At 40.3% G+C, this 243,954-nt stretch overlaps 3 protein-coding genes across 5 annotated transcripts; 2 read left to right on the top strand and 1 right to left on the bottom strand.

The window, feature by feature from the left end:
• The first annotated feature begins 3,863 nt into the window (after positions 1-3,863).
• Positions 3,864-37,008, top strand: LOC127629717 (P2Y purinoceptor 14-like). Its single transcript, XM_052106935.1, has 5 exons — positions 3,864-4,483; positions 4,705-4,818; positions 5,261-5,349; positions 33,031-33,335; positions 34,627-37,008. The coding sequence occupies exons 1-5, from the start codon at positions 4,381-4,383 to the stop codon at positions 35,285-35,287; spliced, it is 1,272 nt and encodes a 423-aa protein (XP_051962895.1). The 5' UTR covers positions 3,864-4,380; the 3' UTR covers positions 35,288-37,008.
• A 3,209-nt stretch (positions 37,009-40,217) lies between these two features.
• Positions 40,218-44,902, top strand: LOC127629779 (G-protein coupled receptor 171-like). The gene is made up of 2 exons (XM_052107018.1): positions 40,218-40,426; positions 43,245-44,902. The coding sequence occupies exon 2, from the start codon at positions 43,566-43,568 to the stop codon at positions 44,514-44,516; it is 951 nt and encodes a 316-aa protein (XP_051962978.1). The 5' UTR covers positions 40,218-40,426; positions 43,245-43,565; the 3' UTR covers positions 44,517-44,902.
• Positions 44,903-79,101: 34,199 nt separating this feature from the next.
• On the bottom strand, positions 79,102-214,382 carry LOC127629775 (mastermind-like protein 2). Of its 3 annotated transcripts, XM_052107014.1 has the most exons (6): positions 212,823-214,382; positions 120,203-121,015; positions 119,747-120,112; positions 82,271-82,435; positions 81,687-81,795; positions 79,102-81,126 (listed from the first exon to the last, which is right to left on the bottom strand). In XM_052107014.1, the coding sequence occupies exons 1-6, from the start codon at positions 213,222-213,224 to the stop codon at positions 80,300-80,302; spliced, it is 2,682 nt and encodes an 893-aa protein (XP_051962974.1). In that variant the 5' UTR covers positions 213,225-214,382; the 3' UTR covers positions 79,102-80,299. The 3 variants fall into 3 exon arrangements, with proteins under 3 accessions (XP_051962974.1, XP_051962973.1, XP_051962972.1); XM_052107013.1 differs by having other exon boundaries at positions 119,747-121,012; XM_052107012.1 differs by having other exon boundaries at positions 119,747-121,015.
• Between the last annotated feature and the right edge of the window lie 29,572 nt (positions 214,383-243,954).

Raw genomic sequence — 243,954 nt, forward strand, 5'->3', positions numbered from 1 at the left:
GTCACTCAGGTCAGTTATATCCCTGGATGCCCGTGATACTGGGAGCAGATTTACGGTCCAGACAGGAAATACCAACGGGGGAGTTAAGAACTCCACCCTAAGGTAGTAGTTGCCCAGAGTTCGCCAGCAAGGGTTTTTGCCTCTTACTGATAGCAACGCGCTGGCCGAACAGGGTTTGGTTCTCGGAGCTAATCTCTTCCCTCGACGACTCGCCTTGGGCGATTCCGAACAGGAAGGATCTTCTATCTCAGGCACAGGGAAATATTTCATCCCTACCCCGAATTGTGGAATCTTTCATGTTTGGCCCCTAAGGGTACCAACTGAGGGACACAGGGCTTTCTCCTGAGGTTATCGAGACCTTTTTTAAATGCCAGGCTTTTTCCACATGGAACAAGTTTGGGTGAGATCTTAGGGCAGAAGAGGACCTCTTCGCCTCTATGGATAACGCAATGTCTCCTCTACTTCTCCCTGAAATCACCCAGCCCCCTTGGGTCTGGACGTTAAGACACATACGTGACCCGGAATGCGTCTGTATGTATTCCTTTCCCCGGTTTCTCTGCTCCCGGGAGTCTTGGCGTTGTTCACCAGCAAGGGCTTGCCTCCTATTAATGGCGCCACGCTGGCCGGACAGGATATGTTTCTAGGAGCTAATTCCTCTCCTCGACGGCTCGCCTTGGGCGATTCTGGACAGGGAGGACCTTCTCGTCCTTGGCCCGAATTGTGAAACCCTAAGGGAACCAAATGAGGTTCACAGGGTTTTCTCTTGATATTATCGAGACCATTTCAAGTGCTAGGGCTCCCTCCACTTGGAACTGATCTGGGTAGATTTTACAGTGCAGAAGAGGACCTCTTCGCCTCTGTTGATAGCGCAATGTCTCCTCTACTTCTCCCCGAGTCGCCCAGTCCCCCCCCCTCCCCCTTGGGAGGGGCTGAATGTAGTAACGCAAATGCACCTGCATGCGTTTCCTTCTACTAAAGTTCTTATTACAGAACCAGCTAACTGCCAGTTTGTTTCAGTTCTGGATTTTCTGTAGAAAGAACTGTCAGCGGGCACTTGCCTCGCCACTGCCAGGTTCTATGTGGCCACTGCGGTTTGCCACGGCTTGGTGGGCGGGGTGCCCTCAAAGAGGCATCCTCATTACTGCCCGGGCCTACAAGGCGCGCGGTCAAGCTTCGCCAGTAGGTTTCAGGACGCACTCTACCAGAGGGCTCTCCTCCTCTAAAACCTTGGCTAGAGGTCTCCCTCTGCAGCAAGTTTGTGATGCGGCAGGTTGTCCTCTCCGCACACATTCATTGGATTTTTATAGTTTGGATGTTTTGCCATTCCGGGCTCTTATGCCCTTGAGTCGACATCTCAAGCTCATGTCTGGACAAGTTTGTGATGCGGCAGGCTGGTCCTCTCCGCTCACATTCATCAGTTTTTATGACAAGTTTGTGTTGCGATAGGGTTCTCTTCGCACACATTCATCGAACTTTATGGGCTAGATGCTTTGCTACTCCGGACTCTTATGTCCTTGAGTCGACATCTCAGCCCATGCCTAAACAAGTTTGTGATGGGGCAGGTTGTCCTCTCCGCACACATTCATTGGACCTTTTTAGTTTGGATGTTCTGCACTCCGGGTTCTTATGCCCTTGAGTCGACATCTCAGCTCATGCCTGAACAAGTTTGTGATGCGGCAGGCTGGTCCTCTCCGCTCACATTCATCAGTTTTTATGACAAGTTTGTGTTGCGATAGGGTTCTCTTCGCACACATTCATCGAACTTTATGGGCTAGATGCTTTGCTACTCCGGGCTCTTATACCCTTGAGTTGGCATCTCAGCCCATGCCTAAACAAGTGTGTGATGCGGCAGGTTGTCCTCTCCGCACACATTCATTGGACTTTTTTAGTTTGGATGTTCTGCACTCCGGGCTCTTATGCCCTTGAGTCGACATCTCAGCTCATACCTGAACAAGTTTGTGATGCGGCAGGCTGGTCCTCTCCGCTCACATTCATCAGTTTTTATGACAAGTTTGTGGTGCGATAGGGTTCTCTTCGCACACATTCATCGAACTTTATGGGTTAGATGCTTTGCTACTCCGGGCTCTTATGCCCTTGAGTCGACATTTCAGCTCATGCCTGAACAAGTTTGTGATGCGGCAGGCTGGTCCTCTCCGCTCACATTCATCAGTTTTTATGACAAGTTTGTGTTGCGACAGGGTTCTCTTCGCACACATTCATCAAACTTTATGGGTTAGATGCTTTGCTACTCCGGGCTCTTATGCCCTTGAGTCGACATCTCAGCTCATGCCTGAACAAGTTTGTGATGCGGCAGGCTGGTCCTCTCCGCACACATTCATCAAAATTGAATGGTTTAGATGTTTATGCTACTCCGGGCTCTTATGCCCTTGAGTCGACATCTCAAGCTCATGTCTGAGACCTCTCGCGTTTTTGTGAGTACACTGCACAACCGTAGGTGTCCGGACAGCCCCAAGTGCGGCGGCGTGGGTATTGCGTTCCCGTGGCGCTTAGCAGCGCAACATCGTAGTGAAGCCTTTTGTAAAGGAACGTCTCGGGTTACATGTGTAACCCTTGTTCCCTGAAAAGGCGGAATGAGATGTTGCGCTGCTTTACCGCACTGGGACGTCCCAGGACTGCTCTTCAAAAGAAGTATCTGGCGACACCTGGTGGCGTATCCATTTATAGCCTGGCCTCAGGTGCATCTAATGATTACATCAGCCGAGGCTATAAATTCCGGTCAATGTTCATTGACGTGTTCCACACATTATTCAGCTCGGCTCACAGCTAAAGCTGTTCCCCGTAGCGCTTAGCAGCGCAACATCTCGTTCCGCCTTTTTCAGGGAACAAGGGTTACACATGTAACCCGAGACGATCACTTCAAGCTCATATCACATGAACCCCTATACTAATAGTATTTTACTGTTATTAGGCTACTGCCTTAGAAATGCTTTTATTTTACTTCATTGTATTTATTTATTTTATTATCATGTGTAAGGATCTGTAGTGAATTGGGTATGAGAAATGCGCATTACAAATACAAATTATTAATATAATCATAATTACCTGGTCACAGCTCATTTGCACCAACAATGGCAGTTACATAACTTAACCCATAATCGGGCCAGGTATAGTGCAATGTAGTCAGTCTGTCTACACCATTCCAGACTCGGCCAACCAAGTGAGACAGTACTTCAGCCGACCAGGACTTCAACTGATAGTGCCAACTAGGGCTGCAACTAACAATTATTTTGATAATCAACTAATGTAATGATTATTAGAACAATTATTGGACTATTTGGTTGATTATTGCAATGATTAATCATTAGCTCTTAACCGATTATTCAGCTTGTGCCTGGACTTAAAAGGTTGTATTAAATGTGCTTACTAACAATAAAGAGGATAAAAATCATCTTTTAAAAATATCTCTAAATGACATTCACTGAATTCCAAGGAAAAAAAGTTTAATTCAGGTAATATTCACTGCAAAAAAAACCTATTGTAATCAAGAGTTTTTGTCTTGTTTTCCAATGTTTTCCACATATTCTCTAAAAGCAAGTCTAAATATCTAGTATGTTGCTTATCAGTTAAATGTATCTTTTTTTTTAAGTATGCAGTTTTAAGATATTTTAAAATATTAAAATATTAAATATTGTATTCAACATTATCCAATAACAATGTTTTCTTCTGCAGTATAGCTACTAATGTAAATGTACGTTGTTTTAAAGTTTTAGATATTATGTTTGGAAAACAAGCCAAAAAAGACTGATCAAAAACTTTGTTGCAGTGTATAATAGGCTAATGGCGCTTTTCCACTACACAGTACCAGTTCGCCTCGGCTCAACTCAACTCGACTTTGTTTGGTTTTCCACTGTGTAAAAGTTGTACCTGTACCTGCTTTCGGGTACTTTTTTTCGTACCACCTCCGGCGAGGTTCTGAGCGGGCTGAGGCGATACTAAAATGTGACGTAAAAACAATGCCGACTGCTGATTGGTCAGAGAGAATCGTCACTATTCACTGCGTCATCATTGCGCGCGCCAGACGGAGTAGCCAGAATAACCCCGCCATTTTTAAATAGTTTAAAAAGTAAACACAGATATAGCCTACAAAACTATTATTATGGCAACTCGGAAGAATACGCCGTGGTCAAACGAGGAGGTGCAGACTTTTCTTTGTTTGGTTGCCGAAGAAAGGATCCAGCGAGAGCTTGATGGGGCAACGAGGAACGAAAAAGTTTATCGAGAAATCTCCGAACTGCTGTCCACACATGGCTACAACAGGACTTTCCAGCAATGTAGGGAAAAGTTAAAAAAACTGAAAAGTGACTACAGAGCTGTAAAGGACCACAACGGCCGCAGTGGTTCAAACCAGCTGGAAGTGGTATGAACAGATGGACGGTATCTACGGCCATAGACCGGCGAGCAACGGGGGGGGAGGGTGGACTTGACTCGGCCACCAGTTTGTTGGAGTCGCTGATGGAGGATGGTAAGTGTTTTAAGTTTACATTACATTAATTCTGTAGGCGCACTCAGCTCGAGAGTTATGTTTTCTGTAGGCTGGCTTTTGAAAAGCTGAAGCTCACTTATAACAACGAAGACTGTAAACTTGTGTCGCAGATAACAATTGCTGCTACCTCTAGCTAGCTGCTAACTCTGCCATTGCTATTTTCGTATTGTGTTGACTTTTGTATGATCTTTCTATCTAAGATTCATTTTCGACGAGGGAGAATGGTTCAGTGACACCCACTGATGCCACGTTGGCACCAGAACCAGCGGCACCATCGACACCAACAAGATCAGTAGCGTCGACACCGGCAACCGGTTAGTATAATTGAGAAAAAGTAAACCCTTCTAGCCTGTTGTCTGTGAATCCATACACACTTATTAATATATCATTAATCGTATCAATAACTCAATAACGTAAACTTACTTGCATAACAACAGGAAGCATTCCCAGTTATGGGAATACAGGATTCATTAATATACCTGTTCAGTATTTTTATAACTTTCCAGACGTACACAGTGTACACCTATACTGTACACATAGTATTTTAATGTTGACATTTACTAAAATAGTTGGGCTCAGATGTTAAGTCGTTACATATACTATATAAGTAATAGTAAGTTGTGGGCTTGTCTTTTTTTGTGTAGCAGCTGTAATGATAATACATGTGAACAATTTAAAACACACACAACCTTTGAATGAAACGTGACTGGTCCGTTTTTCTTTATAACTCATTTATTGTAATTATTTTTTGGCCAGGACGGAGGAAACGAAAGAGGGAACAGGAGCATCTGACTGTCCTGAGGGAGATGCAGACATCGGATGTCGAGCAGCTGGAGTTGAACCGGGCACTCGATGATGCAGCACATGCCCGAGAACTCGAAGCGGCTTTAAGGAGAGAGGAGATTGCTGCGATGTCGTCCTTCAACCAGGCCTTTCTGGGAACCCTGAGCCAGCTTGTCCAGGCACTGAACTGGCGGGATGCTGTTCCACCGCCCCTGGACTGAAACCCCTTTGTTTATTTTAATTTAATGTTTGCACTACATGTAACATATGTATATAGTTGGATGTGTGAATTTATATTAATATTATATTTTTTTCTATTTGTATGCGTGTTTAAATAAAACCTTTTTGAAACTTATTACAAACAGTGTTTTTTTGGATGGTTTGCTTTTTTACAAGGGTTTGAACAAGTATTTTCAGATTGTATACTGTGATAACCTTTAATGAAAAACAGCAGAGACAACATATTTAATGATAATGTATTTATTTAGCAATTAAAATAACGCATCAGACCCTCTCGTACATCTCTGCCCTCCTCCTCAACACCCTGTGCCACTGGCACCACAGGCTCTGCTGCTGCAGGTGCATCCCAGTCATTGTCATAGTCCTCTCCGTGACTCTCACAAAGGTTATGCAAAGCACAGCAAGTAAGAATCATAGATTTCACAATTGTAACATCACAGTCATTTCTTTTCATGAGGCAACGCCACCTTCCCCTCAGTCTACCAAAAGCGTTTTCAACCACTACCCGTGCTCGACATATTTTCTTGTTGTAGATCTGCTGTTCTACTGTCAGCCGTCCAGTGTCAGTGAATGGCTTTAGGAGCCAGTTCTGCAGGGGATAGGCAGAATCTCCCAGGATGTAGCAGCCAACATTCACCCCACCAATATTCCTGGTCTAAGTTGGAAAGTGGTTGCCACGGCTGGCCAACTCCCACAATGTGGACAGTCTTAAAACACGAGCATTATGCAAGCTGCCAGGCAGTCCTGCAAACACGTTCCAGAACAGTCCTTTTCCATCTACAACACCTTGAAGGACGATGGAGTGCCAGCCTTTACGGTTGAAATAGTCACAGTGGTACTCCTGTGGTGCCAAAATGGGTATGTGTGATCAATCAATAGCACCAACACACTGCGGGAGCCCCCATCTGTTCTCAATGTAGGCAGCCATTTCTTCAAACTTCTCCTGGTCTGGGTAACGGATTTGTTCGGGAACCAACAACGTTTCTGCAGCAGCAGTGAACTCTTGAACACACCGGCAAACAGTTGTTATGCTTACTCCGAAAAGATGGCCGATAGTTCTGTACTCTGAACAGGTTGCAAGCTTCCATAGTGCGATGGCCACTCTCTTCTTTAGAGGAACACACTTGCGGAAGCTTGTGTCTTGTCTCTCCATCACTGGACGCAGTTTGTTGTACAAATATATGAATGTTTCTTCCGACATTCTGAAGTTCTGAACCCACTGCGCGTTTGTGAAACCAGGAACAATAACATCCCACCACTCGGTAGCTCGGTTGAAAGCCCAAACAGACGGTCTGCCGCGGCGACTTTGCAAAGCTAAACGGATCTGAAACACATAAACCATGCACATTTTAGTACGTAATACTGGTAGCTATAAAGTTGATTAAATACTTTGCATATAGTATAGTATTTACACATATGCAAACGTTAGCTATGTTAGCATAACTTACCCTCTTGCGTCGGCTTTGAACAACCGGATTCGTCTCAGTAGTCTGAACTCTGTAGTAATTCCCAAACTCTCCTGTTTTTTTCAGCAGTGTTTCGTTTTGCTGCCCTCAGCCTCTCATGAAACAACGTTTGTCTTCTTGCTGTGAGAAACAGCCACATCCCGAGGATCAAAAACAGCATACACTCGATTTCCTCCATTGTCCTGTGTGTGTGGGTAGCGGATATGTGTGTCGCGCATAAGATTACGTCACGGCAGTTTCCTGCGGCGTCGCTATGACGACCGGGTACTATTTGTGGCGGTACTGTCTGCAATGGAAAACAGAGCGAAAAGCGAGCCGAGTTGAGGCAAGCCGAGGCGAGGCAAGCCGAGGCGAGCTGGTACTGGTAATGGAAAAGCGCCATAAGACTACACTCTCTCACCTTTATTTTCTCTTTGATCCATCTTCAACTCACAAAAACAAACTCAATATTCTTAATAGGGCAGCGTATGGCCAATTTACTTCACAATAAGATACACATGTGACACATAGGCTACAGTATATTATGACTCAATACATCGCAATCCATCACGTTATTAATCCATCTACAGCAAATGTGCACGAGGGATGGGTGTCCCGCACCAGAGGGTGCCTCAGTCGGGTGCAGTTTCAATCTCTCCCCTTCACGCGACTCATTGCCATTTTTGTAGTTTAAGTTTTTCATTAAAATATTATTTGTATTGTCAAGCCGGTTCTCGCCTCCTCATTTCCCTTAATTACACAGTAGTTTGTTTATTTACATTGCTTCTAATACTTAAAATAAAACAGTTGCATGCATATTTAATGTATCTATAACTATTATTTGTTGTTTGGCAGTTGTTTTTAAGTCAACATATTTTTGGATTATTTACTACTCTGTAAGCACCACAGTTGCCATGATGCCACGGAGGTGCGCCCTTAAAATAAACATAAGTGCTCACTGAAACCAGTGTCATCTTGGACTTACAATGATAACTAGAGGCTTGGATGCTGCATAATTTAAATTCAATAGTTTTCAGTTTCAGATGGCATTGTAAAAATGTAGTCACAGTCAGTCATGATTACTTTAATCAATAAGTGAGTAGTATTCAGTTGGTCATGTGATTGTAAAATGGCTAAAAATTTAAAAAGAGGATTAAGTAGATGGAAGATATGGATAACAATGTAAATATGTGTAAAAAATGTCAAATCCTTCATTCAAGTCATGTAGAAATTTATTGTAATTACCAGATGACAATTCACCAACACTGATCCATGTGTGACTTTGTTATGGATTATAGTTAAATATTATATATTTATGCTATATATTGTGCTCAATCATATCTTGTTTACTTGCAAACTGCCTCAAATGAAAGTCTTCCCTCTTTCTTGAAAAGTTGATACCATATACACTTTGTTAAGTGTATATATATTAAGAAATATTTCTTCATCGGAAGAACTAATTTTAGCAGCCTGGTGACTTCTGGCAGATTCCCCAGAGCTTGAGTAGACCTTAAATACACAGGTGTTTCATCAAACATTATTATACTCAGGTCTTTAGTATACTTATCTATATGTATATATATCACAAATGTTTCTACAAAATGCCCGGATAATGTAAAAATGTCAAAGCATTTTCAAGACAATTAAGAAAATAATAGAATAAAACATTCTTGGTATTAATATTTCATATATCAAAGAGATGATGCAATGATAGAACAGGATTCATTACTTCCACACTGACATTTTTGGAGATGCAACTGGCTGTCAAACACATATTGAGCTAAACTTAAGACTCATAACACATATGCATTTTCTCAGGCACTTACAAATTATAGAATTTCAGTAGTGGGGTACAACGGGGCTAAAGGACCCCCCCCCCCCCGGGGTAAAAGGCACATTTGAATTATTTTCTTCCAAATCACTAAACAGCAACAAAAACTACCCCAGTACTTTCCTTAACTACTGTTTGTTACTATACATGTATAATATTCCTGATCCATTATATAATTTGGTGCAAAGTAAAAAGTTTGATTTTGAGGTATTTTGGTCAAATATTTAATAATTTGTTAAATGTTGAAAGTTTATGTAGCTAATGAGAATCCCAGAAATTATCACATTTATTTTTAGACAAATTTATTTATCATTTTCAATTTTGTTCAAAGTGATTAAATCAAATGTATTTATTAAAAAAAAAAATAATTTAAGTGAAAGGATAGTTTCTCAGGTAAAAAGCCCCTCTGTTGCAGGGGCTAAATGCCCATTTAAAATGTTTTTTCATTTTAAAAGTGTTAAGTGGGGCCAACAGATATGTTATGAAATAGGTTCCAAGTGGGCTCACATTGACTGATTCAATTACAATAGATATGAATTGGTTTATAGAACATCTGAGATATTATGAAATGCCAAATGTGATTAAAATGAACAGAAAATGGTTATCCCCTTTCTGAATTTTGTTTTTGAATAAGTGTAATCTTCATTTTTTTTTTAAAAAAAGCAGAAAGTTGACAAACTGTGCCCTATAGCTATTGTGCCTATATTAACATTATATCATTTTAACCCCCCTGAGAGCCTTTTATCCCCGTTATTATTTATTTTCACACAAATAATGTTGCTTCATCAATATTCATTAAAAAGAAGGATATTCAACCAGAACCTATTTATTTGTATTTCCATTTATGGAAGACAGGTCACACTCACATGAGGGCACACTTATTACACATGTTAACGCCCCCACTTGCTCTCATACTGTACAACAGTTTATACCATTATAACAACATAACACGGATGCAGTTTAGCATTTCTCCTGTGTTGGATTTACGTACCAAACATTAAATTTAATTTAAACTTTGTCACTGGTTTAGTCATGACATCAGCCACCATTTCTTCAGTGGGACATCATTAAGTGCTTTGCCATCATTAAGTGCTGATCGAATGGAATTCAATTATATCTTATATCAACATGTTAACATCTTTGATGACACTGCAGGGATCTTTGATAGAGAAATCGCACCTTGGTTATCCTCAAAAGATATGTACTGGCACATATAGACAGTCATTTTCCATGACGTTCAACAACTGTTCAAGATACATGCTTTCCTGTGTGGTTGCAGCCAGTGCCATTTACTCTGCTTCACATGTAGACAAAGCAACTGTGGACTGTTTTATTGACTTCCAGGAAATATTACACCATTTTGAGTAAGACTAAAACAGTATCCTGTCGTACTCCGCCTGTCATTTAGATCTGTCGCACAATCAGCATCACTACATGCTACAAGTTTAAGTTTTTCATAACTTTTCATGTAACAGAGTTCATGATCAATTGTACCTTTTAGTTATGTAACATCTTGTTCCAGTTTCTACCTGACTGTTTTAAACAATACAGTGACTATGTCAGACTTAACTTCAAATCCTTCTGGCTGTTCTGGCAGTCAATTTGGATCTGGTGGAGATCAATATCCTATTGTGCTGCCATTTGCATCAAGGCTCGTACTGAAGTTATATCTAATGTTGGGGAGAAACTCTCTTTGTAATCTTCACCATCACTTGGCTATAGCCTTTTGCTACATACCTGGCCTTGTATGTCTCAGTCTCATCTGCATGATTTTTGACAGCATAGAACCATCTACAACACACTGCATGTTTACCCTCTGGTAGCATAGTTAGGGTAAATATGTAATTTTCCTTAAGGGAGTCCATTTCCTCTTTCATGGCCTTAGCCCACATCTGTGACTCACTTAAACATTCAAGGAAACTATGAGTTTGTGGTACGTCACACACTTTTTAACAGTAGTCAACATTGGTTAGGATCTGGTCATCACATTCAACAATACTGGGGACCTCCCCTATTTCTGTTAGGGTAACGTGTACTATGATCACCTCCCCCTGTCTGGGCACTACCCTGATTCCTAGTCATAAAAATTTTAGGTTTATGAGCCTTTTCTTGTGTCCGATCAGTCACATTCTCTTTTGACTGGGAGGACACATATCTTTCCCCATGAAAAGCATCATCTGGCATTGTAATGTCAGTCTGTGTCTGGTGTTCAGTAACACACTTTGTGACAAATCTCACAAGCCTGTGCTTGAGAACTTTCCCTGTGTCTGGATAATAGAGCAGGTATGCAGGGCTGTTTTTGTCATAACCTACAGAGGTTCCTTTTTCACATTGTGCATCCAATTTCTTTATGTTTGTATGCATAACATACTGAACCAAATACCCTCATTTTAGAAAGATCAGGTTTTCTCCCTGTCAGTGCGTAGTATGGTGTTTGCCGTATTCTACTATTGTAGCACATTTTGTGAATTACTGCAGCAGTCATTACAGCATAGATCCACATCATCTTAGGTAGATTGTTCTCTAAAAGCATACATCTTGCCATTTCAATGGTTCTCCAATTTTTCCCAACAGTCCCATTTTGATGGGGTGAATATGGTGCCAAGGTCTCATGTCTAATACAATTCTTGCTTAGTAGTGACTGAAACTCTTTTGCCATAAATTCTGTGCCATTATCTGAATCTAACACAATGTAATCATAACCAAATATGATAACCAGTACATTTTATTAACTCATATAGAGGCAAAAAACATGCTTACATTCTCGATATTCTGTTGAACAAATGTTAACATACCCCCACACACACATAAATGGCAATAGTCAATAGATAAAACTAAATTATTTACTTTATTTATTAATAAATCATATCACATTGTTGAAGCGTATTTAGGGGTTTCAATGAATGTTCGCTAACTGGTTATTTTAGTGGTGCTGTGTTATGCTATTAGCTTAGCTGTACTGTGTTGGCAATGAATACAGTTTCATCGATGCATATGAACGTCAGCGTGCTCCACAATGCACAAATAAACAGTAATCAGTTATCCACAAGTGTCCAGATTCTCACACTAATATATGTTGCAAATTTAGTACGATAAATTTACACTAAAAAGTGTAAAAGTGGGTTAAATAATAATTACCATTATTTGTAAAGGAAACAGTATGTGTGAGCTAGGAATTAAATTAAACAGTCTTATTTCTACATTACTATCTAAGGAAATGTATAATGGAATCAGTCGCGTTTGACAACCGTTATAATTTAGATAAATTAATGTTAAGGGGTTCAATGGAAAGGAGGAGGCGAGAACCGGCTTGACAATATAAATAATAGTTTAATGAAAAACTTAAACAAAAGACACAAACAACAACACACGATGGTCAGCTGCCCATAAACAATCTCTCTCTCTGTTCGTATCCCTCCTCCGTCCTGGGTTCCGGCCCCAGTGTAAAGGGGTTCAATGGAAAGGAGGAGGCGAGAACCGGCATGACAATATAAATAGCATTTTAATGAAAAACTTAAACAAAAGACACAAACATCAACACACACATGACGGTCAGCTGCCCATAAACGATCTCCCTCTGTCACATCACCATCTGCAGTCGGCCTTTATCCCTCTCGGAGGCTTAATTAGCCTGATAAGGGACCGAGTGTGCAGAATCACCACCCGGCCCTGCCCTCCGCCCTGTCACAATGACAAATAATTTGATTCTCCTATGGAGAACCAAACCTGCAAAAATAATAAATAAATACATAAATTAATGTAATAATAAGAAAATAAATAAATGAATAAATGTCTTGATAAAACAAATATAAATAGTTTTAATGAAATTCATCCCTGAATAAATTATTTTATGACTTTTGTCCTTTATTATTTTCTATATTAACTTTATTTTTATTATTTTTAACTTTTATATATTTATTCATTTATTTTAATATTTATTTATTCCCACATATATTTTTTCCATATTTATATATTCCCATATATATTCATTTATTTATACATGTATTAATTTTACTTTTTACTTTTCTGTCTGCAAAATGGAAATGAGGGAGGCAGTCCTTGCATAGCTCCAGTGCATCATTGGTTGAGAGCTTATGTATAGAAGCATCAGATCTAACTAAGCAATAGAATCGCGGCAGGTAGCAATACGCTGTCCAAATTGCTACAGGATGTGGCAGTTCAACTGGAGAGCTGTAAGTTATTTTCACAGTTTCACATTATGTCGAATTATTTTGTAGCGACCATGATTTTCCAGATGAAACAGTAGTATGTTGTGCTTCCTTACAGCATCATCATCATCAAGTCCGGAACCATCAAAGTCGTCAGATTCAAGATTGATGACACCCAGACACACTGTGGATGGTAGGTTTCTAGTCTAATACCTGTTTATGTTGTTATCAAGGTGAAAATCTTGACTGCAATAACTGAAATGATCTGTGCTGCGTTTCCCAACCGATGGTTACTACAAAGAACAAATCATTCTAGTATCGTGTCAGATTCGTAACAATGAAATACAAATAACTCATTAATAAACGCAGGTGTAGTTTTCAAAACATACACTGTCTGACTGAACACTGCCAGTACTGAAAAGTTACAGATATGTAAGTGATAAATGTCATAATTATCATTACATGTTATCTTTTTTTTATTATTCTTAAAGGATGTCATACAGATCCCCAAAAATTTAAAGATGTCATCATGGAAGCTTTTCCAAAACTCAGACAAGGTGGTGGGTTTGGGTTACTAAAAATATCTGGGAACACAAGAAGCCACCATCTCAGCTTGATACCCTACCCAAATGAGGGATACCATGTAAAGTTTTTGAAAGATCCTCAAAATCAAATTGGTCATGCAACCATTTTCATTCGTCCACTTCAACGAAACTTAGAAGTCGAATCAGCAAGTTCCATACTTTCAAACAAGGAATGTTTTAACTTTAATATAAAACATGTATGACATACTTTTATTTAATGATATTTACTTGCAGACAAGCCATCCTAACAGAGACGAGTTGATTTGACCACCTCAGAAATGTGTGGAGATGAATTAGTGTCCTAGTGATGAGTGCATGAGGTATTTTATTTGTATAATGTGGAGTCTCTTATGGAAATGTTTATTCTTGGTTTGGAATAATCAGGTTAAAACTTAATCTCATTAAGTCATTAAAATAATCTTGTAAGGAGTTTATATGTTTGTAGTGTGAGCCAATGAATCACACATTTGTCTGTGTGCACATACAAAGTATATAGTGTATGTGTATGTATGCATGTATATGTACAGTATGTGTGTATAAATTATAATTATTTATTGTATTTTTTTTTCTTTCTAAGGTCAGCGCAGGTCAGTGGTGAGGTAGTGAGTGAGAGAGCTACACAAAGTGCCACTTCAAGCAACACTGAAAGTAGAATTTTGAGGCAGGAGAGGAATGTTTCAAGTGCCAGAGACAGAGCACGGCAGGTTCAAGGAAACATGACAGTTTCACAGGTCATCACAATAGATTGTGAAGAGGGCACTGAACTTGATGGTTTGTATAGTTAACATTGACATTTATCTTTAGGTAGGAGTTCTGCAAACTGAATGTTTTTTACTTTGTTTAGATTGTAAATTTGAGCCAGATCCAGCAGAGGCCTTAAAAAAGTACAGAGAAATCATCTTTAAGAAGCATGAAATGGGAAAGGAGCTCAGTTTGCAGATGGACATGAGAGAGACTCCTGAAGATAGGGAGAGGGCAATCCTGACTATTTATAAGACAGCAAATGTAGAATGGGCTTGTCCTTTAAAATGTACACTATATGGTAGGTATAATACCAAAGTAAATCCCAAAATAATGTGATACAGTTTTAGATTTGTGTTTGGATTAATGTGCATTATTTTTTTGCCTTTAAGGTGATCCCGCAATTGGAGATGGAGTGACTCGTCATGTTTTCACAACAATCATATCAAAACTTCAGCATGGTTTTGAACATCTCAGTTACTGACGTAACCTCCGTTCCCTGATGGAGGGAACGAGACGTTGTGTCGATGAGTTGACACTAGGGGTCGTTCATGCGGAGCCAGACATCTCTGATTTTGAGAAAAGGCCAATGAGAATTTCCGTGTGGAATTTGCATGCCACTTCCCCGGACATACGGGTATAAAAGGAGTGACGCTGCAAATACACATCAGGTATCGCACTGAGGAGCCGAGCCAAAGACCCGGCACTTTCAGCGGTTGGTTCAGTGTTGTGGCCGGAGGGACACAACGTCTCGTTCCCTCCATCAGGGAACGGAGGTTACGTCAGTAACCGAGACATTCCCCGTCTGTCACTCACTCGACGTTGTGTCGATGAGTTGACACTAGGGGTCCCAATGGAAAACGGCACAAGAGCTGAACAGAGTTACGCAGACTGGCGGTGCAAGACGGGCAGACCTCTGTGTGCCTCGTAGCCAGCGCAGCAAGCCGTCGCATAACTACACCCAACACACTGGCAGGCATGAAGCGGTCCCCTGCACCTAGGGGAACGGCTAACTGCTCAGAAGTATAAGGACTGGCTGGCCAAGCCGGGGCCTTCTCTCTATTATTCTCCCCTGTAAAAGGGACAAAATCGTTCGGCTGGGGGCCAAATATATGGTCCAAGCTGGGGGGTGTCCCTCCAAAGAGGAGGACACCACAGAGACCACACCCGGCCCCGAGAAGGGGGGGGGATTTTAGGTGGAATACACACACGGTCTTACCGGTTAGGAGTGGAAGCACATCATGTGGAGCGGCGTCATGGTAGATCCTACCCATGGGGGGAGGAGTCACTACAAACATGGCGACCCAGGGCAGAGGGCCCTCTGTCCAAGGAAGACACGGTTTACCGGTAGGGAAACCATTTTGCGGGATATACATCACACAGGGTTGCCGAAGGGGACAACCAGCACATGTGGAGCACTACCTCAGTACAGGGGCCTTTTGACGCCCGTACCGGGGCGGCAGCGAGCCTCTCCGAAGACTCGACGGCCACTAGGCTGGGGAGGAAGAACGTCCAGGGTTAACACTTCCTGCGAACGCAACTGGGGAAAGAGCGCACGTCTTCGCCTCAAGGGAGGGAAAAGGCGTTATGCACAAGCGATACACCCGGCCAGCTGACCTGAACTTACCTGTTTGTGTCACCTGATAACACATGGGACGAAACTGGCTCAACCCTGAGGTTATAGAACCTCGCAAAGGTGTTAGGTGTTGCCCAACCCGCGGCTCTACATATGTCTGCTAGAGAGGCGCCATGGGACAACGCCCAAGAAGCCGCAACACCCCTGGTAGAATGGGCTTGTAGGCCAGCAGGGGGCGGCACGTGCTGGGCGTGGTATGCCATTGTGATGGCATCGACGACCCAGTTTGCGATCCTCTTTTTGGAGGTAGCACTTCCCTTCCGGTGTCTGCCGAAGCAAACAAAGAGCTGCTTGGTGCTTCTAAAGCTCTGCGTACGGTCCAAGTAGATGCGAAGAGCATGCACCGGACACAGCAACGCCAAGGCTGGGTCTGCCTCCTCCTGGGGCAGCACTTGCAGGTTCACCACTTGATCCCTAAAAGGGGTCTTGGTAACCTTGGGCACGTAGCCTGGTCGGGGACTCAGGATGACGTGAGAGTAAGCCGGACCGATCTCTAGGCACAGTTCGCTAACAAAGAACGCCTGCAGGTCCCCTACCCTCTTGATGGAGGTGACCGCCGTTAGGAGGGCGGTCTTCAGAGAGAGCGCCTTTAGCTCTGCTGACTCAAGGGGCTCGAAGGGAGCTCCCCGAAGGACCACGGAGAGGTGCCACGAGGGAACGAGGCACGGCCCGGGGGGGTTTGAGGGAACCTGATGACCAAATCGTGATTCCCTAAATACTTACCTTCCACTGCATCATGATGTGAGCCATATGTTTGGAATAAGTTCTTGAGTTACTAAGAATATTCACTGGAGTTAATCCATATTAACTGTAGTTAATGTTAAAATGTTCCAAGTTTTGTTTTTGTGAATAAGCACAGACGTCCAGTCCACAAATCTCGTAAGCAATATTTGTATTGTATTATTCAGAACACAACCTTGTTGTTGTCAAAGTTATACCAAACTAACCTCTGGTTAAAAAGTTATAATAAACATTTACTGACCTCAGTGCACTACAAAGATTGTGTGGCTGTTCAAAGCCAGCATTATAAAAATTAACAAGTTGAACAAACGTTTTAAGCTGAAAGTGTACGGCTGTTTACTGATTATAGGTTTTGGGTTGTTTTATAGCATTAGCATGACTGAATTTGTAAGTACTAGTACATCAATTATGCCAGTGTTTAAACAAATTTGATAAAATACAGACAGGCACATCGAAATAATTTAATATAACATGAGCAAAACACAACCTCTAAACTTAAAACAAACTTTTCTGATCATCTCTTGTAGATGATGTATATTTGTGCTCCTCTATCATTTCTGATAATAAAGCTACAGTCTCTCTGTAGCACATCAGTCAGAGGGACATCTGGGTTTGGGAACCTCTCAGTATCCTGCTGTGTAAGTTGATGTGGCATTTGTACTTTAGGGATCACTACACCGGGTTAGTGATGACCACATGGTCCTGTCCAGTCAATGCCATATTGCATGGTAGATACCTGTAATAGACAACTGAACTGATAATTAAAAGTTTTAATTTAACAAATTATCCAAACAAATATGTCTGTCCTACTACCAGAGCTCTTTATTCATAAATCTTTAGGCAAAAAATATTTAAAGCAAGCCATAAAGTACTTAAAGATGACTAAATTACAATAACAATGCATATACATTGGTAATTACTACATGTTAATTCATATGTCAGTATATTTCCTAATCAGCTCTGATATAAATACCTGGTTAGGGTCTTGCAATGCCTCACGTTGATGACTTTCCCAGAGCTGTATTGGTGACCGATTTCCTTCAGTCCGCAACTTGTGGTGGTTCCAGACATCCTGAAAGAACTGAAGGTATTTCTGTACATGTGGCATGAACCACCGGTGGAGTGCATAAAGATGCATTTCATCATCTGGATTCAGAAGCCCTTCATTCTCAAGGTTGGTGGTTGGTGGTATAGAAGAGATCAAGCACTCCAGCATAAACATCTCTTCACAACCTTTCGATCCTAACACAGTAAATGTGTTTATATTGTGTTTATAAAGTGAAAATGTTTAACCTGGAAACAAGGACCTTGACTTAATTTGGAATGTTGTGCCTGAAATTGGCTGCCATAACCTTAAATGTAAATACAAAAATAATCTATATTACAGACATTTGGGGATTTAGTAACTAAGGGGACAAATACTTTTCACACATTTGAAGATCTGAAAATTTTGTGAGAGATCTACAGTACAGATAAATAGAAGACATCAGGAAGGGGCAAATACTTTTTCCACAGTACTGTATGTATACACACACATACATAGTGCCTTGCAAAACTATTTATAATTTTGATTGTAAACTCAGTCCTATGAGTAAATTTTTTTAAGCCAAAATTAAAGATATCGGAGTAGATATTTGTAACATCTTTCCAAAAAAGTCAGAGCTGGCTTGGTAACAGGAGTGAGCACATATTAATGTGTGCAAAAATTGTCCATGCATTCAGTGTTTTAAAACAATGTCTGTCTTTATTGTGTTCCAAGTGAATATTCATACCCTTATATAATGTTTATTCAGGCCACCTTTTGCTGTAATAACAGTTTTAAATATTTTATAAACAGTTTTGAGAGTAAGTTTTGTCCATTCCTTGGCATATTTGCTCCAGGTGATTTAGGCTGGTTGGGTGGAGTGAAATTTTCTAATAAATTCTCAAAATGATTCAGATTAGGACTTTGGGCCACTGTAGGGTATTCACCTTTTTGTTCTCAAGTAATTCCTATGTTGCTTTTGCTTTGTGCTTGGGATCAGTGTCCTGCTAAAAGGTGAAATTTCTCCCAAGTTTCAGCTTTTTAGCTGAAATTTCTGTATTGCCCTGTATTTTGCTCCATCAAAGACCCAAGCACAAGGCAAAAGCAACACTTGAATTATATTGAGAATCCGTGGCACTATTTGAAAATTGCAGTCCACAAGCATCATCAAGCCAACCTGTACCACTCTACCAAGAAGCTCCCAGCCTGTGTGCAAAGCTGGTGGATACTTGCCACAAAACATTTAAAGCTGTTATTACAGCAAAAGGTGGCCTGACTAAATATCCATATGAGGGGTATGAATATTTATGCAAAAGTCACATCAGTTTTTTATTTTATTTTAAATGACTACTCAGATATCTTTAATTTTGGCTATTTATATTGCTTTTTCCTTTTTTCATCCAATTTGGAATGCCCAATTCCCAATGCTCACCATGTCCTCGTGGTGGCATGGTTGCTCTACCCCCAGTCCAGGTGGCGGGGGACAGCCTCCGGTTTCCTCCGTTTTCTGTCACTCCGTGCATATTTTCATGTATTTCACTGGGTGCATCACCTTGGAGACATGGCACGTGTGGAGGCTCATGCCATTCCCCATGATTCTGCATATGGCTCACCACGCACCCTGCTGTGGACGAGAACCGTCATCGCAACCACGAAGATGGTAACCCCTGTTACTATTCCCTCCCTAGCATCTGAGCCAATTTGGTTGATTAGGAAGCCTGACTGGAGTCACTCATTACATCAGGATTCGATGGTAGCCAACCGTCTTTGCAGGCTGAGCTACCCAGGCCCCTTTTAATTTTGGTTTAAAAAAAATACTCGTAGAACAGATGAGTTTGCAATAAAAATCCTGATTTTTTTTTTTCAAAGTGTCTCAACACTATGCAAGGCACTGTATACCTTTGATTATGGACACTCCTCCCTGTAATGTGAGTTTTTGTTCTCTCCTCTGGTGGACACCATGAAGTGAGCAACGTCTATATTCTCCCCACCTTTATCTAACCTTACATGTGATGGCACATCAAACAGGCTGACACATTCTAAAAAATTGTCAGGACTGTAGCATCTTTATTATTGGTGGCAGCTTTTAAGTAGACGATTAGACGGCTAAAGCCATCAATGCCATTGTGAACCACAATACGCCACCTGGAACAGATATAGGAAAATGAATTTCAGACTAAAACCAGCAACAATATTAACAACTAGCCTTTTAAGTTAAGAGATAAAAACACATCCTACTTTCTTAAGTAAACTAAAACAGCCCTAAAAGTATATCACATACTTACCATAATATGTAATAATTCTTGATGCATTGAACAACAACAAAGTTAGGAAAATCTGCTCATTTAACACCTATTATTTTTGTGAAAATTCTCAGTTATCCAGGTCATGGTAGAATAAATCTACAAAGACGTTCTAGTAAAATGGATGAACTGATGGTGGAGCTTCCCCAGCATTACATGTTAACACACACAATGACATCACAAGACATTACACAATGACGTAATAATCATCCAGTAATAGTCAAATAACAACTCATATTGGTAGGAGTCATTGCAGATATAGGTTCCCAAGGAAGATGCTTGAAAGACAACATTAAACTTCACACATTCTAAGACAGTGAAGTGAGGATTTTGCCCAGAGAGGATAGGTGTGATTGTCAGCTTCTTATAACACAGTCCTTTCAACCTAACCCCAACAAATTCACACTTGTAGTCTACATGTGTGTGATGAAATTTAATGCTGAGGAAGCTCCACCATCAACTGAGGAAGTCAGAGTGACAAAACACATTGAGCTGCAATTACACCCACCAATTACACATCTTTATGGTTTCAGATTCTTTTGGTCAACTGTACAGATCTTTCCTCTTCAGTCTGACATAGGAAAACGTCTCGGGTTACATGTGTAACCCTTGTTCCCTGAAAAAAGCGGAACGAGATGCTGCGCTGCTATGCGCTACGGGGAACAACTCTAGCTGTGAACCGAGCTGAAATTGTGTGTGTAACACGTCAATGAACATTGACTGGAATTTATAGCCTCGGCTGATGTAATCATTAGATGCACCTGTGGCCAGGCTATAAATGGATACCTCACCAGGTGTCGTCAGATACTTATTTTTCCGCTTTTTTCAAGGAACAAGGGTTACACATGTAACCCGAGACGTTCCCTTTACAAAAAGCTTCACTTTGATGCTGCGCTGCTAAGCGCTACGGGGAACGCAATACCCACGCCGCCGCACTTGGGGCTGTCTGGACCCCTACGGTTGTGCAGTGTACTCACAAAAACGCGAGAGGTCTCAGACATGAGCTTGAGATGTCGACTCAAGGGCATAAGAGCCCGGAGTAGCATAAACATCTAAACCATTCAATTTTGATGAATGTGTGCGGAGAGGACCAGCCTGCCGCATCACAAACTTGTTAAGGCATGGGCTGAGATGTCGACTCAAGGGCATAAGAGCCCGGAGTAGCAAAGCATCTAACCCATAAAGTTTGATGAATGTGTGAAGAGAACCCTATCGCAACACAAACTTGTCATAATAACTGATGAATGTGAGCAGAGAGGACCAGCCTGCCGCATCACAAACTTGTTCAAGCATGAGCTGAGATGTCGACTCAAGGGCATAAGAGCCCGGAGTGCAGAACATCCAAACTAGAAAAATCCAATGAATGTGTGCGGAGAGGACAACCTGCCGCATCACAAACTTGTTTAGGCATGGGTTGAGATGTCGACTCAAGAACATAAGAGTCCGGAGTAGCAAAGCATCTAGCCCATAAAGTTCGATGAATGTGTGCGAAGAGAACCCTATCGCAACACAAACTAGTCATAAAAACTGATGAATGTGAGCGGAGAGGACCAGCCTGCCGCATCACAAACTTGTCCAGACATAAGTTTGAGATGTCGACTCAAGGGCATAAGAGCCCGGAGTGCAGAACATCCAAACTATAAAAATCTAATGAATGTGTGCGGAGAGGACAACCTGCCGCATCACAAACTTGCTGCAGAGGGAGACCTCTAGCCAATGTTTTAGATGAGGAGAGCCCTCTGGTAGAGTGTGCCCTAAAACCTACTGGCGAAGCGTGACCACGCGCCTCGTAGGCCCGGGCAATAATGAGGATGCCTCTTTGAGGGCACCCCGCCCACCAAGCCGTGGCAAACCGCAGTGGCCACATAGAACCTGGCAGTGGCGAGGCAAGTGCCCGCTGACAGTTCTTTCTACAGAAAATCCAGAACTGAAGCAAACTGGCAGTTAGCTGGTTCTGTAATAAGAACTTTAATAGATGGAAATGCATGCAGATGCATTTGTGCTATGAATGCGTTACTACGATCAGCCCCTCCATGGGGTTGCTGGGGACTCGGGGAGACGTAGAGGAGACATTGCGCTATCAACAGAGGCGAAGAGATCCTCTTCTGCCCTGTAAAATCTACCCAGATCAGTTCCAAGTGGAGGGAGCCCTAGCACTTGAAATGGTCTCGATAACCTCAAGAGAAAACCCTGTGAACCTCATTCGGTACCCTTAGGGGCCAGACATGAAAGGTTTCACAATTCGGGCCAAGGATGAGAAGGTCCTCCCTGTTCGGAATCGCCAAAGGCGAGCCGTCGAGGAGAGGAATTAACTCTGAGAAACATATCCTGTTCGGCCAGCGCAGCGCCATTAATAGGAGGCAAGACCCTTGCTGGTGAACATTGCCAAGACTCCCAGAAGCAGAGAAACCGAGGAAAGAAATGCATACAGACGCATTCTGGGTCATGTATGTGTCTTAACGTCCAGACCCAAGGGGGCTGGGTGATTTCAGGGAGAAGTAGAGGAGACATTGCGCTATTCATAGAGGCGAAGAAGTCCTCTTCTGCCCTAAGATCTAACCCAAACTTGTTCCAAGTGGAAAAAGCCCAGCATTTAAAAGGTCTCGATAACCTCAGGAGAGAGCCCTGTGTTCCTCAGTTGGTACCCTTAGGGGCCAAACATGAAAGATTCCACAATTTGGGGCAGGAATGAAATATTGCCCTGTGCCTGAGATAGAAGATCCTTCCTGTTCGGAATCGCCCAAGGCGAGCCGTCGAGGGAAGAGATTAGCTCCGAGAACCAAGCCCTGTTCGGCCAGCGTGGTGCTATCAGTAAGAGGCAAAAACCCTTGCTGGCGAACTCTGGGCAACTACTACCTTAGGGTGGAGTTCTTAACTCCCCCGTTGGTATTTTCTGTCTGGACCGTAAATCTGCTCCCATATACGGGCATCCAGGGATATAACTGACAGGAGCTTGCCCTGGGCCCTAAGGAGAACCCAACGTGTCAGAAATACAGCTGACAAGAACGTGGGTCTCCTTGATGATTTATGTAAGAGGCTACCGCTGTATTGTCCACCCGCACCAAGACATGGCAGCCTCAGGAGGAGGTATTTCAGGGCCAGAAATACAGCCATCAACCCGAGACAGTGACTGTGACAACCGAGCTGACGACCCTCCTATCCCCTTAAGCTGGACGACCACTTAAGGCCGCTACCCTGCCCATCAGGGAGGCGTCTGTCATTAGCAGCCTGCGACAACAAGACGCACCTAGAGTGGGACCCAAGGCAGAAAACCGGGGTCTGAACCACATAGAAAGGGAACGAAGCCTGAGTGCGTAACCCTATTTAGCCTAGGGGTTTTGGCCCTTGGAAGAAATCCCCTGGCTTTTGGCCACAACAAAAACAGTCTCATGAGCAGAAGGTCCAGAGGGATCACCGTGGACGCGGTCGCCCTGAGACCTGGAAATCGTTGATACTGATAACAGTGCAACCTTGACCTAGCCTGACTTTGCTCAGGGTGATCTGAATGGACTCAATCCTAGCGGGAGACAGTTGTGCCCGCATTGTGATTGAACTCCAAACGATGCCCTGATAGACAGTGTTCTGAGTGGGAGAGAGGACGCTTTTCTTGGCGTTGAGCCTCAACCCCAGAGAAACAGATGAGCTAAGACGATGTCCCTGTGCTGAACTGCCAGTTCCTGGAACTGCGCTAGGATCAGCCAGTCGTCTACATAATTCAGAATGCAGATGCCCCGAGTCGCAAGGAGCCAGCGCTACATCATGCATTGTGAATGTGCGGGTAAAAAGGGCTAGGCTGAGTGAAAGAACCTGACCCTGGAAGACTTCGCCCCCGGAAGTGAACCTCAGGAACTTTCCATGTTGTGGCAGAACTTCTAAATGAAGTATAGAAGTGCTTCATAAGATCGATGGTGACCAGCCAAACGAGTTGTAGGGCTTGAGACACGACCGTCTTGACAGGCATCATCTTGGACTTGAACACCCACGGGTAGTTCAAGCTTTAAGATCTAAGCCAGACGCCACCCCTCACCCTCCATGGGAAAAAGGAAGTATTTAGTGTAATAACCTAACTCTCTCTCTGGAAGGGGAACACATACCATGGCCCCTTTAACCAGGAGATTGAGTTTTTTGTTTTTACAAAAAAAGAAATCCGGTTTACGGTAGTGAGAACACGGAAAAGTGGCGAGTGAATTAAATCCTGACGCCCTTATAAGACCCACAGAAAAGAATATATCCGGCAGAAGTTTCCATGCTGCCAGGATCTCTGAGATGGGTATTATATTTTAACACTTCCTGTTGAGGGGTTGACGGGTGTTTCGCGTCCTGAATAAAATGCAGGAACAGCGAAAACACCCAATTTTGATGGAAGCCTCTGCAACCCGAAACACCAAGAGGTGGCGGGAATGGAGGGGCTTCGAGGGGGTACCGGGAGGGGTGAAGTGAAGCACGCGCCCCGTCCCGAGGGGAGCTACCCCCTAATCTAGGCGCAAGACCGTCAGGGTTTTCTCTTGGGTCTTGCTTCGAGGGCTGGCGAGGGCAGCGAGACTGTCCCCAATCCCTGGGAGGAGGAGCAAGACTCGCCACGCTTTGCTTTTGAGCCTCCCTTCAGTCTGGACCGGGGCGGGTCTGAGGCTTGCTCGTCAAGCGCAGAACCCACACTCAGGTCGTCCAGGAGGTCAGCCTGGTACGCCTGTAAAACAGCATAGTGTGCAGAGCAGCACCAGCCTGACCTGCTGCTTGATAAGCCCTTCCCACTAAAGTGGAGGTTGTCCTACAAGGCTTTGAGGGGAGAGAGGTCTTCTTAAGTGACGATGCCGAGCCCGGCGAGAGATAGCCCGTAAGCATCTCTTCGACCGGTGGCATCACTGAATACCCCGTGCCTCAGCACACACGATAGTCGAATATAATGACGTCGGGGGTATGTGAACACGGGAAGAAAATATATATATATTTTTTATTTTTATTTATTTTATTTTTTTAGGGGTTCTCCATGAGCGAAAAAGCTCTTCATGGAGGTTATCAAAGAAGGGAAGCGACCCATGAGGCGTTCCCTTTCTTCGACTGGAAGATAAAATCTATCCCCTAATTTGGAGCATTTGGGGGTCTCTTTTTCACGTGGCCAGTCCAATCTGGCAACCGCACGAGTAACAACATCGAGCAATTCCTCCGTAGATTTTCTATCGCGGACGGAAAGCTCGGAGGCGGGAAGAGAATCACGATCCACCTCATGATCCGAAGAAGCGTCGGAACACGCTTCGAGATCATGTGAAGGACCAGCTGGGTTTGGGGAGAAAGTGAGAGAAAGGGAACAACCCGTCTCTTGCTCCTCAGCCAAATCCATGCAAGAGCCCCACGAACCATCTTTTTTTATTTTTTTTTTCGTGAGTGCTGACTCCCGGAAGCAAGCGAGGCGAGCACGACGCACTCTGCCTGTTAAAGCAAATCGCAGTGCTCGCACCCGCCCTGCTGCAACGCAAGAGCAGCGTGCTCGCACCCCCAAACAAACAGCAAAAACTGATGTGTGTCGTCTTCAGCTATAGAGCGAGAAGAGGGGAACACGCACCTTTTGCGGCTTTCAGTTATTCTCTTTTTTTTTCTTTCTTTTTTAGAAATATTTATATATATAATATTTTCTAAACAGAAGAGAAAAGAGAACAACGTTCACTGCACACTGCCTAACTGATTCTAACTTCTAACAGAGAAAATAAAGTTTTGACAGGGTTTGTGAAACACACAGAAACAGAATCGCTCTGAAAAAAGAGTTTCTGACGACACCTGGTGACGTATCCATTTATAGCCTGGCCACAGCACAAAATTTAAATGTACTTTTCGTTCAATTTTAATAAAAATAAATATAATGTCTTTCCTTCGTCTGACTTGCACTTGACGAGTAAATATTGACCAGGCGAGAATTTTGTTTATTCAGTTGCCATGACAACTGAGATCCGGTGCGTCTACTCGAAAGACTCATGGTTTCTTGCTTATCTTACTGCTGCTTTGCGGGGATGTTCAACTAAATCCGGGACCAGTTTACTCAGGAATACAACTGAACTCTGGAGTTGAGCCTCGCGTGGCAACAACCATGGTGGCGTCTCACAATGAAAGGTGTGCCTGGGGATTTCCTGTAGATCTACCCGGCCTCCCGAACAATGAAGTGAGTTTAATCAACAACGCACTCAATGCTCCAAGGTATGACACCTCTACACTACTTCCTAGTCATTCTACAAGAGTAAAAGAAACACCAATGTACCATGGAAACGCTTACCTGTGCCGAAATCCTGCAGTAAAAAGGCAGACATCATGTAAGATATTTCAGACTGCTAATCATGCGAAGGTCCTATGGGATCCGAAAGTGAAACCGAGAGGACTCTTTGGCGGTCACTTGAATATAAGAAGCATTGTTGCAAAGAGTGAACAGTTGTCTCATTTAATATCCAATTCAAACTTGGACTTCCTTTGTATCTCTGAAACGTGGTTGCAGCAATCATCATCTTCTAGTGTTTTTACTATGCCTGGATATCAATGTTTTAGACGGGATAGATCTTCTGGAAGGAGGGGAGTGTTAATTTATGTTAAAGATAGCATTAAGTGTGAACGTCTCATGTTTAACTCCGCTAATGATTTAGAATTTGTGGGGTTGAAAATGATTCTATCTCCTCAAATGTCATTTATTGTTTTATGTGTATATAGGCCCCTTCTGCTAACAATACATTCTATGATCAACTTACAGGAATTTTAAAAGAATGTAATCTTAACAAAGAAATAATTCTTATGGGTGATTTTAATTTGAATTGGGAAGATAAATTAAAGAGGAAAAAATTCAAAATTGTCGCAGATAAATTTAATCTAAATCAGTTAATTAAAGGGCCAACTAGAATTGCTAAATCTTCAAAGACACAGTTAGACTTAATATTTGCTAATAAACCTGAAAGGATAATCAAGAGTTATAATTTGATCACTGGGTTATCTGATCACAATTTAACTTTAGTTGCACGGAAACTAACGAAAAACAGATTTAAAAATAATATAGTAACTCCTACTAATGTTTTTCATTGTATACCTAAAGGAAAATTAGCAGCATTTGATGAAGAAATAGCAGAGCTAGAGTGGAATGATATTCTATCCTCCAAGGATATAGATTACGGTTGTAATACATTTTATAATAGAATTAATTCTGTAAGAGAGAAATTTACTGTTGGTGTTCAGAAGAAATTCAAGCATAAGAATGTTTTACCGTGGTTCAATGAGAATTTATGGACGCTAATGAAGAGTAGGGATTCAGCATTGAAGAAAGCTATTAGGACTGGAAGAGATATTGATAGGCTTTGTTACAAGGGTCTGCGTAACAAAGTTATTCGAGAGCTGAGAGTAGCCAAATCTAATTATTATCTTCATCAAATGAGTGAGGCTAAAGGGAATAGTAAGCTAATTTGGAAAAACATAAATACTCTTTTACTGAAAGGAACCAAATTTTATAGGAGATATCAATCTTAAAGTTGAGGGAAAGTTAATTGAAGATGATTCTGCCATTGCTACTATTTTTAATAATTATTTTATTGACTCCGTTAAAGAATTAGGGGATACATTTTCAAAAAGGAAATAAATATCAGTCCAGTTGAGGATGTATGTAAAAGTTTTAATCTAATCAAGGTAAATGAAACGCAAGTTAATAAAGTTATTAGCTCATTGAAAAATTCAAAATGTAAAGATGCTCATTATTTGGATACTGTGTTTGTTAAAACTCACAAAGATAGTTTAACCCCGGTCGTTACTCATTTAATTAATCTGTCATTTGAAAGTAGTGTTTTTCCCACTGCGTGGAAAAAAGCTATTGTTACTCCTATTTTTAAATCTGGAGACCATTATAAAGTTAGTAACTACAGACCCATAAGCATACTGCCAGTACTCTCTAAGATTGCAGAGAAGATTGTTTTTGAACAGCTGACATCCCATCTTAACACCATTGAGGTTGGCCTACATTGTATGCAGTTTGGTTTCAGAATAAATCATTCAACCGAAACAGCTACTTTACATTTAATAGAGCAAATAAAATCTAAAGTTGACAAAGGAGGATTTGTTGGGGCTATATTTTTAGATCTACGTAAGGCCTTTGATACTGTTAATCATACAGTTCTCCTTTCTAAATTGTCTACTTTCCACTTTTCACCTGAATCTTTGGCATGGGTATCCTCATACTTATTTAACAGAGAACAATGTGTAAAAATTAAAGGGGTCAAGTCCTGTGATCTGCATTGTACAATGGGTGTACCCCAAGGATCAGTACTAGGTCCTTTACTATTTAGTTTGTATATTAATGATCTTCCGCAACAGTGTGAAGGGATACAAGTACAAATGTATGCTGATGATACTGTTATTTTTACACATGCGAAAACAGCAGAATTAGCGGCTGAGAAGTTAAAAGCTGCTACAGAAAGGATCACACAGTGGCTGGAACAGTCATGTCTTAGCTTAAACATCAGTAAAACAAAGGGAATTTTTTCTCTAAAACAAATGTTAAATCTCCTGATGTTGATATTTTTATTAACGGTGAAAAGTTAGAAATAGTAAATGAGCTCAATTACCTTGGTATAATATTGGACTCAAATCTCAGTTTTAAAAAACATGTAAAGAAAATGGTGAGGAATATTAAATATAATATGGCAAATTTTAGACAAATTAGACAGTGTCTTTTTTTGATGTAGCTAAGGCTTTTATGCATGCTACAATCTTTTCTCACATGTCTTACTGTTTGACATGTTGGGGTCAAGCGGGTGAAACTGTTATTAAACCCTTAAAATCTCTATATAAACAGACATTAAAAATTTTAGATAAAAAACCTAACCATTTTCATTTTTGTAGGATCATAGAGAAACATAATTTTCTAACCTTTGACAACTTTAGACTTTATTCAAGTTTGTGTATGGTTCATAAAATCCTTAATGGTCTGGCTCCTTCTGTATTATGTGACTTTATTAATCTTCGCTGTGAAACCTCTGTGAGATCTACCAGACTATCACTTATGAGCAATTGTCTGGTTCCCTTTCGTCGTTCCGCATTTGGACTATCATCTTTCGCAGTGAAAGCCACTAATCAATGGAATGCCCTACCAGAGGACATAAAAGGGTGTAAAGCTCATGATTTTTTAAATTGAAGTTAAAATCCTTTTAATACGGAACCAATTATGTAACCATTGAGATTGTTGTAGTTAAATTGTTTGATTTATTAATGTTTTTCTATGGCCTTGACAGTATGTGTGTATGTATGTATTGTATGTGAATATAGGTATTGTTTGTGTAATGTTTTGTTAGCTTTGTCTCGTTTGGGGGACTACGGATGAAAAATAGCCTCTGGCTAAATCCGGTACAATACATGAAATGGACATTTTATGTTAAAAATTGTGCATGGTCCCTACTTAAATAAATAAATGAAAACTAGGTTTGCGCATACGCGCCTTCCAAGGGCTTCTGAGAACAGAGCGCGAAATTGCGATGCTAGCAGTGTTTGAGACCTGCTACCAGCAGCTACTGATCAGATTATGCTAAACTGTCTGATTCCATTCAGTGCAAATCATCAGAATAAGGTAAATGCCCTGGCTATTGTAATCTATTGTGCTGTAGGTGTTTTGGGTTTAGTTTTAAACTGAATGATATCAACATTGAACATTCTTATATTTTTTTTATTAAATAGAAGATGAATTCCATGTAGGGATACATGCAGTAGTCCCAACAAGCATTTTCTTTTTTTAAATGAAACTGTTTTTTTTAGTTGGTAGATCTTATTGAGTTGGTCATTTAAAAGTAGATCATCACGCAAAAAAGTGTGGGCACCCCTGCCTTAAACCATGCTGCGTCATTCTGTTACGAATAATTCTTTCACATACACCAAACAACTTTGCAATGTTTCCAGCAGTTTGACCCATTGAGAGATATGTTTCAATAGTACATATCGGAAGCAACGAAGATGGACGTCCCACCTTAGCACCCTCTGACTTGCACATATTTTGAATATGCAGGTAAACATTTTGCAGAGAGTCTAACAATCCTGATTTCGACATTCATACCGGCATACAGCTCTCTTAAAGTATCAATTTAGCACCTCTACTCTAAATAAAATACAGTCACTTGATGCGTGGTTATCAACTTCATTTACTAAGTTGCGCAACTGTCTAGCTATATGTGAAGCGTCAGCCATAGTTTACACGAGATATGGCGATGACCTGACATCACATCAAAACAAGTCAAGAGTAATTGAGCACATGCTTCAATCTATGATTAACCAATGGTAAGCAGGACCAGCCCACATAATTATCATACAAGAGACAGAAATGTAAGAATAAAAAAATAAAAAATAAATATGGGAATATTTAAATATGGAAATATGTACATGTGGGAATAAATAAATATAAAAATAAATGAACGCATAAATACATTAAAAGTAAATAAAAGAATAAAAATAAAAACAGAAAATAATAAACAAAGGAAAAAAGTAATACAAAAATAAATTCAGGAATACTTTAAATTAAAACTAATTACATTTGTTTTATCACGACATTTATTTTGTTATTTATTTTGTTATTATTACATTTATTTATTTATTATTTTTGCAGGTTTGGGCCTCCATATTCTCCACCATTAAAATCGTAATACAATGTTTCGCTGTATCAGCTCACAATTTCTACTGTAGGGAATTTGCTTTAATAAGAGAATTATGATTAATTCTCTTATTGGAGTAATATTATTCTGATGGCTTATTGACAATAATATTACACATATAGGTATAGCTTTGAAGCTAAATCTTTTAGAAACAGGGATGAGATTATTTATCAAAATATACCACAGTCAAACTGTCTTTAAAAGGGAAACATGAATAATTAATCATAACTTGTTATAATTAATTATGAACATTTGGATCAGTTAATAGAATCAACTTGATGTAGCTGAATTAATATTACAATCAATTTATCTGTTCATCCAGTGACCACTCAGTATTGATTGTCTATCAATTCTCAGAAAGAATATTTTTCATGGCCACACAAAAATAACTCTTTCTTAGCATGGAGCTGAGATCGAATCGTTAAATTTACGTTTATTTACAAGCAGACCAGAATCAGCTCGCAAGAATATACACAAAAGTTTATTTAACTAAAATATGAACACATAACTAAACAAAAACATTCACACAAATCACTCATACATGGGAAAGGGAAAAGTGAAAATAAAATGAAACCGGAACAGAATAGGGGAAATGCATTTATGAAAAGAGTCTTAATCATGCCAAAAAAAGTGTGCTTGACTATAAAGCGCATCTGGATAGGTATGCAAATAAGGGAAAGCATTGAAGGCATCTAGTCAGATTGGAAATGGTGTATTTTTCCCACTCTTGCCGCTTATCATCACATAAACGGTCTATCCAATGGCCATCTAATGCATCAGCCATTAACACTATCAGATTATTCTGGATACTTCCAAAGCTGCAGCTCACTTTAACTGTATTTGCATAGTAAGAAAAAAAACTATTTTCTCAAATAGGATTTCTCATTGGTTTTTATAAGCATAACATATACATCAAAAAGTGAAAACCTCTACACTTTAGTTGCACAGTAAATTATTTTACTTACTTAATAACTGTTACCACAAACAACAACAATAACACACAAATACATTTTGTTGTGTCTGAGGAAACAAAATGCCCTGATCACTTTGACTTTCAAATGACTAAAATATGAATAGCTAAGAAATACAATTACAGTTTGAAGTTTATTCCTGCAACTGTTCACATAATCTATCCTGGTTTGTTTCTTTCTTGAAGTACCACAATATGAAACCTCCCTCACCCACTAGCTTGTATTTGCATTTTATTCTAATTTTGACCTCATCTAAATGACACATGCTAGCTCAATTTCCTCTTTGCACGAGCATGCAGAAGGAAGCTGAGCTGAATGAGAAGTACAGATAGCTGCTGTACATTGAAGCTCAGTGACCAGCTTGTTTACAAGTTGATTTCAAGTAAGTTAAATATGATTATTATTTGACCATATAGATATGATAAGCAAAAACTAATTATTATAAAAAATAAAGAGATTAAAAACATTTAATATAATAAATATCATTTTTTTTATGTAAAATACTGGTAATATTTAGGGTTCTGTGTATTCAACTATAGACGCTGTTTTTGTTGCAATCTGGCTATTGTAAGTGTTTAAATGCATGTTATTGGGCCAGTTTGAGTGGAGGGCTGTAATTTGTAACCACATAAACCATTTCCAACTTGTTTATATCACAATTTAGTTTTTAAATGAAGCAGTATCATTGTGATGTTGTATCAGTTTTACCCCTTTGCAATTCAAGTTAAATGTGCTTAGGATTTTGAAGTAAACTATAAAGAAATTTTTTTTTTGTTTTGTGGGATTACCAACATGTTACCACATGTGAGGTGTTATAAACTTACATTAAAAACATTATGTTATTTACAATCTTAATGTAAAGAAGTGTCATGTAACAAAATATTTTCTCATATTGAGCATAAAAGAGTGATACAATTGTAAAAATAGATTAATTGTTCTTGTTATGTAAAGACTTTTGTATTAAAATTCAGTCTGGCTATAACAAATATAATTGCTGTTATTTAACCAAAAAAAAAAAATCAATTAAAATATCAGCAGCAGTATTAATGAAATTCAAGACCAAAAGAGTACTTTAAAGAGACCAGTATGAACAGACCTGACATATGTGAAAGAGACTTCACTTTTAAAAGTCATTGAACTTGATGAATGTCACAGTTTCTGCAGCGCTCAGCATGTCTTGATCAAGAGACTGTTGGGTCTTTTTTTGCCCTTATAAAAGTTTTTATATCTTTGTACATTTTACAGTTAAGCCTGCTTTCGTAACTTATTTGTCTCGTTTGTGAATCTAGATGGAGTCTCCAGTTACACAAATTCTTAAAACTACAACACCTCTAACAAATTTCACCGCTGCTCGAGATGACATCATAAACATAAATAACATATCACAAGATTCCTGCAAATTTTCAAAGGTTCCAGCTCACCCTGTTTTTATATTTGCATACTCGCTAGTGTTTCTTGTCAGTCTGGTGCTGAATTGGATCACAGTGCGAGTGTGTTTCTGCACGAATCAGCGCGCCCAGTCCAGCGTAACAGTCTACCTGAAGAATCTAGCCTTAGCGGACTTCTTCCTTTGTCTTTGTTTACCTTTGCGCATTGCTAACTATGCCAACTATTCAGTAACAATGCGCAATATATACTGCAGTTTTGGAGCAACGGCTTTCTATTTAAACACATATGCAAGCATTCTCTTCATGGACTTTATTGCTGCCAACAGGTATACAAGTTTTGCTAACATGTACTTGTGTGATATATACTTGTTGTTCTCCTTTGGGTTTAACAGTACAAAAAATAGAGGTAAATTATACTCTGATTAAGGCTAATAATACTCTGATTTCTCATTAGTTATGATTCACTTCATGGACATAGGCATGTGGACACCTAATCAATACACCCATACTGGATGAAATAGGAAGGGAACATTTGGAATTTGTGTAGGGGCACACATTTTTCACTATACCCTAACAAAAAGTAAATCTGCTAAAATTAGTGTTTCCATTCTATCATCGCCGTCTGGAGGACAGGGCAGTTCTCTGCTTTTAAGACTCGCAAACCCTAAAACTTTCCCAAATGTTCAAATTAATTAAAATGTATACTTTTCTACCATTGTTATAAAAGAGATAAATGATTGACTGAAAAGTAATGTAAATATTGAATTGTTTGGTCAGATATACAATTTTATCTGGAGTGGGGGGCACTGTGGTAGAAGTTTGGGGCACAGCCCCCCCGTGCAGCAATGATGCTGCACACATACCTGTATGTGCTTTCTGAGCATTTGATTTCAAAACCATTGGCATTAATAGAGAGTTGGTCCTCTCTAAGACTTTCTACACTTCTAGGAATGCTTTCCACTCAATGTTAAAACATGACTGTGGGGATTTACTCCTATTTAGACAAAAGAGCATCAGTGAGGTCAGGCAGTTCCGGCACCAATGTTGAGTGATGGGGCCTAGCTTGCATATGGTGTTCCAATTCATCCTAAAGGTGTTCAGTGATTATGCGGTCTAGGCTTTGTGTAGGCCTGTCAATATGTTCCATATCAGACTCAGTAAACCATTTCTTTATGGACCTTGCATTGTGTACAGCAGCACTGATATGCTGAAACAGAGATAACAATTAAATTGATCACACAGTAAGTTGAAATGTTGCTAATATTCCAGTACTGATATTAACCCCATTCTGCTGAGTAACTAACAAGCGCCAGCTTTGGCCACTGGGGCAGTGGTTTGCATTTCAGTAAAGCACAGACCAATTTTAGCAGCAGAATTTTCATTACATTATCTCCAAATTCACAGTGATATTATGGATGTTATGCACCTTCTAATAATGGGTGTAGTTGAATTACAAGGCAGTGTTCACATACTTTTGGCCATGTAGAATCTCTCCAAACCAACATTCCATCCACCCAAAATAGTTTTTATACTGTATATATAACATTAACTATTTTAATCTCATGGTGGAATATGAATGGGTTTTGAGAGTATTGAGTCTTTACTTTTTCATTTCAGGTACCTGAAGATTGTCCGGCCATTGGAGAGTCATGCTCTGCAGACAGTTCGTATCGCCCGCCAAATATCCGTAGCAACGTGGCTCTCCTTGTTAGTCATGGCCTCCGTCTACTTAATCATCTTTCTCAAGACTTCCTGGGGAGACATTCAAATGCCAGGAGAAATTGGATGTGATTCTTTACACAGTCCCCAGCTCAGGGTGGTCTACAAAATTACCCACTCTGTGTCCATGGTGCTCTTTGTTTTTGTGCTGGTTTCTCTGATTCTGCTGTACTGTCGGACTTTGCAAAAGATCAGACAATCTCAGTTGTCTACACAGGTTACATCCCGAAGCTATAAGTTCAACAGGTCTAAACGTAACATGTTAGTGCTAGTGGTCGTTTTCTGTGTGTGCTTTGTGCCCTATCACCTGGTGAGACTGCCTTATGCATTCATCAAAAAAGCACAGAAGGAACATTGTACAACAGCCCAGGCATTCTATATCCTGAAGGAGTTGACTGTCCTGCTTTCAGTGCTAAATGCCTGTTTGGATCCACTTATATACTTTATCTTCTGCAAGGCCTTCAGAGCCCAGCTGAGTCTCAAGAAGAAGAAAGATAAAGGACAGCAAAGGCAACTGAGCACCATGCTGAGCGATACAATCACAAATGCTAAGAAGTGAAAATGTGATTTAAATAAATATATAGCAGAATTATATTTTTTCCTACTCACTCTTTCATTTTCTGAGAAACTTTTAGTTCCTGGAAGAACTCTAAAGACCTCTAGACACATTTCCTTCAGTAACCCCGAGAAAGACTTCAAGGCTCTTGAAATGTATTTTGATGTTCCTTGAGTACACAAATAAGATAATTGATGATCCTTTAAAGCAGCGGTCCCCAACCTTTTTTGCGCCGCGGACCGGTTTAATATCAGACAATTTTTTCACGGACCGGCCTTTAAGGTGTGGTGGATAAATACAACAAAATAAAACGATACGATCGGCATAAAAACTGGGGTATTATTTAAATATAATAATAAACGTGAATCCAATGTGTAGATACTCGCAACTTTATTAGCAGCGTCTTCGTAACATCGCACCAACAACATAACATGAATAACATCCTCTCTGCCCCCTAACGCACTCTGGTCGCTATGGTAACATTTAAACATGCCTTCAAAATAAGATACACCACAAAAACAAATATAAAGGGCATGAAAAATACAACTCACCATAACGCTCAATCAGTGGGAGCCCTGAGCCTGTTTCTCTGTAACGAGACGGTCTCATCTAGGGCTAATGGGAGACAAGGACACCCGAAGAGTGTTGCTTATGTCCAGTCTACTCCGTAGTTTTGTTTTGGTTGCTGTCACTGCCGAAAATATTGAAAAATAAAATAGTGAATGGTTTCTTAGCCTTAGCAATACGGTAAGCCACCAAGTATGATGCTCTCAGTGCACTCGCATTTATTGATGTGGTGGCCCTCAGCAATTGCTTCTGGCCTTCTTGTTCAAACTTTTTTCTTTCAAAATACTCAAAAGGCTTGTCTTTTAATGGTCTCCAAGTGGCGAAGCAGTTTTGAAGGCTTCATTGCCTCATTAGAGAGCTGGTTGCCACATATTATGCAGAGCGGGCTTGGTGCGTGTAAATCACCTGTTGCGATAAATCCATATTTCAAGTAGGACTCCTGGTATTGTCTGTTAAATGCAGCTTTCTTTTTCTTGGAAGTCATAGGCTCTTCTTCAGTCTCCTCACTGGGCCGTTTCCCCTTCGTCAAGAAACTTTCCAGAGACGTTTGTTTTTTACTCATTTTGCTAGATTGTGGGTTTATTTTTAGCGGTACCGTATCACGTGACCGAGACAAGCTTTGCTATGCGCCAAGAGTGAGTCATAGACGGATGTAACGGAGAGATTTTATTATTTTAAAATTTTTTATTTTTCAAAATAAAACATCGTTCAGACTCAGATAATAAATAAAATAAATTAAAAATAATTACATTTTTTTTTTTTGGAAATAATGTGAGTTATTTATTCTTTCTGTACCAAATGACCCACGGACCGGTACCGGTCCGCGGCCCGGGGGTTGGGGACCGTTGCTTTAAAGGGTGTCTGGAGAATCTCCAGAAGGTTCAGCCAGTATTATATCTGACCCCCAAATCATGCCTTGATTATCTGTACATTTTGACTATCACTTGATTTCAGTGGAAAAAAAATATTTCTATTTCTGTCTAATAAATCTAATAACCTCATAGCAAGGGATTCATTTGAAAGACTCAACACACCAGATGAAACCAAAACATTTAGTCTACCTCAAGTTCAACTTTGGCCTTTTCTGCCTTTCCTATATGTAGTTGTGGATGTTGTTTTTTCACAATGTACAGTGCATTACAGGAAATAAAGTTATATTTCACCATAAAGTATATATTTTATTGTTAGTTGCTTTGTACGTTATTGCTGTATTGTTATTTCATTTGGAAAATGTATTTCAAAGATATTTTGTAGAATGTAGCATAAATAAAGCATTAGAGTTACATTTTCAAAGGTGGTTAATTTAATGGCATCATAAAAAGTATAACTTGTTATACTGCTAAATGTGCATTGAAGGGAAATGTTGGTTGCTAAAATAACATGCACACATTTAATGTGTCACCCTGGCCACATTAAACTGTGAATTTCTGTCATCCATCAGCAGAAAATTCTTACAAACTATAAATACCCTCTATAGACCGCAGCAGTATACGTTTTCCTGTGGATGCACGCTGGCTGCATAGAAAAAAAGGTCTCATTCACGGACATTGTGGGGCTAACCGGTGCAGTTAATAGTACATTAGATGGGACACATGATTTTTTCAATGCACCAACTCAGGATGATAATAATAATAATAATTCATAACTTCTTAAACTGCAGCATTGACAGCTTTGCAGATCCTTTGCATTCTAGCTGTCAGTTTGTCCAGATTCTCAGGTGACATTTCACCCCACACTTCCTGTAACACTTGCCATAGATGTGGCTGTCTTGTCGGGCACTTCTCACACACCTTACAGTTTAGCTGATCCCACAAAAACTCAAAGGGGTTAAGATCCATAACACTCTTCTCCAGTTATCTGTTGTCCAATGTATGTGTTTCTTTGCCCACTCTAACTTTTTTTTTTCTGTTTCAAAAGTGGCTTTTTCTTTGCAATTCTTCCCATAAGGCCTGCACCCCTGAGTCTTCTCTTTACTGTTGTACATGAAACTGGTGTTGAGCAGGTAGAATTCAATGAAGCTGTCAGCTGAGGACATGTGAGGCATCTATTTCTCAAACTAGAGACTCTGATGTACTTATCCTCTTGTTTAGTTGTACATCTGGCCTTCCACATCTCTTTCTCTCCTTGTTAGAGCTAGTTGTCCTTTGTCTTTGAAGATTGTAGTGTACATTTGTATGACGTTTTTGGACAATTTCAAGCATTGTTTAGCCTTCGTTCCTCAAAACAATGATTGCTTGATGAGTTTCTAGAGAAAGCGGTTTCTTTTTTGCCATTTTTTATCTAATATTGACAGTAAGACATGCCAGTCTATTGCATACTGTGGAAACTCAAAAACAAACACAAAGACAATGTTAAGCTTCATTTAACAAACCAAATAGCTTTCAGCTGTGTTTGATATAATGGGAATTTCTAGTTCCAAATCTGCAATTTAGCATGGATTACTCAAGGATAGGATAGGATAGGATAAGGTGTTGGAGTGATGGCTACTGAAAATGAGGCCTGTCTAGATTTGATCAAAAATGACATTTTGATAGTGCTGTTTTTTTTACATCAGTAATGTCCTGACTATATTTTGTGATCAGTTGAATGCCACTTTGGTGAATTAAAGTACCAATTTCCAAAACAACAAAATCTGTATATTATTTCAACTTTTGGTCACCAGTGTCTCTCTCTCTCTCTCTCTCTCTCTATATATATATATGCATACAGTTTTGACCCAAAATATTGACAACCTTTGTAAATATCCTTTTGATCTTTCATTAAATAATTCACAAAAAAATCTAATCTTTTATTGAAACAAACTCATTGAAGGGGGGGTCTCATAATTAATTAAATACATATTTTTCTCCAAAACATATTTTCCATATTTATTGGCACCCCTTGAATTTCTAATGAGTAAAATATATCTGAAGTATATTCCCATTCATATTTGAAAATGTTTAATACACCTGGGTTACAAGGAACATGAAATTGTTTAGCCATGACTTCCTGTTTTGCATGGATATAAAAGCTTGTTGAGCAAAATGGGAAGTCGCTATAAGAAAATAGCTAAAGCATTGAAAATACCTATTTCCACAATCATGGAAATAAATAAGTTGTGTTCTCTGTCAGCGACTCTTGCCTGGAGTTCGGTCTGGCAGATTCTCACGTGATCCTGAAACCCCGATGTGCCCAATGTTCCCACGACCCCCTTCAGGGATCAGGTGGTGAACCTACAAGCGCTGCCCCGGAAGGAGGCGGACCCAGCCATGTCGTTTCGATGTTCGGTGTGTGCTTTGCGCACCTACTTGGATCGCAGGCAGAGCGTTAGACACTCTGAGCAGCTCTTTGTCTGCTTTCGTGGACAGCGGAAAGGGAACGCTGTCTCTAAACAGAGGCTTGCCCTCTGGATCATGGACACCATTGCATTGAACTACCAGACCCAGGCCGTGCCCACCCCCTTGCGGGTTGGAGCACACTCTACAAGGAGTGTGGCATCCTCTTGGTTTCGTTCCGTATTCTTTCAGGTACAAACAGGTAGAGTTTGCTAATTCGGAACAGCTGGCCGGGTGTATCGCTTGCGTATAGTGCCTTTTCCCTCCCCTGATGCGTCAACATACATGTTTACCCCCAGTCGAGTTCACGAAGTCATGGACTCTGGATGTTCTTCCGCCCTAGCCCTATGGTTTGCGAAATTGTTGGAGGAGATTGCAGCCAGCCCCACTTAGGTGTCTAATATGCCCTGTACTGGGATAAATTACTTCGGTAACCCTGTGATGTATATTCTTCGGATGTATTGTGTCCCTACGCCTCCCATTCTTTGAAAAAAGGCCAATGAGAATTGGCGAGTGGAATTTGCATGCCACTCCCCCAGACATACGGGTATAAAAGGAGCTGGAATGCAATGTCTCATTCCCTTCTTCAGGGAACGGAGGTTACGACAGTGACCATGACATTTATTCTTAGAGGGATTTGGGTTAGGGTAGGTTGAAAAAGGGTGGCACGATTGAATTTAATTATTAAAGCAGATTACATTGATACTACACTAAAAAACAAACAAACTAAAATTTAATGTTGTAACATGTTTTATCAAGCCAAAAAAAAGATTTAAAGATTACATTTTGACTACATTTTGTGAATTAGTTTCTTGCAATGGGGCTACAGAATGAATGTCATACAAATTATAACTCAAGAGTTTGAGAGGATGCAAACTCTCTTATGACACATTTGTTATGTGATACAGCTGAGCACTCCCACAAAAAAAAAGCAGCTTTTATCCTTAACTCATCGAACGGAAACCACCCTGCTGCCTCTCAAACCAGGAACTGATAGAACAGAGAGTGCATGCAAATGAGACCATCAGGCTTTATAGACTGATGGTTTGTGGTTGTCTAGAGGCATAGAATTTGGAAATTTCCCATTTCCACTGCATCATTGCACTTCATTGAGTGTTTGTGAATGCTTTCAATCCATTGGCTGATATAATTAAGACCAAACCCACAAAAGACAAGAGGAAACCGTATTTTTAATGTAGCGACTCTGAATTGTTTGACTAAGGTACAGCTAAAGAGCAGGATCTCAATATTTGGTGTTGTGGTAAGTGCACTTTCCATTGCTATCATGAAGCACCATGTGTCTGTTCCTTCCTGTACGAGACATGATGCATCTGAGAATCAGTCGTAATTAGGGAAAGTTATGCTTGTTTTAGTCTTTGATGCTTAGACTTAAAATTAGAGATAAAAGGACTTGGTTGTACTCAAATCAGGCCAATACTGGGGGGTAAATACTTGTATTTACTATATCCAAGTATGGGTATATTTAATAATGATGTAGCACATGGAGCTTCTAGTATAAAAACATTTATTTGAATATCGATTTCATTTGATCTTACTTTACCTGATATACTGTATATGTGTCTTCTTTCATGTGCATGCACTCCCTCTTTCGGTGCATGCTTTTGTGTGAGCCACATTGCTCACTCTGTGAAAGCCCAGAACAATATGTAAAAAAATAACACTGTTAAAGCATAAATGTATCATTAGTAATTTTTAATCAATAAAAATGCCAATATTGGCTATATCAAGATATGAAATATAATTGCACGTATACAAAACTACGGTTTCTTTTTTTTTTTACTGACCAATAACTTTCTAATTTCCCTTCAGAGCTGCATACATGTATGCACTTTGTTTGAGGGTTCTCATCAATATTTTCCATATTTGTGATGATAATAATAATAAGACGTTTTATTTATATAGAAACTTTATCAAGATTTACAATTAGCTGATATAATATGAAGCCGAAGATGCAACTTGGGAGCCACTGGTAGTGTGCTCATACATAGACATGACTTTTAAAAAAATAAAACCAATAGAAAAAGGACTTTTGTCAATTCATTTTAATCCAGTATAAATGTGCTGAGGAACAGATATTATATGTACAGTGTAAAAAAGTATTTGCCCTCCTGATTTCAAAAATTCAAACGAGCCTCAGTGTTCTTCTGGGTTAGCAGTGGATTCACCTCACCACTCTTCCATGGATGGCGTTTTTGCCCAGTGTCTTTCTGATAATGGAGTCCTGAACAGTGATCTTGATTGATGAGAGGCCTGCAATTCCTTGGATGTTGTACTTGACTTCCTGGATGAGTCGACACTGTACTCTTGGAGGAATTTTAGAAGGTCGGCCACTTCTGGGAAGGTTCACTACTTTGCCAAGTTTCCTCCATTTAGAGATAATGGCTCTCACTGTGGTTCTTTGGAGTCCCAGAGCATTTGAAATGCCTTTGTAACCCTTCCCAGACTGATGTATTTCAATCACCATTTTCCTTATAATTTCCAGAATTTCATTCAAACTTTGCATGGTGTGCTGCTGAGTGAGACCTTTTAGCCAAAATCCTGCTGCTGAAAAAGTTATATTTAGGTGTTGCTTTGATTGAACAGGTGTTTCTAGTCCTGGGTGTTTCTAGTCCAGCTGAACCCCATAATATCATGCAGTTTCATAGATTTGGAGATTTAGTAACTAAGTGCCAAATACATTTTCACACAGGCCTAGTTGGTATTGGATAACGTTTTTACTTCAATAAATAACATTATCATTAAAAACGGTATTTTGTGTTTACTCAGATTGCCTTTGTTTTATGTTAGATTTTGTTTTACTTTTTGAAACAATTTAGTTTGAGATATACACAAAAACAGAAGAAATCAGGATGGGGAAAATCATTTTTTACAGCACTGTATGTTTTTTACTGTTTTTTACTGGTCAGAACCAAGCAGGTTATATTGCATTTGTATATCTGTTTGAGAACCATACATATGCAAAATTGTTGTAGATCTATTAAGTTCCATCTTCCACCTTTTGCCTTATATTGATGTTGTGGTTAATACTAAAAAACTGTTAGTAGACCAACAGTGGACTTTTTGAACCATTAATAATATTGGTTGTTGCCAGGTGTCAATCTAAATTAATCGCATATATCCATGTTTACTGACACACTGTGTCAAGTTAAATGTAGTTTGATATTTCTAATAAAAATGCCTCTTCACCTCAACAAACCGACAGCTGTTCAAAGACAGCACAAAGAAGGAACTTTGTGCTGTCTTTGAACAGCTGTCGGTTTGTTGTCATAAGTTGCCTGCTGGAACTGCGCTTACTGCCCCCTGCTGACTGAAAATTTCAAAAAAATGAAGACTGAACTTTAAGCTTGAATTGCTCTGTTAGTAGGAAAATTCATTATTACAGTGGCGTGATTATTATTTTTCAGGTATTAATCACACTAAATGAAAATGTTAAATTGACAGCCTTATTATAAACACAATGTTTTTTATTATTAGAGAGTAGCCAACAATGTCAGGATATAAGGAGTTTTTCTTTGTAATTTAACCCTTGTATTTTAACACCTTGGGAGTGGTGGTGGCGTAGTGGCTAAAGCACTGGGCTGTTAATCAGATGGTCGCTGGTTCTAACCCCACAGCCACCACCATTGTGTCCTTGAGCAAGGCACTTAACTCCAGGTTGCTCTGGGGGGATTGTCCCTGTAGTAATTGCACTGTAAGTCGCTTTGGATAAAAGCGTCTGCTAAATGCATAAATGTAAATGTATTTTGATGGTGTAGATTAATGTATTCAGGTTGATTCAGACATTTAAAATAAACATTTTGACTTAAATAAATACAGTTAATTTACATATTGCTACATGAAGCAAATTTTTAGGTAATTTGTTTAGTGTGTTAAGCATTAGTACTCTGAATGAGATTATAAGAGTTAAGTGTCCTGTTCACTTCAGCAGATGATTTGATAAGATGCCTTGATAAAAACGAGACATTTACACTTTATTTATACCAGCCTAAGATTTTCAATGCTTAGTATTGTTGGAGGAATTGCAAGTAAAACATTTTATTTTTTTTCTCTCTTTCTAGGATTTCTCCTTGGTATTTTCTATCTCATGCTGATTTGCAAGCAGAGCAGGAAAACGATTTTGTGCAATTGAAAAGGGGATTTACCACTTCCTCTTTTGACAATATTTACTTTCTGGTGACATGAAAGATAAAACTCGGTCAGATGAACTTTAATTACTATCAGTGGTCTAACAGAAGCTAAGAGTTCTTAGGTAGTCACATGGAAATAAAGGAGAACTAAAAATCTATTTTTTGATTTTTGTATCTTTCCGTGACTTCCTTGATATATTTAGGACTTGAAGACACAGATCACATACAATACAAAGTTTCTAAAATACAATAATGGGGAATCCAAATACTAGCATCTGTGTGATCAACGTTAACATGGTGCCGTTTGCCACGCTCTACATCCTCATCTTCTTGATTGGCATGGCTACCAGCCTGGTGGCATTGTGGGCCTTCATAACCAGCCAGAGTGCGAAAAAGTGCATCAATGTTTATCTGATCAATCTTCTGACATCTGACTTCCTCCTCATGCTGGCCCTTCCAGTCAAGATTGCAAAAAGTCTGGGTAATGAGTCTCTGAGTTTAACTATTTTTCACTGCCAAGTGAGTGCGCCACTCATCTACATCAACATGTATGCTTCCATCATCTTTCTATCATTCATTAGTGTTCAGCGCTACCTCCAGATCACTCGTAGCTCAAAACTGCTCCGATTGCAAGAGGCGGGCTTTGCGATGCTGATGTCAGCAGTGGTTTGGTTCCTTGTGCTCTTCATCAATGTGCCCAACATGGCCATTCCTATTAAAGGCAACCTTCCAGACAAACATAGACTAACCTGCTCTGACCTGAAAGAGGATTTGGGCAAGCACTGGCATGTGCTGTCTGTATATTTGGGCATTGCTATTTTCTTCAATGCCTCTGCTGCTGTCCTTCTGTCCAATGGCTTGGTTTTGAAGCAGCTTTGGGGTCGACGTGAATCAGAACCTGAGGACCAAGCGAGTGCCCAGCATGCCTTCATAAATATTGCATTGGTGTCCTTGGCCTACATGGTATGCTTTGTGCCATACCATGCTGTGCGTATGCCATACACATTTACACAGATAGAATTTATCACTGATTGCCCTTTGAAGAGGAGTCTGTTCCTGGCCAAAGAGTCTACTCTACTCCTCTCCATCTTGCACCTATGCTTTGATCCAGTGCTGTACTTTGTTATCTGTCGTGCATTCAGACATCAAGTCACAAAGGCCTTCTCAAACAGACACATTGTTCCAAACTCTGACCCACAGTAAAACTTTCCATTGGAAAAATGAAAAAAAAAAGGATAATTTAGGAACAGCAATAAATCCAACCAATTTGAAGCCTGGAAATGTCTAGGGAAAATGAGAGTGCAAATAGACCTGTGGACAAAAATGGTTCAAAACATATTTCAAAAAAGACACTCCAGAAAATACTTTTTTCAAGTCATCATTTTTATTTGTATAGTGCTTCTCAGAGCAGCTTTACAGAAAATCATACTGTAGTATCTATAACGTATTAAATGTCCCCAGTGAACAGCAAGCAAAAGGCATCAGTGGCAAAGAACAAAAATGCCATACGATGTTAGCTAGTGGTGGGAAAGAAAAAAATAAAAAGCTGGGGGAGCAGCAGTTCTCCTCTGGCATTACAGATATAGAAGACGGACTGATTGTAGCTCAAATATGTTTATACAATTCATTACTGTTGTTATTTATACTGTAAGCATTGATATGCTGTGGAAAATTATTAGTATAAATTGCATTGCTCATCTACAAATTAAATTAACATTTCTAATGAAAATATAAATCATTATGATTAACAAATCTCTTTAAAAACTCTTTGTTAAGAAAATAAAGCAGTATTGCATAAAACATTGTTTCCATAGTTGTTTGTCTTATTTTTCTAAATCCCTTGATTTGTATAAATACCTTTTTGATTGTAATTCACGTTGCCTCATTATTCCCAGAAATGCATGAAAGAGAGGCCATTTGTGCTTACAAAGAGTCACAATTCACCTCTGTTGGCATGACTGTGAGTCAAAAAAGCCTTTGAAACCCACTGCTTATTAATCATAACATGAGCTAGAGAATTGTTTATAAGTACATAAATTGGACATTCCCATATATAAAGAAAAAATAACAATAATTATGAGCAGAAAAGCATTACTATTTATGCTGGGCTATTGAACTGGCTTGGTTAGGACATGTTATTTACAAATGTTAATCAATATGGTCAATTGAACACTGCGGGGTAGTATACCTGCATGTAGTACCTTATTATTTGTATACTACCTCTATTACAAACATAATTTAAACTGATGCAGTGAGATCCAGCAGATGGAAAATTACTTCAATAAATCAGATGATTTGTAGAAGGAATAAATGTAATAATAAAGGAAAATGTATTGGTTCTTTAATGTTAAGTAGATATATCTTAAGGATATATCCAAGGACTAAGTCCTTGAATTATCTAACAATACTATGTCTTATCTTTGTCTAATGAACTAAGTAATTAAATGAAAGAAATTAAAGTTAAAGTATGGATAGTAAGATGAGGCCTCAAAGCTGGAATTCAGATGCGAAGAGCCAGAGAGCTGAGCTGTTAGTCTCTCTGACCACCAAAAGTTACGTTTAAGGTCTTTATACCCTCTTGCACGTTTAGAAGTTAACTCAAAGGCGTCAGGGCATATTGTTATGACCCACTGAAATGCGAAGGCTGCGGTGGCCATGTATGTTGACGCACTGGGCGGAAACACAAGTGTTTTATCATTGTATGTGCATATGTGCAATACTCCCTTCTGCACATTGCTTGAAACAATAACATCTATAAAGTTAGCACCAAGCTCTCTGAATTCAGCTCTGGAACCTCATCAGGTCAAAAGGGCAACAAGTTAATATACTAAGAGTCTAAAATGTATATACTTTGTTCCAAAACAGCGCTCCAGTTTCTCACGGGAATGTTGGGAACAGAATTTAGCAAGGATAAGAATGAGCACTTCTTTTACTATCCTTATGGGGACATTTGGTCCCCACAAAGTGATAAATACACGCTCACACATACACACACACACACACACACACACACACACACACACACTTTCACACACACACAATGAACATATAAGTCTTGTGCCTGGTAGCATGTATACAACACAGGAATAGAAGGATGGACATATAAGGAGTTTTGAATAATATCAATAAGCAGAAGTATAAAATATATGAATGTCTCTAGCCACTTGCATTAAAACACATAAGAATTGCAGCCTTAAAGCAGTTACAAAGACAAATCAGAGCCCCCATGCACAAGGATGGAGAGGAGGGAAATAACTGAAAACAAGGATGGAGTGGAAAGAAGAATATTACATGAGGAAATGAATAACATATTAAGAAGCTACAATTTGAACACAGATGGAAATAAATTATATAATATTAAATGATGATGATTATTTATATTTGACCTTTGTGATTGATTAAATAGAAATAGAAAAACAATAAGAGATCATAATGCCAAACAAAGGAAAATCAGCAAAATTGAGTTAATGGATGAAATCAGGGATCACAGAATCAGTCTGTGACAGATGCATTTGGCTCATATGCTTTAGAGAAAACATTGTGAAAATTCTGTAAATACAAAATCCACATTAAACAAACTTCAGTCTGTCCTTTCCTTCAAAATACCTTTTTCTGTTTAGTAGGTGTGGTTACTGAGTTTGTCATTTGTAGGGTAGTATTATTATTTTTTCTTCTGAAACTATACATGACATTTAGGTAAATATCCAATATTGATACTACAAAAGTAGTTCAGAGTGCAATAAAAAACAATACACAACTTAATACAGCACTGTAACTGACAGATGTAAATAAATATGTTGTAAGGGGCAATGTAAGCCAGCATCTCTCACTTTAACCACACAGAACTCCCGACAGATGAAACAAATCCATGCGTCACACAAACCACTCTATTCCAGCCATGGTCACGAATGGTATAATCCACTATTAACTGATTGGAATATGGCCTTAAAGGACCACTATTTCGCTAACACCCACAGCATTATTTTGGGGAGCTGAGGTGGAGGAAGAGGGAGAAATCTGATGAGCAGGGGCTAGGTAAGGAGGAGCCTGTGGTACATTAAAAGTAGCCACATGCTATAGATAATTTCAAGGGCCGGAAATGTTCAAGCAGCAAATATGTCACTTTCTTAAACAGACGAAGCTGCTTGAACATTTCCGGCTAGTTGTCATACTCATTTAAAATATCAGCTGGAGGCACTTCATTCATAAAGACTTTAACATGATTTACGTAAATAACGTTAATACATTTGAAATAGAATGTCACTATTAAAATGTGGACCATGTTGTTTGGTGGCTGGATGCTCCCTGTATGATTGACTAACAAAAATTAAAGTGTTTGGCTCTCCGAAAAAGCAACCACAAATGGACGCATGAAACGCTGCAGTTAAGTGAGATGGCTGGATGGAAACGTGCAGTACTAACAACTGAAGCACACATCTTTTCTCTGGTAGGTGAAGTAGTAAGTTTGATAGGTAGCGTTTAGCTGGCTACTTAAAGGTGCTGTTAGTGATTTTAGCAGTTCTAGAATTTCCACAAACAGAGTCATTGGATTAGCCAAGCCCCTCTTTTCCAAAACCCCATACCCCAAACTGTTGTCAAAAACAACAGCAGTAAAATAGTGCCCTCAACTGACAAGTATTATGAGCAAAATGGCATTAAAATGGCATTATGCCTCAAAAATGTAATTTGTTTGCTATTTACAAAGAATAGATCTGTCACAGAGACCGGTGAGATTTCTGAGGACACTTATTTAATTACGTTCCCTTTACAAAAAGCTTCACTATGATGCTGCGCTTTGCTAAGCGCTTTTGGGAACAATCCTGCATTGTGACCAGCTGTGAATATGTGTGTAACACGTCAATGAACATTGACCGGAATTCATAGCCTCGGCTGGTGAGATCATTAGATGCACCTGTGGCCAGGCTATAAATAGACGCGTCACCAGCGTGTCGTCAGATCCGTTTTCTTCAGAGCAAACTGTGCTGTGTGTCTCACAAGCCTGTCAGAAACTTTCTTTCTTAGGATTTAGAATTTGTCAGGCAGTGCGCATATTCCAATATATATAAAATAGAAAAGAAAAAGGTGGAAAAATGTCGGAGAAGCAAAGCAAACGATGCGTGTTTCCCTGTCAACGTTCTATGACAGTCAGGGACACGCATCAATTTTGTTTTGTTTGTTTGGGGGAAGAGCATGCTGCTCTCGCATTGGGGCAGGGCGAGTGCGCGCATTGCGACCTACTTTCGGGCGAAATGCTTCGCGCTCGCCTCGCTTACTTCCGGGAGTCCTCTTTCATCGTGGGCTCTCGCATATATCTGGCTGAGGAATGATAGACGGGTCTATCCCTATCGCTCGCTCTCTCCCCAGATCCAGCTGATCCTTCTCGTAAGCTGAAGCGCGCCTCTTCGTTTCACGAGGGGGGCGCTGAACATTTGTACATTTCACGCATAATAATAAAGCGGCTGAGAAATTACTCGAGGTGGTTACTCGGTCTGTGGGCAGACTACAGCTAGACTGGCCACGCGAACAAGAGACCCCCCCCCCCAAACGTTCCAAACTTTTTTAAAACAAATTGAAAAAAGGGAACGCTATATTAGTCCCTTCCTTACTTTGATGACCTCCATGACAAGCTTTCTCACTCATGGGGGAACCCATATACTTCTGTGTTCACGTACCCTCGATGTCTTTATACTCGACTATCGTGGGTGCTGAGACACAGGGGTATTCAATGATGCCGCTGGTCGAAGAGATCTCTCACCGGGTTCAGCATCATCACTCAAGAAACCCGCTCTCCCCACTAAGCCATGCAGGACTACCTCCATGCGCTGCACACCATGGCCGTGTTACTGGCGTACCAGGCTGACCTACTGAAAGACCTGAGTGCAGGTGCAACGCTCGACGAAGAAGCCTTTTCTTAACTTCGTCGGGCCACAAATTTATCTCTCCGTGCAACCAAGCAGACAGCCCGTGCCATTGGTCGGCCTATGTCCGCTTTAGTCAGCACCGAGAGGCAATTATGGCTTAACCTTGCGGTCATCAAGGATAAGGACAGAGTTTTCCCACTCGATGCCCCGGTTTCACCTTCCGGTCTCTTTAGAGACGCCATGAATACGGTTATCTCCAGATTCCAGGAGGCGAAAAGCCGGTTTCTCTGCTCCCGGGAGTCTTGGCCAGAGTTCACCAGCAAGGGTCTTGCCTCTTACTGATAGCGCCGTGCTGGCCGAACAGGGTATGGTTCTCGGTGCTAATATCTCTCCTCGACGGCTCGCCTTGGGCAATTCCAGACAGGAGGGAGCTTCTGTCTCAGGCGCAGGGGATGATATTTCATCCCCGGCCCGAATTGTGGAAACTTCATGATTGGCCCCTAAAGGGTACCAACTGAGGGACACAGAGCTGTCACCTGAGGTTATCGAGACCATTCTTAGTGCTAGGACTCCCTCTACCAGAAGAATCTTCACCAATAAATGGGGTGTCTTCGAAAAGTGGTGCAGTTCACATGGTGCTGATCCAGTTAACTGCCAAATAGTTTCAGTTCTGGACTTTCTGCAGGAAAAACTGTCAGCAGGCATATGCCCCGCTACTCTCAGGGTTTATGTGGCTGCCATTTCGGCTTGCCACGCCTTGATGGACGGGGTGCCTTTGGGGAGGCATCCTCTACTCGTTCGCTTCATTCGTGGAGCCATGCGACTGAGGCCTCCTGTTAGGACCAGAACTCCTTCATGGGACTTAGCAATAGTCCTGGAGGGTCTGATTGAAACCCCCTTTGAACCTCTAGAGTCAGTGTCTGACAGATTTCTGACTCTCAAGATTATGGCGATTACCTCTAATAAGAGGATTTTAACGCCGGAGCAGGAAAGACTTCACAGACTCTGCCCAGTCCGTGCCCTTCAGACTTATGTCCACCGCACTAGCCAGTAGCGTAAGTCAGGGCAATTATTTGTCTGCTATGGGGGCCGCAACAGAGGTGCAGCCGCTTCCAAGCAGACTATGTCACATGGTCTATGAGGCGCGCAGTCAAGCTTCGACAGTAGGTGTCAAGGCTCACTCCACCAGAGGGGTCGCCTCCTCTAAAGCCTTGGCTAGAGGGGTCCCTCTGCAGCAGGTTTGTGATGCGGCAGGCTGGTCCTCTCTGCACACATTCATCAGATTGTATAGTTTGGATGTTCATGCTGTAACGGGTCCCGGCCAGGGGTCTGCTAGCAGATATATATTGATACTCCTGGTCGAAGTGCTCTGGAAATATTGAAAATATTACACAGTTATAAGTGACGCGGGACAACAGTTGCTCTTCTTCCATTCAACCGGAATATCTTTATTAACAACTTCATTTCAACATTATATCTGCAATCAAGAATTATTTCTGTTATTTTTTTGTTGCTCTGTATTGAGACACAGGTAATATCCACAATTGGATAACATGAAGTCACATATTCTTCAAACATACATTTCCACATAAATGTATCTTCACATATTTCCTCAACATTAACCTATCACAGTTTTATCTTAAACCATAAACACACATTTTCTCTCTAAACCATATTCTCTGTTATCTCTCATTAAACGAGTATTTCTGTATTCATTATACATTTTGTAAGTGTTCACTTAATATAACAGAATAAATCCCATTTGCAGTTAAGTTAAATAATATTTACATTATATAAGTACAAACTTCAATAGTAAACATATTTGCCTCATAACTTTTACACTTAATTCCTATGAACCAAAACTGTGGTAATATTAGACTATAACACGTGCATTTAAGACTACCACGTGCGTTTCACCCAAAGCTAACGTTACATCTGTAAACTGCTTTTACTCTGTACATTAGCGTTATTTATTACCCGTAATGCATAGTCTTACACACACAGTTACTTTACACATACACAGTAATAACTCCGAAATATATAAAAGAAAACATTAGCGCGAGCGTCGGCCGCCATTTCCTCAACTTCACAACGTTATCATTAGACTTGACTATTCACACACCTGACATACCTTTAGCTTATCAAACACACATCACTGGGGATTCATATTAGCTTATAACCCTTTGTAGTCATATAAAAGATGTAAAACTAACCTGGAAATATTGAAAATATTACACAGTTATAAGTGACGCGGGACAACAGTTGCTCTTCTTCCATTCAACCGGAATATGAGCTTGTCTTCCTCCGCGCCTCGCTAAGGGTCCCAGAGTGACGCGGCTGAAAGGTACTGCCACCTTGTGTCCGTTCTGTGAAACAGCATGTCATAGCACACTTCTGTGTATTCTCTCAATAGTATTTAACTTGTAATAAAAGGAAAGAAAACAAAAGATAATAATCTCAACAAAACCTCTTTTTGTGAGTGTCACAATGCTACTCCGGGCTCTTACGTCCTTGAGTCGACATCTCAAGCTCATGCCTGAACAAGTTTGTGACGCGGCAGGCTGGTCCTCTCCGTGCACATTCATCAGTTTTTATGGCAGGCTCATGCCTTAACAAGTTCGTGATGTGGCAGGCTGGTCCTCACTGCAAACGTTCATCGAACTTTATGGGTTAGATGTTTTTGCATTTTGAGTGTCACAATGCTACTCAGGGCTCTTACGTCCTTGAGTCCACATCTCAAGCTCACATCTGAACAAGTTTGTGATGCGGCAGGCTGGTCCTCTCCGCACACATTCGTCAAATTTTGTGGTTTAGATGTTTATGCTACTCCAGGCTCTTACGTCCTTGAGTCGACATCTCAAGCTCATGTCTGAGACCTCTTGCGTTCTTGTGAGCACACTTCACAACCATAGGGGTCCGGACAGCCCCAGTGCGGCGGCGTGGGTATTGCGTTCCCAAAAGCGCTTAGCAAAGGGCAGCATCATAGTGAAGCTTTTTGTAAAGGGAACGTCTCAGGTTCCGCTTTTGTCAGGGAACAAGGGTTACACATGTAACCCGAGACGATTCATATCTTTCAGTGAGTAGTCAATTTTCATGAAAAACATCAGAGACAGTAAAAAATATTTCAGAATATTTCTTTACAGGCTCTAAAATGGCCTACATATCGCTCCTATTATAAAGAATGAAGCTGCGCAATTCATCTATATTTACAGTCATTTAGCAGAACTTTTATCCAAAGCAACTTACAAATGAGGAACCTAGAGTAATAAGCAATTTGTCATACAAAAGTCAACAATATCTGTAGTATCGCACTGCCAAGTTCTCAGAGTAGTTGGAGAAGCATAGAAGCAACCGCAGAAGAATGTTTTTTTTTTAATCATTTGTAGCGGACCTCGTCTCACGCCAAAAACGAATCACCGACACTACTGTCTATGGTGGACCATGTCTGCAGTTTATTAAAGACAGGACAGGAATTACACATACACACCCTCAGTTCTGCAATCTCACTCAAGTCCATAGCTGTTCTCTAATAACATCAACAAATAAACTCTTTAAACATGTCTCTTCTCAATAATTTTCATAACAAATCATACACAAACTCATACATTCCAGAAAGACAATATTCAATAAAACAATCTCAATATAATGAAATGTTCAATATAAAATATAATTTGCTGAAAATACAAATGAAATACATTCTGATTCAAATTTTTCTTATAGTGGTAACACCTAGGTTGCTGTACATTACATACCTGCAGTTTATTAAAGACAGGACAGGAATTACACACACAGACCCTCAGTTCCAGTGTGAGAGAAGAGAAAATTACATTTACATTTGGCAGATGCTTTTATCCAAAGCGACTTACAGTGCACTTATTACAGGGACAATTCCCCCGCAGCAACCTGGAGTTAAGTGTCTTGCTCAAGGAAACAATGGTGGTGGCTGTGGGGATCGAACCAGCAACCTTCTGATTACCAGTTTACCAGTTATGTACTTTAGACCACTACACCACCACCACTCCACCACCACACAAATTAAGAGAGAAAAGAAGAGAAAAATGAACCCCTGCCTCCCCTGCCTCAATTAACACTTTTAACTTTTAACCTTGTCTCACGCATCTAACTAGACATTTCAAATACACATAGTTACAAATAGAAATACATACATTTGGCACAAAACAAAAGATACCCCATACAAAAGTCAACTGTGTCATGACTAGCTCGTTACAAGCCGCAACATAAAAGAGGGATCAGACAACAAGTCTTCTTAATTCCAAAAGAGAATGGTTTTATTGTAATTAAACAAATACCACCACAACCAATACATAGTAAACATGAGTCTAGGGATAACGAAGGGAAAAACACAGAGTTAGCAAATAATATAACTATAACAAAAATCTTTATGCTACATGATATCAGAAAAGCAAAACAAGAAAGAGGATAAATGTCAATGAGGTCTTACTGGGACCAGCCACTCCTAAGATATAAAGCTATCCCAGTGAGCACCTTTCCCAAATAACCCACACCATTTTGTACTTCTACTAATTGCTAATTAGTATGGGGAGAACCAATCGAATCACAAGATTCAGGGACGTCATGTTTTATGAACGTTATCCACCATTTTATGTTAGATCTTGAAATTAACTAGGGCTGTCAATTGATTACATTTTTTTAATCGAATTAATTACATGGTGTCCTGATTAATTAATCCGCATTTAATCGCATATAAAAATATTTGCTGAGAAAGCCCCTCATATAACAATAATTCTATATATAATGATGAAATAATGATACATAGTTATCTTTAAATATACAAAACAATATATATATAATAATAATAATAATATATATATATATATATATATATATATATATATATATATATATATATATAAAATAAAACAATAAAAATTTCAGATAATTAAAATGCATTACATTCTTGTGGCAGAAGAGTTAATCATTAATAAGACAATACAAAAAGCGGCTTTAGAATACAATGTATTGTTTACTACTATATTATTGATCATTAGCCAATCATTAGCATACAGTTCACAGCAATCCATTTCACAAGTGAATTTGTCAATCAGTTGGAGATTTATTATGAGGGCATGTTTAAGGACCCGTCAATTTACACCTGCGTCAGACATGCTTGTGTAGCGTCTCAGGTGCGTTGCGTCATAAACATAAAATGTTTAGGTCTCTGTGTCAAGTTAAATATATTTTAATACTTAGAACACATCATGAGATCTCTTAGTTCGGAATTGCGCTCCATCCAGTGTTTTGAATGCAAGAACGTAACGTATGTCTGTGTTGCTGCTGCTGCTCAAGGGTGTTTTTCTTCCCTGTATAAACTGTGCATTGCCACACAGCTGAAGTTTCACTTACTACCTTCTGGAGTAAACAGGTGGTACTATAAGCTTGCATTTCTCAAGGATCTTCCATATTATGGTCCGGGGGCATTGCGATTAATTGCGTAAATCTTTTTGCCACGTTATTTTTAGTCAAATTAATTGCACTGAATTAACGCGTTAAATTGACAGCCCTAATATTAACAAAGAAACCCGCAAAAAAAATGGCGCACGGGCGGGAATATAACCAAACTCATTAAGATCTCATTAACGCAAAACGTCTAGGTTACGGATGTAACCTCCGTTCCCTGATGGAGGGAACGAGACGTTGTGTAGAAGAAGCGACACTAGGGGTCTCTCTTGAGTGCCGAATATGCCTCTGATATATGAAAAAAGGCCAATGAGAATTAGGCAGACAGTATTTGCATACCCCGCCCCCGGACATACGGGTATAAAAGCGGGGAAATACGTTGAGTTCATTCAGGATTTTTCTGAGGAGCCGGAAATGTCACCACAGTGACTCGGCTCAGCGACGTGGCCGGGAGGACACAACGTCTCGTTCCCTCCATCAGGGAATGGAGGTTACATACGTAACCTAGACGTTCCCCGTCTGTCGCTCACTTTGACGTTGTGCCGAAGAAGCAACACTAGGGGTCCAATTTAAATCACGCCATGCACTGAGCCGTGTATTTGTACTGCTGACACAAGAGCAGGCAAGTATTTCACCTGCAAAGGTGACCAGTTGTGTCAGGCTGCATGTACCCTTCCCCAATGCCCCATAAAAGTCGTCGGAATCCTTCTGGTTACCCTAAACAGGGGAACAAGGTGATGCTTGCCAACCTGGGAACGGACTGAGCCTAGCCGGGCCTCTTTTCTCTCTATGTTTCTCGCATAGAGCCAAACGGCTGGGGCCCTTACACACATCGTGGGAAGGGGGTCTTACCCAGGTTCCTAATCGTTCAGGGGGAAAGACCCTGCGGAGACCACACCTGCCCAGGGACGTGGAGGTAAAAGTGGCGAATACATCACATGGGCCACTCAGGTCACATGTGGAAAAATGCCGAGGTGGTAGATCCAGCCTCAAGGAGGGGGGAGTTGCTACAACACAGCGACCGGAGGACAGCTGGAACTGCCTAAGGGAGACGCGGATCCACTCGTAAGGGGACCATACTTTGGAAAATACACACAGGAGGAATCCACGCAGGAATCCCGACCTGTGGAGCACCTATTCCAGTACAGGGTAGAATTGAGTACCCGCAGTGGATTGGGTTGGCAAATTCCTCCACTGAATTGTCATCCAAGGATTCGAATATACGGGATCTCCTGGGAGAGAAAGCGCACAGGTAATAGTGTGTCGGGAGGCAAAAGCGTGTCCCGAGGCTTGGGTGCTGAGAAAACACTCAAAGCACTTACCCACCTCCATGCACCCCGCAGGGGGCGGGATATAGACAGAGGAGGAGGTCCTGTAGGGACGTCTTAGAGACTTGTCAGCGCTGGCCTGCCAGGCGTATGCCGCCTTTGGGGCCCTGGATGCTGTTACTGCCAAAAAATGCGGCGCGTTACTATAACTGATGAAGCTGTTTTTTTTTTCATCAGACCAACTAGATCTCTGAGCGAGAGGCAAATACTTTTTTTACTGTTCTTCCTTGGTTAGTGGGCAGAGCACGAGACAAGCGCATAAATGCTGACGATTGGCTGAGGTAGAGTAAAATGTAATTGTAAGCCAATCAGAGGTAGAGTTGGGCGGGTGTTCGAAAGCACGCATAGTAGTGATGGGCATTCGGCTCTTTTGACTCAGCTCACTGAAAAGAGCCGGCTCTTTTGGCTCACAAACGGCTCTTTAAATGACTTTGACTATAATATTTCAATTTTTATTACATAATTATTTAATTTCTATCGGCTAAATTTGTAAAAATAGAGTCGGCTCTTCAGATATGCGAGCCAGCTCCCGACGTTCACCTAAAAGAGCCGGCTCTTAGAGTCGGCTCATTCGCGAATCTCGAACGACCCATCAAAAGCTCATTCGCGAACGAGTCAATCCATCATCACTAACGCTCATTCGCGAACGACCCATCATCACTAACGGCTAACGCTCATGAATTGCGAACGACCCATCATAACGCATAGTCGGACAGGACAGGACACAGAAATGACAAGAATGGGTGGATGGATAGCTAGATAGGGTAGCTTGGATGAATTGGGGAGAATAGAATGATGGATGGATGGATGGATGGATGGATGGACAGAATAGAATGATGGATGGGGAGAATAGAATGATGGATGGATAGATGAATGGATAGAATAATGAATGCATGGATGTATAGATGAATGAATGAATGTTCAGGAGCTAAAGTTGGATACAGTATGTCTAAATTTGTGTTGCATCTTTTTACATTTGCAGTTTTGCACTAAAAAGAGTGTATTTTTTTTGTTTTATAAATTTTTGGTACATTGCTTAAAGAGCATAATTTAATTTAGATTTATTTGTTGGCTGGCTGCAGCCTCTTGAAGTAAGATTGTCAATGGCCAGAGTACGAGATTTATTTCTATGGAGATGTATTTTTTATTTTTTATGTATTACCTACCTGTATATGTATATCCTTCGTTTTGCTATACATTGCACTTTCCAGTTACACTGAAAGCACCTAATATTGTTACACTGTTCTACTTGAAGTACAGCATTTTTTCAGTAATTTTTGTTTATTTTATTTGCACTACAAAGAGTGTATATATTTGTTATTTCTTTTTGGTATATTGCTTAACAAGCTTAATTTAATTTTGCCCAGTTGTGGCCTGTTGAGGGGCAACAAATATCAAAAGTTCCAAAACATCTATTCTGTTATTTGCATTGATCCACTATATAAACATAATATCTACATACATGGCATTTGATTGGAGGCTAGTCTCACTTTGTCCCACAGCAACATTTTTTTTTTTTTAGATGTGTGTACAATGTTTCATGTTTCTGTTAATAATGTATTGTATTAAGTGTCCATTTCATTATAATATTCAGATTTATCATAAATAATTGAACATGCACATGTATTTTAAGTTCCGTTAAAGAGGGGTAGAGGTGGGGTCACATTTGAGCATTTAAAATTTAATTTTACTTGAAAGTAATGCAATAATTACTTTCTTAAGTAACTAGTTACTTATAAAATTTATAACTGAGTAACTAATTTAGTTACTTTTTGGAAGAAGTAACTAGTAACTGTAACTAATTACTTTTTAAAAGTAACTTGCCCAACACTGGTCTTCAGCGTCAGATGCCTGAACACTCTCCGATGCAGCGGCGATGTCGTCATCCAGACCTGGCTGCAGGGATGAGGCAAACTGGGCATGAAGCGAGCCACCATCATACTGAGCGAAGACGGAAGCAAACGAGCATGCCGGGGGGTGGGTGGTTCGTGGGGCTGTGCCCGGCGAAACCGAGCCTGCTGCCATCCCCAAATCGCCTCCATTGCTAGCCGGGTCGTCCTCAATTCCGTGGGAAGAAGGAACGACGCAGGAGGGGCGGCTGGAGTGGCATTCATTTTGAGGAAAATGGTATTTGCATGCCACTCCCCCGAACATAGGGGTATAAAGGAGGGGCGTGCATTCATATTTTCTCCTCGGAGCCGAGCGGTCACTATTTAATTGAGAAATAAGCAAGCTGAATTCCCACAACATCCTTTCACCTCTGCTGGATTTTGACAGCGCATTACAGCGACTTCTCTCCCTCTCTGCACTGTTGCACTTCAGAGATCGTCTCTGGGCTATTCAGCAGATCAAACTAAAAGAGTATATTCTAAAAGAGTATAATTCCTTGTTAGCAATATTTTTGATCTAATCGCGATCTCCAATTCCCCTGTTCCGTCTTTCTATGTTCGTGCCCAGTGAGGTGCAGTCGTGAGTCTGAGTCTCTGGAGACTTCACAAAGGAAGTAGAAAGAACGACAACACACACAGTCGGTCTGTATTCAATCTACTCAATGTTTATAAGAGCAAGCATGTAATTTATATTTTTCATGAGACAATAAGCAGCCAATAGGAAAGCGGTAATAAGGCCTAATGTCAAGGGGGAGAAAATGGGTGTACAGGAAAGAGGCCATATACAGATGTTCCAGCCGTGATGCCTTACGGTTGACCTTGTTGGACGGATGTGACCTTAATCAGATCACAGAAATAACTATGCAGAACATGATAAAGAGGAAAAACGGTCAGCAGTTGCTAAATATATTGACTCACTGTCATGCGCACTGCATCTGGGGTCAACTGAACACACATGGAAGGCCAGAAACACATACACAGAGCAGAACAGCATGTACAATTTCATATTTCTCACAATCCCTCCTTTGATCATAAAATGATCACAGTCATATCAAACATTGTACCTTGCTACAACCTTTACCATGGGAGCTTTAAACCCTTGTATCTTCTTCGTTCATTCTTAGGGGTCAATAAGCTACTTGAGGTGGTCTTACCAGAAAGCTAAGAGAGCTGGAAATAATTTGTTTGATTAAAGCCATAAAACAAGGCCATAAGCAGGCGATGATGAAAAATACAAGCAAAACGCAGAATATGACCATTAAGTAATGTTCCATATTTTGTAAATGAATGTCCAAAAACCTGAAAAGAAATCAACATCCTCATTGGCACGGTCTTGTGACCTCTTTACTATTTTAGAAATATTTGTTATACCTTGCTCAATGATTCCACCTGTTCCATCCTTTTCTGGGATATATGTACAACATGCTTCACCTACCATTACACAGACCCCTCCCTGTGCTGCAGTGAGCTGGTCTAATACCATCTGGTTCTGGAGCTCTTTCTTTATTCCCCCTAACACTTGTTCTGTAACATTCATAAACGTAACTAAATCAAACCTATTCATTTCTACCTGATTCATAACATTTGCTATGCTAATGGAGCAAAGAATGATTGAAAAAACTTGTCCACTCTGTTCCAGATTCTTTGGTCATCCGGCGTGTAGTTCGGCTGTGTCAGAGTGGAGGATTGTTTAATCCACATGTTGAATTGTTCCCACATGTGGTGTTTCTTCTCAGGACCTAGGGCTCCTGCGTTATGCTAGCCACTGACGCTGCGTGTTCAGCTCTTCCAGTGGGGTCGCACTCAGCAGTTACCTGTCGGTCCCTCCTCTGGTGCTGGCTTAACTCGGGTTCAAAAGGAGAGAGTTTAGTTACACTTGATGGTGTCATTCAGTTTTGGGCAGGGCCGGACGACCCTGCTTGTCTCTTAACAAATTACTCTGATCTGGTTTCACTTCATTCAAGGCCCAATGTTGAATATCAGATTCGGATGGGTTTGCCTGTAAAAGTTTTACGTCAATATCTTTTACTAAAGTTTTCTGCATCATAGAAACAGTTTCTTCAGCTTGATTTAGATCTGGTCTTATCACGACTTCCTTTGAAGCCATCTTTGCTACTTAATCAGCCAATCTGTTTCCTCTCACCTCCCCTGCCATGTGGCCTCGACCTTTATGACAGCTTATTTCGTTGGCAGTTGTGCTACTCTTGAGTAATTCTGCAACTAGGTCTTTGGTGTGATATGGGTTTTCCTTCTGCTGTCTTGAAATACCTCTCTTCACCCCATATGCATATTTTGAGTCTGTGTACATGTTAATGGGTTTTCCTTTCACCAATTGTCATGCTCTAATTAATGCAAATAGTTCAGCGGCCTGCCCCCTCCTCCAGGGCAGATGATGAAACATCTGGCCTGAAGGAAGTTAATTTGTTTATACGGTCTAGATTGTCATGAGTCATTCGAAAAATCACCTTTGGTAAGCAATTTGTGTAAGAAGATTTTCGGACCGTGTATCACGGAGATCACCTACCTGGTGAGATGTGTGCAAAATGAGCGGAACAATACGCTCTGCATCTTGCACCATCAATGCTGCAGCAGTCACGGCTCGCAGACACGCAGGGAGGCCTTTGGCGACCAAATCAAGGGTCTTTGAGAGGTACGCAACTGGTCTGTAGGTGCTGCCATGGGATTATGCAAGGATTGCTGCTGCTGTACCTGCCACCTCGTACACGTAAAGGTGGAATGTTTCACCATAGTGGGGTAAGCTTAGGGCTGGTTGGGAGCTAATGCTGCTCCGGAGATGCTTAAAAGCCATGTCCATCTCAGCTGTCCACTTAATGGGTTCTTTGGCCCCTGAGAGTGTGGCTTCTCTCAGAATCTTGTCTTATAGAGAGCAGTTCGGCACCCAGGCTCTTTTGCAGTTTGTGACCGAGATAGTCAACTTTCAGTTTCCCATTGCAGTTTCTCTTTGGATGCTTTGAAGGCAGCCTGTGCCAGAACGTTGCAGACAATAGTTGAGGCAGCTGTGCAGGATGCAGCATCGGGGCCGAAAACTAGAATGTCGTCTGCATATTGTAGCAAACAAGTCTGTGGTGGAAGCTTTGTGTCTTTCAGCGAGGCGTGCACTACAGCGGAAAATACAGCAGGCGAGTCTCGGAAACCCTTTTGCAGGTGGCACCAAGTGTACTATTGGCCCCCGTATGTGAATGCGAACAGAGGCTGTGCAGTCAAATGAGTGTAATCTGCAGGTATTTAATTTATAGTTGTACACACATCAGGCACCACCGGTGAGAGTGGAATGATTAAATCATTAATCTTGAGTTAGACGCCAAGTGCCATTGGCCTTCTTTCATAATTAATTGGAGTGTTATATGGAGAGTTAATAATACCTTTACACAGACATTGTTGTATTATGGGACCTATACCTTCCTCCTTTTCCTTGGATAGTGGGTATTGTTTTGCAGTATACCAACATGTCAGAGCGGAGTTTTGCAACATATCTGGTCTGATATCATTGAGGCCTGCCTCGTCTTTGTTGGCGGCCCATAGTGCCTGGTTGACATTTGGCAGTTCTGCAGACATCACCACAACATCCTGTATACACAGACTGGGAATATACTGTCAATTATACTGTCATTAGAGTCAACTTAGCCCCAATTTGATGCACCAGATCATGACCTAATTAGCAGAATGGAGATTCTGGTAAAATTAATATCTTGTCTATATGCTGCCATACTTTGCAGGAATGTGAGGAGGTCTTTAAAAAGCGTCATTGTCTCCCCATGCCTAGTATATGTGGTTCCTTTAAAGTCTTTACCTGACCTAGTTCTTCCTTCCTCTATTTGTGGCTGATAAAATTTTGTATCCAACAAATTAATCAATTAATATCAATTCAGTTATTTCTGGAGGTAAGGTTTTGGAAAGTATGAATCTATAATCGCGTCCAGTCAATTGACTGTGTTGTGTGGGTAAGTGAGGACCCAAAAGCGAATTAACAAAAGGAGTCTTTTAATGTAGGTTCAAGTTGCCAATAATGAAAAACATAAATCTCTCCTTGAGAGAATAAAAGTGAACATAAACAACCCGCAGAGTGGGCGATGCAAAAAACAGAAAACTTCTTAATACGCTGAGAGGCGAAACAATGTAGCAGCCGAGGGTAGCAGTGAGCGGCAACTGGCTGTAGGTCTCCCCCAGGGTTGACAAGGGTCGAGGAAGCAATAGTGGTAGTCCGCTTCTCTCGCAGCGCCAGGCGAGCTGGACAGAATACACATAACGGGTGTTAGGAGTGAACAGGTAGTTATGTGAGGCGGATGCCTACACGACAGGACTGGACAGCGACAAACCGGACAGAGCATGTATTCCTAGGAGAGAGAAACTCAAGTGAGAATTCGACAAAGGAAGCAGCAAAAACAGAGAAAGAAGTAGAGAAGACAATCAGAGGAAAACGGGAACAGGTGGGAAGAGAATTAGCGGAGTATTCAGGGAAAATAGGGAACAGCTGGAGAAGGAGAGAAGAGGGAAAGGAGAGGTAACGAAAGAGGGCAGCAGAGGGCGACAGAGTAAAGAGAAAGAACAGGGACAAGACATACCATGACAAAACATAACACGACATAACAGACTGTGTCGTAAGTTTCTTTAAAACATTTGTTGTAGAAACATTTATTGTAGAAGATACTTGACTGTGTCGGGTAATTTATTCTTTTTTTTTTTTTTTGCTAGTGCCTCTGTCATAGTTAGTGGAACGATTATTACAGTTAACATTTTCATCAGTGGTATGCAGTATTAAACATAATTACAATAGGAATTTTATGATCGTAATCAAAATTTTATGGTCATGTACAGTACTATTATGCCTATGCTATAATAGTGTTAATTCAAAAGTAATTCAACTTCTGTATTTCGATGTCTGAGTCACAATTGATGGTATTTCCCCTCTGAAATCGTAATGGGTCAGTAGGTGTTTATTCCTCTCAGACCGTCTATCCTTTTATCATGTTCTTCATCGCGTATTGGCATTGTGTTGAAAACCAGGGGCCCTCTGATCTGCAACCATGCCAATAGCGGTTTTTGATTCTATTTATCTAATGGAAATGTTATTACTTGAGTGTCAAGTTGTACTTGAATTTTATAAATTTGAACCATCGAGGTGTGACTGTAACCATACACATATCCCATGTATGTATCAGAGCTTAAATATATATATTGTAATCTAAAAATATCATAACTTATCAGATTTGCAAACGCGGATAAAATAATGTATAACTTTCTATTGTATGGTTCTGTATTTATATTTCTGAACGTTTTTATACTTCTCTCTTAACCACGGAAAATTCCTTTTCAGTGTTTCACCACACAGCTTTCATTCCCAACATTCATTCAATACATAAAAGATGATATTTTCTTTATTCAGACAACAGTCACTTATATCACACTTGTCCCTTTATTTACAGGGCTCATACAACATACACATTCTCATATGCACTCACGCTTCAGTCAGAATTCTCACACTTACAGATACAGATACTCTCACAAGCACACCAAAAAAATTTCAAACAATAACAATCATGTAACAAACAACATACAATTCTCCAAACACTCAGTTCTAAAGCCTGCTGGACTGGGCACCTTCTTCTAACACTTTTTTTTTTGTAGAACTTTATCCGTCCTCTTCCCACCTTAGTGAGGATATGTTAAACTCTGATGCAGAGAAACCCTTTCCTAATTAAATTTCCTATTTTTAATAAAAATTTTGTTTTTGATGTGCATTTGTTCAAAATGGAGTGATCAGCTCCCTTTCTGCAGCTAGCAGAGCAATAACGTTCCCTTTTTTTAGGGAGTCCAACAAATGCACATACTATACGGTTCAGAGATACCCCAACAAACAGGTCAACATAAGTTTGTCAAAAAAAATTGACCTTACCTGTTTGTGAGGTATCCCGGACGAAGCCCCCAAACTGTTAGCAATATTTTTGATCTAGTCGCGATCTCCAATTCCCCTGTCCCGTCTTTCTAAGTTCGTGCCCAGTGAGGTGCAGTCGTGAGTCTGAGTCTCTGGAGACTTCGCAAAGGAAGTAGAAAGAACGACAACACACACAGTCGGTCTGTATTCAATCTACTCAATGTTTATTAGAGCAAGCATGTCATTTATATTTTTCATGAGACAATAAGCAGCCAATAGGAAAGCAGTAATAAGGCCTAATGTCAAGGGGGAGATAATGGGTGTACAGGAAAGAGGCCATATACAGATGTTCCAGCCGTGATGCCTTACGGTTGACCTTGTTGGATGGGTGTGACCTTAATCAGATCACAGAAATAAGTATGCGGAACATGATAAAGAGGAAAAACGGTCAGCAGTTGCTAAATATATTGACTCACTATCATGCGCACTGCAGTCTGCATCTGGGGTCAACTGAACACACATGGAAGGCCAGAAACACATACACAGAGCAGAACAGCATGTACAATTTCATATTTCTCACATTCCTAAAAGAGTATATTATAAAAGAGCGGCACACAACGGAACGTCTTTTTAACATTATGGCATCCGACATCCCGCGGACGGGCCATTAAATGTACAAAATAAAAGTATGCGATTCACAAAACTGCTGTGTGTACATTGGTACACATGCCACATATCTTTGGAAAGCTACATTTCTTGATTTTCAATTTATATAAACCATTTTAAGATACAATCACAACAGCAGGTACAATCTATATCTTTGTCAGACCACCAACATATAAACAACCAATAACAAAATTTAGGCAACTCACCTATGAAGCCTCATAGTAGTCCACTGATCCATAACTTTCCGACAAAAACGGTGTTGTTTCATTGTCAAATGTCCAAACGATCAAATCAAGTAAAATGTTTAGTCCAAATCACATTATTACATCAATAAATATCCACAGACTCTTGTTGCATCATTTCAAAGCACCTGGCAGCTGTACCTAATCTTTCACATATTATCATCGGTCATAACTTCAGTTCAGATGTAAACATTTCCTATATCCGGTATCAAAATGGATGCTGCACTCTGACCATTCGATTGACACCTCATTTGACCCAATAGCAGCTTCCATGTCCTGTCCAAAGCCTTTAATAGCCAACCACAGTCTGTGTCGAATGTAAGGGCATACCCACTTTCCTTTGTTTACTGATCAAACCAATTACATCAAAGAGTGGAAATGACTGACGCATCGTATAGCCAATGAAATTCTGAAAACAGTGATATGCGGCTTTAGTTGGAGGATTAAAGCACGGTTCTGTAATGTGTGTGCGCAAAGTTGCCTTGCCATTACCGAGTGTTTTGTGCGTCTGTGTGTAAAAGCTGAAGAGTGTTGTTTTGGAACTGTTTACACATTTGGAGATTTAAATATGGTGAAACGGACGCGAAAAACAGGATTTTCACCCCAGGATGTGATATAAGAAGGCATTCATTGTGAAAATGATGAGTCTGGAGATTAAATTTCTGAAAACAATATGGATGATTCAGAGGCAGAGTAAATGTTTATGGAGAGATGAGACCTTGCTCTGGACAAGTAAGTGTTTTCTTGTGTTCCCCGTCTGTCACTCAGTCGACGTTGTGTCGCTGAGTTGACACTAGGGGTCGCTCTTGCGGAGCACGGCCATCTCTGATTTTGAGAAAAGGCCAATGAGAATTGGCGTGTGGAATTTGCATGCCACTCCCCCGGACATACGGGTATAAAAGGAGTGACGCTGCAAATACACATCAGATATCTTTTTCGGAGCCGAGAGAGCAGTCATAGAGCTGAATTGCTCTGCTGTTCCAGTCATCTCTGCAAGCTGTTGGCTTTACGGCGCTTTCCAGCGGTCATCCCCCTCGCATACTACGTTGTGCTGAGCATACACCCCTGGGCGCTTCAGCAGCTGATAAAAGAGTTACGGAGTGAATAACTTCGTTTATATATACATTTATACTCTCGTATACATATATATATATAAAAAAAAACATTAAAAGAGTGGCACAAACGGTGAAGCGTCTTTTTCAAGATGTCTTTCTGTTTGTGTGTGTTTCCTGGTTGCGGTCGTTCTCTCTCCCCGTCTGATGACCACGATCGTTGCCTCTTGTGCCTGGGTACTACCCACGCAGAGTCAGCGTTCGTGGATGGTTCATGCTCTCACTGCGAGAGCATGCCCTTGGCTACGCTGCGGTCGCGCCTCGCACTCGTAAGAGCGCGGGGCACCCCAGCCGCTCCCGACTCGGTCCTTCTACCTCACGGGTATGAGGCGGTGTCGGCTACGCTGGGGCGTATATGGGGACCTCAGTGGGAGCCTCTCCGCCGGGTACAACCCCACGGACCTCCCACTCCCGCCACGCTCGTATGCTCCAACCGAGCACTGGGGCGCTGTTGCCGGCTTCGCTTCATAGCGGACCTGCGATCACGTTCGGAGCGCCTGACGACGATGAGATTTCGATCGCGGCATCGGAGAGCGGGTTTGTCATGTCTGACGCTGAAGACTCGGCTGAGCTCCCACCCTCGGGTGCGGCGGCTCAGTCGCAGGCTGACGCGGAGCTGACAGCCATGCTTGCCCGGGCAGCCGCGAGTGTCGGGCTGGAGTGGAATCCTCCGCCCCCCCGAACCCTCGCGGCTCGACGATTGGCCACGCTCCGCCCCCGTTCCTTCCCGGAGGTGCATGAGGAGCTTACGCGCTCGTGGCGCGCGCCTTTCACTGCCCGCACGCGAGCGGTAAGCTCCTCCGCTCTCACTACCCTCGACGGTGGGACGGCAAGGGGCTACACGGCGATTCCCCAGGTGGACCAAGCGGTTGCGGTGCACTTATGCCCGCAAAACGCCTCCACCTGGCGGAACCGCCCGACGCTTCCGTCCAGGGCCTGTAGGCTGACGTCGTCTCTGACGGCTAAAGCCTACAGCGCTGCTGGACACGCCGCCTCCGCCTTACATGCCATGGCACTCCTGCAGGTGCACCAAGCCAAGGCACTTAGAGAACTACACGAGGGTAGTCCTGACCCGGGTCTAATGCAGGAGCTGCGTTCGGCGACCGACTTCGCCCTCCAAAATTCTTCCTCCCCCATCCCAGGCTGTTCCGGGAGCTGTCACAAGGAGCCAGGTAAGTGCTTCGATGTCCCTAGACTCAGCACCCCGGGCTCCCCCCGTCGCGAGGCCCCGTCTACCAGTACGTCCGACGCTATAGTCCCCTTGGTCCCTCTCGCTCGGAGTTTGGGGGTGTGGCTCGCGCTCCCCAACCCGTCGCGTTGGTTGATCAGGACAGTCCGACTCGGCTATGCGATTCAGTTCGCCAGGCGCCTGCCCAGGTTCAACGGCGTCCGCCCCACCACGGTGAGAGGCGAGAACGCCGCTGCCTTGCGTGCGGAAATCGCCTCCCTTCTACAGAAGGGCGCGATAGAGCCTGTCCCTCCAGCCGAGATGGAGAAGGGGTTTTACAGCCCCTACTTCATCGTACCCAAAAAAGATGGCGGGTTATAAACCATCCTCGACCTGCGAGTTCTGAACCGGGCTCTGCACAGACTCCCGTTCAAGATGCTTACACAGAGACGCATTCTAGCGAGCGTCCGGCATCTGGATTGGTTCGTGGCGGTAGACCTGAAGGACGCATACTTTCATGTCTCGATCCTTCCCCGGCACAGACCCTTTCTCCGGTTTGCCTTCGAGGGTCAGGCATATCAGTACAAAGTCCTCCCCTTCGGCCTGTCCCTGTCCCCTCGCGCCTTCACGAAGGTCGTAGAGGCAGCCATTGCCCCACTGAGGGAAGCGGGCGTCCACACCCTCAACTATCTCAACGACTGGCTAATCTTAGCTCACTCGTGAGACATGTTGTGTGCTCACAGGGACTTGGTGCTCAGGCACCTCAGCCGCTTGGGGCTTCGGGTCAACTGGGAAAAGAGCAAGCTCGTCCCGGTTCAGAGCATCTCTTTTCTCGGTATGGAGTTGGACTCGGTCTCAATGTTGGCGCGTCTCACCAGCGAGCGCGCACAGTCAGTGCTGAGCTGTCTGCGTACGTTCAGACAGAACACGTTGGTCCCACTGAAGTCCTTTCAGAGGCTCCTGGGGCATATGGCATCATCAGCCATGGTTACACCGCTTGGTTTGATGCATATGAGACCACTCCAGCACTGGCTGCAGACCCGAGTCGAGAGACGAGCATGGCGCCACGGCACACACAGCGTCCTTGTCACGCAGACGTGTTGCCGCTCTCTCAGCCTCTGGTCAGACCTAGCGTTCTTACGGGCAGGAGTTCCCCTAGGCCAGGTCTCCAGGCACGTCGTGGTTACGACAGATGCCTTCCAACGGGGCTGGGGTGCTGTGTGCAGCGGGCACTCAGTCGCCGGCCCTTGGACGGGCCCGCGACTGTATTGGCACATCAACTGCCTCAAGTTGCTGGCAGTACTACTTGCCCTGAGGAGGCTTTTGCCATTGATCCGGGGCAAGCACGTGTTGCTCCGGACGGACAACACAGCCGCGGCGGCGTATATCAACCGCCAAGGCGGTCTACACTCTCGCTGCTTGTCACAACTTGCCCGCCGTCTCCTCCTGTGGAGTCAGCACCGACTCAAGTCGCTGCGGGCCACTCACATCCCAGGTTACCTCAACAGCACAGCGGACGCGCTGTCGCGGCAGGTTACATCCAGGGGAGAGTGGAGGCTCCATCCCCAGGTGGTTCAGCTGATCTGGAGTCGATTCGGCCAAGCGCAGGTAGACCTGTTTGCTTCCCCGGAATCCTCCCATTGCCCACTTTGGTACTCTCTGACCGAGGCCCCCCTCGGCACAGATGCCCTGGCACACAGCTGACCCCCGGGGCTTCACAAGTATGCGTTTCCCCCAGTGAGCCTACTTGCACAGACGTTGTGCAAAGTCAGGGAGGACAGGGAGCAGGTCCTCTTAGTGGCCCCTTATTGACCCTCCCGGATTTGGTTCTCGGACCTCACGCTCCTCGCGACAGCCCCCCCCCTGGCGAATTCCCCTGAGGAAGGACCTTCTTTCTCAGGGTCAGGGCACCATCTGGCACCCGCGACCAGACCTCTGGAATCTCCATGTCTGGCCCTTGGACGGGACGCGGTAGACTTAGGTGGCCTACCACCAGCAGTGGTAGACACAATCACTCAGGCGAGAGCCCCCTCAACGAGGCGTCTTTACGGCCTGAAGTGGCGTCTGTTTGCTCAGTGGTGTTCTTCCCGTGGTGAAGACCCCCAGAGATGCGCAGTTGGATCAGTGCTTTCCTTTCTGCAGGAAAGGTTGGAGGGACGGCTGTCCCCCTCCACCTTGAAGGTGTATGTAGCCGCTATATCGGCACATCACGATGCAGTGGAAGGTAAGTATTTAGGGAAGCACGATTTGATCATCAGGTTCCTGAGAGGCGCGAGGAGGTTAAACCCCCCAGGCCGCGCCTCGTTCCCTCGTGGGACCTCTCTGTGGTCGCTTCGGGGCCTTCGGGAGCTCCTTCGAGCCCCTTGAGTCAGCAGAGCTAAAGGCTCTCTCTGAAGACCGCCCTCCTGACGGCACTCACCTCCATCAAGAGGGTAGGGGACCTGCAGGCGTTCTCTGTTAGCGAACTGTGCCTAGAGTTCGGTCCGGCTTACTCTCACGTCATCCTGAGACCCCGACCGGGCTATGTGCCCAAGGTTACCACGACCCCCTTTAGGGATCAAGTGGTGAACCTGCAAGCGCTGCCCCTGGAGGAGGCAGACCCAACCTTTACGTTGCTGTGTCCGGTGCGTGCTCTTCGCATCTACTTGGACTGCACGCAGAGCTTTAGAAGCTCCGAGCAGCTCTTTGTTTGCTTTGGCGGACAGCGTAAGGGAAGTGCTGTCTCCAAACAGAGGATCACCCACTGGGTCGTCGATGCCATCACGATGGCATACCATGCCCAGCACGTGCCGCCCCCTGCTGGCCTACGAGCCCATTCTACCAGGGGCATTGCGGCTTCATGGGCGTTGTTCCATGGCGCCTCTCTAGCAGACATATGTAGAGCCGCGGGTTGGGCAACACCTAATACCTTTGCAAGGTTCTATAACCTCAGGGTTGAGCCAGTTTCGTCCCGTGTGTTATCAGGTGACACAAACAGGTAAGTTCAGGTCAGCTGGCCAGGTGTATCGCTTGTGCATAGCGCCTTTCCCCTCCCTTGAGGTGAAGACGTGCGCTCTTTCCCCAGTTGCGTTCGCAGAAAGTGTGAACCCTGGACGTTCTTCCTCCCTAGCCTAGCGGCTGTCGAGTCTTCGGAGAGACTCACTGCCGCCCCGGTACGGGCGTCACTAGGCCTCCGTACTGAGGTAAGTGCTTCACATGTGCTGGTTGCCCCCTTCGGCAACCCCATGTGATGTATATCCCGCAAAATGTTTTCCCTACCGGCAAACCGCGTCTTCCTTGGACAGAGGGCCCTCTGCCCTGGGTCGCCGTGTTTGTAGTAACACCTCCCCACCTTTGGGTACGGTCTACCACGGCGCCGTTCCACACAATGTGCTTCCGCTGCTAGCCGGTATGACCGTGTGTGTATTCCACCTAAACCCCCCCCCCCTCTCGGGGCCGGGTGTGGTCTCCGCGGTGTCCTCCTCTTTGGAGGGACACCCCCCAGCTTGGACCATTTATATTTGGCCCCCAGCCGAACGATTGCGTTTCTTTTACAGGGGAGAAAAATAGAGAGAAGACCCCGCCTGGGCCAGCCAGTCCTTATACTTCTGAGCAGTTAGCTGTTCCCCCTAGGTGCAGGGGACTGCTTCATGCCTGCCAGTGTGTTTGGGGTAGTTATGCGACGGCTTGCTGCGCTGGCTACGAGGCACACGGAGGTTTTCCCGTCTCGCACCGCTTGTCTGCGTAACTCGGTTCAGCTCTGTGGCGTTTTCCATGGGACCCCTAGTGTCAACTCAGCGACACAACATCGACTGAGTGACAGACGGGGAACGTCTCGGTTACTGACGTAACCTCCGTTCCCTGATGGAGGGAACGAGACGTTGTGTTCCCGCTAGCCACAATACTGAACCATCCGCTGAAAGCGCCGGGTCTTTGGCTCGGCTTCTCAATGCGATACCTGATGTGTATTTGCAGCGTCACTCCTTTTATACCCGTATGTCCGGGGGAGTGGCATGCAAATTCCACACGCCAATTCTCATTGGCCTTTTCTCAAAATCAGAGATGGCCGTGCTCCGCAAGAGCGACCCCTAGTGTCAACTCAGCGACACAACGTCTCGTTCCCTCCATCAGGGAACGGAGGTTACGTCAGTAACCGAGACGTTTTATAACATATATTACTGTATATTCCGCATAAATAAGCTTTAGTTTGAATAATGAATACACATTTTGTAATTACCCTTTGTCGTGTGTTTCCTCAGTGAGTGTTTGAACCGTTTGTGTGTGTTTTTTGTATTTGTTTGTGCGTGTGTGAAGTTTTAGTTCATTGTTTGTTTCAGATCTATTGACATGCTATATAGATGTTTTGTATATTTACTGTAAATGTGTATTTATATATAAATAAGAATATATGTTGTGTTTGAGAGTCTTTGTTACAATGCTGAAATCATGGGGGAGGTGTAAGCCCATCTATTTGTTACAATGCTGAATTCATGGGGAAGGTTTAGGCCCATCTATTTGTTACAATGCTGAATTCATGGGGGCGGTGTAGGCCCATCTATTTGTTCCATAGTACATTGGCAAAGTATACAGTATTTACAGTAAATATACATACAATAATACATATTTACACACTCGAAAAGAAAAACTAATATATATATATATATATATATAGAATACAGTAAAGATGGAAAAGTTGTGTCTAGCTTTGTAAATTACATTTATTTATTCTCACTGAATCAGATAGCGATTGGGAGCCGGATACTTCTCCCCCACTCAGCAAGCGGCCACATAGAGTGGAGCAGCAGGACAGCACCTCATCAAGAGAGGAGCCCCATGTAAAGGAGAGGTCCCTATGAACCAGAAGGCTTTCAGAGAGACCCTTGCTGAGGAGCTGGCAGAGTTGGGGTCTCACTCCACAGCCAGACCCGTATCTCCTGCTCCATGAAGAGCACATCACAGGCCATTGCACATCACCAAATCTTGCACCGCTGGTCATCTGAAGTGCAGGCAGTGTCATGCAAAGACACCAGTGAAGAACTCTTCCTGTGATGTGCCTTTGTGCTTTGTACCCAAATGTGACTGCTACAATGACTGGCATGTTGCTAGAAACATGTACAAATTTATAATGGTTTGTAAATACTTTGTGTAAAAATTAATGTAAATAGTTTGTTGTGTATTTTTTATATAAACAAATTGTCCACCATAGCACTAGTTTTGACTCTTTTATATGCACAACATTTAGTTTCAAGAAGGGAAAAGGCACTCTAATGTGTTTATGCATCAGTTACTCTGTGTCAGCAAAACTAATAGTGGATCTGGATATGGAATATGATAGCTCTAAGTGGCATCTTTCATTAGAGCCCAAAATTATGACTGTACGTTGAAGCGTTCAAAAGTAGTAGCCTTTTTGTCCTAAGTTACCAAAGGGTCCTTTTGGAGTATCCAAAAGGCACTTTTGTAAAACGCCTGGGTGTACCCTTAGAAAAACATGTGTAAAATATTCATTTTTTATGGTATTGTTATAACATTTGAACTTGGACAAGGTAAGGCTTCATGCTGTGATCACATTGTGTTCTCAAGCTAATAGCTACAAGTTATAGTCATCTGCAGGCATCTGTATGCAAAAAAAAATTTCAGGCGGAAAAACAAACTTCTATTTCATTGTGTTCAAACTTCTATTACTCAAAATCAGTAGCACTTACAGTACTTCTGACTGCTGGGGAAAAAACTGTGTCCCCTTTCAAATGTGACCAAAACCATGCATGTACTCCAAAAGGTTCAAGAACAGCTTTAAATTTACTTTGGGTATGCCTTGATTAGGCATTTTAGGCAAATTTTATAGGATTGGGAAGAGTAGATGCTCTTCCTTTTGTGTGTTATTCCTTTGTGCGATCGTGATCTCTCACCTACAGATGGCCACGATCGCAGTCATTCGTGCCTGGGCACTGCCCACATGGAGACATCCTTGGATGCGTCATGTCCTCATTGTGAGGATATGACCATGGCGACGTTGAGGTCGCAGCTCACTTTCATTAGAAAGCACGGCACCCCAGCGGCTCCCCGCCTTGGTCCTTCTACCTACGTGTATGAGGCCAGTGTGGCTAGCACTGGGGGCAATTTGGGGATCCCAATGTTACCACCATCACCGGGTAAATCCCCACGGACCTCCCATTCCCCAGCACGCTCGTTTGCTCCGGTTAGGCTTCCGGATGAGTGCGGCAGCTCGTCTCAGGGCAAGTTCAACCTCTTGTTTGGTGCCTGCGAAGGTGATGAGCTCTAGAGCACAGCATTGGAGAGTGGGCTTGTCTAGTTGGACGAGAAATCTTCGGCCGGGCTTCCCCCTTCGGGTGAGATCGCCCAGTCACACGCTGAAGTGGAAATGACGGACGTCAGATCTAAGACTGAAAACAGAAAAGAACAACCACTATCTCGACACCCCTTCTTCCCACGGCCCTGCTCCTCAGTAGATGAACATTCTCAATTTTTATCACCTTTTCCTCAAGCACCACCCTCAGGCGAAAAAGTACAATCCCCACTCTCTGACTTCTTGCATTCGCACCAAGCCAGTGGAAAAACAGCAGAAGAGGAATATTATCTTCTGTTAAACTGTTGACCACTTTAAAATTGTATATAATGCTAGAGCCCCAAATGGTCACTTGAAAGAAAATAAATCAGTAGTACCATTAAGCACTGCTATTGTGTCAAACGTACAGTCCAGCAGAAATGTTCTGATGTGTTTCTTTTTCAGCGAGCACATTTGCAAACATTTGCACATCTGTTTTGAAGAAGTGTGACTAAAAAATTGCACATAGGCAAGTTCTAATGTCTCTCCGGACACTTAAGATCTGCACCCTTTGTATGCAGCTATGATAAAGTGTCCCTTATAAGTACATATTTTTAACCCTTTATAAGTTGTACTTAGGCTACATCTGTAATTTTCCAACCAAAATATTACATTCAATATTTTAAACTTTAATATGTTTGGAAATGTAGGGAGGTGCCATTTTCTCAATCTTTCCTTTGCCAGACCATCTGTGGTAAGTTTAAAAATGTTAATTGAAAATAGGAGCTGGAGGACAACTTTTTGGAATCATTCAGGTTGTGCTTATCCAAATGACATGACATTTCACCAGGTAGTCCCAAATTGTAATTTATCATCAGTGATGTAGCTTCAACATAACACAAGTATTTTCATTTATTTTTGTGTCTCTTTACTTCTAGTGGTCATAAGTGTATACATTTGGATGAAACGCCAATTCTATTATTAATACATGCATTCAAAAATGTTAGACAGGTTTCTTGGTTATCCTCTTTGGGCACCCTCTTTTGTGAGTAGAATACGGTCCTAATTTGACATGCAGTATGGAAAAAGCACACTACTTCAGCTGGTTGTCAATCTATCATTAGAATCCTCCGGTAGGAGGAAATCTATTGTTATTGACGGTTTTATTATTATTATTCTTCTTGAGCCCCAATATCTCAAAAAGTCACAGGTCAAAAGAAGCCGCAAGAGCGACCCCTAGTGTCAACTCAGCGACACAACGAATGGCCCACATTCGCCTATAGGTGGCGCTACAGGCCACGTCCCAAAAAACATATTTTCAAAGTGATGGTATTTCCACCCCATTTATTCAATTCTTCTGAAACTTAATGTACATACCTCATTTCTCATTGGGAACAAAAAAAACCTCAAGGACCCATAAGGTCCAGCAAGATGGATTTTCCTGTACAGTGAAAATTTGGGAAAACCTATAACATTTTTCTTCTCCTAAACCGTAGCTCCAATTGACTTAAAATTTGTTTCCCATGCCTATAATTGATGTCTTTCAATTTGGTACTTAGCAAAAATGAATAAAACACAAAATGACTGAAAGGGGCGTATTTATGTAAATGTCCACATTGCCTCAATATATGTGTGTCAATAAACCAAACGTAATTTTGACTGATGATTTTTCAAACCTAACATTCTTCAAGATGACATCACTCTGAAGTACTATGGAAAACAATGGCCCACATTTGCCTTTAGGAGGTGCTACAGGCCATGCCCAAATGTTCAATTTTCTGGTCAAAAATGTTCTACTTGTGTACATTGATACTACAGGCCAATAGGAAACCCCAAACCAAGAGTGGCCCACATTTGCCCTTAGGGGGTGCTACAAGCCATAACCAAATGTCCTCTTTTCAAAGTGATGGCATTTCCACATAATTTGTTCAATTCTTCTGAAACTTTCTCATTTCTAATTGGGAACAAAAAAGCCTCAAGGATCCATAAGGTCCGGCATGATGGATTTTCCTGTACACTGAACATTTTTCGTTTAGGATTCAGACAGAAAGACATGTTTTTTGGATTCCTCCATTGGGAGGGTTTAACCCCATCCCTCTACTATTTTAAATAATTTGTCATTTTGAGGTGGAATCGCATGAGGTGGAATCGCATTGCTTTTTGCAGCTATATTTACTTTTGAACTTGTCAAACATGTTTCATCTGATCTATTATTGGTCCAAACCTGGAAAGGCAAATTGGTGGAATTGGCTAAAAATGCTGTTGAAGACGCGGGCCAAGCGACATACTTGAGTGGAGTGTGGTTACTGAAGTGGATTTCTGGCTGCACAAATCAAGAGAGTTCGCACACTTTGTGTTTCTTAACACACAATGTGTGACCTCAATGTGATCATACTTAAACAACTTTGGTATAGCTTTGGGGAATGGTTGGCAACAACACACAGGATGTTTTATTAATGGACTGAAATGTACAGCATTTTTGACAATGATCTAACATGTGGTTTGTTTTTCCTCTTTAGATGCTGTCATCAGGACATTCAAAACAACACAAACAAAAATAATGGAAATCATTTCCAAATATTTAAAGTATGCACTGTATAGGATTGGAGGTGTTGGCCGTAAGAAGACTCTCCCTTGATCAATGGCACATGAAGTTTTTTAAGCATTTAAAGACCCATATTTCTTTTTGTTTTGTTTATGATTTCATGTTTTACTGTTGTTGCAGTTACTCCATTAATAAAATCGTGTTTGCCTCATGGTTTATGCTCAGGTTTGGTTGAGTGTGAGGATGTGTGGCATCGTTGTCTTCTTTGTTGGTTGGCATTGGTATATATTGCCTCGTTGTCTTGGCGATGTGCGCTCATGCCATTCGGGTGTTTTGTTGTCTTGTGAGAGCACGTTTGTTTTGGTTCTGTATCGCTGCATGTCTCTGTCTTAACGTCATACTCAGCCTCCTTGTTTGCCCATTATTAGTTTATTAGTCACCCCTGCCCTGTCTTGTTAACCTGTTGATTTCTTTCCCTATTTTAGTCTCTTAGCATTTGCTATCCAGTGCCTTGTGTGTCCAGTTGGTTGGTCTAGTTTATTCCCAGTAGGTCCTGTTTCCCCTACCTGGTTCTGTTTCAGCCCCAGCCTGGATTACCCTTTTTCCCCCTTCAGGGTAGGTTATTTATTTATTTATTTATTTTCCCCTCATTGGAATTTTTGCCCTTGTGTTATTTAATAAATTCCCTTATTTTTCAACTATGCGTTTGGGTCCTGCCTCAGCATTCTCTGACATATATAGTCTGAAATACCCATCTGTGTTCAAACAGCTATATAACACCTGTTTCACTTTAATTAGCTCACTATAATAATTAAAAACAAAGACTAAAATCTCACCAACCTCATAATTGTTTCCACTTCTGTTGCCCCATTCTAAGAAACAAACTGACCAATATTGATCCTTACATACTCAACTTTAATTTAAGCAAGATCAAATGTTGGTAGCTGGTATAATTATTTGAGGGAGGACTTGACAGGAACTTCTGATTATCAGGACTTCAATTTTACAGGAACTTCTGATGTACTATCTCCCACACCATCACCTTTCTTATGAGTGAAATGTCACTCTACAGAGAACAGAAAGAATCATCATCATTAATCAACTGTGTTAAAATGCTGAAAGAGCAAGAAATTTACTCCAATACTCATTTTAACAGCAAAAATAAGAAATAGAATGAGAATCAAAGATTTAAGAGAACAAGCTCTATCATGTCTGAAACCTGTCTGAATGCAAGTAGCTTTCTTTGCGAAATGTAGTCTGCATATTTGCAAGCAAAAACACCAGTTACAAAAACATATGCTGCAGGTATAAACTAATACCAAGGTCTCTAGAAAGAGGTTTGGTAAGTTTATATTTATGTTCCACACAGTCGGGTGATCAGTCCGGCAGTAGAAACGTCTTCCACTGGCGGGTAGCGTGCAGTAGTGCCACGCTGAGCTAGAGGATGCTGAACTTCGGTTGCGCCAAATGGGTCCTTGAAGAGTGGACATCTGGGTCAGTTGAATCATCACAGGGTCCTTTGCAGGCTGGCTGCATCACTGAGCAGCCGTGAGGCAATATCTGCCGATGCAGAGGTCCTTTGTGGACTGGGTTGCGCTGCTGGAGGGGCTGTAAGGGTCAGATAAGGTCCCTCAATGCTGGGGCCCTTTTTCAGATAGAGTGCAACAATATAGCAATAAAGCAATATAAAAGGTTTTGCTTACAAAACTATCTTGTAGCCTCTTTCATAGTCAGGCCAGAAACTCATGACGTGGTGTGTCTGCTAAAGTCTTCTTCCCCATCGAGTTCAAAATGCAGGACAAGGGTGTGTCTACCCGGTTGACATATTTATCCCTTTCTGATGAGGAGATTGCAATCTGGTGCCTTTCCGATCCTGGAGTGTAATTGGCCACTGGTGTCTGAAGTAGCCACGGTGTTGCCCACCCTAGTGTGGAACTCATTTACATAGCATAAAGTACAGTGTTAAAACAGTGCCTTTAGCATTTTACCCATGCATTATTTCTTTACCAAACCCCTTTCAAATTATTAAAGGCATCGTATGGAACAGATAGAGACCAAACATGATAAAAAAATGGTTTAGTCATCTTCCATGCATTCATTTATCCGTTAATAGGTCTGTCCCATGAACTGTTGTGGTAACAATCAATAATTATTAACATAAACGGTGCTTTGCGTGAAGATATATGTGTTGCAGTTTATATTCATTTAAGGCCTCCACACATAGGTATGAATAGATGGTGGTGGTGGGTGCAGAAGGTCCCCCTACCTGCCCCGTAAGAGGTGTCTAGCAGTTGTCTTAGCGTCTTATCTGATGTTGCTGAACATTTGTTTATGTTCATTCACCAAGGATCCAATAACAGTGTGGCACATCTTCTTCCACACCAGCAGTTAGAGAGGTACCCTGCCATAACCTGGTCCCTGGAATGCCATCTTAACTGATGTTCACCACACCAGTCATAAATTACGACTTGAGGGGTCATTTATGTGCAACTTCTAAGTGGAAAACTCATATTTATGGTAATTTTGATAGCACAAGAAGGCAGCATTAATCTAGCAAATATTTTTATATTTTAACATTTTTAACATTAGGCTTTGTATTAAATTACCCTGGAAAAATCTGTTACCACATCTGCCTTGGGGTTTCTAAAACATCTACTGAGGAATTGACAGAAAGTTTGGCTTCTTCTCTCTTCTGAATTTTGTAATCCACTGCTCTCTATATTTTTCCTCATGTGGAAAGTCGTGGAAATGTAATACTGGATTGTTTTATTTTGCTGTTTAAGCAAACGGATAAGCAAAAATAATATTTTCTGTGGTCTCCCATTCACAGCTATAGAGGTTTACCTGGCAATAGTTAACTTCCACATTCTAAAACCCAGAAGTGTGAAAAAGATATCACTGCAAAAAATATAAACACAGTCTTGTCCCGAAGACTTTTTGGTCCAAAAAAGTTTTTTTTGGTTTCAAAAAAATGTTTATGCACCAAATCAGTTTTTAATGTGTGATTCACCTCGGAGATGGTTGGTTTGGTTCATGGCTTAGAACTGTCTATAAATGATCTAATTATATGAAATCCCTATGGGGGAAAAAAAATATGGGAAAAATACTTCCAGAACCAAGTTACTTAAAAAAGTGGGCGGGCACTGTTGCACTCAATTTCATCCATTTCCACAATCCTTTTAATCTTTTCTAGGGTGTACAATCTGGAAGAGAGCCAGATTAAAACAAATACTTGCAATGTTCAAATTGTTTGCTCATTTAATGGCATCATGCTCAGTGGCTCAAATATGACCAATCACAGCTTTTCTTATATTAACCTCTGTAATAATGGATTAGAAACTAAGACTCTAACTAATATCTCACAACATTTTGAGTGATGATTGGAATGTAGGTCAGAACAATTTGGACAAAAAAATATATTGTGATTATTTTGAACAAATATTGTGATTGAAATTAGAATTAATGATTAAATAATGATTAACCTTTAAAAAAACAAAGCGTTTATTTTTGACAAAAAATTAAGACATGGGCAAACATGCTCTACTGCCAATAGAAATACTGTTTAAGAAAGGGTGTTCACACTTGAGTCTTCTTAAAAAGAACTGGACTAAAAACTTAAATAAAAAATACAGCAAAAGGTAGAGGGGGTGGGGACAGATTCACATTCTCTTCACATTGTATCTGTTCACTATGTATGTGTTTATGCCCACTTTGGATTAGGGTCACAGCCCACTTTTCATCATTAACAGTACCATATTTAGGTAATATTTTCTTAACTTGAATGCGACAGATTAAAACAACAAGCCTTTATATTGGCGAAAGCTTTTATTTTAGCAGAACACTGAAGGAAGGCATTTCCTTTTGTAGGAGAGTTTACAAGGCCATTTAATGCAGAGAAATGCTCTCATTCACTCTTCTGTCCACAGAATCACAGTGTTATGAGGTTACTTTATATTTGGAAAGTAACTTTTAGGGGCCAAGCATATTTGGAATAACACAAAGTTGCATTTAGTGAATCTAGAGCGCTGTAAATATAACACGCTCATCTCATTAGCCTCATGTGTGCGTATGTCTGATTATACAGTACTCAAACAGAGCTGCGCACATACAGCATGCAGGCTATTTATTTATTTAATTAAATTGCAGCCTTTGCGGATTGATAATCGCCAAATGTCATATCGCAATTTAGAGTTTATTTCAATTCATTCTTTATCCCTACAGCAATGTACAGATTTACAGGGTGCAGTTACTTTAAAATCTGTCTTCAAACTCAGGTCATCAGTCTCTAACATTCTGCTTAACATTTCTTTCTGTGTTACACGAAAGAAAGTCATACAGATTTGGAATGACATGAGGTTGAGTAAATATTATGACAGACTTAACATTTTTGGGTGATCCCTTAAAGAAACATGAACATGAAACTTTACAATATGTTAGTAGATGATATGGAAAAAAAAACAACCCAAAGTAGTATAGTAAATTTTTCCACAGAAATACAAAGATAATAAAATATATTAAAAGGCCTATCACTTCTGGCTTCTGGCAAAATGCTGCTCCAAAATTCTTGTGCCTTGAGTCTGTTTACGAATGACCTCCTAGAATTTCCTCCAGATTAATGTCTTTCATCCAATCATCATTGCCTGAACCAGATTTAAGCAGAGAGTCGATAAAATCAGAGTCTGCATTGATCCCGGGTACCGTATTATCATCCTCCTGTAAGAAGTCAAAGGTCAGCCGCCCTGCCCGGTTGTTCTGATAGGTTGCTGGGCTTTGGCTCATCCCTGCAAATGGGGTCGGGCATCCTTGCTGTTCAGCAGTGGACTGATTCAGGCAAGTGACCCCAGGTAATGGGGGTATTCTGGGCTGGCTAGATCTGGGAGCAGAACCTCTTATTGCAGTGTTTATAGGTAGCAGGCTAGAGTGAGGTGCTACCTGGTTGGGTGCACAAACAGGTCTTGGGGGGAAATTATTGTTACTTTGGGGTGCCACTACATTGGGGAGCCGTTTGACATCCAGCCTTGATAGCGTCCCACACTGTTTGGCACTAGTTGCCCAGCTCAAAGCAGTGTCCATCCTGTTGGTATTGGAGGTCATTTCAGACAGTTTTTGACCCAGCATGGCATCTTGAGTGACACTTGTCCTGGCATGCTGAGTGCTAGATTGGAAAGTGGCACTCTGGTTGTTAGTCCCATGGAACTGAGGCTTGCTTCGTGGAAGGCCCATTCGGGTCTGGCTGTTAGGTTGCTGTCGTAGCTGGCTTACGCAAGCTTGAGCCTGTGTGGGTCTTGGATTATGGTCTTGTCCAAGGGGAAACCTTCGCTCTCCTGAGTTAAGCACCATCTTGGTAGCCTGTCCATTGGGCAGGTGGCAAGATATGGGCTGGATGTTACTTTGGTCTGACCCATTGCCTGTCATTGGGGGAAAGATCATAGCAGGATTACAGGATTGCTGTCTGACAAAGCTTCACAAAATGGAAAAGTCCAATAATTGAATTAAGACAAAGACTAGTCTGTTGTCTATGCATGTCACTTTAAAGACTTTAGAAGTGTGTGTAAGGGATAATGTACAGTCAGCCAGTAATTTTTGGAAGATAAACCTAACAGGGTGATCAGGATCAGGTCTTGTATCATCCTGAAGGCGTTTATTTTGGGATATTGACTGGCTGACTGAACATTATCTCGCTTACATGTATTCTAATCAAATAAATGGACAAATGGACATGATATATTGTTTGGGGAAATTATTTTATTAGCTTAGTTGTAGAGACTGAGGAGTGCTAAAAATTAATTCAAGCAAAGTTAAGTCGAAAACATATGATGAGCATTGTTATGGACAATGGACAGTATTCTGAAACATTTGAGCACATATAACCATTATTGACCAATCAGATTAGGTATTCCAGATCACCTACTGATAATTAAATGCAGATTATTCCTACATTATATGAAATCAAAAATACAATTCCCACCTGAGTATAAGCTTGGCTGCTGAGCTCCAACTCCATTGTGTGGTTGTTTGTAGTCTGGTGGCGGTCTTGTGAGATGACGACTAAACTGATCTTGTGTGCTGAGTTTTTCCTGAAACATTTAAAGCAAAAGACCCATAATGACTAATTTGCTTGCATATTTTGAGGGCAACATGCAAACTGAACAAAGCTTAGCACATATGGACAACAGGACGACAACATGACATTCTAAAGGCACATGCAGTTTGCAAATTTAACTTAAGAACATTGAACTGTCAAAGCAGTTGAAATTCAACAACAAAACAACTGTCCACAGCATCTATTCTATCAAATGTGGCTATTTTGGTCATGTTTAATTATTATTTTGCCCAATAATTGCCATTTGCAACAATAGTTTACTTTTTATTTATAGAAGAAACATTTTAAAATGTGACATGTAAAAGTTTGTGGTGTCTTTCTACTTTCAACTTGATGGAATTTGTGGATGGAATTTCATTACTGCGTAGAGATCTAAAACCAATGATACACTGATGATACATGACACTTTATATCAATATAATAATAAAAGACATTCAAAATGCTGTTACTATATCAGTGATGCTGTGCTGTGACTGGCCCAGTTGTCTCTGAATATTCTGGTCCTGGCCTGGATTTTTCTGTGAATTAAGAACAGCTGACCTCTGCTGTTGGACCTGCCCAGATATATCTACAGGTCGACCATTCGCTGGTAAACGAGGTCCTGGTAAAATACCCTAAAAATGAAAAGCAAATTTTTATTACTTCTCACATATAAATTGCATAGGCATCTAACATGCCCAGAGGGGGCACCAGTGGTGGTCCTGGCTTACTAGGAGCCATAATATATTTTTCCATTAACGTAAGAACCGATAGTAACTCTTGATTGGCTTTCAGGGTTCAAATCCCGATCTAACATATTTTATTGTTAGTGAAAAACTTTTCCAATGTGTTATGGAAAAGAGCAGCTTTGATATTTTTATATTCACACCTCTTGTGTTCTGAGGGAAAAAGTAATATGAGTTTGTAGTGACATGACGAATCAACTCGATTGGACTGACCAAATTTAGACATGCAAATTTCAGCGTTTAATAAAAAAAAAAATTAGAATAATAAATAAATAATAATAATATATGTATTTTGCCTTCAGTAAAGGTTCACATTCATTCTTAATTATAAAATATACAAATAATTATATGAAAGTTGCATTCAAAATCGACTTAGCTCAAAAACCTGATGCTTCTGAACAGTATGGAGCCCCTAGCAGGACAGGGAGGGAATTTATGTTCTTAAACAGTTTTGCATTCCCTCATTACATGTCAGTGTTCCCTTGCAATATTTTTGTATTACCTCGCAATTATTATTGGATTCCCTCGCAATGGTTTTGTCCATCTCTTATGAAAAGTAACCATGGTTTAGTTAAACTATGGTATTTATAGTAAAACCCACAAAATTACATTTTGCTTTAATTCAGTATCCATATTTTAAATCTGATATTCATAGTAAAACCATAATTATTAAGGAAAACCAAAACTGTGGTAAGAAAAATCATAATTCTGCCAAAAAAATATGATTACTATGGTTTTACTACAGTAACACCATGGTTATTTGTGGTGCAAGTTTTCCTTTTGAGATTAGGTTTTACTATAGTAGCCACTATATTTACAAGAGTAAAGTTATATTGGTAACCTACTGTTAATGTAGTAAAACAATGGTTAATTTCCGTAAGAAATGGATAAAGCTACTGCGAGGGAACCCAAAACTACTGTGAGTGAAAGCAATAGTTTGTGTACTGTAGAACAGACCATTGCATTGCACAGACAGAGGTCTACTGTGATTGAATGGTTAATCCACTAGAGGGCATGCTTTGCTTAGAGTGCATCTGATGTTACACAATTCATGTACACATGTGACTTCCTGTGTTTGGTGATAGGGATTTTCCACAGCCTTTCCAACACTGTTCTATCACTTGGAGAAAATACGTCCATGCAGGGGTGTAGATTCCAAGGGGGATGGGGGAGGTAACCCCCCCAATAATCAAAACAAGGGAGTATGACACCCCCCCCACACACACACACACTTATACCATGATCATGAATGCTTCACGCTGCAACCCCCCAAATGTACAAGACAAATCTATGCTCTTGCATCCATACCTAAATCATGCCTAGACATAATGGTACCAAGGGGAGTTCAAATTATTGTGATATTCTCATAACATCCTGTCGTTTTTAATATGCCTACAATGACAAATAGGCTGTAAATAAATCCTTGCTATTCAGAAAGAACAGTTTTAAGAATTGTTGTTTCTTTCACAGCCTATATGAGAATTTTCTTAGATATCAATGAGGCTCTAAAGAATAGCTGTCAGTGGGAGACTTTGTGGTGATTTATTCAGCCACAGGGTGGGGGCACGCAATAACTGATAATCTCATAGGCCTAATTATCCCACTTTTTTCACTCTCTTACTGGTAGCAATGTGTGACATTTCTAGTTAGTTGCCCTTTAATAGTTCAGGAGACTTCTGAGATATGTCTCCTAAAATTCCTTAAGGGACATAAAAAATTTAAACATGAGATAATTGTTGGCATACAGTAAAGCATAAGGATGTTTATGAATAATATAGATCAGATAATGTGCTCTTGTAAGAATTACATCTGAAAAACTTGAGATCATATTGAAATTCCAGAATTTTGATTGTTGAATTTGGTATCTTGGCAAATCTGAGCACAGTTTGATATTTTACTGAGATGTCTTCTGAAACTAGAACAGAAAATATTTTTCTTAGGAGATAAATCAGAGAAGCCGGAGACATTTTCTCTCCATTCAATCTCATTGCTGTCTAGAAGAGAAAAGTGGGATATTAAAGAGATCTAATTTGTGTTTTTTCTTTTCTATGTCACAATGTGATCTACTGGTTTTCAATAGTTCCATAATATCTGAGGATAATGTGGAGCTATCCAAAACAACATTAGTTATACAACAAAAATAATCCTTTAATCATGTGTTGAAAAGACATAATTGTTACACATCTCTCATTAATGCAAAAAGTATTATTGGATTTCAAGGACCAAATTGCCCATGTTTTCCTGAGTGGTTATTAATATTATGCTGTTTATTTAACTTTGTAGATTGTTCTCCAACATAATGTAAGTAATTCAATTAACTCTTATTGGAATGGGGTGACTTGTCTCGTACGAAACAAAATAATTTGGAGATTGTGTCTGAGAATTGGATTTAATAGATACTATATGGGCGCCATTTGCAGTAGTGTGGTGAATAAATACGAATTATTTATATTCATAACCTGTAATAAATTCTACAGAAAAACTAAACCTATTGTGAGGATAAAGCAAAATGCAAAGCTGAATCATCCAGTGCCGATTTTAACCTGTTACTTTATGCCCGAGTGGAGAGAAAGATTATTGAAACACTTTAAAGTCACGCAGCAATTAGGTTCTATGGTCAAGCTTGTTAAGAGTTTTTAATTCAGTGATTCAGGCAAAAGTATAGAATACATGTCTGTAAAATTAAAATGATGGATTGATTTGACCTGCATGAAACGTTTGTCCTTGACGGGAGGAGAGAAAGTCGTGTTACATTCTAGTGATTAATAGAAGTTTGTAAAAGCGCTTGCTTCATAGTTATCGAAGCAACACGGCGAGCTCGAATGCTGTGAGGAGGTGAGACACGTTTGCGGAATGATTCTTGGACGAGTTGTGATGTGAAGTACCACCCACCGCTTGGGTCTGTTTGGACAGAAGCTGTATATAGCCATAGTGAGCTGTAGCATGGCCAGTGTGGATGCTGCTGCAGCAGCACTAAAATGTCTCCACTGATTTGGAAAGATGTTTGTAATTAGAGTAGCAGTCCTTTGAAATAAAGTTAGCTTGTGGCATGATTGCCATGTTGGAAGATCATTTCAAATGGAATTTCTGATAATAAAGGCTTACAATTTTGTACTGCAAATATCTCATGATTGATGGTAAAGTTTTCGAAGGGAATAGGGCATGGAACGATCACTGAATGGAACATACCCTAAACGAGCTGCACGGTGAGGTAATCAGGCTGACAGGAATCAGCTGTGTGGGAGAACTGGATCGAAATGCTGGAGTGTGTTGGAATAATGTTTGAATTAAATTGTTGATTCCCTCATGTTAAATTAGTTGTTAAGTTGTAATAGAGCTAGTGGCATGAAGCCGGAGTATCATCCATTCGCAGAGGCAGCCTCAAGCTATAGGGACTGCTCAGGGCAGAAAAATAGGATGAGAGGAGCTGTGTACATCCATAAGGGGCTGTACGACAGGTTTACAGCAAAGTAGTGCCTGTTTGGATTCAGCCTCGACATCAGATCCACTTCGGTGAGGAAAGATAAAAAAAAGACAAAAACAATGGTTAAAATGACATGAAATGTGAATGAAATATGAATAGTGGCTTCTGTGGCAGCTTGGTGAATAATGTAATGGAAGATCTTATCTGATAAGGGGCAAATGCATTGCACAGAGTAGTGTGTCATCCAAAAATGTCACATGGATTTGTCGTGGGTAACTAGGCGGAGCCAAATGCTGGAGGAATCATGGCAGCATGGATGTAAGCAGCTATTTATATAGGCTTACTCTGGCGATGTGATAGGTTGGATTAAATGAACATGCTCCTCCCAAACGGTCACATTCATATGCGCTCACCAGCACTCTAAATCCTTTACCTTACTATTTCTTAATTTAAAAAAAAAATTATTATAATAAATATAAAAACACTGGCCCAGCCCTAAAACCATGCACTTAAAAGTTCAAGCTATTTGCATACCAACAAATCAGGTATGTAAGCAAGTGTTTTTTAAAAGGGATAGTTCACCCCAAAATGAAAATTCTCACATCATTAACCCTCATGCTATCTCAGATGTGTATGACTTTCTTTCTTCTGTTGAACACAAGCGAATATTTTTTTAAGAATATCTCAGCTATATCTTTTTCCTTATCTCTATATTTTCTCCCACATTTGCATATATGCATTTGGCAGATGCTTTTAACCAAAATGAATTACAGTGCACTTATATCAGGGACAATCCCGTTTGGAGCAGAACGGAGCAACCTGGAGTAAAGTGCCTTACTTAAGGACACAATGGTGGTGGCTGTGCGGGTTGAACCGGCAACCTTCTGATTACCAGTTATGTGCTTTAGCCCACTACACCACCACCAGCACCACTTTTTTCTCCCTTATAATGGCTCATTAGTAGGTCATAAAATATCAACACATTATTTTATCCATATATTTTTGAGGCATCGACATATTAAAATTAGCCGACATTTAAATTAGAAGCCCAATTTGCATGCTTTCCAATATACTTAGTTCGCATTTGATTAACAGTCCGGCGTAATAGCGTTGGAAGATCACAAGAGGGCGATATACCAATTACTAAAGCACACACATACACACATACAGGACAAGCTGAAGCTGCAAAGGAGATGGTAGTCCAAAGTTACGAAAATGTTGGTACTTTTTCAAGAATTAACAAAGTGACATTGATGAGTTTGCTGCTTAGTGAAACTGTTGTAACTGTGCGAACCGAACAATTAGAAATGACGGTGTTTATTATGCAATTTCTCTGTATCCATGAATTGTTCTTTCATTCAAGCTGTCTAATCACAAAACTACATACTTGTAACTAAAAATGCATTGTGTAGGCTATATGAAAGATAAATCTTCACAATAGATCAAACAGTGATGGCTAAAGTACTGCATTTTCAGAATATAATGTTACTTTTCATCATCTGAAAAAATTTAATTTATACGTTTAATTTATATAACTGATGTCTGCTGGTCAAACACGCACACCAAAACAGATAATTCATAGAAAGCATTAGTCATAGAGACAGAAATAGCGTTTTAAAGCAAGGGTATGCCTACAGATGGGCTAGGGTGGGCATCGCCCACCCTGATGGTTCATCTGTCCACCCTAGATGATCGGACAGACTGCAAAACGAAATCTGTGCAGTTTGACTGTTGCAGTTTTGATAATTTAGTTTCATCTCTTGTGATTGGAAAATCCACAAAAGATGCATATTAAGAGTATTGCAAGAAAGAACATGTACAGTGAGTCTTATTTACTTTATTGTTGCGAGATGTCAAGCGCTCAATCTTTAGCGCCTGGCCATGGACGCTCTTTCAGGGTCAAGGTAATGTTCACTCTTTGTTACGCGCTGCACTTGCGCACCGGCACTTCAGATCCACGAACCAAAATTATATGTAACCTACTGCTCAAAAATTTATTTAGAGCCAGATTCACGAAAGGAATCCTGCAACAGCGCAAACACGGCACAACATTTGCTGCTGAAAGCAATTTGCACTTGCAATTCTGATCTTGCGGGCTGGTTCTGAGTGCCCATAGGCTGTAGCAGAGGACCACTGTTATATGACACACTTTGACAGGACTGAACAGCATCACTGACTACAATAATCCAGATACCTGAATCATCTATACATGCCGATAGTGCACTTGACTACACCATGCATCTGACCCAGATCATATGCTCTTCTCCATCACTTGATCATTATTTAATAAATTACTGCTGATATGACTGATTCAAAATGTACATGACATCTCTTTTAAATAAAATACATTTTACCACCTGCTTTCATGTGGCAGTTATTATGTGATGTAAATTGCACCAGACAATTTTTCTGAATGACCTGAGATAATTCCTTCACGGATTGCGTCTGACATCTGGGCAGCTGAAGGGAGTCGTGCTGCTGCTCCCGTTTCCTAATGTCTGCCTCGTTCAATATCTTTGTCCTTTGATAATGATTTGGGTAGAATTTCCTGGAAATTCTGCGAGTTGCGCTCCGTGGCACTGTAGAATGATGACATTGAGAGTTGGTGGTGAGTGCATACATTTTGTAGAAAATAAATAATTCATTCTAATATTAGAACGCACCATGTCGTCCGCCAGATGCATCCGGTGTGTGACCTCCTTTTATATACCCTGCCACTCACACTTTATTAATATTGTGTTGAGAAATATGTCTGAAGAGACAAAGACTTGTACAATGAGCAGCCCTATTTATATCTGATTAAAATTCCAATATATATTGAAAATCATCAGGAAAATCTTCTGATTATCGATGTGTGAAAAATCACAATCACAAGCCTACTTATTAGGGTCGTTTTATGTTTTTTACCTGAATTACATATATATATTTTTAAATATGTGTAACCCAAGTTAAGTATTTATTTAAACTTTAACTTAACTTAAAATCAGTAACAGCAATCCAATCACAAGAATTTCAAATGTAATGTGTTACACTATGTTTAACACTGATAATCATTGGTGAAAAATATGCCTCTGGATAGGGCATTTCTACAATGACATTGGTAATGTTTGCTTTATATGATGCTGCAGTCAAACTAATAGGTTTCAGTATAAACTCCAAAACAACTGTCATATCAGCCAGCAAAATATACACAAAACATTTTGCTAATTTCATGTAACTTGAAGGCATTTAGATGTCACAATCACATTATAGTCCACAAATAAAATGATGTAATTGGGCTTTCTGACATGTCTTTGGAGTGCAGGTTTTAAGAATTGGCATGTCAGAAAGGCCTATGTTAGGAAAATCGAAGTTGTTAACCAGTGGCTGAAATCACCTAGAGCACATTCACTGTTGAATTTTATGCACTAGAAACAGCTTTGAAAAGAGTTTGACAAGACTGTTACACAGTGTAATAAAATATAATGCAAAACAGACACAAGTTAACATTAGTCATATATATTCAGTAAAGTGAAGCACTTATAAACAAGCATGAACCAGGGTTAGAAAATAAGGGGAGCTCCGGGTGAAAATGTTACTGAAAGGAACAAAAATGCCTCTGAAATTCATAATATGGAGGCACAAAAAGCCCCCATTAATGAATAACTCTTTTCAGGCATACGAATACATACATACATACAAGTTGATGTTGTTTGATTTTATGGGTTAGAGGCAATTAATTCTCAGTCCAGTTATTCATATTGATTAATTTGTTAATTGATTGATTCAATTTGATTATTTAACATAAAAGGATGACACCTTATATTTACATACTGCTTATATATTATATACAGCATATACTGTATAAGCAGTATGTATATATATGTATGCAAGATCATGTAGATTTACACTCTACAACATCAGGGAGATAAGACCCTTCCTATCTGAACATGCCACACAACTGCTTGTTCAGTCACTTGTCATAACTAGACTGGACTACTGTAATGCTCTCATTGCAGGCCTCTGCAAATGATCCAGAATGCAGCAGCATGTCTGGTCTTTAATGAACCAAAGAGAGCACATGTTACACCACTCCTTGTCTCTCCCCACTGGCTACTGGTTGATGCATGTATCAAATTCAAGGCTCTGATGCTGGCATACAGAACGATCACTGGGTCTACTCCAACATACCTAAAATTATTTCTGCAGAGCTACACGCTCACTAGAAGCCTGCGGTCAGCTAAGGAATGTCACCTTGTTGTACCAACACAACAGCTTCAGCTTCATCATACCAAGTTGGTGGAATAACTCCATCCGTGAAGCAGACTCACTCTCTGTCTTCAAAAAATGACTTAAAACGCATCTTTTCCAAGAGCACTTAACTAGTCACTAACAAAAAAAATAAAAATTTGCACTTGTATATGATTTGAATACTATTCTGATGAAAGTGAAACTTTGTAATATGGCACTTTTGCACCACTGTCCCCTTAAGATGATTCGCTTATGTTTTCCTATTTTGTAAGTCGCTTTGGATAAATTTGTCTGCCAAATGAATAAATGTAAATAATATATATATTAGTCATCATTGTGTAATTAGATAAAATACGATTGTGAAGTCATTAAATAATAATTGCATTTATAACCCCAGTGAGCAAGCCGAAGGTGACTGTGGCAAGGAACACAAAACTCCATAAGATGTTGGTTATGGGAGAAAAATAACCTTGGGTGAAACCAGACTCACTGTGGGGGCCAGTTCCCCTCTCGCTAACATAATGAATATAATGCCAAACATCTCTTTCTGTTCTTGTTAGAGCCAGTTGTCCTTTGTCTTTGAAAACTGCAGTGTACACCTTTGTATAAATCTTCAGTGTTTTGGCATTTCAAGCATTGTACTGTATAGCCTTCATTCCTCAAAACAATGACTCACTGACGAGTTTCTAGAGAAAGCTGTTTCTTTTTTGAAATTTTTGACCAAATACTGACCTTAAGACATGCCAGTCTATTGCATAATGTGGCAACTCAAAAAAACATGACAGTTGTTAAGATTAATTTAACTAACCGAATAGCTTTCAGCTGTGTTTTATATAATGGCAAGTGATTTTCTAGTTCTAGTATTACTCAAGGATAAGGTGTTGGAGTGATGGCTGCTAGCAATGGGGCATGTCTAGATTTGGTCAAATATTACTTTTTTCAAATAGTGATGGTGTTGTTTTTTTACATCAGTAATGTCCTGACTATTCTTTGTGATCATTGGAATGCCACTTTGGTGAATTAAAGTACCAATTTCCTTCTGAAAGAGAAAAATATGGCCTTGGCCACCAGTGTGTATCTATATACAGGTGAAACTCGAAAAATTAGAATATCGTGCAAAAGTTCATTAATTTCAGTAATTCAACTTAAAAGGTGAAACTAATATATTATATAGACTCATTACAAGCAAAGTAAGATATTTCAAGCCTTTATTTGATATAATTTTGATGATTATGGCTTACAGCTTATGAAAACCCCAAATTCAGAATCTCAGAAAATTAGAATATTACATGAAATCAATAAAAAAAAGGATTTTAAATACAGAAATGTCGGCCCTCTGAAAAGTATAATCATGCATATGTACTCAGTACTTGGTTTGGGCCCCTTTTGCATTAATTACTGCCTCAATGCGGTGTGGCATGGATGCTATCAGCCTGTAGCACTGCTGAGGTGTTATGGAAGACCAAGATGCTTCAATAGCGGCCTTCAGCTCTTCTGCATTGTTTGGTCTCATGTCTCTCATCTTTCTCTTGGCAATGCCCCATAGATTCTCTATGGGGTTCAGGTCAGGCGAGTTTGCTGGCCAATCAAGCACAGTAATACCATGGTCATTGAACCAGGTTTTGGTACTTTTGGCAGTGTGGGCAGGTGCCAAGTCCTGCTGGAAAATAAAGTCAGCATCTCCATAAAGCTTGTCTGCTGAAGGAAGCATGAAGTGCTCTAAAATGTCCCGGTAGACAGCTGCGTTGACTCTGGACTTAATAAAGCACAGTGGACCAACATCAGCCGATGACATGGCTCCCCAAACCAACACAGACTGTGGAAACTTCACACTGGACTTCAAGCATCTTGGATTGTGTGCCTCTCCATTCTTCCTCCAGACTCTGGGACCTTGGTTTCCAAATGAGATGCAAAATTTGCTCTCATCAGAAAAGAGGACTTTGGACCACTGAGCAACAGACCAGTTCTTTTTTTCTTTAGCCCAGGTAAGACGTTTGACATTTGAAGCCCATGTCCAGGACCCGTCTGTGTGTGGTGGCTCTTGATGCAGTAACTCCAGCCTCAGTCCACTCCTTGTGAAGCTCCCCACACATTTGAATGGCCTTTTCCTGACAATCCTCTCCAGGCTACGGTCATCCCTGCTGCTTGTGCACCTCTTTCTTCCACACTTTTCCCTTCCATTTAACTTTCTATTAATGTGCTTTGATACAGCACTTTGAGAACATCCAACTTCTTTTGCAATTACCTTTTGAGGCTTTCCCTCCTTGTGGAGGGAGTCAATGATGGTTTTCTGCACAACTGTCAGGTCAGCAGTCTTCCCCATGATTGTGAATTCAACTGAACCAGACTGAGAGACCATTTAAAGGCTCAGGAACCCTTTGCAGGTGTTTAGCTGATTAGAGTGTGACACTTTGAGCCTACAATACTGAACCTTTTCACAATATTCTAATTTTCTGAGATTCTGAATTTGGGGTTTTCATAAGCTGTAAGCCATAATCATCAAAATTATATCAAATAAAGGCTTGAAATATCTTACTTTGCTTGTAATGAGTCTATATAATATATTAGTTTCACCTTTTAAGTTGAATTACTGAAATTAATGAACTTTTGCATGATATTCTAATTTTTCGAGTTTCACCTGTATATATATATATATATATATATATATATATATATATATATATATACACAATATTAAGCAATATCACACGAGCAAGAGTGCACTATCGTGAACTATCGTGAATATTGATTTATTTCACACCTGAGGAGACAAAAAACCCCTCCCCTGGGCCTATCAATGAGGAATGTGACAGAAAGAGAATGAATGTGAGGAGACTTTACATTTACATTTATGCATTTGGCAGACGCTTTTATCCAAAGCGACTTACAGAACCCTTATTACAGGGACAGTCCCCCGAACAACCTGGAGTTAAGTGCCTTGCTCAAGGACACAATGGTAGTGGCTGTGCCAGCGGATCGAACCAGCGACCTTCTGATTACCAGATTACCAGTTATGTGCTTTAGACCACTACACCATAACCATCCCCAGACTTAAAGATCAAAATCAAGTTTTAAGTTAAAGAGCAACATTCAGGTTGAATTTATAACTGAATTAATACTTTATATTGTCTGCAGAGGTCTTTTAAAAACACATATGTAGAAATTACTAATGAAATCTCATTTGATGTAGAGATTTTGATGAAAATGTGCTAGGCTCTGGAATACGCCTTTCCCGCTATAGCAACGCGTCATATGACGTAGGGCGAGGCAAATAAAAGAGCTCGCGGTCAGCTGTCATTGTTGGGTGTTGATGTAGTTAGAGCAGTAGTGAGAGACAGAAAGTTTTAGATCGACTTTTAGAGAAGCCATAATGGTAAATTATTGTGTTTGTGCTGGTTGCACGAATTCCAGCCTGTCAGGACATCGTGTCCATCATTTTCCTTCTAGGAAAAACAAGGCTTTTCGGTCTTGGGTGCGTTTTGTGCAGGTGAAGACAGCAGACTTTGTTACCACACACACACTCGGTCGTTTGTGGCGCACATTTCACTCCGGAGAATTATCGACCTGGAGATTTGTTGGAGTCTCGGATGGGATTTCGGAGTAAGGACCACGTGAGGCTGATTACTGATGCTGTTCCCTCGGTGAACTCGATGGAATCAAGTCCACCGTCAAAGTTTACACCGGATTTTGGCGCGGGCAGGACTGGAGGACCAAGTGCTAACGTTAGCAGACAACGAAACGTTCTGTGCAACGAAAACGAGCACTTAGCAGAGTAAGTCTTAATTTTAATTATTTTAACTCTTAATTTGTGTAATTTCGTAACAATAATAATATAATATTTTTATATAATATATTTTTATAATATTAAATATTTAATATTTATTTAGTATAATAATACAGAGAGAGGGAGAGAGACTGAGCTTTAGGACAGGTTGTCGTAACGTAATTGTCTGCCTTCTGAAATGAATTTAATAGTTTGCAGAATGCTATAGCTATTGGCAGGAAGCTAGCCCAACTCTCCCGTTTCCCCCGCATTTCAATTCAAACTGTTCTCCCGCCGCCCTCCCGTCTGATTTTGTATCCCCGTAGGCAAACGTTATACTCTCCAGTAAATTGCAAGGTCCAAATGTATTACTCATAATTATAGGCCTGTGGGCCATCATAGGCATGTTCGTCCACACCGGAGAACTCGGTTTCTTCATTCGCATCCATTGTAACCTGAGCTTGAGCTTGACCAGACTCCCTCGGCCATCGTCACTTCCGGTAAGTGCTTTATAGACGCGGAAGTTATTTTATCACAATTTATCTCAAAATATCGTTAATGGCTAAATATATATTACTCCAGTTCAGAAAATCTAGTTGTTTTATCATCAACATACACTATGCTATATAGGGGTGTCCAACCTGCATGTTGCTCTTTAAATGAAGTAATCTTACTATACATTTTCTTTACATAAAGACGTTACTTAATTTTAGACCTACACTACCATTTATAAGAAGTCTTTTCTGCTCACCAAGACTGCATTTATTTGATCCAAAATACAGTAAAAACTGTGATATTTTGAACTATTTTGACAATTTAAAATAACAGTTTTCTATTTGAAAATATAGTAAAATGCAATTTGTGATCAAAGCTGAATTTTCAGCATCATTACTGCAGTCTTCAGTGTCACATGATCCTAAAGAAATCATTATAATATGCTGATTTCTAATATGGGCATATTTAAAGTGCATTTTACTAATTTAACCAGAACACATTTTTGCAAGCAAAAGATTTATTGATGATAATGAGGCAGCATAAACACTAGTTAAAATATAATCTAAACATTCATATTATTTTTATATCATATTACATATCATATTTATATCATACAGCATACAAATGAAATGCCTGCTTTAGCCGAAACAGCATTTAAATGTAACTAAAACTTGCTTATTAGGACATATTTCAATACTCTGAATCCTGGCTGGCAAGTCTGGAAACAGTCCCACTAGTAAAATATGTACATATTTATATAAAATAGCATGTCAACTAATGAAAACTAAATGACTTACTCGTCCGAAATTGTATCCTCGGCTGGATCAAGTCTCTCTATAAAATACAAATGTTCATCGGAGTCCCACCCTTCTTCTGAGGAAAACTGTAACTCTTTGTCACTATCCAGGAGTTTTCTCACTTGTGTATCATGCTGTCTTTCAAATGCGCAGAAAAGTGAATGACTTTTACCATTTGATTAGATCGTCTCAGCACATTAGTGTATGAATGGCACGCTTTGCTGGTGGGTGTGATCACATTAGGGATAATTTGCTGAGCCAGGAGAAACTATACATCGCTTTGTTTCATACAGATTACATTGCAGGAGAATATTTGTTTTACATTTGAATTGTTTTATTTAAAAGGAGACATTTTAAGCTTCCTTTAGACATATGTTTCATGTTTGTGTGATAAGTATTCGCGGAGTTTCAGTTAATTTTTGTGACGTGTTTCAGATATATGCTCACAAATCAAGAGACTGCTGACAGCTCACACTTTTTATTTTCTTTATTTAACAATAGCACAAGGTTTTGTTGTTATTGTGAGTGTACACAAATAAAAGTAGACCCTTTATATTCTCTAATGATGTCTTCCACTTATCTGTATGCCCCAAAATTATGGATAATTTTATGTTGTTTCCACTGTAATGATGAAAAAAATCCAGCAGGACATGCCGGCGCGTCCGTCGACCCCAAAGGGTTAAATTTCAAAACACTTTCAACATCATTGTACAACACTTTTATCAAGGAAATAAAATCATTACTAAAACCAAAGGCTGTTAAAGCATTCCATAAGTACATGTGTTCCACTCTGTCGAAAGCTTTTTCTTGGTCAGTGGACACTAGGCCAAAATCTAATTTTAGGCTTTTGCCAATATCTAGAATATCCCTAATAAAAGAGATATTATCAAAAAGTTGTCTCCCTGGAACACAATAAGTCTGGTCAGGATGAATAATTTGACTTAGAACGGGTGCGGGCGGGGCGGGGCGGTGCGCGCGATTGTGACCTTCTTTCGGTCGGGATGCTTCGCGCGCCTCGCTTACTTCGAGAGCCAGCACCGCGACTTCATTCGTGGGGCTCTCCTATGGATATGGCTGAGGAGCGAGAGACGGGTGCGTCCCTTTCGCCGCTCTCTCCCCAGATCCGGCTGGTCCTTCTCGGGTTCTTGAAGCGCCCGCGCCTCTTCAGTTCAGGAGGGGGACCTCGATTCCCTTGGGTCTATAGATTTCGAGTTACCCACATCAGAGCACTCAAAACATGATGCAAAATCCTCTGAGGAGTTACTCGATGTGGTGACTCGTGCTGTGGCCAGCCTTCAATTAGACTGGCCACGTGACCAAGAAACCCCCAAACGCTCCAAATTAGAGGATAGATTTCTGTCTGATGGCCAAGGGATGGCCATCAGTCCCTTCCCTTCTTTGATGACCTCCACGATGAGCTTGCTCGTTCGTGGAGGAACCCTTATACCTTGCACGTTCACGTGCCCTCGACGTCGTTATATTCGACTATCGTGGGTGCTGAGGCGCGAGGGTGTTCGAGGATGCCGCCGGTCAAAGTGACACTTGCGGGTTATCTCTTTGTCTCTCCGCGCGACCAAGCAGTCAGCCCGTGCCATTGGCCGGTCTATGTCCGCTTTAGTCAGTACGGAGAGGCATTTATGGCTTAACCTGTCAGGCATCCGAGATAGGGACAGAGTTTTCTTAATCGATGCCCCGGTTTCGCCTTCTGGTCTCTTCGGAGATGCCATGAATACGGTTATCTCCAGATTCCAGGAGGCGAAAAGCCATGAGGAAGCCTTTGGGCAGTTTATTCCTCGCCAGCACTCAGGGGCGGGGCCGTCGGCCACCCAGTCTCGCCCGCCTCTGCTAGGAGAGAGGCTCAAAAACAGAGCGTGGCGAGTCGTACTCCCCTCATAGGGACTGGGGACAGGCTCGTCGCCCTCAGCAGCCGCCCAAGAAGGACCTCAGGGCTGTGATTTCTAAAAGAAAGAAGCCCTGACGTTCTTGTACCCAACTTTGTGAGGGTATTTCCCTTCGGGACGGGGCGCGTGTATCATCCACTTCGGCCCTCCCGAAACCTCTTCACTCCCGCCGCCTTTGGTGTTTCGTGTGATAGAGGCTTCCAACAAAGAGTTGGGTGTACCGTTGCTTCCTGCCTTAGTCCAGGACACGGAACACTCAACACCCCCTCAACAGGAAGTGCTGAAATTAGTACCCATCTCAGAGAACCTGGCAGCGTGGAAACTTCTGCCAGGTATTTCTATGTGGGTTCTAAAGACAGTAGAAAGAGGCTACAGAATTCAATTCGCTCGCCGCCCTCCGCGTTTCAACGGCGTGGTTCCCACTACCGTAAGACTGGAGCAGACATGTCTACTGTGGAATGAACTGCAAAATCTCTTGGCAAAAGGGGCCATAGAACATGTTCCCCTTCCAGAGAAAGAGTCAGGCTATTACAGCAGATACTTCCTGGTTCCCAAAAAGGGTGGGGGGTTGCGTCCGATTCTAGATCTTCGAGGCTTGAACCGCTCGGTCAGGGTGTTCAAGTTCAAGATGCTAACTGTCAAGTCGGTCATGTCTCAGATCCAACATCTCGATTGGCTGGTCACGATCGATCTCATGGACGCATATTTCCATATTGGAATTCTGCCACAGCACAGGAAGTTCCTGAGGTTCGCTTTTCGGGGACGAAGCCTTCCAGTATTGGGTTCTTCCATTCGGCCTAGCCCTATCACCCCGCACATTCACAAAATTCATGGACGCAGCACTGGCTCCTTTGCGACTCCAGGGCATCCACATTCTGAATTATTTAGACGACTGGCTGATACTAGCACAATCTCAAGAACTGGCAGTTCAGCACAGAGATATCGTCTTGGCTCATCTAGGTTCTCTGGGTCTGAGACTCAACGTCCAGAAGAGCGTTCTTGCTCCAACCCAGGAAATTACCTATCTAGGGATTATATGGAACTCGTTCACGATGCGGGCACAGTTGTCTCCCGCTCGTGTCAGCTCCATCCAGAACTCCCTGAGCAATCTCAGGCTAGGTCAAAGTTGCACTGTTCATCAGTATCAACGAATACTACGTCTCATGGCGTCTAGCGCCCACAGTGATTCCTTTGGGCCTTCTCCATATGAGACCGTTTCAGCTGTGACTAAAAGCCAGGGGATTTCATCCAAGGGCCAGTCCCCTAAGGCAAATAAGGGTTACGCGCCGAGCGCTTCATTCCCTTTCTATGTGGCTCAGACCCCGGTTCCTTACCTTGGGTCCCACTCTCGGTGCGTCATGTCGTCGCAGGATGCTAATGACAGACGCCTCCCTGACGGGTTGGGGTGCGAGCTTAAGTGGTCGTCCAGCCCAAGGGGAATGGGAGGGTCATCAGCTCGATTGGCACATCAACTGCCTCGAGCTGATGGCGGTATTTCTGGCCCTGAAATACTTCCTCCGACATCTGAGAGGCTGCCATGTCCTTGTGCGGGTGGACAACACAGCAGCAGTCTCCTACATAAACCGTCAAGGAGGTCTACGCTCTCGCCACCTGAATTTGCTGGCACGTCGGATTCTCCTTTGGGCTCAGGGCAAGCTCCTGTCACTCAGGGCAATTTACATCCCTGGACGCCTAAATGTGGGAGCAGATTTGCTGTCCAGACAAAACACCTCTACTTCTCTCTGAGTCACCCAGCCCCCCTGGGTCTGGACGCGATGGCGCATACATGGCCAAGAATGTGTCTGTATGCTTTTCCCCTGGTTTCTCTGCTCCCTGGAGTCTTAGCCAGAGTTCACCAGCAAGGGTCTTGCCTCTTACTGATAGCGCCTCACTGGCCGAACAGGATTTGGTTCTCAGAAATTATATCTCTCCTCGACGGCTCGCCTTGGGCGATTCCGGACAGGAGGGACCTTCTGTCTCAGGCACAGGGGACGATATTTCATCCCCGGCCCGAATTGTGGAAACTTCATGTTTGGCCCCTGAAGGGTACCAACTGAGGAACACAGGGCTGTCGCCTGAAGTTATCGAGACCATTCTTAGTGCTAGGGCTCCCTCCACCAGAAGAATCTACACCAATAAATGGGGTGTCTTCGAAAGGTGGTGCAGTTTACATGGTGCAGATCCAGTTAACTGCCAAATTGTTTCAGTTCTGGACTTTCTGCAGGAAAAACTGCTAGCAGGCATATGCCCCGCTACTCTCAGGGTTTATGTGGCCGCCATTACGGCTTGCCATGCCTTGATGCACGGGGCGCCTTTGGGGAGGCACCCTCTACTCGCTCGCTTCATTTGTGGAGCCAGGCGACTGAGGCCTCCTGTTAGGACCAGAACTCCCTCATGGGACTTAGCAATAGTCCTGGAGGGTCTGGCCGAAACCCCTTTGAACCTCTAGAGTCAGCGTCTGATAGACTTCTGACTCTCAAGCTGGTTTTTCTTGTGGCGATTACCTCTCTTAAGAGAATCGGGGATCTACAGGCTCTGTCTGTTTTGCCGGCCTGTTTAGAGTTTGCCCCAGGTATGGCCAAAGCTATCCTGCATCCTCATCCTAACTACCTTCCTAAGGTGCCTTTTTCGATACTACACCCTGTCACTCTGGAAGCCTTCTGCTCCACGCCATTTTTAACGCCGGAGCAGGAAATTCTTCACGGACTCTGCCCAGTCCGACCCCTTCAAACTTATGTCCACCGCACTAGCCAGTGGCGTAAGTCTGGGCAATTGTTTGTCTGCTTTGGGGGCCGCAACAAGGGGGCAGCCGCTACCAAGCAGACTATGTCACATTGGGCGAGGGATGCTATTGCCCTGGCCTATGAGGCGCACGGTCAAGCTTCGCCAGTAGGTGTCAGGGCTCACTCCACCAGAGGGGTCGCCGCCTCTAAAGCCTTGGCTAGAGGGGTCCCTCTGCAGCAGGTTTGTGATGCAGCAGGCTGGTCCTCTCCGCACACATTCATCAGATTTTATAGTTTGGATGTTCATGCTACTCCGGGCTCTTACGTCCTTGAGTCAACATCCCAAGCTCATGCCTGAACGGGTTTGTGACGCGGCAGGCTGGTCCTCTCCGCGCACATTCTTCAGTTTTTTATGGCAGGCTCGTGCCTGAACACGTTCGTGATGCGGCAGGCTGGTCCTTTCCGCACACGTTCATCAATCTTCATGGGTTAGATGTTTCTGCTACTCCGGATTCTTACGTCCTTGAGTCGACATCCCAAACTCATGCCTGAACAAGTTTGTGACGCGGCAGGCTGGTCCTCTCCGCGCACATTCTTCAGTTTTTATGACAGGCTCATGCTTGAACAAGTTTGTGATGCGGCAGGCTGGTCCTCTCCGCACACATTCATCAGATTTTATAGTTTGGATGTTCATGCTACTCCGGGCTCCTATGCCCTTGAGTCGACATCTCAGCTCATGCCTGAACAAGTTTGTGATGCGGCAGGCTGGTCCTCTCCGCTCACATTCATCAGTTTTTATGACAAGTTTGTGTTATGATAGGGTTCTCTTCACACACATTCATCGAACTTTATGGGTTAGATGCTTTGCTACTCCGGACTCTTATGTCCTTGAGTCAACATCTCAGCTCATGCCTGAACAAGTTTGTGATGCGGCAGGCTGGTCCTCTCCGCACACATTCATCAAAATTGAATGGTTTAGATGTTTATGCTACTCCGGGCTCTTATGCCCTTGAGTCGACATCTCAAGCTCATGTCTGAGACCTCTCGCGTTTTTGTGAGTACACTGCACAACCGTAGGGGTCCGGACAGCCCCAAGTGCGGCGGCGTGGGTATTGCGTTCCCCGTAGTGCTTAGCAGCGCAACATCGTAGTGAAGCCTTTTGTAAAGGGAACGTCTCGGGTTACATGTGTTTTGGGACGTCCCAGGACTGCTCTTCAGAAAAAGGTATCTGTCGACATGCTGGTGACGCCTCTATTTTATAGCCTGGCCACAGGTGCATTTAATGATCTTCACCAGCCGAGGCTATAAATTCAGGTCAATGTTCATTGACGTGTTTCACACAAATTCACAGCTGCTCACAATGCAAGATTGTTCCACGTAGCGCTTAGCAGCGCAACATCTCGTTCCGCTTTTTTCAGGGAACAAGGGTTACACATGTAACCCGAGACGTTTTCCCTTGTTTGTATTCTTTTACTTAATAAAATCTTAATTTTTTCCTCATTCCTCATTCAGTGACCCAACACTGGGTTCCCAAATATCCCAGCAATGATGATTATTAACCCAGCATTTAGTGATTAGTTATGCAAGGAAGATTAGGGATTTGTTAACCCTAACTATAAGCAAAAGTAAAGATGTTTACTTGGCAACAAACTAATAAGGAAATGGATTAAAACAATTCCACATATTTGAATAACGCGAAGCCTCATCACATTCCATACATGCTACAATTGTTAAAGTTCATGATATTTTGCTGTAAAATGCTCATGTGGTGACAACTATGTACAAAATGCAGAAAAGGGGATTATTCAGTTCTATTCAGGACTATTCATTACATTTGAACTCCCCCCAATTGAATATACCGTGAGAAATTCAGACCACTCTCATATGTTCTAACAACAAAGCCAGATTGTGTTCACATTTCACTGAAACCGGCCACCTCACTCAAACCCTTTGTTATGTGGGGGAGCAAGGGTCTCGTTAGCATGGCTGTCTCTGTAATCCACTCTTTGTGATCCTGATGTGTCAAAGTTGTTTTCCATAACTCTTCCCCCCCTTTACCAGTGCATCCTTAAATGAATACCACATGTGTCCGCCAACTCCAAAAAGGAGAGATGTGACTTAGGCTCCCATTCCACCAGCATTACAGCAAGTTGACAGGACTCCAGCCCCCCCTTCTCTCCCACAGCACTTCTTGCTGACTGGAGGCAGGACACTCTCTCTAGGGAGCAGCTCGGCATCTGGACATGGCCCCGGATCATTTCCCATGCACTCACCTTGTAGTGCAGCTACAACAACCTGACACATCAGCACAACCACCACACAAAACCCAATTGATTCACACTCACATTTCAAAGTTGCATTTATGCACAGAAAAAATAAAATAAAACATATTTCTAAGGTATAGTCCACCTATAAAAATACATTCTCTTAAAAACCTAAATTTCTTATGCAGTGTTGTTTCTAAAACAAGATAAATCAAATTGATCATGTTTTATCGATTTCTAGATATTTTTACAGGAAAACAATAAAAAAAAAAAACATTACATACATTAATGTCTTTTGCCATAATATCAAAAGGTCTTACTAAAAAAAAAGGAATTATGATTCAACGTGAATTTTCTTGATAACAAAATATGATCGTGCCTGGTAACGTGCATGTAAAATGGCTAGAAATAGCATTTTAGCTTAGCGTAAAGATAATTTACACATATTATATTTCTTCTGCTCCAAACTTACTTCAAACATACTTTTCTGTCTGCTCATATGAATGTAACACAGCATAAGAAATTGTTTCACCGATATTCAAATGCACTTTGTATCGCATCATGTATATGTATAAATGTTTTCCATCTGAAAGGACTAAATAGTAAATTAAACAAATGACAATAAAATGCAAAGTAATCTATTCAGTAATCAAAATACATTTTGATTGTAACTGTATTCTAATTACCAATGATTTAAATTGTAACTGTAGTAGAAAAGTTACTTATAGTTTTATATTTTAAATACGTATTCCCATTACATGTATTACGTTACTCCACAACCCTGTTGGTAGGTGTGACCTGGAGCTCCACCTACCATGAGGCAGACAGCTAATTTTGTTTACATTGTTCAGTTAACAAGAACACACTGGTGTGCAGAGTTATTAGCGAGCTGGTTCAAATGTATCTGTACATCGTTCTTGCAGAAAAGTTTTCCAAGACCATGCCATGTGATTTTTTGTCATTTTTTCAGTTATGACCATTTGACCATTTTTTTTTCCTCTTTTCTGGTAGTATATCCTAAGGATGTTTGTGAATGCCTAGTAGCTAGCTAAGTGTTTATGAACACATCTGACTTTTTCTGGCAACGTTACCTCATAAAAGTTGTTGTCTTACAAGCATGTGCAAGGGTGACTAAAAGAAATGTCCACATTTTCGAACCTGAAAAAAAGCATCCGTAGGGTACATTTGAGTGTCATCACTCTCTCTCTCTCTCTCTCTCTGCGTGCAATCTGTATGTATGTGTAAGAGAGAGATAGAAATTTCGGCAGAGCTCTCAGCCAGAAAAATCAATAACACAATATTGTAAGTACAATTTTAAAATTATGCTCCCCAACAAATAATTATATAGAACATCGGTTTCATCAGATTTGTGCTTGCTATGAATTTTCATTTTTAATAAATTAAAATATTGACTATTTAGATACAATATCAAATCTACTACGTATCAGCGTAATTAAAACAAATATTACGGATAAAAAAATAGACCATGGTGTACATTTCACAGCTCAGTCCGTCATATATTTGTAGCACAACCTCTGTATGTGACCTGATAAGTTGGCATTTATGCAGTATAATGAACAAGATCACAAGTCAGGCCATGTGAGGGAGGAAACAAGCCCTGCATATTAATTCATATACTATCCGTGCTAAATATAATGCGACAAGCACATAATGACATCCAAAAGGAGACTTTTTCATAAAAAAATTATCCTCAGGGAAGTACACCTGGGCACACCAGCAAGACCGAAAAGGGTGAAGTGTAGTAGTGTAAAAGTGATTTTTTTTATGCCATCTGATCTTTTATGTTGCTATTTTTATGGCCATTGTTAATTATGTCTGTTTATTCTTGAATGAGAATCTGTTAGTGTAGCAGAGAGTGACCAGTAGGAAGAGGAAAGAGAAACACAGCGAGATAGTGTTATTAGTAGCAGCAGCAGTTATTCAGAAGAAGAGGATGCTGGAGGAGAGAGCAGGAAAATTAAGGTTGCCCTGAGGAGCATCTGGATGAGGAAATGACAGATAAGGAAGCTGCAGCAGAGGACTATTTGGTAAATCCAGGATTATGGCTTAAAACTCGAAATAATGCACAAAGAGACTAAATTTGTAAACTGACTGTGCAGGTGTAACTGAGCTATAAAACATGAAGCTGAAAGATTTGGAGGGCAAACCCTTTCCAAGTTATTTTCAGAATGCAAAATAAGCAAATGATCAAGAAAAAAAATCTGAAGAAATTGACTGATGTGCAGTAAGAGAGCTAAAGCAATTTACTGTATCCTATGCCTTCTGTTCACCAATGAGCTGACCAAACCATCTAGTAGTGCACAGAATAGCAAAGATGGATTCAAATTGGCAAATACCAATGGGAGAAAAATTTACAGAAAATTGCCAGAACATGACGTAAGCAATTCATAAGCAGTCACTTGAAATGGAGAAGTCTTCAGCATTCCTTCTTTGCAGTGACAGGTGTTGACAGTAACCTCCAAAAACAGCTGCAACAAGAAGTAGAAAAGAGTAAAAGAAATTCTGGAGAGGCTTTTGCATGTTATCCTTCATTTGGCCACCAGAAATCTTGCATTCAGATGCAAAACCCCCAAAACAATGTCAGCTTTCTCGGCACATATGATTATATATTAAACTATGATCCCTTTCCCCCCACAAGTGCACTTGTGAGACATACAAAAGGGCACACAATTAGCTCACTATCTCAGTGCTGAAACACAGAATGAGCTCTTCCAATTTTGTGGTTAAAAAGTCCTCAACAATATCATTGTTTTGTAGAGATCTTGTATCATATTTTCAGAGAGAGGGGATGCATTCTATTACTCTGTGATTTGAAACAAATCACCAGATACAGTTAATCACACATGGAACAGAATGTGCTTTTGGTAATATATGTGCATCAAAACATAGAGAATTATTTGAGGGAGATACCTAGAGTTTTATTCAGTTTGTAGACTTCTATAAAAGGACTGGCAGTAAAAATCTCAGAGATGATGAATCATCACTGAAAAACAATGGCATACCATAAGGAGACAGCGTCTGTCATTTTTATGTGTCAGGGAGGGTGAAAGGAGTGCAAGCACAGATTTTAAGCCAACCTACTTGCAACTTTCGTCCCCTGTGTCTCCCATACCATCAACTTAGTACAGTTGATGTCAGAAATGTACATACACCTTAGCCAAATACATTTGAACTCAGTTTTTCACAATTCCTGACAATTAATTGTAGAAAACTTTCCCTGTCTTAGGTCAGTTAGGATCACTAATATATTTTAAGAATGTGAAATGTCAGAATTATAGTAGAGAGTTTTTTTCTTTCATCACATTCCCAGTGGATCAGATGTTTACATACACTTTGTTAGTATTTGGTAGCATTGCCTTTGAATTGTTTAACTTGGTTAAACAATGGGTAGCCTTCCATAAGTTTCTCACATTAAGTTGCTGTAATTTTGGCCCATTCCTCCAGACAGAACTGGTGTAGCTGAGTCAGGTTTGTAGGTCTCTGCAAACTGCTTTATATATATTATTGACTGCTTTTTCAGTTCTGCCCAATTTTCTATCGAATTGAGGTCAGGGCTTTGTGATGGCCACTCCAATACCTTGACTTCATTATCCTTAATCCATTTTGCCACAACTTTGGAGGCATGCTTGGGGTCATTGCCCATTTGGAAGACCCATTTGAGATTTTGTTTCAAAATATCCACATAATATTCCTTCCTCATGATGCCATCTATTTTGTGAAGTGCACCAGTCCCTCCTGCAGCAAAGCATCCCCACAACATGATGCGGTCACCCCCATGATTCACGGTTGGGATGGTGTTCTTTGGCTTGCAAGCCTCAACCTTTTTCCTCCAAACATTACAATGGTCTTTATGGCCAAACAGTTCCATTTTTGTTTCATCAGACCAGAAGACATTTCTCCAAAAAGTAAGATCTTTGTCCCCATGTGCACTTGCAAACTGTAGTCTGATTTTTTATGCCGGTTTTGGAGCAGTGGCTTCTTCCTTGCTGAGCATCCTTTCAGGTTATGTCAATATAAGTGTCATTTTACTGTGGATATATTTGCACTTTTCGCACCAAACTACATAAATCTCTAGGAGTGGTATGATGGCTGCGTGGGCTCATGGTGTTTATACTTGCATACTATTGTTTGTACAGATGAACGTGGTACCTTCAGGCATTTGGAAATTGTTCCCAAGGATGAACAAGACTTGTGGAGATCCAAAAAACATTTCCTGAAGTCTTGGCACAAAGTAAATGTCCTAACTAACATGCCAAAACTATAGTTTGCTAATATGAAATCTGTGGAGTGGTTAAAAAAATGTGTTTTAATGACTTAAACCTAAGTGTAAGTAAGATTCTGACTTCAACTGTAAGTTGCTTTGTACTATAAGTTGCAGGACCTTTCAGATGATAAAAAAAACATGACTTATATTCCTGAAAATACAGTACTCTAGCCATCACTGGATGATCGATTGTGAACATGTATCTTTCATATAGCCTATACAATGTATTTTCAGTTACAAGTATGTTGTTGTGTGGTTAGACAGCTTGAATGAAAGACCTGTTCAAGGATACAAAGAAACTGCATAATAAACATCGTCATTTCTATTTGTTCAGTTTGCGCAGTTACAATTTCTGACTTCAACTGTCATCTCCTGAGGTCTCAAATATTTTTTAGCTCTGTCAATCGGCTGTACAATGTTTCAGTGCATGTCCAGAGAGACTCTCATTCTTGAAAGATAAAACAGGCTGCTCTCTGCATTGATTGTCTACCATTCATTGGTGGCATCCCAATTGCCCTCTGACATTAAGGCAATAGAGTCTGTCCCAACCACTTGTAATTTAACCAGTGACGCCATGTCTGAGGCAAACAGGCTAAAGAAGCTGTTCAAAATGTTTGATTCCATTGTCCTTCTAACTGTCTTGGCAAAGGTACTATAGTGTATTGAGAAACAAAACGTTTTCCTTCATGCAGGATATATTTATCTCGAAATTGATGTAGCAAACATCAAGGCACTGCCAGATAAAATGCAGTGCATCTGCAATGAATGGTACTCCCTGCTGGCTGAGGCCTCCCTGGTTGCCCAAGCAATAGAGATACCTGTTCAGTTCCACAAGGCAGACAAACGAAAGTGAGAAAAAAACACATGCCTGATAAGTGTTCACAAAATGATGCAAGAAAAGACAAAGGGTCTTTTTTGTTTTGTTTGACAGCATAATTAGTGAATTAAGTACAAGTTTCAGAAGAAACGTGGGGAAAGTTTGCACAGTTCTGAACATGACAGAAAGAAATTATGCTCAGATCATTAGAACGAGTCAGGCACAATAGGAAAATACAAGAAAGACCAAACATCTGAATTTAAAAATGTAAATCTATACCTGAGGTCAGTTTATTTATTTTTGAGGGCTTGTTAATGTCATCTTTAAGATGCAACTGTAGAGTACATTTGTAGAGTAGAGGAGACATTGCGCTGTTCACAGAGGCGAAGAGGTCCTCTTCTGCCCTGTAAAATGTCACCCAGATTTGTTCCACTACCTCGGGGTGGAGTTTGCACTCCCCCGTTGGTATTTTCCTGGGCATCCAGGAATATAAACTGCCCTGAGTGACAGGAGCTTGCCCTGGGCCCCAAGGAGAATCCGACATGCCAGAGATTCAGCTGACGTGAACATGGACCTCCTTGATGGTTTATGTAAGAGACTGCCGCTGTATTGCCCACCCGCACCAAGACATGGCAGCCTCTGGAGGAAGTATTTCTGGGCCAGAAATACAGCCATCAACTCGAGAGTTACTGTGACAACCAAGCTGATGACCCTACCATCCCCTTGAGCTGGACGACCAATTAAGGCCGCTACCCAGCCCGTCAGGGAGGCATCTGTCATTAGCTGCCTGCGACAACGAGACGCACATAGAGTGAGACCCAAGGTAAGAAACCGGGGTCTGAACCACATAGAAAGGGAACAAAGCGCGTGGCACGTAACCCTAATTAGCCCTAGGGGACTGGCCCTTGGATGAAATCCCCTGGATTTTAGCCACAGCTGAAATGGTCTCATATGGAGAAGGCCCAAAGGGATCACCATGGACACAGACGCCAAGAGACCTAGTATTTGTTGATAATGGTGAACAGTGCAACCTTGACCTAGCCTGAGTTTGCTCAGGGTTTTCTGAATGGACGTGATACGAGCGGGAGACAACTGTGCCCGCATCGTGATCGAATTCCATATAACCCCCCAGATAGGTGATTCCCAGGGTGGGAGAGAGAACACTCTTTGAAGTTGAGTCTCAGACCCGGAGAAACCAGATGAGCTAAAACAATATCCCTGTGCTGAACTGCCAGTTCTTGGAACTGCACTAAGATCAGGCAGTCGTCTATGTAATTCAGAATGCGGATGCCCCGGAGTCATGAAGGAGCCAGTGCTGCATCCATGCATTTCATAAATGTGAGGGTTAATAAGGCTAGGCCGAATGGAAGAACCTGATACTGGAAGGCTTCGCCCCAAAAGCGAACCTCAGGAACTTCCTGTGCAGTGGCGGAATTTCTATTTGAAGATATGCTTCCATGAGATCGATTGTGACCAGCCAAACTTGATGTTGGGATTGTGAGAAGATCGTCTTGATAGTTAGCATCTTGGACTTGAACACCCTGACTGGGCAGTTCAAGCTTTGAAGATATAAGGTTGGACGCAACCCCCCACCCTTCTTGGGAACCAGGAAGTATTCGCTGTAATAACCTGACTCTTTCTCTGGAAGGGGAACATGTTCTATGTCCCCTAGACCGAGAGATTTCGCAGTTCTTTCCACAGTAGAAATGCCTGCTCCGGTTTACTGTAGTGGGGACCACGCTGTTGAAACACGGAGGGATTGAAACACGGAGGGATTGAAATTCGGTAGCCCTTTTCTACTGTTCTTAGGACACACATAGAAGTATCTGGCAGAAGTTTCCACGCTGCCAGGTACTCGGAGATGGTATTAATTTAAGACTTCCTGTTGAGGGGGTGTTGAGTGTTCTGCGTCCTGGATTAATGCAGGAAGCAACGGTACACCCAACTCTTTGTTATAAGCCTCTGTCACCCGAAACACCAAAGGTGGCGGGAGTGAAGAGGTTTCATGAGGGTATCGGGAGGGCCGAAGTGGATGGTACACGCGCCTTGTCCCGAGGGGAACTACCCCCACAAGGCTGGGTATTTCTTTTAGAAATCATGACCCTGAGTTCCTGCTTGGGGGGCTGCTGAGGGCAACGAGCCTGTCACAAGGCTTTACAAGGGGGAGCATGACTCGCCACGCTCTGTTTCTGAGCCTCCCTCCTAGCAGAGTTGGGGCGGGACTGGGTGGCCGACGGCCCCACCCCCTGAGTGCGGCGAGGAAAAAACTGCCCGACGGCTTCCTTGTGGCTTTTCACCTCCTGGAATCTGGAGATAACCATTTTCATGGCATCTCTGAAGAGACCAGAAGGCGAAACCGGGGCATAGAGTAGGAAAACTCCTACTTATCCTTATCCTTGATGCCCGAAAGGTTAAGCCATAAATGCCTCTCGGTGCTGACTAAAGCGGACATAGACCGACCAATAGCACGGGCTATCTGCTTGGTCACACGGAGAGATAAATCTGTGGCCTGACGAAGTTCAGAAAAGGCTTCTTCATCAAGCGTTGCACCCGCACTCAGGTCTTTCAGTAGGTCAGCCTGGTAAGCCTGTAACACGGCCATGGTGTGCAGCGCAGAACCAGCCTGACCTGCCGCTTGATAAGCCCTCCCCAATAGCATGGAGGTAGTCCTACATGGCTTAGTGGGGAGAGCGGGTTTCTTCAGTGATGATGCAGAACCGGCGAGAGATAACCCACAAGTGTCTCTTTGACCGGCAGCATCATTGAATACCCTCGCGCCTCAGCACCCACGATAGTCGAATATAACGACGTCGAGGGTACGTAAACACGAGAGGTATAAAGCTTCCTCCACGAACGAGAAAGCTTGTCGTGGAGGTCATCAAAGAAGGGAAGGGACTGATGAGGCGTTCCCTTCCCCGGCCACCAGACAGAAATCTGTCCTCTAATTTGGAGTAATTGGGGGTCTCTTGATCACGTGGCCAGTCTAACTGGAGCCTGGCCACCGCACGAGTAACCACATCGAGTAACTCCTCAGAAGATTTTGAGTCGTGTTTGGAGTGCTCGGATGTGGGTAACTCAAAGTCCGCAGACTTAAGAGAATCAAGGTCCCCCTCATGAACTGAAGAGGCACCGGAGCACACTTCAAGATCACGGGAAGGACCAGCCGGCTCAGGGGAGAGAGAGCGAGCGAAAGGGACGGACCCGTCTCTCGCTCCTCAACCAGATCCATACAAGACCCCCACGAATGAAGTGTGGGTGCCGGCTCTCGGAAGTAAGCAAGGCGAGCGCAAAGCATTTTGACCGAAAGAAGGTTGCAATGCGCGCACCCGCCCTGCCCCAACATGAGAGCAGCATGCTCTTCCCCCAAACAAACAAAACAAAACTGATATATATATATATATATATATATATATCAGAAAGAGAGAAAGGAGAAAAGGTTCACTGCACACTGCCTAACCAAATTCTAAATCCTAGCAGAGGAAAGAAAGTTTCTGACAGGCTTGTGAGACACACACACACACACACACACACACACACACAGAGAAGGCTCTGAAGAAAAGGATCTGACGACACGCTGGTGGAGCGAACATTTATAGCCCGGACACAGGTGCATCTAATGATTACACCGACCGAGACTATAAATTCCGGTCAATGTTCATTGATGTGTTACACACATATTTCAGCTGGTAACAAACATGTAGGATTGTTCCCAAAGCGCTTTTCTCAGCGCAGCATCCTAGTGAAGCTTTTTGTAAAGGGAACTACCGGAGATGAACAATGCCTCAGCATAGACTGAGCAGCTTGGCACTAGTCTCCAATGAAAGAGTATCTTAGAGATTGTATCTTAAAAGTGGACTTCAAAGACCTAATTAGTGGCTTTGCCAACAGCAAAACTCGCCAGTGGGCTTTATATGGGGCACAGAATAAAGGTGTTTGCTAAGGCAAGCATCACATTTGACCCTTTGCTAAGCTCTGCTCCCCCTGGTTACCGTTGCTTGCTCTGACAAGCTTTGCAGAACTTCCCATAGGAATTAATGGTAGATTACAATGAATGGTGCATCTTTTGGCCAATTACTCTCACAAAATGAATTGATAATATTTGCACGTGGGCCAGAATGAAGAGTGACATTGTAAAGCATATCTGATGCTTTTTGCTAAATATATGTTTAAATTCTACAGTAATTTGATTGAAAACTTTGGAGACTGTGAAACAGAATTTAGGCAAATTATCTTTACATTCACATAAAAAAAGAGAAAAGGGTAATTTGATGGCAATTACACACATGATAACAATGCATAATATTAGTGAATATTAACAGAACTACTAATGACGTCTCATAACACACTCACTATGATGATGTTAAATCTTTATTTGCCATGGCCTTTACAAAGACCTGAATCAATACATGAATTAGTTAATGTTAAATTATTAGCTTTAATTTACCTTGGAGAAAATGTAGGTGTCCGTCCTTGCTTGTCACTATTACAAATGGCCCAGCACCAAAGTTTAAAAAAAAATAATTAATTTCTATAAAATTCTGCTTAAAACGGCTCAAACACACATTAATTCCATAGACTCACATTGGGAAATGGTGTACAGCAACAGTTTCTAGATAGGACTGGTCAAACACTTTTAGGGCAGGACCTAGTGAAGGAACAATTGCTATTGTTTGAACTTAAATTTAGTGATCAGAACAAAAAACATAACCTTAGTTTTAAATGTCAGAGCATAAATCTTCACACTGTTTGTGCTATGGACATGAACAAATACCTCAAAATGTGCTGCTTGTTGAGAAAAGTATATACATATTTACTTTACCTGACAAAATGTTAATTTTTTGGGGGGGCTGGCAGATGATAAAACAGGTGACAAAATCTCATAGAAATCACATTTGCATCTTGACTTTAGCACAGGCAAGCATCACTCACATTTTCTTCAGAAAATGTACAAATCAATATCTGTTTGATTGCAAGGAAATGTGCTGCAGTATATACATTTTCTGGTTGCATTTTAGAAATCCATAAATCAGTTTTGATTGGAATTTAAAGAAAAAAACCTTTGTCAGAGGGTTTTGGTTAAGGTATGGTATCAGTTCTGTTCTATTGTCTGCTCATTAAGAGCCTTAGCTTGTGTTATAACTTTTAGACATAAAACAGACCGTCTCACATCAGAGCCAGACATACTTGAATCGCTCCTCCAGATTCTGACTAGTCAAGTGTAACACCACTTTAATCAGAGTATCAGACACTGCATGAAGTTTTTAGGGCAAACAGGTCTCTCTATGTGATGCATTACATTATGTGATATACAGAATTCGTCTGAGGATTATTCCTTTCAATTATGAAACAAAATTGTTTTCCATTCCAGAGTCTGTAATATCACAGATGACATCCAGGATATCCACTGAGCAATTTAACTGCTGATGTACCACTTTGTACCATTATGTTTGTGACAATTGAACTTTGATCTTTGCTAGCCATACTTATGCTGACAACTGATTGCAGACTGTGAGAACAAGAAAACAAGAAACAGACCCAACATCCCAGTCTTTTTACACACATTATTTGTATTGTATCCAGTCTGAGAAAATTCAGCTTGAACCAAAGTTCCTGAGGGTTCCACTGGGATAATACCATTTCGGTACCTTTATTTCCATGGTATTACTAAATCAGTTCACTGTGGGAAGACTCTCCATTCCTTATTTTGCTCCCTGTAGGAACAGACATTCTGGCATCGTTTCCACTGGTTCAGCATGCTTGAAGGGATAGTTCACCCAAAAATATATTTTATTTTCCCCCCATATTGATCAAAACCTGTATAATGTTCTTTCTGCCTTGGAAAACAAAAGATGTTAGGCTGAATGTAAGTCACATTTCACTTACCCAGTATGAAAAAAAAAAAAGATGCATCATCAACTTCGGTTGGGAGGGCTACTTTTGACATTTATTCCACTACAGATTACAGAAAACATGCTGTAAAATGTAATTTGTAACGTTAGAATACTCAAGGTCAGTAACGTATTCTAAATACTTTGGATTACTTCTTCAGCACTGGTACATTGTAATTTTTTTTTTTATATAAAAACTCGTCCTGGTTACTTTCGTACCCTCCATTCCCTTATGGAGGAAACGAGACAGTGTGTCGATGTAGTGACACTAGGGGTCACCCTTGGGAGCCCCAAACAACTCTGATCTTTGACAAAAGGCCAATGGGAATTGGCGAGTGGAATTTGCATGCCACTCCCCCGGACATACGGGTATAAAAGGAGCTGGCTTTTAACCACTCATTCAGATTTTGTGCTGAGGAGCCAAAACAAGGTCCCGAACATTTCACCGGGTAGTTCAGTGTTGTGGCAGGAGGGACACAACATCTCGTTCCCTCCAGCAGGGAACGGAGGTTACGAAAGTAACCAGGATGTTTCCTATCTGTCACTCACTCGATGTTGTGTCGATGTAGAGACACTAGGGGTCCCTATACAAAACGCCACAACTAGCTGAACTGTGTTATGTGGACTTGCGGTGTGAGACGGGTAGACCGTTGTGTGCCACGTAGCCATAGCACCCGGTCGTCCCATAACCTCCCTCCACACTCTTACGAGCGTCATACGGTCCCCTGCACCTTGTGGACAAGTCGGGTAACTGCCCAAAAATGGGGACCGGAGACCACACCCTGCCCGAAGTGGAGGACATTTTGTGGAAATACTTCACATGGTCTTACTGAGTCTTGTCGGCAATGTCTCATGTGAAGAAGTCCCCATGGTAGGTCCTACCCAGAGGGGGGAGGAGCTCTACAAACACGGCGGGGGCAGAGGAGTCTCTGTATAAGGAAGTTACGGGTTTACCAATGGGGAAACAGTCACAAGTGAGAAACATCACACAGGGTTACATACGGGCAGCCAGCGCATGTGGAGCACCTACCCCAGTACAGGGCCAACTCGCCTGCCACTAGGCTAAGGAGGAAGAACATCTAGGGTCCACGACTTCGTGAACACGACTGGGGTAAATAAACGCATGTCTTGGAGTGGTGGTGGCGTAGTGGGCTAAAGCACATAACTGGTAATCATAAGGTTGCTGGTTCGACCCCCACAGTCACCACCATTGTGTCCTTGAGCAAGAAACTTAACTCCAGGTTGCTCCAGGGGGGCCTGTCCCTGTAATAGGTGCACTGTAAGTCGCTTTGGATAAAAGCGTCTGCCAAATGCATAAATGTAAATGTAAATGTCTTCACCTCCGGGAGGGGAAATGTGCAAAATGCAAGCGGCAATACTTGACTGCTCATACCTGACAACACATGGGATGAGACTGGATCAACCCGGAGGTTGTAGAACCTCACAAAGGTGTTGGGTGTTGCCCAGTTTGCTAAAGAGGCATCAGTGGTCAGAGCCCAGGAGGCTGCCACACTCCTAGTAGAGTGTGCTCATAGCCCCAAGAGGGGTGGCATGCCCTGGTCGTGATATGCCAATGCGATGGCGTCAATGACCCAGTGGGCGATGCTCTGTTTGGAGACAGCGCTCCCTTTCCGCTGTCCTCCAAAGCAGACAAAGAACTGCTCAGAGCATCTAGAGCTCTGCGTACGATCCAAATAGATGCGTAAAGCACGAACCGGACACAGTAATGACAATGCTGGGTCTGCCTCCTCCTTGGGCAGATTAATTTGCAGGTTCACCACCTGATCCCTAAATGGGGTCATGGGAACATTGGGCATATAGCTCGGTCGGGGTCTCAGGACCAGGTGAGAGTATTCCGGACTGAATTTCAAGGCATGCGTTGCTGACAGAGAATGTCTGCAGGTCCCCTACCCTCTTGATGGACATGAGTGCAGTCAGGAGGGAAGTCTTTAAGAGACCGCCTTCAGCTCAACTGACTACAGGTGCTTAGACGGGGCTCCTCTCAGGTCCTGTAGGACCACACAGAGATCCTATGAGAGAATGAGGCGCGATCTAGGAGGATTCAACCTCTCCACGGCTCTAGAAAACCAGATGATCAGGTCATGCTTCCCGAGATACTTACTGTCAACTGCATCCTTGTGTGCCGCAACAGCGGTCACGTCCACCTACATGGTGGAGGGGGACAGCCACCCGTCCAACCTCTCCTGCAGAAAGGTAAGCACCTGCTCCTCGTCCTCCCTGACCTTGCAGAGCATCTGTGCAAGTTGGTTAACAGGGAGGAATGCATACATGCGCAACCCTGGTGCCAGCTGTGTGCCAGCGCATCTGTGCTGAGGGGTGCCTTGGTCAGAGTGGGCAGTGGGAGGTTTCCTGGGAAGCGAACAGGTCTACCTGCGCTTGACCGAATCGACTCCAAATCAGCTGGACAACCTGGGGGTTGAGTCCCCACAATCCCCTGAGCATGACCTGCCACGATAGCGTGTCCACCACACTGTTGAGGTCGCCCGGGGTGAGAGTGGCTTGAAACGACTTGAGTTGCTATTGACTCCAGAGGAGAAAATGGCGGGCGAGTTGCGACATGCGATGTGAGCACACGCTGCCTCGGCGGTTGATGTACACTACTGTCGCCATGTTATCTGTCCGGACTAACACGCGCTTGTCCTGGATCAATGGCCGAAGGCTCTGCAGGGTGAGCAATACTTACAGCAACTCGAGGCAGTTGATATGCCAATGCAGTCGTGGCCCTGTCCAGGAGCCAATGACTGCACACCCATTTCACATAGTACCCCAGTCACGCTCTGTTGTAACCACGACACGCATGGACACCTGCACTAAGAGGACCCCTGCCTACAAAAATGCAAGGTCTGTCCAAGTGCTGAACAGGCGGCAGCAGATTGCCATGACAACCATGTGATGTGCCCTGCAACGCCATGCCCATCTAGGGACTCGGGTCTGAAGCTAGTGCTGAAGCAGTCTCAAATGCATCAACCTGAGTGGCATGACCGCTATCGAGGATGCAAATGCCCCAGGAGCCTCTGAAATTGTTTCAGTGGGACCGTCATCCTCCGCCTGAATGCCTTCTGACAGTTCAGCACAGACTGCACATGCTCGCTTGAGCGGAGTCTAACTCCATGCCGAGAAAAGAGATTCTCTGAACCGGGGAGAGCTTGCTCTTTTCCCAGTTGACCTGAAGCCCCAGCCGGCTGAGGAGGCCGAGCACCAGGTCGCTGTGCACACATAACAAATCCCAAGAGTGAGCTAGAATCAGCCAGTCATCTGCGACCTTCATGAAGGTGCGAGGTGACAGGGACAAAGCGAAGGGGAGGAAATCACAGGAAGGGCCTGTGTCGAGGTAAAACAGAGACGTGGAAGAACGCGTCCTTCAAGTCCACCTCCGCAAACCACCCGGCTCCTGCATCAAGCCTGGTTAAGAAATACCCTCGTACAGTTCTCAAAGCCTTGGCTTGGTGCAATTGCAGGAGAGCCATGGCGTGCCAGGCGGCCTGTAGGCCTTAGTCGCCAGTGATGACATAAACGTACCTTGAGCATGAGCGGCGCTCTTGGTCCAGGAACCAATCATCAAGCCACGAGGGGGCAGGGCGACCACACCCAAAGGTGGGAGCCCCGTCAAGTCATCCCTGTTAGACTGAACCAGCCCGCTCGCTAATGCTGCAATCGAGAGCTCGCTCATCTGCTTCACAAGCCCCGAATGAGATCGTGAACTCGCCCTGAGACGAGTCACCGGTTCCATCGCAGAACTCGACTTGGGCAAACGAGCATGTTGGGGAATGGGAGGTCCGTGGGGAATTACCCGGCTGAGCACCTCTCTGAATGAGTGGTTACAAGCCAGCTCCTTTTATACCTGTATTTCCAGGGGAGTGGCATGCAAATTCCACTCGCCAATTCCCACTGGACTTTTCTTAAAGTCTTTGGGGCTCCCAAGGGTGACACAACTTCGAGTTAGTAACATATAGGGAACAAAAATTATTAAGAATACGATTTTTGCCCTAATATCTAAGGTCTTACTAGAAAAAAAAAATATTATGATCTAACGTGAATTTTCTTGATAAAAAATATGATTATGCCTGGTAACATGGCATTTAAAATGGCTAGAAATAGCATTTTAGCATAGCATAAATCTGACAAATTACAAAAGGTTTATTTCTATTTCTTCTGCCCTAAACTTCCTTCTCTGTCTGCTCGTATATGAATGTAACGCGTAATAAGTAAGTGAACTCTGCCCGGACCAAGAGTACTGTGTGTATGCGCCCTAGAAATGCGTCTGGAGGAAAGACAAGTCTACAAATTATTCAGAAAACCCAATGACTAGTCAATTATAAAAATATGTAGTTTTGCAAATCCCTAATTAGTAGCTGCAAATGGCTAGTGAGAGAGAAATGTGCTTGTGTAATGAGTATGGATGTGGGAAGCACAATTGAACAGCATCTTTATGTCAATATCAAGACTGCATATCCACCCTCCCTCTGATCTGCTTTTGGAGTGGGTAAGTACGACTCTTGTGTGGTTTCTGAAATAGTTTCTCACAAAGAGTTTCAAGAGATACTGTTTGTATGAAACTGAAAAGGGGAATGTTCTAAAGCTCCCCAATCATAACAAATCAGTGGTTTAACCTCCGGCATCAGGCTAAGCAGATTACTGTCATTTTCCACAACTTGTCCCTCACAGCTAACAACCTCCAATTAGCAAATCCTGCTGTGCACATCTCTTCCCTGATGGCAAGCGACTGTGACAGGCGGAGAAATTAGAAGTTTTGCATGTTAATCCACTGCGCTCTAGCAAGTTGGGCTACAGTCAAAGCACTTTGAGGGGATATAAATATTCAAGGCACACTACAACCAATGAGACACAAACAACAACCACAAACGGAAAACAGGCCTACAGTGATTTGCAGCGCCTCTGAGTTTAAAGCAGTTGGCAGACTGCAAACGACTAACACAGGCTCACAGATGGATAGAAAGTTGGATGTATGGTTTTGATACTACAACTCTATTGTGTAAAAAACAACCTGCTTTGTACAGTGGAAATTTAATATAATAGCCTTCACGTGCTATCAGAATTATTGTAAATACAAGTTTTCTACTTGAAAGCTGCACATGAATGCCACATAAAGACATAATTATGACTGGGAAACTCTGAGATAATTTTGATACACTTTTTTTATTTGGGTAAAGACATAAAACTTCTACATGGAGGAGGAGAGTATGGTTTTAGTAGTAAATGCTTTTATTTTTCTAAATGAGGCAACCTTGTTAATGCTTGCCGTTTTGTTCACTGACATTTAAGTATATCAGTATCCATTTGTTGCATATTCTACATTTGTACACAGGGAACATAGCATGTTTTTGACCAAAATTCCATTATCAACTGTCTAACATGTACAGTAATATGGTGTCAAAATTAGTTCCCCAAGAAATATTAAATATCATATTATTTCCGACAATAAAGCACTTGACTGTGACATACTCATAATAGCTACTTCAAAAGTGGGAATTAGGATAATTACAACAGCATGTAAAGGCTGCGTTATATCATGAAAACATGAATTGCCTTTAATCTTTTGAAATAAAAGAGTTCAATGTTCTAAGAAAGCATTATGTAATGCTACATTTAAAGCATTTGGAAGATGCGTTAATCCAAAGTAACATTCAGTGCATTTGAGGTGTATAGTAACAAAGTACAAATACTTAGTTACTGTACTTAAGTATAGATTTTAGATCTTTCCTTGACTATAAATATTTCTTTGGACTTTTCCTTTCACTTAACTACATTTTGAAGAGAAATTGGGTACTTTTACTCCAATAAATTTCTCCAGAACCTTTCGTTACTTTTACGACTGAACACAGCACAAAAATAACAGCTGTATGTGCAAATGCATGCAGATCAGCATGTGATGTATGACTTGTTTAAAGAATCATGAGTACATTTTTTTACATTTGATTCCTTTGAATTGAACAAAAAGATTAAAAAAGTGGTCTATATTATTTGTTTTGTGAATCACAAATCTGAATTAAAATCACAAGCGAAGCATGCGCCAGATTACGTATTCCGTAGTCTGTCTCCAATGGGGAAGACAAGAAACTGCTCATGTGAGTTACATTTTTTTATATATATTTTTTGGGGGATAATTAATTTTATGTTTAGGCTTAAACATTATGAAAGCTAATGTTATGTGTGATCAGTCTCCCCCCTTAATTACCAGAGCTCATGAGAATGTCCAACAATATTTATTTTTATATTTTAAATAGATGTGAATGGTCTTTGCCTCAGCAAAACAAGTTTTCTGGTGGTTGATAAAGCGTTATATTTATATTATATATATATGAGGCACTGGTGCGACTACAAAGTTCGCAGACTCTCTGATTGTGCGTTGTCATTTTTTGTTGCGTATGAGAACTATCAAATGTGAAAGGAAAAAGCTCTACCCGGATCAGTCTCAGTGGACAAATCAGCATGTTATGTGTTAAAAATAATGGTATTTTTTATTAAATACCATTATTTTTTACAATTATTTACTTACATTTTATTTTGCATTTCAAACAATTCCATAAAACAAAACAGGCTTTTCAATTAATAGATAAACACAATGCCCTACCTGTCTCTGCTGTGCCAATTTGAAATTGATTGCTGGACCATGCTGACTGAGTTGAGGCCTTTGACTTAGGGGCTTAGCTTGTAGACAGAGTGAAGGCTGCATGGGCAGCTGGCAGTTCTGAAAGTGCATGACCTGGCCTGCTGTAGAGGGCTGCTGCTGTTGCATGGTTGCTTTGTTTGGTGTAACAGCCATAAGGGGCATCTGTTGGCCTGTGGTAGAAGGTGGTGCTTTAAGCCTGAAATTCAGCAGTGGCTTACTGCCGAGAACCTTTGAGTCGATGTGATGGGAGGGGTTGAATCCATTGGGCTTGAGAAAGCAGTTGGGTATGCCTTTGGCTTGACCAGTACTCTGAGAGCTGATTCTCTGCTGAGAAAGGGAAACATTATTGGGAATGGTCTCGTGATTGAAAGAAGTAGGTGTTTGGTGAACATCCAAGGCTGAAGACCAGTTCCTCACCCCTCCTGCTTGACTCTGTTGGTGGTTACGAAGCATAGAGTTTGGATGTTGTTGGTTAGCAGCCATTTGTTTCAGCTGCTCAGCATGTGACATCTCAGGCCATGTTGAAAGACCTCTAGAAGGAACCGCAGTAGGTACCTGACCATGATTCATCTGCTCTGAAGTGATCGGTGAGGTGGATAAAGTTGTGTTGGCCAAGGAGAAGGAAGGTCCAGCGGAGGATGGTCTTAACTGTGGAGATCCTCCAGCTGTCTGGCTAAAATCTGGTGTATACTCTGTCTTAATTGGCTTATCTAGGTGAATACAAGTAGGAGCTGCACCAACTGAACTTGGTCGGCCCAGATCCAAATCAAAGTCATCATCTTGCTTTAGCATCTTCTCCAGCTCCAGATCATTGAGCGATGGCACTGACTTGGTGAGCTCATCAAACAAGTCCTGGAGCTCTGGGTCAATCTGTCCATTTCCTTCCTCTTTGAATTCAAACGCCAACATGGCAGGATCTGTCAATGTCTGGCTGCAAGTCTGAACCTCAATTGGCTCCTTCTTCATATCCCTCAAAGTTATGTTGAAGTGATCGCTGCTAACTTCATGGGACATCATGAAGGTGTCCTTCCTTCGAAGCAGGTTACCCTGGGAGGCATCCCCAACCAAATTTTGAGAATGTCCTGAAGCCATAGAACAGGAACCAGGTCGAAAAGGGTTGGGTTCCACACAGAGGCGCTTGAAGTCGGATCCAGAGACCCCACATGATAGTCCATTCTGCTTGGGATTGTATCCAGGAGATTGTGCTTCAATCTTTCTCCTCAGTCCCTGCTAAAATATACAAAAAGTAGAATTAACAAGTGAGGTGACAGAAATGTCTAAACAGAGACTAAAATGATTGGCAATTTAAAGTGATATCACTAAGCAGATTTCTTAAATATTATTCTTCAAAAGTCTTTGCTCTTGTTTTCCACAGTGAATATGAGCTCATTTTCAGCTCAAAAAGGAGACAAGAGCACATATTGTAACAAGACCATCTCTATCTAATTAATTAACTCTTATTAAAATAGTCTTTGATGTTTCAAACCAATTAAAACTATGATGGGAGTTCTAAATATTAGTATTTGAAAAAGAAAATTTGTTTCGAGGATAAATTATCTTTATGTAAATGAATACAACTTTGTAATTTGCAGCCAGTACTCTTTAGTCTTCTTCAGTTGAACATTTTGCATTTTAATTGAGACTTATAAGATTTAATATAGTATGTTTATGATTTCCCCTGATAGGGGAATACCTGCAGAAATAGGTTAGATTCCTACTTACTAAGAATATGTGAACTATACACAGATAATCTTACATATGTGATTAATATCCCTTAATCCCCTGCTGAAAAGAGCAGCTTAGACAGGCATGCATTTCCAAGATGGTTTATGCTGGTTAGTGCTAGTCTAGCAGATGGACCTGCAAAGCCATGTTGTTCCCCAGCAAAAAAGGAATGTACTCAACCAGCATGGACTTTCTGATGAAACTGGTTAACTGAAAGATGATTGCTGCTTATGCTAGTTAAGGAGCCTGGTAGGGGCACCAACATACCAGAACCACAACATGTGCTGGCGACCAGCAATGCTGGTCTTTACAACAAGATCATTGTGAACATTTCAGCTAATCAACATGCTTTACTAACAGCAGGTCAAAACCTTATATTAACTGTGCAGATAAATTTAGCCATCAGATAGATAGAGCTGTTAGACAAAAGAAGGCTTTATCGGTCCCATCTCATTTGCATGAATCACATTTCCCACTGTTGGCTTGCAGTAAAGATAGCAGCATTTTCCTTGTGCAAAACTGTTCTCTTTGTTCTCAATGTCTTCATTTATGTAAATGATGCCTGCACAATGACTCATACATCCTGTTTAAATAGGTTTATAGGAGCAACATTTTGTGATACTGTTATCAAGGACAGTTGAGGAAAACGTTACTGCAATTTACAAACATTTTTCAGATAACCTAACCTAAAAATGTGGTAATGACTAAAACTGGTTTATTCAAGTAAAAAAAGGGTCAGGTAACAAATGTCTATCATAATTTACTCTTTCTTTCTTGCATGGAACACAAAAGAACATATTAAAGAATGTATTGTTCAATTGCAATTAATTGTCACTGAAGCTGCCAAGCCTAAAAAATTACGCAAAAGCCCAAGAGTTCTGAATTTATAGCATACCTTTGTTAGAAGAACACAGTGAAACTTAATTTGCTATTCACTGAAACTCTCATGAGAGTTCATTAAAAAAGTGGTTATTTCCACAAAAGGCTATTGTATAACTTCAGAAGACTTGGAATATACGTATATACTTATGTACTTATGGTCTTATGTAAAAAAAAAAAAATCATACTTTAATGGTGCTTTTGCATTCTCTACAAAGACTTTAACAGCATGAAATAGTACATTTTGTTTTCCATTGAAAAAAAGGTCATATTTTTTGGAGTGACATGAGGGTGAGTAAATGATAACAGAATTAAAATTTTTGGATTAACTTTTCCTTTAAGGTAAATTTTTTTTAAATGTTTTTATAGTGGAGTATGATGAATGTAACTTGACAGAAAGAATAATCATGAAATAGCTGCTGGCCAAAACCACCTTAACCAACATTATTTTCGACCAGCCGCAATATTGCCGGCACATAGATATGCAAAGTTATTCAAACACCATCTGACGTTATTGCTCACAGAGAGAGATGTGTGTTGAACTCAACATCATTATTAGCACATGGATGGGTTACGGTGGTGCAGTTTTCAATGCAGCGGCAAATTGGAGGCATTTCCATTTACTGGAAATATTACTGGGCTGGGATGTTTTATGCCTTCAGGACTAGGAACGATCCAATTCCCCCCTCCCAACCCCTCATGCTCTCTGTCTCTCAGTAGCAAGTATGATATTTATTTTTCAAATTTCCATTCATGTATATATTAAAAAATGTTTTAAACAAGATACATGCCAAAGTTTAATTCCTAAGGTAAGAGGTTTGTTCAAATGAGTATGAGTGAAAGCAATAGCGATGCTGACCTTAGCAAACACCACTAATGATATTGTGCTTTAACACAAAATGAGGCTAAAGCTGACATGATACAACCCATTCTTCAAAACACAGCTGCACTTACGATGAGCCAAGATTTTGTGCAAGATCAGTGTATCTTTCTTCACATACCTACAGTAACTACTGTAAACAGCAGTAGTTCCTCAACCATTTGTCAACCCTTTTAGCACTGAAAAATATATCTCCTCCTGAGACCCTGCCATTAGTTTTTTCCTCTGTTGTGGACATTTTGTTTTTAATCTTTCTCTGAGACATACATGCCACAGTTGACACCCTGGCACTTTAAAGACACTTTGTGGTCGTTAAAAAATGTCTGATTCTATGAAACATGAGATATTCCAATGAAATTAGATTTCTGTCCCTGAGTGCTGAAACACACACACACACACACACATATACAATACATATATATTTTTAGGATTCCCAGCTAGCTTTGCTCTGATAACTCTGTCCCCACTGTACAGCATAATAGAGTAAACTTTTCAACTGTTTTTTTTTTTTTAAATGTCAAACAATGTGACCTGCTTCATTATTTTGAGCCACTTTGACCCAGAAACACATTTTAAGTTCACTCTTTGCTTTCTACTAATATAATTATTGTGTATGCTCCCAATCAGGAGCAATGTACTCTTAGCCAGCCTCGCGATTAAGCTGGTGAAAAATGGTCCAGTACGTGGTGGTGCATCTGGTCTTCAATCAACAAGAGGGCTCATGTCACCCCGTCCTAATTTCACTTCTATTACACTTCCTAGTGCTTGATGGATGCATAGAGCATGTGTACATGCACATTCAAAAAAATATATTTTTGTTTTGCAGAAGAAATGAGTCTGATTGGGCATAAGGTTGAGAAAATGATGAGAGAATTATGATTTTTGGGTGAACTATTACTTTAAGAAGGCTTATCCTGAGAGGTGACAGCAGAGCACGTGCGCACGGGCATGTGTGTGTGGTCTCAGCTACATGTGCTGCTAGCAAGATGAGCAGCATGCTGGATGGGAGTGCTACTGATAGAGAGTTCAGAGTGATCAAGGCGAGAGGATGAGACATCCATTGTCCTGGAAGCAGCTGTCAGACCTGTGGCACATCCTACAGGCCTGACTGTATTTGTCTTTGTGTCTGCCTGCTTTTGTATACATCAAAGCTTACATATGAAAGTGTGAATAAGAGTAGTACAATATAGCAGTGTTTCCAAAACCTTTTTTGTCTTATGTACCCCCTCAGCTCACTCAAAAAGCTCAAGCCCCATCATTTATGCAAAAGTAAGGGATTTGAACAAGCCTATAACCATAAAGTAAACTTTGATATGCTAGTTATCCCACACCATTTGTATGACATGAATGACTATTGAATACTGAATATATCAACATAAATATCAGGCATATATCAGAATTAAAATCTTGGCATACAATTAAATGGGCCAAAAATAAAATGGGCCGGACTTACATAAAAGGAAGGATCTGAGTCATATCTATGGACCTGAATATCATAGAGACTTGGGGGTGAGCTCTTTTAACTGGGGCCCGTAAGCAACCACCTAGCAAAATCTTAGCATACAGATTTTTTTTTCTTCATAAGTTAGTAAAAATCGAATGTTTCTTTTTTTTTTCACCCAAAACAGGCTACAGAGAGGAAAAATACCTCAACTCGTTTGGCTTATAGTGTCGAACAGTGCCCACCCACTTTTTCAGCCCTTGGTTTCGGAAGTATTTTTCCTATAAATTTTTTCCATAGGGATTTCACAAAGTACTTTAAATTGCTAAACGTATTTGAAAACTGGAAAAAAGACAAAGGTACAAGACTGTGTACTAAACGCCTTTAATGAGGGAATAACTACAATCCCATGAAGCATTGCGGATGACATATTTGAAATAACAATTGAAATATTTTAAACTATTGATTTAAAGTTGTTGATTATAAATATAAAATCAGCATATTTTACATTTATTTCCAAATATTCTTAAAATAACAAATATATAAATAGTTTGAGAGTGTAGGGAGACTGACTGTTAGGGTTACCTCGTCATGTTTCACTGTTGCCCCTTTGTTTACCATTTTTGTCACTTTTGGTATTCCTTAGTTTTCACTTTTGTCCCTTTTGCACTTCCATAGTTCTTGTCAGCGTTCGTGTTCTCCGTTCATTGTTTTCACCTGCCCTCGTTAATTTACCATTGGTTTCTGTCTATCACCTTGTTACCTTGTTTGAGTTCTGTTTGTTCATTGGCCCCTTTTTCCCTTGTTCATGTATTTAACCCTGTCTGTTTGTTCAGTCTCTGTCGGTTGTTGTTTGTGTATGGATCGTTTCATGTTTGCTGTTCGTGTCCGCTGATGTTGGTTTCGGTTCGTGTTCGTCCGAGGTTCCCGTTCCCGTTCCCGTTCCCGTTTCCGCTTCCCTTCCCTTCATGAATGTTGTCATGCCAGGTTGGTGTTCCCTGCCCGAGTTCTCAGCTTTGTTTTCATCGTGTGTTCAGTGTTATGTTCTTTTCCCCATTGAGGGTTTTCCTTTGTGTTTATTGATGGTCTAAGTTAATAAAGTAAGTTTGCATTTAGATCCGCTCTCCTCGTCTGCCTCCATTAGTAACACTGACTCTGTGTACAATACAGTAATTTCATTAGTAGTGCAGTTCTTCATTAGGAATTCTGCCATTTTAAAGGTCTTTAAACATTTTAAGTTATCATTAATAATCAATTCCCCTCTGTAAAAAAATTATGGGATTTTTTCTTCTGGAATTTGACAGTTTTGTTCATCTCTCCTCAGACACAACAGAGGTATTATTTTTCTATAGGATCAGACATATGGTTGTTGAATGTCAGATGATAAAATTGGTGAAACAAATTGCTGATCATACAGTAGAAACTTGACAGTTGGCTATTTTGCATTGAGCCAGTAAATAACCACCTAGACACCACTCAGAACACCCTTGCAATGCCCTAGAAGCCACTAAAAACACCTTGGAAATGGATTAGCAAATCCTTTGAATGTTGTCACGTCAGCTCCAACATCATGGCTACGATTTTGGCACGGGCAAGCACCATTCACATTTTCGCCAGAAAATGTAAAGATCAAGTCTTTTTTCTAGTAACACGTAACACTCAACTGTGCTTAGACTTAATTCTGCATGTGCATCATGTACATGTTCATGTACAGTGCATACATCAGAAACTACTGGGACTTTGATGGTCTATTTAGGTTTCATTCTGACTGACTCAATATCTGTGTGCTTTTTGTGCATTCTGCTCTCTTTAATCTATTCTACAGGCACATTGTACCCTTCAGGCACATTGTAATCCACTCCAGTGAGAATACAAAACCCTCTAAAATCCAACCTGGCAAAAAGCATGCCCAAAATAAAATAAATAAATAAACACCACTATTGTGTTCCTAAGGAAACATAATATTTACATGGGATGTGGAATGCCAAGAGGTGGAATTTCAGTTGGAGTGAAGCAAGAAACTGGAGCCCCGAAACCCTTGTTTCATAGGCGCATGAGAACTAATTACATTCAGCTTCTGAGTAAAGAGTGGGAAAAAAGAGGGAAAGAGAGACAGAGAGCACTTAACGCAAAAAGATAAACAGGATAAAACCTATTGGACTGATAGCTATTGTCCCTGTGTGTGCTGATTTAATGAACTCAGCTAATCTCTCTCTGTTAGTGAGGAGACACAGTGTAAGGTTTTAAAGGAATAATTCACCCACAAATGAAAACATTGTCATCATTTAGTTACAAACCCGTATGACTTTCTTTGCAGAATGTAACACAAAAGTAGATGCTAGACAGAATGTTAGCCTCAGTCACCTTTCACATTCATTTGCTGCTAAGCTTGGCTTTGGGCAAGTGATTTGTGAAACAGTTGTCACGTTTCGCTTGTAAGCATCAAGGAATAAATTCTGACTGGATAAACTTTTCATTTTTCTCTATTTGTTTATAGATTAATTAAGAGTGGAAAACAATAAAAAAATACATAGGCAAAAAGGTGATTGAGAATGAAAGGATGAAAAATATTTATTTATTTGGCTTGTTAGGCTAGCAGAGAAGGATTTGCTGGCCCTGAGAAATCGCCACTGTGCCTAACATCTCCTTTTGTGTTCCATGAAAGAAAGTCAAATGGGTTTGGAATAAGATACAGTGCTTTGTTCATGTTTATTTATCTATTTTTATCTTTTTTGGCGCTTGACAACCATGGTCATTATAAACTGTCATTGTATGGCAAGAGCTTGATTGTACGGAAAGATCACATTCTTCCAAAAATTTACCTATGCGTACCATGGAAAAAATACAATCATTTTGGGTTTGGAACAATATAAGGATAAATAAATGATGACAGAATTTTCCTTTTTGGGCGAATTGTCCCATTAAGCAGAGATCCATTCAGATTAATTAAGTCTAATGTCAGCTTACGTGCATGGATAGATTCATAAAACTATAGCCAGATGTCATTTATTGCAAAAAGTTTCTGAGTAAACAGATCAAGTGTGTTCAGACTTCATTCTCACAGAGTAATGCCACTCTATGGAGCAGAGGAAAGTAGTTTATGACCAGAGTCCAATGGGAATCCCTTAACCTCACTCTTTGCAGTTTACATTCTTGATGTTCCAACTAATGTCTGTTTTACATCCTCTGTAATAAGTGTTATGATTTAGTGAACTAAGTGCAACAAATCATTGGCTTTATGAAGATCCAAAGTATTAGTGAATTAGATTTTCAATATATATATATATATATATACACTCACCTAAAGGATTATTAGGAACACCTGTTCAATTTCTCATTAATGCAATTATCTAATCAACCAATCACATGGCAGTTGCTTCAATGCATTTAGGGGTGTGGTCCTGGTCAAGACAATCTCCTGAACTCCAAACTGAATGTCAGAATGGGAAAGAAAGGTGATTTAAGCAATTTTGAGCGTGGCATGGTTGTTGGTGCCAGACGGGCCGGTCTGAGTATTTCACAATCTGCTCAGTTACTGGGATTTTCACGCACAACCATTTCTAGGGTTTACAAAGAATGGTGTGAAAAGGGAAAAACATCCAGTGTGCGGCAGTCCTGTGGGCGAAAATGCCTTGTTGATGCTAGAGGTCAGAGGAGAATGGGCCGACTGATTCAAGCTGATAGAAGAGCAACTTTGCCTGAAATAACCACTCGTTACAACCGAGGTATGCAGCAAAGCATTTGTGAAGCCACAACACGCAAAACCTTGAGGCGGATGGGCTACAACAGCAGAAGACCCCACCGGGTACCACTCATCTCCACTACAAATAGGAAAAAGAGGCTACAATTTGCAAGAGCTCACCAAAATTGGACAGTTGAAGACTGAAAAATGTTGCCTGGTCTGATGAGTCTCGATTTCAGTTGAGACATTCAGATGGTAGAGTCAGAATTTGGCGTAAACAGAATGAGAACATGGATCCATCATGCCTTGTTACCACTGTGCAGGCTGGTGGTGGTGGTGTAATGGTGTGGGGGATGTTTTCTTGGCACACTTTAGGCACCTTAGTGCCAATTGGGCATCGTTTAAATGCCACGGCCTACATGAGCATTGTTTCTGACCATGTCCATCCCTTTATGGCCACCATGTACCCATCTTCTGATGGCTACTTCCAGCAGGATAATGCACCATGTCACAAAGCTCGAATCATTTCAAATTGGTTTTTTGAACATGACAATGAGTTCACTGTACAAAAATGGCCCCCACAGTCACCAGATCTCAACCCAATAGAGCATCTTTGGGATGTGGTGGAACGGGAGCTTCGTGCCCTGGATGTGCATCACACAAATCTCCATCAACTGCAAGATGCTATCCTATCAATATGGGCCAACATTTCTAAAGAATGCTTTCAGCACCTTGTTGAATCAATGCCATGTAGAATTAAGGCAGTTCTGAAGGCTGAAAGGGGTCAAACACAGTATTAGTATGGTGTTCCTAATAATCCTTTAGGTGAGTGTATATATATATATATATATATATATATATATATATATATATATATATATATATATATATATATACATATATACATATATATATATAATCTTCAGATTGACTTGCCATGCCTTGTTCAGTTACAAGTGAGAATCAATAACGTTTGAGGTCAATTATGATTACAGATTAAGGCTTCAGTGGACTTGGAATATAGCACAACAGGCGGACTACTTTTACAACATGATCAAACTGGAATTTGACATGTTGCTTCCGAAGGATTGTGTACCCTGAGCTTTACTGATAGCACGTTGTGCGAGCAGACTCCAAGACATGGGTTCTGGTACCATGGGAACCAGGAAATATTCGTGTTAACATAAACAATGGGGAGCATGATTCTGAGGTTGCGTTTCACTCTGAAATGACATTTTTACTCACATGACGGTTATGTTTACGGTTGGGGTTTGGGTTACGGGGTACAGTTAATAAAATATGCATTCCTGTTGACTGTTAGATCTAGGGATGTCCTGATACAATTTTTCGAGAATGAGTTTGTATAAGCTACTTTTTTTTGTACTCACCGATACAGAGTTCGATACCTGTTTTTTTTTTCCTAAACTCCATGTAAACAGTTTATATAAATTATCACCAAAATGTTTTTTAAATAATAAATTTATTTAATATTTATTCAAATAAAAGTATAACAATTAATTTTCAACATGATATTGTATAATTTATAGGGCTGTCAATCGATGATTTTTTAAAAAAATCGAATTAATTACATGGTGTCCCGATTAATTAATCGCAATTAATCTCATATACAAATATTTGCTGAGAAAGCCGCTCATATAACAATAATTCAATATATAAAGATTATACATATTTATATAAATATATAATTATACATAGTTATCTTTAAATATTTAAAAATGATATATATAAAAATCATAAAAAATATTCAGATCATTAAAATGCACTACATTCTTGTGGCAGAAGAGTTAATCATTGATAAGACAACAAAAAGCGGCTTTAGAATACAATGTATTTTTTACTACCATATTATTGATCATAAGCCAATCATTGGCATACAGTTCACAGCAATCCATTTCACAAGTGAATTTGTCAATCAGTTGGAGATTTATTATGAGGGATTGTTTAAGAGCTCGTCAATCTACACCTGCATCAGACATGCTTAGCGTCTCGAGTGTGTTGCATCATAAACATAACATTTTTAGTTCACTGTTTCAAGTTAAATATAGTTTAATAATCAATCTTTAAACACATCTTGAGATCCCTTAGATCGCATTTGCGCTCCTTCAAGTGTTTTGAACGCGTTTTTCTTCCTACTGAAGCGTTTTCTTCACTGTATAAAACTGTGCATTGCTCATACAGCTGAAATTTCACTTACTGTCCTCTGGAGTAAACAGGTGGTACTACAAGCTTGCATTTCTCAGGAATCTTCCTTATTATGGTGCGATTAATTGCATTAATTTTTGAACACATTATTTTTGGTCAAATTAATCGCACTGAATTAACGCGTTAAATTGACAGCCCTAATAATTTATCAAATTGAGTGATTTTACACAGAACCTCACAGTACAATCCTAAATGCAGTATTGGAGATATTTTTGTCAAATAAAGTGTTGCATAACAGACTATAACAGGTGTGAAATGTTGCTTAATATAATACAATTAATTTTATATTCGGACCCTCTTCCGATACCAGTATCCAGGGTCTGAAATTAACACCCGCCAAGTGCCAAATGCGGGTAAATGTTCTATTTGGCAGGTGAATTTCACTGTGTCATATGCCACTTGGGCGGGTTCTTTTGTCAGTATGTGTCAGCTTGTAAAATAATGTAACATGTTCCAGTTTTGTCATCAAAAGGGTTCAGTAGGTCTTCAGTCAGTAAGGTGCAGGTCTATACTTGGAACAGTGTCATGATAAATTGAGTCTGCCTGGTAAATCGAGTCCCCTGTGGGTAACCGTTTGTAATGCCTGAAGTCTAGGCTAACTGAAAAATACAAACAACAACACATCTTTAATTTCACAATCTAAAATTTCCGTTACGTACTATTATGTGTAATTTATGGATTAAAAGTCAATAAATGTCATATGTACAAAGTTATATCGACATACATCATAAAACGATTTTAAAGGATTTCTACTCAGTGAATATAGTATCCATTAATAGGTCCCTCAGCCAATGGAATTGCTATGACGTCAGAGGGAGACCTGATTTTCAGGTGGGAATCGATTTTTCGTGACAACGGCTCACATTAGCTAGTCCTGCTGCTCATCGAAAGTCTCAGTTAGCAGTAGGATACCACACTCATGTAATTGTATGTGTGGAACTGGTGTTGTGCTGACACTGGCTGTATGGGCTGAAATATGTGCCACCAGAAACTGAATTTGAACCATTATATTTGAATTTGAATGGCTAAACTTGAATAATTGCATTGAAAAACTGAATTTGAATCACATCATTTGAAATTGTATTGTTTAATTAAAATTGAATTTATTCAAAAACTGAATCTGAATTGTATCATTTGAAATTGAATTTATTCGTTTGGAACTGAAGTCCAATAAAATTTGATCCTCACTGAAAATTAAACTCTCTATATATCTTCACATTCACTTCTCACAATTCAGATTCAGTTCTCAAATTCAATTTCAAGTTACTGAGACAGACATTCGGGTAGTTGGAGGATGAAGGAAGAGCAATCGAACGCAGATCGATAGATAGCGTTCATTGGCGCACAGGACTCCTCTTGGGCCAATCAGCACCAATGTTTTGGAGCACAGTACGTTACCCGCCATGAAACTATGGAATTACGATTGTGTCAACAATAATGAATGTAACTTTATAAAACTGAACGTAACTTTTTCAGAAACTATGAAAAATATTCCATTACAAAAGAAGAAAAACACAATTAAAATGAAAAAAAAAATGAACTCAGTCGCATCGAATTTAACAGGCTCTTCAAATATGCTTCATTTTTTGTTAATGTTTTTCAAAGATTCGTTTTCGCAAATCGTGGATTCTGAATACATTGCCACAGATTTACGCTACGCCTCGCAGTTTTTCGTTTGCTGTTTTGAGACAAACCTCTCGTGGGGGTGGGCTTAACAGTGATCTACTCTGATTGGATAGTGAGCTTTTGATGGACAGGTGCTCTCTGACCCGGATGTACAGACGTCACTCAGTGGCGCGCATATTGGAAAGCTCTGCGGTGATTTGTAGTTATGCAATACGTCGTGCTTTGTTGTATTACTTACTAACAATATGTAAATAATATTTGACCTATAATTATATAATTTAATATTATATGAGACCTTCGATCATCTAATAATCGTCTTCGATCAGTCTGTAAAGATGAGCTTTCAGGAGAGACATGGAGCGGCATCATCTTCCTCTTATTTATTTAAAAAAATATATATATATATATATATATATGTTTTTTTTAATGCAAAGAACAGGAACATACAAAAGAGAAAGCATACGTACATCACATAATATCAACCAAAACAATAAAGAAGACAAAAATAAATAGAAAAAATAATAATAATTAAAAAAAAAAAGATAATAATAATAATGTACAGTGAGGAAAATAAGTATTTGAACACCCTGCTATTTTGCAAGTTCTCCCACTTAGAAATCATGGAGGGGTCTAAAATTGTCATCGTAGGTGCATGTCCACTGTGAGAGACATAATCTAAAAAACAAAATCCAGAAATCACAATATATGATTTTTTTAACTATTTATTTGTATGATACAGCTGCAAATAAGTATTTGAACACCTGTCTATCAGCTAGAATTCTGACCCTCAAAGACCTGTTAGTCTGCCTTTAAAATGTCCACCTCCACTCCATTTATTATCCTAAATTAGATGCACCTGTTTGAGGTCGTTAGCTGCATAAAGACACCTGTCCACCCCATACAATCAGTAAGAATCCAACTACTAACATGGCCAAGACCAAAGAGCTGTCCAAAGACACTAGAGACAAAATTGTACACCTCCAGAAGGCTGGAAAGGGCTACTGGGAAATTGCCAAGCACCTTGGTGAAAAAAGGTCCACTGTTGGAGCAATCATTAGAAAATGGAAGAAGCTAAACATGACTGTCAATCTCCCTCGGACTGGGGCTCCATGCAAGATCTCACCTCGTGGGGTCTCAATGATCCTAAGAAAGGTGAGAAATCAGCCCAGAACTACACGGGAGGAGCTGGTCAATGACCTGAAAAGAGCTGGGACCACCGCTTCCAAGGTTACTGTTGGTAATACACTAAGACGCCACGGTTTGAAATCATGCATGGCACGGAAGGTTCCCCTGCTTAAACCAGCACATGTCAAGGCCCGTCTTAAGTTTGCCAATGACCATTTGGATGATCCAGAGGAGTCATGGGAGAAAGTCATGTGGTCAGATGGATAGAACTTTTGGTCATAATTCCACTAACCGTGTTTGGAGGAAGAAGAATGATGAGTACCATCCCAAGAACACCATCCCTACTGTGAAGCATGGGGGTGGTAGCATCATGCTTTGGGGGTGTTTTTCTGCACATGGGACAGGGCTGACTGCACTGTATTAAGGAGAGGATGACCGGGCCATGTATTAGCGAGATTTTGGGGAACAACCTCCTTCCCTCAGTTAGAGCATTGAAGATGGGTCGAGGCTGGGTCTTCCAACATGACAATGACCCGAAGCACACAGCCAGGATAACCAAGGAGTGGCTCTGTAAGAAGCATATCAAGGTTCTGGCGTGGCCTAGCCAGTCTCCAGACCTAAACCCAATAGAGAATCTTTGGCGGAACTCAAACTCCGTGTTTCTCAGCTGACAGCCCAGAAACCTGACTGATCTAGAGAAGATCTGTGTGGAGGAGTGGGCCAAAATCCCTCCTGCAGTGTGTGCAAACCTGGTGAAAAACTACAGGAAACGTTTGACCTCTGTAATTGCAAACAAAGGCTACTGTACCAAATATTAACATTGATTTTCTCAGGTGTTCAAATACTTATTTGCAGCTGTATCATACAAATAAATAGTTAAAAAATCATACATTGTGATTTCTGGATTTTTTTTTTTAGATTATGTCTCTCACAGTGGACATGCACCTACGATGACAATTTCAGACCCCTCCATGATTTCTAAGTGGGAGAACTTGCAAAATAGCAGGGTGTTCAAATACTTATTTTCCTCACTGTATATAACAATAAAAGAAGAGGTAGGGCATTACATCACACAAAAATGTTCACATGAAGAGATCAAATGCAATGCAGATTCTAACAGTCCTTATGGCTTTCTTATTAGTAGATACTGAAATCAAATTTAGATAATTTTCTATTTCTTTTAAGAAGACAGAGAAGATAGGTTTACAGTTTAAAAATTTGCATTTGTGAATATAGAATTTGCTTAAGAAAATAATTAAATTAATAACAAAACAGACATTTTCGTTTGTGGGGTCTGAATCAAAATACCCAAATATAATGTTTCTCATATGTATTGAGAAGCCTGGCAAAATCTTACACTTGATAAAAACATCAATATCATTCCAGAGCTTCTGAGTGTAATGACACGACCAAAATAAATGAACCACTGTTTCATCAGAATTCACACAAAAAGAGCATGTTAGCTCAATGTCAGATTTAAATCTTTGTATAAATTTCTTAACAGGATAGAACCTGTGTATCAACTTAAAGGAAATTTCTTTCACTTTATTTGTGAGAATGAATTTCTGCTGTAAAGACCAGATTTTTTCCAATTAAGGTTACCAAACAAATTATTCCAAAAGGAAATAACAGGTGGAACAGAAATCAAATCCTTAAGAAATAAAGATCTTATAGTTTTTAGCTTTCGACTCTGAAAAACAGATTTGACCAACAGAAGTATCACAAGGTTTAGGAAAGGATGCAGTAGATACTGGGGTGAATTACGTTTTTTAAAAAGCATACATAAACCAGAGGGAATAGCACCCATTACTGTAGCAAATTCTTTTGGGGTTACTGGTATTTGGTATTCAGAAAAAAATTCTGAATATCTGAATAAAAGACCTTGCTTATTAAACAAATGCTCCACTCCTCCTCCTCTTGTCCTTCAAGGCAGCTTGAAGTAAGTTCGTGTTACTGAAGTAACCAATAACATCGATACAATTTTCTAATTTTACAGAAAACACTCTAAATTTCAACACAGTGGTGGAATATTGCATATATTTTATTATATTTATTCACAATGTTTTGATAAACACATATAAAATATCATAATTTTATATATTTTTTAATAATTTTTTTATTGTCATTCACAAGTTTGCAATGCACTGATGTCATGTCATGATGTTATGTAGTTTGATTGTTTGCTCTTTTGCACAGTTATTATATTCAAGGACGTGTCAATGTAGACAGTGCACATATCAAACTGGTCTTCATTCTACAGCAAGGCAGAAATCTTGGTGCAGATGCTGCATCTGTACATAACAACCTTGAAATTCTTAACCAGTCGCTCGGGAATACCAGCACAAGGCAGGGTCAGCAGCAGTCCGTTCAGCAGTCGGGGCAGAGTCAAACAGTGGACCAAGATATGGCCAGGTTTCAGTTTTGCAGTCATGACAATGACAAAACAGCAACATTTTATTTAGCATGCATTTACAATACAACAATAAATTTGCAAAATAAAGCCAGAACTGTTGCACACTGTAACGTTACATGAATAAAAGTTTTATCGATGTTATTGGTTACTTCAGTAACACGAACTTACTTCAAGCTGCCTTGAAGGACAAGAGGAGGAAGATGATGCCGCTCCGTGTCTCTCCTGAGAGCTCATCTTTACAGACTGATCGAAGACGATTATTAGACGATCGAAGGTCTCATATAATATTAAATTATATAATTATAGGTCAAATATTATTTACATATTGTTAGTAAGTAATACAACAAAGCACGCACGTATTGCATAACTACAAATCACCGCGAGAGCTTTCTAATATGCGCGCCACTGAGTGACGTCTGTACATCCGGGTCAGAGAGCACCTGTCCATCAAAAGCTCACTATCCAATCAGAGTAGATCACTGTTAAGCCCACCCCCACGAGAGGTTTGTCTCAAAACAGCAAACTAAAAACTGCGAGCGTAAGTGAAATCTGTGGCAATGTATTCAGAATCCACGATTTGCGAAAACGAATCTTTGAAAAACATTAACAAAAAAATGAAGCATATTTGAAGAGCTTGTTAAATTCGATGCGACTGAGTTCATTTTTTTCATTTTAATTGTGTTTTTCTTCTTTTGTAATGGAATATTTTTCATAGTTTCTGAAAAAGTTACGCTCAGTTTTATAAAGTTACATTCATTATTATTGACACAATCGTAATTCCATAGTTTCATGGCGGTAACGTACTGTGCTCCAAAACATTGGTGCTGATTGGCCCAAGAGGAGTCCTGTGCGCCAATGAACGCTATCTATCGATCTATGCCGATTGCTCTTCCTTCATCCTCCAACTACCCGGATGTCTGTCTCAGTAACTTGAAATTGAATTTGAGAACTGAATCTGAATTGTGAGAAGTGAATGTGAAGATATATAGAGAGTTTAATTTTCAGTGAGGATCAAATTTTATTGGACTTCAGTTCCAAACGAATAAATTCAATTTCAAATGATACAATTCAGATTCAGTTTTTGAATAAATTCAATTTTAATTAAACAATACAATTTCAAATGATGTGATTCAAATTCAGTTTTTCAATGCAATTATTCAAGTTTAGCCATTCAAATTCAAATATAAATGGTTCAAATTCAGTTTCTGGTGGCACATATTTCAGCCCATACTGGCTGCTCTTATGAGCTCCTTGCTCACACTCGTGCGCACTGTTTGTAGCAGCTAATTCACCTAATACAGACTACATATTAATTTAATTAAACAGTAGCCATTTGCAGTTTAATAATCACCGAGTCATGTAGTGACTGGCTTTCCGGAGGTGCAAACTACTGTTTAAACACAAAAAACGGAAAGGGCTTTAAAATCAAAATTTGGTTTAAATGTAAAATCTATACAGTAGTGATATATGTCTGTGGTACTTAAGTAATATTCACTGTAGTCCTCTTACTACTAATAATAATATTAGTAATTGTATATATATTTAAGCAATATTTCACTAACGATGCTCTGTTATGCTAGAACTTTATTTGACAAAAATAACTCAAATGTTGTATTTTGGATTGTGCTGTCAGTTTCTGAATAAAAACCACCTCATTTGATAAAAATAATACAATATGATGTTTGAAATTATTAGTTATATTTTAAATTTTATTAAAGTTATTCATAAATTTAGACACAATTTTGATGATAAAATTGAAATAAACTGTTGATATGGATTTCAGAAAAAAATAAATAAATGGGTATCAGCATCAGTGAGTATTGAAAAAGAAGTATCGATATTCGTTTTCCAAAAAATTGTACAAGGACATCCCTAGTTAGCAGTAAATCTATGAGCCGGCTCTTTCTAGTGAATCAAAAAGACTTATGAATCAGTTGGATCTGACTGAATTAATTGACTCACTCCAAATAAACAAAGAACTGTTCCCGTTCTGTCACTCACTCTACATTGTGTCGATGTAGTGAAACTAGGGGTCTCTCTTGAGAGCCTCGGAGCTTGAGAAAAGGCCAATGAAAAATTGGTGAACAGAATTTGAATGTCCCTCCCCCGGGTACATACGGGTACAAAGGAGCGCGCAATATGGCTGTTCATTCAGATTTTTCCTTTGGAGCCGAGCGGTTGTGTGTTCAGCAAGCTAACGTTTCCACTACTGTTCCACTCACCTCTGCAGAGCTTTGCTGTTGGATTTTACGGCACGTTACCACCGGTGTTTCTCTTCTCTGCTCGGCAGTGCAGTCTACGCTCCTGGGCGCTTTGACAGCGCTTCTAAAAGAGCAAATAATCTCTAAAAGAGTACACATTGGCCTTTGTGGAATTCCTGGATGCGGCAGATATCTCTCCGCTTCTGACACCTCACGTGTCTGGGATGCGATCACACGAAGGCAGCGTTCATGAATGGTTCATGTGGCAACGTTGCGGTCACGGCTTATCTTCCTCAGAGGGAAAGCCACCTCAGCCGCCCCCCGCACTGGTCCTTCTTCCTACGGGATTGAGGCCGACGTGGCAGATGATGAACGCGATCTGGGGAATGCAGCGGCCGCTGTTTCGCCGGGTAAATCCCCACGAACTATCCACCCACCCCAGCATGCTCATTTGCCCCTGACCGGGTCCGATGCGTGGGGATCGGTTACAGACTTGGTTCCTCTGGTCAGGGCTCCACTCACAGCCATGCCCCCGGTTCCTTTCTCCCCAGAAGTGCATGACGAGCTGACTAAGTCGTGAAGGGCACCTTTTACTGCCCGAAGCCAATCTCCTAGCTCTACCGCTCTCACTACGGTCCACAGGGCGGTCCAAGGGTACACGGAGGTCACCCAGGTGGATAAAGCTGTTGCGTTGCACCTGTGCCCGCAAAACACAGCCGCCTGGCAGGATCGCTCGGTACGCCCCTCCAAGGCCTGTAGGATGACGTCGTTCCTTGCATCCAAAGCCTACAGAGCCACCGGACAGCCGCTTACGCTCTGCATGCCACAGCCCTCCTGCATACCCACCAGGCCAAGGCACTTAAATAACTGCACATGGGTAATCGTGATCCTGATGTGCTGCAGGAACTGCGCTCAGCAACTGACCTCACCCTCCGGGCCAGCGTGGGCACTCGGACAGGCGATGGCCACACTCGTGGTACAGGAACGACATCTGTGGCTGAACCTGTTCGAGATGCGGGATACTGACAAAGCCCGCTTTCTCAACGCCCCCGTCTCCCAGCCTAGACGGCGACGCAGCTGAGGACTTTGCCCAATCATTTCAGCGTTGAAGAAACAGGCAGAGGCCATTCAACACATCATGCCTCTTCGTCGCTCAAGTGTCGCTCAAGTGTCTGTTCGCCAAGGGCGTCCCTCTGCTGCTGCAAAAGCTCAGGAAGCTCCGCCCCAACCCGGGCCCAGATCTCGGCCCCAGCGTAGAGCTCCCCACAGGAATCTGACACCCCCGTCTCACTAACCACTTCGTGGACCCATAAGGCTCCTAAGCGTTCCTGAGATGATCGACTCGGAGATGGCTGCTACAGAGCTGGCCTCTACACCACTCCATCCCCCCTGACTGGGCTGTGGTACCCAAAAGGAAAGTTTCCTCACTCCTTGATTCACCTAAATAGTGTTACTATTTTGGTGAATCACTTTATGCCCTAAGGTGGCGTTTGTTCACAAATTGGTGTTCTTCCCGATCTGAAGACAAACAGAGGTGCGCAGTCGAGTCAGTGCTCTCATTCCTGCAGGAAAGTCTTGAGGGGCGGCTTTCCCTCTCCACCTTGAAGGTTTATGTAGCCGCTATATCTGCTCACCACAACGCAGTGGACGGTAAGTCCTTATGGAAGTTCGACCTGATGATCAGTTTCCTTAGAGGTGCCCAGAGGTTGAATCCTTCCAGGCCATACCTGTTCCCCTCATGGGATCACAGAGAGCTCCCTTCGAGCCGCTAGAGTCAGTTGAGCTAAAAGGCCTCTCCCTGAAGATGGCCTTCCTGATTGCGCTCGCTTCCATCAAGAGGGTTGGGGATCTGCAAGCGTTCTCTGTCAGCAACACTTGCCTGGAGTTTGGTCCGGCAGATGCTCATGTCAGCCTAATCCCTTGACAAGGCTACGTGCCCAAGATTCCTACAACCCCCTTCATGGACCAGGTAGTGAACTTGCAAGCTCTGTGTGCTGCCCCGGGAGGAGGCAGACCCAGCCTTATTGTTGCTGTGTCCGGTGCATGCTTTGCGCACCTATTTGGACAGCACACAGAGCTTTAGACGTTCCAAGCAGGTCTTTGTTTGCTTTGGCGGACAGCGGAAAGGGAACGCTGTCATCAAACAGATGCTTGCCCACTGGATTGTCAGCACCATTGCATTGGCCTATCAGACCCAGGCCATGCCTGCCCCCTTTGCGGGTTCGAGCACACTCTATGAGGAGTGTGGCATCCTGTAGGTACTGGCCAACGGCAACTCTCTAGCAGACATCTGCAGAGCGGCGGGCTGGGCAACACCCAATACCTTTGCAAGATTCTATAATCTCCGGGTTGAGTCGGTCTTGTCCGTGTTTTGTCAGGTCCGAGCACGTAGAACTCGGTAATACGGAACAGCTGACCGGGTGTACCACTTGCGCATAGCGCCTTTCCCCTCCTCTGAGGCGAACACGTGCACTCTTACTCCCAGGCAAGCCCACAAATTCATGCTCCCTGAATGTCCTTCCTCCATAGTTCCCTCTGCCCCTGGTCGCTGTGTTAGCAGAGCTCCTTCCTCACTAGACAGGACCTACCACCGCGTCACTTCCATGTGTGGCTTGTAAGCCTGTGACATATTTGCCACATGTTGCCCATGCCAGCCTGGGCAGGATGTGGTCTCCACGGGGTCTTTGGAAAAGAACACTTCCCGTGTTATAGTGCTAGATGGTGACAGAAGGGGAGCGTTTAGGTTACTGTTGTAACCCCATTCCCTGATGTAGGGAAGGAGATGTTGTGTCCCTCTTGCCACAACACCGTACTAACTGCTGTACCGGCCGAACCTTATTCTCGGCTCCTCAGTGCAAAACCTGAATGAACAGCCGTTTTGCACCTTCCTTTGTACTCGTATGTCCTGTGGAGGGACATGCAAATTGTGTTAGCAAATTTTTCACTGCCCTTTTCTCAAGATCAGAGGCAACCGAGACACTCAGAAGAGACCCCTAGTGTCACTACATCGACACAACGTCTCGTTCCCTCCATCAGGGAACGGGGGTTACAACAGTAACCTACACGTTTCTGTGTTATGTGAACTTAAGGCTCATGAGAGTTACTTACTGGTCATTCAAATGACAACATGTAGTTTAAAAAACAAACTTAGTTTTGTTGTAATAAATGAATAATCTGAAAAATAATCTAAATGGACAATCTAGCAATTACTGTATTTCATAAATAATAAAACGATACAATTCTTTAAAAAAAGCAGTTCACTTTTAAACATGCTTACAGTATTTTGTATTTGTCTCTCATGTCTGTAAAATTCACTTGTAAAAGGCAATAAATAATAATAAATAAATACGTACATTATTATAAAAATGGCCAGTAAGAAATCTAACTGGCTGATAAAAGTTTTCATCTACCAGCCACCTTGGCTGGTGGGCTAAAAAGTTAATTTCGGACCCTGCCAGTATCCGTATTGGACATAGTTATATAATTTACGACCAAGAATACGCTCTGTAGTAGAGATAGGAATCGTAAGGAATTTAACGATTCCAGGTCAGTTTCCAATTTCTCATAACGATTCCGGTTTTGATTCCGATTCCGATTCCTCTTAACGATTCTTTCAGTACTTTTCTTGGTTATTAAACCTACTCTGTGGACAGTTCACCCTGACAATTATGGTGATTTTTGTCCATTTTGGAGCTTACAATTATTTATCACTATGGCTGACATTTAATGGGAAAGAGCAGTGTGAACATTCTTCAAAATTTCCATTTGTTCTCTATGTAAGAAAGAAATTCAAACTGGCTTTGAATGTCATGAGAGTGAGTAAATGGTAAAAGAATTATCCTTTTTTTGGGGGGTGGACTATCACTTTGTTTTTTCTCATGTGAATATAGTGATATGTTTGATAACTGGCTCAAAATAAAAATGTGTTCATTTCATGTGGAGAAAGGAGTGATGTATGGAGGAAAACAGAGGTAGTGTGTACAGTAAGCTGTTTGAGGCTCCATGGTGCAACAGTGGAAATTACTTGGCTCACTGTTCTTGCCATCATTTTATGGCACTGACAAGATTATCTTGAACCAAATGTGGAAACCAAACTTATTTTCCAAGCTATGCTAAAATATAATCAATCATTACCATCCTACAGTACATGTATTCCATATTAGAAAAATCCCAAATAAGATTGCCCAATTAAAAATGACCCAACATGATTATTCACTCATCATTTACTCACACTTATGCCATCTCATACTTGTATGACTTTCTTTCTTCTGCGGAACAAAAATAGAGATTTTCATATATCTATGTCTGTATATCCAAACAATGCCTTTGAGCTTGAAAGTGTTGGACTCCATTGACTTGCATTGTATAGGTATAGACAGAGCATGCACCTATACAAATATCTTGTGTTCCACAGAAGAAAGTCATACGAGTTTGAGATGGCATAAGGGCGAGTAAAGAATGAGAGAATAAAATTTTCTGGAGAAATATTCCTTAAATATCTCAATTGTTTCTCCTGGACAAAAATTTGATTATATGGAAATCATATAGAAAATGTTTTGGTCTTAATCTTCCCAGCATCCCAGCTTTACAGACTACACTATCAGTTTGCTAGATGTATTACTTGCTTGTTGTGTCAAACAGACTGTCTGAAACAAGCTTGTTGACTCTTGATCGAATGTATTTCTAGGGGGTAACCATCGATAACAAGCTACATTTCACAGACCACATCTCAAAGTCTGCAAGATCGTGTAGATTTACACTCTACAATATCAGGAAGATAAGACCCTTCCTCTCTGAAAATGCCACACATTTGCTTGTTCAGTCACTTGTCATAACTAGACTGGACTACTCTAACTCTCTCATTGCAAGCCTCCCTGCATGTGCAATTAGACCTCTGCAAATGATCCAGAATGCAGCAGCACATCTGGTCTTTAATGAACCAAAGAGAGCACGTTACATCACTCTTTGTCTCTCTCCACTGGCTGCCGGTTGATGCACGTATTAAATTAAAGGCTGTGATGCTGGTTCATAACTAGACTGGACTACTCTAAAGTTCTCATTGCAAGCCTCCCTGCATGTGCTCCAGTATACCTAAAATCATTTCTGCAGAACTATGTGCCCACCAGAAGCCTGTGGTCGGCTAAGGAAAGTCGCCTTGTTGTACCAACACAAAGAGGCACCAAAACACTTTCCCGGAACAATTTCATCATACCATGTTGAGGGAATGATCTTCCCAACTCCATTCATGAAGCTGACTCACTCTCTGTCTTCAAAAAACAACTTAAAACATATCTTTTCAATGAACACTCAACCAGTCACTAAAACAAATACAATTTCTTGTTGCACTTTAATCTGTTTGAATACTATTCTGATACTAGCGAAACTTTGTAGTATGGCACTTTTCGTACCACTGTCTCCTACTGATTCGCTTATGTTTTCCTCTTTTGTAAGTCGCTTTGGATAAAAGCGTCTGCCAAATGAATAAATATAAATGTAAAAATGTATTTTTGACAACTGCTTAAATTGCGTGAAATTGTCTGCCAAGCAACTGCCGAACAGTAATCCAAAACAAAAGTAATTCAATACAAAAAGTAATAAAAATACTTTACAATACATTTACTTCTCTAATATTGTAATCAATTACTTCACTGATTACTTTTCAATAATCACATTACCTATTACTTTAATTTTAAGTTACTTTCTAAAACGATTTTTTGACAGATGTGTTTTTGTTTTTCCACTCAATTTTAAAATAATGTCTATATCCCCTGTCCATATTCACACGCAGTCACAACTTCAGCTGTCACAGAAACGCAAACAGACATACACATGAACATAATTCATATTTTGAATGTATTATACATATTCTAATTTTAGACATTTGTGCAACCCAAGAAGTGTATTTAAAATAAACTTTTTTGACAGTGAGTAAATGTAATCTGATTACAAGAATTTAAAACAATGTATTACACTACTTTGACTAAAATGTATTAAAATACAGTAACTAATTACTTTGTAATCAGATTACACCCGACTCTGTAAACCAATGCCATGTATGCACTTGGTAGAAATATACTGTACGTGTGCATACTAAATAAGAGATTCCTTCTGCGGCACACGAAAACAGCAAAGCCCTCCCTCTCACTCTCTCAGAGATTGAGGCAGTTCCTTGGAGATAAAAAGGGAGGAAAAGAATAGAAAGAAGTAGAAAGCAGCATTTGAGGAAGGGAAAGGAGAAACTTGCAGCACCGTCATGGAAACTCAGAGGGAAAACAGGAGAGCAAGAGAGAGAGAGGAGAGAGGGAGAGAAATGATCATAGTACCTCTTTAAAGAAGCCAAGCATTCATTATGTTTACTGTGGGGCGTGTATTATTAAACAGTAACTCACAGCATCTCATTTCCCTGTCTGTCAAGGACTGTGAATCACAAAACAAAGCGGCCCACTTCACCAAACCCTCTGCGTCAAGGGCCCTGAGATTCATTTACACACTGACAGAGCAATATGTGTCCTCAGCATTTCTCTTGTTCTGCAGTGGAGCAGACATTTGCTGAGAGTAGGGATATTTTTACATAATGATTCCAGGAAAGGTTAATTGTTTTTGTTTTTTTTAGTTTTTTTTTTTATTAAAATTAAACGTTATAGGTTCAATAAAAGTTAAGCTCAATCAACAGCATTTGTGGCAAAATGTTGATTACAAAAAAAGAATTTTGACTCATCCTTCGAAAATTAGCACATACAATGGAAGTGAATGAGTCCAGTCCATAAAAATTAAACTACACACTGTTTCAAAAGTATAGCCACAAGACGTGAACATAAGTGTTAACATGATTTTAGTGTCATAAAATCTCTTACTGAACTTATCTACGTTAAGTTATATCCAATACCGGGATTCCAGTGTTTCATTGTCATGATAACAAAGTTGTAATATGAGATATAACTTTACACAGATAAGGTTAGTAAGTGATTTTATCACATTAAAATCATCTGGACACCTGCTTCAAGGGGATTCCAGTCCGCAGAAAGCAGAGGTCTGTCCAAGGGTTGAAAGTCTGACAGCAGGAGGGGGTGATTGTCACACGGTATGTGCCACTGCGCCATGCCCATCTCGGAACTCGAGTCTGTAGTCAGTGCTGAAGCTTGGGACACAGGTGGATCGCAACTGCTCTGTCCACCTAGGGGACCTCCGTGTACCTGTAGGCCACCCTGCCATCCAGGGTAGTGAGAGCGGACGAGCGAGGGGTCCAGTCCAAGCCCATGCTCACGGCAGCCCGGGCAAGCATGTCGGCCATCTGCACGTCAGCCTAAGACTGGGCGGGATCTCGAGTCCTCTGCGATGCAGCGGTGATGTCATCATTCAGTTCTGGGGGCTCAAGGGAGAATGCTGGCTGGCTGTGAGGCGAGCCGCACTCATCCCGAGACCGGACAGAAGCAAGCGAGCGTGTCGGTGGGCGGGTGGTTTGTGGGGATTTACCTGGCGAAACAGAGCCTGTCGTCATCCCCAAAACACAAGCTGGAAATGCGCCGTAGATCCAACAGCAGTGCTTCTCGCCAGTAGAGGTGAGTGGAACAGTGGTGAAATCAGCTTTGCTGTTGCCCACACTTATTGTATCGTTTCTGAAGATATTGATTTAACCACTGGAGACTTATGGATTATTTTATTATGCCTTGATGTGATTTTGGACCTTCAAAGTTTTGAAGAGAAATGAGAAATTCTTCTTTTGTGTTCAGCAGAAGAAAGTCATACACATCTGGGATGGCATGAAGGTGAGTATAGAATTTTCATTTTGGGGTGAATTATTCCTTTAATGTTGGAAACTTGTTGCATTTTAAAGTTTTCATGTGGATTGTCTGTGCTGTTGGGTGATTGTCAAAATGCTTTTAAAAATGTCTTGCCATTTAGCTGATCACCTAGCGTTTGTTCCTACTTCATGTAAACCATTTTCCCAAAGTAGGCCAATTATTTTATCATAAGTAATGGAATCACTTGCTGTTCATTTTAGCTGTCTACAAATTTCCTCGTCAACTGGAATGAAGAGAAGCACTTTGGTTTTACAATACGTCCAATTTGATGCTATTTATTTGACTCCCATTTCCAGAGTCACAGGCTTTTAACAGCGCAGAGTAAGGACTTTCATCTTCGTCAGAACTTTGTGATTGGCCCAGAGCGGACTTCTTACATCAATGCGTCCTGAACTTGTACAAACTCAAAATTTTAATATTATGGCTTTGTTCACACATACTGAAGCATCAAAATGGTTTTCTGGTGGTGTTACAACTTCCCATTCTGGGACATTACCAGAGCTGATTTACCTATCGAAAGAACTTTTAAATAAATAGCAAATAGATTGTAATTTACTTCACATCTCACAATTTAAGCTAAATCTGTAACAACAGACCTACCTTGAGTGAAATTACTTGCATTGAAAATAGTGAACGCATAGTTAACAGGGCTCCAGACTAACATTTGAGAGTGGTGACAAGTTCTAATTGGTGGCACCAGCACCTCATTTGGTACCACCGGTGGGGTGTTGGGGTCTGATAACTAATAATAAGTGACATTATTTTTATATTACAAAAATCAGTCCAATTAACAATAATATTGAATATTTTGCCCTACTGAAATGCTAATTCGAAAGTAAGGCATTCATTTTGAGTTGGAATGCTGATATAAATTCAATGGTATTAACAACAAGAATGGTATCTATAGCATCAATTAAAAGTAAAAAGTTAACAACTAAATTACAGTATGTAGGGCTACATTATTCTGAAAGTGCAACTAAATAGATTTAAATTAATCCTTTCATCAAGTTTTTGTTGATTCTTGGAAATTTGAAGGCAAATAAAACCAACTATATTTTTCTACAATCATTGAGCATTTTTACACAGAAGTAAAACTAACTTAGTACATAATTCACAAAGGTCCAGGCTTTAAAGCCTATTGCATTTATTTTTTATTTTTTTATAATGAAAAACGGTTCTCTAAACACTTTGGAAAACAGTTAATTCAAAATATAAACATTTATAAACTACCATAGTTGTAACAAAAATGAATGATTCCTCACTCCCTAATGTAGCCAATTATAAATGATAATATTTATTATGTATCTATTTCTGTCTAAAATACAAGGTAATACAATTAGTGTCACAATAGTAAATATATGGTAATTCTCTAAGGGCGCTGACGTGTGAAAAGTCATGTTTATATCTGTGTTCATGTTCATCTCGTCAGCAGTTTTAAATAAATGTTGCACCGTTTAATGGGTTTTCAAAGAGGTTTGCACCTAAGAAATCTGTGGGGAATTCAAAAGTTTTCCACTACTCTCTCCGAGCTTCACTGGTTCTTGCAGGCAGCATGATAAGTGGTGTGCGTCGAGAGCTTGAGACGGTTTGGCGCGTAAACGCAACTTTTCCTCGCTCGCGCTGTGATTCTCTTTGGTTCTTGCAGCGCTGTAATTATTACACTACGTGAAAAGACCACACCTGTTCTGTGATCACTCTGCTCTGTCCATTGAACCGTGCCGATAATTGGTCCAGGTAGCGGATAGTGCTGTTTCGTCCGCAATTGATGCATTTGCAATTTGATATTGCTTAATAGAAAACGGCAGCACATAAATGGAGAGAGAGAAAGAGGAAGTGTTGGCCAACACTGTAGACTAGAGGTCAACCGATTAATCGGTTGGCCGATTTTTTGAAATGTTTAACCAAATCGGCATCGGCCAATATCCAAGTATATCAAGCCGATTATTAGGCAGGCGCATCTGTGGGCAGCCTAGTGTTGTTGTGGAACACGTGTTCGACACACGCTGCCCCTAGAGTCATTTTCCAGCAGAGTGAGCAGACCTCATCCAGAGCCTAAGGAAGGAGCTAAGTTCCTTGGAGAAAACAGTAAGGATTAAATTTGTATAACTTCTTTATATTTAATTAAAAACTTTGGATATATTACTGCCAACTTCAAGAAAAAACGCGACAGACGCGATGTTTACGCGACAAACGCGACATGACGTTCGGCTACTTTGGATATTGATAGCATAGTTGAAGTTGCATTATCACAGAAGAAGGGTTGCTATCATGTCACAATAAGTAAGCAAGTATTTTGGAATTACAGACAGTGATTCTGAGACTTTTATTTGTTCTGTTTGTGTGTCTTATATTTGAGAGGGTTGTCACTCAATGCAGAGAAATAAGTAATAAAAAAGATACCAACGCACTATAGGCTATTGAAGGACTGGCTTTGGTAAGCTCGGATGTTATCGGTTCTGCTGTCGGTACTGGAGAAATTAAGAAAATACATTTATTATTGCTATAAAGAGAAATTTATTTTATCTCGCCAGCCATTTCTATGTATAATAATATGAAACCATTTGTCTGTGATGCAATTTATCTATTCGCAGTCAGAGAGAGAGAGAGAGAGAGAGATCTCTCACGCGGTGCCACAGCGAGCACAACACGAGCCCTGCTTAATGAGTGACAGAACTAAACATTCAAACATAGCCTGGTTTAGATCTGTGATTATTAGTCTGATTTTATTTTAGATTTCGCCTTTCAAAGATTATAAAAAGAATATTTATACATAAGCCGCATTCTGTCTAGCACAACTTCCTTCCCGTCACAGCGGTGTACTGACATTTCTCCCTAAAACTCAAACTTAACGTCAGAATCAGCACGATCGGTGATTGTTGTAAAATGCTACTGTTGCTAAATTGCGTGACGCGTTTAATAATAAAAAGAGCGCAAGAGATACCGTTCCCAAGGTGGCGCGCGCTCCGAAACAGACCGCAAAGAGACCAGCAAAGTATAGGCTACTTTGGGTTTCATGTGCGCGTCTAAACGATCAAATATACACAAAAATATGTCAAAACGGCCGGCTTGGAGATTCACTTAAACACAGTTTATGTCTTAAATGGACTTAGTTATGGAAATAGTTGGGAGAAAATGTGGTGCATCAGGAGCCTATTAGATCTGAACTCGGTCTTAAAGGGGAAGCTGTCTAATAAACATGCTGACGATTGAGCCATTACTGCGAATCAAACAACAAAAGGCAAAGAGAAAATCACTTACAGCTCTTGAATGAATAACTTCTGCATTAATAAGCATTAATCTATCTATGATAAACTATGCAGTGTTATTTTACAATTGATTACTTTATTAGATTTCTTTTTAGACCACACCTGAACAGTAATGTTAGTAGACCTTCCTGAAATTAAATCACTGTGCCTATATAACGTTTATCTTTGTGTAATAAATATATATATATATATATATATATATATATATATATAACAAAAAGAACAGTTAAGAATACCGTTAAAGTACCGGTTCGATAAGCAGTATCGGTAAGAGTAGTAATACCATTAAAACCTTAATGATACCCATCCCTAGTTATGCCTGTGCTTCTCTTGGATGCTCTGAATATTGGATTACGTGTCTGGATTGCCCCTTAATTAAAGCTGCATTTGGATCTCAACCTTTGTGTACCAGAGCAGTTCGTAACACCTGCTTTGTTTATTTAATATATTTGTTATACATTATTTATACAATATGTTTTTACATTATACATTTTTTATTTAAGTCAAGTGTTCAATAAATGTATTTGTTGAGAAATCTTAAGTAATTATTTGTGTTACATTTTATCTTTCAAATAAAAGGTTCAAATAAGAGGTTAAAAACAAGCACATATCGTCCAAATATCGACAAAAATAAATCGGCAGCATTAATCGGCCATCGGCCGACCCGGATTTCAAAAGATCGGCCTGAAAAAAAAACCTAATATCGGTCGACCTCTACTGTAGACGCACCAGTGCGACCTGTAACAAAACTTACTCACACAGGCGGGGAAAACGGTCACAAAATACAAACATTTAGGCGCAGTCTGGAACCCTGGTAAAATATTTTTGAAAACACAATATGGTATAAAGCTAGATATTGAGGATTCCAGGTATGTGTATCCGCAAATTATTGCCTCAATTTTTTATCTTCTTGTCTTGATAAGGAAATTCTTCATAAATGTATCTTAATTTTTAAAAGTAAAAGATTAGATAGATTTACATTTGTAAACACTAAAACTATGAAAAGCAAGCAGATACAGCCATAGATATTCTGTAGGTCAGGGCAAGTGTGGCTTTTAAATTCCACTTGACAACATACCATCCATATCAAAGTTGTTGAGAAAGCTGTTGAAAGGCAGGAGGACATAAATCAAGGGTTACCTTAGGTGTTCTCTGAGAGCCACAAAGAGAAGGACACGAACACATGTTAAGACCTCACAGCAAGACAATGTCACATCACCAGCCTCCCCAAAACACAATCACACTAGTCACAAAGGAGTCCATCAGCCTCAGCATGACAGGACGTCACTTTCAATGACCATATCTGAACTGCTTTTTTTAAAGCATGCCCCGGATATGACACTGTTGTCACCCTCAATCTTCACGTCACCTTCAACTCTAAGGACAGTTAATGAAAAATCCCCCCAGCAGACTGAAACGCACAACAAAGCACCAGGTCACCACTGTTACTTATGCTCAAAACAACAATCACTTGAACCTCTCTGCTCAAAGATAAATGGAATAACAGAGTAATTGTATAGACATTTTTGCAATACGTAAGTAAACATACTAATTCAATGTATAAGTACCATCTAAAATGCGATGCCTTTTATGGCACTTTTCCACTGCATGTTACGGTTTGACTCGACTCTGCTCGCATTACTTTTCCGAGCTTGCTTTTCCACCGCCTCAACGTGGGTGGGATTATAGGCTGATCGTCATAGTTGCACCACATCTACTGCTGTGACATCATCTTAAATGCTACACAATTATTACTGACCATAAACAATAACATGACCGGTAGCTGTTAGCTCATTGTGCTGCATAAAGCAGTTGTTGCATGGTGATTTTACACAAGTGTAACAGTTAAATTGGTCTGGTTGTTTTAGAAGCAAGCTTTCCAGTAGCTGGTCAACTAAATAAAGTGAAGCTTTCAAGCAGAATATAGAGTTAAATTAACAAAACATGGACCCCAACAACACCGTGGTCGAGTTCAGGGCACTCTAGCCGGTCTATTGCCATTGATAGCATCCATTTGGTCGAACTACTTCCACTTTCCACTTTCTTCTGTTTGAACCACTCTGGCTGTAGTGGTCCTTTATGGTTCTGTAGTAATTTTAGTTTTTTTTTCTTTTCCCTACACTGTTGGTAGGTCCGGTGTTAGCCATGTGCGGCCAACAGCTGAGACACTTCCTGAAAGACTTTTTCGTTTTGTTCTTCACTAACGAGGGGAATGTCTGCACATTGTTTATTAACCACGGCATGGTTTTGTGCACAGCCATTTCTTTTTACAATTCGAAAGTCAGGTGAACAAATGATACTGCTATTGCTGTTGCTAACTTTAAAACTAGTGGGTTGATGTCCCGTGTCGCAAATCCAGTGATGCTGGTAGTGACGATTCTCACTGATCAATCAGTGATCTACAGGGTTTTCACATCACATATAGTATCGGCTCGGCTTGCTTGGAACCTCGACCGAGGTGGTACTAAAAAAAGTACCAGGTACCAGGTACTATCCACATTGGAAAACCCCCAAAAAGCGAGCAGAGTCCAGCTGTACCGTGCAGTGTAAAACAGTAATTTGGAACTTTTAAAGTCATTTTTATTAGAAATTATTTTTGGAATAAGCTTACAGCATGGAAATAATGATTGTTCTCCCTTTGAAGTGCCATCCGAAAGCATCATTTAGACTGTTTGAAACGCATGGTTAGAGACATCAGTTTCAAACCACTGTCCCCAGTGGCCAAAGTTTAAATAATTTTATAATTTGAAAAGGAATGCATATTTTATTAACTCTGCAGCCTAACCAAAACCATAAACCTAAACGTCAGTAGAGTACAAATTTAATTCAGAGCAAAAATGCATCCCCCACATCTGTGCTAGTCATTGTTTTTGTGAATGTGATTCGGCAGCATGGTTTCCATGGGTCCAGAACCCATGCCTCAGAGGCTGCTTACGCAACATGCTATTAGTAGCACCACAGGAAAAAGTGAACACATTTGAATTGATGCAAAAATGTCTAATGGGGATGGTGCTGGTCAGTAAATTCGGTAGAATGGGGTCGATTTCAGGGTAAATGAACATTTGGAAACAACATGTTGATTTCCTGTGTCAACATGTTGGAATGCAACCACGAAATACTTAAAAAAAAAAAAATGGCATATAAACACTCCAGTTGTGACACTGAGGCTCATTATAGAATATTAGCAGTATCTTAGCTAAGTTGCTTGGTCTAGGAGCAGACTCATCTCAAATGAATTAAAAAAACAGTATGTTGACTTTTCTTGAGCTAATTTCGGTCTGTGCTTACAGAAATATTAAGCACTGCCCCAAGTGGCCAAAACAAGAAATGCTTTTGAAAGTAAGGACACGTGAGCTCCAGTTTCTGAGTGGATTGCCCACAAAGGTGTGCCAAAAGCAGGTTGTAAAGAGAGTTGTTTTTAACTGTAAATTATGTAATACAGTGAAGAGGACTGCATATTTTGTAGGAAAACGGAACTTCCGAATCGCACTAATCACTGATTATGCGAACGCAATTACTTCCTGGTTTCAAAGTGGTACAAGAAACCAGGTCTCTAACATTGCTGATGTAATGCGAGTCTGGTCATGCCACATAAATGTACACATTCTTGGACTAATGCAAAAACACATCTCATGGGAGATGCCGCTTGTCAGTAACTCAGCTTAATGGCACCAATGTCAGGGTACTACAGCATTCAGAAGCAACATCCTATCTTCCTGTGTGATCATAAGGTAAGTAATAAGCAATAAATGCCTGAGTTTCCTAATAGAGAATAGATGGCAATGTACTGGTCCATTGTCTTGAAAATGCTGCCAAGGCAGGTATGATATATATTGGTTGACTGAGCTGTACTGAACAATGGCTCTATGGTTTCTCCTTTACAATGGCTGCTATGAAAGAGTAGTGTTCTCCAGGTTCAGTGCTTGTGTTGCCTGGGTGTTTAATTTCATTTTTCCATCACACACAACATCCACCATTTTCTCAGACCAAACTTGTCCCTTGTCTCACTCTCTTTCGCTATGCCCTGCATTTGTTAAAAGAATAGTTCAGCCAAAAATCAAAATAAAGTTTTTATATACCCCTTTATGTTGTTCCAAATAAATATTTTTGTATGGACTTTTTACATGGTCCATATAACTTATGCACAATATTTAGGGACTTCTAAAGTCATATGATAGCTTTGGATGAGGAACAGACAAAAATTTAAATATTCTGCGAAAGCTTTCATTGACAATTTCATTAAAGTATATACGCAAGTATATTGTTTACAAATCAGACTAATTCTGTTATAATTCAATGATTCGGTTGCAGTGGATAACAGCTTACTGGCGGTGATATTTAGTGAATAACGACATGAATTGCTTGGAATGGCTTGGACGTGGAATTCAGCAAATTCAGACCAATTTGTGAATCACTTTGATGAATCATTAAAAAGATCTGACTAGAAATCAAATCAAATCATCACTATGGCTTGCAAGCCAGTTTTACTCTAAAAAAAGAGCAATATCTGTCCAACTTTGAAATATTAAATGTATATTCACTACAGAAATGTTCATGATTTTTAAGATTTTACTCCTTTTTTTATGCCTGGAAAACTATTTAAAAATTCCATGGGAACCCTGATGGAAAAAAGTGACCCAGGACATAATTTGTTTTTCTCCCCTTCTTCTCCCCAATTTGGAATGTTCAATTCCCAATGCACTCATGCAAGTCCTCGTGGTGGCATAGTGACTCACCTCAACCTTGTTGGTGGAGGACGAATCTCAGCTGCCTCCACATCTGAGACCGATAAACAGCACATCTTATCACATAGCTTGTTGAGCACGTTACCGCAGAGACATAGCATGTGTGGAGGCTTCATACCATCCACCACGGCATCCATTCACAACTCACCATGCGCCTCAGTGAGAGCGAACCACATTATAGTGATCACGAGCAGGTTACCCCATGTGACTCTACCCTCCCTAGCAACTGGGTTAATTTGGTTGCTTAGGAGACCTGGCTGGAGTCACTCAGCACGGCCTGGGATTCGAAACCGCGAACTCCAGGGTTGGTTGTCAGGACCCAGGATATTCTTTAAAAAAATAAATAATTATTATCCATAGAAGAAGGAAAGTCATATGGGTTTGGAACAACATGAGGTTAAGTACATTTTTGAGTGAACTGTCCCTTTAAAGAACAGTATTAGGTAAGAAAGAGTGAGTGAGTAAAACTCTGTGAGCTCCTCTCCTCTGATACTCTTGAAGCATTCTGTCAGACACTCATTTGCCTGAATGCACCTCAGCAGGCCTGAGATCAGAGCTTAATCTCTTCCACAGTCTCTTTTCCTTCTCATTAACCAATGCAGAGATGGTTCAGACATATGTGTTAAAATCACATCAAATGCGGGCCTACCTATTATGAAGTGTGAGTAAAATAGTGCTGTGCATTTAGTCATGAGGTATGTGTGCATACTAAGGTAGTGTCATGTTCACTGTTGTCTTTTGTTTTGTGCTTCTATGTTGAAGCTTAGTTTAGTTCCTGTTTCCTGTTTTGGTTTTTGTAGTCCTTTGTAGTTTCTTCTATTACCTTGTCTTGTTTCACTGTTGCCCTTTGTTTGTCATTTTTGTCAGTTTTGTAATTCCTTAGTTTTCACGTTTGTCCCTTTTGTAGCTCCGTAGTCTCTTTGTTAGCTTTCGTGTTCTCTGTTCATTGTTTTCACCTGCCCTCGTTAGTTCGCCATTGGTTTCTGTTTATTTCCCTGTTATCTTGTTTGAGTTCTGTTTGTTCATTGGCTCTCGTCTCCCCATGTCGATGTATTTAACCCTGTCTGTTTGTTCAGACTCTGTCGGTCGTTGTTTGTTAATGGATGTATTTGTTAGCTCCCTGTTTCCAGCCCGAGTTCCCTGTGACTACTCTCTCGTTCGTGGTTCCTGTTCCCCTTGTTGATGTCCCCGTGTCCTTCCAAGGTTCTGCCTCTGTTTTCCCATTGTGGACCTTTCTTTTGTTCCCGTGTTTTGTTTATTTATTGTTTCAATAAAGCCGCGTTTGGATCCTACCTTCTGTCTGCCTTCTCCTGATTTCCCACAGCGTGACAGAACGACCGACCGATACAATGGATCCAGTGGTCCAGCAGGCCAACTACCAGCTGCTTTGCTTAAAGCAAGGGGACCGACCGGCGTTGTTCCACATTGGCGACTTCCTCAAACTGGCTAGCGTCTCTGACTTCCCGGACTCTGCCCTGTTGATCTACTTCAGGGGCAACCTGAAAGCCTCATTGAGGGAGCGGTTGCCGCCAGCAACGCACGAGTGAACTCTCTGCAGCTTCGTGGAGATGACTTTGCGAGTCTGCGGCTGGCCGGTAACCGTGGACGTCGCTGAGGAGGATCCTACCTCGCCTCCCTCAGTGGTGACTCTCCAGTCACCCATGGCGCTTCCTGTCACGCCAGTCCCACCTGTCAACGAGGTCACCCTCACGCCAGTCGCCTTCCATGAGCCAGCGCGGCCCACTTCGTCTGCCCGGAGGAGGGAGAGAAGACGGGCTTCCGCCTCCCGGCCCACGCCTGCCCCGGTCTGCGAGCCAGAGCCCACGCATTTCACTGTGAGCGAGCCTGAGTCCTCGTCAGCCACGGTGAGCGAGCCTGAGCCCTCGACCGTCCCCGAGCCAGCGCCTGTAGCCTCAGACGTCAGTGAGCCAGTGCCGATAGCCTCAAACGTCAATGAGCCAGTGCCTGTAGCCTCAGATGTCCGTGAGCCAGCGCCTGTAGCCTTGACCATCCCTGAGCCAGCGCCTGTAGCCTCGACCGTCCCTGAGCCAGCACCTGTAGCCTCGACCGTCCCTGAGCCAGCGCCTGTAGCCTCAACCGTCCCTGAGCCAGCGCCTGTAGCCATGACCGTCCAAGCGCCAACGGTTCCCCAGCTTTCCAGAGCTCCGCCTCCCGAGCTTTCCAGAGCTCCGCCTCCCGAGATTTCCAGAGCTCCGCCTTCCGAGCCTCCCGAGCTTTCCAGAGCTCCGCCTACCGAGTCTTCCAGGGCTCCTCTCGAGCTTCCCAGAGCTCCGCGTCCCGAGTCTTCCAGGACTCCGCCTCTCAAGTCTCTCGAGCCTCCCAGGGCTCCTCCTCTCGAGCCTCCCAGGGCTCCTCCTCCCGAGCCTCCTAGGGCTCTGCCTCTCAAGTCTCTCGAGCCTCCCAGAGCTCCTCCCGAGCTTCCCAGGGCTCCGCCTCTCGAGCCTTCTAGGGCTCCGCTCCTCAAGCCTCCCAGGGCTCCACCCCTCAAGTTTCTCGAGTCTTCCAGGGCTCTGCCTCTCGAGCCTCCCAGGGCTCCGCCCCTCAAGCCCCTCGAGCCTCCCAGGGCTCTGCCCCTCAAGCCCCTCGAGCCTTCCAGGGCTCCGCCCCTCAAGCCTCTCAAGCCCTCTAGGGCTCCGCCCCTCAAGTCTCTCGAGCCTCCCAGGGCCCCACCCCTCAAGTCTCTCGAGTCTTCCAGGGCTCCGCCTCTCAAGCCTCTCGAGCCTTCCTGGGCTCCGCCTCCCGAGCCTCCTACGGCTCTTCTCCCCGAGCCTCCTTCAGCTCCGCCTTCAGAGCCTCCTACGGCTCTGCTCCCAGACATTCCCGAGCCTTCTAGGGCTCCGCCTCCTGAGCCTTCCTCGGCTCCGCCTCTTGAGCCTCCCTCAGCTCCGCCTCCTGAGCCTTCCTCAGCTCCGCCACAAGAGCCTCCCTCGGCTCCGCCACCAGAGCCTCCCAAGCCTCCCTCGTCTTCGCCTCTAGAGCCTCCTGCAGCGCCACCTCCCTCCGCCCTGTCTCCTGGGCCTCCCATGGCACCGCCCCCTGAGCCTCCCATGGCTCTGCCTCCTGAGCCTCCCACGGCTCTGCCTCCTGAGCCTCCCACGGCTCTGCCTCCTGAGCCTCCCACGGCTCCGTCCCCTGATCCTCCAGAGCTTTCCATGGTTCTGCCTCCCTCGGCTCCGCCTCCTGAGCCTCCAGAGCTTTCCATGGTTCCGCCTCCCTTGGCTCCGCCTCCTGAGCCTCCAGAGCCTCCCACAGCTTCGTCTCCAGAGCCCCTCTCAGCTCCGCCTCCGGGACCTGTCCCTGTCCTGAGGCTGCCTCCCAGGCCTCCTGGACCTGTCCCTGTCCGATGGCCACCTCCCAGGCCTCCTAGACCTGTCCCTGTCTTGTGGCCACCTCCCAGGTCCCCTGAACCGGCCCTTGCCAAGTGGCCAGCTCCTGGGCCATCTAAACCGGCCTCTGTCCTGTGGCCACCTGAACCGGCCCCTGCTCTGCGGCCATCTCCCAGACCACCTAAACCTGTCCCTACCCGGTGGACGCCCCCCAGGCCACCCGACCTGGTTCCCTGCACACACGCCCAGAGACTGCTTACCTGCCCTCTCGGCCTCCCTGGTCTGCCTGTCTGCCCTTTGTGCCCCCGTGGACTGTCTCATTTCCCCTTTTGCCCCGTGGACTGCCTATTTGCCCCTTTTGCCTCCTCGGATTGCCTGATTGTGGGTTTTTTTTGTCATTTATTTTTTTTAGGATCGTCTGGAATCCGATCCTTGGGGGGGGGGGGTTCTGTCATGTTCACTGTTGTCTTTTGTTTTGTGCTTTTATGTTGAAGCTTAGTTTAGTTCCTGTTTCCTGTTTTGGTTTTTGTAGTCCTTTGTAGTTTCTTCTATTACCTTGTCTTGTTTCACTGTTGCCCTTTGTTTGTCACTTTTGTAATTCCTTAGTTTTCACTTTTGTCCCTTTTGTAGCTCCGTAGTCTCTTTGTTAGCTTTCGTGTTCTTTGTTCATTGTTTTCACCTGCCCTCGTTAGTTCACCATTGGTTTCTGTTTATTTCCCTGTTATCTTGTTTGAGTTCTGTTTGTTCATTGGCTCTCGTCTCCCCATGTCCATGTATTTAACCCTGTCTGTTTGTTCAGTCTCTGTCAGTCGTTATTTGTTAATGGATGTATTTGTTAGCTCCCTGTTTCCAGCCCAAGTTCCCTGTGACTACTCTCTCGTTCGTGGTTCCTGTTCCCCTTGTTGATGTCCCCGTGTCCTTCCAAGGTTCTGTCTCTGTTTTCCCATTGTGGACCTTTCTTTTGTTCCCGAGTTTTGTTTATTTATTGTTTCAATAAGCCGCGTTTGGATCCTACCTTCTGTCTGCCTTCAATCTGATTTCCCACAGCGTGACAGGTAGATTAAAAAATTTCTGGAAGAAATTGTAAGTGGTGCTTTCCATGCAAAACTTGCCATCACAATGCTAGGGTGTTGTGGTTATTTGCCAGGGCGTTACTATGTGGTTACTGAGCTGTTCTGGGTGGTTTTTAATGCATTGTTTTTGGGCTTCTAGTGTGCTTTGAAGTGGTTGCTTATTAGACCAAGAGGAGTCTTTGAGGCCAGCAGGGGATGTAATACTGTAAAAAAGCACCGTCTTTTGGATAAGAGTTTAAACTGAGGTTCTGACTCTCTGTGGTCATTAAAAATCCTAGGGCATTTCTCATAAAGAGCAGGAGTGTAATCCTGTCAATTCCCCTATTGGCCCTTATCAATCGTGGCCTCTAATGATTCCCATCCATTAATTGGATTTTCACTTAACTCTCTCCGCTCCCATGATCCAGTAGCTAGTGTGTGGTGAGTATACTGGCGCTTTATGGCTGCCGCCACGTAATCCAGGTGGATGCTGCACACTGCTGGTGGTTAAGAAGAGTCCCCTGTTCTCTATGTAAAGTCCTTTGAGTATAGTGTCAGAAACTACACCAGGGGTCCCCAAACTTTTTTCTATGAGGGCCACATCATTTTTCCTTTCTATAATGGAGGGCCGTAGTCTAACAGAAAATGGCATGGGCCGGAGTGATTTACTGTGGAGATTTTATTATGATTTTAAATGGATTTACAGTATTATGCCTCCTAATGCTAGATTAATTTATTATTTATGCACCATACATATCAAGTGATATATAGCCTATTAAAAGAGCATTATTACTATCGTAATGACATTTTTTCATATTCATTGCTATTGAAATCAAATTATTTACTTACTCATGCGTATTAGGCTAATCAGTGTGAACTATGGGCTTGTTTCTGGCTGGTGAGAAGTCCAATGTCAGGTTCCATTCCTGTCACAGCCAGTCTCAAAGACTGATGCAAATGTTCATCAGTGAGTCTTGATCTCATCAGATTTTTCATCAGTTTCATGTGTGAAAAGGTTTGCTCACAGATATACGTGCTGCCAAAAAGTGTGGACATCTTCATTGCATTCCTTCTGATGTTTGGGTAGGTCTCGTTAGGGAGGGCAGTATAGAATTCAATGAGACTGTTGGGCTTAAACGCGTCTTTCAGAACATCACAGTTCTGTAACTCAGCCAACTCAAGAAGGCAGGGCTTCGTCAATGTCAGCAGCAAAAGGGTTCTGAAAAAGGCGGATTTCTTTAGCGTGGACATGTAGCTCACGGAATCGCACATCAAACTCCGCCTTCAGCATTTCCAGCGCTTCCACTGACTTTTCAGCTTGGAATGGGACCACTGGTTTCTCAGCTGAGAGGCTTTGGGTAACAGGGGGATGGGTGAAGTCTTGCTTTTGCACTTGTCCCACAAGCAGTGCTAGTTTCACCTCAAATGCTTTTATGTGGGAATACATGTCACATATTAGTTTCCCTTGCCTTGGAGCTGCACGTTGAGGCCATTCAACATTTCTGTCACATCTGTTAAAAAGGCGAGGTCCCATTTCCATTTTGTGTCGATCAGTTCTGGGACAGTTTTGCCCTTTGTCAGAAGAAAAACATTGATTTCGGGTAGCAGCCGAAGAGAAGACTCTAGCTCGGACAGAAAGACTTGGAACTGCCTGTGTTTAAGTCCGTTTGCTCTGATGAAGTTTATACATGACACCACCACTTTCATAATCGATTCCCACTTCAGAACTTTGCAGCACAGTGCTTGCTGGTGAATTAGGCAGTGTACTTGTAAAGGGGGCATGAGACCTCTTTCCTCCATTTCTCTATTCATGCGTCCTATCAGTCCCCTTGACGCGCCAACCTTACTAGGAGCTCCGTCAGTCGTGATGCTGTCCAGCTTAGACCAGTCTAGATCCAACTCTTCTATCGTTTGGCACACTTTACCAAAAATATCCTCCCCTGTCGTAGTACCTTTGAGACTTTTTAGGGCTGCCAGCTCCTCGGACACTTCAAAGTTTGAGCTAACTCAGTGAAGAAAAATGAGCAGCTGTGCCGTGTCCTGCATGTCATTACTTTCATCCAGCGCTAATGCAAAAAAATCTAATTTTTTCACTTTTTCCTTCAGCTGGGCATATACATTATACCCCATTTCTTCAATTCGTCTGGTGATTGTACTTGCGGACAGACTCACCGCATTTAAGACGTCTTTCTTATCGGGCACACCTCCTCCGCAACAGCATTCATACATTTCTTTACGAACTCACCATCACTGAATGGCCTACCGCAGGTTGCAATCAGTTTAGCTACCTGAAAGCTAGCTCGAATGGATGACTGGTTCAACTGGGTTTGCCGTACAAACGTATTTTGCTGAGCAGATAGTCCACTTTTTAGCTTTGACACTTTGTCTGCTCTCATTTGGCCTTGTAAACTCGCATACTTGTCTCTGTGGCGGGTTTCGTAGTGTCGGCGCAGATTGTATTCTTTGAACACGGAGACTGTTTCTTGACAAATGAGGCAAACAGCCATTTCTTTGCATTGAACAAAAAAATTATCACTTGTCCACTTTTGGTTAAATACCCTGCATTCTGAATCAACTTTTCTCTTTCCCCAACCGTTTGGCCATTTTGTTGCAAATTTTCTTGCTGGATCGCGTGCGGCGTGCACCCGCTCGATCACGATGGAACGTTAATCCGGGTGAATCTAACAAATAATTTGGCTACTTTAATAATTATAACTAAGGGAATTTTTTTTTTGAAAGCCAATATGTATTATCAAATACAAATATGATATGATTAAAACATATTTAAAATTAAATTGTAAAAATATTTCTCTGCATGGCATTGTTCAGAGGGCCGGTCCAAATGTGGGGGCGGGCCGTATTTGGCCTGCGGGCCGTAGTTTGGGGACCCCTGCTGTACACTGTAAGTGTAAAATTAATTAATTAAATTCACCCGCAAGGCTCTATGATATTCTGATTAGTGGTCACCCAATATTGTTTTTTTAATGACTGATGCCAATACCAATTTCTAGAGGACATAATTATGGTGCCTCATAATGTAGAAATATGCCACAACACAACAAAACTAACACAAAATAAAAACAAAATTGAAAATTCATTTTAGGTCATGTGTCATGATCTAAAATGCAGGCAAGGTAAAATGCAGGCAAGGTCATGAGGCTGTTTATACTATTGCAAGTCACTCACAAGAGAAGTTACCTGGTCAACGCATAATGGGCTTCCATTATGATTTCAACATCTAAACAAGAATTTTATAAATGTTTTTTTTTTTTTTTTCTGATTATTTAGTTGTGTCCTAATTTCAATGTTTTTGTCTTATTTCCATTGTGTTGTTGCTTCTCTGAGTTTTAGTTTTTTAAGTTTGTATTTATTTATGTTTCTTTATTTTATTTAAATGTTTTAGCTATTTTAGCTTTGCTTTGGTAATTTTGTTGTGTTGTACACCCCTGGGCCATTGTACTGTTTATTATGCAGATATGAATTATATTAAATGATACATTCAGAAATTAGCTGAAATTAAATTAACACTTATTTTACACATCTGCTTAAAATTCACTTAAACATATTGAAAACAAAAAAAATATATCTGTCACGATTCCCTTGTTGTCTGCCCTGGGTTTCACTTGTCCTTGTCAAAAACTACACTTCCCATGATCCCCGGCCCTCATCACTGCCAGCCCTGTGTCATTGTGCTCACCTGATTGTAGTTTGTCATCATCAAGTCTCCAGTATATATAACCCTGATTGTTCTCCATTCGCTTGTCGATCGTTGATGTTTGTGGACGCCTGTTTCCGTGGTCTTTGTATGTTTATCCTGTCTTCCGTGTTTTTGGTTTATTTCCCTATTGCGGGTATTTCCTTTGTTTTGGTTTTGTCTGTTTAGTTTTCACCGTGTTAAAGTTACACTGCAAACAGATCCTCACTCCACGTCTGCCTTCATCTGCACTCATTACAATATCATTATTCATCAATGCAGCTGACAAAAGGGGGAAATTACTTCCATTAATTGTCACATCAGGCATGGTTATCGTCTGATGTGATAATATCAAAATGGCCAAATATTAGCAAATTAATCCAGCCTCATGAAAATGACGTGACTGTGACAACATGAAATAATGTGGTTCAATAAATGTATTGCGGCATTTCCGAGTTGAACTGTCGACTAAGTGGCAATAAAGGTGAGTTAAATGTTCTCCCAAACAGATGAGGTTTTTAAGATTAATGCTCTATCGAGTTTCTAATCAAGAAAACCTAACTGATAGTGTCATAAAAGGGAATGTGAGATGAAACGCGTTGATCTGTGTGCTTTTCGAGGCTTGTACCTCCGTTCTTTGTCTTGCAGCTCTTATCAGTTTAGCTAGCACACAACTTCAGTTTGTAAATATAGTAGGCTATATAATGCAAACATTAAAATGTATTGTTTTACAAGTCATTTGCTATATTATATTGTTTTGATGTTATAAAATAGCAGGAAGTTGTGATTTGTGGAGAAGGGTATAAACTGCTGCAATACGTACAACGAGCCACAATAATTTCTTTCTTTTAGAAATCACAGCCCTGAGGTCTTTCTTGGGTGGCTGCTGAGGGCGACGATCCTGTCCCCAGTCCCTACGAGGGGGAGCACGACTCACACGCTCTGTTTTTGAGCCTCTCTCCTAGCAGAATCGGGGCGAGACTGGGTGGCAGACGGCCCTGCCCCCTGAGTGCGGCGAGGAAGAAACTGCCCAAAGGCTTCCTCGTGGCTTTTCGCCTCCTGGAATCTGGAGATAACCGTATTCATGGCGTCTCCGAAGAGACCAGAAGGTGAAACTGGGGCATCGAGTAAGACAACTCGGATCTCTGAAAGGTTAAGCCATAAATGCCTCTCCGTACTGACCAAAGCGGACATAGACTGGCCAATGGCACGGGCTGACTGCTTGGTTGCACGGAGAGACAAATCTGTAGCTCGACGAAGCTCTGAAAAGGCCTCTTCGTTGAGAGTTTCACCCGCACTCAGATCTTTTAGCAGATCAGCCTGGTACGCCTGTAACACAGCCATGGTGTGCAGCGCAGCACCAGCCTGACCTGCATGGAGGTAGTTCTGCATGGCTTAGAGGGGAGAGCAGGTTTTTTTCAAAGATGATGCAGAACCCGGCGAGATATAACCCGCAAGTGTCTCTTCGACCGGCGGCATCCTTGAATACCCTCGCGCCTCAGCACCCACGATAGTCCAATATAACGACGTCGAGGGCACGTGAACGCGCAAGGTATAAGGTTTCCTCCACGAACGAGCAAGCTCATCGTGGAGGTCATCAAAGAAGGGAATGGACTGATGAGGTGTTCCCTTCCCTTGGCCACCAGACAGAAATCTGTCCTCTAACTTGGAGCATTTGGGGGTTTCTTGGTCATGTGGCCAGTCTAATTGAAGTCTGGCCACTGCACGAGTAACCACATCAAGTAACTCTTCAGAGGATTTTGTGTCATGCTTGAGTGCTCGGATGTGGGAAACTCGAAATCTACAGATCCAAGAGAATCAAGGTCCCCCTCCTGAACTGAAGAGGTGCCGGAGCGCGCTTCAAGCTCACGCGAAGGACCAGCCGGATCTGGGTAGAGAGCGAGCGAAAAGGACGTACCCGTCTCTCGCTCCTCAGCCAGATCCATACGAGAGCCCCACGAATGAAGTGCGGGTGCTGGCTCTCGGAAGTAGGCGAGCGCGAGAGCTGCGTGCTCTTCCCCCAAACAAACTAAACAAAACTCATGCGTGTCCTTGTCAGTCATGTAACGTTGAGAAGGAAACACGTATCGTTTGCTCGGTTTCTCCGCATTTCTTTATATATACATATCTATATATATATATATATATATATATATATATCTCTTTCAGAGCAGAGAGAGAAAGGAAAGAAAGTTCTGCGCACTGCCTAACAATTTCTAACTCCTAACAAAAGGGAAGAAAGTTTCTTTAGCAGGTTTGTGAGACACACAGCACAGTATGCTCTGAATTAAAAATATCTGATGACACGCTGGTGACGCCTCTATTTTATAGCCTGGCCACAGGTGCATCTAATGATCATCACCACCCGAGGCTATAAATTCCGGTCAATGTTCATTGACATGTTACACACAAATTCACAGCTGTTCACAATGCAGGATTGTTCCCTGTAGCGCTTAGCAAAAGCGCAGCATCATAGTGAAGCTTTTTGTAAAGGGAACTGTAAGCTTTTTTTCTCTCTTCCAAATACACGTTTTCAATGTTTATTGTGCAAACCTCCCTCTTCTTGCGTAGCAAACTCATAAAATCGCCCCTCTGTGACGCTTTTGGCAACTCTTGTCATGTGGAGAGTAATGCGACACATGACGCTGGCATTGACGCCTCAACTCAACTCATGTGAAATGCGCTTTACAATGACAAAAGAACATTATTGAAAATCAAATGATTATTATTTGTCTATTATTGTGGTGTTTTCTGATAAAAGCCATGCTCAGCAGTTTAAATGGTCTACTATAGGAAAATGATACCATAGATCTGCTTTGTGTTTATAATTCTTATACTGAAGTCAGTAGATTTGTAGTTTTAAGAAAGGAGAAGGTAAGAACGTTATTGAAACTCACTATTATTAGACTATTATTGTCGTCTTTTTGGATGAAAAATAATGCTCAGACTGAAGGAAGACAATAGATCTGCTTTGTTCTTTTAATGCTTAAACACTATAAAGTCTCTTGGTAGATTTCGGTCATGAAAGACTCAAAATGATTCACTGACTCACTTATAGCACATAATACACTCATTTATTGCCACCTCGTGACATTTCCAGAAGGGGATACTGAACTAATCAGTAAATAAAATTGAACAAATTTGTGAAACAGAAGTAAGCCTCAACAAAATACTCTTTATTTTGCTGCCAATTCTGCACAATTGTAAATTTAATAAATTTCTAATCACTAAAATAGCTGGAATTGGTGCTTATTCTTTAAAAAGAAAATTGTGGACCAGTAATTGTCTTCTTTTTCACCATTCAATCCTTGTAATTTGTTGTGGCATTGCAAGAACAAATCTACAAATTAGAAAAGAAGCAAATTTGTTGTCACTTCATTACCCATTTAGCGCTCTTGCCACCTGTGACCACACAGCGTAGACTACCTATGTGATTGACTTTTATTTTATTTATTTTTTTATTGCAAAGCCGAATTTCATAACATTACAAGTAAACATGCTACTAAGACAGACAGAAAACATGGACAAGTTCTTGAAAAGGAAAAATATTGACGATGGGTAGCCTATGTGGAATAGTGGTGTGCTATAGAATTTATTTGTTGTAAAAAGTGTGCTGTGGCAGAAAAAAAGGTTGGGAAACACTGTGATATAGCAAACTTCAAACTCTCTGCTCTTGCAATGCCAGCAGAGGTCAGTCTGTTAAGCTGCCAGAACAGCTGCCTTCAGTCTTTCAATGGTGAGAACTCAATGATCAAAAAAATCTATTGCTGAGGATGCTGTAAGTTGCACTGAGAGAACTGTTACTGTATAATTCTAGCACAAATTAGGTGTGGTTATTTGTAACTTTTGCGCTCTACAAGATTTATTAAATATAGTGGCCCCAAAAAGTATCTGGACACTTAAGCCACAATTAAAAATGTATTTCATTGCATTGAATAACAAAATATTATTATTATATTAAAATATACTCAGTGCAGCATCTGCGTACAAATTATGCTAAACCTTTTTTAAAAACTAGCAAAACTTTTCTTTGCAACGTTGCATTTTTTGCAATGTTCAGATTTCATTTTTATAATTTAAAATCTAAAGAAATATTTTGTGTATATACAGTATTTTGCTTGAAAATGTTATACTGTGCGAACTTTCTGTACAATAAATTACACATTTTTTTTCTTTTTTTTTATCTAATGCAGTGACATTCATACAGTACATTTTTAAGAGAGGTTTAATTTTTTAATAGGGTGGTGGTGTAGTGGCTAAAGCACAGGGCTGTTGATCAGAAGGTTGTTGGTTCGAACCCCACGGCCACCACCATTGTGTCCTGGTGCAAGACACTTAACTCCAGGTTGCTCCAGGGGGATTGTCCCTGTAATAATTGCACTGTAAGTCGCTTTGGATAAAAGCGTCTGCCAAATGCATAAATGTAAATGTTTAAAGGGATAGTTCTCCCATATGCCATTCCTGATGCATATGACTTTCTTTCTTCAGCTGAACACAAACGCAGCATAAAATAGCAATATAACAATAATCCATAAGTTTCCAGTGGGTAAATCTTTATCTTCAGAAGAGATATGACAGGCGTGTGTGAGAAACAGTACAATATTTAAGTCCTTTTTTAATATAAAATTTCCTCCCTGCCCAGTAGGTGGCGATATGCACAAAGAATGCACCAAAAACAAAAGAAGAAGAATGTGAACGTGAAAGCAGAGAGTGATAGTAACAAGGACTTAAATATTTATCTGTTTCTCATCCAAACTTATCATATCACTTCTGAAGATATGGATTAAAGCACTGGAGTAATATGGATTAATGTTTTGCTGCCTTTATGTGCTTTTGGAGTTTAAAATGTTGGGTACCAATTCACTTACATTGTGAGGACAAACAGAGCTGAGCTATTATTTAAAAAATCTTTGTTTGTGTTCAGCAGTAAATGAGTAAATTATTAGATAATTTTACATTTTGGGTGAACAATTCCTTAAGTGTCCAAATATATTTTTTATTTTATTATTATTTTTTACTGCCTAGCAATTAATAAAATAAATTAATAATATTTAAAATAAAATTTTAATACACAGCAACTTGTAGTTGATAAAAAGTGCTACTGGTGCTTAAGCTGCCAAGTGGGCAGACCTGCTTCCTCTTATACCCATAAATAGTCATTTCCAGTTATGCGCCTTCTCAGTCAATGGCAAAGTCCACTGCCTGCCCTTGCCACAGGAAACAGCCCATAAGCAGGGAACAAGTTGCCTTCCTGTTTTCAAAGACAACTCCTATGGCATGCCGAGCTGTTTCCTGCTCTCTCCATCTCAACATCTGGCTCTCCCTCAACTCTGCTGCCTCATATGGCTCAGATAAGCCATGCCATTCACCACTAAATGATTTCAGACATATACCCTGACCAGGCGGGTTTTGTGTGGGGAAAATCCTGATTGAGGTTTTTGTGTTGTGAGTGCATTCTAAACCACAAAAAAGATGCTGCAAAATTATCCACAAAAGCAACATCAATTAACAATGAAATTGCTCAATGTGCAACACAAAGATATTCGTCAGAAAATATTATGCAAACCTCAATTTTAAATACAGAATATGCATTGAACATATATAAAGCACACTGATCAGACCTAAACTATCTTAAAAACAATCAATAATGACACAAAAGAGTTCAATTTCAACACATGTAGCACCCGGTCAAACAAAATTAGGGGTGGTTAGTAAATAAGATACAGGGTTTTGCACAAAAATATCACACACAAAATTCCCACAGCTGTTAAGTGAATTCGCCTATCTGTGTTTTATAGACAAGACCTGAAAATTGAGAAATACAAGCAATTTTTGGGACACACAAACACACCGTACACTCCTGAGTCACCTCTGTGTGGATCTCTGCCATAAAATCCTCTCCCAAGCTTTTTCTTGCATTCACACAGTTAAAAATGCTTACTCTCGTAATACTGAAGTTTACAGTGGACTCAGCACAGAATTCACTCTGGCTGCACTCCCAACAATTTTAAAAAACATTCAATTCACCCAATCCATAACTTCAGCACAGCGCAAAGGTTCCTTTAATGCACCACATATGGGCTAATTTCGAAGTTTAACACAGCCCCAACAAAGAACATTATCGCATGATTTCACAATGAGCTGAGAGAGGGAACGCAGTAGGAACTCATCTCCGCTCAACTCCCACACACTTCTGACATTCCGAATAAGGCTTGTGGACCAATTTTGGAATCTGTATGCACAAACCAAGGCTGAGGTCGGGCCAAACCCAGCCAAGAACATGGGAAAATAGAGGCACGCATACAAAACAATTTCTAACCTCACCATCTTTCAGCAAGCTCTAGTCAGAGTGAGTGTGTTTTGAGAGATTCAGTGGTTGTGATCTGCCATTGTTATGGCTAGCAAATTGTTGGGTTTCATTTGCTGTCAAGCGGCCAAAACCTCTCTCTTTTGACAGCAAGTGTGAGAATTTAGCAGAAAATGTATTGGATGACGCAAAAAAGGGTTTTATGACTTTAGAGTTTTAAAGTCCATGTCCTTTTATTGAAGAAAAATGACTTGTGTTAAAATGGGTAGTTGACATGTACTTCAGTTTGACATGCTATTCTCCATCTAAAACTACTTTAAATAGCATTTTGCATTTAGAATTAGTATGCATACAGCTTTTATTAACATATTAATTGAGAGATTACATGGACTATTTGCACTTTTGAGAATTCTTCACACTGTAGGACCAATTCAAGTGAACTAGTGAAGGCAAAAGGTGATTAAATGGTGAGCTGTATCAGCAACCTAAAATATACAATTTCCCTTATACATTCACATTAATTTTTATTGAAAATCTTGAGGTTAGATAAGTAAATGTTGCATCAAATACCCAAGTACAACATAAGAGACATTGTCAAATGTTGACACAATTAGAAAGGCCAGTAGCGGCTCGTGATCACAGATCGTACTGAGACGTACTGTAGGTGGGGCAGATCTTGCTATTATAGAGCTTGTTATAATTATTATTATTCAACATTCAAACACAAAAGCGCTGACAAAATATGTGGTATCCTTGCATTATTTCACCACAAGGAAGCACCCTTAGAACATAATGTTGATTCAAATAAAAAAAAAAAGAAAGCTTTACCTTAAAATGTTGACTTGTTGTAGATCCAAATCTAAATCGAATGTTATTTTATAATATTAAGTGTTGCTGGAAACACCAGGGAAGAGAGGGAGAGAAACAGAACCATTTACATGCCATTTTCACATTTCCACAGTAATAAAAAACGAAAAGTTTTATAATGAAAGTAATGTTTTAAATCACAGTAAATTTAAACCAGTTAGTTTCAAGAGCCAAGGCTTTTTGACATACAATTTTTTGTCATACAAAACATACAATGTCAATCACCTACACTTTTCTTTTGATTGCCAAATTCTTTTTATGTCTGGCTTGTCAGATCCAAGTTGTTTGATGGCCAATTTGTCTTGAATTTGCAGTAAAAACGACACACTGTTACACACACGACATCGATAGCGCCATGTTTGCAATCTTTCACACTGCTGTCGTGCAGTACTACTAAAGTTCCCTGTGGTTTGGCACTACATTTATTGCCAGATTAATTTCTGCCCCAATGGGTCTCAATGAGGGCTCATTGCAGTACCATATTTGACCACAAATTTCCATTGGAAAAACTGAGGGTCGCTGTGGAGTTTGGGAGGGTAGCAGACTCTCTGCACCACATGCTTGTGTATCGACATCAAACACTGTGTAACGGAGCTTTGAGCTACACAATGACTTAAAAATAGAATAAAAAAACTCATACTAGGCCTGCTTTTAAATACAAATGTCAGCATTTTGAACACATATACGGGCAAACAAAATACATTATTGCCAGTTTATAGTATGGATCTACGTTTTCAAGTGGATGAATGATGAATGTACTTCACAGTACATTTTTTTTCCATAAGGATTTCATAAAATCCTTAAGAAAAGAGTTTTAAGGCATGAACCAAACCAACCAGCTCCTAGGTGAGTCAAAACTTTACAAACCTAAAAAAATAATAAAGAGGTAATGAACTACAATCACATGAAGCACTGCGAATGATGTAATCAAATTTATTTAAAGTTGTTGATCACAAGTATACAAATAATATATTTTAATTTTATATAAAATACATTCACATATTTTGTAAATATACAAGTAGTTTGAGAGTGTATGAAAACCAACTTGAGTGCATCATTCGCAGTGTGCCACTGAAGTGGATGGTCGCTGCAGTGTTTGTTTGGTGCACTTTGTTGGCCAAAATTCTCGGATTGTTTTTTTTCTCCGATTTTCTCTGCTGGATCATGGGTAATGTAGTGCTTCACCAGGATTTCCACTATTAAACAGAATGTTTAAACAAAGATGTTGAATTAATGTGGACTGATGACTTCAACAGAGACATATACCATTGATTATCAACCTCAGAAATCATGGTAGTCTTTTCTCTGTCTTTAAAGGTTATTGATAAAAATCAATTCAGGGGCCAGGGCTGGTCAGTGACTGGAGTTTGCTGGTTCCAATCCAGGGCGTGCTGAGTGACTCCAGCCAGGTTTCCTAATTGACCAAAGTGGCCCAATTGCTAGGGAGGGTATTCACATGGGGTAACCTCCTTGTGTTCGCTATAATGTGGTTGCTCTCTGTGGGGCACGTGGTGAGTGCGTGGATGCAGCGGAGAATAGCATGAAGCTTCCAAATGCGCTATGTCTCCGCGGAAATGCGCTCAACAAGCCATGTGATATGATACGCAGGTTGACGGTCTCAGAAGTGGAGGCGACTGAGATTCATCCTCCGCCACCCGGATTGAGGCGCGTCACTACACCACCACGAGGACTTAGAGCGCATTGAGAATTGTGCATTCCAAATTGGGGAGAAAATCCAGATTTTTACTTCACGACTGTTGAACTCTATTAGCGTGCATACTGAGGGTTATCACTGCACTGCTGTTTTCTGCAGCTGCGCCTTTATTGTTCCAAGGCAGGCTCTCATAGTGGTTTGGAGAGTTCAAGGTTGCAGCAATTCTTCATCAGAGCATGTTTGTACATGCAAGGCTAGTAATATGTAAGTGCCGTGTGAAGCAGCATTCTAAGCCAGTTTTACACTGTACAGCTACTGAAAGCAGAGAGAGAGAGAGGAAAGAACTACCATTATACACGCTCAGTGCTGATCAGCATGAAGGTGATTACAATATTAACTCAGCCACTTAGGCCACATTTATACAGTCGTACAATTCGTATTTCTTTAAAGATATTTGGCACAGATCGAATTGTTGCATGTGTGTAAAAAGAAAAAACAAATTATGAGATCAGATTTTTGGGTAATGATTTGGGCAAATTTCAAATGTGACCCTAAATACATATCTGGTCATCTGACCTACTGTATGTCAAAACACTTGTTTCTGATTCTCACCTTAATTTTCAACCTGTCGTCATTACATGACAGATAGGCTGAAGTATGGGAACTCCTATTTGTGTATCATGGCAAGAGAGCGAATTAACATTTAATGTGAAGTACAGGTCAAATGTTTGGATTGAATTCTTAAAATTAGTTATATATAAAAAATATAAATTGTGCCTACATATTAATTTATTTACAAAACAAAAATTCTAATATTTATTTAATGTATTAATTGGCCTAAATAGTAAAGGAAGCATACATGGGAACACTTTTACATTTTTCAATATACGTTTAAAATAGCTGATTAAAAATCACCCCGGATGCACCTCATGATGTTGGTTGAGCTGTATACTTTACTGCAAGGGCAAAATACAGTAAATACACATTTAGTCTGTACTGTGACAGATAGTTTTCTACTATGAAAACCAACACACTCAAAAAGATCCATCCCTTAGAGACTTTTTGCTTGCCCGACAAAAACTTTCTCCTTACTATGTTGCCCGCATTACCAAAAAGTCACCCTTTGCTTGTATTTTAAATGCCACTCTGATGCCATATTCAACATAATTTCTGAAATTTCAATACTTTACCAATTCCTAAATTTAAAAATGAAATGAATTGAAAATTCTGACATTATTTACTCATTGCTTTGTTTATTTATTTCTAATTTTATTGCTTATTTTTTTATTTGTTGTGGGACACAAAAGGGCTTTTCATACTGCACAGGATTGGGATTAAGAATTGTGCCAACCCTGCATTGTGGTGGCAAAGGTATACAGTGTGAAACGATGTTAGAATGTTACAGAAATGTGTTAAGCAACTCACAACTAATCATATAATGCCTCACAACTTTCACATGCTGTTTACTGTCTTTGTTCTTGGGACGAAGAACATTGATGGCAAACACAACAACTGGTATGGTGAAGAGACAATATTCCATGTGTTTTGGTGGTATGGTTTTTCAGAAGAAGAAAGACAAACAGAGCTGATTACTTGACGAAAATTCCACAGAATAGCAGCTCTAATGACAGGTTGGGTGTCTGTCACAAACTATGTTCATCCAATCATTGTTAATGACATCATAAATATGCAAATAAGAACATTAACCCAGTGTTTTACAAATGTACAGTGTGAAACGTCGGAAAACATGAATACCCATGTTTAATTATTAACCCAGGCTGTCCCTAATTAAGGATGTGTATTTTTGAATGAGATATGACTTTCAGTGATTAAAACCTTCAGTTTCACTCTGTTCCTTACACAGAGCTATTTTATGGTTTCAGAAGTCTTTAAATGCAGTTCTTTATTTTCTTCTTTTTTTATTATTGTGACTGTACTTTAATATTTTGTTCAGCTCGTTACATCTTTTATATTGCTGGTTGGCTATATTGTTGTTTTATTATTGATTAATGTTCAGGTGTAAGGGCAGACTGACCTCAAAGTTAATTAGTTAACAGTGGGTTGGCTTTTTTTGAGCTAAACTCTTACCAAAAAAGAAGCACTGCCCGTGAGAGCTCCAGTTTCAGGGAGAAATACCCACAGAGGGACACCAAAGGCAAGTTGTATTTATCTGTAAATTGTGTAATACAGTTAAGAGGAATGCATATTGTATTTACTCTACCCCAAACCCTAAACATAACCATCAACAAAGTAAAAAAATTATCTTAGTGGGAAACTGGGAACTCTGAATCCCATTAAAACCCTAATTAATACATTATGCTAACATGATTACTTACAAGTTTCAGCGCAGGTAGAGAATCTTGGTCACAAAGTGCATCTGGTTATGCCACAGGAGTAAGTAAAAACATATAAATGAATACAAAAATGTCTGATTGTACTTGGTCTGTTGGTAGGGGTGGGATTAGGTGTTAAAATATACACTGGCAGCCAAAAGTTAGCAGTTTGCTGTTTTGAAAGGAAGTCAGGACTTTAATTCACCAAAGTGGCATTCAACTGATCACAAAGTATAGTCAGGACATTACTGATTTAAAAACAGCACGATCCCTATTTAAAAAAAGTCATTTTTGATCAAACCTAGACAGGCCCCATTTCCGGCAGTCATCATTCTAACACCTTATCCTTGAGTAATCATACTAAATTGCTAATTTGGCACTAGAAAATCACTTGCTATTATATCAAACATAGCTGAAAGCTATTTGGTTCATTAAATGAAGTTGATTTGCCACAGTATGCAATACACTGGAATGTCTTAAGGTCAATATTAGGTCAAAAATGGCAACAACAAAAAAAGAAACAGCTTTCTCTAGAAACTCATCAGTCAATCATTGTTTTGAGGAATGAAGACTATACAATGCTTGAAATTGCCAAAAACTGAAGATTTCATATAAAGGTGTACATTACAGTCTTCAAAGTCAAAGGACAACTGGCTCTAGCAAGAAAGAAAATAAAGAGATGTGGAAGGCCAGATGTACAACTAAACAAGAGGATAAGTACATCAGAGTCTCTAGTTTGAGATATAGATGCCTCGCATATCCTCAGCTGACATCTTCATTGAATTCTACCCGCCCAACTCCAGTATCATGTACAACAGTAAAGAGAAGACTCAGGGGTGCAGGCCTTATGGGAACTATTGTAAAGAAAAAGCTACTTTTGAAACAGAAAATCAAAAAGAAAAGGTTAGATTGGGCAGAGAAACACATACATTGGACAACAGATAATTGGAAAAGAATGTTATGGATCTTAACCCCACTGAGCTTTTGTGGGATCATCTAGACTGTAAGGTGCATGAGAAGTGCCCAACAAAGCAGCCACATCTATGGCAAGTGCTACAGGAAGTGTGGGGTGAAATGTCACCTGAGTATCTGGACAAGCAGACAGCTAGAATGCCAAAGATTTGCAAAGCGGTCCTTGTTGCATGTGGAGGATTTTTTGATAAGAAATATTTCAAGTAGTTTAAGAAGTTAAATGAACTATTGAAAAATCCAAATGTAATAGTAATTTTTCATGTTTTCATGTTCATATATTGTGATCAGCTGAATGCCACTTTTGTGAATAAAAGTACCAATTTATTTCCATAAGACTAAAATCTGTACATTATACATTTTGGCTGCCAGTGTATATATATATATATATATATATATATATATATATATATATATATATATATATATATATATACAGGTGAAACTCGAAAAATTAGAATATCGTGCAAAAGTTCATTAATTTCAGTAATTCAACTTAAAAGGTGAAACTAATATATTATATAGACTCATTACAAGCAAAGTAAGCTATTTCAAGCCTTTATTTGATATAATTTTGATGATTATGGCTTACAGCTTATGAAAACCCCAAATTCAGAATCTCAGAAAATTAGAATATTGTGAAAAGGTTCAGTATTGTAGGCTCAAAGTGTCACACTCTAATCAGCTAAACACCTGCAAAGGGTTCCTGAGCCTTTAAATGGCCTCTCATTCTGGTTCAGTTGAATTCACAATCATGGGGAAGACTGCTGACCTGACAGTTGTGCAGAAAACCATCATTGACACCCTCCACAAGGAGGGAAAGCCTCAAAAGGTAATTGCAAAAGAAGTTGGATGTTCTCAAAGTGCTGTATCAAAGCACATTAATAGAAAGTTAAGTGGAAGGGAAAAGTGTGGAAGAAAAAGGTGCACAAGCAGCAGGGATGACCGTAGCCTGGAGAGGATTGTCAGGAAAAGGCCATTCAAATGTGTGGGGGAGCTTCACAAGGAGTGGACTGAGGCTTCAAATGTCGTATTCGTCTTGTCAAGCCGCTCCTGAACAACAAACAACGTCAGAAGCGTCTTACCTGGGCTAAAGTAAAAAAGAACTGGTCTGTTGCTTAGTGGTCCAAAGACCTCTTTTCTGATGAGAGCAGATTTTGCATCTCATTTGGAAACCAAGGTCCCAGAGTCTGGAGGAAGAATGGAGAGGCACACAATCCAAGATGCTTGAAGTCCAGTGTGAAGTTTCCACAGTCTGTGTTGGTTTGGGGAGCCATGTCATCGGCTGGTGTTGGTCCACTGTGCTTTATTAAGTCCAGAGTCAACGCAGCCGTCTACCGGGACATTTTAGAGCACTTCATGCTTCCTTCAGCAGACAAGCTTTATGGAGATGCTGACTTCATTTTCCAGCAGGACTTGGCACCTGCCCACACTGCCAAAAGTACCAAAACCTGGTTCAATGACCATGGTATTACTGTGCTTGATTGGCCAGCAAACTCGCTTGACCTGAACCCCATAGAGAATCTATGGGGCATTGCCAAGAGAAAGATGAGAGACATGAGACCAAACAATGCAGAAGAGCTGAAGGCCGCTATTGAAGCATCTTGGTCTTCCATAACACCTCAGCAGTGCCACAGGCTGATAGCATCCATGCCACGCCGCATTGAGGCAGTAATTAATGCAAAAGGGGCCCAAACCAAGTACTGAGTACATATGCATGATTATACTTTTCAGAAGGCCGACATTTCTGTATTTAAAATCCTTTTTTTTTATTGATTTCATGTAATATTCTAATTTTCTGAGATTCTGAATTTGGGGTTTTCATAAGCTGTAAGCCATAATCATCAAAATTATATCAAATAAAGGCTTGAAATATCTTACTTTGCTTGTAATGAGTCTATATAATATATTAGTTTCACCTTTTAAGTTGAATTACTGAAATTAATGAACTTTTGCACGATATTCAAATTTTTCGAGTTTCACCTGTATATATATATATATATATATATATATATATATATATACATACAACAGTTATTTCTGGTCCTCGAATCTGATTGGACAAGAGATGTTCCATGAGAACTGATGGTCTGACACCATCAGCACTTGGACGCTTCACTGTGTGTATCATAGGGTTGTGCCGATGGACGATATCATCGTCCATCGTGATGGCTGACCAACATCACGATGTAGAGCCACCAGAAAACAGGTGGTACTACAAGCTTGCATTTCTCAGGAATTTCTCAGGAAAGCATTGCGATTAAATGCGTTCATTTTTTTAACGCGTTATTTTTTGTAAAATTAATTGCACGTTATTAACGCGTTAAATCGACAGCCCTAAAAAATTCACATGTTAAATATACATTCTCTGAAAACCTTAATATCTCATGCAGTGTTGTTTCTAAAACAAGATGAATCAAATTGATCTTGTTTTAAGGATTTTTTGATATTTTTACAGGAAAACAATAAATAAATTATTATCAAGAATACGATTTTTGCCCTAGTATCAAAGATCTTACTAGAAAAAATGTATCCTGATCTGACGTTTCTTGATTAAAAAATTTGATAGTGCCTGGTAACGTGCATGTAAAATGGCTGGAAATAGCATTTTAGCTTAGCGTTAAGCTGACAATTTACACAAGGTTTATTTATATTTCTTCTACTCCAAACGTATCTGCTCGTATGAATGTAACACTTCATAAGAATGTGTTTCACCTATGTTCAAATGCACTTTGGATCACATCATTTATATGTATACATATTTCCATCTGAAATGACTCAATTTTAAATTAAACCAATGTCAATAAAATGCAAAGTAATCTCTTCAGTAATCAAAATACAATTCTAATTACCAATGATTTAAATTGTAACTGTAGTGAAATATAGTTACTTCTATTTTGTATTTTAAATATGCAATCCCGTTACAAAAATTCCTTTGACTTCACATTGGCAAGACATTGGATCGTGTCAGATCATAAAGTCGTAGAGACTTCAGGGTTGGCTTGTTTTGCCTAGCTATGTGCTAATACATGCTAGCAAAATTCTTGCAACATGCTAAAATGTGCTAGCAATGCTTAGCTAAGTGCTAAAACATGCTAGAAACATGCTAATACATGTTAGCAATGCCTAGCTAAGTGCTAAAACATAATAGCAATATGCTAAAACATGATAGCAATGCCTAGCTAAGTGTTAAAACATGCTAACAAAATGGTAGCAACATGCTAAAACATGCAAGCAACATGTTAAAACGTGTTAACAAAGCCTAGCTAAGTGCTAATGCATGCTAGCAACCTGGTTTCAACATATTAAAATATGCTAGCAACATTCTAAAACATGCTTTCAATGCATTTCTAAGCAAGCTACCCATCAATAATCTTTCAGACTAGGCTTTTTCAAGCCAACCTAACGTTTGTCCACAAAGTTTTCAATCTAGTTTTAATAGTTTCTAGCACAGTTTTTTGGGCTTCTTAGGTAATTTAAATACACCTTACATAGGTTGAAAAATACTTGATTTATATTACAAGTCCCATCTGGGCTTGTTTTGTACATCAAATAGTGCTAAGAGCTCCTTTCTCCATCATTTTATCACTGAGAGGGAAGCGCTGTCATATATAATTTTATTTATAGAGATAACAACCTCCTCTGTCATAGGAGAGGATTTGCTTACTGTCGTAAGCATGTTACGACAGTACCACCCATAGAATATCTATGGGACTGCCACGTTATACTGTTTTATGCTAAGCTTGTTGGCTCATCTTGGTAGAAGGGCTCTGGCAATGTTTTGTGTCTTTTTGTTGCGTGTGCGTTTAGTTTAATGACTGCAGGCGGACATATTACCAAATTTCCGCCCTTTACACTAATGTTTCTGCTGTATTAACGGTGAATGGATTAATTAATGCATTAAAATTGTTTCAATTGTTTCACTCAAACTTAATGTGAGGACATATTTTAGAAGTATTACATTATTTTATTTGCATATCCATTCACAAACAGCCAATAATATTTGAAAACGAGTGTTTCAAACCCACAAACAGCACTTTTTTCAACATTTATAATTTTTTTTATTTTGCTGCAGCCAAGCATTTGTAAACAGTACGTTCATATATATTGACCTCTTAAGGCACTTTTTGTAATGTTTATGCAGCTTTTTCATCTGCCACAATAATTAAATGTATTTGAATATTCTTCATTTGGCAGCTATTCTCCAAAAATATTGTTATACGAGACTATTTGCGATTAAATTGATTAATTAATCAACGCATCAGTGTAAAGTTTTTAATAATTTGCAATTGCTAATCATTATACACTTTATAAATGCTTATCACTATGGAAAAATAATCATATAAGGTATAGCATAATATTGCATGGAAAAATATTATTAAGGGAAATAACTTTCTCTTCAAAGCTAATGTATTATCTGATTTAGAAATGATCCAATCACAATAAGGGAGGGAGAGAGAGAAAGTGATCAATAAGTAACACAGAAAAACAGAAGAGGAGCCTTATGCTGTCTTATAAAAATATTTTATCCTGGCCCAGTATGCCTGCCATATATGAGCATGCTGTTGGTATATGGCACAGGCTTCTCTTTGTTGCCGGATGTGGGAAAAACATCCAATAGATGCTAAAATAAGAACAGGAAGGAAGCAGGGGGTGGGGTGGCAGAGAGGAGGACGGGGAGGACGGAGAGTGGGAGTGAGAGAGGAATGTTCCCTTTTCACTCATTCTCTCATTCAGGACACACACACACACACACACACACACACCTCACACATACACATAGACATCTCTATAATAGCTATGAGCATAATGCAACATCGCAGTTATTGACTGTGTGAGCAGCGGATACGGGAGTTTGAGACTTTAACAAGCTTCATGATACATTTAGCCACCGTTCGTTCAGCTTCACTGAGAGCATGTGCAGACGCGGCAAGGCTCCCAGATTCCTTGAACAGCTTCCTCACATGTTTAAGAGGCCTGACAGATACTAGATAGAACAAGTTCTTATTTTCGATGAATCAACAGTTTAAAACAGCGCTCCAGCCAAAAGGGGTCAGGCAGAACACACTCATTTATCACCATGTACATACATTTCTGCTACAGGACTGAACCAGAAAGTACATTCGTTACACGGGTAAAAGGTTGTGGACACCATATGTGCTTGATGAACATTTCATTTAAAACCCATAGGCATCAATTTCCCCTTTGCTGCAATAATAGACTCCACTCTTCTGCAAAGGCTTTCCGCTATACTGTACACGATGAGCTAAAATATTATGACCACTCACAGGTGAAGCGAATATCATTGATCATCTCCTAACAAGACCACATGTCAAGGTCTGGGTAGATTAGATGGTAAGCGAACAATCAATTCTCATATTCAATGTGTTGAATGCAGAAGAAATGGACAGGAGTAAAGACAAGTCAAGGGACAAATTGTTATGGCTAGATGACTTGTGGGGTGCTACCATTCATCAGTGGTGAGTACCAACTGACAGTGGTCCAAGGAGGGACAAACCAGTGACAGGGTGTTGGGTGCCCAAGGCTCATCAATGCAGGAAAGCCACAAAGGCTATAATGTCTTGTATAATGTATTGTTGCACAAGTCACAAGAAATTTTAATGATGGCTAAGGTATAAGTGTGTCACAGCACACAGTGCAACACCCTGCTGTGTATGGGTTTTCATAGCCGCAGACCGGTCAGAGTGCCTATGATGACCTCAGTCCACCATCAAAAGCGCCTAAAATCGGCATGCAAGCTTTAGAACTGAACCTTGGAGCAGTGTAAAACGGTTGCCTGGTTCAATGAGTCACATTTTCTTTTACATCATGTGGACGGCTGTATATGTGTGTACTGTTTACCTGGTGAAGTGATGGCACTAGGATGCATTGTGGGAAGATGGCAAGCTTAGGAGGGAGTGTGATGCTCTTGGCAATGTTCTGCTGGGAAACCCTGGGTCTGGCCACGTTGATGTCAATTTCACACGTGCCACCTACTGTACCTCAACATTGTTGCAGACCAGGTACACCCCTTCATGGCAATTGTAATCCCTGATGGCAGTAGCCTCTTTCAGCAGGATAATGCACCCTGCCACATAGCACACATTGTTTGGGAATAGTTTGAGGAACATGATGAAGAGTTCAAGTTGTTGCACTGGCCTCCAAATTCTCCAGATCTCAATCCGATTGCGCATTTGTGGGATGTGCGGGACCAAAATGTCCGATGCTTGGCAGCTCCACCTCGCAACTTACAGGACTTGAAGGATCTGCTATTTTTGTGCCAAATACCACAGGACACCTTCAGGAGTCTTGTAGAGACACCTTCAAGGGTCTTGTAGATGTTTTGCTGGTACGTGGAAAAGCAATAGCATATTAGGTGGTCATAAAGGCTCATCAGTGTATGTAGAAACACGGCTGCAGGGATGTGCTCCCACTCAGATATAAGAGCATCTGGAGGTCAGGAACTGATTTTGGGTGAAGGAGCATGGCTCACAGTTGGCATTCCAATTCAACTAAAAGATATCCCACGGGGTTTAGTTCTGGGCTTTGTGCAGGCCAGTCACACCAGACACAGTAAACTGTCTTTATGCACTTCAATTTGTGCACTCGGGCATTGGAATAGAAAATACTGAACTTTTGCCACAAAAAAAGCACAAAATGCTCTAGAATACCATTGTATGGAATAGCATTATGATTTGTCGTCACTAGAATAAATGTAGTAATCAAACTTGTTAATTAGAAGAGGATGTCCACATCCTTTTGGCCGTATAATGTATCTAGACTGGTGATAGAGTCTGGTCATTTCTATACATCATGTAATTCGTGAATTAGAAACAAAAGATTCAAAACAGTAATACTAATGTTATAAAACAGACACACCAGTGACCACACATCAACAGAGTGCAACAGTCTTATTCCAGAAATAAAAATCCCCTTAATTTTCTCCTTAGAGAAATAGATTTTTGGAGATAACGTAACCTTTCCAGATAGAACTACCATTCGCTCAGTGGTGTGTAATATCCACATTCTTGGTGAAAAAATACACTACCCATAATCCTGAAGACAGTTCCACCAATCAGAGAAGTCGCTGTTTCCGTGGAAACAAAAATCACAGCAAAAGAACTTGTGAGATTTTGGAGAAATTTTGTAATTGAGACGTTCTTGCTACACCCTCAAAGTACTTTTTCTATACATCTGAATTTGTATTTGCAATAAATGTAAAATATTCGGATTCTATAGTTATAATTAGTGCTGTCAGTCGAAACTTTTTTAAAGTACATATGTGTCCACAAACTTTTACCCGCATACTGAATGTACTTTCTGGTTCAGTCCTGCAGCAGAACTGTGTGTAGCACCGTGGGAGTTTGGCAAACTGAAAGAAAAAATCCCCACATATGTTGCACTTTCATTGCAATGGGCATTAAATCGCTTAAACTCTCATCCTCCACAATATGAATCTACCAGTAGACTGTGGCTATCCACTTTGTTACAGCAATCATGAAGCTGCGATCTTGATTTGCATCAGTGAGTGCCAATGAACACCATGAAAAGTGTTCACCACTAAAATCTCCTTTCTCCATCATTTTATCACTGACAGGGAAGCTTCAGGATTCTTTTATTTATCGAGATAACAACCTCCAACCATCATAGGAGAGAGCGTTCAACAACTAGCTTGTTGAATATTTATGGGACCGCAGCGTTATGTTGTTTTATGCTATGCTTGTTGGATCTCTTGGTAGAAGGGCTCTGGCATCATGGGGTGTGCATCAGTATAATGACTCTGGGTGGACACGTTACATTAGGGTTTATGCTGTATTAATGGTCAATGTGTAAATAGTGATTAAGAAAAATGTATGCATTCAACCTTTTAAAATAATCACATTAATTCTGACAGATCTACTTATAATTAACAGTTTTACACTCACTGGGAACTTTTTTATTATCAGGAACACCTGTTAATCTATTTATTAATGTGATTATCTAATCAGCCAATCATGTGGTAGAAGTGCAATGCATAAAATCATGCAGATATGGGTCAGTAGCTTCAGTTAATGTTCACATCAACTAATCTAAAAAAAGTTTCCTGTCTTGACTTCTTTTTTTTTTTTTTATTTATTTTTATTTGAGCAGTAACCATTCTGCTCAAAAGGAGAGAGCCGAAGCAAAAGAGCTTATAAGCTCCCCACAAAACATTTCTTCTTCTCTATACTTTTCAAAGATCTTTTGTTTATATTTGTATTTAAAAAGATTGATGTTTGAACTTCGTTTTATCACTATCTCCAAATTATTCCATAATTGTACCCCATTGACTGTAAGGCTAAAACTTTTCAAAGTTGTACTGTGTTTCTAGGTCCTAAAGTTTAAATCATCACGTAATTCATAACAACCAGTACGTTCTTGAAACCTTTTTGTATTTTGCTTGGTAACAATTTGTGCCTTGATTTGTATAGAATCTGTACTGATTGGAACTCAACAATGTCATAAAACTTCATGATCTTTGATTTTAAAAATAGTGAGTTTGTGTGGTCCAAAACCCTACTTTATGAATTAGTCGAATAACTCTTTTTTGCAACATTACTATTGGTCTTAATGTACTTTTATAAGTGCTACCCCATATCATAGAACAATAATATAAATAAGGCAAGATCAAAGAACAATATAAAGTATGCAGTGCTTTACTATTTAAAGTATGCTTTACTTTAGCAATTACAGAAATGCTTCTTGATATTTTAGTGACGGTATATTTAATGTGAGAGTTCCAAGTAATTCTATCATCTATAATAACTCCAAGAAATTTGATTTCATGCACCCGCTCTATAACAACACCCTCTATCTGGATTGCTTCCTGAGCATTGGTGTTACTGTTGCCAAATATCATCATTTTACTTTTACTCAAATTTAGTGATAATTTGTTTTGTTTGAACCACATATTAACACGTTTGAGTTCCAAGGTAACAATTTGACACAGTTGTTGTAAATCATCACCCGATGCAAAAATATTTGTATCGTCTGCAAACAAGATAAATCTCAGTATTTTTGATGTTTTACAAATATCGTTTATATACATATTAAATAATTTTGGACCCAGAATGGAACCTTGAGGTAAACCGCATACAATTTCTTGACAACTCGACTGATGATCTCCTATTGTCACACATTGTTTTCTATTTTTTAAGTAACTGGTAACCCAGTGTAATGCTACCCCTCTAATCCCATACTTTTCCAGTTTGTTAATCAATATGTCATAATTTATTGTGTCGAAAGCTTTACTTAGGTCAAAAAATAACCCTATTGCATATTTCTTGCTATCAACAGCATTCGTTATTTCATCAACTATATCAAAGAGTGCATGTGAAGTTGAACAATTTTTCCTAAAACCAAACTGATTGTCTAGAGTAATTTGTTTCTTTCTATAAAGCTATCAAGTCTAGAATTAAAAACCTTCTCTAAAATTTTTGAAAATTGTGGTAAAAGAGAAACAGGCCTGTAGTTAGTAAAGAGATGCTTATCTCCTGCCTTAAACAGAGGAATCACTTTTGCTACTTTCATACTATCAGGAAATTGGCCAGTTTGCAATGACAAGTTACAAATGTATGTTAACGGCTTACAGATACTTTCAATAACACATTTTAAGGTCTTCATATCCATATCATAGTGGTCTGTCGAGGTTTTGTTTTTACACCTTCCAACAATGTCCAATATCTCATTTTCCTCAACAGGATTAAGAAACAATGTCTTGGGATTTGTGTCTATTAGCTCACAATTATAGGTCTCGACATTTGCAATTTTTGCAGCAAGATTCGGGCCAACATCTACAAAGAATTTATTAAATTTGTTGACTATTGAGTTCTTATTATTTATAATGTTATCCTCATCTCTAAAATATTGTGGATAATTGTTCATTCTAGTTTTATTTCTGATTAAACTATTTAAAATGTTCCATAAACCTTTGGTATTATTCTTATTACTATCTAACAATTTATTGTAATAATCCTGTTTACATTTTCTAATGATACCTGTCAATTTGTTTTTATATTTCTTATATTTAACCTCCGCTTCTTTTGTTCTAAACTTTAAAAAAAAATTGTAAAGTGAATTTTTTTCTTGCATGCATTCAGCAATCCTTTTGACATCCATGGGTTTTCTATGCCCTTTCTGTTTTCACAATAATTCTTTGGGACAAGTCCTGGTCTGTATTCTCAGATCACCCCATGTTTTGTTCTTGAGTGTAAATAATGAAAATCAGTCCTGCCCACTAGCTGCCCAAATACTGTTTATCTACCTGAGTGCAAACAGTATAACTAAATCTCTGCTGGTTTTCAAATTTCAACCATCACACATTATATACCATCATAGCGCTCAGCCTTATGGTATAGTTTAATATTCCAGGGTACTTCATAGAATACCATAAACACCATACAAAATATAACATGGTATTACCATAAAATGTATATGTACAATTCATATATTTGTAACCATATTCGTATAACCTGGTATTAAAGGTTACTCCTGTGTACATTCAAAATATCATGATTTTAGCATGGTACAAGAAATAAACACAAGATACAGCAAAGATATGACCATGACACATTTTTGTTAGTGTTAAGTACATACAAAACACTTTCAAATAAATCCAATGGTATTACCATACAAATATACTGTGGTAAAACCATGATAACATCATGGACATTACCAGGATGGTATTACTGTGGTATAATAAACACTTAATGGGAGGTAGTGACTTTTTGGACGGAGGGATTTAGGATCAATCGGAAGAGATGGAGAAAATAAATGAAACAGAAAGTAATGCTTTCCTCAGTTTACCTCCAGTGAAAGAGGGATAGGCCGTGGTGGTAAAAGAGTGTGATTGTGTGTTGAGAGTGAGGCCGAAGGCACCAAGCACCAGACATCAGTGCTAGCAGGAGCCAAGAATGTTCTATCACTTTCTGACTCTTCTTTTAATCTTCTTCTAGATTATTTAGTATTTTCCTTAAATGGATAGTTCACCCAAAAATGAAAATTCTCAACTTTATGTTGTTCCAAACCTGTATGACTTTCTTTCTTTCCTGGAACAGAAAAGGAGATATTACGCAGAATAACAGCAATAGTACCCTATTTTTTAACTTTATCATATGGAAAAAAGACAGTAACAGGTCACAGGTGACTGAGACTATTAACATACTGCCTAACATCTCATCTTGTGTTCCACAGAAGAAAGAAAGTAATATGGGTTTAGAACAACATGAAAGTGTTATGACAGAATTTTTAATTTTGGAGTGAACTATTTCTTTAAATGCAGTGTAAACTTGCTCTGTCTGTCTCCTCCTCTCAACCACATCAGCACTGTGCTGGTTTTCATTTCTCTAACAAGTTTGGCTGTGTTCACATATACCTCAATAAAAAGCAGAATAACAGTACAGTGTTTCCCAACATTTGATATCTAATGGCCCAAAGCCTCAAGTACCCTTTTATTGACTCAAAACCATAAATGTGTTCCTTATATCATACTGGATATCATTTTGTATAATCATTAATTATTGATTGAGAACTTGCATTGTTTAATGATGAAAAGCAATGCAAGTTCCCACATGAAACACAAGCCACTGTGAAAGAGCTTCTTGCATATTCTCAAAAAACGTTTGCTGAAAAATTATTTAAATTGTGGGCTGTTTCCAACAAAATCTATTGTATTGAGTGTTAGGTATAGTGGTCGACCAATATATCGCAGAGGCCAATAAATCGGCCAGTATTCTGACTTTTTAAATTATTGCATCTGTCGATACATTTTCCAGTTTGGCCGTTGTTTTCTGGAGGGCAGAGAAATTGGACTTTTCACTCAAAACCTTATAGTTACTGACAGGGCTAGACTGGGAAGAGAAATTGGCCAGGGATTTTACATAGCAACTGGCCCAAAAGTTGAGCAGAGTGGGGGTGTTCGCTGTCATTTTCTGCATATCGCAGTGCCATTTTGTGGTCCGTTCTGCATAACGCGGTGGCTCATTTTAGCTTATTGCGATCCATTCGGCCCGTTTCACGGCCAACCCACCGACCCGCTCGGTTCTCCAGATGGCCACTCCACCCCTGATTGGCCACAAAGTGTGTCGGCCCACCAGGAAAATGCCCGGTATGCCACATTACCAGTCCAGCCCTGGTTACTGAGATACAAACCTTGTGACAACTTTCCCTGTGATAAGCTCTGGTTAACCCAAGAGCTAAGAGATATTTCTCAGTCTTCCAAAACTGCTCCAGTATGAAGTCGATGTAAACATGTTTTAAGATTGTACACAGCTTAATAAAATGTGTTCCTTCCTTTACCAACTTTTTAAAAATTACATTTACAGTATGGGTATGGATTTTTTTAATCGGAAGCATTGAAAATAAGAGAAACTAGACTGGTGGGAATCCAAAATGAATTCTGCAATAAATTCAGCATTTTCTGTTTCAGTTTATTAAAATAAACAAAATCTTGGTCTGGATCTAGGCCTTGATGTTTGTAAACTTGGTCTGGATCTTGGTATTAAGGGTTCAGATCTTGTTCAGGATCTGGGTCTTAAAGGGTCAGGTATTGGTCTGGGTCTCTGGACTTGACCATAACTCTGTCTAGAACTCGATTTTTCTGTCATTAGTTGTTATGTTTTGGTCAAAACAACACAATGCCTTTTTGAAGTTCAGAAGTCAGAATTTTCAAAGATAAAACTAACAATGTCATGAATTAAAGTAGATCTTTAATTCTTTGGAATAAAATGTTAGTAGTGCTTGCCCGTTCAAAATTTGAAAGAGTTCTGTTGTAGGTGGTTGCTAGGATGTTCTGTGAGGTTGCTACAAAAGGTGATTGCTTACTGGCCCAAGTCAAGAGCCCTCCCCCAAGTCTGTATAATATTCTAATAAATTTTTCACATTCTAGACTGCACAACTTTTCTCAGGTTGCGTGTGATCATAATTTTCTTGTAAAGACTTTTAATCTAATTCTACAATTCACAAGTACAATTAAGTAATTCTCCAGGGACTGGGAGAATGTTGTCAAAGCCATATTTGCATATTTCATACTTCTGTGAATATGGGACACAATGTGTAGATGCTGTGCAGTTTAGAGTGAAGCAGACATTCAAATGTAAGAAAAAACCTCCACTGAGCACTTCTGGTAAGCATTAAACAGTTTGAGTTTAGAGAGTAGAACCAAAGTGAGATTTTACAAGGTTGTGTTTTAAAAAATAATACATGCTATAAAAACTAGATAGACAAGCAACCATTGGGCAAATGAAGAAATCTTGTGAAATCCCAAATGCATTCGGATACAAGTCAACAGACAAGACATTTCTGTAAAAAACAAAAAATAAATAAATAAATAAATAAATCTTTAGAGATCTTTATAGATTTTTTTCTTTAAGCATATCAAGACAGAAAAATTACCTCAAATGATGAATGATGAAATGTGTCATGAAATAAATAATTAAATATAATTATATAAAAATATAAAAGAAAATACTTTTCTCCATTTTACTACAGTTGGATACTCTGGGCAACTCCTAATGGGACAAATAGCTAGAACATGATAAAACATGTATATGAATCGTATATATGTTAACTGTTAGATGTGTGAAAGAAGCTTGTAGCTTGGAAAGTTACAGTTTCCCCTGGTCTTGAGCATACAAGAAGCTGGGGTTTACTGTACGTTAGAGCTCTACTGCCTGACTCGAGTCCGAGGGGACAAGACAAACATTCAGTTTTTACATTAGGATCTGGTCTATATAAAATATTATTATTCTAAATATTTTAGGCTTTAATTTTAATGTGACACACACACACATGCTCCACCTTTGTGTTTGGATTTCTTCACTCTGAGAGTACACAAGAAGAGAGGTTTGCTATTAAAAGGGATAGTTCACCCAAAAATAGAATGTTCTGTCATTATATACTCACCCTTATATCATTTTTCATATCTCATATATTTTCATATTTATTTGTGGAACTCAAAAGGAGAATTTTTTAAGGACATTTTTATCTGAGCTTGAGGGGAAGATTATTAGTGACTAACTACTTACATTTTGGTCTGTTCCTCACACAAAGCTATGTTATGGCTATAGAAGATTTGCAGAACACAGTCATATGGACTACTTTCATGATACTTTAAGTGTTTATTTTGTCCTTTTTTGGAGCTTGACAGCCACTTTGAACTGGTATGGATAAAAGCTGTGTGAAGATTCTGCAAAAACTGGCTAAAAAAAATTATTTTTACATGAACTTTTCCTTTACAATTTGACATTATTGTTCAGGTCATGTCAAAGTGTCTTGTTTACTCAACAGATAGAGGCTTCAATAACTATGCAGTTTACATAAACAGATTAACAACTCCATAGAAATGTACCTACGAGACAAAACAGCACATCACCCCTTCAGTATCAAGTAGCAGAGGTCAACATACTCATTGTGACTTCTGAGAAGCTCAGAAAGTTAACAAAAGTAGAGAGATTATGTCTAGTGATTGACAGATGAGTCAGTTCCCATGACAGACGCATCATTATGCAAAAACGTGAAGCAGTACCCTATAAAAGGGAGAGCATGTAGCGCAGTGCTTTACAGGAAATAGAGGCTGAATTCAGGATGCATGGTTGAGTGGTAGAGTGAAGAAACTGTCTAAACAAAACTATTCAATAATATCAGACTCGACTCAACATTTCCTACTTCCCAATATTCACAATATATTCATGATTACTTGGCATACAATTTTTTTTTCAAGCTGGCCATAAAAAATGAATATCACAATGATTTTAATAGGCTTTGTATTTGACCAGTAAGTTTCTTAAAGGGTGTGTCATTAGATACGTTTTCAGCCTGGTCTCATAAAATCATGTTACTATACCTACATTTTTGCAAATGATATTTACATGAAACATTGTATGTATCACAGCAGCTTCTTACTGAAATCATTACACAAATCACAAGAAAAACTAGTTTAACATTTGCATTACATAACCAACTACATTTACAAGCTTGTTTGAATGTGATCACATTGCATGATAGCTGGACTGATAGAGAGTTGCACTTGCAATGCAAATGGCCAAGGTACCGAAGAGCATGCAAGTCCACACATGAGCAGAAAGTGTCACAGAAGCACCACAAAAGAATGTGGTTGCTTCAGCAATTGAACATTTTATCTCACATTTGTTTTTTTATGACATTATCGGTTAGGTTTAGGTTTAAGGTTTGGTTTTGTTGAAGTCTGTTTTGTTGATTTAAAACTTGTTAGAGCATTAACCTTCTAAACCTCAACTGTTTGGAGATAACACAACATTTCGCCTCGAGCAGTGTTACATGTAATATAAAATTGCTAAAATGTTGCAGCAGTCAAATACTTTTCATGAGATAAGGCTGCTAGTTTTGCAGTTCCTCTTTCTCTCACGACTTGAATGACAGCATTAAAACAATGTTTAGAAATGTTTATTTAACCTTTTGGCTTTGCAATACACAACGCATAATTTAAATTAATACAATCCAACTAAATACTGTTCACAAGACTCTAGACTGTCATTAAAGGTTAAACTTCTGCCGCACCGAGTCACATGACACAACAGCATGCCGTCATTTCCATGAAGTGCTCCTACGGACACAGCGCCAACAAAAGTGCCTCAGGTTAGAAATCTCTAAGTATTTTCATTGAAACCTTTTTGGTTGTAAAGAGTTGATTCTCTGGTTTCATTTGATATCCCACTTTAAAAAATCTGGAAATTTTTCATTAGTAAATGCATTCCTATATATTTACTGTGCATTTTCACATTGAGAATATAGGGGTTCATCCAAAATCTGAAAAGTTTTGCTTTTAGAGGTTTTATATGGAGTTAGGATGAGAATAAAGTGCATTTCGAACACTACTGAGACCAGTCCAGACAGACAGCACACTGGAGGTTAAGGAATTCACTAAATAGGGTGCGAGGGAGCATCCTATAACTTTCAATGCAGCTAATGCATTCAATCCTAAAATCCGACCAAAAGTTCAATTTCAGACTGCAGATGATATTTGGACCACTCAACATGTGTGGCAGACATGGGACAATGGCAATCAGTACATAGATTCAGAATTGTATAATGCTACATTTTATTTTAACATGGTTGGCAGTGATTGAATGATGCTGGACATTACTTTGAAGAATAATTTATTCAGCTTTATAGAAAATCAGCTGTAATGCATGTAATGTCTCATTTAATATTCATTTTAAAATGTTTTGTTTTTTGTTTACAGTTATAGCATTAAACATTTTGAATCTACATGACAACAATGACTGTATGGTCAGAATGATGGTTCTTCCTATCACCCTTTTAAACAATTTTAAAGCAATAACAGTACATAAATAAAGATATATTGCCAGCCCTATCTCTAATACAAACACACAGAAACTAGTAGGCTATTGCTCTCCTTGTCCTAAATATTTCCTAATTTTGCTACATTATACAATTATTATAAAAATATGGAACAAGTTTTTTAAACCACCCATTCTGTCTGTGCTGAAATTGTACTTTGGCCCTGGAGGCGGAGAGGGGGAGAGAAGCGGGAGGGAGGGGAACAGCGTGGAGGGAAAGGATAAAAAGAGAGGGATTGTGCTCCTTTTCAAGCCTGTGAGCGAGGAGCCTGGGAAAGTGGAGAAGTTTGGCCAGCATAACAGAAATATCCTGAGTTGAAACGTAAACAGGCCTGATCTCTGATCTACTCAGAGAGTCCCTCATCTGACCCGACATTCCACCCAGGGATTCAACACTGACATCAGGAGCCCACTTTCTCATTTCCTTGCCTGGACGGCGACACCACAGGAAAGTGGAGAGTGTTTGAAGTACTACAACAACGCTTTAACCCTCAAGATACCTTTGTTGTCATCCAGAATTTGAGCACCTGGTCTCAGAGAATCAAATTATTATACCTACATTCTTGCTAAATCATTTTTATGAGGCACATTCTACGCAGGGGTGTCGCTTTGTTTAAAAAAGTAGTGGGGACAGTTAGGGGTGGGGGTTAAAACTAAACATTTCATTAAATAAACGAAGATTGCATCTGTACATTAGAGGATGTATATCATTAGTGTGCACACATGTTTGTATTTAGCCTTTAACTGAAAATGAGTTGTGCAACTGCAGAGCAAATAGAGCGCACGTCTGAGTCCATCAGAGAAAATTGTAACCTGCTGTCACTCAGCACCAAGGTTATAATAGTTTTGAATTTAGTTTTTATTTTTATTTCTATTTCATTTAAAAATGTTCATACCAATTAAGTTTGGTTTCATTTAGTTTGTTAGTTCTTTGTTAGTTTTAGTTTAGTTTGTTAGTTATTTGTTAGATATAGTTTAGTTTTAGTTTTTCTGTAGATTTCGTTTTTATTTTGGTTTCAGTATTTATATTAAGGAATAATTGGAGAATGGTAAAAACATGTAGCTGGATCCCCACTGTCAAATTTTTAAATAATATTATAGAGTGTGGCCTCCAAGTAGCATTTTGCTCAGGGCCTTGCTAAAAGTACACCTGTGCAATCAAATTGATGTGATATTCTCAGTTGACTTTTAGTTTGTGTACTTTATTTTGAAATTTCCTGTTAAGTTCCTGTTTCCTAGTCTTGTCATTTCCTGTTTTCCCTTCTTGTTCATGTGTCTGGTTTTCATTGGTTCATTGTTTGATTACTTTGATTCAGTTCTAGTTTGTCATTGGTTTTAGTTAATTGTCTTGTCACGAACCCCGCTCCTCTGCCCCATCCCCGGTTCGTCGCACACACACTCACTCCCTCGACCTCACTCCCTCGCTCCGCCCCCTCGAGCTTTTCACGCTCTTTTTGCTCGCTCGAGCCCTCACGCCCACTTTGCTCCTACTCGCTCACATGCTCGTAGGTTATCTCCCTTCCTCTAGTTTCTCACGCGTTTCCAATCCCCCAGAACATTATGACCACCTGCACTCGCGTCATCTGCACTCCTGCACATTAGTTTCACCTGCACTCGTCTCATCACCTGTCATGGTTTACACCTGCACCTTCCCCTATAAATACCACAGCACATCCGTTTCACGGGTGTTGGTTATTGTATTTAGTTTCCCGTGTCTTTGCCCCCCGCTAGTCTCGTCTAGTTTTGACCTCCTCTCGTTCACCTCTTAGCTTGCCAGTTCTCCTTGTTCCCCTGTCTTTTGCTCCCACTAGTCTCGTCATTTTCCTCTTGATTCCCCGGCTTTCGACCTCACGCTCCCTTTGACTACTCTTCACTGGATTTGCCCTTTTTCTGTACTTTTGCCTGCCTGCAATAAAACGCAGTTTTTGACTTACATTGTGACTGTCTCTTCTTGTGCGGGTTACTCTTGTTATCTTGTTTTAGAGTTCTGTTTGTTTATTGGCCTTTGATACCCATGTCTTGTGTATTTAAACCCTCATGTTTGTCAGTGGTCAGGTATTGTATGTGTAACCTTGTTGTTCTGCCATAGTTTAGTCCAGTCAGTATACGTGTACCTTGTAGTTTTAGTCTAGTCTAGTCTAGTCTAGTCTAGTCTAGTCTAGTCAGAGTACTTGTATCCTCGTTTTTGCGTGCGTGCGTGCGTGCGTGCGCTCTAGTTAGGTCTATGGTTTCTTGTTTTGTTTCCTTTCACATTTATAGTTCGGGATTCTGGTTTCACGTTTGAAGAAATAAACTGCACTTGGGTTCATCTTAACTTCATCATCGTCTCTGCCTGTTTTGTCAGCAACGTTACAATTGATTCTCCGGGACAGATATGTAAACTGGGTATGGTATTGGGTAGGAGGCTATTGTCATATGGTAGTTATATTATGTAAAGTAAGGTAGTCAATTAAAGACAAGCCTCCATCTCATAATTTACAGCAGGGGTGCTCACAGTATTCTATGGAATGTGATCTACTTTTTCATGTTATTGTAGCAAGATCTGCCATGCACAATGTTACAATACCAATATATCTGTAGTTGTTAGGGAAATCTGACAATTCTCCATACCAGTTATCACAATAAATAATAACACGAGTACAATTTTTACATAACAAATTATTTAAAGTTAATATTCAAAACTACTAAACTGTCAGTAATTAAATAACAATACAGCAATAAATAGAAATAAATTAAGTAATAGACCAAAAAGAAAAAAATTAAGAACTTTTAAGAAATGTAAGAGTTTATAACCGCAGTATCAAGTATTCAAGTAAACATTCAGAATGAAATGCTACATACAACTACTACTGATCTTCACTGTATAATGTACAATATAATACATTAATACTTTTTAAAGCTAATAAAGTTATCCAGCCAAGAACAGTGAGTATTTTTCTCTATTTGTTGTTATGGTTGTTTGCAGTGGTGTTAAGTAATGAATTACAAATACTTATATTACTGTAACTACTTTCCCCCAAGTATTGTACTTTTTTAAGTATTTAAACTTGTATACTTTTACTTGGGTATATTTTAAGTGCTGTAACTGTACTTTTACTGCACTATTTTTGCCACTGTCTGTGTTCGCTTTCTGTGTTCCCGATTTTTTTTTTTTTTTCATCTATCAACATGATTAGCTAGGGAGAGTCTCATGAGTCCTGTGAAATCACATGAAAAAATTGAATGGCAGCTGCAGATCTGCACCAACTGTGTAGAATGCCTCAAGTACAGTTTACAGCTGAACACCTCGGCCGCACCTGGAAGGGCTTTTAGCAGTGAAAAAGGCCAATTGCATGATCGTGTCATGTGAGTTTAACTTGCTCAAGCCAGATATCAGCATTAATCTTGCCTCTAATTTGAAGAAACTCGAGGTCAATTTCATGTTTCTGCTTATTAGAGTCTGTGTGTCTATAAAGTTGCCAGTAATTTAGCTTCCTATCACTGAGATTATTGGGCTGCTGTGAGAGATTAATGCAATATTATCAATAGGGCTGGGCAATAAAATGATCTAGATGTTTATCTGAAAAGAGAGATGTCTTCGATCAAAATTTTGAGTAGTTTTCTATATTTAGCCTATGTTCTACATGTAGAACAGGGGTGTTCATTACATCAATCACAATACCAAGAGCACCACTGGTTGGTTGATCTAGATGAAATATAAAAGATTGGCTTTTTATTTCCTGACGTTTGTAGCTGCGTGTTGTTTGATTGACAGGCGGCTAATGTTTGAGTGCTAAAGCGGATACACGGCTAAATTATCAAATACACATTAGAATTCTGCCAGTGCCCATCTTGGTGAGGATTTAATGTAAGCGCAGTCATTTATGCCTAAAGTGAACTTAAACAGTTGGTGTATTTGCATCAAAATGTAGGACTTCAATTGAGCACTGTCTAGTAGGCTAAGTCATAAAAAGAATATTAATCAAACAACAATAACAAGGAAACGAGAAAACCACTCACTACTTTTGGTCGAATAACTTGAGAATCTTTAAAAGTATTAATGTAATAGAATAAAACAGAGACATTTTTAATAATAATATATTTTTTAAATATTGTTAATTTTTTTATAATACTGACACCTGATGTAGAGAGCATGTTAATTGGTATAATAAATTACCAGGAAAGTAGAGATGATAAAATAATGTAATGTAAACATTTGCAATACTTCACAATTCTTCAATAAAATACTTCAACAGAATATTCCACCAGTCACAAACTTCAGAAAATCATGCATTAGAATGAGAACACAACTATTTCTTGGCTTAAAAAATACAAGAACTAAATCAATGTTGAACACTGTATCTCAAAAGGAGGACATGTGGCCCCCATGTGCTACTTAAAGAAATAATTTACACAAAAATAAAGATTATCTTATCATTTACTCACCCTCATGCCATCTGTCTATGACTTTCTTTCTTCAGAATATTTCAGCTCTGTAGGTAGTGAAGTGAAGGGGTGCCAAAATTGTGTTGCTCCAAAAAGCACATAAAAGCAACATGAAAGTAATAAATATAACTCCAGCGGTTTAATCCATGACTTCAAAAATTATATGACAGGTGTGGGTGAGAAATAGATCAATATTTAAGTAAAGTTTTGCTAGAAATTCTTCTCTCTGCCCAGTAGGTGTCGATATGCATGAAGAATGTGAATCACCAAAAACACAAGAAGAGAGTGAAAGTTAAAGTGGAGATTGACAAAGCAGGGAGGAGAATTAATAGCAAAAATAATTCAATACTGATCTGTTTCTCACCGCATCTATCATGTCACTTATGAAGACATGGATTAATGGACCCATGGACATGGGTTATCATGTTTCCCTTTTATTTTTTGGAATCAGATTCATGTAGCGTTTATCATAGATAAGTGATGTATTTTAAAAGTTTGCATACAGTGTTCATTATAATGGGGCATATGTTTTGCAACTTGGTTCTCAATACTCACTACTAGTGAGTACTTTTAAATGAGCAACTCTTTTACTCTTACTTGAGTAGTTTTTAGGACAGCTACTTTTACTCTACTCACACAAAATTTTTGGGGAAGTAACAGTACTTCTACTTGAGTATGATTTTTCAGTACTCTTTCCACCCCTGGTTGTTTGATCAATATTAACAACACACAGACAGCAGCAGGTCTATTAGGTTACATTAACACTTACAAGTCTGAAAGTGTTATACAAATCTGCTTTTTGCCCACTGTTTATGTTCCCTTTAGACATCACTCTCTGTGTTAACATGAATACCTCACCAAAACGGGCATTTTTGCGGAATTTTGAAATTTATTTATTTGATCATTCAGGCACTTGTCTGCATTTCCACGACCATTCTCGGAGCAGGTCCACATGTAGATGCACAAAGCTATCACTAGATCGCCATCAAATTATAAAATTACGTGCTCGGTTATTTTCAACAGCAGAATACAAACTTTGTAATAAGGCTTTGGCTATAACAAAAATATAGCTGGTTATCTTTAGTTATTGACATTCAGGCTACTTTTCTCTTTTATTTACCCCATCAAAAATCGACATGTCCCAAACAAGTGTTAATGTCGAGCCCTGCTGAACTTCAAACCAATCTCTTTACCGGTTCCAAAACAAATCACAGATTGACAGGGTAAAACAGATTGAGTAAAAACACTATTATCTATGTGCTTTGCCTCTCATAATAGTAGCGATTCTCCCTCTGTTACTAATACAATGAGGTAATAGGCCATCTATAATCTTCATCTAGAGGCATTTTCATGTTATGGTAATGGCGGTTTAAAGGTTCAAAAACATACTGCAACAAAAGTGAAAAACAAAAGATAATTTTTTATTTTATTTCAGTTATTTTCAGAGCCATTCATTTTTATTTTAGTTTAGTTTCAGTTTTTCCAAATATGTAATTTTTTATTTTGATTTCAGTTTACGAAAATGTTTTTTTTACATTTAGTTTCAGTTTTCGTTTTAGTTTATGATAATAACCTTGCTCAGCACCACTGATAACACCGCAACAAGCACTCATCAAAACGTAAAAAAATAAACACACAAATAAACACACAAACAAAATGGAAAGTCCTGCTCAAGAACTGGAGATGTTTCTTCTGCTTTAGTAACTTAACTGACAAAAACATTTCAAAAAGTGGTTGGACAAAATTGGCAAAGACAAAAAGTGGTAGTCGTATCACAGCTGATTTGTTTTGAAATAACACTAGAGACACTACAACAACTTTTTTTCCCTTTCACACAAATCACAAGTAAAAGTATCAGTTAATACACTTGTAAGGTGATACATTTTAAGATTTGCATTACATAATCAAATACATTTACAAGCTTGTTTGAGTAAGATCTAATTGCACCAGGGTGCAAGTCATGTCAGGTGAGCCAGAAGTGTAATTGAAGCACCACAAAAAACGTGGTTGCAGCCGCAATTACATTTTCCATCTTACATTTGCTTTTATGGCACTATCGATTAGGTTTAGATTTAAGGTTTAGGGGAAAGTGGTCGATTTTGTTGATTTAAATCTCGATAGATCATTAAACTTAAAAACCTTATCTGTTTGGGAGAACATTTAACTCTTAACTTTTAGTGCCACACAGTGGGCATTTCACTTTGTAACTGTCGCAATATGTGTCATGAACTCATACCTGCCAACAAACGTTCACAGACATTTAGGGGGGCAGGGGCTCAAGTGGAAAAAATGGCACTTCTCATAATTATTTATTTAAAAAAAAGATTTTTAATCAAAATATATTAACACAACTCTGACTTACCAATTTATTTTAATTCCCCTACACTCTTTTGTTTCATACTTAAAAGATTTCTACAAAATAATCAGTTCACACAGAGACCATGATAGTCTTCTTTAGTATTCAATAGGTTTATCACAAGAGCAGGCAACAGCAAATTAAACTATGCCACAATGTGCATGTTTTCTATGCTACTAGTTTCAAGTATATATTTACAATAAATGACTGCATCAAGGAGAGGGACATAGTTTCACCAATAATTTCGTTTGAATTATTTTGGTGTTATTGGAATACATAACACTTCAATGTATGCAAATTAGCACATTTTAATTAGTTAACGCCTAATTTGCATATCAATGTGGCAATTGTGATGATGTTATTAGTGACAAATTTGGCTGTATTCACCTGTAGTGTCTGTAGTAAAGTACAGTACATTAATCTGTATGGCCATGATATATTGCCTTATCTAAACTTTAGCTAACTCATTACATTAACTAGTTGCTCATGAGTCATGCATGTTAGCAAGACACAAGTTAACTATATTTATCTTTTGGCTTCTGGCTAATTAGCTGTAAAGTCAAGGCACTGGTAGCTTAGTCTTTTGTTCATCACTACTCACCTCCACACAAGCCAAGAAAAACACAACTGGGATAAGAGCTGGGAGGGGCTGCTGCCTGCCTGTTTGTGTGTCTGATGTGCCGATGTGTGCTGCACTGCTGTATGGAGGGAGAGAGAGGGAAGGAGGGCATCAGAACTCGACAGTTCTGAGACAAGTCTCATCTCCCCACCTGATATTTAGATTTTTTATTCAATAAATAGATTTTTTTGACAGGGAATCTGTGCGCAAACAGGAATATATACATATATTCCTATAGGGCTGTCGATTTAACGTGTTAATTCAGTGCGATTCATTTTATAACAAATAACGTGTTCAAAAATTTATGCAATTAATCGCAATGCCCCCGGACCATAATAAGGAAGATTCCTGAGAAATGCAAGCTTGTAGTACCACCTGTTTATTCCAGAGGGCAGTAAGTGAAACTTCAGCTGTGTGGTAACACGCAGTTTATACAGTGAAGAAAACAACCATCCGTCAGATAACACAAACGTCTAGGTTACGTATGTAACCTCCGTTCCCTGATGGAGGGAACGAGACGTTGTGTCGGAGAAGCGACACTAGGGGTCTCTCTTGAGCGCCGATATATGCCTCTGTTCTATGAAAACAGGCCAATGAGAAGTTGGCAGACGGTATTTGCATATCCCGCTCCCGGACATACAGGTATTTAAGCGGGGCAAATACGGGAGTTCAAGCCTGGCCGGGCCTCTTTTCTCTCTTATGTTTTTCGCATAGAGCAATTACGGCCGGGGCCCTTACATGCATTAAGGGAAGGGGGTCTTACCCCGTTTCCTATTCTTTCAGGGGGAGAAGACCCTGCGGAGACCACCCCTACCCTGTAGGGGAAGTAAAAGTGGCGAATACATCACATGGCTTATGCCCCAGGAGCCTTTGGAAACATTTTAAAAGGTCTGTGCTAACATTGAGACTGAGTCTAACTCCATGCCGAGAAAAGAGATGCTCTGAACCGGGGCGAGCTTGCTCTTTTCCCAGTTGACCTGAAGTCCCAAACGGCTGAGGTGCCTGAGCACCTGGTCTCTGTGAGCGCATAGTAACACTCGCGAGGGGGCCAGGATGAGCCAGTCGACGAGGTAATTGAGTATGCGTATGCCAGCTTCTCGGAGCGGGGCAAGGGCTGCCTCTGCGACTTTCGTGAAGACGCGAGGGGACAGAGACAGGCCGAAGGGGAGGACTTTGTACTGATATGCCTGGCCATCGAACACGAACTGTAGAAAGGGTCGGTGTCGTGGCAGAATCGAGAGGTGAAAGTACGCGTCCTTCAGGTCTACCGCTGCGAACAAATCTAGAAACCGGATGCCAGACAGAATCTGTTTCTGGGTGAGCATTTTTAACGAGAGTTTGGACAGAGCCTGGTTGAAAACTTGTAGGTCCAAGATCAGTCGTAAGCCGCCGCCTTTCTTGGGTACAATGAAGTAAGGGCTGTAGAAACCCTTCTTCATTTCGGTTGGAGGGACAGGCTCTATCGCATCTTTGATTAAAAGAGATGTGACTTCCTCGCGCAGGGATTTGGCATGTTCGCTGAATACTGCAGAAAAACGGACGCCCGCGAAGGGGGGCGGAGGCCTGGCAAACTAAATTGCGTAACCGAGTCGAATGGTCCGGTGCAGCCAGCGTGACGGGTTGGGCAGTGAAAGCCATGCCTCTAAACTCCGTGCTAGGGGGCACCAAGGGGACAAGTATTTTGGACGTACCAGGCGGGGCTTTGCAGCGGGGCGGAACAGGTAATATGGCGTCGGGAGGCAGTGGTGCGTCCCGAGGCTTTGGTGCTGACAACAAACTCGAAGCACTTACCTTGCTCCGCGCACCTGGCAGGGGGCAGGTTCGTGACTGAGGAGGAGGTCTGATGTTGGCGTCCTCTGGACTCGTTTGAACCGGCAGGCCGCCCAAAGCGGCAGCCCAGGGGAGTCCTGCATGTCAGATACCGCGCTCTCCGATGCAGTGGCGAGCTCATCCACTTCGGTCTCGAGAGAATAGGCAGACTGGCTGTGAGGCGAGCCGCTCTTACCTCGAGCACGGACAGGAGTCAACGAGCGTGCCGGGGGGCGGATGGTCCAAGGGGGCATACCCGGCGGAGCTGCACCCGCTGCCATCCCCAAATCGCCTCCATCGCCATCCGCATTGTCCTCAATCCCGTGGGAAGGAGGTGCAATGCGGGGGGCGGCTGGAGTGGCTTGCTTTCTGTTGAAAGCAAGTAGCGACCGCAATGTTGTCATGGTCATGTTCTCACAGTGAGAACATGAAACATCCACAAACGCAGCCTCGGTGTGATCGCTGCCCAAACACACGAGACAACGCCTGTGGCTGTCTGAAGCGGAGAGCACTCTACCGCATCCAGGAACAACACAGGGGCGGAAAGGCATCTTGAGAAAGACGCGTCCTGAAAAGGACGTTCAAATCCGCTGTGTTTATACTCTTAATAAAATCACTCTTTTCTGGAAAAACTCTGAGTTTGTCTGCGCTGTCGAAGCGCCCAGGGGCAAGAATGCACAGCCGTTCACGAAGGAGAAAGCCGCTGTTGTGTGCCGTCAGATCCAACAGCATGCAGAGCGTCAGAGGAATAGCAGGAACTGGTGTGTAACTCGCAGCAAACTGCATACACGACCATCGGCTCCAAAGAAATTTTCAGAATGAACTCCCGTTTTTGCCCCGCTTAAATAATTGTATGTCCGGGGGCGGAATATGCAAATACCATCTGCCAACTTCTCAATGGCCTGTTTTCATAGAACAGAGGCATATATCGGCACTCAAGAGAGACCCCTAGTGTCGCTTCTCCGACACAACGTGGAGAGAGCAACAGAAGGGGAACATGTGTTACGTTCTTGTGTTCAAAACACTTGATGGAGCGCAAATCCGAACTAAGAGATCTCAAGATGTGTTCTAATTATTAAACTATATTTAACTTGACAAAGTGACCTAAAAATGTATGTTTATGATGCAATGCACCCGAGATGCTACACAAGTATGTCTGACACAGGTGTACATTGACGGGTCCTTAAACAAGCCCTCATAATAAATCTCAAACTTACTTGCAAAATGGATTGCTGTGAAGTGTATGCCAATGATTGGATTATGTTCAATAATATGGTAGTAAACAATATATTGTATTCTAAAGCCACTTTTTGTATTGTCTAATAAATGATTAACTCTTCTGCCAATAATGTAATGCATTTTAATTATCTGAATATTTTTATATATATATATATATATATATATATATATATATATATATATATATATATATATATATAATGATAACTATATATATAATTATTTAAAGATAACTATATTGAATTATTGTTATAAGAGGGGTTTTCTCAGCAAATATTTGTATATGCGATTAACAGGACACCATGTAATTAATTAGATGAAAAATGTAATCGATTGACAGCCCTAATATATATATATATATATATATATATATATATATATATATATATATATATATATATATATATATATATTCATTTATTAAAAACAAAATACCAAAAGAGCAGGTGCTCAAGCCACGTGCCTGCCAGCCAACACTCCCAATTTAACAGTGTTTCTCCCGTTTTTCCATCCCTCTGCCCACTGTACTAACGATTTACAATATCTCCCGATAAACTCACAAATTTCTGCATCCACACTTTGCTCATGAGAATGTATTAGACCTGTAGGTAGGGTTGATACCCATATCATTCCGTATTTAAATAATGAAATGATGTCTACAGTATCAAGCTTTTTGTTATTAATAACTCAAAAAGCATTTAATTCTAAAACTGTGAAGGATGTGGTAAGGGACCATCTGAATAAATGTTTTGGTATTATTCATCTTCATTGTAGTATTACTGTCCGGTATTGCCACTCCCTATATGCAAATTATGCAGTGAAGTGCATTTACCAAAGGAGGGCACCAGAAACTCCACCGGCTGCCGATCCTCGCATATACTAACTACGTATTGCGTCATGTCACTTCATTCTATGTTTTCCCTAAGGACTCTTATTTTGAAAATAATCTAACTTTGAATGTTTGTAGCATGAATAAATTTGGTGTGTTGCAGCTCTATTAAGAAGAGAGAGTTTGTTTTTTGAGAGTTAAAGATGGACCGATGTAAAGGTGAGAGAGGGTGCCTATTATCTATACAGCAACTAAATAATTTTTTGATTTGTTGTGTTGGCTTGTTTTCAAATAAAGATATCTAAAACTCCTTTAAAATAATGTACATTTGCTTTAGGAGCTACACTGCAGGAGACAAATTTGTTGTCTGAGAACATTGAATATAATAGTAAATATTTTAAAATATCTAAAAATCCTTAAAACAAGATATATTTACCTGAAGCAACATATAATACATTTAGACTTGCTTTCATAAATATATTTTGACTTTGCTGCACTGGCAGATGAATAAACAAGTGAAAAAATGTATATAAAAACATTCACTTATATTCAAGATACATTCTCTGAAAGCAAGTCTAAATGCATTCATTATATGTTGTTTCTCAAGTAAATGTATCTTGTTTTAAGGATTTTTAAATCACTTAAAATGGAAAACAAGACAAAACACTTGATTACAATATGATTTTTTTATTGAATTAAACTTAATTAAAAATAATTTTTTTCCCTTTAATTCAATGAATGTCATTTAGAGTTATTTTTAAAATATTATTTTGTCCTCTTTATTATTAGTAAGCATGTTTATTACAACCTTTTAAGTCAAGATACAAGCTAAATGGCCAGTTAAGAGCTAATGATTAATCGTTGCAATAATTGCTCGTATAGTCGAATAATCGTTTTAATAATCATTAGATTAAAATAATCGTTAGTTGCAGCCCAAATTTAATTTAGCAAAATTGTCACCACAGTCAAATACATTATATTTGACACACTGATATATATATATATATATATATATATATATATATATATATATATATATATATATATATACATATATATATATATATATATATATATATATATATACATATACATATATATATATATATATATATATATATACATACATACATATATATATATACATATATATATATATATATATATATATATATATATATACATATACACACATATATCAGTGTGTTATGAATATATCAGGCTGCTGAATTATGATGAATTAGAATTATTTGCATAAGACAATTTGGACAGGATTGGGATCTCTGTACTTAACACTAAAGTGGAACTGTCTATTGTCTGGATGTGGGTGTTACGGAAGGTCATGTGTTTTGGATCTGTGCATCACAAAACCCACTGAAATATCAAGTCTAATTGCATTAATAAAATATCACACTCTCCTTGTTGATTTAATTTAGTTTTTTTGTCGAAAGTTATAGCATTTCAATCCATCTCCTGGTGGCCATATGAAACATTTTTCTTTGTGTGGAATATCTAATAATCTTTGCATTTGATTACCTTGTGTTTGGGCTCAATCGATAGATAATAACCTCCTATAAAAAAAATTATGCGATATTTTATGTTCAGTTTATTTTTCGTGAAGTTACAAGTGAAAAGTCGACAAACATGCAAAACCAACATAATTGTCAAATACATATACTCAAAAATACTATTTTTGTCTGTTAGTAAAACAAATAGGCAGGTTGTATTCTACTCTTAGAGAGCTCTCCAACAACATATGACACATGGCTATTTGATATGTTTGATGTCTTTACTGATTGCAATAATAAGTACAGTATAGGGTTGTGCCGATGGACGATATCATCGTCCATCGTGATGGCTGACCAACATCACGATGTAGAGCCACCATCGTGATGCCACGCCCCCTTTTGCGAGTCTTGCTAGTGTGACTCACTAATCCTAGTCTCTTCTATAGTTAACCTAAAAACTTTGCAGGGATTGCTCTGTAAATTAAATTGAGAATATAACTAATGCATATATGCTATTTTAAATACTGTAGTATATGCCAGAGACGTGACGTGTTAGTCTGTGAAAATACCGTGTCAGGCAGGCTACACAAATATTGATCTTGACATTGTTAGCTTCTTGTCTTTTTTACATGTCTTACACTGTACATTTAGATTAAAATATTTTATGTTGCAGGCTACAAGAAAATAGCCTTTATTAATTAATTATTAGTAGTTGTAGTGTCTCAGAAAATCTTGCTCATTGTCACATAGCTCTTGTATACACTGAAGCTGCAGTTTAAGATAAACCCAGACCAGCTTAACATCAAATAACTTTTGTCTGGTTAATACTTTTAAAGAAAAATTTCCTTGGCCATAAATCCATAATGTCAAATCAAATGAAAGAAACAAGGTGAATATGAATAACACACATTTATTAAAACATAGAAGAACAACAAATAAAGAACTAGAAAACGGGAACAACACTCAGACCGAAACTCGGCATTAACATTTCACTTATAATTAGCAGCACAATTAACTTCAGCACAGGCTACAAAATAAATTATGTTATTGAAATATTGTAAAGTGGTCATATGAACTACACACATGAACGTTTAAAAAATATGCAAAATCGAATAGCTCCGCAACGGATGACGAAAAATACGTAAAGAAGTCTAATATCTTTCACCATAGACCATGTTTAAATTTCGATGTTTCTGGCCAGAAATACCAACATATTCACTTTATCTGGTTTTAATAAGCTGCGGATTGGAGTAACTACACTACCCGCTCTGCTGAAGACCTGCTCTGATGGAGTACTGGTAGCACATATGCACAGATATTTCCGTGCTAATCTTGCCATGAACGGAAACCTTTTGTCGTTCGTTTTCCACCAAGTCAACGGGTCCTCTTCCCCATCAATGGCCATTTCCTGCAGGTACATGGTCATTTCTGCATCGACCTTTTGCTCATCAGTGAGTAAAATAACGAAATTATAGTTTTTAAGTGGAAAATAGTATTTATGTAAAGAGATATATTAAAATAAAAAGTGCACAACTCTTCTTAAGTGAAAGCTAAAAACAAAAATGCTTCACGTGTCGTGCAACCTACTGATAAAGCGCCGACGAGTCATTAGTTGGGTTAGTAAAATAACGAAATTATAATTTTTCATATAATTTTTGAAAATTATATGAAATTATATAATCCCCCACGATATCATCGTCCATCGCGATGTTTTACTGTCAACATCGTCAACTGCCAATTTAGGGGACATCGCCCAACCCTAGTACAGTACAATTTTTTATAGAAATTATCAAAAAAGAACACTTCTGATTTGTATGAAAACTTCAAAGCAGTTGTGCAGTTTTGGTAATAATGCCTGCATGCATTAGAATGTAGAGCATCTAAGCTTTCAAACAATACCAATTTTGTGTTGGTCAAGACTGTAGTTGTTAATATTTTTATTATTTGGGCCCACAGGCCCATCTGAGCTTAAAGGGTTAAAAGTTCTCCCAAGCAGATGAGGTTTTTAAGGTTAATGCTCTATCGAGTTTTAAATAAACAAAACCACCTCCCTGCCATAAACCTTAAGCCTAAACCTAACTGATAGTGTCAGAAAAGAAAACGTGAGATGAAAAACACCATTGCTGAAGCAATGATATAATTTGGCTAGCTGATATGACAGAATGTGGGTATTTGAGACATACTCTTATGATATGGAACTGAACATTCACAGAAACATTAGTTAACTTGGGGGGCATATGGGTTGTTGTTTTTGCAGGAAAGAGTCACAGCTATTTTTATCATCCACGGTGCCCTTGCATACACACCTGAGGATGCAGTTTCCTATAAGGGTTGAATTTCAGGTGATTTCAACAGATGACAAGACTTGTCGAAAGATACAGCGAACCACCCCCTCCAACTCTTATGTTTCTCTCTCTCTCTCTCTCTTTCTCTCTTTTCTTTCTCACACTTCTTGACACTGTTCTATTTAGTCAGGCAAGAAAAACCAGACAGACATCAGATAGTTCTCCATGTTGAGAAATGAATGTACAGCCTCACAACTCACAATTCCTTGCATGCGCAAAGAAAAATTAAACATAGCCCTCTTTCTTCACATGAATATCACATTCCAAATTCTTGACAAGGAAAATAATTTTCTTTAACTTCAATTCAATGGGTTTAAAATTCTGAGCCAATTTTAATTTCTCAAATGGCACACTATATTTGTAGAGATTTATTGCAACTGTGTTGATCACAGGAAATAGCTTGCTGCCCAAAAAACGATTTTTGCCTGCAGACATTTTATTGTGCAAATGGATGTATATGCTGAATGGTTGCGATGCTTTTCAAAGCCACTCTCAGACAGTGAATAAAACATGAAGTATACACAAGGAATACCTCACAAAGAAGCCTCTAGGAGAGTCAGCGCAGATGAGATGGGAATGCTTTTGATTTAAGCAGAATGATCAATTCTGCTAAATGTTTTCTAAACGTCTCCTCTATTTATGTCCCAGCCTTTCTTTACCTTTCAGCTGTACATTTTTAACTTGTTTTATAGGTCACATTTTAACGCTTATAATACATACATCTGTTGAAGACATTTATCCTTCAATCCTCTACAGTACACCATCTGATGTATGTTTCCCACAAAAATGCCAAGACCTGATTGACTCACACAACTTCTAGAAGTCAGGTTGCAAGAATCCACCAGGAAATTAAGTCAAGTTTACAAGGTAGATACAACAATACAATGAGTCTTTTTGAGTAAGAACTAATCACTGGATTGGTCAAAGTTTGACAGGTTTGTGCCCTCAAATCTTTGCAAGATACTCAGTTTAAGGTACTTTGTAGCAATTTAGATATCCATGAGCATAATTATATTTTAACCTACATTTTATGTCTGTCTGTGAAATAATCAGTACTTATTATTTTTTGATAGACAAATTTCCATCAAATCATTTCAGTCTAAAATAATTTCTGTCAATTTCATCCAACCTGGAGTTACTATACCAATATTTTTGCAAAATTATTTTACATATCATGGCACTGTCCAAGTGAATTTACCAATAGAGGCACTAACAGTGACCTTTATTCAATTTCCCACAAATTATTAATAAAACAGCAGATTATCAGTTCATAAACACTTTTTGCCCTATGCTATTTTATGACATCAAAACACTTTTACTATAGCACATCACATTTCAGGCAATGCATTTTAACATTTGCATTACATACACAAACTGAGCATGATCAAATATCAGTATCTCAACTTACAGACCATTGCACTTGTGAATGTGATGCAAGGACATGCGAGATGCAAGTCCAAAAGTGTCATATGCACTACAAAATGTGTTGCACTACATTTTGTTTTTCATGTAAAAAAAAAAAAAATGTTGTGGGCACTATCAGTTTGGGTTAGGTTTAAGGTTTAGGGTAGGCAGGTAGTTTTTGTTGATTTAAAACTTGATAGAGCATTAAGCTTAACCCCGAAATGCGTGCAACCAAAATATATACACGAGACAGGACCAACTAGGCAGAGCTAGTGAGGTTAGTTATTTCATACAAAACAAAGATACTGAGAACATGAAGGGCTTAAGAAGAGATTGAATTAGAGGACAACAGGTGTTGCTCAGCATGCTAATCAGTGGCATGATCAGTGTTCTCCCGGGAACAATCAATGTTTCCGAGGAAACGCCAATTATGCATGGTGGCAGCGCCTGCGAGACATGAGGGAGAGAAAATAACAGAACATACAAATCAAACCAGCAAACTCACTGGAGACGTGACTATGATGTCCTTAGAGGACAGCCAAACCTTCTGCCCGCACACGTAAGCTGGGGCCTTAGACCAGTGCCGGACTGCCGACCTCTTAACGTGAGCTCCAGTCCGTATGAGGACTTCTCTGGTGGCTTTCCAAGTGTGCTGGCACCTCTGGATAAAGTGTGGGAAGACAGAACTTATTGGTAGGATTCTTATGCAGGGAACAGAGGGGGCTGATAACCGAGGCTGCACTGGAAGGGTGATAACCCCATAGATGACAATTGCCAGTTGTTGTGGATGTACTCAACCCAGACTAAACGTTCGCTCCAAGAAGATGGATTACGGGAGGCTACACAGCACAGGGCCTTTTCCAGCTCTTGATTCGCCCGCTCCCTTGCCCATTTGTCTGGGGATGAAACACAGAGGGCAAACTCACCATAACCCACAAATGCCAACAGAATTCTGCCCAAAAATGTGACACAAATTGGGGGCCTCTGTCAGAAACCACATCAACCAAGAGGCCACGAATGCCGAAGATGTGGTTAATGACTGCTACTGCTGTCTCCCTCGCTGAGGGTAATATGGGAATGGGAGTGAAATGACCCACCTTTGAAAACCAGTCCACTACAGTCAAAATGGGCAGTTACGAAATCCATGGCTATGTGCGACCAGGGTCTCGAAGGTACAGTGGTTGGAGGAGTCCAGCTAGGGATTCACAGGACATCTTATTAGTTGCACAAATGGGGCAAGCAGATACAAATTGATGTACGTCCTGCACTAGTGATGGCCACCAGAATTGCTGTCTAATGAGTGTCTTGGTACGAGTCATCCCTGGATGACAAGCAATGTTGGATGAGTGACCCCACTGTAGGACATGCGTCCAAACAGATCGTAGAACAAATAACCAGCCCGCTGGGCATGTAGTGGGGGGCGCGGTGTTGACCTGTCTAAATGGGTGGTTCGTGGCCAGGGGCGGACTGGCCATCTGGAGCACCGGCCGTTTTCCTGGTGGGCAGCTGGGTAATTTAGGCTGGCCCACTGCTGTGCAAGAATAAATAATTGATCAGGTCAGGACTGTCCTAAAGTCACATAGGCAGCCGCCCTAAGCTCCAACATGGCGACGGGCCCCATAACAGAGTGAGAATTCAATCAACTTTGTAAGGTCAAAACAATACAATGGTTTTTATTTTGAAACCATGTAATGACTTTTATTTTGACATTGCAAACACAGTGGGACAGTTTCCATATGCGCATGTTTACTCCATAACACTGTATCCTAACCAGATGTGACGCGCTATAAAAGGTATCTTTCCATATTATTCAGAGTTCTTGACCTAACCAGCCACGACACATGACGAGTGACAGGACTGTCTATTTTTGGAATGGTTTCTATTTCTGCAACATCGCGCTAGGCAGCAGACAACAAATGGGTCTAAAATTAATTTATTTAATTATATTAAAGCCAGCATCTCACTAGCCGGTTCACAACAACTTGATTTTGGCCGTGGGTGTCACACACCCATCGAATGTTGTGCTTGAGGTCTCGCTCTCTTCAGCTGGAACTGTCACATATACACACCAGTTCAGAATGGCAGTGCGGAGATATAAGAAATAACAACAGGAGAACCACGTGAACATAAACAATCGTAACAGACTAAATATGCGAAAATATGAGCAATTCATCTGCAAAATATCTGCAAAGATCTGCACTTTACGAGGTATGTTTATATTTTCCAAATATTTATATTTGTTTCCATTTATATTTGCACATTCTATATATCAATATTCATACAATATTCAGTTTTATGGATTTAATAAACACATATATATATCAGGGTATCCATTAGCCATTAATTACCATTTTTTGACCATAAAATTTCCAAATGTCTGACAAATTCAAACACTGTCAGACACAATGTCTGGCGAAAATAGAATGTGAAAATATTTACATGTAACAAATAAAAAATAACCAAGGCAAACAAACATACATACCCACGGCCAACTTGACAAGTCTATCTCCTATAGGAGATAGACTTGTCATGTTGGCCGTGGATATGTATGTTTAGGAGATAGACTTGTCATGCTGGCCGTGGGTATGTATGTTTGTTTGCCTTGGTTCATTTCTAGATGTTCCAAAACTCAAACACACACACACACAAATATATATATATTGTTATATATATATATATATATATATATATATATATATATATATATATATATATATATATATATATATATATATATACAATATATATATATTTGTGTGTGTGTGTGTGTCTTTGGGGTGGAAGCATATAAACAAAAGAACATCTAGAAATATATAACAGATATAACAATAGTAAAACAACAAACAATAATGACAATAACAATATTAATAAACTCAATCTATTAAAAAAAAGGGTGGTGGAAAAATAATAATAATAGTAGTAGTAATAATAATAATAATAATAAATTATTGTAAGTCTGCCTCTGATCCCTCCATGGCCACGTCATATGTTAGTCCCCCGCCCATGTCACACCACAATGGGATATCTGGGAGAGATGCCGCGGGGCATAGGGCTGTGATGCAATGAAAAATCGGAGGAAACAGTCATAATAAAAAGAGCCATTAGCCAAGGTGAGAAATTATGATATGACCTAACAATTTGTTATTTTAATAAACAAAAAAAAAAAACAATCTATTGTTTTTTGCTTTGCACCCTGTCGAAAGCATTTTTTTTTTAATTAGCAACTAATTCCATGACAGGCGTTTTATTTTTTTATACATTTTTTTTTATGGAGAAGTAACTATAATGAACAAACATTTATCATCCATTTGACTTGATTTTGTGTCATTGTTATATTGCATTATTATGCATAGTCATCATGTTAAAAATGAGATAACCAGATTTTTTACATCATTTCCGGACACTTTGGCCAGCAACAAAATTTCGAAGCGGAAACTATATATACAATATATATATATATATATACTGTTTATATAAAAATAAACAAAATTAAATTTTAAGCATTGTCATCAGTGTGACACTTTCTTCATCTAACAACTTTAAACAACATTTTTTGATCTTGAATAGCTATATACTATATAAATAATATATTATTATTATTATACTTGTTTCCACGACCTCACGTTAACGAAGACATATGACATCACATCGGTTGGACCTGTTGTCATGACTAGCAGTCAACATTAATGTATTTTTTCAAAACAAAATTTGAACTTGAATGTGCAAAATGTGCAATTGAACCGGAAAATTAAATCAATGAGGCGGTGCGTTACGGTGTGGTGTGTTGCTGGCCAGTTTGCTCTGGGCCAGAAGTCCAGGGCCACTTTTTAGTCCCATTCTGCACCTGTTCTTGGCCAACTGAGTATAGAGCCCTAGTCTGGCTATGCTAGACTACGTTTCACTTGTTTTTAGCATCTCTAGGCATCAACGCTGTATTTTTAGGATGCCGTGTCAAGTTAAATGTAGTTTGAAACTTTAAAACTGTGTCTCAAGATTCCTGCACTCTGCTCCATAGCTTTGTACAGCTGCACGTTGCCTGTAGAGCTGGAGCTGTGCTTGCGGCCTACTGCTGATTGACGGTCACATCATGAATTGATTGTTGACCTTTTCTCTCATTTTCTTCAATTTGACTTTTTTCTAAATTGTGACTTAAGTCGTTTATTTAAAAAAAATTATTCCTGAACACCAATTGGGGAGGGGTAATTATTTGCATGCAGGCAATATCAAGAGAGTGGACAAACCATTCACATGACCCACAAAGCGGCAAGCATGTCTCTACACTTTTAGTGGGTCATGCAAATTTAAAATGTTCAGCTTTGCATCGTTCTCGGTGCACAGTTGAGTAGATGATAGGGGTTTGATGTCTCACCTGCTGGCACCAAGCTGCCACCAAATGACTTGAGTCCTGAATAAACTTTATTTTTGAACCCCCATACTTTCAGCCCTAAAACCTCTCACAGTGGATGATAAAGTCTTTGAAGGGAATAGGGCTTCAGCCGTCAGCGTCAGCCGGCATGGGAGGCGGACAGGCTAACGGCTACAGCCTCTAGTGTCAGTCACTAGAGTGCCTCTTGAGGGCAGGGGAGTGAGGTTTACTCACTGCAGAGCTACCTACCAGCTGGATACCATTGCAGTGGCACCTATATTTTTTGTAAGCTGAGCTACAATTGCATCTAGGTCAGTTAGTCAAAAACAAGTCTGATGATTTAGACTGAAATCAGATTTTTAAAGTGCATGTAAACACATTCAACTCATTGATCCAAGCACTTACAGGGCCTAACATATACATTTTACCTTTTGACCTATTCCACAAGTTTATGGACACATTATGCATCTTCTACCCAGTTACACAGCGTCCTTAAACAATATTGTTAAAGATTGCTCAAGTGCTACAAACTGAGTTTATTAAAGCCCTATCACTTCACAAGGCTATAGATAAGCAAACAGACCATTCATTGTATCCCACTTTCTCTTCTGTGAGAGTATATTCCTCAATATCCCTCTGTTCTCAAGTCTATCACAGTTCTAAAATTAGGAAAAAACAAATTCATCCGAAAGCCCATGATGCTTAATTATGGGGCAGTCCTCACAATCATGTTTTCAAGGCCTGTTTGACTTTGAGTAAACAAAACCAGGACGCACATTGAATGGCTCTACGCATTTATACGCAGGCTGGTTTTATGGAAACCCATCATTCAAGAAGGTGCTTTGCAAGCAATTTGTCAAACCTTTGATAATAGAGGGTGACATGAATGGTATAGAACAATATGCAAGGCCACTGTAGTGTTTGTAGAATTTCATCATCTTCTAATTGCTGCTCCTGACTTTTTAATTTGCTGGATATATGTTAGTGAAGACAAAATGTGCATGAATGTGAGTGAATATCATCACTGATTCCATCTGCTTATGTCTACAGTTTGATTGTGGAAACACATCATCAGACTGCAGAGAGAGTTTTGCTTTATACAATCTTCATATTTATAACCTGGAACTTTTATATGGGTTGATATTAAAACTGGTGTCTTGACCAGTTATAATGTCATTATATGTCCACCAGTTTTTCACATGACTTATCACATCTTGATCAACTCTTTATTAGTAACCAAATATTTCACACATACCAAGTGCAGATTAACTTTCAATGTAGTCTCTGATTAGATCGCTTGGGACTTGGTCTGCCCACACATGGTAAATGAAGTTTGATAAATATACACATTTTCCACTATTATAAACTATATTTTTCTCTCTCTCTCTCTCTCTCTCTCTCACACACACACACACACACACACACACACACACACACACATAGTAATCACATCATGTTAGTATGTTGATGTGTACCACCTTGTGTATTAGGCAGATTATAAGATTTGTAGGCATATATGTGGGCGTAGTTAGTACACCATGTAAAACTTACTGCTATTTGCGAAGAAATTTTGGGTTCTGTCTCCGTCGAACTGCGGACTTTCTGTTCACCATTCACACGGTTGTATTCAGGTGGCTGCTGAGAGCCTGATCTGTTGCCCTTGGTTTTCCTGTTCCCGGGACCCTGATGGACGATGTTTAAGAGATGAAGTGTGCTCTCATGTTCACGGTCCGAGTTTTCTGCCTGGCCGCGCTCATAGCGGCTCTCGCAGGTGGAGTGATGCCGTCGGCACAGCTCAATTCTGGCACGCAAGCGTTTAACTATAGCGCTGTGAAGCTGCGGGACTACTGATCCTCTTGAAGTGGCAATTGGCGTGATTGATCCTACCATCCCAACGCCTAACATAGGTGCAAATCCACTTGGGGTGGCTTGGGTCGGAGACGCCTCTCCCATGACCTATAGATTCCTCTTTCTTTAAAGTTGAAAACGCTATACCTTACTGAAGGCAATGATAGGAACACACGTTCTTATGATGTAATTAATATTTTAAAGGAGAAACGTAATTAGTAGAAACGTTCTTAGTTGTTTGAACCATTAGCATCTGATATTTTAGCTGACAGTGAAGGTCTAACAATGTTCTTAGTCATATGTCAAATATAAACATAAACGATACAATGTTCTGAAATGCCAAGTTTGTAATAGCCTACAAGATAGTGAGCACTGTGTTGTGTTTTCACAAGAGTTATGTTAATTTGTTAATACAAATTCATTTGAAAGAAGGTTTCCAGGATGCTAATGTCATTTGTTAAATTGAGAGCGCATTTCCAGGAGAGTTATGCTAATGTTAATTTGTTAGCCTAATACAAATTATGTTGAGAGAACGCTTCCAGGAATGTTTCGCTGAATGACATTCTACTTTACATTAAGAAACATGGACATTTTGATGTTCTCACAACCAGAACCAATGTTTGGAAAACGTGTTTTACAATAGCCTATATTTGTTAGCGGAGCAGAAAATCATCGAAATGACAAACATTTCGATTCATTACAGGTAAATAACAGTCTCCCTCCCTCTCCTTATATCTAAAAGTATATAAGCTGGAATCCAAATTTGCTCTCAAGATCCGCAATTTATGTTATGAGTTCCAGTATGCAACGTTATTCACAGTGGTGTCTTTGCAGCTAGTCAGGTCGCCAAAATGCAGCGCGTATTCAACTCTATGTAAGGTGTAAAAAATCCACAGTCTGTTAATATCAGATAAGGTTTTCCAAACTGTCACGCAGCAGTGAATAAACGGATTCACGCCAATGCATTCCGCTATTTGTCGGTCATACCCTCAACAAGACGCACTTATCGATATGACGAGGGTTCCTATCCGCTTCCAAATAATAAACGCAATTATAATCCATTTACTTGGAGATGAACATCCGCAAACTTCCAGAGAGTTCAAGCAAAGCACTTTTCGTGAGTGTCATTTAAGACACTGTTTATGGCTCCTTGCGGTGATCCCACAATTAAACTAAATGAAACACGACTTCCAGTAGAATTTGACTGGCGTTTTTCGTTCAGCGGATTATCAGTAGTCCGAGCGCGTACGGTGGTAAATCCGGAAAGGCTGGGTTACCGCAGGCTGACTACAGACTCTCATTGTATGGGCAGTTCACCCATGGTGGAGAGAAATCTTACAATGGGTGAGCTGTCATTTTGCAGGCTCTAGTGGTACCAACCGTGAACTACATGAAAACGGCCGCCCCGATATCTGAATAACTGAGATAACATAAAAAAAATGTGAGCTCAGTGATTTTCTGATTTCCCTGGCATGATTGTTGGTGCCAGATGGGCTGATTTGATTATTTCTATAACTGCTGATCTCCTGGGATTTTCATGCAACAACAGTCTCTAGAGTTTACTCAGAATGGTGCCATAAACAAAAAACATCTAGTGAGTGTCAGTTCTGCGGATGGAAATGTCTTGTTGATGAGAGAGGTCAGCGGAGACTGGCCAGACTGGTTCGAGCTGACAGAAAGGCTACAGTAACTTAGATAACATCTCAGAATGCCCAACATGTCCAACTTTGAGGCGAATGGGATAAAACAGCAGAAGATCACATCGGGTTCCACTTCTGTCAGCCAAGAACAGAAAGCTGAGGCTGCAGTGGGCACAGGCCCACCAAAACCGGACAGTTAAAGACTAGAAAAACATAGCCTGGTCTGATGAATCTCAATTTCTGCTGAGGTACACAGATGGTAGGCTCAGTACAGCAAAAATCTGTTTTCTTTTTGAGATTTTTTTAAAATTGTTTTCCTGTACAAAATATAAAAAAAAATCCTTGAAACAAGATACATTTACTTAAGCTGCTTAAGATAGTATTTTGTATTTCTATACTGGCAGTTTTTTCACTTGTTATTAACCTGTTTATAGTCAAATCAAGTGAAAAAATCTGTCCTGAAGAAGTAATCCAAAGTATTTAGAAGACGTTACTGACCTTGCGAAATCTAATGGAATATGTTACAAATTACATTTTACAGCATGTACTCTGTAGTGGAATACATTTTTAACCCTGATTACCACTAGGTAATGAACTCAATTAGAAAAGTTATAATAATCTAAAAAATATATAGTGGATGTCTGTTTTTATGTTAAGCTTTAATAATGGCTTTTACAATCGCTAAGCTTTTTTCAAAGGGGAGGGAGAGAGAGCATGCAAACGTATGCATGTTTGCCAGATTGTGCAAATTAAAAAAACAATGGGCGGAATATTTCCAATTTGTGCAAATATAAAGCTCTGATTTGAGATGGTATCTCTTGCTATCTGGCATCCACGGCCATGGTAAAAGCTTATGGAGGCGCATTCAATTTTTTTTTAACAATTGCAGTACAAATGAGCCCTGGACCAGATTTAACCATGTGGAGGGCTGGATCTGGCCTGTGGGCCGTAGTTTGCCCATGCCTACTTTAGTTGTTTCAATGTACATATCATGCACCAATCAGAGAATACGTTATAAGTAAAAACACAAAAAAATATTTGCACAGCCAGACACCTTATTTATGTGTGCAATTGCTTAATTTGTACATGCTCTATCTATCTTTCTAATCACCCTGTGTATACATAATAATACTGCCAGTCCAGCAGGTGATCTGAAATAGTTTGTGAAGTGTCTCGAATGTTTTCTTTCTTGTTGAGAATAGAAACAACAAACTGGATATTGCTACTGCAGCTTGTATAGAAATCATTTTATTTTCCCGACCTGCTCATTAGAGAACTTGCTTGCTTGTCTTTCATATTGCAATTTCATGATTGTTTTGCAAACATGTCATTCTCATCTATAATGGGTGAAGGGCAGATTAGCTGAAAGGTTCTTTGTGCCTTCTACCGTATCGGGTTAAATTGCTTGTCGATTATAGCCACCTATTGTAAATGCCTAAATGTGTTAACGGCGATCATTCGATTAACTTTTAATGTGAAAGTGCCATTTGTCTACAATTATTTTCGCATTATCACACCCCTTCTGATGTGCAAAGGCCTTTAGTTCATACTAATGAATGTAGTTAATGTTAACAAACCGTACTGTTACCATTTTACAGTACATGAAATAAGAAAATGTAAAATAGTTTTAGATGAAGAAAGTAAGTCACAACGCATGACACTGCCGATAATGTTTGAAATAGCATGTCAACATTAGTGATTGGAGAAACAAAGCTTTCTGAACTTCAAATCGATTGAACCAATTGCTTGCAAAATGATTCAATTTTTTAAGCATTCGAATCACAGCTGCTGAGGACATCTGCTGGTCACAGGCATGTAAATGCAAAGGGAAGAATCATTTACATGCCTGTGACCAGCAGATGTCCTCAGCATGCTGTGATTCGAATGCTTAAAAAAAGTGAATCATTTTGCAGCTACAATGACAAAATGCATAGGAAAGTAATTACTGACATTCGTGGATGAACTTTGGAGAGCTACTGCGTTATTCTCTCAAAACAACACATGCCCCATAACTGGATTCCTTGACCCTGTCCCATATGTCACACTATACCCATGCAGTCTTCCTCCGATTCTAGACTTTGGTGAAGTAAGCAAGTGCATACTAATGGTGTGCTGTTAGCAAGGTCATGAGGGAAAATGAGTTGTATATGGGGGGACCTTGGGCTGCAAGGTCTCGTGGCCAAACAACTTTGAAAACAAATGTTTATTTATGCTTAAATATGCAGCCTGGTCTCATGATTTTTATGTGACAATGACAATATTTCAGCAATTCAAAATGTACATGCTGTATATCACATTTGGCTGCAGTTTTTCAAGGCAAGGCAAGGCAAGACAAGTTTATTTATATAGCACATTTCATACACAATTGTAATTCAAAGTGCTTTACATAGAAGAGATTAAAATAAGAATAAAAAAATAAGAATAATTGAAACAGTTTAGAATATAAAATAAAATACAGTACAAACAGTCGGACACACAGTGGCACAGTGCTCATTCAGTAAATGCACAGCTAAACAGATGTGTTTTGAGTCTGGATTTGAATGTGACTACTGTAGGAGCACATCTGATCTCTTCTGGAAGCTGGATCCAGCTGCAGCTGGCATAATAGCTAAAAGCAGACTCTCCTTGCTTAGAGTGAACCCTTGGTATTTCTAGCTGATGTGAACCTAATGATCTGAGTGATCTGTTGGGTTTATATTCAGTAAGCATATCATTTAGTGATTTATATACCAGTAATAATACTTTAAAATCAATCCTAAATGTAACTGGGAGCCAGTGTAAAGACCTGAGGACTGGTGTGATATGTTCATATTTTCTGGTTCTGCTCAGAATCATGGCAGCAGCATTCTGTATGAGCTGCAACTGTCTTATGGTCTTTTTGGGAAGGCCAGTGAGGAGCCCATTACAATAATCCACCCTGCTGGTGATGAAAGCATGCACAAGAAGTGAGGAGTTTATCACTTCTAGGAGATCTGCTTCTAAACAGTTGAACACACTTTTGAAAAAAGATGTGGGAAGTGCATCAAGGGCGCAGGTTGATGTTTTAAGGTGCTGTACAGTTTCTTCCAAAATTTTGCCATCAATTTCTTTGAAATCAGACATAGTAACTACTTTCTCAGGTTTGGTTTGATTTGTCTGACCCCAGCACAACTCAAGGATGTGCTGATCTCCTATCTGATATTATTGATTTTTTCAGAGAAGAAAGAAGCAAACTCACTGCACTTGCTGTCTGAGAGCATTTCACTGGGAATCTGGCTTGGGGGGTTTGGCAGTCTCTCTACAGTCACAAAAAGAGTGCGTGTGTTGTTTAAGTTGCTGTTTATAATATTCGAGAAGGATGTCTGTCTAGCTTTGCCTAGTTCCATATTAAAAGCATGGATGCTGTCTTTGTAGATGTTATAATGGACTACAAGTTTTGTCTTCCGCCACATGCGCTCTGCTTTTCTGCATTGTCTTTTCATATTTTGCACTGCTGTTGAGTTTCTCCAAGGTGCTTTTTGTCTGCCACTCTTCTGCCTGACTTTCACAGGAGCAATATCATCAATTACATTTTTTACTTTTGAGTTAAAAGAATGAAGGAGAAAATCAACAGAGTCAGCAGATATACATGTTGTTAAAAATATAGCCTACACTAGTGTTCTCATTTAAGCATCTCTTCTTGACAGACACAGATCTAGCTTCAAAGGCAGGAGAGATCAATATATCAAAGAAAATACAGAAATGATCAGTGCTACATCCTTAATAACAATCGATGAAATGTTTAGACCCTTACTGATAAGTAAATCTAGAGTGTGTCCATGATTGTGTGTGGGTCCATGTACATGCTGAGTCAGATCAAACGTTTTTAAAACAGTTTAGATTTCTTTTGTCATATTGGTTTCTGCATTATCTATGTGAATGTTAAAATCTCCAGCAATGGCAAAACAGTCAAACTCTGAGGTAATTGTTGATAACAGTTCTGTAAAGTCCTCAGCAAAGGCTGGAGAGTATTTTGGAGGCCTGTAAATAATGATAAGTAAAATGCGTGGAGCACCTTTTAACACACTACTCAGATATTCGAAAGACGGGTAATTCCCAAATGATATTTGCTTACATCTAAAGATAGACATCTTTAAAAAGAGCAGCTAAACCCCCACCTCTCCTACCTTCTCTGCAGACACTCAAAAAAGTAAAGTAAGGAGGGGATGTTTCATTAAGGACTGTTGATCTACAGCTGTCTTCTATCCAAGTTTCATTTAGAAACATAAAATCCAGGTTGTATGTGCTTATTAAGTCATTGACTAGAAGTGATTTATTTTTAAATGCGTGGATGTTTAAAAGTGCTAACTTAACAGTCTTAATTTTTGTCCCCACAGCAATCTTAGTTTGGCGTTTAGTAGGCACCAGATTAGATGGGTTTGCTGTACGGCTTTTGAAGGCCTTAGACTTTCTATCATGTAATCAAACAGCAATAGAGAAAGATACAGGCACACTGGATTCCCGCTTGTTTTGTAAACATTTGAGAAAGTTACTGTTATCATAGCGGGGACCCGACACATATCACTGAGAGCTGGTATCAGTTGTTTTTGGTTCACCTCGAGCAGGTGGAGGAGGGTGTGAGCCCTGGCATTGTGGCAGAGGTCGAAGAGCTCTCACAGGAGGAGGGGAGGGCGGGCTGGGCCCGCAGGTGGTTGATGGGCCTGCCGTTTTTTGCTTGATATCTGGGGGCTTGCAGCAAAAGAGTGGGATAGTTTGGTTCCAGCATACACCAGTTCTTACATTTTCTCTGAGAAGCACATATGTGGGGATGCTGGAGAGAGGGATAACGTGTCTGGTGAGAGGGGCTGTTGCTCTGGTGTTATCGGAGGCTGTAATATGCTGTCCTGGTTTCCCTGGGTGTTTTCCAGAAAGTCGTCCTTGGGTGCTGAATCTTGGAGCAGTTCTAATATGTCACAGTCTGTCTGTGGTGAGCTTTGTGGGCAGGGCTCAGCTGAGATTGTGTCCATGAGCAGAAATTGTTGTGGCTGAGTGGTGTTATCATTGTCCTTGTGTGATTTGTGAGGTGCTGAAGTGAAGTCCTGTGGTCATTCATACTGTGTCCAGGTGTGTGTGTGCCATTCAGATTGAGTGGATTGGCACACACTGCAGAAGGATGATTGAGGGAGAAGTAGATATTGTCCTTTAGCACTCTTGAACCAAGTTTGTTTGGGTGGTGGCCATCCTGTCGAAACAGTTGCCTCTGACTCCAGAAAAGATTGAAGTTGTCAATGAAATTCACTCCTTTTATATTGCAGGTTTTTTGCAGCCATGTATTAAGCCCAAGCAACCGTGAAAACCTGTTTGTTCCTCTTGCTGGAAGTGGTCCACTGATGAATGTTTGAACTTTCAGTCTTTTAAGTGTTTCAAAAAGTTCATTAAAATCCTTCTTAAGGAGTTCTGCTCTTTATGAATATCATTCTTCCCCACATGAGTGATGAGTCGATTTGCAGTCTTATGTTTCATCAGAATCAGTGGCGGCTGCTGGTCTTTCAAAGAGGGGAAGCTCATTTTCGGCCTACATTATTGACTTATTTACCCTATTTTTTGCACTAAATCAATCTTAGGTGTTGATCTGCCCTGCTGTTTAATTCTAATTTTTTCCTCGTAAGGAAGACTTTCAAATGGCTTCGCCAAAATCAGGTCGACAATATTAGCACCGTCTGCCATCGTGCGCAGTTTCACCCGTACGACGCTAGCCTAGCCTACTGTATGAATGAATGAATGAACGAACGAACGAACGAACGCTCTAAAACAAAATATATTAAACTTGGTAAAACTGAAACAAGGAATGTGGTGTATAATTGTGTGAAATGTATTATGCAAATTGACTAGCAATTTCAGCCAAACAAATATAAAGAAACAGGTTGCAGCAGTTTGTCTTTCGACTACACTTGAGAAATCTACGATGGGACTGAGCTGAAATATCTTCAGTGACTTCTTATAGTACAGATTCGCTGTCAATCAAAAGGAGATGCAGTCTTTCGACAGATCCTCCAATCATCACGCTGAAGCCCGAGTCCGGGCCAGTCCACTCCTCATTCACCCCCAGAGACGCTGAGCGTCCGTGGGCGGACATAATCGCAGCATTTATCCAATGACCGTCTATTTTCGAGCACTGAAAAAACTGTTCAGAGCAGCCCCATTGAAGTCAATGGATGCTCGGCTTCAACAGGGAAATGCACTGACGCTACGGGAATGTATGAGAAGTAAATCGAGTCAGCCGACCTGCTATATGTAATGTAGCTGATTCTGAACGAACTCGTCTTCGAGATGAACGTGTTCTAACGCATTTTTAGTCAATAAATTGTTTACACAATAGTACATATTTGACCATTATTTTTTTGACATTATAGGGGAAGCTGAGCTTCCCTTACAGTCTTAAAGAAATCCCCACTGATCAGAATGTTCTGAAGTTCCCTGTTTACATCCGAAGTTGCTGCTTGTGGAAGGCAGCATGTAGTTGTATCCCTGCTGCTAATGTTTCTGATAATGGAGTCACCCACTATCAGAGTCCTGGGCCCGGCTGCGCTCTGAGCTGAATGCCGCGGTCTGCTCGACCTTGAGCGCCAGTTAGCATCAGTGTTAGCTACTGGCTTATTCAGTCTGTGTTCGATCACATTCATCACGTTTGGGGATTCCTCATTCATTAATACTTCAAATCTGTTCTCAAGATGTATAGGTGGTGGTAGGAAACCAGTGTTTGCAATCCTTGTCAGAGCCGTATCTGGGGTGGAGGATGCTACTGAGGCAATATGGGATGCTCGTGACAATCTGATGTCTCGAGTGCCTTTTGGTCTCGCTCCCTCTTTGTGCCATCAATTTGTAAGTCGATCGGCTTGTTTCTCTACACTCAGTATGGCCTGTCGAGGAGCACTAGATTCATGGGACTCACCGGCTGTATGCTGAGGGCATCCATGACGAAGCTCTGTTATGTGTTCCGTCTGGTTTGGTGGTCCCGTAAGTAACTTTCTTTCAAGAACTGCAATCCTTTGTAAAAGTCTGTGGCAGTTAGTGCAGCAAGTAGATTCCAGAAGAGGCATTTTCTCTTATCCTTTTGAATGCAGGCAGTTGTGTTTTCCCTTCCCTGGAATGAAAACTTTCAGTGGGAGGCTGGTCGGATAAAAGAATTCTGCTTTTTTTCTTTTTGTAGCAGTCCAAGCTTTTGAGCACTGTGCTGATTTGCTTAAGTTAAAATTAGTTGATAAAAGGAGATAAAATATAAAAATATAAAAGCGATAGAGCAAAGCGCAGAGCAGTAAGAAAGAGCGTCCAGTAGCTGAGCAGGAAGTTCAGTCAAATGTCTTGCTGGGGATGCCAAAAGCAAGTAAAATGGTGTTGTATTCAGACATGGTTTTAAGGTGAATTTAAGATAAAAAACAAACAAAAAAAAACAGCTGTACGTGTGGCAATAAGTGAATATATGTAGGTGAGTCTGTAATAAAATAATTAAAATATAATGCTTTTCAAAAGATGCGTTTGAGTAAAAGTGTGTCGATATCATAAAACAGCATGGTCTGAGTAATAGAAAAAAAAGTATTTATAAAGATATTATCAGCCATTTATGTTATGATATTTGTGAAAGTGAATAAAACACACAGTTGTTGTAGTGCTCATTTCTCCTGGAGACACATTTAACCCCAGCTTTTAAATTATCCTTTTGTCTTTCTGTTTCGAATTACTTATTTTGAGCAACTCTTTAACCTAATAATGCTGTGCGTATCATATTTGATACATGACTTTCTAAAGCCTCTACATTTTCATCACGATGTGTATGAGATGTCTACTGTCTCCTATTTAAAGTTTTAACAGAAAGAAAGAGAAAGAAAGAAAGAAGCGAGCATCTTAAAGCAGATTAAAGGGCTTGTGTGGAAGAATGATGCCTTCGCAGGACTTTTTGAAGAAAGAATAATGATGGTAGCCAAGCTGTAGGATCGATCCAAACAGAATTTCCCAAAAAATGACAAAAAGGACCACTATTTTTGAGCCCCACATCTTTTAGCTCTTTGAAGCTTTCACAAAGGAGGGTAAAGTCTTTGAAGGAAATAGGGTGTAGGGATGAGCACGTCTGAATGAAATGCACCCCATCATTCAGATGAGATAAAAAGATATAGCAGAGCAAGCCAGAACTGCCTGAACTCTTTGCCGAATTTCACCAAACATTTACATAGATATAGTAGGAGCATTTGTTAAATTCATCCATATTTAAAGTGTTTAAAGTTAAAATATTTCATAATTTATAAAGGCCCCCGTAAATACATGCATTTTACATGCATAATTTGTAGTATTTACATTCAGTTTACATTATGTTACAAACGTTAAAATAGTACTGTCTCTTTAAGAACAGTGGCTGTTCAGCGACTGTGTTTAGGTTGAGAGGAAAAATGACCCTGCAAGTCATATTCTGCCCCCTGCAGTTACTTCCCCACAATGCTTGAAGTTGGCAGGCACTGCCGGAATGATACACAATTCCTGACATCATACAGGTAACTCTTATAAAGTGTGTCTGTGTCCCGCTCCTGCAACACAATGAAGGGGGAGTTTGAAAGTTATGCAGTTTTGTCATGTCTTAAAAACCCATCTCTTAATTCGGGGTTTTTGGATTGTTACGATGACAAAACAGCTTTCCATGAACTTTTAGACAAAAAATGTTTAATGTGATCTAGCTTTTTGATAACTCTATACAGTGAATATCGTGATCATCACAGCCTTGTTTTCATTCCTGTCAAAATTTGAAGATGGCGCTACTGTTTATAAAGTATTTTGTTTTAATCATACAAATTCTCAAATACATTGTGTGAATATTATCTATGCCTTAGAGAGGGGGTATGCAAAAGTATGTTGAATGTTTGGAGGTGTATGCCACAGTAAAATGTTTGGGAAACACTGCACTAACTTGTTTATAACTTGATGACATTTAATTATATAGACTCATATTCGCATTTATTGCCACAATTTAATATTTTGTATTTTATGCATTTTATATTATCAGATGGTGAAAATCAACACATTTTGCATTGTTAGGATTTTATAGTATTGAAAATATATCAGTTAGGTGTGTGCGCTTCATCCAATGGAGCTGCATCCTCATGTTAATGCAATGGAGCTGCATCCTCGTGTTAATGCAATGAATGTGGACAACTTGGATTAATAGCTTGTTTTAATTTTACCAACTCACAGATGTTACTGTTTTAAATAATCCAGAGGCTTTGAATGTTCCCTTTCAAAAAGCTACACTTATGATGCTGCACTGAGTTAGCGCTTTGGGAACAACTTTAGGTGTGACCAGCTGTGAATATGTGTGGAACACGTTAATGAACATTGACCGGAATTTATAGCCTCTGCCAGTGACATCATTGGATGCACCTGTAGCAAGGCTGTAAATAGATGCGTCACAGGTGCATCGTCAGATCTTTTGTCTTCAGATCACTCTGTGTGTGTGTGTGTGTGTGTGTGCTTCATGAGCCTGTCAAAAACATTTCTACTTTCCTCTGCTAGGACGACGTGGGTGCCGACTCTGCTAGAGTCGGCACCCACACTTCAATCGTGGGGCTCTCGTATGGATCTGGCTGAGGAGCGAGAGATGGGTCCGTCCCTATCGCTCGCTCTCTCCCCAGACCCAGCTGGTCCTTCCCGTGATCCTGAAGTGTGCTCTGGCGCCTCTTCGGTTCATGTCAAGGTCTCTTCGAACTTGTCAGTTACCCACCTCCGAGCATTCCGGACATGATAATAAATCATCGGAGGAATTACTCGAGGTGATTACTCGTGTGGTGGCCAGGCTTCAATTAGACTGGCCACGTGAACCAGAGACCCCCAAACGCTCCAAGTTGGAGGACAGATTTCTGTCTGGTGGCCAGGGGAAGGGAACACCTCATCAGTCCCTTCCCTTCTTTGATGACCTCCATGACAAGCTCTTTCGTTCATGGAGGAAACCTTATACTTCCCATGTCTAAGTGCCCTCGATGTCGATATATTCGACTATCATGGGTGCTGAGACACGGGGGTATTCGGTGATACAGCCGGTTGAAGAGATACTTGCGGATTATCTCTCGCCACATTCGGCATCATCATTAAAAAGACCCTCTCTCCCCACAAAGCCGTGCAGGACTACCTCAACGCTAGTAGGGAAGGCTTATCAGGCAGCGAGTCAGGCTGCTGCTGCCCTGCACACTTTGGCAGTGTTACAGGCATACCAGGCTGATCTGCTGAAGGACCTGAGTGCAGGTACCACGCTCGATGAGGAGGCGAGCTTCGTTGAGCCACGGATCTATCTCTCCGTGCGACCAAGCAGATGGCCCATGCCATTGGCCAGTCTATGTCTGGTTTAGTCAGCACGGAGAGACACTTATGGCTCAACCTATCGGGCATCAGAGATAAGGACAAAGTTTTCCTTCTTGATGCCCCGGTTTCGCCTTCTGGCTTATTTGGGGACGATATGAATATAGTTATCACCAGGTTCCAGGAGGCGAAAAATCACGAGGAAGCATTCGGGCAGTTTCTTCCTCACCGCACTCAGGGGACGGGGCCGTCGGCCACCCAGACCCGCCCCGGTCCTGCTAGAAGGGAGGCTCAGAAACAAAGCGTGGCGAGTCGTGCTCCACCTTGTAAAGACTAGGGACAGGCTCGTCACCCTCAGCAGCCCCCAAAGCAAGACCTCAGGGGAGTCATTTCTAAAAAGAGAAAGCATGCTCTTCCCCCAAACACACAAAACAAGATGGGTGTGTGTCCGTTTCAGCCATAGAGAAAAAGGTTTCTGCAAACTGCCTAACAAATTTTAACTCCTAACAGAGGAAAATAGAAAGTTTTTGACAGGGTTGAGAAGCACAACACACACAGAATGGTCTGAAGACAAAAGACCTGACGATACACCTGTGGCACATCTCTTTATAGCCCCTGTACCGGCGCATCCTGATGATGTCACCGGCAGAGGCTATAAATTCTAGTCAATTTCATTGACGTGTTGCACACATATTCACAGCTGGTCACTCCAGACAAAGCGCTAAATCAACGCAGCATCAAACTGTAGCTTTTGATAGGGAACTGAATTGAGCAATGTCTAGTAGGCTATGCCATATAAAGACTATTAATCAAACAACATTAACAAGGAAACGAGAAAACCACTCCCTGCTTTTGGCTGAATAACTTGAGTAGCTTTAAAAGTATTAATGTAATGTAATAACATTTTTAATAATATTGGTATTTATTTTATAAAACCGACCCATGATGTAGAGATTGTGTTAATTTGTGTAATAAATTACCAAAAAAGTAAAGATGATAAAATAATATATAATTATGCTTAGCCTTTATCATGTTTTTTTTAATGCCTGATAAAAAGTATTAACATTTGGATGCTCCAAAAAACACATATACTGTAGGCAGCATATAAGTAGCCTAATCCATATGACTCCAGTGTTAAATCCATGACTTCTGAAGTGAAATGATAGGTGTGGGTGAGAATCAAAGTCAATTTTTGCTAGAAATGTTTCTCCCTGCCCAGTAGATATGCATGAATAATGTGTATCACCAAAAACAAAAGAAGAAGAATGTGAAAGTTACATTGGAGATGACTGAGCAGGGAGGAGAATTTATAGCCTTAAATATTGATCTGTTTCTCACCCAACCTATCATATCAGTTCTGATGTCATGGATTAGGCTACTTTTATGCTGATTTATGTGAATTTTGGCACCCTTTCACTTGGTCCACGCATTGTGTGGACCAAAAGAGCTGAAATATTCTTCTTAAAAAAAGTGTCTAAATAATGAGAGAATTACAGTTTTTGTGTGAACTATCCCTTTAAAGCCCAATGTGGCCCCTGTACCAAACTACCTCCTCTGCTGCTTTTTTAGTGTTTTATTTTTGCATTCCTTGCATTGTTTTGAACATGTTTTATGTGCAACAATAACTCTATCAGTCGGCATTAAGGGAAATTTAGACCCTGCACGTAAACTGATTTTAATGTAATTGTTTCATACATTATGATATTGAAAATAACTTTTTAATCTTTTAATTTCTGTAATCAAGTTGCTCTTTTATTTATTTTTTTAATCATATTCATTTAGTGTTTACAGTATCATAGATAAGTGATGTATTTTAAAATTTGTCAGTCACAAACACCTTTAAAATACCTATATTTTGTATTCTTTCAGGCAAACAGCCATGAAAGGGAATGTTAATTACAGTATATGTGCAGCATTTTTAAATTGCAGCATAGAGTTTGTATTATAACGGGGCATAGCTTTCACAACTCAGTACTCAATACTCACTACTCATGAGTACTTTTAAATGAGCTACTCTTTTACTCTTACTTGAGTAGTTTTTAGTAAAGCTACTTTTACTCTACAAACATTTTTAAGAAGTAACAGTACTTTTACTTGAGTATTATTTTTCAGTACTCTTTCCACCCCTGTAGACAAGCAAGTCACAGTTATATACCATCTTGCTGAAAACATTTCTTCAGTCACCACGGCATTTCTACAGCTGAACCACTAACGAAAAACCCACCTTACATAATCTTTAATCTATTGAAGTTCACCCAAAAATGAAAATGTTCTTATCATTTACTCACCCTCATACCAGATACGTATGATTTTCTTCTTCTTTTGAACACAATTAAAGATTTCTAGAAAAATATCTCAGCTCTGTAGGTCCATACAATGCAAGTGAATGGTGGCCAAAACGTAATAATATAAAGCATATAAAGCCAGCATAAAAGTAATCCATGACTCTAGTGGTTATTTGTGATAGTTGTAGGTGAGAAACAAGTCCTTTTATACTTTAAATCTCCACTTTCACTTACAAATTATTCAGAAAACACTACTTTTGTCACGATTATGGATGAAGGCAGACACAGGACGAGGATCTATCTGCAGCGTCGGTTTATTGAAACAAAACAAAGGGTAATACAAAAACATGAACTAAGGAAAACATCCACAATGGGAAAAAAGGTAAACAAAAACACGGAAGGCACACAAGGAGTTAACAGGAACATGGATGGCAGATGAGGAGATAACAGAGGCGAAAACAACGACGGAAAACATGGACATCAGGCATCTACATACAACATCTAAAGACCGACAGGGGAATGGAGAAATAAACAGGGTTATATACACAAACACAATGAAGACTAAATGAGACACAGGTGAGAACAATGAAGAGTGCAGGCAGTGAGAGGGGCCAGGAATTGTGGGAATTGTAGTTTATCACACGGACAGTGAGACTCAGGGCGGACAACAGGGAAAACATGACATGAAACGTGATCGGTGACGGGTGAAACGGAAAACACGGACCAGACAAAACGGAAACATGACATAAACGTGATGGGTGAAACAGAGAACATAGGGCAGACAAGACAGGAACATGACAACTTTACTAAAGACAATAACATGCATGTATTTTATTTTTAAGGGAATAGTTGTTATTTAGATACTGGTATTGGACTATTTTATTTTAACTGTCTTTTAAATGTATTAATGAACGGCTCTTGGTGTTGTATCCTCTATCAGGCACACATCATTCTCCCAACCAAATACATCATTGTGTCCACCTGGTCAAGGTCATTATGCTCACTAAATGAAACAATTAATTAGAAACAAATTAGAAATAACATACAATTTTTACCAAATAACATACAGTATATCAAATTTATACAAAGACAAACATTCTCCAAAACATCAGTAAGTCACAAGAATTAATGAATGTCAAAATATAATTCAAGTGAGTGAGTGAGTGAGTGAGTGAGTGAGTGAGTGAGTGAGTGAGTCAGTCTGTTATATAAACTGGTGGGAGTCACAATCAAGACATAAACATAATATTATATGCAATGACAAAAATCTAAATAACCATCTTCTACACCAATTTTAATAACGGTTCCACGGTTAAATTTTATAGTACTAAGCAAGATAAGGCACTTTACATTTTTTATACATAATAATGTAATTACGTTACCTGTCGTCTTGGGCATAGTATCATCTCTTGCAATCTTGTTGAGCAATGTAATTTGATTTCTCTATATGTTGAAATACATCCTCAAAAGACTGGAGTTAAAACCAACACACTCTCACAGCGAAATCGTCAGGATTTGTAAAACTTTTCTAAATTTGGCTAATTCGTATGATATTGTGCCACTGCACTCGTTTGAATTCCAATGACTTTCACTACAGCCAATGACGTCGCTGGACATGTGACAATTACTTGCTCCGGTCACACACAACAACTTCTTATCATGTTTAAACTCTCTACTGATTGGTTAAGTTAAGATAAGGGGTTTGGGAAAGGGCATAATATTAATAAGTATGTCCTTAACGCCTCGTGCACAGAACTCACGCTTACTTCCGCATTAGACATCCGGGAATTTGCATGTGATCGTAGGAGGTGTTTATGTGAACAACATTGTGCGAGACCATACGAAATAACCAACTCGTAAATTCTTTACTAATTTTCATGAGATCGGGTTGGTTAATACGGTAGGCAGCACAAACACTGTGACGCACCATGTTTGTTTATTTTGAGGTAGTCATGTAAAACTACCACATAGCCTGTGATGTCAACATTCGGTTCTCAAGGCAGTGGAAATATGCAGGCTTGGCATGAGAACAATCACCATTTCAGTGGAAAAGGGCTATGAGACAACTTGTTTGTCTGAGTCATATAAAATATTTACCCAAAATTAGTGAATCGTTTATGAATGACTCATCACTAATTCACACATTTAACAAACAAATCTGGGGTGTATGAAGCATTTTAAATCTCAGATTTGTCTTCTAGAGACTCTTATTTTGAATTCACCTTCTGCACTACATTTCCCAAGAAGCTCAGTCATCATCCTCACCTCCATCATTGTGTTCAGCTGTTTTGTATTTACCTTCATTTGTATTCCTTGTCTTTTTTCGTCCATAGAGGCATGGAAGTGGAAGTTGTTCTTTTGTTTATCAAGCCTTGTTCTATTTCTGTTTGTAGATTGTCGTCTTCATCATTAAAAATCATTGTTTATTGGGTGCATCATTGGGTTCACTAACATCTCTCTCTTTGTTCATGCTGACTGCAGCACAGCTGCTTCTCCATTCAAATGATGCAGGTAGCTGCAACGCCAGTGTTGCCAGATTCCTTTGTGTCACGATTGGGGAGTGGGGGAGGATGAAGGACCCAAAAGCAGAGAGAGAGAGAGTGTGTTCAAGTTCAACTTTATTAATAATAATTCAAGCAGTCAAATCTAGGCACGCCAGCACCAGCCTAGGCAAAAAGGGAAGCAAAGCCGCTCTGGGCTAGAGGAGAGTGTGTTCATGAGGGGAGTGTGTGCATGTGGAAGTCAGGAGCATTCGGAGTCCGTTGAAGCTAGTGAAGTGCAAACGAATCCCAGACAAATCTTCCTGAGACACAGGGAGAAATCGAGGATTCCTCCTACAAGTTCTTGGGCACCTAGTGACGAGGGTGAATGCAAGCAGACAGGTTACCGCACCTCAATCGACCAGCAGCCAACCCATACACAAGCTCGTCCAACGAGGTCCGTAGTAGGGGTGTAATGATTCATTGATCCAATAACCAATGATCCAATGTTATGAATACAATGCTAAAACATCGATACAGTCATTTTTGAAAGATGTACCTTTATTTGAATAATTTCAGGGGGCCCCCTGGAGTCGCGAGTTCGAACCCAGGGCGTGCTGAGTGACTCCAGCCAGGTCTCCAAAGCAACTAAATTGGCCCTGTTGCTATGGAGGATAGAGTCACTTGGGGTAACCTCCTCATGGTCACTATAATGTGTGGTTCTCGCTCTTGGTGGGGTGCATGGTGAGTTGTGGACTGGATGCCACGTAGAATAGCATGGGCCCCCACACATGAAATATCTCTGTGTAAATGCGCTCAAACAGCCACGTGATAAGATGCCACATCAATAAGATTGTTGGTCTCAGATGCGGAGGCAACTGAGATTCGTCCTCCGCCACCCGGATTGAGGCAAGTCACTATACCACCACGAGGACTTCAGGTGCATTGGGAATTCCAAATTGGGGAGAAATGGGAGAAGAAAAATACTCATGTCAGCCACATCTGTACGCATTTCCATCCAGGGATGAAGCAACCTTATTACATTAATTTCACTTTTTGAGCACTAAATGTGCTTTTCATGTGGGACACGGAATTGAGCAGGGTCTTTAAGCCAAATTGTGCTCTGCTATCTGCACACGAGTCAACCAGGGCTTCATGTGAAACGCAAGCTCCAGTGACAGGATCGGTGTGAGCATGTCAACCAGGCACACCTTAAAATGCATTTCATATTTTAAAGTACCATGGAGTACATCTTGACAATGCCGATATACTGAAAAGTACTAACAAGTGAAAGAGAAATCACCTACTGCCCAGATATAACATCAGTTATAAGACTTAACACATTGTAGTATTATACATGCAGAAGAACTGCAGCCATATGATTTGAATCTAGGAAAAACAGTCTTAATACTGGAATTCCACAATGTCATAAATTGAAAGACTTTGGTGCCAGTGAGTCTCACATCTGGCCAATAAAACTACAAAGAGACTTGTCTAGATCCCATATGACTTGAAAACTTCTCTGCAAATAAGCCCAAACTTCAAAGGTCAAAGCAATAAAAGACAGAAAACACTCTTGGAACTCTTGGAGTTCCCGAGAGACTCTAGACACACAAGATTCTATCCGCTGATATAAACCAATTTGCTACACTTGGGCTCATCAGATCGCATGACATCGTGATCATTGTTCACCAAAAAGCATTTTAAAAAGGACATTCCTTAATCCGGAAACATCTCACACAAAGTCACAGTACTTTGCTGAATCAATCCTATAAAATATACAAGACCGCATGGACCCACAGGATATCTATCCTTGCTAGATAATTCTGACAATTGCTTTGAACTGTGATAACTTGTATAACTGAAAAATTAATGATTATAGCCTGATGTACCTCTTTAAAATGTGTGTAAAGTTTTATCCATGTTGTATAACCAAGGAATTAAAAAGTATGATTTGTAACCAGGGATTTTCATGTTTTGTTACCTACACGTATACTATTCATGAAAGAATGTAAAATTTTGTATTGATGGGCATGATGTTCTTGGAGTCAGTCAAGTCTAAGCATGCCAGCGATAGAGGAGGGTGTGTTCATGAGGGGAGTTTGTGCGGAACTCAGGAGCACACGGATGAGAGTCTGTTGAATCTAGTGAGGTGCAAACGAAGCACAGACAAATCTTCTCGAGACAGGCAGAAATCCTCCTCTGCAGTCTTGGGAACCATGTGATTGAGGCGAAAACAAGCAGACAGGCAAACGCACCTCAATTGACCGGCAGCCAACTGATACGCAAGCTCAGTAGAGGCTGGTGAGGTGCAAGCGAAGCCCAGTCTAATCTCCTGAGACGTGGCCAGAAACTGAGGAATCCTCCTCCAAGTCAAGTCAAGTCAATTTTAATTGTATAACGCCTTTCACAACACACATAGTTTCAAAGCAGCTTTACAGAAATCAGCATTAACAGACGATAAAACTGTAATGTCTATAAAGTCGATGAATCATCATTGTGCAATTTAGATAAAATACGAATCTTAATCGTGTTTAAAAATAATAATTGTATTAATAACCCCAGTGAGCAGGCTGTAGGCGACTGTGGCAAGGAACACAAAACTCCATAAGATGTAGATTAATGGAGAAAAATAACCTTGGGAGAAACCAGACTCAATGTGGGGGCCAGTTCCCCTCTGGCTAACATTATGAATGTAATGTAAATATTACTTATGTATAGTTCAAATCATGGTTTAAAATTATTAAACTAAGTAAGGGTTAAGGGTCAGTGTTTAAACATCGATTGTGTTTGAACTGTAAGATTAATGACCACAGTCTTTGAAGTCCATCTTGATTAATTGCAGAAGTTCACATAGATGCAACTGTCCTTGTTAATTGGCTGATGAAGGCTTTTGTTGGCAATAGTTAGTCTATGCATTCCATTTCAAGATCGTAGTCCATCAATAGACCGAGGTGATGCAGGTTGGAGTTGGCATCAGTTCATCCTCTGAAGTCCATCATAATAGACTGAAGTGATATATGGCTGGCACCGGCTGCATTTAGTCATCATCATTCAGCGACATGTAGCAGTGGAGTCCAACATGAAGCAGGAATGGTGCTGGATCCAGCCGGTTCTGGTGACCTCAGGATAGGAGTCCCGAGGTTCAGACAGGGAAACAAATAAAAAGATGTAAGCATAGATGCCATTCAATTTATTGCAGAGTAAGAGATCATGATCATTGTTTCTGGTTCCGGCAGACCCAGCTAAAGCAGCCTAATTGTGGGTTGAAGGATAAATTAGGTGTATGCCTGGCTAAATAGATGAGTCTTTAGTCTAGACTTAAACTGAGAGAGTGTGTCTGCATCTCGAACAGTGTTTGGGAGACTATTCCATAGTTTAGGAGCCAAATATGAAAAGGATCTACCTCCTTTTGTGGATTTTGATATTCTAGGAACTATTAACAGGCCAGAATTTTGCAATCTTAATGAACGTGATGGAATATAGCATGGTAGAAGATCACTTAAGTACTGCGGAGCTAGACCATTCAAAGCTTTGTACGTAGTTAACAGAATTATAAAATTAATACAGAATTTAACAGGTAGCCAATGTAACGATGATAAAATGGGGCTAATATGATCATATTTCTTGGTTCTTGTTAGCACTCTGGCTGCTGCATTTTGAACCAATTGAAGTTTATTTATTGATCTTGCTGGACATCCTCCCAGTAATGCATTACAATAATCTAGTCTTGAGGTCATGAACGCATGAATTAGTTTTTCGGCATCAGCAACAGAGAGCATATGCCTTAATTTAGCAATATTTCTTAGGTGGAAGAATGCTGTTCTACAAACATTTGTAATTTGATTTTCAAAGGACAGATTGGTATCAAATATAACACCTAAGTTCTTCGCTGTTGAAGATGATGTAACAGTACATCCATCTAGAGTCAAATTATATTTTAGCTGCTTATTTTTAGAGTTTTTTGGTCCAATAATTAGAACCTCTGTTTTGTCAGAATTGAGTAGAAGGAAATTTCTGGCCAGCCAATCTTTTATTTCATTGATACACTCTGCTAATTTTGAGAATTGTGAAATCTCATCAGGTTTTAAAGAAATATAAAGTTGTGTATCGTCAGCATAGCAGGGGAAACATATTCCACGATTCCTGATAATATCTCCCAGGGGAAGCATATACATGGAGAAAAGCAGAGGCCCTAAAACTTATCCCTGTGGCACTCCATATTTTACTTTTGTTTGGTTTGACAATTCCTCATTTACATAGACAAAGTGGTAGCGGTCTACTAAATATGACCTAAACCATGCTAATGCAACTCCACAAATTCAAACATAATTCTCCAGCCTATTCAAGAGAATGTCGTGATCTATCGTGTCGAATGCAGCACTAAGATCTAAAAGCCCTAGAAGAGAAATGCAGCCGCGATCAGATGATAAGAGCAAGTCATTTGTAACTCTGATATGTGCAGTCTCTGTACTGTGATGAGGCCTAAATCCTGATTGAAATTCTTCATATATACTATTTCTCTGTAGAAATGAACATATTTAGAAGGATACTAACTTTTCTAGTATTTTTGACATAAACGGGAGATTTGAAATCGGTCTATAATTAGCAAGTTCTGACTTCTTAATAAGCGGGTTGATAATTGCCATTTTAAAGTTTCTTGGGACATGTCCTAAGCATAGCGAGGAGTTAATAATATGAAGAAGAGGTTCTGAGATTACAGGAGATTTTAAGAGCTTAGTTGGTTGTGGCTTTTGATGTTTCGACAAGTTTTGTTAGCTCTTAATGACCTATGATAGCGAAGGATTGGAGTTGCATATGAGGAAAATTATTAGACACTTTTTTTCTGAGGTGCTATGACAGATGATTGCATAATTCCAATTTTATTTCTGATTATTTCAATTTTAACGGTAAAGAAATTCATGAAGTCATTACTCTTGTGCTGCGACGTAATATCTGGTTCTGTTTAGGCTTTATTCCTAACCAATTTAGCCACAGTACTGAATAAACATCTAGGATTGTTGTGGTTATTTTCTATGAGTTTACTAAAATATGCTGACCTGGCAGCTTTGAGTGCGTGTTTGTAGCTACAGACACTATCCTTCCATGCACCATGAAATGCTTCTAATTTTGTATTTTTCCACATGTGCTCCATTTTCCGAGCTGCTCTCTTGAGAGCATGAGTGTGATCATTGTACCATGGTGCAGGGCTTATTTCTTAAATTTTCTTTAATCGAAGTGGGGTGACAATATCAAGGGTGCTAGAGAAGTCTGCATTTAAATTGTTTGTTATTTCATCAAGTTCTTCTGGGCTTTGGGGTTTATTGAGTGTATGAGATAGATCTGGAAGAGTATTAGTGAAGCTATCTTTAGTGGTCAAAAGAATAGTTCTACCTGAACAAATAGCGTGGTTTAAATTGAGTATCATTAGTTGATTGCAGCATACAAGAGACAAGGTAATGATCCGAGATTTCATCGCTCTGCTGCAGAATTTCTACATTATCAGCTCCATATGAAAGAATTAAATCTAGCGTATAATTATGGTGATGAGTTGGTCCTGTTACATTTTGTCTGACTCCAAGAGAGTTGAGAATATCAATAAATGCTAATCCCAATGTATCATTTTCCTTATCTATGTGAATGTTGAAGTCACCAACAATTAAGGCTCTATCTACAGTAACTACAAGATCTGATAAAAAATTAGCAAATTCACTAAGGAAATCAGAATAAGGCCCGGGTGATCTATACACTGTAGCAAGGGTAAAAGACGACAGAGATTTTTTATTTATATTTGACGGTGTCACATTAAGCATTATTAGTTCAAAAGACTTACATTTATATCCTATCCTCTGAGTAACACCAAATACTTCACTGTAAATTGTAGCAACACCTCCTCCTCGACCCTTCAGACGAGGCTCATGTTTAAAACAATAACCTGGGGGAGTAGATTCATTTAAACTAATATATTAATCTGGTTTAAGCCAGGATTCAGTCAAACAGAGCACATCCAATCTATGATCTGTAATCATTTCATTGACAATTAGTGCTTTGGTAGAAAGAGATCTAATGTTTAGTAGCCCTATTTTTATATGATGTGTATTTTTAATTAGTTTGTTTTGTTCAAGTTTGACCTTAATCAAATTTTTTCTAAATGATTTAGTGAGGGTATTGTGTTTCGTAGTTCGGGGAACAGACACAGCCTCTATGAGATATCTAGGTGATACAGTCTCTATGTGTTGTAGTTTATGTGACCTGTGTGACGTCTCAAGGCAGCTAGCAGACGTTCGGATTAACCAGTTTTTCTGCTTCCTGACCTGGGCCCCAGTTAGTCAATTACTATCATTATAAAGACTATGAGCCAAATTACTAGAGAGGAGAGCGGCACCTTCCCTGGAGGGATGGAGTCCGTCTCTATTTAGCAGGTCAGGTCTACCCCAAAAACTTTTCCAATTGTCTATAAATCCTATTTTATTCTGCAGACACCACTCAGACATCCAGCCATTCAGTGACACTAATCTACTATAAACCTCGTCACCACGATGAGCAGGGAGGGGACTAGAGCATATTACAGTGTCTGACATTGTTTTTGCAAATTTGCACACCTCTTTAACATTATATTTAGTGATCTCTGACTGGCGAAGCCAGACATCGTTTGTGCCGACATGGATAACAATTTTAGAAAATCTATATTTAGCATTAGCCAGCACTTGTAAATTTGATTTGATGTTAGACGCTCTGGCCCCCGAAATGCAATTAACAATAGTGGCTGGAGTCTCTATTTCCACATTCTTTACAATAGAATCACCGATAACAAGGGCTCTTTCAATATGATTCTCAGTGGGTGTATCACTGAGTGGGGAGAATTGATTGGAAACCCTAACAGGAATGGGAGAGTGATGTCTCTTTGCCCTTCGAGTATGCCGCCGAGACGTCACCCAAATGCCCTGCTGCAGGGGCTCTATAGCCGGAACCAAAGTGTGTGTGTTGCTCTCTGTACTACTCGCATCCGAAACAGTATCTACCGGCTTCTCTTTCTCACTGACCTCTACTAGCGTTCGGATGCGAGTCTCTAACTCATTAACCTTCTCCGTCAGCCTGACTAATTCCTTACATTTATCACAAGTGAATCCCTCACTGCTGACGGAAGAGGCTATTTTAAACATGTGACATGCAATGCAGGAACAAATAACATGAGCGGATGCCATGACTTACCGCAAATTGTTTGTTGTTCCTGAGCGGTGAGGGTTTGAGATTGATGTGAATCCCTCACAAAATTGTTTGTTGTTGGTGGTGGTTGTTCTTGATAAGCGGTGCTTTGAGATCGATGCAATAATCTGTGTACCACAGAGGAGAAAAAATGGGTGCGTGCTGAAAAAATGCACGCAGTTTAATCGCGATAAAAATAGAACGCGGATGCAGGTGGAATATGCGCGCAGTTGAATCGCGATTAGAGAATACTACGGGAAGACCCAATGCCTGCTTAAAAATGGCAGATTTTTAAGGATTAAAGGCTGAAAACAGATATATAAGCGATGCTAAAAAACTAGCAGGCTACAAACACAGACTCTAGCTAGGTGCCAGCAGCAGACGGTAAAATACATGCAGATGAAACAGGAGAAAAGCGGAAAAACCTGAAACGCGGTAAAATGACAAAGGATATAACTATGAACGATGACTATAATGTTGAACGTTTGAGAATAAGCAATGCTAAGCATGTCACAAACAAACTCTCATGCAGCGTGCGTGCGTGCTGTGCCGTCAGCAACAGGAAGTCCAACGACATCAGGCAGGTAGTGTTCAGGACTACATCAATCCTACTCCTCCACAATCCTGGGCACCAGCTGGTGAGAGTGAATGCAAGCAGACAGGTAACTAACTGCACATTAACAGATACTCCAACTCATTCCAACTGCACAAGCGAGAGAAGTTAGAGTCCACCATAAACAGCACACATGACAACAGTAACAGGGAACAATAAACTAGCCCAGAAAGAGAGGAAACACGAGGAATAAGAAGGGAGTGCAATTAGGAGAAAGCAGATGGCAGTGGGCATGAAACTCATCACTATGATCAGCGTCTCCACTGGATCGATCAGTGTTCTCATGGAAACACTGATCACGTGTGCTGGCTTCACTTGTGAGACACGAGGGAGAGAAAAACAAACAATAGTTAGAGCCAGCTAACATGCCGGAACTGTGACAGTTTGACATTTTCCAGCCCAATGATTGCTCAAAACCGGCTCAAATGCATAAAAAATAAAATGCTAAAATTGTTTATATGAAAATTAAATGCACATTAACCATAATACTACAGCATTGCCTTTACAACCATAACAACACAATTAAGTGAAATAAAGATAAAGTTTCCAAAAAACCTTCCGATTTATCTATTTTTCTTTATTCACACACATAAACAAACAACATGCACAGAAAAGTAACAAATATGCTGCCCTTGGATTTCAAGAAGCCAAATAATGAAAGTATGTCATTGTGGTGTGATTGCAGTTAAATATTTGCCATTCAATATTGAAAAATGTATTTAAATATTTTTGAATTAATATTTCAAATATATATAATCTGTCCTACCTTTTTATGGTGTTATGGCTCATTACAAATTCCAAGAAAACTGTAAATCTTTGTAGTAATTTAAAGTAGATGAATTCGCTAACACACAGAACAGTCAAAGTTTCAATACAGCTGTCATCGTGGATGTAATGCAGCAGATTTTCAGTCATTCCGTGTTCTTGTCCGCATATCCCTGAGTCAACTAAAAGCAGCTAATTCAAAAGTAACTTTTAAGTGGTGTTACTTTATGATACTACTATGATCACTATGAGTGCCAACTTCACGATATATCCTGTACTGTTCTCAACAGCATTAAACTTCTAGCCAAAAGGCATCAGTGTCCTGGTCGTGGGAGAAACTCAAAGGTGCCATTTCTCCAAGAAAAACTCCAGAGATAAGTCCTAGCATTAACCACCACTTGATATCAGGGTAATTTCCTCATTTTCGATATGTTCTCTTTGTCATTGTTAAGATTTCTATCACAAAAATCAACAAGCAACATCTGTAGATTGTGCACATTCAGACATTAATGGTGGGTGTGGCAACTCGTAGCTCCTCTGAACAGGATTATACAAATTTTCTGTCAATCAGTGTTCCAGCTAATCGATTGAATGTGTGTGGAGACGTTTTCTTTATTTTAGTTGCATGGGCAATGGAAATGATTAATTTAATTATTTTAAAAACTCACCAAAATCATTCCAAAGCAGAGCAAATCTTGACCACCCACCCAAGCACAATTTCCCTTGCACAAATATATTGAAAGTAGCCCAATTGGGCAAGAACCCACCCAATCTGGCAACACTGGGCAACGGAAGTACAAACGGTTGTGGATGACAGGCTGAGATGACAGACAGAGGGCTGAAGCCCCACTAAAAAGGGTATAGAACTGCCCGATTGTCAGATATACTGTAGGATATGAATCTCTGTCATCTTTTGTTCTTGCATATACAGACCCACAGTGCCCAATTTAGACTTCCGAAGGTGCGGTCACATTTACCTTCACACTGTGAATTTGCAGAATTTTCTGTCAAATCTAGCAGTTACTGGGGATTGTTGGTGACTTCAACATTCACATAGATAATGAAAATGAGATATTGGGATTAGCATTTATTGACATTCTCCTCTCTTTTGGGGTCAGACAAAATGTGGTAGGATTAACTAACTTCCATAATCATACGCTAGATTTAATTATGTCAGATGGAGTTGATGTTCATAGCACAACAATTCTTGCATGTTGCTCTTTATGGTCACTCAATAAACACCACCTTATTGATCTGGTAGAACTATTCTTTCGACCACTAAAGATAGCTTCACAAATAATTAGGGGCTAGCAGTGAAACCACTATCTTTATCTGTTGCAAGGCAATATGATCAGTAGTCTATCTGTATTTGGATATACTGTAACCAGATATAGGTGGAGCTTATCCCAGAAGTGCATCAAAACCAAATGAAAAACAAATTTTTAAAGGTGCCCCTTTTCTATTTATTGTTTCCATGCAAATATGCCTTGTATAATTCATATAATTATTTTGTTTATTATTATTATTATTATTGTTACAAGTAGTATGATGTATATCATATGATATATGAACAGCACATTGTTCACTCCAAAGTGCACACAAACCATGTAGGATATTAATTCAATTTCATCACAGCATTTTGCGGATTATTAGTCACATATCACTATATCACAATTTTAGGTTATTCTGATTAATTGTGCAGCCCTCAAGGATAGTGAAATTAGTCTAATGATGTGCTCTTTAGGAAATCAAGTGACCAAATAAAAAACACAATTAAGTAGTCATGACATGAGGAATTTCATTGATCTTTTGACATACAAGTTCTACATTGACATTTATACAGTTGACATTCTACTTTAAAAATACTGTAAGTTTTAGAACTAAAAATTACTCCTTACTGGAAAAACAGCATTTTTTAAAACAAAGCTGCAAAAACAGCTTGTTAAGATTTTGTGACATCACAAGAACCAATTTATCAGCAAATGATTGCATAAAATAAAATATAAACACATAAAATGCTGAACTGAACCATAACAACACATTGACGAACACACGCAGTGTGTGTCTCTCTCTCTCTCTGGTGTGCTCAGCTCTTCCTTTATCTCCCTCCAGCTGATAGGCAACTCAGCGCCGTGTGTGCATCCTCACGGCCCGGCCACAACCTCTTTCTCCTCACACTCCTCCACCGGCCAATTCAGGCTGGGGCGCCATTCAGACTGGCTCACTCCCCCCATCTCTGAAGGCAAGATGCTGTCGTTCCGGCCGTTTTGCCACCCAATGGTTCTTCCCGCCTCCTGAGAATCTGAGAGAGATGAGGGAAGGGAGTGGGAGAGACAGAGAGGAGAGAGAGAGAGAGAAGAAAACGCTCTTCTTTGGCTCCCGCGGGCATGCCGCCCACCTGATCCTCAGTCGCTCCTCAGCCCCCTGGCAGAAGAAAACTGTTCCTCCGCTTCCTGGCGGACGGCAGCGGTTCCTCCGGCTCCTGGCAGACGGCAGCGACAACTCCATCTCCTGGTGGACGGCAATGGCTCCTCCTTCTCCTGGCGGACTCCAGTGGTGCGTTCTCCCAGACAGCATGCCCTTTCTACTTTTCCTGGGTTTCGGCACCACTGTAAAATATCTCTGTTTGTCTGGGAAAGGAAGAAGCGGGAGCTGGATCCACATTCAACAAGACTTTAATTAACACATAAAACACTGAACTGAAACATGACGCTGACGAACACACACACAGTCTCTCTCTCTCTCTCTCTCTCTCTCTCTCTCTCTCTCTCTCTCTCCTTTCTCTCTCTGGTGTACCCGGCTCTTGCCTTATCTCCCTCCTGCTGATTAGGCTACTCAGCACTGGTGTGCATACTCACCCCTCCTCCTCACACAAACATCTTTAAGATTAATTTGAAACATGCATCTTGCATTGTAAGCTACAGAATTAACAGATTAAATTACCAAATTGAAAGAAGATCATTCTGTTGTGTTTGGTTGATTAAACCAAATATTTTCATTACACTTCACAATAATCTTGTGTTCTGAAAAAGTGATATATGAAAGGAAAGATGTACAACCCTGAAGAAAGCATGTTAGCAGGTTTTGAAAGAATGACTGACTTTGTTTTTGTACAAAGAGTTTTGAGTCTTGCTGTTTTGAGCACCCATCTGCATTATTTTTAATTGTTGTTCTATGTAAACATGCCCTCGATGGACGTCTTTGATCGCTTTGATGTGTTTCCGGTGATGCGTGCCACATTTTAAGAGAGGTGCAAGCACAACTTTTAAAAATGCATCTGTCCATTCTGGCCAAAAGAACGGCATGCCGTACTGTATGTAAACAGACACTGGAGATGTGAGATGTCAGGCCTGTGAAGATAAGCGTCTCTGCTTTGGCCTGTTGAAGCACCCCAACAATGGGAAAAGAGCAACTGAAGTCTAACAATCAGTGAAGGATTATCAGTGTTTGTTTCATGGATTGTATTAGGTTTGTGTTCAGAACAGTTCAGCATGGATTGTATGTGTTTTTGCCTCGTATCAGCATGATGGATTGCTTGTGAACTAGTCACAATATGATTCAAGCTTTGCAAATGGACTGTTATTGAAGGTTGGCCATTTGGATTATAAAAACACCTGACTTGGACTCGACTGCAAAACTTTAAGTAACCAGTTTCATTCCTGAATGTTTCAAATGTCATTACTGTTTGATAGTTTATGGTGTTGCTGCGCTTGAGTGAACAGTTTGATACATTCGGATGCAATGTGTTGGGAGTGTGTTATGTTGTGGAGCTTGTTCATTTTCTTCCGATTGAGTTTCAAATATATATGACTGTATTCGAGGGGCTGCATGATGTTAGCCAATCATAACAGTGGCCATTACATTGAAGTATTGAAAACCAAGTCTTTCAGACAGAGAGCCAGAGACAGGGTGGAAAATGATCACTTATAACTAAATTCAGACTATTGTTGGTGCATAAATACCTCAGGGAAGATAATAAAATAAAAAAAGAGTATGTCATGACCCCTTTAAATGCCAAATCAAAATACAGAATGTGTACATTTCAGGGCTGATTTTAGGACTATTACCTCTTGAGGTGTCATTATTACACTACATTGCTGCCACATTTGGTCCACGGACCAGTAGTTTGAGAGCCCTGCTGTAGAATATGATGAGAATAGTTTCCTTCCTTGCCTTTTTGTATGGTTAAACAATAACATATTGCCTGTTCATTTTCAATATTGACTTTTAAGTACACTACAGAACCATGTTTTCCCAACAGCAACATTACTAAGTAAAAATACTTACAGTGCAAAAGCATTGTCTTAAAAACTTTTCAGTTTAATGAAATCTTTAATCTGTATACTAAAGTATTGTGCTCAAAACATGATGAATCACTGAGGCTCTGATCCACAGTATGTGGCTAACATACAGTGAGCCATTCTAGCTGTTGCCAGAAGGGGTCAGTGGGGGGTTGGGGATTTTCAGAATGCAGAAGTGTCAAGGAGTGGCTCTGTTATCTGCACTGTCATGGCATGGGAAAACAACTCACACCAGCCTGTTACTCATCAGCACCATACACCAATCAGCCACAACATTTAAACCAACTGTCTTATATTGTCCCCCTCATGCTGCCAAAACAGCTCCATCGAGGCATGGACTCCACAAGACCCCTTAAGGTGTCCTGTGGTATCTGGCAGAAAGAAGTTAGCAGCAGATCCTTTAAGTCCTGTAAGTTGCAAGGTGGGATCTGTCTGTCTGTCTGTCTAAAAACACACAACATAAAGTGTTCTTTTCATCCAGGATGACATTCCAGGTTGTCTTTGATTATGTTAATTAATTGTTTTCACAGTTTGCATTATTTGTTCTTATAGGTTTAATGTTTAAACACATCCAGCACCCGGAGAGCTTTTCCAGATGAGCGGAGGCTGTAAAGGGAGGACCAACACTGATGGCTGCCCATGACCAATGCCCATGGTTTTGAAATTAAATGTTCAACAAGAACATATTGGTGTAGTAGTATTTGGGTCTCCACATACTTTTAGCAACGTAGTACATGCTGCATACAGTATGTTTCCCTCAATTTGCCCTACAAAGTTCTTACTTATGAGTTCAGCATTTGTTATCCTGATGTGATGTGCATTCCCAAGAGGACTTGAAAATAGTATTAGCCTTTGATTGCATGGTGCCGGTCAGATGAATGACCCACAGAAATAGCAAAACCTTTACAAAATTTGAAGCTTCAATTTGATTAGCTGACTTGACACAATGTATGGAAGTCAGTGTGCATAAGTATTTATAAGTTCACTGGTAAATAAAGTATAAATTTCAAGGGACCTGGCTGCCACAATTAATTCTAGTTACAGGATTTGAAGGAAGTTTGTCAGGTTTGTGACATTGAATGTTTTAAACAAATAATGTATTTAGCTTGAAACACTTACAGAAAAATGTAAAACTTGGCTTTTGTCAATCATGGCATCTTTACATGGTGCTAAACCCATGAGACCCAAGAGACAACGACAATGAAGGATCCATTCCTGTATTTTAATAATCCATACCTAAAGTCACTACTAT

Source organism: Xyrauchen texanus, chromosome 36 (genome assembly GCF_025860055.1).
Source record: "Xyrauchen texanus isolate HMW12.3.18 chromosome 36, RBS_HiC_50CHRs, whole genome shotgun sequence".
NCBI lineage: Eukaryota > Metazoa > Chordata > Actinopteri > Cypriniformes > Catostomidae > Xyrauchen > Xyrauchen texanus.

Bases quoted from the DNA above. Each gene is read 5' to 3' on its own strand.
- LOC127629779 (XM_052107018.1), top strand. From the start codon at position 43,566: ATGGGGAATCCAAATACTAGCATCTGTGTGATCAACGTTAACATGGTG.
- LOC127629717 (XM_052106935.1), top strand. From the start codon at position 4,381: ATGAACAGATGGACGGTATCTACGGCCATAGACCGGCGAGCAACGGGG. The intron at 4,819-5,260 runs GTTAGTATAATT...TTTTTTGGCCAG, and splicing joins AGCGTCGACACCGGCAACCG to GACGGAGGAAACGAAAGAGG. The intron at 5,350-33,030 runs GCACTCGATGAT...AAATTTTCAAAG, and splicing joins AGCAGCTGGAGTTGAACCGG to GTTCCAGCTCACCCTGTTTT.
- LOC127629775 (XM_052107012.1), bottom strand. From the start codon at position 213,224: ATGGGAGAGGCGTCTCCGACCCAAGCCACCCCAAGTGGATTTGCACCT. The intron at 82,436-119,746 runs GTAGGGCATTGT...TTTCATTTTTAG, and splicing joins AATTGGCACAGCAGAGACAG to GGTATTTTACCAGGACCTCG. The intron at 81,796-82,270 runs GTAACAGCATTT...TAAATGTTTCAG, and splicing joins AGCACAGCATCACTGATATA to GAAAAACTCAGCACACAAGA.